Below are 234310 nucleotides of genomic sequence, written 5' to 3' on the forward strand. Positions count from 1 at the left end.
GGGTCACTATAAAAATGTGAAACCACAGAGATCTAGGCTACATGTGCCTGAATTTTGGATTTATACCATAAGAAGGTTTTTCACCTCTTTCCTGGCTGGGTTTAATGTGGGCGGTGCAAATATGTGGACTGGTAATGTCACCAGCCCAGAACAGGGAATAACCCTGCCCCTCTAACACAATAATGAAGTCACAAAGCAGTTAATCTCAGTCCAGTCTGTAGCTGATGTCACTGCCTTTGTTTTAAAGCTAAGTCAGTTAAATGCTGTTTTATTGTTCGTTGTGAGGTAAATTTGCTAAATCTCTCAGCCACAGTAGTCGATAAATTAAAGCAGTGATACTCAACATGTAGCTCTTGAACCCATGTGGCTCTTTTTTGTCTAAATTTGAAATATTATTCCCTCAGAAAACCACAAAAAAGGAAACTTTGACCTCAGAATCATCCATTGCAATTTGTTTCCCACACTTATACAATAGGCTTGAATTGTCAACCTATGTTTTTTTGTCTACACCGCTTTCCACATTATTAAGCAAATGACATCATTCTCTTATTTTCAAGTCATCAGCCTTTAGAGCATAATTCAAATGTTTTTGAACAAACTTCATAATAATAACCTTTTTTTTTTCAAATTAAAACCTCAAAATGCACTGTTTTACATTATTATGCAAAACAGAGTTTTAAAAGATTTTGTAGGTTGTAAAGAAGTGAAAATGGTCGTTCATTGAATTTGCAGCATTAGGAGGTCAAGAAAAAAATGGCATTTAATGGCAATTCAGCTTATATGGGGGAAAAGTGGCAAAAAAAAAGAAAAAAAAAAGAACAAATTTGCAAAAAGAAAGATAAAAGAGGCAAAAAATGGGCAAAGATTGCAAATAAGTGCTAGGGAAATATACAGACAAAGAAATTAAGGTTGTCAGTTAAAGCCAGCTGTGTAAGTGTGTCAAACTGATGTGCCTTGCAGTAGACAATTTCTGAGGACAAAGTTTCCCTTTTCTAAGGTTTTCTGGGGTAATAATATCTGAAATCGAGAAATAAAGGAGCCACAAATCATCACAAAAGAGCCACAGGTGGCTCTAGAGCAGGGATACTCAACGTGTGGCTCTGGAGCCACCTGTGGCTCTTTTATGTTCTAATTTTAAATACTATTCCCAAAGAAAACCTCAAAAAAGGGAAACTTTTTTTTACCCTTTTTACAATTTTATTGCTTTTCACTTTTCATCCATTTAAGCTACCTTTTGCCATTAAATACCACTTTTTTACTCATTTTTGCCCCTTTGTTTGCAACTATTTCCAAATTTTTTGACACTTTTAGCCCATTTTCACATTTTTTCTCCCCAATTTCACTCATTTACGCTTCCTTTTGTCATTAAATACCACATTTTTGCAAGTTATTGCCCATTTTGGCCACTTCCTTTTGCCAATTTTATCCCTTTTCTAGCCTTTTTCATCACTTTTCACCCATTCAAGCTACCTTTTGCCACTTAATACCACTTGTTTCCTATTTTTTTGCATGTTTGCCACTCTTGACTGCTTTTTGCTCATGTAGTCACTTTTCACTCATTTTTAGTCAAGTTCCTGCCACGTTTGGACCATTTTTTTTGCCACCTGTAACTCATGTTTTTGTTACTTCTCACCCATTTTTGCTATTTTCTGAACCTTTTTCCACTTTTCTCTCCCCATTTTCACCCCTTTTCATCCATTTTTGCCACCTTTAACTTCTTTTTATTGCTACTTAAGCCGTTTTTGCCTCTTCTCACCGGTTAGATTGTGGCTCTTGCAAATGTATTTTCCATATTTGGCTCTTTGGTTGAGTAGCCACTCGTTGAGTATCGCTGCTTTAGGTTCTTTAGTTCAGCTCTAACCAGAGGAGGCGGTATTGCTCCTTTACGCTGGTCTCCATCCGCCATTGAACAACGATAACAGGAACCGGAAGCGGTTGTACGTGTCGATGCTAATGCTAATGTGCTATTCCTGCTCACTTCCAAGATAAAAAAACCGGAATGACTGAAAGTATTGTTTCTTCGAAGATAACTTGTCACCGTGAACGTATACTTTCCGTTAGACCGCCTTGGGGCGGTTGGGTTTGTTATAAATAGTTTGCCGTTTACGTCGCTAACGCAGTTAGCATTTTAGCATTGGCCCTCGCTGGAGCGAACAAGTTAGCTGAAGGAAAAGTTTCCGAGAGATTTGTTAAAGATGTCCAACGTTCAAAATCTGAGATCTTTAGTGAACCAGAGACTGAATGCTGCTGTTGAAGAGGTTTTTGAGCTGATTGAAAGAACGATAGCAGACTACGAAGAGCAACTGAGAGCATCTAAAGAGGAAAACCATCGACATCAACAACAACTATTGGATGCTATTCAGCTAAAAAAAGAAGGTCAGTTCTCATTTTTACTTCTTAACTGTCATTCTAAATTTTTCCAGGACCAAAGACATCATCTGGCGGCTGTAGAAACTTAGGTAGTGGCGTATTGAATATTCAACGTTGTCAACGGTGAATTAGCTAAACCGTTAATGAACTCACGTGGACTTTTCACTGAATGTATCACTCCGCCTCAGCCCAGCGTCCAGCATATAGCTGATTAACCGAACAACAGTCTGATATCTCTGCTTATATGAAACATAAACATCCAGCTAACTGGACCTAACTGACAGTAGTCATTTATTGATCCTTCTTTATAAGCCCTGATACCAGTCTAGCCTTCTATCCCACACTGTGAGGATAGGAGGCGAACCATTTATATGTCTACACCGCGTTTCACATTATTATGCAAATGATAGTTTTCTCTGATTTTCCTAAATATGAATGCAAATGAAAGTCAGGAAATTTTTCAAGTCATCAGCCATTAGAGCATAATTCAAATGTTTTTGAACAAACTTCATAATGACAAAAAAAAAAAAGAAAACCTCAAAATACACTGTTCCACATTATTAAGCACAACAGCTTTTTAAAACATATTATAGGTTGTAAAGAACTGAAAATGGTCATTTGTTGAGTTTGCAGCATTAGGAGGTCATATTTACTGAAATTAAAGCTATTTCAATCACAAACATCTGAACAGGCCAAGTTCCATGTTAACATAGGAGCCCTTCTTTGATATCACCTTCACTATTCTTGCATCCATTGAACTTGTGAGTTTTTGGAGAGTTTCTGCTTGAATTTCTTTGCAGGATGTCAGAATATCCTCCCAGAGCTGCTGTTTTGATGTGAACTGCCTCCCACCCTCATAGATCTTTGGCTTGAGGATGCTCCAAAGGTTCTCAGTAGGGTTAAAGGTCAGGGGAGGATGGGGGCCACACCACGAGTTTCTCTCCTTTTATGCCCATAGCAGCCAATGACACAGAGGGATTCTTTGCAGCATGAGATGGAGCATTGTCATGCATGAAGGAACAGTTCTTCTTTTTGTACCATGGAAGAAAGTGGTCAGTCAGAAACTCTATATACTTTGCTGAGGTCATTTTTACACCTTCAGGGACCCTAAAGGGGCCTATCAGCTCTCTCCTCATGATTCCGGCCCAAACATGACTCCGCCCCCTCCTTGTTGACTTCCCGGGCTCATTGGGACATGGTGGCCATCCACCAACCATCCACTACTCCTCCATCTGGACCATCCAGGGTTGCATGGCACTCATCAGTCAACAAGACTGTTTGAAAATGAGTCTTCATGTATTTCTGGGCCCACTGCAACCATCTCTGCTTGTGAGCACTGGTTAGGGGGGGCTGAATAGTAGGTTTATGCACGACTGCAAGCCTCTGGAGGATCCTACACCTTGAGGTTGGTGGGACTCCAGAGGCACCAGCAGCTTCAAATACCTGTTTGCTGCTTTGTAATGGCATTTTAGCTGCTGCTCTCTTAATCTGATGAATTTGTCCGTCAGAAACCTTCCTTATTATGCCTTATCTGCACAAACCCATCTGTGCTCTGAATCAGCCACAAATTTCTTCACAGTACGATGATCACAATTAAATTTTTTGTGAAATATCTAATGTTTTCATTCCTAGTCCAAGGCATTGCACTATTTGAGGCTTTTCAGTAGCAGAGATCCTTTTTCTTTCCCATATTGCTGAAACCTGTGGCCTGCTCAATAATGTGGAACAGTGCATTTTAAGGTTGTTATTTAAAAAAAAAAATGGTAATCATTAACAAGTTTGTTCAAAACATTTGAATTATTCTCTAATGGCTGATGACTTGAAAAATATTCTGTCATTTCGTTAATATTTAGGAAAATAAGAGAAAAATGTCACTTGCTTAATAATGTGAAAAGCAGTGTACATGCAAACTGGATGTCTTGAGTGGATTATCACAGCCTTGAATATGTTAATAACGCCAACAACTTTGACTTTTTACCAATTTTTTAAAAGATTTTAATGTATTAATAAACAGTCAGGGTTTAAGTGGCTAAAAAAAACATAAAAAAAGCAATAAAAAAGCTGCACATTTTCAAAAATGTTTTCACTGTTTTGCATTATTTTCTAGGTGAAGATCATACCTGATCGTAACCATCAAAAATTGAACAATTTATGAGATTTTAATCCTTGACATGCCAGTTAAGTGAACACCCCCCCCCCCCCCCCATATTTTTATTGTAAGTTTGAAGCCCCGCATAAATAAGAATTAAAATACATGCAATCAAATAAAATATTGATCTTTTGCATTACCAATACAGAGTGGTCCTTTAGTGATCCAGTTAACCCAGAAAGACTCTGACAGATGTCAGCAGAGAAAAATGAAACTATTGCTTCTTCATGTGCGTTATAAACCCAAGTCGACCTGGGTGTAGGTTGAAATTATGATGCATGTTTGATGTTGGTCTTACCGTCAGATTGTAGCTGTGGCAGCGAATTCCCGTCTGTGCTCTGAATCAGCCACAAATTTCTTCACAGTACAATGATCATGCTTAATTTTTCCTGAAATATCGAATGTTTTCATTCCTTGTCCAAGGCATTACACTATTTGACACTTTTCAGCAGCAGAGAGATCCTTTTTCTTTCCCATATTGCTGAAACCTGTGGCCTGCTTAATAATGTGGAACATGTGAAAAAGTGATTTTTGAGGTTTTTATTTTTAAAAAATAATAGTTATCATTATGAAGTTTGTTCAAAAACATTTGAATTATACTCTAACTGTTGATGACTTGAAAAATATTTGACTGCCATTTGCATTGATATTTAGAAAATCAGAGAAAAACGTTGTTTGCATAATAATGTGGAACGCGGTGTATGTCTGTCAGTATTTATTTTTGGTGTTGTGAATTTACCGCTGGGATCATGTAACACAGCTAAAATTGTGTTTTAACTTAGGGTGGGCAGAGTTTCAGAAATAGTATTTGTGAGATGGACTTTTAAGGACTGTGATGTACACGTGAGTGCCTCCACATACAGCGTAGTGAAAAAGTATTTGCCCACTGTCTGAGTCCTGATTTGTTTCCATATTTATTAGGGATGAACGATTTGGGCTAATAATGTAAATGCCATTTTTTTTACCCAACGTTGCGATTGCAATTTAACCTGTGATTATTCTTCAGGGTCCTCATCTTATAAACCCATCTATATTATAACACACAAAGCTTTTTTTCCCCAGAAATTGATATCCAATCTCTCAACATCTACAAATAAATGTTCAAAAATTCTAAAACAATAACTAAAAACCAAAAACTGGCCCCATCACCCCCCAAAGAATCTAATCAAATTCCCTTAAAATTACAAATAAATTCCTCAAATTTTTATGAAAATACTAATAAAAAAAAAAAAAATCAAAGAAACCCCCCTCTGGAAAAAAATCAAATCAACTTCTTAAAAATTTACAAATAAATTTCTCAAATTTTCATGAAATTACCAAAAGGTTCCAAAGCTAATTCCCCCAGAAATTTGAATCAGATGTTAAAAAATAAATGTTAAAAATGTCCATAAAAATACCTCAAATTTTCTAAACAAATATCCAAAGAAATTCAAATCAAATTCCCCACAATTTACAAATAAATTTATCAAATATTCAAGAAGATACTTTAAATTTCAAAGCAACCCCCCTCCCCCAATCAAATTTCTTAAAATGTAAAAATAAATTTCTCAAATTTCTGCAAAAATATCAAAAAAATCTCTAAGAAAAAATCCCCTCAATTCTAATCAATCTAACAAAAAACACTTATTGCAGTTATTTTGTCCTATATTGCAAATTTGATGGGAATGTAATGAAGGGGGTGATGATTTTATGAATCTTCTTATTTTGAAGAAGACAAAAAATATCAAAAACAAGCAAAGTAGGAACTTTTGTCAATTATTCTAGAAAATATTGGCACTTAATGTTTGCATTATGTGTAGAGCAAAACACCGCTGCTTAAAAAAATGTATTTAACTGGTTTTTCAAAACACATTTCAGGTCAAAGAAATATTACAGCCTCTGCGATTTAAAAATTGCAGTAGGTCACATTGTGATTTACTCTACATTCCAATTAATTGCCCAGCCCTAATATTTATCACATTTAAATGTTTTGGATCATCAATCCAATTTAATGTGTCAGAAAGACAACAAAGCAAATACAAACTGCAGTTTCTAAATGATGATTTTATTTATTGAGGGGGAAAAAATCCAAACCTTTACACTGGTTGTGCCACGCTTGGCAGCAATAACTAAAATCAAGCGTTTGTGATAACTGGTGAGTCTTACTCATTGCTGTGGAGGAATGTTGTCCCACTCTTCTTCACAGAATTGTTTTAACTCAGCCTTGTAGGGTTGTAGGGTTTTCAGCATGAACTGTCTGTTTAAGGTCCCAGCACAGCATCTCGGTGGGATTTAAATCTTAATTTTATTTCTTTTCTTGAGCCATTCAGCCATTTTGCTTAAGAGGGTTCCTAACTGAGTGAAAAGACCTGGAAGTATTTTAGTGTCAGCCATGATGAAGGCCGTTCGAATTCTCCAACTGATAAGGAAAGGAGCTTCATTACTTCCTTTGTTATCTCCTTAAGCGTAGGAAACACTGGACCATCCTTTAGCAAAGGAGAGATGAAAAGACGGCCCATAATTCTTTGTGTAAACTTCATTTAAAGTGACGCACCTGTTGACCGCTCATCAGAACAAGCAGTAAACTTGACTGTAACTTTACTATCCCCGATATAAACAGTTCAAACTTATAATACATGTGATAAATGGAGGGCAGTAGGGATGAACAGAGGATTATTACAGACATGAAAACTATGTCATTCAACTCATGACCACGATTTCATTTATTCTCATTTCCATTTTATTCAAACAGCAAACCGATCAGTCAGTATTTTAAACTGTAGGCTATTTGTTTTGCTATTTTGAAATATTAGATTAAACATGATAAGCGTTTGTAAATCAGAACCAACTAAGGCATGTTGCCATCTTGTGAATATTCTGTTTATCATCATAATTACACAAATAAAACACGGTCTATAGAGCTTTTCACATAACAAGCTGAAAGAAAGAACCAGAGTAGACTAATAAAATTAAAAGAGACGAGAGAATTAAAGAAAAAATGGATAGACAGGAACGATTTAATATAGCCTAGTTGTGAAATAAAAGGATCTGAAAATTATTCATCTCATATTGACTTAGCAGACAGTACATATTAAGAGAAAAGGTTTCCGCTGTTCTAGATGTTCACAGTCACATTTCCTCGTCCTGAAAAAGACTCAAGGATATAAAAATCTTAATGAGCTCGGATTTATCACCGAGGTTTTCATGTTACATTTGCTTTATGGACCGCACAGAGAATGCACCAAGAGATGGATGCAAATGTTGTAGTCCATCAACGTTAAATTGTTGTTTTTACACAAGTAACACACGTCACATCTGTAACATCCGCCCAGGGAAAGTGCAGTCGGATTCCCTCATCACTGCTGTTCTCCTTTCCTATCCTCTTACTCCCACCTTTCCTTGACCCTGTGATGTTTTCCATCAGGGTTAAAGAAAAGTGGATAGGAAAGGACTTAGGAGGTCATTTTTTGGACTTTTCAAAACCCCAATCTAGTTGTTTCAGTCAGGATCAGAACTTCAATGCTGGTCATTTTATGCCTAATATGTCTGTGGTTGTTGATATTATGACAGCTGTCAAAAGCATTAAAAGTCCTTATGCTCTTCTTTTTTCATTTTCATTAAACTCATGGGATAAGTTCAATTTTACACATTAACTGGCATCTAAATCAGTGATTATTAGGATGAAAGTTTTCAAAGGTTTTTTGATGTTATTTTTCTCCACAGACGTCCAGCAGCCGATGGTGGAAAATGAAGAGGTTCCACCTGAGAGGCAGAACTGGAGCCTTCGTGTGAAACAGGAGTTCAGCGAGCCTATGCACATCAAAGAGGAACCTGAAGAACCCTGGTGCAGTCAGGACCCTCAAGGAGCAAAGGAGGCTTTTCCCGACGCATTCAAATTGGCTCGTGTCCGTGTAAAAAGTGAAGAAGATGATAAGATGGAGGCTCAGTCCTCACAGATTCCTGAAAACCAAAGTGAAGAGAACAAAGACACAGAGCATTTGAAGACAGATTCTCATGAAGAGGACTTTGGAGGATCTGAACTTGTTAGAGATGTTCATGCTGAGACTCATTTACACTCAGATGCTTCTGACAAGACTTCACACAGTTCTGATTCTGATACTGATGACAGTGACAATTGGAAGGACAGTGGTAAATCCTACTTAGGTCCTAGGTCTTACCGACGTTTAGACTCTCTAGAGAGGAAAGAAATAGCTGCAGGTGAAGGGAATTCAAACACTGGAACCACATCAGCCAGCTTGTCTGCAGAGAACCAAGAGAAGCAGCAGGGACCACCATTCAAGTGCAAAGTTTGTGGTAATAACTTCCCAAAAAAAGTCAATTTCCAACAACATATGTTGCGTCATACGAAAGAAAAAAGCTTCGCCTGCCCAGTCTGTAAAAAAGGTTTTATCTGGAAAGCAGAGAGGGAAAGGCACATGAAAACTCACACAGGAGAGAAACCATTCTGCTGTCAGGTTTGTAGTCAAAGTTTTGCTCGCCTTAACTATTTAAGGAAGCATGCTCTTATCCACTCAGGGGAGAAACCGTATAGCTGCGATGATTGTGGTAAAAAATTCACTTGGCAGCAGGGTTTAAGCAAACACAAGTGTGTTAAGAAGAGAAAGAAGAGGAGTAGCAAAAAATAATGAAGAGTTAAAAAAAAAAACTTACAATATTGATTGTCGGTTTTATTGTTTGCAGTCATAGTTTAAACTTCCATGAAATTACCTCCTATTTGTCACAAATTATATTTTAATCTGACATAACGGTTGATAGCCTGTATCTTGGAAGCTAGTGTTGTTGGGTACAAGAGCCCAAAAACTCTTGTAGTCTCCATTACCTTAGTATGTTTTCATAGACAGTGCAAATGTTCTGAGCACTGATTCAGCATTAATGCTTGTGCTGAACTCTCCAGGTTTGTCTAACCGAATAGGCCCACCCAGATTACAGCATCAACAACTGCTTTACAATTCAATTAAAAAAAAAATGATACTGCTCCCAGGAGGTCCAAAATTTGGCTGATGTGGTTAATGTCAGCACCGTAGGCCTTCAGTCCTCCTTGTGGGTTAGCATCCACACCCCAGAGCTGAATGTCATCACTTCATGCTTTGGTTAAATGTGAGTATAACCTGGCCATCTTTTAGTTCAACTTTATTCTCATGTTGTAGATCATAGTTATTAAAAAACATGCTGTTCCTGTGAGATGCAGATAGGTTTGGATTTTTTACCCTTGATAAATAAAAGCATCATTTAGAAAATATATTTTGTATTTACTTGTCTTTGGGTTTGAAGATCTGAAACAGCAACTTTTAATTAATTAACTACATCAACCTGATTTGCACGTATTCAATAGGAATTATGTTCTGGGGATGTTAACTCTCTAAAGCAGTGGTTCTCAACCTTGGGGTCGGGGGTCGCAAAAAAAACAAAAGAAAAACTAAGCGAATGTTTGAATCACTCTTTTACTCTGCCCTTTCCATCATTTTCCCTCACTAATTTTAACACATTTTTGCCATTTAACACCTATTTTTGTCCATTTTAAAATCTTTCCACCACTTTTTTTCTGCCTGTTTTTGCCACTTCTAAACAAATTCTTGACACTTAAGCCAAATGTTGTCTCTGTCGACCCATTAGTGCCACTATTAACCAATGTTTACAACCTTTTACCCCAAAATTTCTCATTTTAACCACATTCACCTATCTGATTTACTATTTTTCTCTAATTATTCTCTCTTCTAACCAATTTCTGCCACTATCTACCAATTTTTCATCCCATTTCACCAAATTTCCACCCATTTTGCCAATTTTTAAGCCATTTCAGCCACTTTCTAACTCCCTTTCACCACTGTTTATGCCCATTTTTTGTAGCCCATTTTTGCTATTTTTTTATCTATTTTTTTCCATTTCTAACCCATTTGTGCTACTTTTAAAGTCCAATTTCACCACCTTTCCACCATTTTTTGCCATTATTAACTCATTTTAGCTATTTCTTACCTATTTCAATATTTTTTTTAACAAAGGGAATTACATTTTTCAGGGTTATTTACAACACAAATGATTAAAAACACATTTTTCCTTTGATAAGAGTGGTTATTATTCAGGTTTAATATAAAATGTATATCACAACTCAACTTTACAATGGACCATGATTTTTTGTTCTTGCTCTCAAATGTACGTTGCTGGCCACTAGTTTGGTCCCAGAAACCCCCCCATATGGGTTGAGCCACCTTCAGGTACAGCGGGGGTCCCCGGTCTCTGGCACCTTTATTTTGGGGGTCGCTGGCTGCAAAGGTTGAGAACCACTGCTCTAAAGGCCAGTATGTTTACACAACTTCATTGCTTTTACTAAAACAACAAAAAACACAACTCAAGATACACACACACTTTTTTATTTGACACAAACATTATTATCTAATATCAAAAGTGACAGAATTGAAAACAAGTAGACCAAAATGAAATCTTAACATAAAGGGATGCATTAGTCTATGTTTTCAATGGGCTTTTTTTTTTGTCCTTAGTAACAAATGTATTAGTTTTCTGTTGCTTAGCCATTTTAAGCTAATGCAAGGAATTCTACATATCTAAATCATTTGGCAAATATGAGCTTAATTCATTCAACACAGCCTAAAAGACATGAAAAAAAAAAAACTGAATGCCTGAATGGATCTCTTAGGGTTAAACCATAGGAGACTTCCCCTGGACTTCTGATAAATGACTAGAGTCACCTATAAATGAAGAATGTATAAAGCATTTTCAGAAGGTTTACATTTTTCAGAAAAGTGTCTGATTTCTGTTTTATTCTTCTGTGGTTTACTTATTTTGTGATTAGTTTGTTGGTCTTATTACGTATTTTTTTATGTCAGTAAATCTTTGACTACAAAGACATGTCTCTATGCCTCTTTTCTCTTTACTCATTTGTAATGCCTTGGAACCTTGAAAATGTCAATAATCATGATGGTTTTTACATTTTATTGGTCCGTTGTGTTGGGAGAATTTTGGTGTATTTTATTGGGACCTGTTTTGTCATTTTACACAATTTTTGGAACTTTCCGCCTCTTGTTGCCACTTTATTTATGACACAGAACTAAATATTAGGGAGCTATGCAAGGACCTAAGAGGATCATGGGTTCTGGAGGTATTCATTTACAGGTACATCTCAAAAAATTAGAGTATCATGAAAAAGTTTAATATTTTTTGTCACTCATATCTGGAAGTGAAACCCATATATTATATAGACTCATTACACATAGATTGAAATAGTTCAAGCCTTTATTTCTTGAAATGTTGATGATTGAGTGATGAGTGTCTCAGAAAATTAGAATATTACATAAGATCAACAAAAAAGGATATTTTAAACAGAAATGTCAGACTTCTGAAAAGTATGTTCATTTCTATGCCTTCAGTACTTGGTTGGGTCTCCTTTTGCATGAAGTACTGCATCAATGCGACGTGGCATGGAGGCGATCAGCCTGTGGCACTGCTCAGGTGTAATGGAAGCCCAGGTTGCTTTGATAGCGGCCTTCAGGTCATCTGCATTGTTGGGTCTGGTGTCTCTCATCTTCCATAGATTCTCTATGGACTTCAGGTCAGAATCAAGCACAGTAACACCATGGTCATTGAACCAGCTTTTGGCACCTTTGGCAGTGTGGGCAGGTGCCAAGTCCTGCTGGAAAATGAAATTGGCATCTCCATGAAGCTTGTCAGCAGAGGGAAGCATGAAGGTCTCTAAAATGTCCTGGTAGATGGCTGCGTTGACTGTGGACTAGGTGACTAGGTGTGGTCTAAAGGTGGCAAAAAATGAGTGGAAATGGACTTAAATGGGCTAAAAGCTGTAAAGAGTGGCAAAAATGGGCAAAAATAGGAAATAAGTGGTATTAAATGCCAAAAGGTACCTCAAAAATGGAAGAAAATGACAACAAAAATGGGCAAAAAAAATGGAAACGTGGTATTAGAAAAATGTAGCTTAAATGGGTGAAAAAGTGGCAAAAATATGGGGGGGTTGGATAAAAGTGGCAAAAATTGGGAAAAAATGTGGCAGTAATGGGCAAAAATTGGAAACAAGTGGTATCTTGTGGCAAAGGTACCTTAAATGGGCAAAAAATGTGAAAGAGGGCAAAAATGAGATAAAGGTGGAGAAAAGAAGTTTTAAAAATGAACAAAAAAGAGGAAACAAGTGCTATTTAATGGCAAAATGTAGTTTAAACAGGTGAAAAGTGGTGAAAAAGGGCAAAAATGGGTAAAAAATAGGAAACAATTGGTTTTAAATGGCAAAAAAATGGGTGCAAAGTAGTGAAAAAGAAGGGGAAAAAGGAAGAAAATGACAACAACAAATGGCAAAATGGGCAAAAACAGGAAACACGGTATTAGACAGCAAATTGTGGCTTAGATGGGTGAAAAAGTGGCAACAACGGGGAAAAATTGGATATAGGTGGAAACAATTTGATTAAAGTTGCAAAAATTGGGAAAAAACGTGGCAATAATGGGAAAAAATAGGAAACAAGTGGTATTCTAATGGCAAAAAAATGGATGAAAAGTGTTGAAACGAGCAAAAATGGCAAAAAGAAGTGGCAAAAATGGGCAAAAAAATAGGAAACGTGCTATTTAATGGCAAAATTTAGCTTAAATGGGCAAAAAGTGGCAAAAAATGGAAATAACTGGATAAAAGTGGCAACAATTGGAAGAAAAAGTTGCAAAAAGAAGTGGCAATAATGGGCAAAAAATAGGAAAAAAAGTAGTATATGCTGGTAAAAGGTAGCTCTAATGGGCAAAAGGTGGCAAAAAATGTGAAAAAGAGCAAAACAAAAGTTTCCTTTTGAGGTTTTCTGGGGGAATGAGATTTAAAATTAAGACATTAAAGAGCCACATGTTGAGTATCACTGATTTAAAGGCTCAGGAAACCTTTGTAGGTGTTTGGAGTTAATTAGCTGATCAGGCTGTGACACCATGAATTTCCAATATTGAACTTTTTCACAATATTCTATTTTTCTGTGACACTGAATTTTGGGTTTTCATTTCTGTAAGCCATATTCATCAACAATCCAAGAAATAAAATCTTGAAAGATTTCACTCCATGTGTAATGAATCTGTTATATAAGGGTTTACCTTTCTCAAATGAGTGACAACAAAAATATTTAACTTTTCATGATCCTCTAATTTTTTTAGATGCATCTGTAAAAAGGCAATAATGTCTCCCTGACACTCCTGACCAGAAGGGGGCGGTAGAGCAGCTACAGGTTGTTTACCGCTACACCGGAAGTAGAATGCATTTGTTCTCAGTTAAGCCCTTTAGTTCTACCAGCAGTATTGTCTCCGTGTCTATTTAACCGTTTACGGTTCTAGCTGGACTCAAGACTTTACGTTTGGAGTTAGAGAAACCTTGAAGAGCGTCTCAGTAGAAAACAAACCTCAGGATTGTGTCAGAAAACGGAGAAACGGAGCGATACGGACGGAGAGAGCAGTGCTAACGAAGCTAGCCTGGAAGCTAACGGCAATTAGCATGGAGGAATTCAAGAGCATGAACGGAGGTAATGGGAAAATAGTTCTGAGAATGAAAACAGCTGAAGAAGGGGGCAGTGAGACGGTGTTGGTTGGATTTGACGGAAATACTGGGAATAATAATGTGTGCTTTGGTTTCTTCAGTAACCCTGTGAGAGTGTTGAAGACTACAGAACCACTGAGGTACCAACTGTCCTGTTTTAGTGGGATATCCTGTGTTTTTAACTAAATGTGTTTTTCTCGAGCGGGGTGCCCATTGTCTCGTATATTTACGTCAATCCTCTGTAATCAGTAGAACAAAAACACTTAACTAATCCTGGATTAGATCATATGACACAGTGAGTGACCCATCATGCACTAATCACGTTAGTCATGTGATATCTATCAACCAGTCACAGCCGTCTCCAGCAAACCAGCGATGCCTGCAGCATTAAAGCCCACACATCCCGCTGAGATAGGCTTCGGTTTGGATGGGTTTCTTCGTTGTACGCACAGTTAAAGGTTAAAAACGGATGACCTCGGAAAAGAAGAAACCGTTTACAGCTGCATTAAGAAATAGGGAGCAACGAGGACGTGGTTTAGGCCGGTCTCTGAGGACTTGAAGAAGCTTTCTGCTCCATGAAATGGCCGCAGATGCCTCATGAACGGGCTGGCTGTACGTTAACGTATCAGCAGAGGCTGGTCCACTAGGTAAAGCAATACTAGAGTGGAATAAAAAGCACAGAAGAACACATCAAATTGATTTAATGAAAAGTTTTATAATCTCTAAGCCACATCCAAAATGAAAACCACTTGGACAAAGAAAGAAAGAAAGCATGTATTCCTGTACTAAGTCATGGTGCTCTGTTCTCTCTACCTATGTAAACCTGGGTCCCTGTTTTCTTCTGATGAGAGGCAGAGGAGATACAGATTCATTGTATTTTGACAAATTTACCCACACTGGAGAAATATCATGGATTCTGAATGTCCAGAGAAAACCATATTACACTTTAAGTCACAGGTGTCAAACTCAAGGCTCGGGGGCCAAATCCGGCCTGTGGTAAAGTTGTATCTGGCCTGCGAGATCATACAATCTTTCTATTATAACTGGCCCATCAGTATGAGGTCTGCAGATTTCCTCCAGTAAGCATGTAAACTTAACCTTGGTAATCTAAAATATCTTTGTTAAATTATAAAAATCTGGAAAAGTAAAGAGTAAAACAAGTTTAATTAAAACTTAGGAAGGTGGGAAAGAAATTAATATTGTCATTTCATATTTTCAATTTTGCACCACACATTTCTGACTTAGCTGATGATTTTGACTGTAGTCATAGAACTGGTGCTTGATTGTGTAAAAAATTGTCTTATATCAACCATTATGTACAATTTCTTTGCTATTGTGAGAATCAAAGAATTTAGTCCAACAGTTTTTTGGTTAAAAAATACATTTAAATCAGTCATGTGTCACAAAAATGCTTAATTTTTCTAATTTCAAAGCCAAAGCCAAACCAAACAGAGAGCCATTTGGGAGCTGAAAGAGCCGCCTCTTCTTGCTGAACTGAACCATATGATCATGTTCTCTTAACCAAGCAGGAATTAGGATCCTTCCATTCCCAAATCTACAGACATTAGGGACAGTACAATTACTCATCCCAGCATAAAGCCACTCACAATTCAGTCAGGCGTTTCTACAGGCATCCCAGATAGATGCAGTCAGCCAGATACTAGGTTTTTACTTATTCTGGTTATCTAGTAAACCCACATCACATCCTTAACATCCTCTTGGCTTAAGAGCAGTCAGATTCTCTTATCACTGTAATTCTCCTTTCATATCCTCATTGCCACACTTTTTCTAACTAATATGTTTGAGTCACACCGAATGAGGTTTAGCTTCGGTCTTCAGATTTAGTGGGACAGGGTCGGAGTGGGACTCATCTTCAGCCCTGGAGTTTCATGGCTCAGACCAGCCCACTTTAGTTCATAATATTTTACTGCAATTATTTAATTGTTGATTTGTGTATATTTATAATAACACTTTTCTACTCTACAGTTTAGGTTTTAAAATACAAAAGCCACTTAAGCATTTTGGGTATAAACACTCCTAATATTTGAAACGATTTAATGTGCAGTCGTTCACACACTGGGAAAACAGCTTATTGGTGCCTTGTTGACTGTAACTGTTGTCCTGGGCTCACTACTGGGCCCTGGTGCTGCTACTGACACATAAATCAAGTTTAACAGGGGTCTCATATTTATTACTATCTCATCATCGTGTCTTACCATGGGATTATTATGTTTTTTTCTGAAAAGGTCAAGTCTAATAGGTTTACATGTGTTTTGCTGTTTTATAAGTCCCAGTCATCTTTAAGGCCAGCCTTACACCAGAGGACTTTACTAAAACTTTTAAAAAACTCTTAAAAGGCTGATATCTGAGACCCTCTCACATCTAAAGACAATCTGTCAGCAAGTCTCTGAGTTTTTAGTCTCTGAGATTGTGGGTCAGTAACTACAAGACTAGAATACAGCTGTTTCTCAAAGTCCAAGATCCTTTCTCCATGGCAAGGATCCTCCCGAGTCAGGACCCTTGGAGGCGAGGCCAGAGTCCTCCCTGGCAATTCTTGAACACATATTTGGAGCAAGCTAGCGAGTGTGCATCACAGGAAGGGTCACGCCCATAAACAGGGCGGTGGCAGAAATCAAAATGGGAGCGGTCCTAACAGCGACTTTCACAAGTTTTACCCAGCGCTGTCTAATAAGCTATCACAGCACCATATAATCATAATATATATGATAATATGATCATATAATCATATTGATTATTTGATATTATTATATAATATAATCATATTATATGGCGCTGCTTTTACCCGTCCAGCTTTACTGTGTTGATGTGAAATAATGATGATAACATATTTACGGTGGAAACAAGACATTTAAAAGTGTAATGAACGCTCTAGGACCTGGGTTCCTCCTGATATTAAGCTATTTTTAAGATAAGGAAAACAATGCACATTGGATTGTGGGTAATTCCTGCGAGCGGAGGATACACATGTGCATCCTTGCAAATTCTCTGTTTGAAGGACTCAGTCCTTGGATCCTCGAGATTTGAGAAGTCCTCCAATGGCAGTCGACGTTGTTTCCTTCAAAAATGACCATTTGAGGCTTTGAAAAATAGCGTATTCCTTTTGAGATCATTTCCCATCATGCATCTGGTGGAAATTCACAACAAGAATTTTTGGACAGAACAAGATGATGAAGGAGAGATCAAATATAAGTTAATATCCCTTATAATCCGATGTTTTTAAATCATTTATATCAAGTAGAAACAAGAGAAAAGTTGAACACAGAATCAACTTTGCATGTTACTGCATAAACTGAAGAACTATCCTGGGAACACTTCAGAATTAAGGCGTCTCTGAGGCACTGAGGCAAACTGATTGGGCTTTTACTTTGAAAATCCCAATGGAGGTTTACCGTACCTGCCATGTCAGCCTGGAATGAATTGACAGACAAGGTACACACACAGAGGTGTAGAGATCTGACTGCAGCTCTGAGCAGAGAAGTTTTTTCGTCTCTTGAGTTCATATTTTGAAAAATGAAGTGATTTAATGTGCTTACGCACAAGATCAGCTCCCATTGGTTGTGGATGGCGGTCGCATCACTGAAAAACACAATTTGCATACAACCGGACTTGAGACTGAAGGAAGACTGCCTTAAAACGGCTAAAACTGAGTCTTATGACCACCTTACACCTAACGACTGAGACAGCGAGAACAAGATGCAGCTTGAGCAAATCTCCCATGACTTTACTCCAACTTTGGAATTTTGTCTGAGAATTTAAAATCCCACGAAAAGTCATCAGGTGTAAGGCTGCCTTAAGTCATATCAGTTTTACTTATACAGGGCTAAATCAGTAAGTAAACTTAAAACAAAAAGTAAGGAAATTTGTGTTTGGTACTTTAATTCTTTGTTGTAACAATGCTTCTTGGTAATAAATCTTATACCGTTAGAAAGCCTGTTTATTACCCTTTTATATGATGCCACATTTGTAAGGAACATGCATTTGTGGGATGAGCAGCAGAGCTGAGTATGTGGGTTGCGCCCATGAAAAATGTGCAAAATCTTCTCTGCCAATGCCAAACAGCGGATTCTGCCATTGACTCTGGTTTGGTGTTTGGTGGACTGGATGATTGAAGTTTGAAGAAACAAGACATATTGACAATTCAAAATTTTATTCATTTAACAAACGGGAGCCTCAGTAGCATGTAGAAGAACCATACACAGCCAAAATGTGTCTACATTTTGAAATGGGCCCCACTTTACTGAAATAAAATGTAGATTTTGCTGCTTTGATAAGCATGGCTAACATGTACAGTACTGTGCAGAAGTTTTAGGCATGTTTGGGCTGAAATTTGAGGCTGAAGTAAGGCGAGTACGCCTCACGGGAGGTCCCCATCGGGTGGGAAGGAGGATTGACACAACCCAGGTCATGCTCTGGATGTCTTTGTACATTACCAAGGACATGGGTAAATAATCTGATGAAAACAAACCAAAAACCACAGCTTTAGGGCGGAGTGATGGGTAGATGTAGTGCTTAAACATAGCCTAGGGTACTGTTAGGGTGGGTAGGAGGGTTGCCACAACCCCCTAGCTGTTGTGTGTATGTTCTAAGCACCTGAAAACTGTTGGTGGTTGCTGGGGGTATTACCAGGGGTGCAAATGTCCGGACAAAAGAAATGTTGTTAAGCTCAACCTTGGCTGCTGAGTGACACAGGTACGTGTCAAATGTGTCGACGCTGACTCTGGCCGCCCTCCCTCCTCTCTTCAGGCCGGGGTTGTGGAACATCAGGACCTGTGAAGAACCGTTAGCGCTCTACATGCCTAAAACTTCTGCACTGTGCTGTAGGTTGGACATTAAATGTGGTTATCACAGGTTAACTTCATATTTAACCTGTTTGTCTTTCAAACATGGGTACTTTTACAAAATATGCAAAACATTCCAACATTGCAGAGAGTAATCCATGATTTATTTTGAACAAAAATATATATATTTCATGAAGCTGTGATGTTTAATTTCATTTTTAATTTCTTTTTTTACACAGACATCCGGAAGGTGGTGGTGACAGAGGAAGTGTTTCACCCTGAGCAGCAGGAGATGAGCTTCAGACTGAAACAGGAGCCACCAGAACCATTATACATTAAAGAGGAACAGGAAGATCTGTGGATCAGTCAGGAGAGAGAGCAGCTTCAAGGAGCAGATGATATAATTACGTTTACATTCAATCCTAGCTCTGTGAAGACTGAGGAAGAGGATGAAGAGGAACCTGAGACCTCACAGCTCCGTGAAGGCCAAAGTGAAGAGAACAGATACATAGAGTATGTGAAAACAGAAGATGATGAAGAGGACTGTGGAGGATCAGAAGCAGACAGAGACTTTAACCCAGACAGTGAAGAGACTTCAGACCTTTCTGGATCTGATACTGATGACAGTGCTGACTGGGAGGAGAGTGATGAACCTCAAGACGGTTTGAACCATCTGCAAACTAAGGACATAGCTGTAAGTGATATGAACTTTAACACTGGAAACACACCAGTAAACCCCTCTGATCCGACTTTTGGAAAAAAGAAACGGCAGAGGAGGCCAAAAGGGGCCCCATTAAGTTGTTCAGTTTGTGGTAAAAGTTTTACTTGTCATGAAAATCTGAGAAGACACTCTCTTGTCCACACAGGGGAAAAACCATTTAGTTGTTCAGTTTGTGGTAAAAGTTTTTCTCGACAAGAAAATCTGAGAAGACACACTGTCGTCCACACAGGGGAGAAACCATTCAGCTGTTCAGTTTGTAATAAAAGTTTCTCTCGACCTGAAATTTTAAGAAACCACTCTTTGGTTCACACAGGGGAGAAACCATTTAGTTGTTCAGTCTGTGGCAAAAGTTTTTCTAAACGTGAGCATCTGAAGATTCATTCAGTCGTCCACACAGAAGGAAAAATGTTTGGCTGTTCAGTTTGTGGCAAAAGCTTTTCTCATCGTGTAAGTCTGAAAAGACACTTTATAATCCACACAGGAGAGAAACTGTTTAGTTGTTCAATTTGTGGTAAAAATTTCACTCAAGATGGAAGTCTGAGAAGACACCTGATAAACCACACAGGGGAAAAGCCGTTTAGTTGTTCAGTCTGTGGAAAAAGCTTTTCTCATCAGGGAAATCTGAAAAGACACACTGATATCCACAAAGGGGTGCAATCGTTTAGTTGCCCAGTTTGCGGTAAAATTTTCTCTCGACTTGGTTTTCTGAAAAAACACTCTGGTGTCCACATAGCGGAACAATCATTCTTAACTGAATGAGTCTGTGATGAAAGTTTTTCTCATCATGTAAGTCTGAGAAAACACACTTTGGTCCACGACGACGAAAAATTATGGTTCAGTTGAAGTGTTTGTGATTGAACATTCACTCAACTTCAAGAAACACGTGTGTTAGTTAAAGCAAGAAAATGAAAATGTCCCATGGTATCAGAGGACATTTTTGAAGTCTAGCAGTTGCTGTTTTCAAATTTGATTTAGATATTAAGTGACTCCGTATTTATGAAGTTGATGGGCTCTCCTGGTGTTTGACCAGTCACTTGTAGGTGTAAAATATTTATTTAGAAACTTTGGAACAAAGTTACTTCAGGATTGGTTCAGATTTGACCCAGTCTTTCCTCTGACACTACCTAAATGTAATATGACTGTCAATATAGAGTTGTTGATTTCTGTAATTCTTGATTTTCACACTGATGATAATTTTAGTTTAACAATAAACAATAAACTGATTACTAAGACATGACTCTCTCTCTTTCTCTGTCCCCCTTTTAAATGTACTTATTCCTACACTAAAATATAACTGCAAGATGTTAAATATTAGTAGATGATTTGAATAGATTTTTTTGTGGAGCAGAGTGAAGGGGAGTGAAAACTACAGTTACAGTTAGCCTTTGGGCACCCATCATCCTTTTGTGCTCCACTCGCTGGCTTGATCCAACTCAGTGTTACTCAACCCTGCTCAACCAAAGAGCCAAATTGTTGGAAAACACATTTGTAAGAGCCACAATCTAAGTGGTGAAAAATGGCAGTTAAAATGAGTTAAAGGTGGCAAAAGTGGTCGAAAAGTGGCAAAAAAGGGCAGAATGTGGCAAAAATGAGTGGGAATTGACCAAAATTGAGTTAAAGGTGGCAAAAATGGTTAAAAAGACAGCAACAAAGGTGGTAAAATGGGCAAAAAGTGGCATTTAATTGCAAAAGGTAGCTTAAATTGGTGAGAAGTGGCAAAAAGGGGCAAAAAAGCAGTAAAAAAGTGTCAAAAATAAGTTGAAAAGTGACAAAAAGAAGTGGCAAAAGGGCACAATGTGGCAAAAATGGGTGAGATGTGGTAAAGAAAAAAAAAAGAATGAGTTACAGGTGGCAAAAACATGACAAAAAATGAGTGAAAAGCAACTAAAATGGGCAAAAATCTTCAAAAAGGTGGTAAATAGGGAATTAAGTGGAATTTAACTGCAAAGTGCAGCTTAAATAGGTGAGGAGTGGTGAAAAGGGGCAAAAAAATTTGCAAAAAGCAGGATAAAAGTGTCGAAAATAGGTTGAAAAGTGACAAAGTGGCAAAAAGGGCACAAAGTGGCAAAAATGGGTGAGATGTGGTAAAAAACAAAGAAAGTCACAGGTGGCAAAAATGGTCCAAAATTGGCAAAAACATGACAAAAAATGAGTGAAAAGTGACGTAAATGGGCAAAAACCTGCTCAAAGGTGGGAAAATGGACAATACATACCAAAGAGTGGCAAAATGGGAAATAGGTGTCATCTAATTGAAAAAGGCATCTTAAATGGGCGAGAAGTGGCAAAAAGGGGCAAGCACTGGGGAAAAAGTGGCAAAAAATGAGTTACAGGTGGAAAAAATTGTCCAAAATTGGCAAAAGCGTGACAAAACATGAGTGAAAAGGGACCAAAATGTGGAAAAATCTGCTAAAAGGTGGGAAAATAAGCAAAACGTATCAAAGAGTGGCGAAATGGGAAATCAGTGTCATTTAATTGAAAAAGGCAGATTAAATGGGCGAGAAGTGAAAAAAAAAAGCCAACAAAAGGGGCAGAAAATTGCAAAAAGCAGGATAAAAGTGTCAAAGAGAAGTGGCAACAATGGGAATAATGTTTTAAATGAAGACATAAAAGAGCCACACGCTGAGTATCACTGATCGAACTTCAAGAAAACGCTGGATACTACAAGTGGAGAAGGAGAACCAAGTGACAAAGTTTTAGAGATGGACGCATTTTGGTTTCCTGGTGTCAAGAAATGAGAAAGGGGAAAAGGTGATGGACAAATGAAAGACGGTACGCAGACACAGCCAGGCTGTGGTGACACAATACAAGAAACATGAGGAGACATTTGGCAAATCATCACCTCACAAAGATTCACAAAGATGTGAGGAGAAGAATTTTTCATTATTTTCCCCTTAAAGTTTATTCAGTTTCCTCTACTTTATTCTCTGGTATCATGAAATTTGTGCACATCATGACTTAGCTATGAAGGCTTACTTTCCAAATATTTTAGTCAATTTGCCCATGCACATTGTTAATATTAGCAGAAAAGAGAATTTTGTTTTAAGAAATGCATTTACATTTTAATTAGGGTACTACATCAAAGATAAAGTTGATTTTTGTTGCTTTGATGAGAGTGGTTGTTATTCAGGTTAAGGATAAAATATGATTATCACAGCTTATTACAGGTGTCACTGTACCGTGAGATCTTGATGCCGGTACATCCCTTTTAAGTGAAAATAAAAGTATAGAAATGTGTCTTTGAGTGGTTGTTAAGGTGGTTTGTTTTAAAAAAGGGCAGGAACAAGGCCAAAAGACTTTTAAAACAATAGTTTAAATTAGCCCATAAAAATTCATCTAGAATGGGTTGAAAATGTTTATCAGGATTTTTCCGTCTTTGGTTCAGTCAGTTAATCAGTGCAGTTTTGTTTGTAGAGTTTAGCACTAATACATACCAAATATCGTCTCAACAGACTTTAAAAGAGCAGGGGCACATTTCAAAAAGCAAGTTCAACAAACTCAGAGTCTAACCCGGGGCTCTGAGTTGATCTATCCTCAGATGAGAAAACCCTGAGGTCTCAGTTTCAGAACACTGAGGCAGATCATCCAGACCAGAAGGTGGCGGTAGAGCACGGACAAGCTGTTTGCCAACCGCTGTGAAACGGAAGAAGGGACTCTTATCTCCGTGTTTTATTAACCTTTTGCTATTGGTGCTAAAGTTAACACTCTTTCCATTCAGAGAAAGAGAATACTATACGAGTATGTCAGTATGACAACCCTCAAGACGTTCCGATAAAGGGTGATTCCAACGAAGTGAGCTAACAGAGCTAGCCTGGAAGCTAACAGCAGTTAGCATGGAGGAAGTGAAGAACGACATCAGTGAAGGTAAAGAGAAAAGCATGAGAAGAATAAAAATAACCAAAGGGGAGTTAAGTGGACACTGAGACAGTGTTGGCTGAATTTGAAGGAAACATTTTGCGAAGTAAGATGTGTCTGGTTTGCATGAGTTACCCTGTGAGTGTGTTAATGCTAAAGACTAGATAAGCAGGGCAGACAGTGAAAATATTAACATATTATGTAACTATAGCCTACTATGTAAGACATCGCCTCCCAACACCTTCAAACTTAAAATATCTAAATGTTATGAGTTCCTGCTTGTCTCTGTCTTGTCTGTCTGTATGAATTGCAAGCGTGTTGTCCTTCACTTGTCATGTTCTCTCTTGCATCACTTTATAATAAAAGAAAGAACAAACAGGAGATATAGAATGGATAGAAAGACATTAAACAATAAACTATATTACAAAATACACTAAAGATATAACATGAAAAAACAGGATTAATGAAATCGGAGCTTTACAGAAAATACACCATTTCTCCCAGAAATTGTATCAATTACAAATGTTTTGGTATACATGTGTTTATTTCCTTTATGTGCATTGAAACAACACAAAAAAGCAGAAGAAAAAAGCCAAAATTAACAAAATTGTACACAAAACTTAAAACCCAAATAAATATTTGGTTTCACACCCTTTGAAATAAATAACTGAAACCAATCACTTCCTATAACCATCAACAAGCTTCTTACACCTCTCAGCTGGAATTTTGGACCACTGTTCTTTTGCAAACTGCTCCAGGTCTCTCAGATTTGAAGGGTGCTTCTTCAACAGCAGTTTTGAGATCTCTCCATAGGTGTTCAATTGGATTTAGATCTGGACTCATTGCTGGCCACTTCAGAACTCTCCAGCGCTTTGTCTCCAACCATTTCTTGGTGCGTTATGAGGTATGTTTGGGGTCATTGTCCTGCTGGAACACCCATGACCTCTGACCCAGACCCAGCTTTCTGACACTAGGCCCTACATTGCGGCCCAAAATCTTTTGATAGTCTCCAGATTTCATGATTCCTTGCACACAGTCAAGGCACCCAGTGCCAGAGGCAACAAAACAACCCCAAAAAATCCTTGAAGGTCCACCATGTTTGACTGTAGGTACTGTGTTCTTTTCTTTGTAGGCCTCATTCTGTTTTCTGTAAACAGTAGAATGACGTGCTTTTCCAAAAAGCTGTACCTTAGTCTCATCTGTCCACTAAATGTTCTCCCAGAAGGATTGAGGCTTACTCAGGTACATTTTTGCAAACTCCAGTCTGGCTTTTTTATGTCTCTTTGTCAGCAGTGGGGTTCTCCTCGGTCTCCTGCCATAGTGCTTCATCTCATTCAGATGACCACGTATGGTCCCAGCTGACACTTTTGCACCCTGAGTCTGCAGGACAGCCTGAATTTGTGTGGAAGTTGACTGAGGATGTTTATCCACCATTCCAACTATCCTGCGTTGCATTCTTTTGTCAATTTTTCTCTTCCGTCCACGTCCAGGGAGATTAGCCACAGCTCCATGGGTTATAAACTTCTTGATTATATTATACACAGTGGACAGAGGAATTTCAGGATCTTTGGAGATGGTCTTATAACCTTGAGATTGTTCATATTTTTACACAGTTTTGCTTTTTAAGTCCTCAGACAATTCTTGGCTCCTCTTTCTCTTCTCCATGCTTGGTGTGACACACACAGACACACAACACAAAGGTTGAGTCAACTTTAGACATTCTAACTGGCTTCAGGTGTGATTTCTAGATTGCCAGCACCTGTTACTGCCACAGGTGAGTTTAAATGAGCATCACATGCTTGAAATAAAATGTGACCAAAGCCAGATAAAGTTCCTGCAAGTTGGCATTCCAGTGGTTGAGAAAAATTGATACAAAGTCGTTTTCTTCAAAATTATCATTTTTCGTTTTTCCCATTTTATGCAAGTCCGACATTTAAACTACTTTTTCGATGAAAAAGTAACACAAATGTGATATTTAAAAGCGTTAATTTTGTGTTTTAAAATGCCCTATTCTCGCAGTTGCTGCAAGGATATTGAGGGGAGGGGAAAGCGAAACTGTGGGGTGATAATTGGCCACTCAGTCTGCCATTGTTCCCAGTTTCGCCCATTGAGATAGACAATAACAAACACCGCATGGCTCAAACGCCACCCCCCTCAGCACGTATACAGCTGTTTCTAGTTATCATCTTTATCAACAAGCCTGAAGATGCGCCCTGCAGCGAAGAAAAGTAGAAGAGATGATGAGGAAGCAGCAAGAATTATCAACAGACTTCGGACAACTTCAAGATCACTCGACAGTGAAAGTTTGATGAAGGCGGATTTCCTATGGGAATATTTTGATGAGCGTCACCAGTCCGATTCAGAAGCTTGGTTTGAGTGGACTTTATGTAAATGTGGCCCTGTTGTTCATGCTCATAACCCGGCCTGCCTGAAGGTAGGAGAAGTCCTGAAACTTTGAGCCTGGTTTTCTCAGAAGAAGCAGGAACTAGAAGTTAACATTCAAATGAGCATATCTTTGTAAAATATGCTCAGATTAAGGTGTATAATAGACCATTAGAAAGCTTGGAATCTACGCTTTCATAATGTGTAAAAAACTCCAAAATGACCTTGGACGACTTGCAGGAGTTTTTACTAGCTTTGGTAACAAATGACTTACCCACAGTTAAAAAGGGTGCCAATCATTTTGTCCAGCTCATTTCTGAGTTTTGTGTAAAATTATGTCAATTTTGGCTTTTTTCTTCTTTTTTTGTCTTGTTCCAATGCACATAAAGGAAATAAACTAGTATACCAAAACATTTGTAATTGCAACAATTTCTGGGAGAAATTGTGTATTTTCTGGAAAACCTCAAGGGGTGCCAATACTTTCGTCCATGACTGTATACAGAAAGTTCAGTTTAAGAAATAAAAAACCTTTCAGGTGTTGGCAGATGTTCCTTGTTTTGAAGAAACATCTTTAAAACCTTAAATGAGCTCATGTTTATCACTGAGGTTATACGTTTCATTCTCTGCATTTGACAGAACTCACCTGACCACAGGTGTGCATTTTGTGGTCCATCAACGATAGATTGCTGACCTGGAAAGTTACTCAAATTGCTGTAATTGAGTAGTTTTGTAGAGACTTTTACTTTTTGAGTACATTTCGAAATCAGTACTTCTACTTCTACACAACTACATTTTAACAAGAGTTACTGTACTTTTACCTGAGTACTGTACTCCTGCCCTTTTTCCACTTTTGCTGACTACACGGTAGCACATATTGAGAGAATAATTCCTCATCACATCCCATAACAATTGTTTATAATAATAATAACTTTATTTATATAGCACCTTTAAAACAGATGTTTACAAAGTGCTTTAACAGACATGGCAAAAGCAAGAACTCAAGGATTCACAACAAACAAAAAACAAATTAGCAATAAACCAGACAGAAAAAGTCTTGATAATCCAGACAGAAAATCAAAAATAACTGAACACAAAAGTCTACAAAAATAGCACAGTTGGAAGGAATGGGAAGTACACGGATGATCATGAAGGCAGTTAAAATACTAAAAGATGAAAGTATCCAGGAAAAGTGAGTATAATGTAAAACAAAAATAAAACTGTTCTATTTTGCTTTATTATAAAGGTGTGACTTATCCTGGGGAGATCTATATTCTCATGTTGTTATTACCAATAAGAAAAGCTCATATTTCACTGCACAGCTCCTCAGTAGCTACTAAGGCTGGACTATTATTCAAAACTTAGATTGAATAGCAATTCATCCTGCATTTGTCAAATAACAGATGTTTCAGTATTTCTTTGAACTGAAATTTGTGCCAAAAACTAGCTTCATAGTTGTATTTTTTTTGCAGCACTGTTATGTTTTACACATTATGCAAGCACTGAATGTTCCCTTGTAGTGTAAATGATTCTAAATCGTTATTGTGCCATGACCAAGGAAATTGTGTGATTATTGGCAAGTGTGCAGCTGGTTGTCTCTAAATCAATTATTTCAGTGCAACATAATATGATCAAAAATAATCAATAAAGCGCCAAAATCTAGTTTTATTCATTTAAACCACCAAGAAGGTGCAACAAAGTACTTGTCATGAATTTAACTGAGCTACATCATCACAAAGGTATTATTAAAATGTCTGCAAGAAGTCTACAAAATGTGTTACATTTCAATACACAATCAAGTCCCTCTTAAATATTCTGAAATGTAAAGTTTATATAGTCTCACTCTTTTTTTTCTGAATATGTCTGACCTCCAAATGATGACACAAGATTTGCAAAATATCCCCACAATGCAAACAGTAGTCATCAGTGATTTACTTTAAAAGTGATTTCCTTTTAAACTTGTGTGTTTGATTTTTCTCCACAGAAGTCCAGCAGTTGGTGTTGAAAGATGAAGAGGATCTCCTTGAGGAGCAGGAGAGGAGCTCCAGCCTGAAGCAGAATGAGCCACCAGAACCGGCACACATTAAAGAGGAACAAGAGGAACTGTGGATCAATAAGGAGAGAGAGCAGCTTCAAGGAGCAGAGGGGGCTAATAACCTTTTCACTCTTGTCACTGTGAAGAACGAAGAAGTGGATGAAGAAAAATCTCAGAACTCACAGCCTCATGAAAACCAAAGTGGAGAGAACAGAGACACAGAGTGTTTTAAAACAGAAGCTGATGGAGAGGACTGTGGAGGATCAGAAGGAGACAGAGACTTAAATGCAGATGGTCATTTTCCTCCAGTTACTCCTGATGAGACTTCAGACCTTTCTGGATCTGAGACTGATGACAGTGCTGATTGGGAGGAGAGTGATGAACATCAAGAAGGTTTAAACTATCAGAAAAATAAGGACAGATCTGTAAGTGATATGAAATGTAACACTGGAAACACACCACATAGGGCCTCTGAATGTCATCCAAGTTGTGCACAAAAGAAACAAGAAAAGAATCAGAAAGGAGAGAAGGAATTCAGTTGTTCAGTTTGTAGTAAAAGATACAGGAGTGATCAAAATGTAAAGCATCATATGTTGCGTCATTCAGAAGAAAAACCTTTCAACTGCTCAGTTTGTCAGAGAAGTTTCTTCAGGAAAAGTGAGATTGAGATGCACATGAGGGTCCACACAGGGGAGAGACCATTTTGTTGCTCAGTTTGTGGTAAAAGATACCGAAGTAAGAAAAATTTAAAGGAGCATATGTTACGTCATTCAGAAGAAAAACCTTTCAACTGCTCAGTTTGTCAGAGGAGTTTCATCCGGAAAAGCGAGATTGAGAGGCACATGAGGGTCCACACAGGGGAGAAACCATTTATTTGTTCAGTTTGTGGTAAAAGATACCCAGGAAACAGAAATTTAAAGAACCATATGTTACGTCATTCGGGAGAAAAACCTTTCAGCTGCTCAGTTTGTCAGAGGAGGTTTTTCTGGAAAAAAGAGATTGTGAGGCACATGAGAGTTCACACAGTGAAGAAACCTTTTAGTTGTTCAGTCTGTGATCTAAGTTTTTTTTGCCATGAAAAGCTGAGGAAACACTGTGCTGTTCACACAGGGGAGAAACCATTTAGTTGTTCAGTCTGTGGTAAAGGTTTTTCTCTTAATGGAAATCTGAGAAAACATTCTCTTGTCCACACTGGAGAGAAACCAATTGGCTGTTCAGTTTGTGGTAAAACTTTTTCTGCTAAGAGAAATCTGAGAATACACTCTGTTGTCCACACAGGAATGAAACCATTTCTGTGTTCAGTTTGTGGTAAGAGTTTTTCTCAACGTGGAAGCCTGAGAAAACACTCTTTTATCCACACAGGGGAGAAACCGTTTAGTTGTTCTGTTTGTGGTAAAAGTTTTTCACAACGTGAACATTTGAGGGCTCATGCAGTCGTCCACACAGGGGAAAGACCGTTTTGTTGTTCAGTTTGTGGAAAAAAATATTCTCATCATAAAAATCTGAGAAGACATAGCTGTCCACAAAAGGGAGAAACTGTGTAGTTGCAGTTTTTGTGATATGACATTCATTTGACTTCAATATGTAAAAAATCTCCAGTGTGTTCATAAGGGCAACAGATATGAAATGTAATCTGAGGATACTCATCATATGTGAACTTAAAAGTACTGGTACAAGTCTAACATTTGCTGCATTAATATATGATTTCAAAACCAAATGACTTGATGTTTTCCTGAGAACACATTTATAGAGTTGAAGGGCTCTCTGAGTGCTTAATCAATCTCTGGTGTGCTGAATATTTTGTTTATAAATGGTTCAACAGGTCTGGTTAAAATTTTAAATTCCCATCTCCATACAGCAGTCAGATGTGACATGATTGTAAATATAGAGTTTTTAAAATCTGTAATTATTCTCAAATATGCCATTGTTATTTTTAGTATGACAATAAACCTCCAATTGATCAAGACACCTCTTTCTATCCTCTATCCTTCCTATCTGCTGTGAATTAATCTTTCAAGTTATTTATAATCCTACATGATGTTAAAAACAGAATAAATGCTTGAACAAGGCCATGTCAGCTATGGGAGCATATACTGGTACGACATTTTGCCACGCCAGCCCTGACCCTGTACTTCTCTTGCTTCTAGATTGCCATCAAGCAGGCCTGCACTAGGCCCCTCTCCCATCTCTCTAGGTATCCTCCCAGCTGAGCCCTCCATGACACGTGGCACCCATCAGCCACCTTTACTGTGGAGCAACACAGAGAGGATGATGCTGCCTTTAAGCAGGCATAAGTATGGTTGATCTCCTTCTACATGACACTGTCATTGGAAAACCAAGTTCAAGGCTGCAAACTGTGTCTCTGGCACCAGGATCCAACAATTCTCAAGCTCCTATATCAAGGTGGCTGGTCAGCTTGCAAACACCAATGCCATCCCCTCTGTGTGGCATCCATTGGTGTGGCCAGACCAGTAATAGATGTATCTGCCCACACTAGTCTCTCCAGTGCCATGGCACCTCACCACAGACAAGACAACAACGACAATCCCAAGCTGAGCGAGTGCTCGTCCTCCTGAAGAAAGGTCACGTTCAAGGTGCCTCAGGTTGTTGAACCTTCCTGACTGACGTTTGCTGTGCAGGGATTTCCCTCTCTGACAGGACAGATAGACTGTTTCATGAATATATTTCACATTCAACCAGAAAAGCTCCTATGGAAAGCATTTGGGAAGGGCAGAATTTTTCAAAACAGTAATAGAAGGTGATTGGAGGAACATTCTGTCTGTCACATTTATGATGGGCCAAGACAAGCTTTTGGTGTAGCTCTATGGTCTTGTTTTAAAAAAGAAATGTGGTCCAGTTCTGATTAAATTGCCTACCTCCAAACTAACTGCTACAGCGGTGGCGACACTGGAAACACAGACAAGCCTCACCTGTAATGATTGCAACCACATGCTGGGCAGACAAGGAGAAAGCAAAAACATCTTTTTAGTACAACTAACCATTTCCCCCCGTAACTCAGCAGAAGAGTGAGGGAAATTTGCCTGATGACAGAGATGGAGTCCAGCAGATCCATCTGCTTTGCAAGGTTAGGGATATCCTCCTAATCCTGCGATGAGGATGCGAAGGGCTTTGCCCTGCTGCTTTTATATGATGCACAGTTAGTCTAATGAAAAAAGCACAAACAAATTACATGTTGTAAATGATTAAACATATTATTCAATCACTGGCTCATGACGACTATGTAAGTACTTAAAGGGGACATGTATGTACCCCTGACCTGTCCACAATCCCCTCAAGTACCAGAAAAATCCATTCCCTCTCCCCCTCTTTTCTCCACCTTTCAGAAAATGTGTGCTGAAACAGGCCGTTCTCAGATTTTAATCCTAGTGACCTCACATGGGGAGTAAGCACCCACCCCCAGGTTTGGTTGGCCCTCCCCCACTTGGATGAAAGTTCTGCCCTCTTCTCCTGATCTTCCTCTTAGCTACCACCTGAAATGCTGGATAGCTCAGTGGGTTACCTTCCCAGCCAGGCCCTAAACCGATAAAAGTGTCTGTAACATCAGGAGTGCCACATCCATTTTCTGAGAGGGGTGTGGTCAGGGGCGGAGTCAGACAGCTTTTTAACATTTAAAAACAAAGACACAGAAACAGCTCATTCTGAGCAGGGCTGAAACAGATGGGTTTTAGACATGCAAAAATCCAAAACTGGGGTATTTTTTCAGCAACAAACGTCACAGGCATGTTTTAGGGAACTCTCAGGACAATAAAAACTTATCTTAAAAGGGTAAAATATGTCCCCTTTAATATTTCAATTTACATGCATTTTTCTGCTTACAAAATAGAAATTCTAATTTTTGTAATAACTTAATTCTTATCACTTTTTTTTGTTGTTGTTGTTTACACATTTGAGGTCCTTTCCTTAAATGATAAATGGGCCCTTTGAGATCATAGTGATATATAATTATCTAAATCAACTTCAAATTAATCAAACCAATTTATAAATAAACACTCCATTATTTCATTTTAATGCAGTTTTTACACCTTATTTTCAATTTACATAAATTTTTATTTCCTTAGATTTTATCACTAGGTTTTTCTTACTTTTACCCCTCATATCTGTACGGAGCCCCAGGCATGACATGGTCAAAAAAAAAATTAAAATTGTGGCCAATTGTGGCTATAATGTGCGCACAAAATACTAATTCATGGCCACAAAATAAGTATAATGTGGCCATGAATTTAATTTAATTTATTTGTTTTTTTGACCATGTCATGTCTGGGGCTCTGGATTCTGTACACAGAAGCAGGATGGGATAGAGTTTGATCGAGCACTCGGTGCTCTGCTTGTTTGGTCTGTTATGATTTAATTCTCAGGGTTTGACTACACATGTCTGTAATTGTAACTTCCGCCCCTAAGTCTCTCCAGTTCTAGCAGCAGTCTAGTCTCCGTGGTTTTAACTGTCAGTCATTAGTGCTGTTTAAACAGTGTCGCTACATTCAGAGTTAGAAACACTGTCAGAGTGTCTCAGAATAAAACAAACATCAGCATGGAGTCAGAAAACGGAGTTACAGAGAGGAGCAGAGTGTGCTAACGAAGCTAACCTGGAAGCTAACGGCCGACTGTAACCGAGCAGCGGACACATGGAGCAGTTCAACCCGCCGTCACCGCTGATACTTACCGGTAACCTGGCTGAAAACTGGCGCAGATGGGAGCGGCGTTTTGGGCTGTATATAGTGTCCTCTGGAGCAAATGAAGAGGAGGAGGATGTGAAAAAAGCCATTCTTCTTCACTCCATAGGCGAGGATGCTCGAGAGGTGTTCAACACACTGACAGTCAGCTCAGCAGGTGAAAATGCAACGATGGAGGATATTCTGGAGGCTTTTAGAGAATACTGCAGCCCTCTGAGCAAAGGTGAGGACCAGAGGACAGGAGGGACGACTGTAGGCAGACTGATGACAGAGATACAAGAGAAAATGATCAGAGGTACATTCAGCAGAGCTGGCCCTCATCTGAAGCAGGGGTTCTCAACGTTGGGGTCGGGACCCCATTGGGGGTCACGAGAGACTGAGAGGGGGTCTCCAGTTGCCTTAAAAAAATCTAAACATTTTTGAATCACACTTTTGCCACTTTACATCAATTTTGCCCAATTGTAACCCATTTTTATCACTTCTCCCTGCCAATTTTACCAATCACATTTTTGCAACTGAAACCCAATTTTGTCCATTTTAAACCCTTTCCACCACTTTTTTTCTGCCACGTTTAAACCAAATCTTGCAACTCTGTCTATTGTTGCCTCTGTTGACATATGATTGCCACTATTAACCCCTTTTACCTCTTTTTAAGCCACATTTCCACCTATTAATTCAATTTCAGCCACTTTTGAATCCCCTTCCACCATTTATCCCCATTTTTGACACTTTAAGCCATTTTTGCCATGTTTAGGTTATTGTTTTTGCCACTTTTTGGCCTTTCTACCCCATTTCTGCTACTTTTAAAATCTAATTTCATCACCTTTCCCACCATTTTTTGCCATTATTAACCAATTTTAGCTATTTTTAATGTTTTTTTAATTCTGTTTTTAACAATAGGATCATTTTAAGAGGGCTGCTTACAACACAAATGAATTAAAATGTGTTTCTTTGATAAGAATGTTTGTTATTCAGGTTAAATATTAAACACCCCAGCTTAACTTCACAATGGACCATGATTTTGCTGGCCCCCAGTTTGTGCTGGGCCCCACAAAGCTCTCCCATTTTGCCCTCCTAATGGGCAGCCTTGTTTGCACGTGACTGTTCTTGAATGTGCATGGCTGTGTTCAGCCACCTTCAGGTACAATGGGGATCCCCGGTCTCTGACACCTTTGTTTTGGGGGTCGTGGGCTGAAAGGTTGAGAACCCCTGATCTAAAGGAGGGACCTAACATGAAAACGGCCTAACACTGCACAGAGCCATAGCAATATGTAGATCTACAGAGCAAGCCAAGACACAAATACACACGTGGACAAAATTATTGGTACCCTTCAATTAAAGAACAAAAAACCCCCAGTGGTGACTGTGGTGTATTTCACATAAAAGTGAGAGAGTGTACATGATTGGTATTGGTATCAGCAAAAATCAGATCAGAAATATTGGAATATGGGATATCAGTAAAAATCCACTACAGTGCTCCCTATCTGACATAACTATCCAAATGATGTTGCAAAAAAATCTCTTTGTGTGCTGGAAAAATGGGTTTACATTTCAAAACAGGCTACATTTGATTGAAACTCAATGTGCACTTTTGCTTCTTTTAAATGAACGTGTTTTTATAAAGGTTAAACATAAAATATGGTTATTACAACTTAACTTTGCACCATTGTTAATTTTGGCAGATATTTTTAATTTTAGTCTTGTTTTTAGTCTTTAAATGAAATGCATTTTAGTTTTAGTCACATTTTAGTCATTTCTATCCTTTTTAGTTTTAGTCTAGTTTTACTCAACAGAAACTCAAAACGTTTTAGTCTAGTTTTAGTCCATAAAAGTCCTCATATTTTAGTCTTTACTTTTAGTCCAAGCATTTATTTTCTTGCCTAAATCTGGTACCAAATCATGGTAGTGTGTTCTCTGCACCCTGCCAAATCTGGGGTCCCTGCTTCCTACAGCTGAGAGACAGAATAGATACAGATGCATTGTATTTGGACAGATTTACCCACAGTGGAGAAATGTCACAGATTTTGAATTTCTAGTTTTTGTCATGGAAAAAAGGCTGTCATGAATAGTTTTCATCATAGTTTTAGTCGACAAAATTAACACTGCTTTGCACAGACTATGTTTTAGCTGGCTTCTGTGGCCCTCTATGTGTTAGAGCCCATAAAACTCTATTTTTTACACTTATGAGTGACCTTGTCTGTAATACACATATTTTTTTTAAAAAATAGGTGTCTACAGAGAGGATCAAATGTCTTTATGGGTCAGTCTGATTCCATACTATGAATGACTTTCAAATATCAACATATTTACAAAATCTGCGAGATGTCCCACCAATGCATAAAGCTTGGCCAAGAGTGATTTACCGTGAACAGAAGATTACATTTTTTTAACTGTGTGTTTGATTTTTCCCCACAGACATCCAGCAGCTGGTTGGGAAAGATGAAGAGGTTCTCCCTGAGCAGCGGGAGGGGAGCTCCAGCCTGAATCAGGAGGAGCCACCAGAACCAGCACACATAAAAGAGGAACAGGAGGAACTCTGGTACAGTGAAGCAAGAGAGCAGCTTCACGGAGAGGAGGATATCATTATGTTCACATTCAATCCTGGCTCTGTGAAGACTGAAGAAGAGAATGGAGAGGAACCTCAGACCTCACAGCTTCATGAAGACCAAAGTGAAGAGAGCAGGGACAAGGAGCATTTCAAAATAGAAGCTGATGGAGAACAGTGTGGAAGATCAGAGTCAGACAGAGACTTTGATCAAGACTGTCATTTCCCTCCAGTTACTCCTGATGAGACTTCAGACCTTTCTGGATCTGAAACTGATGACAGTGGTGACTGGGAGGAAAGTGATGAACCTCATGAAGGTTCAAATTTTCTGCAAAACAAAGACATAGCTGTGAGTAACACGAAGTGTAACACCTCTAGCTCCTCTGAATGTGCTCCAAGCCTTAGAAAAAAGAAACGACAGAAGAAGCAAAAAGACGAGAGACCATTTATTTGCTCAGTTTGTGGTAAAAGATATGTGGGCAAGAACAATTTGAATCAACACATGTTACGCCACTCTGGAGAAAAAAAATTCAGCTGCTCAGTTTGTGAGAAAAGTTTTATTGGTAAAGTAGAGATGGTGAGGCACATGAGAGTCCACACAGATGAGAGACAATTTAGTTGTTCAGTTTGTGGTAAACAATTCAAACGAAATGGAGCCCTAAAGAGTCATTCTATTATCCACACAGGGGAGAAACCGTTTAGCTGTTCCATTTGTGGTAGAAAATTTTATGAACTTGGAAATCTGAGGGCACATGCAGTTGTCCACACAGGGGAGAAACCTTTCAGTTGTTCAGTGTGTGGTAAAGGTTTTTCTCATCATGGAAATATGAGAAGACACTCTGTTGTCCACACAGGAAAGAAACTGTTTAGTTGTTCAGTTTGTGGTAAAAGTTTCGCTCAACATGAACATCTGAGGGCACATTCTGTTATCCACACAGGGGAGAAACCGTTTAATTGTTTAGTTTGTGGTAAAAGTTTTTCTCATCATAGATATCTGAGTGCACATTCTATTGTCCACACAGGGGAGAAACCATTCAGTTGTTTAGTTTGTGGTAAAAGTTTTACTCGACATGTAAATCTGACAAGACACTCCATTGTCCACACGGGGAAGAAACCGTTTAGCTGCAGTGTTTGTGATAGAACATTCACTCGACTTCAACATGTTAGGAAACACAAGTGTGTCAGTGAGAGCAGCGAAAATGAAATCAAAACACAAGACTCTCATCAAACCAGCCTCCCTCTATAGACATGCTTTTTTTCACTCAGGTTTGTCTGCCCCAGGATTCTCCTGCTATCTGCACAATGCTTACAATCTCAGAGCGTCTTAGAGCTGCTGCCTCCTGTACTGCCTCTCTAGGGTGTATTATATTTCCATCAGGTCAGGTATGAGAGCGTATGCTGTTTTGGCACATTACCACATCAACCTTGGCCTCCAGCTTCCTGATGGCCATCATCCAGCTTTGCACCAGGTCCATGCCCCATCTCTCCATGTATCTTCCCAGTTGACTCAGGTATACGAGAGTCCTCAAGAGTAGACATGCTCCAGGCACGGACTTGGACTGACTGCCTCAGGTTGAGCTGAAGTATTTGAGAAGAGGTTGTCGACACCGCAGCGCCAGCTGAAATGTTCAACCTACATTTGCTGTGCAGGGATTTCCATGTATTCCCTTACATGGGTCTTTCAAACATGGGTGTCTACATGTGAAGAAGCTTAAGGCCGTGGTGGTGCATACCTGTGTCCCTAGGCTCCGAAGGCAAGAGACACCTGACCCCCTTTCAGCTGTGGGACTGCTGTAACCATATATTTCTATCTCTTTCTTTTCTCGTTCTTGTGCGACTTTGGCCGACTTTGCTTATATTTGCCGCAGAGACAATAATCAGTGATTGGTGTAATCATTTCCGTTTTTTGTCCTTAAAACCCTCACATGCAACCTCAACAGATAATAGTTCTCAGTCTTTGCTAGTTTTCCACAAGCCCAAACACTGAACCTCACATCCTCTAAAACTCTAATTTCTCCTTGCTAACCTTGAAGGTCCTGGCTTTTGGTTCTGCATCTATGATGAGTCATAGATGTATCTTAAATAACAAATCTAATTTTCATATTGCATTTTCTGTCTTCTTTTGAATGTAATAGAGCTGAGTTGTTCAGCTTGGCGGGTATAATACCATGATTTAAATGTTTAAAATAGAACTTTATAAGATGGTTGTAACTTGTCTCTTTGCCGTTTTGATAAGATAAGTTAAACTTTATTGTCCCCAGGGGGAGATTTTTCATGGACATAAGTGCAGTGCTGCTCACAATCAATACATTCATCATGAAGAAAAAACAAAAACAAACAGGCAATACACAGACAGACAGTGGTCCACATTGATCCAGAATAAGAGAGAGTTACAGGTAGAATGTTGTATTGCTTCTGCCCTGTAATATTGCACTGACTTCACTGCGGTAAACAGTTTGAAAATATATTACACATTCCCCTTAGTGCAAGATGGCAAAATGCCTGAAGAAAGCACATAATGACCGGTTCATGACAACCGAGTAGAAACCAAAACAAATTAAGATGTACAAATTGCACAGGAATATAGATGCAATGACATACTAATGAAAAAAGGATGGGCAAGTTAGGCTCAGGTACAAGTGTCAACAATAAAATTGATACCAATGTCATACACAGTTCCCAACATTGGTATTAATTTTATTTTTTTTTTTGGCAGGATCCTTGCAACAGGTTAAACATTATAGCTGAAAATTCAGCCTTTTATCCCACATCAAATATCGATTTATCTGGATAATCTTCCAAGAAATATGTCAAACATGGTCGATATGATATGATATAATTATATAGTATAAAAGAAACCATGTCTCTGTTTAAGAAATTTGAATAATTTAATTTTAATGGTTTGATAAAACATTTCCAGCTGATAGTGTACCCTTCTTGTGTTCTCAACCCTTGAGTGTTGAATATTTACGTATTATTGATCTGATTGATGCTTTATTTATTATTAGGTTTATGTTGTACCTGAAGTATGTACATCTCATGCATACTTTTTTCCATATGCCAAATGTTTTATTTCCTACTGGAATTTGTTCAATAGTTATTTATAACAATAAATAAATAAATAAAATGAATGGCACTTTCTGATTGATGATGTCGTAAAGGATCTTTCCTTTAGTTCAATGAGGGGGTGGTATTTGTGAAATAGTTATAATTATTATAACAATAACTTTATTCGTAAGGGAAACACATAAAACCATCAGATACCCAAACAATATCAAGAGAAACAAAAAGCAAAAAGAACCTAAACAAAACAAAACCCCAACCCTCAAATTAAACCTAAACAGCATTTTACTCAGATGTCATGAGACATCCGACCGTGAAACCATGTTGAGGGATACCAGGGTATAGAAATAAATATGGATTATTACCTCCGCCAAGGAGGTTATGTGATCGGCAGGGTTTGTTTGTTAGTTTTTAGCAACATAACTCAAAAAGTTATGGACGGATTTTGATGAAATTTTCAGGAAATGTCACAGATGGCATAAGGAAGAACTGATTAAATTTTGGGAGAGATCTGGATCACCATCTGGATCCAGGAATTTTTTAAAGGATTCTTTACTATTGGGAGATAGGGCTAATGGCAGAGGTCTGCACTCTCTGAGTGCTTTTCTAGTTTTATAAATAATCGTGAATTTATTAAAACAAATACGATACCAGTTACAAAGCAAATATAGATCAGCGTTACTCAACCCTACTCAACGAAAGAGCCAAATTCTTGAAAAATGCCTTTGCAAGAGCCACAATTTAAGTGTTGAACAGTGGCAAAAACGGGTTGAAGTGGCAATAAAAATAAGTAAAGGTTGCAAAAATGGTCAAAAAAGCGGCAAAAAACAGGCAAAAAAATGAGTGAAAAGGACTTAAATCGGTAAAAAGCACTCAAGAGTGGCAAAAATGGGTGAAAAAAAGAAACAAGTGGCATTTAATGGCAAAAAGCAGCTGAAATGGGTGAAAAGTGGTGAAAAAGAGCTAAAACTGGATAAAAGTGGCAAAAAGTAGTGGCAAAAATGGGCAAAAAAGAGGAAACAAGTGGTATTTAATGGCCAAAGACCACTTGATGGGCAAAAAGTGGCAACAAAATGGTGATAAAGGGCAAAAATGGGATAAAAGTGGCAAAATGAAGTGGCTAAAATGGGCAAAAACTAGGAAAAAAAGTGGTATTTAATACTAAAGGTAGCTTAAATGTATGAAAATGGGGAGAAAAGATGGTGAAAAAAAGGCAAAAATGTGATTAGAGTGGGAAAAAAAGCAGGGGAAAAAGTGGCATTTAATGGCAAAAGGTATTTTTCTGACCCTTATCCAGTTTATCCACCCCATTTTCGTTCCTTTTTGCCCGTTTTTGTCACTTTTTGACCATTTTTTGCCACTTTTAACTTATTTCTATTGCTACTTCAAGCTGTTTTTGCCACTTTTCTCCATTTAGATTGTGCAAAGGCATTTTTCACCAGTTTGGCTCTTTGGTTGAGCAGGGTTGAGTAACACTGATCTAGAAGGTCAGCGTCTCTGTGTTATAAATCCTTTTTGGACTTATGTTTTGTGATATAATATTTTGATAAAGTGGATTATTTATTTTTGCAAGATGTAAGCTGTAATCACCAAGATTAAAACAAAAAAAGTCCTGAAAAAATCCCTTTGTAATGATGGATCTGGAGTAAATGGAAGTTTCACTTCTTACATTAAATAACGGGGCAAATATGTTTTCAGGATATTCTAACTCTTTGAATGCAGCTGTAAAGTGATGTTTCGTTTTGGTATAGTGTCGTTACTCTGTAGGTGGCGGTAATGTGCCTTAACGTTGGTAGCCACGCTCAATTAAGGAAGAAGAAGAAGACGTTGTCACTTCCGCCACCGAGCCGCTACAGTCATCCTAGCAGCAGTGTCTCCGTTGTTTATCAATCATTAATATTGTATTAAACACTCTGGCTACACTCGGAGTAATGAAACACTATCAGAGTGTCTCAGTATAGAACAGAATCCATCATGGAGTCAGAAAACGGAGTTACGGAGTGAGATGAGCGGAGCTAAGTATGCTAACGGAGCTAGCCTGGGAGCTAACGGCCGACTGTTACTGAGCAGCAGAGAGATGGAAAAATGTGAGTAAAACTCACTGAAAGACAGTGTTTTGATACGTTAACTTTTTAAATCTTTACAAAACTGCGGACTTAAGGATACTGTGAAAATCTAACACAAAACAGCAAGTTAAAGTTACATTTATCTTTCTTGAAGCTAAGTCTTTTTCATCCACGTTTACGTGCTCATGTTTTTCACATTCATTTCAACCTGCTTACTCTATCTTCACATGTCAATCCTTGTTGGGTGCACTTTGATTCACTCTTGCTCCACTAAATCCATTGTATTCAGCTCAACAATTATGCAGGATGATTTTTTCTTTCCACAAATATAAAGTGCGTTTGCTGCTTTGATAAGAAAGGTTTTATATATATATATATATATGTTAGCCATAAAAATGTAGATTTTCCAACCTCCATGACCCCTGATGTGGCCACAAAAACTCTCATATTTGTCTCCCTTTATGGACAACCTTGGCTGTAATGCATGTATTTTAATTGCGGTTTCCACAAAGAGGATCATATTTCTGTATGGATCAGTCCCATTCTGTGCAACAAATTACCTCCAAACATTATCCCATTTACACAATCTGCAAAATATCCCAGCAATACAGAAAGTAGCCATCAGTGATTTACAGTGAACAGAAAATTACACTTTTTAAAAAGTTATATGTTTTGTTTTTTTTTTTTTTTTTGTCCACAGACATCCAGGAGGTGGTGGTGAAAGATGAAGAGGTTCTCCCGGAGCCACAGGAGAGGAGCTCCAGTCTGAACCAGGAGGAGCCACCAGAACCAGAACACATAAAAGAGGAACAGGAAGAACAGTGGATCAGTCAGGAGAGAGGGGACCTTCAAGGAGCAGAGGAGGATGACATTATCATGTTCACATTTAATCCTGCCTCTGTGAAGAGTGAAGAAGAGGATGAGGAGAAACCACAGATCTTAGAGGTTCATGAAGACCCAAATGGAGAGAGCAGAGACACAGAGTATTTGAAGACAGAAGTGGACAGAGACTTTGATCCTGACAGTCACTTAGAACCAGTTACTCCTGATGAGCCTTTACACCTTTCTGGATTTGATACTGATGACAGTGCTGATTGGGAGGAGAGTGATGGACCTCATGAACATTTTAACCCTCTGCAAAAGAGAGGCATAGCTCTTAGTGACAGGAAGTGTAACACTGGTGACACATCAGTAAGCTCTTTTGAATGTGCTCCAAAGTGTGGACAAAAGAAACGACAGAAGAAACACCATGGAGATAAACCATTCAGTTGTTCAGTTTGTGGTAGGAGATACCTTGTTAAGAAAAAATTAAAACAACACATGTTGCGTCATTCAGTAGAGAAAAGTTTCAGCTGCTCAGTTTGTCAGAAAAGTTTTATCTGGAAAGTAGAGCTGGTGAGGCACATGGTAGTCCACACAAGTGAGAAACCATTCAGTTGTTCAGTATGTGGTAAACAATTCAAACGACATGGGGCCCTAAAGAGCCATTCTATTATACACACAGGGGAGAAACCGTTTAGTTGTTCAGTTTGTGGTAAGAGATTTTATGAACTTGGAAATCTAAGAGCACATGCAGTTGTCCATACAGGAGAGAAACCTTTTAGTTGTTCCGTTTGTGGCAAAAGGTTTTCTCATCTTGGAAATATGACAAAACACTCTGTTGTCCACACAGACAAGAAACCATTTACTTGTGCAGTGTGTGGCAAAAGTTTTTCTCAACATGCACATCTCAGGGCACATTCTGTTACCCATACAGGGGAGAAACCATTTAGTTGTTCAGTTTGTGGAAAAAGTTTTTCTCATCATAGATATCTGAAGGCACACTCTGCTGTCCACACAGGGGAGAAACCATTTAGTTGTTTAGTTTGTGGTAAAAGTTTTTCTTCTAATGGAAATCTAAGCAGACACTCTTTTGTCCACTCAGGGAAGAAACCGTTTAGTTGTAGTGTTTGTAATCGGACATTCACTCGACTTCAGCATGTTAGGAAACACAAGTGTGCTAGTGAGAGCAGTCAAAATGAAAACAGATCTCAAGATACTCATCAAATGTGACTTTCAAGTACAGAGGCAAAGCCTTACATTTGCTACTTTAAAAACAATATTTATTTTAGAGTCGACACAAGATACCTTAGCCATAAGAAAGGGGTAAGTGTCAGAGTCTCCAAACTCAGTTAAATCCTTACTGTCCTTATTGTCACATTGGAACCCTCCTTCACCAGTATTTCATTCAGTTAGTTCCACAACACCTCCAGAGGGCTGAACATTGATCTATAGTGTCCCAGAGCCACTCACCTCCATGCTAGCTCTCATAATGCCAACAAGGAGACACTCTAAACTACCTACCCTACCACATGGCCATCAAACCCAAACAGCAATGCCATCTTCAACAGACCCAGGCTCCATACATGCAAGCTCCAAGTGGTCTGATGCTACCTACCACATGCAGAGCTAGGGTGAGGTGCCCTGACTCAGGCTATAATTTATCCCCCCACAAGACTAGACTGATGCTTTTCCTCCTCCTACGCCTTCTTTTTCATGACGGATGGCAGGAAAGAAAAGGAAAGAGCAGAGTATGAGGAAAGAAACCTACAGATACTGGGCTTTGCCACGTCACCCTTGGCCCTGAACTGCTCCATCCTCCCGATGGCCATCCTCCAGGCCTATTCCAGGCCATGACCCCATCCCAGCTGACCCCAGGTATGCAAAGTCTTCCTGAAGAGGAGTCACGTTGCAGGCCCCGACTCAGACCGACTGCCTCATGTCGAGTGGAAACACTTGAGAGCCAGTTGCAGCACAGGCAGCAATGTTCAGCCTACATTTTCTATGCTGGAATTTCTGAGTACTCCCTTATATGGGTTATTCAATTGTAGGTGTCTTCATGTGGTGATGTTTGGTGGTGCAAACCTTGCATCCTTCTGCTCCGACGGCAAGGGACACCAGACCGCCTGTCAGCTGGATTAGCAGCTGCTGTAGCCATATAGTTCCATCTCTTTGAAAGCCAAGGGAATCCTCAGCAGATCCCAGTAAACTGTATTTTTGGACAATTCTCCCTACAGCAACTTTTGCCATCTTTTGTCTTTTCCTTTCTTTGGTAGCCTGCTGATATTTGTTCCTGGTGTCTTTAATCAAGGATACAGAAAAGTCTTTCTGATTAACTTCACTGGCCAATTTGCTGTTCTCTTTTTCAATCATGTTTCTGTCTTCTGTTGACCTTGTCCTCATCTTCTGATGTTGCCTGCAGACAACGGCAATAAATTAGTCACCACTTCTTTGATGGCACTTAAAATGGCAAGCAGCCATTAACTTTATTCATTTCCGACCCTTAAAACTATCACGTGCAACTTCAATAGATAAGGGTACTTAATCTCTGCTAGTTTTCTTAATTCAAAGAGGAAATTCTCTATCTCAAACACTGAACCTTGACATTCTCACTTTCGTTGCAGCTCTGGGGCACTTTGAATTTCACATTACCTGGTCAGATTTTTTTAAAGAATAATCTATGATGAAATACTTCAAACATGGACAATATAATTATTCTACTGGGAAAATACTACATACATAAATGCAAATAGGATAACCACAAACCCTCCATAGTCTTTTTAAAAGTAAATGTCAGCTGTCTGTTAAACTGGCTGAAAAAAACAGTTTCTCAAAAAACTATTTGAAACCATGTCTTTTTTTTTTCTAAAACTTGAATAATTTAATTTTAATGATCAGGTAACACATTTCCCCATCAATAACACATGGATATTCAACATCTGATTCCTGCTTTTTGTTTATTTTGTACCCCAAGTATTTATGTAACAAACATATTTTTTTGTTACATAATAAAGTGTTGTTTTCCCTCACACATAATAAAAGGTGTCTTCCTAAATGAGGATGTCATGGATGATGTCTTGTTATTTTTAAGGAGGGATGGTGGATATCTTAAGGCCCTTCTTCCCAGCTTGTTCATTTGACCAGGCAGCCAGCTCAAGAAGAACCTAGGCTGTGCAAAACTTCTTCAATTTGATGATAATGAGAACTTTTTGCTGCTTTTGGCCAATTGTAGTCATTTCCCACTCATTTTCCCCCACCTTTTTGCTGCTTTTGCAAATTTTAGTCATTTCCCACTCATTTTCCCCATCTTTTTGCTGTTTTTGCCAATTTTAATTACTTTTCACTCATTTCCCCCACCTTTTGCTGCTTTTTGCCAATTTTATTTATTTTTCACATTGTTTCCCCCCACTTTTTTGCCACCTTTATACCATTATTGCCACCTGTAAGCTGTTTTTTTTTTCACGACTCACCCATTTCTGCCCCTTTTTCTCCACATTTTTTTTTTCATTTTTCACACAGTTTTTGCTATTGTTGGCCTATTTTACCCCTGTTCACTCATCTTTGGTGCTATGTTTTTGCAGCTTTTTCACCTATTTTGCCAGCTTCAACTTATTTTTTTGCCACTTTCACCTCTTATACTGTGGCTCTTGCAAAGGTATTTTTCAACAATTTAGCTCTTTGGTTGAGCAGGGTTGAGTAACACTGATTTCTCATGTATCATTTCATAGTAGGCTACGAGGGTCGTGACAAAACATTTGGTTTCAACTGGAAATAAAGATAATTTCTAATATAAGACAAACGTATCTCATGTTTTCACATGTTCTTACAGGGGACACTTCAACTGATATAAAAGCTTTAGTTTGTGTGTTTTTGTGTCCCAGTAGAAACAATACAGTTAAAATAGCAGTGGAACTGAAATCATATGTATATATTTTTAGCTTTTAAAATTGAAACGTTATCCTGATAACACCCATGTGTCCTCATGCACATTAACAGGATTTTGATCGGGAACTCTGTGCTCTAGTTAGTTCGGTCTGTTGAGATCGACTGCTCAGGGTTTGATAGCTCATGTCTGTTTTTGTCGTCACTTCCACCACGAGAACTTTCACTGCTACCAGCAGTCTTTTCTGGGTTTTTATTGACTGTTAGTGTTTTATTAAACTGTGTCGCTTCATTCTGAATAAGAGAACACCACCAGAGTGCCTCAGTGTAAACAAGCCTCAACATGGAGTCAGAAAACGGAGTTACAGAGAGATACGAGCGGAGCTAAGTGTGCTAACGAAGCTAACCTGGAAGCTAACGGCCCACTAAAACCGAGCAGTGGACACATGGAAAAATGTAAGAAATACTCTCTGGAACACATATTATTTGATACGTTTACGTTTTCTATCTTCTTAAAGCCACGTCTTTCTCTTTCACTTTGAGTTTCTCTCACTTGTTTATGTGTTTTTGCAGACTAAGTTCATTCCAGTTACGCTATCTTGTCCTCAGTTAGCAATCATTGTCTGAACTGTCGATACTAGACCTAATGGATCCATGCTTTCATGTTGTTAACGCATCTGAATGTCGCAGCTGAAATGTGCGACATTCGTGTTGTGCGCTCAGAGATGGTATTCTGCATACCTTGGTTGAAACGAGTGGTTATTTGAGTGACAGTTGCCTTTCTATCATCTCGAACCAGTCTGCCCATTCTCCTCTGACATCAGGGCGTTTTCAGCCACAGGACTACCACTCACTGGATATATTTTCTAAAATACTCAGACCAGCCAAAGTCATTTAAATCCCCTTTCTTCCCCGTTCTGATGCTCAGTTTGAATTTCAGCAAGTTGTCATGGCCATGTCTACATGCCTACATGCACTGAGTTGCTGCCATGTGATTGGCTAATTAGCTATTTATGTTAACGAGTAATTGAACAGTGGCAGGTGAGTGTATACGTTAATTATACTTAACTTTCCATTGACCATGAGTTGGATGACCTCCAACAAACAAACCTATAAAAATGAGAAGTTAACGTTTTTGTTGTTTTTGGAAAAATCTGCTAATTAAAATCACAAAAAAGCCACTCCATGTTTCAAATAAAAGCGTGGGGTTTTTTTTGTATTTGAATTTGTGTTCTTTTAGAGGAAAATCCCAGTGGGAGTTACATCCCCTTTTTGTCCCCTTGTAACATTCTCAAGAAGCAATACAGAATGTAGAGCCATCAGTGATTTACTGTGATTAGAAAATTACACTTTTAAAAAGTTATATGTTTGTTTCTTGTCCACAGACATCCAGGAGGTGGTGGTGAAAGATGAAGAGGTTCTCCCTGAGCTGCAGGAGAGGAGCTCCAGGCTGAACCAGGAGGAGCCACCAGAACCACCACAGTTAAAAGAGGAACAGGAGGAACAGTGGATCAATCAGGACAGGGGGGACCTTCAAGGAGCAGAGGAGGATGACATTATCATGTTCACATTCAATCCTGCCTCTGTGAAGAGTGAAGAAGAGGATGAGGAGAAACCACAGATCTTAGAGGTTCATGAAGACCCAAGTGGAGAGAGCAGAGACACAGAGTATTTGAAGACAGAAGTGGACAGAGACTTTGATCCAGATGGTCACTTAGAACCAGTTACTCCTGATGAGCCTTTACACCTTTCTGGATTTGATACTGATGACAGTGCTGATTGGGAGGAGAGTGATGAACCTCATGGACATTTTAACCCTCTGCAAAAGAGAGGCATAGCTGTTAGTGACAGGAAGTGTAACACTGGTGACACATCAGTAAGCTCTTTTGAATGTGCTCCAAGCTGTGGACAAAAGAAACAACAAAAGAAACACCATGAAGAAGAAACATTTATTTGTTCAGTTTGTGGTAGGAGATACCTTGATAAGAAAAAATTAAAACAACACGTGGCACGGCATTCAGTAGAGAAAAATTTCAGCTGCTCAGTTTGTCAGAAAAGTTTTATCTTGAAAGTCCAGATGATGAGGCACATGGTAGTCCACACAAGTGAGAAACCATTCAGTTGTTCAATGTGTGGTAAACAATTCAAACGACATGCTGCCCTAAAGAGCCATTCTTTTATCCACACAGGGGAGAGACCGTTTAGTTGTTCAGTTTGTGGCAAGAGATTTTATGAACTTAGAAATCTGAAGACACATGCAGTTGTCCATACAGGAGAGAAACCTTTTAGTTGTTCCGTTTGTGGCAAAAGGTTTTCTCATCTTGGAATTATGAGAAAACACTCTGTTGTCCATGCAGACAAGAAACCGTTTACTTGTTCAGTTTGTTGCAAAAGTTTTTCTCAACATGCACATCTCAGGGCACATTCTGTTACCCATACGGAGGAGAAACCGTTTAGTTGTTCAGTCTGTGGAAAAAGTTTTTCTCATCATAGATATCTGAAGGCACACTCTGTTGTCCATATAGGGGATAAACCATTTAGTTGTTTAATTTGTGGTAAAAGTTTTTCTCATCATAGATATCTGAAGGCACACTCTGCTGTCCACACAGGGAAGAAACCGTTTAGTTGTAGTGTTTGTAATCGGACATTCACTCGACTTCATCAGGTTAGGATACACAAGTGTGTAAGTGAGAGCAGTCAGGATGAAATCAAATCTCAAGATACTCATCAAATGTGACCTTGAAAGTACAGAGGCAAAGCCTAATATTTTATCTTTAAAAACATGATTTGATCTTGAGTAAACACAAGATACCTTAGCCATACCTACTGCCATACATTCTTACTGTTTGCCACCACAAGTCAACCATGATGGGTGGCAAAAAGCCAACACTTTACCAGGGTTGTCAAGTCTACTGTATGTATTATTGTTCTGATTCTTACCTTTTTGTGTTAATGTTGTACTCCAAGTATGGATGTAATATACATACTTTTTTTGTTCCATATGCAAAGTGTTGTATTCCTTACACACAAAATAAAATGTCACCCCTCTAAATGAGGATGTCACTGATGATGTCTGTTATTTTTATGGAGGGGTGGTGGGCATGTGTGTAACAGTGATGAGGGATTACCAAAGATCAGAACCCAGTATTAATTGTTTTATAAGTAGTCCTGAACCTGAAAAAATAACAATTACAAAAACATACGCAAAAATATATTGCATCCAGAAATTATTCAGACCCCTTTCACTTCTTGTATTTTTGTTATGTCTCAGCCTGATGCTGCAGTCATTGTGACCATCAGGTTCTTGGTCACCTGTCTTACCAAGGCCCTTCTCTCCTCCCTTTCTTAGCTTGTATAGTTGAATAGTCATGAAACTCTGAATTAAACAAATCCTAAAACAAAAATTAAATCGGAATTGTAACATAAAATGTTATATACAAATGAACAAACTTGAACAATGTTAACATCAAAGATAGTCAACAATTACAGTATGAGAAAGAGTAGAGCGCTTGGTGTGTCATATTTGATAAAAGGAGTTGATCCAACAGACTGTTTTTGAAGCTGCAGTTCGGTGTTAATTTTGGCAGCTATTTTCCATTTTAGTTTTAGTCTTTAAATCAGTATTCCCCAACCATTTTTCCTCTGAGCCCTCCTTACATGCACCTAAGAAAAGCAGTGCCCCCCCCCCCAGGACTCAAGAGAGAAGAAAAAGTGACACACTGCCGCCAAAAATCAACAAAGATTTGAATTGTTTCACTGATAAAACCATAAAAAGAGGCCTATGCATGCTTTTCTCATCTAAAGACCTTTGTATAAACTACTTAATAACTGTTTTATCATGGTTTTAGTCAATATTTGCAAATCTATTGCAGGCTGCAGTTTGAAACTCCCATACTCTTCTTAAGATCCCGAGAGATTTAGTAAACTTTTAATGGCAAAACCCATGTGTTGCTGAGTCTGTGAACCTGTTGATAAAACTTTGATAATCTTTTTCTCATTTCCAATGTCGTATTATTATTATTATTATTATTATTATTATTATTATTATTATTATAGTTTTAGTTCTATTTTTTATTATTATAATTGGTTGATCACGGTACTCTTGGATTACTCTGGTCCACATTCCAACACAGTAGGTGGCGGTAATGCACCTTTACGCTGATTGTCACCCGCCAAAAAGTAAAAGAAGAAGAAGAAGCTCCAGTCCTGCCAGGGGTCTCGTATATCCGTGTTTTTAACCTGTAGTCATTAGTGTTTTAAAAACACTCCACATCCAGTTTAAGAGAACCATCAACGTGTATCCGAGTATAAAACAAACCCTAAAACAGCGACACAAACCGGAGCGACACCAACGACGAGAAGTGTGCTAACGGAGCTAGCCTGGGAGCTAACGGCAGTTAGCATGGAGGACATAAAGAACAACATCAGCGGAGGTAAAGAGAAAAGTAGGATAAGAATGAAGCAACTAAAGGAGCAGACTGGACAGAGAAAAGTGCTGTCTGGACTTATATTATTGAGCTAAGTGAGTGTTCCTTGGCGGGAGTGTTTATGCTAAGGCCTTGTCTTCCGTCTTATAATCTAGGATGATTGTGTGTGAATTTGGGCTCCTTTTGAACCCTTTTTGATTAGGAAGGTTCCCAACTGAAGGGAATGATCCAGATGTTTGTGTTCTCTAAATCAGGGGTGTCAAACTCAGTCACAGCAGGGGCCGAGAGACTAGCAGGGTCAACATTCAGCCAGAAACCGTCGACCCCATTTTCCCCAGTAATGAATTAAACTAAAAACAACTAAGCTCTGATAATAAACGATTCTTGTGATTCAAAAAAGTCTAAATGATAATCTAAAGTCTCATAATCTGAGATATCCACCTTATTCCTGCGGCCGCTTCAGTAAAACTGAATATGGGTGAAACTTCCGGTGCCAAAGCGGAAGTACACTAAATACATGCATTCTAGTACAGCAGCTAACATATGATGCTAACAAACAAAGACAGTTGTTTTGATATGGATTCACCTCAAATTTGTAAATATTGATATGTTTTTGTAATCACATGTTCACACTCTTTAAATAAGGAGGATACCACATTATTCCTGGGGGGTCTACTGTAGCTACGAATGTGGGTCGAACTTCCGGTACAGTAACAATAATAGCAAAACGCGATTCTTCCAAGGGCTTACTAAAGTGTTTTAGCGTCCACAGTGGTTGTTCTGAAACAAACATTTACTGCAATAAACACTGCTTTATTTTGTTCAATCAATATGAGCTCAAATTTTTTAATGATATTTTCTGTAATGCTCAGTACCTGTTGCTTCGTTCGTGGTATTAATTGTGACAAAGTTAAACATGTCTCTCACAACAGTGTTTTAAACATGCTCTTCACTGTCTGAGTGCATCAGTCGTGATTCTTTCAGTATTAATTTATTATTAATTCTTAATATAAAACTTGACATTTACCAAACTGAAGAGCTGGCAGCTTGAGTCATGGATAATCTGATCAATATAATTCCCACATTTTAAGAGCGTTTAGTTGGTGAACTAAGAATTTCAGCAACCCCACAAACTAGAAATTAATCTGAAGGTGGTGTCCAAGCTCATTAAACAAAACGTGATCGTCTCTTTCTATACTAACATGAAGCCAATAAAGTTAGCTAAATATGCTTGTCTAGGTTATCTGTGGTAATGTCCTCACTTAGTACTCTTTAGTCGAGGGTGGAGAAATAATAATGTTATCTCTTTTGAGGTGAAGCTGTCGAAGTTTACATAATTTGGTATCCAAATTGCTCTAATAATCACTTTCAATGTCTCGTTTCTATGCAAGTCCCATTTAATAATAATAATACATTTTATTTATAAGCCCCTTTCTCAACACTCAAGGTCACTTTACAGATAAAGTTAGACAGAACGGACCGGAAGTTGCGCCCATATTTCATGCAGAGAATTATAGGGGCTAGGAATAAGGTAGATAAGTCAAACTTATTAGTACTAAAGGTCAAAGCCTGGCATTATAAGTCAAAATTATGCCTTTAAAGGACAATTATATGGGACAGAAAGTCGAAATCATGAGTCAGCATGTCAGAATGTTGTATAAAATTCAGAAGTTTGAGTCTCAAAGGTCAAAATATGAAATAAAAGTCAAAAACACAAGTTTAAGTGTGTTTTGCACTACATCAAACATGAGTAGATGTATGTGTATATCCTGGCATGTGTATGTATATAGCTATACAGTGCTTAACAGATGTGTTAGACCACCCTAACCCTAACCAAAGTAAGGTTTATGCCACAGCTGCCCTAAATTAACAGTGTTGGTAATTACCAAAATCATTTTTTATGTTTCTGCAATGGTTAATACACCAATATGTAGAAGCTCTTTAACCCAAATGATATTTTTAATGCTAAAATAGAATTATTATTGTTATCCATTAATTTTCAAATTTACTGATTTACAAAAAAAAACAACTGAAAAAATAGTAAAGCACATTAATACTTTCTGATTAATATGTCAAATTATAGTTATTTACTGTCATTCCTGAACAGAAAAATGAGTTTTAGTGGTTGAATGTTATGCTCGATTCATTTCTGACTTCTCAGAGAAGCCCAGTGAGCCGGCTCAAATTTGGGTGAATTCAGTTTGAAATTCCTCATTCCTGTTCAAAATGGTAAAATGTGGAGAGCTTACTGAAAATGAAAGAGTCCGCATTAAAGCACTTCATGATGCTGGATGGTCTCTGAGACAGATACGACAGGTGGTGTATGTATGTATAAGCTTGTATAAGGACACTTGTATATAACCTCCCACAGTCCCAAAGATGCTGCAGCAACCTTCCCAAATGTGTATTTTCTTCAGTCTCAAACTGCTTATTAAATTTATTATTTTCATGATGTTTAATGTTTACCTTGATATTTAGCCCCCCTCAAATTAATACTATACACACTGTGAGTGTGTGTTTTATTTATAATCTAGCCTTAGTCCTTCCAAAATTGAATGTGTACACATGTAAATAGTATTGTTACTGTTATGATTATCAATAAGTTTAGTCATATTGTATTAAAGTATTGTTTGCACATTTATCTTCTTACTCTGCTTGCCTTGTCTGCCTCCTGTTGAGCTGATGGAATTACCAAATTTCCCCCCAGTGGCAGTGTTCATTTTGTCGACTAAAAATGTTTGTCAAAAGCCTTTTTCTATGACAAAAACTAGACTAAGACTAACAAAAATAGATCTGTGATGACTAAAACTGACAGAAACTAAGTTTAGTTTTTCTTAAAATGACTAAAACTAGACTAAAATACAATGTAGTTTTGGTTGGGCATTCAAAATCTGTGATGTTTTGTCCATGTTTTATGTGTTATTGTTAAGCGTCCTTGGGTTTCTTGAAAGGCGCTATATAAATTCAAGATATTATTATTATTGTTATTATTATTATTATTATTATTATTATTATTATTGTATTTCTCCACTGTGGGTAAATCTTTCTAAAAACAATACATCCGTGTCTATTCTGTCTCTCAGCTGTAGAAAGCAGGGACCCCAGGTTTGACAGAGAGCAGAGAACACACTACCATGATTTGGTACCAGATTTAGACAAGAAAATAAATGCTTGGACTAAAAGTAAAAACTAAAATGTGAGGACTTTTTATGGACTTTAATTAGACTAAAACTAAAAAGGATAGAAATAACTAAAATGTGACTAAAGTTAAAATGCATTTTATTTAAAGTCTGAAACTAAGGCTGTAATTAAAAATAGCTGCTAATATTAACACTGCTCTGATGGGGGACCAGTAAAAGTTTATCTTATCTTATCTTATCTTATCTTATCTTATCTTATCTGTTTGATTGGGATATACAAAATTACTAATTTGAAATGAAAACACAATTTTTTTTTTTCCACATTCCTGAATCTTCATCTTACTATTTTTAGTCTTTACTTTTTCTTATGACATAACAAGGATATTTTTTCAAGGTTATGTTTTGGTTTTAATACTGCAGCCCTCATACCAGTGGGCCAGTTCTAATAATATGATATGATCTTGTGGACCAGGTATAACTGCACCAAGGGCTGGGTTTGACACCTCTGATCTAAGTGATGAGGAAAGGAGCGCCACTGCTTCCTTTGTCTTCTTCTTTTACAGAGAATACTCTGGTTGGTATACACAGTATTTTTTAAACTGATAGTTTCCTACTCCTGATGGCTGATGACCAATAAGAATTGATCTTTTTTTTTTTTTCAACTGTTGATTTTAAAAAGAAGTTCAAGTATTTCTGCACATCTGGGGGTAAGGAGGGATGTATGTAGTAAAATATTTAAAACTAATTCTACTTGACATCACTCATGTTTACATCAAAAACTAAAGAACAATTCTGAATTTACAACTGGAGCTTAATATTTCTAAGGAAAAGGAAATGGTCATAGATTTAAAGAGCCCATGCTCCAAACCATGAACCTACAGTGATTAAAAACCACACTGTTGTCCAGAGCTATAAATCTCTTGGAACAATTATTGACTCCAAACTGAGCTTTAGGAGGAACTGTGAGGCAAAAAGGAACACCAGCGCCTACTTTGTCTGAGGAAATGTGCTTGTTTTCACATTGATACAACTCTGATGATTTTATTCTTTCAAGCTTTTATTGAATCTGTCTTGTCTTTCTTTCCCTTGTTTCGTGATTTGGTAACTTGCGTTTTTCAAACAAAAATGCTCTTAATCAAGTTGTGAAGTAGGCGAGCAACAACTCGACCTGTCAGATCTTTATTCTTCACAGCTGCAGCGCAAGGCCAACTTTGTTCTTCATGACTGTCCTCATCCTTTGAATTCAGAGTTTCTTTAGTTAGGTCATCGTTTTGTTGCTCCTAAAGGGAGAACTAAATGCCAGACTGTAATACCTCAGCTATTGCATTCCTCAGCAAATCTAGCACGTGATGATGCACTCTAACTTTTTATGTTAGCAAGTCTTCAAAAGAGCTTTAGTATTTTTTCAAGTATTATTTAAAAATGTATGTCACTTTATCATGAGATGGTTTAGATCATTGACATTTGTTTTAACAATTGAATGTTTGTTTTTAATGTATTCCGTCTGTGTCCTAAATCATGAATCAGTGTTATTTGTTCTGTTTGTCTCTGGAATGCTGAACTCCTAACCTGAAACACATCCATCTGGAAAACCTTCGACAGACAGGGAATGGGCAGAGGCTTTGAAAAAAAACTCAGAAGGTGACTGGATGAACGTTCTGTCTGTCACATCTTTACAGGCCAATCAGAGCACCAAGACACGTGATGTAGCCACTACTGAGGTGCGCATGCGCAGCTACCCAGGAATAAACTCCATATAGAACTACATAACATGAACCATGGCGACTGTAGACATTTCAGTACATGACTTTTGTCGTTTTTGAAAAGAAAACAACTCACTGCTGTTCTTTGTTCTTCTTTTAATGAAGAAATGTCATCAAGTTCTGATAAAACTGGCGCTTTACTAGCATCCATACTAATGTCTTCTGTCATAACGCCCCGGCCTCTTGTTGCTGCTTGCTTAAGTCACGACTCCACTGTGCCTGAAAGTACTGCCCCTCTTCGCTGATTGGTCCTGTCACTTTCTAACTGGGCCCAAACGGTTCAGACGGGAGCTTTACAAGATGGATTTACCAGTGAGAAACACAGAAATGAGCATATCCATCTGCTTTACAAGGTCACTGAACTCCTGTCTGCATAACAAATTTACCTGTTGGGGTAATACAGAGGAACCTTGAATCTTGAACCTTTAACAAGTCGATTATGCATTATCCCATTTAATACATGGAACATTTTCATCAATTATTCATTTTCAAGGGCATGAAGGGAAAAAAACACAGTGTAACAGTGTTAAAAACCATTTTAATTAGTTAGTTGTGGTTTATTTCCAACCTGCAAAGTAAAATTACAGACAGAATGAAGGGGAAAAAAATTGTCAGTCATCCATACATGAAAAATAAACAGAGGCAAAGCAAAAACCAAAATTACCAAATTATTTGGTTACACATCTGAAAGGAAGGGGAAGAATTGCAAATAACCAAGTGATAGATTATTATTTAGCTTCCTTGTCATTAAAAAATATGATTTCTTTATTAGCTCTATTGGACTTATTGGCCCTCATTTATCAAACTTGCATAGAAAATAGCACAGATTTGGGTGTAGAAATTATCTAACCATAAGGTCCACATGTGATTTTTTAAAAACATGCATCTGGCCGATAACAATGTATAACTGAGCGGGTGTTAATAAATGTGTTGGCTGGAAACATTCCTGTTGTAAATAACACACCCCTAGATATTCATGATTCAGAGTTTATGACATGGAGATACCCAAAACAGCAAAATCACCCTCTCCCTCTATCATTGATTCAGTCTACAGGTCAGAAGCATTGGAAAATTAATCAGTTGTTGTTTTTCAGCCTGGAAAGTGACATTAAAGTAATCAGAAACACTGCATGTGGAAGGAAATCCCATTGGACAACTGAACTCTGTTATTAGAATATTTAGGCCCCATGCACCGACCAAGAGTCAGCGTTCATTTTGGCAGCAGAATCATGCTGGTCCATCAAGCAGGGGCTCCGCTGGGGCCAAAAAACTGAGATAGGTAACTGGATCAGAGTTACATGCATGAAAATTTGTAAAAAATATATATCATGATTAGATGGGGAAAAAAATGTCTTTTGGGTCTACCCTTGATAATGAACAAACTGTATGTGTGTGAGTAAATATATGTAATGCGAACTGATCACATTTTTCAAAAAATTGAAAGTGTGTTTGATTTTTCTCCACAGATGTCCAGCAGCTGATAATTAAAGATGAAGAGGTTTTCCATGAGCAGCAAGAGAGGAGCTCCAGTCTGAACCGGGAGGAGCCACCAGGACCAGCACACATTAAAGAGGAACAGGAGGAACTGTGGATCAGTCAGGAGAAACAGCAGCTTCAAGGAACAGAGGAGGCTGATATCAGCATGTTCACGTTCACTTCTGTCCTTGTGAAGAGTGAAGGAGAAAATGGAGAGAAACCTCAGACCTCACAGCATTTGAAAACAGAAGCTGATGGAGAGGACTGTGGAGGTTCAGAATCAGCCAGAAACTTTAGGGCAGACAGTCATTTACATTCAGTTACTCCTGAGGAGACTTCACATCTTTCTGGATCTGAGACTGATGACAGTGGTGATTGGGAGGAGAGGGATGAACTTCAGGGAGGTTTAAATGATCTACAAAACAGAGAAAAAGCAGTAAAAGATATAAAACATTACAGTGGACACACAGCCTCTGAATGTGCTCAAAGCTTTGGACAGAAGAAACAACAGAAGCAGCACCAAGGGGAGAGACCATTAAATTGTTCAGTTTGTGGTAAAATATACCAGGGTAAGAAAAATTTAAGGTGCCATATGTTGCGTCATTCATCAGAAAAACCATTCAGCTGCTCCGTTTGTAATAGAAGTTTTACCCTGAAAATACAGATGGTGAGGCACATGAGAGTCCACACAGGAGAAAAACCATTTAGTTGTTCAGCTTGTGGTAAAACTTTTTCTAGAAGTGAAAGTCTGATGGCACATTCTCACGTCCACACAGGGGAGAAACCGTTTAAGTGTTTAGTCTGTGGTAAAAAATTTTCTCGACATGTACAACTGAGAAGACACACAGTTGTCCACACAGGGGAGAAACCCTATAAGTGTTCAGTTTGTAGTAAAAGTTTTTCTTGCCGTGCGTATCTGAACCAACACTCTGTTGTCCACACAGGGGAGAAACGTTTCAGTTGTTCAGTTTGTGCTAAAAGTTTTTCTCAATATGGAAATCTCAGACAACACTCCATTATCCACACAGGGGAAAAACAGTTTAGTTGTTCAGTTTGTGGTAAATGTTTCTCTGCACGTGGAAGTCTGAAAAGACACTCTGTTGTCCACACTGGGGAGAAACTTTTTATTTGTTCAATATGTGGGAAAGGTTTTTCTCAACGTGAAAATCTGATGGCTCATACTGTGATCCATACAGGAGAGAAACAGTTTAGCTGTTCAGTTTGTGGCAAAAGTTTTTCTTTCAATGCAAGTCTAAGAAGACATTCTGTTCTCCACACAGGGGACAAACCATTTAGTTGTTCAGTTTGTGGTAAAAGTTTTTCTCGAAGTGAAAGTCTGACAGCACATTCTGTCCTCCACTCAGAGGAGAAACCATTTAGTTGTTCAGTCTGTGGTGAAAAATTTTCTCGACAAATACAGCTGAGAAGACACTCTGTTGTCCACACAGGGGAGAAACCCTACAGTTGCTCAGTTTGTAGTAAAAGTTTTTCTCAACTTGAGTATCTGAGGAAACACTCTGCTCTCCACACAGAGGAAAAACCCTACAGTTGTTCAATCTGTGCTAAAAGTTTTTCTCAACTTGACTATTTGAGGAAACACTCTGTTCTCCACACAGGGGAAAAGCCATTTAGTTGTTCTGTTTGTGGTAAAAGTTTTTCTCAAAATGGAAATCTTAGGGCACATTTATCTGTTCATGCAGTGGAGAAACCGTTTAGCTGTTCAGTTTGTGGTGAAAAATTTTCTCGACAAATACATCTGAGAAGACATTCAGTTGTCCACACAGGGGAGAAACCCCACAGTTGTTCAGTTTGTGATAAAAGTTTTTCTCAACTTGAATATTTGAGGAAACACTCTGCTGTCCACACAGGGAAAAACCATAAATCATTTCGTTGCAGTGTTTGTGATAAAACATTTACTCAGTTGAAAGTTGTCAAAAATCACAAGTGTGTTAGTAAAAGCAGCAAAAATTAAGTCAAATCCAAAGGTACTCATCTAATGCAACCAGGGATGTTCTGGGAAAGAAATTCACCAGAGCTCTGAGATAATAGTAACTCTAATAGTAAGGCATATGCTTCACACGCAGAAAGTAGTATTTAATGAAATTTCCCATACAAACAGTATGCTAACTCACAATTCCTGAACCACTTTGCGCCTAATGTACGCTGCTGTACTCTAATGCAGTGGTTCTGAAGTGATATGGCTAGGCACACTAATCTGGTAAAGCTAGATGAGGCATGGGAATTTGTACAACTGTGTGTTCTAACTACTACTAATCAGTTTGCTTCCCACACTTAGACAGCTGTTTTTAATGGTCAACCTTTATTTTTTCTGTGTATTTCCATTGCCCTTATTTGCACTTTTTCGCACCTTTTGTAACATTTTTTTGCTACCTTTAATCCATCTCCACTGCTTTTAGCCCACTACTAATTTTTCTAGCCACTATTATCCTGTTTTTGCCCCTTTTCATCGGTTTTAGCCACTTTTATCTTGTTCTTTGCCATTTTCCCCCCTTTTCGTCCATTTAAGGTGCTTTTTGCCAATAAACACCACTTTCCTCCATTTTCCCACCTTTTTTGCCCTTTTTTGTCACTTTTGGACCACCTGTGACTCATTTTTTTGACTTTGCACCCACATTTTGCCAATTTTCACACAGTTTTGTCCATTATATACCTATTTTGCTCCTATTTCACCACTTTTTTGCCGCTTTTTGACCATTTTTGCCACCTTTCCCTTAGTTTTATTGCCACTTTAACCCATTTTTGCCACTTTTCTCCCATTTTTGCCCTTTTTCATCAGTTTTAGCAACTTTCGTCTAGTTTTTTTGCAATTCTTTGCACATTTAAGCTTCTTTTTGCCATTTGATGCCACTTTCCCCCCATTTTCCCACCTTTTCACAGCATTTTGCCCACGTTTACTCACTTTTCACTCATTTTTTTGCCACATTTTTACTGCTTTTGGACCACGTGTACTCAATTTTGTGTGGCTTTGTGCCCAATGTTTCCTTTTTTTTACTCAGTTTTGTCCATTGTATGCCTGTTTTTCCCCTTTTCACCCTTTTTTTGCTGCTTTTTTGACCATTTTTTCCACCTTTCACTTATTTTTATTGCCACTTCAACCCATTTTTGCCACTTGTCACAGTTGAGATTATGGCTCTTGCAAAGGCATTATTTCAACAATTTGGCTCTTTGGTTGAGCAGGGTAGAGTAACACTGGCTTAAATAGTCTAAAAGCAGGAAGATCATACAGTTTACAGGCAAACCATTCATTCATTCATTATTGTAGTGTAACACAACCCATTTTAGATTTTGCTATATGCAGTTAAAAGAAAGGAAATTTAAGTGTGACCGTAGAGTTTGGCAGAAAATCTGTCCCAGATAACGGGGCCTCCATATCTGATAGAGGACTATCCAAGGCTAGATCTGCAGAATGGACTATGAAGAAGACCAACAGACCTGGTCTGATAACAATGGATCTCAGACCTAGTTACAAAAAAGTAAATGAAGTTTTCAGGAAGCAAATTAGAGAGGAACTGAAAAACAAACGTGCCAGTTTGCAGTATATTTATGTCAAATATGTTTTATAGTTGCAGGTTTTGAAATAATTGAGCAGTATGACATTCCGGTTTGAGCAGTTGATGATTCTAACAGATTTTTCTGCAGTAGAAAAATGGAATATAGATTCCAAACCAAAGGTCCGGAACATCATAACGTCTAACTTGAGTTAGTATGATATGTGGATCTGGGTGTGCTTTCAGGGACTTCTTGCACTGATAAAATATGAAAATTCATTTCCTTTAATGCTGTTTATTTTATTTGAAACCCATTTTTTCATTTAAACAAAGTAACACATAACAGAAGTAAAAGTGGAAAGAATAATTTGATTGTCATTTTAAAGCTAATTTACAAAATTTATTACTCCATAAATTCTTAAAATAATTATTTTCTTTTTCTTCTCTTTTCTCTTTCTGTTTTCCTCTCATATGAATGCAGCGGTTCAATGTTTACTGCCTGGAATACAGACAGTTTATTGGCTGAGTAGCGTCATGTCAGATGGCTTAACTTACATGCAATTGGTCCATGCACTTCCAGTACCGTAAATCCTAGAATAGCTGCCGGTTAAAATAGAAGTGCCCCGACAATTTTAAAGTTCCCTTTAAATCTAATGATTGTAGGTCCAAGTCCAGGTCCGTATCGGATGGCATCTAGGTCCGGACCCAGGCTACGGTCTGCCAGTTAGTCACCCCTGCTGTATGTAGTCACAAATTACAAGGTGCTTCAGCCTGGAATAGTTCGGCCGTTCAGGAGTCGTCCTGAACCTCCTGATGGTCACATCAACCCTGACAGTGACCATGAATGTGACGGGTAGAGTCTTACAGTTGCTGTTTTAAAATGTGATTGAAATTTGAATTTCTCAATGTTTTTCAAAGAACACAAAATTCATGGAGATGAAGGGCTTTCTAAATGTTTAACAAGTATCTTATATGGTAAACATTTGGTCTGTAAACAGTTTCACTGATGAAGTTACCTTTAGATCTGGTCAGATTTAACAGGCCTGTCTCCATACAGCAGTCAGATGTTACATAACTGTCAATATAGAGTTGTTAATTTTTGTAATTATTCTTCAATTTGTCATTGTTGCTTTTGTATAACAATAAACAATCCGCTGTTTACCAAGACATCGCTCTCTTCCTTTTGACTTGACTCATTTGATTCCTTCTTGCAAGATACATATAACTGGAAACAAAATGCAAGCATCATCAAAGTGAAAGTAGGAGTGTTAAGAACTTGGAAGAGTGTTGTTTCTCTTTGTCTCAGAAGCTCTAACGCAGTTTTACTCAACGCGTGGTTCTGGAGCCACATGTAGCTCTGTTGCAGTGATTTCTGGCTCTTTTTGTCTTAATTTGAACTATTATTCCCCCAGAAAACCTTAAAAACGTTGGCTTTAATTGTCAATCTTTATGTTTATGTATTTGCATATCCCTTATTTGCAATTTTTTTGTCCCTGTTTCTCTTTTTTTTGACACTTTTAATCCATTTTTGCTGCTTTAAGCCCATTTTTGACACATCTTTCTGGCCACTTTTATCCTGTTTTCAGTTATACTTGCCATCCTGGTTGTGATTTCAGTAGAAACATTAAGATGGTCTAAAAATATGGACTGGTTTTAAGTTTTATAGTTTAGATTTAACATGGATTTAGACTGGGGCTGGATGGTGGCGCAGGGGTTAGCGCTGTTGCCTCACAGCAAAAAGGTCCCTGGTTCACCTCCCAGCAAGGGCCTTACTGGGTGGAGTTTGAATGGCCTCCCCATTCTCTCCTGGTACTCCAAATTCCTCCCACCACCAAAAACATGCTCATTTGGTTGAAATATCAGAAATTGAGAACATTTCACTTATTTTTAGTCTGTAGGAGTTCAGTTTTAAGCAATCTCAGCTTAAAACCAGTATTTTTTATTTTTTTTTAAAGCCTTTTGAAGGGTTCTGCTGACTGACTTATTTCTGGATTTAACAATCTTATTTCGAAATATTTTATCAAGCCAAATTATCTCAATGCACTGGCAGATAATGTCACTAGTTTTGAGTGTCTTTTTTCTCAGATTAAGTGTTTTTATCTTAAATCAAGGCACCCATTTTTTGAAGTGCACAAGTATCTTGTGTTTGCTTCAAATTTTTTACTGAGCTGTGTTGTCTGCACATAACAGACATCAGTAATAGAACCCCGATCAAAAGATCACAACCATCACAACAGACCAAAGAGAGCACTGAATGTTTGATTAAAATCTATCACACCCTGCTGCTGCAGAGCTGATGAAGAAGACAGGAGTGTTTATCAGGCTGAAGTTTCAGTGAGAAAAGTTTAGGGGGAAAACAACAATGGTGTAATTATTTCAAACAGTGACAGATTAACCCAAAAAGCTGATTCTGCAATCGACATCGCTTTGGTGGATTGGATGATTGAAGTCTGAAGAAACAAGACACAGTGCCATTCAACAATTTATTCATTAACAAACAGGAGCCTCAGTGGTGGAAGAACCATACACAGCCACAACAGCCTCATGCTGGTCACCAGCCTGGTCACACACTGCAGTGGGATGTATCACATTCTTCAACCAGCATTTGTTGCCAATGTGGTTGTGTTGGTCACTTTGGCAAAAACCGCACGCCCAAGCTGATCCAACCAATGTTCAGTGGGGTTTAGGTCACGACTGCTGGCAGGCCATTCAATCCTCTTCACTCCATAACTCTGGAGGTAGTCTCTAAAAAACCCCGCTCTGTGGGGGTGAGCGTTGTCATCTTGGAGGATAGAGTTCAGTCCCAGACAGTGGAGATATGGGATTGCCACCGGTTGCAGAATCCCATTTCGATCTCTCTGCATTGGGACCACCTCAAATGATGATAAACCTCAATTTGTCAGTGAGGGAGATGCCCCCCACACCATCACACTGCCTCCACCAAAAGATGTTACTGTATCAATGCAGCAATCAGCATAGCGTTTTCCACATCTTCTCCACACTTTGACCCTATGGGCCAACTGCTGTAGGCAGAATCTGGACTCATCTCTAAACATAACTTTCCTCCACATGTTCCAATGCATGTGTTGTCGACACCAGCGCAAACAGGCCCGACCGTGAGGGGCAGTCATGGCAGTCCTATGAGACCAGAGATTGGCTGTGTACAGTCTGTTGAGGATTGTGTAGGCAGGGAGCAGTCAGCCATATTGACCTGCAAACCTTGAGTGCAACCTGTAGAAGACAGCAATGGCTCCTAAGTGCTGACAGGGTGAAAAACAGTCTTCTTGGGGTGTCGTCTTCTTGGGACGCCCACTTCGTGGCCTGTCTCTGACATCCCCACTATTACATGGAGCCTGGCCTTCAGTTTGGAGATGGTACTAGGGCTCACTCCAAATAACCACATCTTGGTTTTGTGGAACGCTAACTTTTAAAGCTGTCCTATCGCACAGGCCATATCCAATTCAGTCAGATGTAGCATGCCGATTCTTGGAGCTGATTATCAGCATTTTGTTTGTTAGTTTAAAAGTTTATTAATAAAATATTTAACACACAAAAGAAATTACAGTTTTTGAATCACATTCTAACAAAAAAATCTAAAACTTTACCCCTGTAACTTAAAGGTCACATTTGATGACCATCTAGAGATTTTACTTACTTTTTGCTGCCCTTACTAACACAGTTGTGTCGCTTCACAGACTGAAGTCGAGTGAATGTTTTATCACAAACTCTGCAACTGAAAGGTTTCTCCCCCGTGTGGACAACAGAGTGTGTTTTCAAATTTACAAGTTGAGAAAAACTTTTACCACAAACTGAACAGCTAAATGGCTTTTCCCCTGTGTGGACCACTGAATGTGTCCTCAGATGTACATTTCGAGAAAAACTTTTACCACAAACTGAACAACTAAACGGTTTCTCCCCTGTATGGACAAGCAAGTGTTTTTTCAGACTTGCGTGAAAAGAAAAACTTTTCCCACAAACTGAACAACTAAATGGTTTCTCCCCTGTGTGAACAACAGAGTGTATTGCCAGATTTCCATGTTGAGAAAAACTTTTACCACAAACTGAACAGCTAAATGGTTTCTCCCCTGTGTGAATGAGGCTGTGTTTTCTCAGATTTCCATGACAGGAAAAACTTTTACTACAAACTGAACAACTAAAAGGTTTCTCTCCTGTGTGGACTCTCATGTGGCTCAACATCTGTACTTTCCACATGAAACTTTTCTGACAAACTGAGCAGCTGAAACGATCCTCTCCTGAATGACGTAACACATGTAATCTTAACTTTGTCTTATCCGGGTATCTTTTACCACAAACTGTACAACAGACTGGTTTCTCTCCTTTGGACTTTTTCTGTTGTTTCTTTTGTCCACAATTTGGAGCAGATTCAGAAGCGCTAAAGCCGTTACATTTCATATCACTAAGAGGTCTGTTTTTATTTTGCTGTGGGTTTAAACCTTCCTGAGGTTCATCACTCTCCTCCCAATCAGCACTGTCATCAGTCTCAGATCCAGAAAAATGTGAAGTTTGATCAGGAGTTAGTCTGTTTGGATTAAAGTCTCTGTCTCCATCTGATCTTCCACACTCCTCTTCTTCATCTTCTGTTTTCAAATCCTCTCTGTCTCTGCTCTTTTCACTTTGGTTTTCATCAAACTGTGAGGTCTGAGGTTTCTCTCCATCCTCTTCCTCACTCTTCACAAGGACAGGAGTGAATGTGAACATGCTGATATCACCTCCCTCTGCTCCTTGAAGCTGTACTCTCACCTGACTGATCAACAGATCCCCCTGTTCCTCTTTTATGTATGCTGGTTCTGGTGGATACTCCTGGCTCAGACTGGAGCTCCTCTCCTGCTTCTCAGGGAGAATCTCCTCATTTTTTACCACCAGATACTGGACATCTGAGGGGGAAAAAAAGAAAAAAGTTTTTATATGTAATTTGTTTTAATGTTTGGAAGTCATTCATCATCAAAAAGTGTATTTTGAACTTTGCATCTCAGAATTTATGAGAGGCTTGGATGTGGAGTAAAAGAAGGTTAGGCTCTAGGTTCCTACTCACCTCTTTCATTGATATTTTAGTGATAGTGTGGCTGCTTTTGAAGTCAGGGATTGATAGAAATATGATCCTCTCTGTAGACACCTCATTTAAAATATGTGCACAAAAATGTGATGATTCTCGAATTTATAGAAGTTTGACTATTTTAATGAAATCTTTGGATGAAAACTTTTACAAGATAAACTATTTTTTTAGATATATATAAACCCTAAGAATATGTTTTAAATTACACTGTTGCCACTTCATAAGAATTTAAGCACATTTTAATCCATTTTTATCATTTTCCCACCAATTTCAACACATTTTTGTCAGTTAAAAACCTGTTTTTGCCCATTTAAAACTCTTTTCACCACTTTTTTCTCTGTTTTTGCCCTTCTAAACCAAATCTTGCCTTAAGCCTAATGTTCCCTCTGTTGACCTATTATTGCCACTTTAAGCCCATTTTACCACTTTTTACACCTATTTTAACCACGTTTCACTAATATGCCCATTTTTGCCAGTTTAACCAATATCTGCCTATCTTTTTCTTTTTCATTTAAGACTTTTTGCCAGTTTATATTATTTTTCACCCCATTTCACTAAATTGCCACCCTTTTTTGTCTATTTGAAGCCTTTTCAGTCACTTTTTAACCCCCTTTTACCACTATTTATGCCCATTTTTGCCTTTTATATTCTCTTTTTTTGCAATTTTAATCTCATTTTTGCCACTTCTGACCTAATTCTTGTACTTTTAAAATCAAATTTCACCTCCTTTTCTACCATTATTTGCCATTATTAACCCATTTTTGCAATTTTTAACACATTTGAATTCTTTTCAAACAAAATAGATTTACATTTTTAAGAAGGCTATGTACTATAAAAACAATTTAAAAGATATTTGTTTCTTTGATAAGCCTGGTTATTACTTCTCCAAAGTCAAACTGTAAAACATGTGTTACTGGTTGTAATGTGATCCATGGCAATGCTAGTTTAAAAATACAGTAAGGCTGGCCACACACAAGACCATTTTCAAATCCAAAACCATTTTTAAAGGCCACAGACATATGGACAAATTGATATGATTTAATCCTCTGAGCACACAAACTGGACCACTGAGACCACACACCTGCCGATGACCTTGTCACATGATCCTGTGACCTCAGGATAATAAACACCTACATCTATTGATACCATTGGCTTGCTGTTCTCTCACCACAGGCTGTGCTACAGGCAGCATTCAGAGTCGAGTCCAAGGCAAGTACCCTTTACCTGAGTTCAAGCCCAAGTCGAGTCACAAACCCTCCAAATCAGGACTCGAGTCAGACCTGAGTCCTGGACTCGAGTACTACAACACTGGTTTCAGGTGCAGCAAAAATGATAAAACGAGGAAAAGCATCAAGATGAAACCTGGTCTGGAATGAAGGCACCATTGTGGGTGAGGGAAAGTACTGATGATCCGGCTGGTGATGATACCTGTCTGCTCACTCTCATTGGTTGTTGGTGCTCCTTTACAGGCAGTACGACCTAGAGTTGTAAATATCCAACATGTCTGATATTTAGGGTCCGGGAGACTACGACACAATTTGGAGCAGTAAAAAAAAAAGACCATGCTGACGTCACACACATGAGGATTATTCATACATATAATCGTTTGCGGCTAGGCTCCACTTGAGATATGCCCCCACGATCGTCGGGGGAGGGAAATCTTGTCTCAAATTGGACTTAAAATCCTGCTGTGTGTGGCCAGCCTGGCTCTATTCTCTGTGAGTGGATAAGTGATGAAAAATGATAAAGTTTATTAACAACCACTGGTGCAGCACCAGTGATTAATGATAAATTTTTATGTTACATTGAGATTAAGTTAATGTGCTTGTTGGTTATTTTAGGCTCTGAAGTAGTCTGTAACTTTTAAGAAGCATCCAGTAAAGTGAGCTTGAAGTTGAACGGAGCTCAAAATAAATGCAAAATAAATATTATCTAAAGCCGATCTTTTTTAGTTTAAAAGCACATGGACAATTCTGTATGATAATAGTTGCGGATTATTATTTTCATATTTCCCCTGAACGTTTGGGAAAAAGAGAGCGTGAGCTATTACCCACAGTGAGAGAGACGTGCTCACCTATGGAGACTGAAAACAATGTTTCAACTATAAAAAGCTCCCATCCCCTCTATAAAAGCTTTTTTATTCAACTTCTAGTATTTTGTTAGAGGATTGAGTAAGGCACCACAGTAAGGTGGGCATGCGTGCTGTAAAGTGCTGTTTGAGTCATGACAAAACAATACAAACTATACTAGCAGTGATATTCAGTGCTAGAGGATGCATAGTAAAGACTTTTACATGGAGCTACAACAGGGGTGTCCAAACTTTTCCCACTGAGGGCCACATATAAAAATATATGAGGAAGGAGGGGACACTTTTATATGCCTCATCCTGAGGATTGTAAAGTTGCATACCCAATCTTATGATGGTTAAGATATACTTAGTGATTAGGTATGCTTCAATGGCTAGTGAATGGCTGACAAGCCAATCATTTTACAGATTTCATGGGGCCCTGGTCAGCCCTGGCTACTACTGGTTCCATCAAGGCATTGTAAATCTAATACTGTTATTATGTTGGTTGCCAATATATTTTCCATTTTACAATGTTGTCTTCATTTAGTTCCAAACAACTCAAATCAATAAATTCTTCTTGTCAAAATGTTTGTTTACAGAATTAGCATGGTAGTACTGCCTGCTGAAACCAAGAAGTACAACACAGTCAGGCACAAGCTTCATGTTCAAATGTGGCCATATTTCATCTCATGTTTAGAGTTTGCTGCGGGCCAATCAAATATGGACCACGGGTCACAGTTTGGACACCCCTGAGCTACAGTCTTCGCATTTCCTGAGTTCCACCTGTGTAAAAGACAAATTTGACTGTCATTTATTCTGATATCAGAGATATTAGTGGTGATATCTCATCTCATGAGTCCTGGTCTACACAGATTTTGTAGTCTTTAGCATAAACATTCTCACATTAAAGCCAAGGAACACCTAACTTAGCTCAATATGGCCGTCAAATTCAGTCCAAAGCTGTCTCTCTGTCCCTTTAACTTCTTCTTTTGTTATTTAATTCTCATCACACTTTTCTCTTTACCTCTGTCATTGCTGTGTTTTTCTTCCTCCATGCTAACTGCTGTTAGCTTCCAGGCTAGCTCCGTTAGCACACGTCACTACGTTCGTACCATTCCGTAACTCCGTTAGCTGACGCAATCTTAAGGTTTGTTTTACACTGTCGTACTCTTAAAGTCTTCTCTTACTCCAAATGTAACGTTTTTAATATGGCACTAGTGACTACTCGATAATAAACCACGGAGACATGACTTCTGGTAGAACCGTAGAGCTTCCGTTGCTACTTTTTTTTATTTCCGGTAGACTAGCTGCATCACGGCACAATGCTGCCCCCTTCAGGTCAGCCTTAGTATCAAATTAAGGTAATTTTATTCAGGAGGGCAAAGCAGTAGAACAGTGTTACTCAACCCTGCTCAACCGAAGAGCCAAACTGTTGAAAAATACTAATGTAAGAGCCACAGTCTAAGTGGTGGCCAAAAATGGCCTGAAGTAGAAATAGAAACAAGTTAAAGGTGGACAAATGGTCCAAAAGTGGCAAAAACATAGCAAAAAGTCAGAGAAGGGTGACCAAAATGGGCAAAAGGCAGTCAAGAGTGTCCAAAAAGGGCAAAAAAAAAAAAAAAAGGAAAAAAGTGGTATTTAATGGAAAAACATATCTTAATGGGTGAAAGTGGTGAAAAAATGGTGATAAGGGGCAAAAATGGAAAAAAAAAAAAACGTCAAAAAGAAGTGGCAAAAATGGGCAAACAAAATGGCAAAAGGCAGCATAAATGGGTGAAAAGTGTCGAAAAGAAGTGGCAAAAATGGGCAAAAAGTTGGAAAAAAGTGGTATTTAATTCAAAGATAGCTTAATTTGGTGAAAAGTAGCAAAAAATGGTGAAAAAAGGCAAAAATGGGATACTTGAGACAATTTTTGACAATTAAAGCCTGCTGTATAAGTCTTGGAAGCAAAGTGATTAATGCGATTCATTTCTGAGGTCAAAGTTTCTCTTTTTAAATGTTTTCTGGGGGAATAATATTTCGAATTAAGACATAAAAGAGCCACAAATAATCACAGAAGAGCCACACGTTGAGTATCACCGCTGTAGAATAATGGTTCTCAGCTGGTGGGTCGGGACCCAAAATTGGGTTGTGGGGCTCTTTTCAGTGGATTGAGAACTGCTTTCAGGAAAAAAGGCAAAATATCTCTGATATTGAATCCCTAGGCAGACATCTATCCATATACTTAATTTAGCAGGAAAATTAGTACATTCTGATTGTTTACACTTATTTAGTTAGTTTTCCATGTTTCCTCAGTCCATGTTAAATGAGCTCTGGTCCAGAGAAGACGGCGGGGTTTCTGGATCCTGTTCATATATGGCTTCTTCTCTCCTTGATCAGCTTTAACTGTCATTTGTGGATGGCACGGCCAACAAGGATTTCCAGTACAGAATCCTGCCTGTTTTTAAAGCAGTGCTGCCTGAAGGACTGAAGATCATGAGTTTCCATTACTGGCATTCAGCCTTGTCCCTTGCTCACAGTGATTTCTCCAGATTCTCTGAATCTTTTGATGATATGGACTGTACATGATGGGATATTCAAAGTGTTCACAATTCTTTGTAGAGGAACATTTTTCTGAAATTTGTACAGAATTATCAGACCTAGCTTGGTGAACTTCTGCCCATCTTCACCCCTAAGAGATTCTGTCTCTTTAAAATGCTCTTCTTATAGCCAGTCACACTGCTGACGAAATGCAAAATGTTCCTGCAGCTGTTTTTCATTGGTGCCATTTATTTTTCCCTACCTTTCATTACCGCTTTCCTTCACTTTTTTACATGTTGCTGCTTTCAAATTAAAAATAAGCTAATATTTTGCATAAAATGGTCTCAATATCCGAAATGCCATTAATGTTAGGTCACTGTACATATAATAAAGAACAGTCTCACAAGGTTTTAACTGTTAAGGATTTTTCATTAGTTTTATTACAATTTCTTTTTCAAACTTAATCATTTTTTCCATCAAAATAATACATTTATCAAAGAAATAATAAATGTATATGTGCCCCCCCATACATAAGGAGGCAACCTTAGGGATTACAGGAGTAAAAATGCACTGTAAATGCAAAATTCAAAGGAATTGAAATAAAAAAGTTACCATGTCCAGACTTTGCAGTATCAGTACAGTTTTACAAGAAGACGAATGAAATCTCATTTCAGTATTTCTAGTAGTTAAAATCTCGTGTATGCAGAAAACATATAAAGAACCGGCCAGGGTCTCACAGTTTTAAGCTTTTGACACTATGTGAAAAATATAGACCAAGTTTTACTGTATTTCTCTTTTTACTCCAAGTTCAAAAATAACATTAGCTTGTGGATCATTTGAGTAAAAGTCTGAGGGGTCTTACTTTTTTAGTAGAGCAAAAAAAAAAAAAGATGACAGGCAATCAGAGATGTAACAGCTGTTGCATTTTAATAAAACAGCAGAACCTCATCCTTCACCTCACTGCAAAAATCAAAGTTAGGGGTTTAGGATGGTTTCACCACCTTCTGCTGAAAGAGAGTGAAAAAACCAAGGTGCAGAAATTACAGCTTGGCATGACTAAAACCTGTGACCAAGGTAGACTGGTACACTGACACTGGGGACATAGTGGGTCAACACTGGGATAAATCTTTGCCTTTATCTCATTTCAGCAGTGCAGCTGTGGAGCAACATGAACACGGATTACCAAACTAAACACAGAAAGATGACGTATGTAAGGTTTCCCAAGTGTTATCCACAAGACGTCCCCAATAATTACGTCCCAGGTTGTTTTAGATTTATCCCATATATGTGGAAGCTGGTTTTGGATCAAGTTGTTTAAAAAAAAAGAATCGATCCTTTCTTAGCCCTCAGGCCCTCCTAGAGCCCTTTTAGGGCCCTTTGATTCTATTTTTTGCTCTTACTTTGGCAGTTTTCATGCTAAGATGATGATATTTGACAAAGATGTTCATTTTTTTATGAATTTTTGAATTTTGAATTTTTTTCAACACAGCGTTGACAGAATTTTCCACTGTGTAGACAAAAAACTCACACTCTCCCTCCTAAAGCCCTTTCAGGCCTCATTGACTACTATTAAAACCACTTATTTTCATTCTACTGCCACTGCAATACAGAAATAAGAAATCCTGTCCATTCCTCTATAATTCAGTCATTCAGAGGTAAAAATATTTGCACACCAGAAAAATACTGCCAAATTTTGCCATTTTTCAATGTCTGCTGAGGGGCATTGAGGGAGATAATGACCGTGTTTGAACTGATAGGATATATCAGAGACTGTAGGCTAGTGGAATTATTTATTTACACTAAAACTGCTATGGGTGTTTTCTATGGATGTCAGAGTCTGGTGAAAAAATTAAAATTATGAAAATGAATTCAAATTTGCTATACATGATGGGGACTGGAGTTAAGGACCAAAAATGTAAAAGAAGTTTTTTTCTTTCATGTTTAATATTTCTAAATAAATCCAATGTCCTGAAAGGGCTTTAAGAGGGAGAATGTGATTTTTTTTTTTTTTTTTTTTTTTTGTTATTACACAAAACTTAATAGTATGTCAAAATCAGTGTTGCTGCTATTCACTGACATATCCAAGAGTGATAATCCCTGCACAAAAAAATCTGCTTTGCATTTTTCAAAGAGAAAATCATTCATTTATTTGTGTCAGAAAATGTGGCATTATGTAAATAAACCAGCATTTATAGGGTTAAAATTATGAAAAATAATTCACATCTGCTATATATGACAAGGACTGGAGCTGAGGACCCAAAACATTTTTTTTTTTTTTTTTTTTTCAGTCATTTTTAATACTTTTAAATAAACTCAATGTCCTAAAAGGACTTTAAGAGGAAGAGTTTGTTTTTTAAAGGAGGGCCTGAGGGTTAAAAGAATCAACCTTAAGCACTGAATGTTTACTTTTTTCTCGAAATTTTCTGCTGTTTTCTTCCAAAATGCTTTGTTTTGACTCTGTGTTTTTAAGTTTAAGTGTTAGTTTTGTTTTTTCTCAGTAACATGGGATACCAGTCAGGGGCGAGACCCGAAAAAGGCCAGAAAAAGTAAATATCAAACTATTCTGAAGATGTTAATGAATAAGCTACTTCTCACTTTTACTCAAATTAGGTATTGAACACAACTTAGATCTCAAAACAACCACTGTTAGAGATCATGACCGAGCAAATGTAACCGTTTCAAACATCTCAGGGATCGGTTTACAGCTTTTGAGAGATACATCACTGTTGTCTTCCACGTTTTTTTACACTTCTATTTTCACTTTGATGATAGTCAAAAAGGTGGTTTATTGTAATACTAAAATTAAAAATCTTATATTTGAGAATACCTACAGTAGGGGTGTCCAAACTATGGCCCGCAGTCCATATTTGATTGGCCTGCAGCAAACTCTAAACATCAGATGAAATATGGCCCACATTTGAACCTGAAGCTTGTGCCTGACTGTGTTGTACTTCTTGGTTTCAGCAGGCAGTACTGCCATGCTAATTCTGTAAACAAACATTTTGACAAGAAAAATTTACTGATTTGAGTTGTTTGCAACTAAATCAGAGCCACCAACTCTCACGCAATCGGCGTGAGAGTCACGCAAATGACGCTTTTCACACGCACTCACGCCACACCTCCCATTGAGGGTAATGCAATAAAAACAAAACTTCAAAAATCCACACAAAAGAAGACAAAATGAGAGAAAAACATGCATATAAATGAAAATTCAAATAAACAGAAATTAGAACTGTTGATAAATATAGCTGAGAATGTTGCCCAAGAGCAGCCAACTCTCACGCAATCGGTGTGAGAGTCACGCAAATGGCAAAGTCTCGCTCCAAGGTTTTCTCACAAGTTGGCAGCCCTGAACTAAATAAAGACAACATTGTAAAATGGAAAATATATTGGCAACCAACATAATCACAGTATTTTGATGTATAATGTGTTGATGGATTATGAAGGCTTATAGCAGAACTGGTGGCATTTTAGGGCCAGAAGCAGTAGTTGCCAGGGCTGACCAGGGCCCCATGAAATCTGTAAAATGATTGGCTTGTCAGTCATTAACTAGCCATTGAAGCATACCCAATCACTAAGTACATCTTAACCATCATATGATCGGTTTTAAAACTTTACAATTCTCAGGATGAGGCATTTAAAAGTGTCCCCTCCTTCCTTATATATTTTTATATGTGGCCCCCAGTGGAAAAAGTTTGGACACCCCTGACCTACAGAATTCAACTCTACATTGACAATCATGTAACATCTGAGCACTCCATGGAGACAAGACTCTACCAAATCTGAACCAATCCTAAGGTAACTTTGTTCATCAGTTTAAGTTTATAAATAAGAGGTTTAACACACAAAAGGAAATGGTTATACACTCAGAGAGCTCATCAACTCCATAAATATTTAAATCTTTCGGAAACAAAGTCATTTAGCTTTAACATTTTAATACAGAAACTGCAAGACTTTGCCTCTGTGCTTTGAAGGGTCACATTTGATGAGCATCTTGAGATTTGATTTGATTTTCTCCGCTCTTACTAACACATTTGTGATTCTTGACGTACTGAAGTCGAGTGAATGTTTTACCACATACAGTGCAGTTAAATGGTTTCTCTCCTGTGTGGATTAAAGAGTGTCGTTTCAGACTTACCTGATGAGGAAAACCTTTACCACACACTGAACAACTAAATGGTTTCTCTCCTGTGTGGACAACTGAATGTGTCTTTAGATGCTCATGTTGAGAGAAACTTTTACCACACACTAAACAACTAAACGGTTTCTTCCCTGTGTGGATGACTGAATGTGCACTCAGATTTTCAGGTTGAGAGAAACTCTTTCCACAGACTGAACAGCTGAATGGTTTCTCCCCTGTGTGAACAACAGAGTGTCTTCTCAGACTTCCACTTTGAGAAAATCCTTTACCACAAACTGAACAACTAAAAGGTTTCTCTCCAGTGTGGACAACAGAGTGCTGTCTTAGATTTCCATGTTGAGCAAAACTTTTACCACAGACTGAGCAAGTAAACGGTTTGTTCCCTGTGTGAATAACAGAGTGTCTAATCAGACTTCCTTGATAAGAAAAACTTTTGCCACAAATTGAACAACTGAATGGTTTCTCCCCTGTGTGGACTCTCATGTGCGTGACCATCTCTGCTTTCCAGAAAAAAAATTTCTGGCAAAATGGGCAACTGAAACGATCGTCTCCTGAATGACCTAACGTAGATCCAGAGAGCTGCAGAGTCTCTTCAGGATTAACTGGACGAAAATGACTGTCTGGATTCAAGTCTCTGTCTGCTTCTGATCCTCCACAGTCCTCTCCATCAGCTTCTGTTTTCAAAAGCTCTGTGTCTCTGCTCTCTCTACTTTTGTCTTCATCAAACTTTGAGGACTGAGGTATTTCTCTATCATTTTCTTCACTCTTCACAGACAAAGGAGTAACGGTGAAAATTTTATTATCAGCCCCCTCTGCTCCTTGAAGCTGCTCTCTCTCCTGACTGATCCACAGTTCCTCCTGTTCCTGTTTAATGTATGCTGGTTTTGGTGGCTCCTCCTGGTTTAGACTGGAGCTACTCTCCTGATCCTCAAGGAGAACCTCTTCTTCTTTCACCACCACCTGCAGGATGTCTGTAAAGAAAAAATGAACTTAAAACTTTTAAAAAAAGGCAATTATCTATTCACAGCAGATCACTGATGGCTCTACTCTCTGTATTGTTAGGATGTGTTACAGATTTTGTAAACCTGTCATTGTTTTTCATTCTTAGTCAGAGTTGTTTATTTTAGGATTTGCATTTCAGAACTCATGAAAGGGGCCTGGATGTGGATTTCAGTTCAACAGTTCATCTTGTAGAGTTCTGAGTTGCTACCCTTCTTGTGGACATTTCATTGATTTTTAGTGATGATGTTGTTACTTTTAGAGACAGGGATTGCACCATACACAAACAAGATTCTTCCTACCTCATCTAAAATATATGCATTAAAACACAGTTCTCCACAGGAGGGAGGAAAGCGGGAGAGCTTTCTGAGTCCACATTTTGATTCAGTAAAATGTGTCCTGTTTCAAATTGTAGACTCATTTCCCTTAAATCAGTGTTACTCAACCCTGCTCAACCAAAGAGCCACACTGTTGAAAAATACTAATGCAAGAGCCACAATCTAAAATGAGAAAAGTAGCAAAAATGGCTTGAAGTAGCAATAGAAATAAGTTACATGTGGCAAAAAGGTCCAAAAGTGACCAAAATGGGCAAAACTCAGTAAAGAGTGGCAAAAATTGGCAAAAAAGGAAATAACCGGTATTTAATGGCAAGAGGTAGCTTTAATGGGGAAAAGCAGTAAAGTAATAGTGAAAAGGTGCAAAAACGTGGAGAAAAGTGAGAGAAAAGAGACTAAAATGGGCAAAAAACACTCAAAAGTGGCAAAATGGGACAAAAAAGGGATACAAGTGGTAGTGAATGGCAAAAGGTAGCTAAATGGGCAAAAAATGTGAAAAAAAAGGGCAAGAAGTGGCTAAATGAGGTTGCAAAAATGGACAAAAAAGAGGAAACAAGTGGTATTTAATGGCAAAAGGTAGCTTAAATGGGCAGAAAGTGATGAAAAAATAGTGATGGGGCAAAAACGGTCCAAAAGTGGCAAAAATAGGAAAAAAAGCGGCAAAAAAGAAGTAGCAAAAACGGGCACACAAAATGGCAAAAGGCAGCTTAAATGGGTGAAACTTTGATAAAAATTGGTGAAAAATGGGGGGAAAGTGTCAAAAAATTGCAGAAATGGGCAAAAAAGTTGGAAATATGTGTATTTAATGGCAAAGACAGCTTAATTTGGTGAAAATGGTGAAAGGGCAAAAATGGGAAAATGGGACAATTAAATTTAACAATTAAAGCCTTCTGAATATGTCTGGGAAACAAAGTGGTTAATGTGATTTATTTCAGAGGTCAAAGTTTCCCTTTTTAATGTTTTCTGGGAGAATAATATTTCAAATGAAGAAATAAAAGAGTCACAAATAATCACGAAAGAGCCACAGGTTGAGTATCACTGCCTTAAAATCAAAGAGCCTCTTTTTGGTCATATATACCTCAATGTAGACAAGACCATACAACAAGATCATATGCTCACTTACAGAGGCTTCATAGCCATGCCATGACTGGTGCTAAATTTAGAGTGTTAAAAAAATAAATGAGAAGAAACTGAGGAAACCCATGTTAACATACAGCATGTCTCAGCTCCAAAAGGAGGTGAATATCATTGATCCACCATACAGTATGTGTGCTCACATCAGTTCACCCCATTTACTGGACCTTTCAGGGCTCCATCTGCCTCAGTTTCATACCTGGCCAGCAGAGGTCACTGCCCCCACATCTGTGACAGCCTGTCAAAAGCCACATTCACACCACCTGACTAAAGTACAAACAGCATTCAGGCTCTTGCAGGGTTCTTTCAGACCCTTAAAAATCTAATTGAAAACTATTTGAAACCTCAACTGAAAATTTTAATTGCACTTTTTGCCGACTAGTATTTCACAACAATACAAGGTTTATTCAAACACAGTGACTAACATAGAAAAGAGGAGGTTCTAGGGCTCACCCAGGAAATTCTGAGTATTAAACACTAAATTCACTAAATTCTGGAGACTATTTTACGCAACCGTTTGCAAGGAAATTCACAAAGAAACTCAAAATGAATGACTACTAATCAAAAAAGAGCACTACATCCTATATAAAGCTTACATTCTAGATATTTGGTTTTTAGCACAATCATTTTAAACTCAGTAGTTTCATGTAAAACAACATCATGAGACAGTGTTAATATGGCAGCTATTTTTATGTTAGTCTTAGTCTTTAAATGAAATGCACTTTAGTTTTGGTCACATTTTAGTCATTTCTACTCTTTTAGTTGACGAAAACTCAGAACATTTTAGTCGAGTTTTAGTCCATAAAAGTCTTCACATTTTAGTCTTTACTTTTAGTCCAAGCATTTATTCTCTTGCCTAAATCTGGTACCAAATCATGGTAGTGTGTTCTCTGCCAAACCTGGGGTCCCTGCTTTCTACAGCTGAGAGGCAGAATAGATACAGATGTGTTGTTTTTTGACAGATTTACCCACAGAGGAGAAATATCACAGATTTTGAATGTCTGATGAAAACTGCATTACATTTTAGTCTAATTTTAGTCATCTTGACGAAAACTATCCTAGTTTTAGTCATCACAGATCTATTTTTGTTAGTCTAGTTTTTGTCATGAAATAAAGGCTGTCGAAGAGTTTCAGTTGACGAAATTAACACAGATTTGTCAGTGTTTTCATCAGTGAATTTTAATCAGTTTAAGTATTGATAGAGTATTAATATGCAGGTTTCACATTTATCTTAATCACAATGTTTCTGATTAAATGTGTTTAAAAAGAATGACTCGATTAAAAGTAAAGTCTAGATTAAGGTATTTATTGAAAACACTTAAAAAGTCGTTTTACTTACAGACTAAGACTAGCTTTTAAATACTTCCGAAATGAACCCTCTTAGGAGCCATCAGAACCAAAACAAAGATAATTCATGGACCCAAAATTCCTACAAAATGAGGCTTTAAACCAGGAACACGTGGCTTTAGCTTAAACACTCTCACAGGGCAATCCGTGAAATCAAGGAACAAATTACTGAGCACCATATTTCCGGAAAATGTAGCCAACACTGCCACACTGCCCGTCTTGTCCCTCTTTAGCTGTCTTTCTTATCGCTTTTACTTTACCTCCATCGATGTTTTTATTTACTTCTTCCATGCTAACTGCTGTTAGCTTCCAGGCTAGCTCCGTTAGCACTCTTCTCTTTGTCCGTTTCACTCCGTTACTCCGTTTTCTGACAGAACCTTGAGGTACGTTTTAAACTGAGACACTCTTAAATTACTCTCTTTTTACGACGAATGAAAACCTGAGTGTTTAAAATCACTAATGACTGGAAATTATTAAAGCACGGAGGGCGACACGTCTCCTTCTTTTTCCTTTTAATGGCGGCTGGTCAACAACATGGCGGCGCATCACCGCCCCCTTCTGGTCCGGAGAGGATTACACATGCATGGTTTAGCAGGGGTGTCAAACTCAATCACTGCAGGGGCAGGATTTGGGATTTAGATCCAACCTGAGGGCCCAACAGGGTCCCCATTTAACCATAAAACCATATCTATGTTTTAATGTCCAGGTTTATAGGCTTTGAATTATTTGGAATGTTAATTTTTTAAAATCATGGTTTTATTTTAACCTTGACCGTTTTTATACAAATTTGAATGTTTCTCATTTTCATAAATTCTTTCTTTTTCTGCCTTGTCTTTTCTCTCTGTCTCTCTTCTTATCATTCAGCTTTTTGATTGTTCTAGTAAACTACTTTTGTGTGCATTAGTCTCTAAACCTTTTTATACCTTTTTGTCAATCACTTTTGTACAACCCTGGAAAGCACTTTGAACTGCAATTCAATTTGTTTGAAAGGTGCTATATAAATAAAGTTTAACTGATGGATTGATAAAATGTCAACCTTATTTTCACCAGAAAAGAATTATGGGGGTAACAAACTTGGCCTGATGATAAATCATTTGGAAATTCAAAAAGTAAAAATGATAAGTTTAAAGGCTCGAATCTGAGATAAAAATTCCAATTTATTAGTTCAAAAGATCAGAACACGATATTAAAGATAGATAAACAACGCTATTAAAGAGCAAATATATGAGGAGAAAGTTGAAATCATAAGTTTGAAAGGTCAAAATATGGCTTAAAGTTTTAAATTGTGTGTCTGATAGTTCAAAATATGGGATTAAAAAGCCAAAATTAGGAGTTCAAAAGGTCAAAGTATGAGGTAGAATTCAAAATGATGACTTAAAAGGTTAAAAATATGACTTGAATTAAAAAATTAAGAGTTTAAAAGTCAAAAAATGATTAAAAAAGGGAAAAATTATTAATTCAAAATGTCAAAATATGAGAAAAAATTGAAATCATAAGTTTTAAAGTCAAAATATGGGATTAAAAACCAAAGTAAGCATTTGAAAAAGTCAAATTATGAGCTAGAATTCAAAATGATGACTTAAGAAGTTAAAAAATATGACTTAAATTCAAAATTGGAAGTGTAAAAGGTCAAAATATGACATTAAGTTTAAAATTGGGAAACTAAAAGATAAAAATGTGATATAAAGACCAAATTATGAGTTGAAAAGGTCAAAGTATAAAATAAAAAGTCAAAATCATAAATTTGATACATAATCTTCAGATACACCCCAACACACACACACTCTTGACTCTAAATGAAATTGTTCTTACTCTTTACATATTATCAATGATTTGAAAAATTGCATTTCATTTTTGAGAAATTCAAATAACAACACGTTAGCATGGTTTTCTGACAGGAATGTTGGAAATAAACAAAAATGAATTATTTTAATGTTAGTAGGATCACTGAAAAACCTGGTATGGGTATTTTTTTTTAAAAATGAAGTGATAAAAACTGGTCGTAGTGAAATGGTTTGAAGATCCTTTTCAAGAAAAGTTTAAAAAAATATTTTCAGTCGGAGGTGGGCAGATACACTTCCACGCAATTGGTACAACCAACAGAAAACTACAAAAAATATTTGACCATTATACTCTTCATTTGAATATTAAAATACACGTGTCTGCTTTCCAATAAGAACAAAAGTAAGAATGTGTGTCTGAGTGTTTGCCTGATCAATTTGAAATTACTTGCAAATGTCAGGAGGAACAGCCTGTGTTTAAGTTGATGAAATGAAAAAAGTGTCAATATTCTAAATAAATAATGTTATTTTACCTCTAGAAATATTTACTTTATTTCTAATTAGGTCAATGAAGTATTACTTGTTAAAAATAATAATAATTGATTACAGTTTTACTTGTACTTATGGCACAGTGACAGCGTGGGAGCCTCTCCTCAGTGCCATAGTTAACTAAAACTAACTAAAACTCAAATTCAAAAAAACTTTAGTTAACTGAAACTAAATCAAAACAAAGCTTTACAAAAAAGAGAACTAACTAAAACTGTATACTGGGCTTACAACACTAACTAAAGTAAAATAAAAATGGAGACAAAATATCCTTAGTTTTTAGTCTTTGACACAGCCAGACTGACTGACACCTACACACAAGTCTGGGGAGTGTGAAATTACTGATCTGATTGGTTAAGACTTCACATAGTGGTAGTTTTATGTTTGGAGTTGTATTCAAACATCATCATTAAGTAATTAAAATGGTAAGTAAAGATTTCTGTTTGAATATGTTTTTTAAAAATGTATGACGCTCACTCAGCCCTGACACACTCAGCCCTAGCTCTGTCATGGGCCCATATCAGCGAAGGGAGGCAGTAAAGTTGGTCCTTCTGGAACTTTGTCCCATCTCCACTCATGATCTCTGGAGCTCAGTCAGGGTGATCATCGGGTTCTTGGTCACCTCTCTGAAGGCTTTCTTCCTCAGTTGCTCAGTTAGGCCAGGCGACCCGCTCTAGGAAGATTTTATAAACTCAAAACAAAAAGTAAGGCAATTTGTGTCTGCTACATTATTTCTTTTTTGTAACAATGTTTCTTGGTAATAAATTTTATACCATTAGAAAGCCTGTTTATTACCCTTTTAAATGGTGCCACATTTGTAGGGATCATGCATTTGTTGGATGAGCAGCAGAGCTGAGTTTATGGGTTGCGCCCATGAAAAAATTTGCTAAATTTTCTCTTCCAGTGTGTCAGGTTATGGATGCCAGCCATTAGGAAACGTTACATTTCCATTTCGTTTTGAAAAAGTTTTCCGTAAAGACGGGATCGTTTCAGGACATATCCACATAAGCACGGAACCACTGAAAACGACTGAAAGTGCTGTAGTACATATGCCAAGCCTGTAAGTGGTGCTGTAATGCTGCCACAGAAATGCACCAAAGGAGAGAAGGAGATCATAGAAAACTGACACAAACTTTCTTCTGGTTGCCCTCCAACATCTGGTATATGATGTTCATGGTGGTGATAAAGGAGCATCATTTTGCTGATAAAGTCATAATAAGCTGAGTAGCTTCTGCAGCACAAACACAATCCTGTAATTTGACATTGTTGTTTTGGCTCGATATGTGCATGCGGGGTAAGTGATCTACGCTATGTGTGATGTAGCCTAATCGTTTCCAGAAAGATGCGGTTGGCTGTCCACATGGACAGGAAACAGTAGTCGTTTATGGATTTGTACACTTTGGGACCCGGTTTCAAAAAGTACCGTTTACGGCCTCCTAAAATGTCATTTCCGTGTGGATGAAATACGGATACGACAAAAAAACTGTTGCGTATACTCCTGAATTCTTCCCCGTGTGGACAGGGCCTTAACCACGGAGTAAAAAGCCACAGTTAATTAATGTTATTTTTTGGCATAAGTTGCATGGAAAAAAAAAAATCAATGAGACATCACCTGTGGCACCTTGCTGCGGCCATACAAGATGACGGAGCCTCTGTTTGCAAAACCGAATGGAGAAAATCAGCTACAGTGCCAGCAGGTGCTACACACAAACACACATCAACTGAGGGATGAAATGCTGACCAATCTTCTCATACCTGGCCTGGTCTTGACCATGTAATTATTTCTAAATAAACCACAATAGAACTTAAAGAGGCAAAACACTGCTATCTTACAAATGTTTCACACTTCTATTTTTTTATTTATGTTTTATGTAACCTGAAAGAATGAGTTACGTCAAAAGGAAGAGGGAGAGAGAGACGTATGGGTAATCAACTGGAGATTTATTGCTATACAAAAAAAATCAACAATGTCAAATTAAAAAATAATTGCAGAAATAAACAACTCTAAATTATGATAATCACATAACGGCGGCGTACTGTGTGGAGACAAGCCTGTAAAATCCGGCCCAATCCTTACGTAGCTTTGATCATCAGTGAAAATGTTTATAAATATTATCTTTAACACACAAGAGACTGGCTACACACTCAGAGAGACCACACAGTCCAAATATATTGTGTTCCAAGGACAGAAAATTGAGTAAACTAGTCTTCAAATTACAATTTAAAACAGCTAATTTTGGACTTTGCCTGTGTATTTTATAGAGTCATTTTCTCTGCTCTAACTAAAACACTTTGGTATTCGACAACTTAAAGCTAAATCAGTGTTCTGCCATTAAAACTGCAACAAAATGGTTTCCCTTGTATGGACAACTACCACGCACATCTGTATGCAGATGAGACAGTTCTGTACTGTATTGGAGAAAATGTACCATCTGATTTTAATATGCTGCAACAGCCATTTAACATGTAACAAGAAAATTTCAATGGTCTAAAACTGGTCCTAAATGCAGAAAAAAAAAAAAATTAATGCTCTTCTCCAGATTAAAAGCAGTTGACCAGAATGATGTGAAAATCGTAGCGAGAAACACAGTATAGGTATTTTGACTGATGATAAAATGACTTTTAATCTTCATATCAATGATCTTTTTGGCCGACTTCTGCAAAAAGTGGGTATAAATAAAGAAAAATAAATAAGGAATAAATTGAACTTCCCTATGTTCTGTAGGTTTTGTGGAGGCTGTTTTCATGTCAGTCCTTGACTGTGGTGATGTTATTTACAGACACGCAGCCCTACAACCCTCAAACGGCTTGACTCTGTTTATCAGTCTGCATTAAGATTTATCACCGGTAATCCTTTTAACACACAGCATTGCATTTTATTTCGTAAAGTTGGCTGGTCTTCTCTACAAATGAGATTAAATTTTCACTGGCGCATTTTTATTCATAAAGCCCTTTTAGAAAAATTACCATCTTACCTCACTAAAACTCTCCATCGCTCTTCTAACGATCAACATCATAAACGCTCCTCTGGCCAGCTGCTTTTGCATGTTCCACGACTCACATCTGAACTGGGAAAGACTGCCTTTTCCTATTCTGCTTCTGACTTATGCAACAGTTACAGCAGCTGCTTAAGATTTACAAAGTTTTTACCTTTTGGGCTTTTTAGAAATGTTGTTTTAAACCCCCAACCTTGTGTCTGTAATGGGTTTAAGAAAGTGTGACCTTTATAGTCATTTCATCATCACCAGTCTGATGATGTTAATGCCCTGTTGTCAGTTTCTCCTCTGTTTCTATTGATTTGTATTCTCTGAATTTCTTCTGTAATTGACTCGACATCATTGTAAATAAGGGTGCCCCTCAATGATATCTTGAGTATAAATAAAGGTTGCTTCTAAAAACTTTTTACAAACTGAACAACTAAACTGTTTCCCTTGTGTGGACGACAGAATGTCTCTTCAGACTTCCATTTTGAGAAAAACTTCTTCCACAAACTGAACAACTAAACGGTTTCTCCCCTGTGTGGACAAGAGAGTGCAATGTCAGACTTCCATTTTGAGAAAAACTTTTTCCACAAACTGAACAACTAAATGGTTTCTCCCCTGTGTGGATGACAGAGTGCTTTCTAAGACTCTCATGTTGAGAAAAACTTTTACCACAGACTGTACAACTAAACTGTTTCTCCCCTGTGTGGACAACAGAGTGTCTCTTTAGACTGCTATGTTGAGAAAAACCTTTACCACAGACCGAACAACTAAACGGTTTCTCCCCTGTGTGGATAACAGAGTGGTTTCTCAGACTTACATGTTGAGAAAAACTTTTACCACAAAATGAACAGCTAAACGGTTTCTCCCCTGTGTGAGTAGTGGAGTGTATTTTCAGATTTCCATGACAAGAAAAACTTTTACCACAAACCGAACAACTCAGTGGTTTCTCTCCTGTGTGGACTCTCATGTGCCTCACCATCTCTACTTTCCAGAGAAAACTTTTCTGACAAACTGAGCAGCTGAAACGTTTTTCTGCTGAATGACGCAACATGTGGTGTTTTAAATTTTTCTTGCACAGGTATGTTTTACCACAAAATGAACAGCCCAGTAGATTATCTCCTTGGTGCTGCTTCTGCTGTGTCTTTTGATCAAAGTCTGGAGCACATTCAGAGTTATCTGATGCATTTCCTGTGTAAAGTTTCAAATCACCTACACTTCCATCTTTGGTTTGCAGATGATTTAAACCTTCCTGAGGTTCATCACTCTCCTCAAAATCAGCACTGTCATCAGTATCAGATTCAGAAAGGTCTAAAGTCTCACCAGGAGTAACTGGATGTAAATAACTGTCTGCCTTGAAGTCTCTGTCTGCTGAGGATGCTTTCCAGCCCTCTCCATCAGCTTCTGTTTTCAAAAACTCTCTGTCTCTGCTGTCTCTACTTTGGTTTTCATAAAGCTGTGAGGTCTGAGGTTTCTCTCCATCCGCTTCTTCAGTCTTCACAGCAACAGGACTAAATGTGAACACATTAATATCCTCCTCCTCTGCTCCTTGAAGCTGTTCTCTCTCCTGACTGATCCACAGTTCCTCCTGCTCCTCTTTAATCTGTGCTGCTTCTGATGGCTCCTCTTGGTCCAGACTGGTGTTCCTCTCCTGATGCTCACAGAAAATCTCTTCATCTTTCACCACCACCTCCTGGATTTCTGTGGAGAAAAAACAAACCCATACCTTTTTGAAAAAGTACATTTCTGCCTGGAGGAAAAAACTGATTGCTCTACTTTCTGCATTAGTTTTAGTCAACAAAAACTCAAAACATTTGAGTCTAGTTTTAGTCCATAAAAAGTCCTCACATTTTAGTCTTTACTTTTATTCCAAACATTTGTTCTCTTGCCTAAATCTGGTACCAAATCATGGTAGTGTGTTCTCTGCACTCTGTTAAACCTGGGGTCCCTGCTTTCTACAGCTGAGAGGTAGAATAGATACAGATGCATTGTTTTTTGAAAGATTTATCCACAGTGGAGAAATATCTGGGATTTTGAATGTCTGACGAAAACTGCATTACATTTTAGTCTAGTTTTAGTCATCTTGATGAAAACTAAACTTAGTTCTTGTCAGTTTTGACCATCACAGATGTATTCTTGTTAGTCTTAGTCTAGTTTTTTTCATGGACAAAAAGGCTAAAGACAATTTGTTTTAGTCAACGAAATTAACACTGCTATTTCACCACCTTTTCCATCCATTTTGCCATTTTAACCCATTTTTGGTTCTGTTTTAAAAGAGAAAAGGGGTGTACATTTTGAAAAAGGCTATATACTATGGTATACATAATTAAAAAAAAAAAAAAAACATGTGCTGCTTTGATAAGAGTGGTTATAAATAAAAACACGATTATCACATTTTTACTTTTACAATGGACCATGATTTTGCTCCCATCTGGCTGGGCCCCAGAATGCTCTCCCCTTTATCCCCACTTATGGGACGGCCTTGCCCACAACAGTCCATGCAGATTAGGGCTGAATGATTGCGACCTAATATGCAATTATTCTTGGGTTAATCTTGTGTATTTTGTGACAAATTCATGAATTGATGAAATGATTTTTGTTAACCATTATAAAAAAAATCTGACACTTGAACGTTTGCATAATGTGCATAAAATCTCTGCCACTGCAAAAAAAAACTCATTAAACTGGTATTTTGACACATTTTAAGATAAAGAAATATTGCAACTTCTGTGATTTGAAAATTGCAGCAGGCCATATTGAAACTAATTGGCGCACTAATGGAGATCATGGATACAGCATTAGCAACCCTAGACTACGATTTTTGGTGCGTTCCACTGGTTTGTCCTAACTCGGATAACTCTACATCTGCATTCAAATACAGGGTTTGGGGACTGGGAAAGCCACTGCACACACAGGGATAACGTGTATGAAGTCAGGCTCAGACTGCTTTGGATATGTGCACAGATGTAGCAAACAGATGTAGCAAACAGATGTAGCAAACAGCGTGGGGTCCGTCATGCTTCTTCCCGGGATGTTGCAGACTTTCTGAAAGGGGATCATAGAGGCCACTTGACCATGATGCCAGAGGTCACCAGACTTGCTGAACTTGCACTGACTGTTCCTGTAACACCATGCAGGTCAGACAGGGCGGTCGTTCTCCGGCCTGTGGCACATGAAAACTTTATCTGCAGTCCAGAAGGGGAGATGCATGATCAACCAATGTTAAACTACTGAACTGTCATGAGACTGTCCCATGGAACAAGACTTTGTTGTGCTGAAACATCTGCGTTTCTTGACAGCAGTCATGGAAGACTTCGAGCTCCTACAGGACAAGTAACCTTAGCATAAACACTCATGAGACCAAAGAACACATTATTTAGCTCAATATTTCAGTCAAATTCAACCAATGCTGTTTAATTTCCCTGATGCTGTTGTTTTTATTCTTGTCACACTTTTCTATTTACCTCCGTGGATGTTTTTCTTCAGTTCCTCCATGCTAACTGTTGTTAGCTTGCAGGCTAGCTCCGTTAGCACGCTTCCGTCCAAACACACTGAAGCTCCGTTTTCTGACAGTCTTGTGGTTTGTTCCGCACTGAGACACTTGATAGTCTTCCCTCCTTCTCCGAACATAAACGTGAGTGTCAGATAATATGGCACTGATGTTTAGAAGTTAATAAACCACAGAGACAGGGCTGCTTCTTCTCCATCTTCTTGTTTTCTTCTTCTTCGTCTGCTTCTTCCTCTTCCGATCATGGTCGGCACACAAATTGTAGGAGCATCACTGCCACCTTCTGGTCCGGAGTTCGGGTCTGAATTGCATTTTTACCTTAACCCTCGTGCCCTACTCGGGCATTTTTGGCCATTTTTCGCAATTTTTTTTTTTTTTAAATTTGTGATCATTTTGTCAGTTTTACAGCTTGTGGCATGAATTTTTACAGGAACTTTTCTTTCTAGTTAAATTTTTGAAATCCAGCATGTTTTACTCTTAAATGTCGTTCATACTCTCTCAATGAATTTTGTACCCTCAGGACACATTTGAGGACAAAAATGTACACGTACAAAACACTGCCATTAAATCAGCATACATCAATATTTGTTTCTACCTTTTTCATGAATCTCTTAAACAACTTCAGACTTGCTCAAAACTACCAAACATTCAATAATTCTCAGAATTGTAACCCTTTTAAACTTAAACAAAACTCTCCATAATATAAGGGGCAAAAATACAAGAATTTGTTGCATGGTCCTATAATGAGTAAATGGTTGAATCTGGTGGAATATGGTTAGAATGTCAAATTTCACTACACTTCTTCACATTGAAATGCTGCCATTAAAGAATGCATGATTTTATACTGCAATGACAGTGAGATTAAAAAACGTGGCTTTAATGGAAGTCAATGGGGGCATTTTTGCCTCGAAGGTGTCCAGAGGGTATTTCTGACATTACTTAAAATATATTAATGCAATCAGATCAATTTTGCTGCTAATCTTTGACCCATCCAAGACTCTCATCAGCACCAAAGCCCCATCTTTCTACTATTTATTATATGGAAAACAATTCACTTTTTCTGTTTTTAGTAAAAAAAACAATATTTCAAATAATCAAACTGGCATTTAAAGGGTTAAAATCTTGAGAATTATTAAATGTTTGGCAGTTTTGAGCAGGTCTGAAATTGTTAAAGCGATTTATAAAAAAAAAAAAAGTAGAAAAAAATACGGATGTTTGGGGATTAAATGGCAATTTTTCTGTATGTGTACATTTTTTGTCTCGATGGTGTCCTGAGGGTAGTAAATTTGAGGAGGGCAAAAGGGTTAAATTCTTTTAAAGGGATATTCCAGCACTTTGGGATTTTAAAGATAGTGGTTCTCAATGTGGGAGTCGGGAACCCCTTGGGGGTTGTGAGACACTGAGAGGGGTCACCTTCCAAAATACAAGGAATTTATCAAAATGATTTGAAATTGTATATTTTATCAAGTTTTACAAAAAGACATGCATAAAATTAGTTGAAAGTAAAATAAAATCATGGCCATTTGTTGAGATCTATGTTGAAATAAGATTTATCTTTTAAAAAACATCCTCAGAATGTAAGTCTGCACTCCACTACTCTTCTATTTCCATGGCTGTGTTCAGCAACGCTTCAACTGCCTTCAGGCACAGTGGGGGTCCCCAGTCTCTGGCATTGTTATTTAGGGGTCCCAATCTGAAAAGTCTTAGAACCCCTGGTGAAAGGTACTTGGCAATAAACACCAGAGGTTTCAGTGTGTTGCCCTTTTAAGCAGGACGTGCTGGGAGAAGCTAGACCCCACAGAACTGCTGAATGGACTGACAATCTGGCATACTGGGAATTTTCCAGCCAGGCAGACAATTTAGGGTGGGTATGATTTATCTTGGCCTTTTTTCAGTAAGCATTAGTTATTCTTTATAATGACTGTTTACTGACCCAATCACGTCTCTTAAAGGTCCGATTATCTGTGCAGGATTAACTAATACACACACATTGATATATATACAATTTCATTATATACATGTTTATATACATACATATATCTTCAACATGCCTGGGAATACAATTAGTCAATCTGGCACATTTACGTGTCCATGTTCATTCATATGCACTGCCCCCTAAAATTAAAATAAATAGATACATAAATAAATATTGTTACTTAATTTTCTTTTATACATTTTTGCACAGTTTCAGGTGCGATTTCTTCTACTCTGCATGACTTCATGAGCTGCTATAATTGTTAAAATGTAAAACACTGACCAATGAGATTTACTGGAGTAGAAATATAAAAACCATCAAATATCAGTAGAGTAGCAGCTTTTCCTGAAGCATTTAAAATCAAAATTTGTGTTTAGTCACACTATTCTGATAAATTTCCTCATCAGTAATCTGTAACTTCACTGTTGAAAGCCAATTGTTTTCAGGCAGATATTCTTTAAACCAGGAAGATCATATATAGTCCAGTGAAAATTATATTTTAAAATTATATATTTTCTTAATAAGTGCATACATCGGTGCATCTTTATTAGTAGGGATGCTATGTCCGCCAAACTCACTTCTGATAACAAGGTAGTTATGTCCAAACAGATGGTGCATAAGCACAACCAACATTCAGAGCATCTGAGGTGACCTTCTTGTTCACTGCAGAGAACTTAAACATGGTTGTGCTCAGCCAGGGGCTTGTGAGTATTACCACACTATTACCCTAAGCAACTGTCTAAAATGGAGAGAATCCAGGACCTCTCCAGTAGTTTGGGTCCAGAACCAGAGCTGTGCGCGGTTAGAAAGCAATGAATCATTTTGTTAGAAAAAAAATGTGAGCTGAAGTATTTGAGGAGCAGTGGTGAGTCTTAAAGTCATTCTATATTTTGCACTAAAAGATCAAGCATCAGAGCAGCATTTCTTATATCTGACATCTTTAACCCCTGAGAATTCAGGGTAAAAATTAGTCAAAATCTCCTATCCAGGAATACCCTCATTAAATTGAATGCTTTGTTTGAACCATCTGGAGTAAAAGCACTGACAAGGTGTCATTTCTTGTACTGACACCTTGGTAATACTCTGAATTTGTTTTTTCCCAAACTGTCAGATTCACTGTAGCTGCTACTAGTTTTGAGTAAAACAGCAAAAAATAAAGTTTCTTCCCATCTGAATTTGTATAGGGAAACAGAAGCCTGTAGATGACTGTAGCTGGGACTGTGCTGTCATAAATAAACAGCTGTTGGGGGAGGGAGGATACCTGAAGAAATAGGAAATGGGACTGGGGAAGTCCTGGATGATGTCCATGAGGAGCCAAGGTTGGTGCCAAACCAACATATGCTCCCATACCTGGCCTTTCATTGCATATGGACTTATTCCAAAACAAATCATGTTAGAATTTTAGAGATAAAGCAACACAACACTGTCACTTCAGTGATGCTGGCATGTTTGTCCAATCTTGTTTTATGTAACTTGCAAGAATAAGTAAAGTTGAATAGGAGAATGAGACTTTTCAGTAATCAAAAGGAGATTTATTGTTGTACAAAACTCAACAATAAATAATTGCAGAAATGAATAACTCTAACTCTATCATCATGTAACATCCAAGTACTGTGTGGAGACAAGTCTGTAAAATCTGACCCAATTCTAAGGCAACTTTGTTCATCATTTAAAAAGTTTATAAATATGTTTAACATACAAGAGATCAGTTACACACTCAGAGAAACCATAGCCTCCAAAAATATTGTATTCTAGAAAATAAATCGAGTCATGTAGTTCTAAAAACACATTTTAAGACAGTGAATGTTAGACTTTGCCAATGTAGTTTGAAGGTTGTATCTGATGAGTATCTTGAGAGTTCAGAAAATGTTCTCTTATCATATTAAAAGACTTAAGATACTGGACAACTTGAGGGTGAGTAAATGTTGTCACTAACACCCCGAATGAATGGTTTCCCTTGTGTGGACAACAGCATGTATTTTCAGACTTCCATGTTGAGAAAAACTTTTACCACAAACCGAGCAGCTAAATGGTTTCTCCCCTGTGTGGACAACAGAGTGTCTTCTCAGACTTCCACGGCAAGAGAAACTTTTACTACAAACTGAACAACTAAACGGTTTCTCCCCTGTGTGCACAAGAGAGTGCAGTGTCAGACTTCCATTTTGAGTAAAACTTTTACCACAAACTGAACAACTAAATGGTTTCTCCCCTGTGTGGACAACAGAATGTTTTCGGAGATTTTCATGTCGGGAAAAACTTTTACCACAAACTGAACAACTAAATCGTTTCTCCCCTGTGTGGACCACAGAATGTCTTTTCAGTCCTCCAAGTTGAGAAAAACTTTTACAACAAAATGAGCAACTAAACGGTTTCTCACCTGTGTGGACTACAGAATGTGTTTTCAGACTTCCATGACAAGTAAAACTTTTACCACAAAGTGAACAACTAAATCGTTTCTCCTCTGTGTGGACAACAGAGTGTTGCCTTAGATGTGCATGGCTGGAAAAACTTTTACAACAAACTGAACAACTCAGTGGTTTCTCTCCTGTGTGGACTCTCATGTGCCTCACCATCTCTACTTTCCAGAGAAAACTTTTCTGACAAACTGAGCAGCTGAAACGTTTTTCTGCTGAATGACGCAACATATGTTGTTTTAAATTTTTCTTACACAGGAATCTTTTACCACAAAATGAACAACTCAGTCGCTCCTCTCCTTGGTGCTGCTTCTGCTGTTTCTTTTGTCCAAAGCTGTGAGCACATTCAGACACGCTGACTGATAAATTTCCCGCGCTAGGTTTCATACCACTTACAGTTCCATTTTTGTTTTGTAGATCATTTAAACCTTCTTGAGGTTCATCACTCTCCTCCCAATCAGCACTGTCATCAGTTTCAGATTCAGATAGGTCTGAAGTCTCATCAGGAGTAACTGGATGTAAATGACTGTCTAGATTAAAGTATCGGTCTGATCCTTCATAGTCCTCCCTATCAGCTTCTATCTTCAAATGCTCTGTGTCTCTGCTCTTTACATTTCTGTTTTCATCAACCTGTGAGGACTGAAGTTTCTCTCCATCATCTTCCTCACTCTTCACATGGGTAGGAGTCAATGTGAACGCGTTGATATCATCCTCCTCTGCTCCTTGAAGCTGTTCTCTCTCCTGACTGATCCAGAGTTCCTCCTGTTCCTCTTTGATATGTGCTGGTTCTGGTGGCTCCTCCTGGTCCAGACTGGAGCTCCTCTCCTGCTGCTCAGGGAGAACCTCTTCATCTTTCACTACCACCTGCAGGATGTCTGTGGAGAAAAATCAAACAAAAAAATATTTGAAAAATGCAATATTCAATCTGAAGTAAATCACTAATTGCTCTACTTTCTGCATCGTTGGGATGTGTTACAGATTTTGTAAACCTGTCATTGTTTGGAAGTAATTTATAATGAACAACAGTTCATCATAACTTTGCATTTTAGAGTTTATACTAGGGGGGTTTGAATGCAGATTAAAATAAAACACATCTTATAGACTCAGTTTTCTGTTCCTACCCTTCTTGCAGACATTTCATTGATATGTCAGTGATGATGCAGATGCTTTTAGAGACAGGGATTGAACCTTACAAAAATATGATCCTCTCTGTGGAGACCACTTTTGAAATATGTACATTACACACAAGGTCACCCAGGGCTTTCTGTGGCCCAACCTCATGAGGGTTCATGGAGTTAGGAAAAGGTTATATGAACAGACCGCAGCTCAGTCTGAGTCCAGTCGTGTTTTACTCTGACACAAAGAGGAGTCAGACTACAACCCAAAGGTCACGCGTGTCAGTGTGTTTAATGACAATGATGAGGTGTGTTCTCTCCTCTCTACGTTTAACTTTTTTTTTTGGGGGGGGGGGGGTGTTCTCATAGTCTTTTCATTTTTTTAGGATCCAAGATGGCATCTGTGGTCTCACTCAGAGCACGACAACAGATGGAAGGAAGGAGACCAAACTGGACGAGGAAGAGAAAGACCTCAACACCAGAAAGGTAAAATCAAAAGATTTCTTATAAAACTTGTGTCTAATAAAAAACTGTAGGAGCTAGCAGACAAAGTTATGTTGAACTGTTTGGTAAACTTTCATTTTCCTTTCTTTTCTTTTTTTTCATTTAATGCTCAGGGTTTACAGTTAATAACAACTTACATCATTTTGGGTCATTGACATAAGGCTGCATGGGGGGGGGGGGGGTCACTGACTACATTACAACAGAGAACATCCTACAGGAGAGGATACAGGAGTATTAACTATGTCCTCCCAGGTTGATAGAGAAGGAAAAAAAAAAAGAGGAAAAAAGAATTAATGATAATCATTAGTGATTTAGCAAGTACATCAGCTTCAATAAGTCCACCACAGCATGGAATATTGGGGCAAATAAAAATGAAAAAAAAAATGGGAATAGGGAAATATTTGTGAGAGGTAAGAGTAAAAATCTGGTCTTCTTCTGTATTTGCCTATCCAAGGATATCCTGTAAACAGCTATTCTAAAAAGCAGGAAATGCAAGAGATCTGTCTGCAGAGCAACACTTAGATTATAAATGGAATAAATCACTTTTTTTTATATAAATTCCATTTATAATCTACGTTTAACATCTGTAATAACAACATAAAGTGATTGTCCTCTGTTGGCCCATCTGTGGCTTTAATACGAGCTGCAGCAGCTTGTATTATCATGGCTTAAACAGCTGTTAAGAAGGTGTGCTTTAACTCATGGCTCTCATTTTAAAGTTCACGATGATTCAAAGAGGCAGGCTATGACACTGAAGAGAGTGAGCTATAAAGAGTGTCAGTTAGTGCTAGATATTTCCCACAACCTCACCATGCAATATGAATCACAATACACTTTGAATTAGGTTAATGAAAATGTTGCCATAAACTTGTCCTACACTGAATCCACCACAGCAGCTTTTCTTTAACATACAGGATAACAGAAAAGGTAGCTACAACTTAAAGGTTCTTACACTTAAAAACTGTTCAGTTCTGATCGCCAGAGATCCAAGTAATCAAAATTGCCATTTAGAATCAATCAGCTATGAATAAATCCAAATACAGTTGTAATTTACTTTTTAAACTTAAAATGCCCCTCTCTGTTGTCTGTCTTCCTGTTGTTTTTTATACTTTCATATAATATTCTGGTTTCACTTTACTTTAAGCTCCACTTGCATTTGTAAGAACAACTTTTTGCTTTATTTCTGTATAAATGGCTCTGTAGTTTCTGTAATGAAAAATGCAAGCAGTATTTCTCATACTGTCTATAGAGCTGCCTGCAGCTGTTGTTATCAGCACAGCTATTTGGCTCATATCTTTACAACTGAAGCTTGCGTGGCTCACGGCCAAATCATGATGTTTGAAGAAACCTGAAATAATCCAGTATCTTTGATTTTTAGCCTGCTGGATGTAGAGAAACACTATCTGTCTCACCTGAGAGAGTATCAGCTTGTTTTATTGTGAGGAGATGAGTGAGGCGTGCGCTGCATCATGTAGTTCTACGACTGCTGCCATCTACTGGCTCTGCCCTTAACTGCGTCTGAATAGTCATAGTCCAGGGTATCCTCTGATACAGGAGATCATCATGGGAGCAGTAACACCTTTCCTCACCATTTCCAAACAAGCAGCTATCATGGTCAGCACTCAAACACTTCGGGTCATTTCCTTCAGTTAGGAACCTTCCAAATCAAAGAGGATTTTTCAAACGGACCATTAATTCCTACGTAGTGAGGCTTTAAACACGGGACACGTGGCTTTAGCATAAACACTCACCAAGGAACACCTTAATCTGACCAGTACTTCCATCATATTCAGCCAACACTGTTTAACTGTCCTCCTCAGCCCCTCTTTAGTGTTTTCATTCTCATCCCTTAGTTCTCTTTACCTCCGCTGATGTTCTTCACTTCCTCCATGCTAACAGCCGTTAGCTTCCAGGCTAGCTCCGTTAGCACTCTTCTCTTCGTTCGTATCACCGCAGCTCCGTTTTCTGACACAATACTGAGGTTTGTTTCTACTGAGACTCTCCTTTAGTGTTTTCTTACTCTGAATGTAACATGAATGTTAACTGTAGCACTCGAGACTAATAGTTAACAAACCACGGAGACAACACAGCTTCTTCTTCTTCTTCCGTGTTTTTTCTTCTTCTTTCACTTTGGCAGGCTAAACGCAGCTGTGGCGCATTACTGCCCCCTTCTGGATCCGTTGGTCTTTGTGCCAGCAGGACTGTTGAAGACATCTTTTTCCTTTTCTCAGACTAGAGGCTGCACCTAAAAAGTACATACTTTAATGTCTCCTCCTCTCCACACCACTTTCAACCTGGATGTTTTGGATGAGGGCTAGCTCACTTCTAACCCCGCGGTGTCCTAGCCTCATCCTCAGCAGCTTCACCTGATCCTTTCTTTCTCCTGCTCCAAGTTCTTGAAGTCCTATGAGAACCAACAGATGGTTGAATTGTATAGAGAGGTCTGCCTTTGTGATCCGTATCCCACATCTTTTTCCTTTCAGTAATTATTTTTGACTCTAATATTGAACACATTTCCACTGCTTCTTGGGCAGGTGTTATTTCCGCTTACTGTGGGGCGACCAACGCTACCCCAGCAGGTAGAGCTGGATGTCTCACTGTCATAAGGTTGTAGGTTTGATCCCCAGTTCCTGCAGTCACGTCATGTCCTTGGCAGACACTTAGCCAGTTTGCTCCCACTGCTTTGTTGGTGGTGCGTAAATGGTTATGGATCCACCTGAGTGTTGAAGCTCTCCCAGTAGAACCATAGAATCCCAAGGTGAGAATCCCTCCAAGACCCCACCCAGAGACTCCCAGAAGGCTGCATATTCCTAGTTGATGTTAATTGCATAAGCGCAAACAACACTCAGAGCCTTACTCCCTGCTACTTTCAGTTGCAGGGAGGTGACCTTTTCATTCACTGGAGAAAACATCAACGTAGCGTCGCTCAGCTTGTGAGTATTCCCACACCTGCCTGGCGCCTCTCACCCTCGACAACGCCAGAAAAGGAAAGGCTCCAGCCCGTCTCCAGGAGTTTGGTTCTAAAACCAGAGGTTTGTGTGATCAGAAGTTATTTCGTTTAAAAAAAAACCTGTAAGCTGACGTATTTAAGAAGCAGTGGCAAGTTTGAAAAGTCATTTTAAATTTTATGTTAGGAAATCCAAGCACATCTTAAAATCATACACCTTTAAATAAATCTGGCCATTACTGACCTGGCCTTGTTCATGTCTTAACTTCAGAACAAATCATGTTTGAACTTCTAAGACAAAGAGACACAACACTGCATTTTTGTCCTATCATGTGTTACATAACTTGCAAGAATTGGTAAAGTCAAAAGGGAAAGAGAGACATATCTTGGCAATCAACTGAATATTTATTGTTATACAAACATCAACAATGTCAAATTTAAGAAACTACTGAAATCAGCAACTCTAAATTGTAAATCATCTAACATCTGTTTACTGTATTGGGACAGGTCTGTGAAATTGGAACTGATCCTAAGGGTAAATTTGTTCTTCAGTGCAATAGTTGATTGATAAATTGTTTAACACACAGTTGGTTAAAACTTAGAGCCCTGCAACACCATAAACATTGTGTGTGTAGAAAAAAAAATTACTTTCCAAATCATATTTCAAAACAGCAAATGTCAGACAATGCCCCTGTACTTTAAAGGCCATATGTGATGACTACCAAAATTCATTTTCATTTTTAATGCTCTTACTGGCCCACTTGTAGTTTTTGACAGTCTGAGGTTCAGTAAATGTTCATGGTTTCTCCTCTGTGTGGACAACAGAGTGTCTTTTCAAACTCCCATGTTGAGAAAAACTTTTACCACAAACTGAACAACTAAACGGTTTCTCCCCTGTGTGGACAACAAAGTGTGCTGTCAGTCTTCCATGTTGAGAAAAACTTTTACCACAAACAGAACAACTAAACGGTTTCTCCCCTGTGTGGACAACAGAATGTGTTTTCAGATTTCCATTAGAAGAAAAACTTTTACCACATATTGAGCAACTAAATCGTTTCTCCCCTGTGTGGGTCATTGTGTGTACCCTTAGATTTTCATGTCTAGAAAAACTTTTACCACAAATTGAACAACTAAATGGTTTCTCTCCTGTGTGGACAACGGAGTGCCTCTTTAGACTTCCATGTTGAGAAAAACTTTTACCACAAATAGAACAATTAAATTGTTTCTCCTTTGTGTGGATTACAGAGTGTGTTCTCAGATTTCCATATTGAGAAAAACTTTTACCACAAACTGAACAACTAAACGGCTTCTCCCCCGTGTGAATGACAGAGTGTTTTCTAAGACTTCCATGGCAAAAAAACATTTTACCACAAACTGAACAACTAAATTGTTTCTCCCCTGTGTGGGTAAAGGAGTGTGCTCTCAAATTTCCATGACAAGAAAAACTTTTACCACAAACCGAACAACTCAGTGGTTTCTCTCCCGTGTGGACTCTCATGTGGCTCATCAACTTTACTTTCCAGAGAAATTTTTTCTGACAAACTGAGCAGCTGAAACGTTTTTCTCCTGAATGACGTAACATATGGTGTCTTAAATTTCTCTTACCCTGGTATGTTTTACCACAAAATGAACAACTCAGTGGTTTCTCTCCTTGATGCTGCTTCTGTCCTTTCTTTTCTCCAAAGCCTGGAGCACATTCAGAGGAGCTCACTGATGTGTCTCCACTATTTTGTTTCAAATCACTTTCAGTTACTTCTTTGTTTAGTAGATCATTTAAAACTTCATGAGGTTCATCACTCTCCTCCCAATCAGCACTGTCATCAGTATCAGATCCAGAAAGGTCTGAAGTCTCCTCAGGAGTAACTGGAGGAAAATGACTGTCTGCATTGAAGTCTCTGTCTGCTTCTGATTCTCCACAGTCCTCTCCATCAGATTCTGTTTTCAAATGCTCAGTGTCTCTGTACACCCCACTTTGGTTTTCATAAAGCTGTGAGGACTGAGGTCCATCCTCTTCCTCACTCTTCAGAGGGACGGGAGAGAATGTGAACGCGTTGATATCATCCTCCTCTGCTCCTTGAAGCTGTTCTCTCTCCTGACTGATCCAGAGTTCCTCCTGTTCCTCTTTGATATGTGCTGGTTCTGGTGGCTCCTCCTGGTCCAGACTGGAGCTCCTCTCCTGCTGCTCAGGGAGAACCTCTTCATCTTTCACTACCACCTGCAGGATGTCTGTGGACAAAAATCATACACAAAACTTTTGGAAAAATGTTATTGACTTTTCACAGTACTCATTGATGCTCCTACTTTCTGCATTGTTGGGATGTGTTACAGTTTTTTTTTTTCTTTTTGCACCGAGGCTAAAAGGTGTCTAGTCTTCCAATATATATTGTTAGAGATGAATTGGTTGTTAGTAATAATGGCAATCTTTCAGTGTTAATTTTGGCAGCTAGTTTTAGTTTTAGTCTTTCAATGAAATGTATTTTAGTTTTAGTTACATTTTAGTCATTTCTATCCTTTTCAGTTTAACTCCAGTTTAGTCCATGAAAACTCAAAACCTTTTAGTCTTTACTGTTAGTCCAAGCATTTATTTTGTTGCCTAAATCTAGTACCAAATCATGGTAGTGTGCTCTCTGCACTCTGCCTAACCTGGGGTCCCTGCTTTCTACAGCTGAGAGGCAGAATAGATACAAATGCATTGGTTTTTTACAGATTTACCCACAGTGAAGAAATATCACAGATTTTGAATGTCAGACATAAACTACATTAAATTTTAGTCTGGTTTTAGTCATCTTGACAAAAACTAAACTTAGTTTTAGTCAGTTTTAGTCATCACAGATCTATTTTTGTTAGTCTCAGTCTAGTTTTTGTCATGGAAAAAAGGCTGTCGACGAACATTTTTAGTCATAGCTTTAGTCGACGAAATTAACACTGCAATCTAAACACCTCCTCAAAGTTATCATACTGTGGTAAATAACAGTATTATAACTGTTTACTGATGTAGGTGAGGAAAATGTCCATGGGTCAACCAGGACGTAATAAACATCTCAGGGAAGAGGAGGCATCACAGGCTGTCTCCTCTGTTCTCTCAACTGCACCACACTAGGGAAGTCACGATTACAGATTTTCTTGGTACAATTATTGTCTGAGAAATAATCATGATTTTATGATTATTTTTGCATTAATTAATTTCACACTACCATGAATAACTAAAATCACATGAACACTCCTTATAGTTCTTGAATTCAATATATTTCCATCTTTGGATGCTCTCATAACAAAATATCAACAATGTAAAGTAACCAAAAAGAACAAGAAAAATGATAACAATCCCATTTGGAATTAAAGCGGGGGGTATTATGCCTTTTTTCAAGGCTTTACACCATCTTTCTGATACCCACGTAGTAGCTTTACATGGTTTACAGCTCAAAAAACTCCTCATGTTTCTGACACTGGCATCCTGAAAAACCCGTATTTTAACCTCGGTCAGAGATGCTTCATTTTCGCTGCTGTCTCTTTAAAGGAGCAGTGTGTAAAATTGGGACTATCAACATCTAACAGTCAATTCTGGAGTGTGATGATCATTTCTTTGGTGATAACTGTGGGAACCAGTGAAGTTTAAAAATCAATCCATGCTTAACTGTTATTTGGCTCCTTCTATGGTGCCATAGAAACAGGCAAAATGCAAAAATCCAAGATGGCAGCTTCCTTGGAGGGGACCCTCCCTATGTATGAATAAAAGGCTTATTCTGAGTTAATTTAAAACATAAATTTAAAAAATGTGTTATCAGATGTCAACACTAATTTAGATCAATCTACTTATAAATGTTATGTTTCATTTTAATCAAGCTTGTTTTGCTAAATGCTAACAGGCTAAATATTACACACTGCACCTTTAACACCCCCCACTTCATGGACCTGCTTTCCTCTGATTGGCCGATTTTCCGGAGGCTGGCAGGCATCAGGACTCAATGTTTTGTGCCCGCCCCCTCTAATGTGGCTAATGTTGTTATGCTAGTAGTTGAAAACTTTGAATGAACCGGTCCGACTGAGTAAAGTATGGCGAATTTTGATATACGTCCATACGTGTTAGACCCGGAGTCTGACCCTGATAGTTTGGAGAGAGAGGGGGAAGAAAACCAGCAGCAGCAAAGGATAGAGCAGGACGTATCTGTTTGGTAAGTGTTTAATTACTGTATTTCAATGGGAAAGAGGCCTTGTGGGGGCGGTCTGTTCTGCTTTGCCGGCAGCACAGACGAACCACGAACCAGTCAGGAGATAATATTGCGATGACCTCATCAGTTCGCTCCCTGTTCGCTCCATCAAAATCTCGTCTCGGGAGAATCTCGGAGAGATTTTCAATGAACCGTTTTCATCAGTTTACACGCTAATTCCAAGATTTCTGCCACATACGTTTATCTTGTAGTTTGAAAATTTGCATACATGGAGTATGGACACCCAACATTGTGACTTTATATTTATGTTTTAAAAATCGGAAAAGTATAATACCCCCTCTTTAAACAAAAATCACATCTGCTGTGTAAACAATCAATAAATGCTACGAATTAGCTATGTACTTCTCTCAGAGAAAATATATATAAATATATGTACCAATATGGTTTCCGACATAATATTTTCAAGAAATTGACGGTATTTAGGAAATGTAAGGATTAAATAATTGTAAAGTTTAATACCCCGATTAATTGTGAAAATGGGTAATTGTGACATCCCTACACCACACGCTGCATTGTCATCAGTATCATAAAAAGTCTGAAGCAGATTCATGCAGACTCCAAAGGACTTCAGTCTCCTCAGCAGGTGCAGATTACTTTGGCTCTTCTTGTACAGGACATCTGTGTTTGCTGTCCAGTCCAGTTCGATATTCAGGTGAACTCCCAGGTATCTGTATGTCTGCACCCTCTTGATGTTCAAACCCTGGATGTACATCGATGAAGTCCAGGGCACCTTCTGTGGTGTTGATATGATGTTGACTGATCTCACACCAGCTCACAAAGTCCACAATGACCTGCCTGTACTCCAGCTCTACCCTCAGACACACATCCCACAATGGCTGTGTCTGAGGTGTAGAGGGTAAAGAGACAGGGGAGAATACTGTCTCCTCAAGCTGGGCATACACTGAGTGATGTCAAGCCGACCATACGACAGTCGTGGCAGAATGTCAACTCATACTGTGCACCTGATTCGCTTATGATGCACGACCATCATGCATGCTTTATGTGCTCACAATGTACGAGTGAAGTCGGGACGGACTGTGACAGAAATCCGCAGAATTTCATTTTTAAAAAGTCTCACACACTGAAGCATTTCCAGCCATATTCTCTCTCTCTCTCTCTCTCTAACCCACACACACAACCAGCATCACCTGTGTCAGCTGCTGGTCCTCGGGTATATTTCCTTTATCATAGCGAGGGTGGGGGCGCAGTACAGCTGTTGTCATGGTAATTTAGGGCGTGGTCTGACAGTTAAGAAAGGAAAACTCTACCTAGAAGTTGTTTATTCTGCTCACGTTTTTGCTCTCACTGTGAAGTGTCTGGAGTCATATGACCAAAATATCAAACATGTCAGAAATCCATCTGACCAGTCGGGAGCAGGTCATCAAGTCGAAGTCTGGCCGTGGTTGGCCGTCGTACCCCCCTGTACACGGCACGGCAAACAACACCCAATCCGTATGAAAGTCAACCCAACTTCAACGTGAGTTGTGCGACTCAAAATGCATGACTGAACTGGACGAAAATCACACCGTGTATGTCCAGCTTTAGGAGTTCCTGTGCTGCAGACCACCATGTCAGACTCAAAGTCCTGAGGCCTCATGTGGTCTGTTGGTGAGGTGGTCCTGTGCCCATGCAGCCAGGTGACAGTCTACCCTCTCCGTGATGCAGGTGTTCTCCAGGTGAGCCAGGGGCCTGTGCAGCAGGTAACGACAGTGTCATCCCCCCCGATGTCTGGTTGAAAGGTGAACTGCAGGGGATCCAGGTAGAGTGCTCAGATGGAGTGTCTGGAGTTTGGCAGGTCTCTGCCCAGCTGGGTGGGGGAAGATTTAGTTCATTTGCCCACTCCCTGTCTCTGACTTCGGAGCCCTCCAAAAGCCTCTGTTGTGGTGTGAGATGATCTTCAGGCCTTCCCAGACTTCCCTTAAGCAGAGTTGTTCCCCAATCTTGGCCTTGTAGCTGGCCTTTCCTTCTGTGAGATTTGTTTTTAGCTCCCTCTGCAACGTCCTCAGCTCTTCTTTGTCCCCAAATCTAAACCCTTCATCTTCTCCAGAAGCAGGGCTTTCAGGGGTCACCCAGGGTTTGTTGTTTGAGAAAAACCGTACATTCCTGATAGGTACAGTGTTGGCTGCAAAGCACATCCCAGTCTGTGGTGTTGAAGCAGTCCTGCAGCGTCTCAGTGGCCTCCTTTGACCACTTATTCACATACCTGGTGGTGGAAGGTTGTTGGTTCACCATGAGTATGTTTATGAGCTGCGCTCTGACCAGTTTGTGATCTGAGAGACCCAGCAGAAGGAGGAGTGGTTAGCTGTATGAATCCTTGGTGTTCACATACTTTGGTGTAACAGTTCATAAACTGATTGAATGTGGGGAGAATAGCTGACAGAGAAGTGTGATTGAAGTTTCCTGAGATGAGAATGAGAGACTGGGATGAGTCTTTTGTTGTTGAGATCCAACAAGGATTTGGTGTTGTCCTGTGTCGTCTCATCTCTTTGTTTTTTCCCAATACCAGAGCAAAAAAAGTACTTTTACTATGCACCAGATGCCTTTACAGTGCCTGAATTGTTACTTTTGGGAGGAAAAAAAATAATGATAGTCAATGGCACTAAAAATACTTTTATAACTGCCAGGGCAACATTAAACTTCAAAGTGAGAAATATGAAATCTTAAAATAAAAATATGAACACATTCATGCCATTTTAGAGGACAAAATTTAACAAAATGCTCTCTTTGGTGCCTTCTTAATAGGTAAAATCTCTTTGGTGCTCTCTAAATGGGCATAGGTTAAAAAGTGCTCTCTTTGGTGTCCTCCAGGTGGGCAAAACTTTACGAAGCAGACAGCAGGTGCCATGGAGGCCCTGATGTGGCCCCCGGGCCTCCAGTTGATGATCACTGCTATAGGCTGTGCTTCTCCAAACCTTCCTGTCTATACTGAATGTTCATTAAAGCAGGGGTTCTTAACCTTGGGGTCGGGACCCCCATGCCTATTGTTGCCTCTGTTGACCCGTTATTGCCTCTATCAATCACTTAATACAACCCTTTTTTGCCCATTGTCCCAGTTAACTCATTTTTGCCAGTTTATATCAGATTTTCATCCCATTCCACCTAATGTCCAGTGTTTTTTGCACTTAAAGCCACTTCAGCCACTTTTTAATCTCCTCTTACCACTTTTTGAACCCGTTTTTGCCTTTATACCCCAAATATATTCTTTAGAAATCTAATTTTACCACCTTTTCCACCATTTTTTGCCATTTTTAAACAATTTTAGCAATTTTACACCATTTTAATTATGTTTTTAACAAAAGTTATTGCCATTTATAGAAGGCTACTCACTTCAAAAATGAATAAATAAAGGTATTTGTTTCTTTGATAAGAGCTGTTGTTATCCAGGTCAAATTCAAAATATGGTTTTCCTAGCTTAACTTTACAATTGACCATGGTTTTGCTGACCTCCATGGGCCCCCAGTTTGGCTGGGTCCCAGAGAATTCCCCCCTTTATTTTATCCCCTCTTATGGTCAGCCTTGTCTGCACTATTCTTGAGTGTTCATGGCTGTGTTCAACCACCTTTAAGTACAGTGGGGGTCCCCGGTCTCTGGCAGCTTTATTTTGGGGGTTGTGGGCTGAAAAGGTGAAGAACCACTGCTTTAAAGGACGGTCTCTCATACATGAATCCATCTAAGAATCACAGAGTAAAACATAGCTATAGCTATGTGAGCATAAATTTGTTTGAACATCATAGTAATATAGGTCAGAGTGCTGCTGAGCTCCATAATAAACACCATCATAATCTGTAAAACACTGAAGCTGTGGACACTTGTTCTTGCATTTAGATCTAAGCTTCATGTGTTTTACAGAAAGCAGGGCTAAATACATGAAAGTCATTGGGCCAATAACAAATAATGAGAGTACAGAGTGATGTTTGTCTGCAGTATGGGGCTAAAATCAGCCATTTTATCAAGTTTGTGACTTTAGCATTAACACACTATGAAACAATCATCTGAAACATCTTAGCACAGTATTTCTATCAAATTCAATTAAGGCGGCTTCACTGTCCGCTTTACTTCCTCTTTAGTGCTTTTATTCTAAAAACTCTTTTGTCTTTACCTCTGTTTATGTTGTTCTTCTCTTCCTCCATGCTAGCTGCCGTTAGCTTCCAGGCTAGCTACGTTAGCACACTTCGTTGGTATCTCTCCGTAAATCCGTTTTCTGACACAGTCTTGATGTTTGTTTTGTACCGAGAAACTCCGATAGTCTTCTCTTCCTCCGAATTCACCGTCTGTAATAAAGCAGTGATGGCTGTAAGTTTATTAAACCATCGAGACAGAAGGGGTTCGCCTCCTCCCTCTTCTTCCAGCCTGCTTCTTCTTCCTTTTCTATGATAACTGCTTGTAGGTGTAACACCGCCACCTGGTGGTCTGGAGTGTGGGTCAGAACGGCATTATTATCCTAAATTGTTTAAATATGTCCCATGTGTTTGAGAAATCTGACAACCCCCTTAAACCTTAAATGTCTGGAGCTCTTTGCACTGTTGAATATTTAGTTCAGTTTGATAGCTGTGAAGTGTTTCAGAGCCTGTCTCTTCTGCTTGTTCTTGGCTGACTGGTTCATCAAACAGAACCTACAGGGGTTCACCCCATGTCCTCAATCAACATAGCAAGATTAGGAGGAAATCCAGCACTGATTAGGTAGGTTGAACTTTGATGGTGGCGCTGAGGTGTCGTTGACCAGTTCTCGACTGTTCTGACTCAGACTGAACCAGGACTGCCCACAGAACCGGCTGGGGCCCTGAAAGACCCAGAGAATGGTCCCTCCCCTGTTGTGATGTATTGATGATATTAATGTGTGTTGGATCAGTAGAAATAGAACTTCCAGGATAACAGTTACTTCAGTTTGGAGCTGAACGTGTGTCAAACTATCTCACTGGGATCTGGTGTTGGAATGATTTATTTCTGCTACTTTTAACACCTTTCCAACAAATTTTCCAACAATTTTTGACAATTCTTTTAACACTTTTAAACAATTGTTGTTGCCATGGCCCTTTGTTTCTGCTTTTTTTTTCTTAAACTTTAACCCTTTTTGTCAATTTTAACTAATTTTTGTTACCTTTTAACCTTTTAAGCTACACTTCTGCCTCTGTCGTGCCAATTTAAAACATTTCTGCTGGGTTTTATTTGCCAATCTTAACCCAATCGTTACCACTTTATGCCCTATTTTGCCAGTTTTAACATTCAATGCCCATTTTGCCACAGTTCTGTAACTTCTATCCCATTTGTGCCACTTTATGCCTATTGTTGCCAGTTCTTCTGGACACTTTTTGGACCATTTTTGCCACTCATCTGCCACTCTAGTTTATTTATTTATTTGCCTATAAATCAACGTTACCAATTTTCATCCATTTTTGTGTTGTTTTTTTTTCCATATTTTGCCACAGTTTTAACACTTAATGCCCATTTCACCACTTCTTTGCCATATTTGCTGGTTCTTTAGGCCACTTTCATCCCATCTTTGCAACTTTCAACTATTTTTGGCCATAATTATACCAGTGTTTTGCCACTTTTACCCCTTTTCCTGTTTTTTTCCCCTTTCAACCCAATGTTTGCCGTATCATGTCTATATTTTCTATTATTTTGCTGCATTTTAGACTCTTAATGCCAATTCTTGCTCATGTTTTGCCACTTTATACCCATTTTCACTACTTCTTTGCTACTTTTATCCCATTTTTGCCACTTTTCACCTATTTTTGCCAGTTCTTTTGGCCATTTTTGAATGATTTTTGGTCTTTTGCACCGTTTTTTGCCACTGTTTGCCCGTGTTTAATACTTCCTTTGCAAGTATTAACCCATTTTTGCTGTTATCTGTTTTTTTGCCACTTTTCACAAAAATATATTATCTCTAAAGTTGTCTCACTGTCTTTTGGGCTATTTTCTGGTATCCTTTGTGCACATCACAGCTTAGTTATGAAGTCTGGCATTACTTTCCTAATCACTTAGTTTATTGAGCCCATCCACAAAATAAATATCACCAATAACAAGATGATTCTGTTTTAAGAAAGGAGTTTGAATAAATTCACGATTTGTTACTCTGAAAGAGTGTCCATTATTCAGGTAAAAAAACAAAATATGGTATCATAGTGTAACTTTACAGTCGACAATGATTTTGCTGACCCCCATGGGCCCCCAGTTCAGCTGGGCTCCAGAAAGCGCTCCCCTTATGTACAGCCTTCCCTGGAACCTGACTTCTCTCACATATCTGCAATAGTGCTTCACAATGTGGTAATAATGTGTGATTGTGATTGTACTTGAGAAGTGACTGGATAGCACAGTGGTTTACATTGCTGACTTGGTTGCAGGAGATTGGAGGTTTGAATCTATAGTGGCAGTTCAGCATCCTTTGTTTGAACACCCCCTCTCTCTTTCTCTGACGCACATCGTCTCACAGACATAGAGGAAACGATAGTTGTCAACCTTACTGCATATGTAAAGAGAACAACAAAGGCTGGCTGGGCCCGGTTTCCTGTGTAGGTGTGAAACCCTCTTCCAGGTGTGAACCAAAAAGTCCCTTTGTGTGATGTCAAGACCACCTGGAAACAAGGCCCAGTCCTGGTGGGGGTCTCAGTAGACAGAGGGGGCAGGAAGAATGTTTTAGGGGTGTCAAACATCTTAGGGAGGGGCGTTGCTCAAGGATAAAGATGCTAGTCTTTAGTGCTCTAGACTCATTCTCTCTGGGACTCTCTCCTGTCTTGGACCTTGTCCCCCCCGTCTGTCTCTTGATGCTTACTGACCGCTGTACATGTTGATTGACCTTATAAGAGTAAACCTCTTTTGTCGGCCAGCAGACTGTCTAATATTTCTTTTGTTCACCAGCAGCAACAGAGAAAAATTTCAACAACAGAATTCCAGACAGAGCAGTGATACTCAACGTGTGGCTCTTTTATGTCTAAATTTGGAACATTTTTCCCATTTTTGACACTTTTTTTTGACACTTTTATACTTTTTGCCCCTTTAAGCTTCCTTTTGCAATTACATGCCACCTATTTCCCATTTTGCCACTCTTTAATACGTTTTTCCCATTTTCCCACCTTTTTGCTGATTTTTGCCCATTTTAGTCACCTTTCACTCATTTTTTGCCTTGGTTTTGCCATTTTTAGCCCATTGTTGCCACTTCTTTTTGCCACTTTTCACCCATTTTAGACATTTTTTTCAATTTATTTTGCCATTTTTTGCCAATTTTTGCCACTTCTCACCCATTGAATCTGTGTTTTGCAGTTAAATTCCACTTAATTCCCATTTTTCCACATTTTTGCCCATCTTAGTCACTTTTCAGTCATCTTTTGCCTTGTTTTTGCCACTTTTGGACCTTTTTTTGCAACTTCTCACTCTTTTTTGCCCCTCTTTGCCACTTCTCACCCATTTAAGCTGCCTTTTGCAATTAAATGGCCCTTTTTGCTGATTTCCCCACCTTCTTTCTTATTTTTGCCACTTTTTGACCATTTTTTTTGCCACCTTTAACTTATTTTTTATCACTTCCCACCCATTTTGCCACATTCTGCCCTTTTTCTCCTCTTTTCTCCCAGTGTTTGCCGCTTTTTGACTCCTTTTGCCACCTTTAACTTATTTAATTGCCACTTTTTACCACTTACACTGTGGCTCTTGCAAATGTATTTTTCAACAATTTGGCTCTTTGGTTGAGCAGAGTTGAGTAACGCTGGTACAGAAAATCCAGGGTGGGCCTTTGGGCAAGAACCTTCAATCCAGGGACATCTATCCCAGATGTCAGTCACTGTGGAAGCGTCTGCTAAATGGCATTATGATTACAATTGCAATATGGTATGGAAATTGCAGAGAATAACGACAGTTTTGATGATTTTGAAGTGTTCATTTCTAATTTCACAACTTACAAATTAGTATCATAAAAACTAATTTGAAGTTTTGAGTTTACAGCTTTCAAAATGATTTCACATTTTCCAAAAAATAAAAAACTGATAGCCAGGGGCACCGGCTGAACTCATTTTTGATAACTTCCCTTCCAAAGCTTTTTCTAAATGTTTTATGCAGTATGTTGCATGTGTCTACTGCTGGCGTGCTCAGGAGAGCGACATGGGAAGGGTCTGCTGGATGGGGCGCTGCAGTTGGGCTTCTACTGGCATCAAACTGTCCAAGGCCTGATCGATCTTACCACACACTGATTGATTATGGCTATTAAATTGATATTATTCTACAATCTGAATCAATTTCCTCTTGCAGTGAGGAAAAAAGACCCACGTGGCCTCCCTGGGAAAAGGTTGCCCATTCCTTGGGTTAGGCCCGGCCTCAGGGGAGGCGTGTGCATTGTTGAGGGCTCAGTTGGAAGGATACCTAGAGAAGTGGGACATGGGCCTGGCACAGAACTGGATGATGGCCGTCAGGAACAGTGTCTGCACAGAGCCATGGCTGACGCAGAGAACTGCCAAACCAGCACATGCTCTCATAGCTGACCTGACTTTGTTTATGTACTTATTCCAAACACTATTGTCTGACAAGTTTTCCAAACTTCCATTTTCATTTTGATGATGTTTGCATTTTTGTCCAGTTATGTTTAGTAAAGTCAGAAGAGAGAGACATAATTTATTGTCATACAAAAATCACCAATTTCAAATTTGAGCATAATTACAGAAATCAACAGTTGTAAATCATGCAACATATGAGTACTGCATGGAGACAGGCCTGCAAAATCTGAACCATTCCTAAAATCAACTTTAACAAAATAATTTAAAGAGTTTATAAGTTAAATATTTAGCACACAGGAGATCAGTTAAACTCTCAGACAGCCCAACTGCTCAAAAATATTATGTTCTTATGAAAATGCTGTCATTAAGTTTTAAAGCACATTTTAAAACAGCAGAAATTCGACTCTGCCCGTGTTCTTTAAAGGTTACATTTGATGAGAATCTTTAGATTTGTTTACTTTGCTTTTTCTGGTCCTGGTACCACACTTGTGTGCCTTCATATACTGCAGTTTAGCGAATGTTCTATCACAGATACTGCAACTTAACACTCCCCTCTCTATGTGGACAACAGAGTGTCTTCTCAGATTTCCAGGCTGAGAAAAACCTTTACCACAGACTGAACAACTGAATGGTTTCACCCCTGTGTGGATATTCGTGTGTCTGTTTAGACTCGCAATAAGAGCAAAATGTTTACCACAAATTGGACAGCTAAACGGTTTCTCCCCTGTGTGGACAACAGCATGCTTTTTAAGACTTCCACTATGAGAAAAACTTTTACCACAAACTAAACAGCTATATGGTGTCTCCTCTGTGTGGACAATTGAATGTGCCTTCAGACTTCTGTGATCATAAAAACTTTTACCACAAACTGAACAACTGATGAGTTTCTCCCCTGTGTGGATATGAGAATGGCTCTTTAGAGATCCATACCATTTAAATCTTTTACCACAAACTGAACAACCGAATGGTTCCTCTCCTGTGTGGACTCTCATGTGCTTCACCATCTCTGGTCTAGAGAGAAAACTTTTCTCACAAAATGAGCAGCTGAAAGGTTTTTCTAATGAATGACGCAGCATGTGCTTTTGTAAATATCTCATACCAGGATATCTTTTACCGCAAACAGAGCAACCGAATGGTTTGTCGTCTGCTCTGATTTCTTCATGTTCCTGCTTTTGTTCCTTCTGTCCAAAGCTTGGAGCACTTTCAGAAGAGCTCTCCGATGTGTTTCCAGGGTTAAATTTCATGTCACTAACCGCTCCATCTTTGTTTTGCAGATGGTTTAAGTCATCCTGAGGTTCATCCCTCTCCTCCCATTCAGCACTGTCATCAGTATCAGACCCAGAGAGCTGTGAAATCTCCTCAGGATTAAAATGACTCTCTGGATTAAAGTCTCTGTATGCTCCTGCTCCCCAGTCCTCTCCATCAGATTCTGTCTTCAAATACCCCGTGTATCTGTTGTCTCCACTTTGGTTTTCGTCAGACTGTGAGGACTGAAGCTGTCCTTCATCATCCTCCTCACTCTTCACATGGGCAGGATTGAATGTGAACATAATGATATCATCCTCCTCTGCTCCATGAAGCTGCTCTTTCTCCTGACTGATCCACAGTTCCTCCTGTTCCTCTTTTATGTGTGCTGGTTCTGGTGGCTCCTCCAGATTCAGACAGGAGTTCCGTTCCTGCTGCTCAGGGAGAACCTCTTCATGTTTCACCACCACCCGCCAGACATCTGCGGAGAAAAATCAAACACAACTTTCTAAAAAATATTTCCTGTTACAGTAAATCACTGGTGGGGATGTTGGGATGCGTTAACCTATATATTTGGTAACCTGTCATTACTTAGAAAATAAATTTTATTTCTGAAGCTTTGCATTTTGGGACTTTTAAGAGGGGCTTGGATGTGGAGCAAAGGGTATTCCGGTTGGGCTTCTGTACACAGATGCTGGAGTGTGCGTCGGGGAGTGGGAAAAGGATTAACCTTCTTTTAGATCTGGGTGAGATCATCCTTTTTGTACATTTTCTTGGTATACCAGTATTTTAGCTATCGATCACATATTTTTGGTTTTTGTGCTTTTTTGCTCATGTGGATTTATTGTGTTTTTTTTCTGAGGAGACCTGTGGGTAACAGACTATATTGCATTTTCATTTATATGCGTCTCAGACTTAAAAAGGACTTAAAACTGCTTGGAGAAGGATAAGGTTGCAGTTATCGTCAGATTGGGACTTTTACTTTATTTTGAAATTCTAAAGACCAGTGTTAATTTTGGCAGTTATTTTTAGTTTTAGTCTTAGTTTTAGTCTTTAAATAAAATGCATTTTAGTTTTAGTCACATTTTAGTCATGTCTATCCATTTAGTCGACGAAAACTCAAAACATTTTAGTCTAGTTTTAGTAATATAATAATAATATAATATAATAATAATAACTTTATTTATATAGCACTTTTTAAAACACACAGTTACAAAGTGCTTCACAAAACCCAAAAGGGGCAAACAGATAAGCAAACAACATAACAACATACACCCAAATAAGTAACACAAACGACACAATTGCAACACGCGCACATACACACAAAAGCAAAACAGAGTGGGGTAAAGATGATAAAAAAGCTAATCTATAAAAATGAGTTTTTAGCAGCTTTTTAAAAGAGGCTACAGATTCGGCAGACTTAATGTTACCAGGAAGGCTGTTCCAGAGTTTAGGAGCTAGTCCATAAAAGGAGGTTAGTCCATAAAAGTCCTCACATTTTAGTCTTTACCTTTAGTCCAATCATTTATTTTCTTGCCTAAATCTGGTACCGAATCATGGTGGCGTGTTCTCTGCCAAACCTGGGGTCCCTGCTTTCTACAGCTGAGAGGCAGAATAGATACAGATGTGTTGTTTTTTGACAGATTTACCCACAGTGGAGAAATATCACAGATTTTGAATGTCAGATGTAAACTACATTACATTTTAGTCTAGTTTTAGTCATCTTGGCAGAAACTAAACTTAGCTTTTGTCAGTTTTAGTCATCACAGATCTATTTTTGTTAGTCTTAGTCTAGTATTTGTCATGGAAAAAAAGGATAAAGACGAATGGTTTTAGTCAGAGTTTTAGTCGACGAAATTAACAGTCTTTACCTCTGTAAAACAGGATTTGTCAAAAAATAATTATTTAAAAAAAGTTACCATCCTTCCCTTACCCTCCATATGTTAGAGGAAGATGTCAAATTTTTCCTCTTCATTTTAAAAACTGAGGGTCGTTTGTAACTCTGACAGTAGAATCACTGTGATGATCCACTAGTGAAGCTGATGGTAGAAATATTAGTGTCATCTTTCAGTCTCTCCTTCAGTAGAAGATGGTTCAGTTTATCCTCTGCTAAATGAGAAAATATCATTCTCTTTTAAACGGAGTGATGGTCTTTAGATGAGATTGGATTAGATAGATTAGATGATATCGACGGAAAGTTAGCATAAACGCTGTCACATAAAGTCACAAAGGAAGAGATTCTTTACTCAACATTCCCATTAAATTCAACTAATCCTGGTCCATTCGCCGTTCTACTCCTATCTCCTATTGTTTTCATCCTTGAGGTTTTTTTCCACTTTACCTCCGCTGGTGTTGTTCTTTACTTCCTCCATGCTATCTGCTATTAGCTTCCAGGCTAGCTCCGTTAGCTCACTTCCCGTCGTTTGTATCACTCAGTAACTCCGTTTTCTGACACCATGTTGAGGTTTGTTTTATACTAAAACACTCTAAAGGTGTCCTCTTACTCTGAATCTAACGTGTATAAAGAACTACTAATGGCTAACGGTTGAGAAACCACGGATGTAATACTGCTAGCATAAATGTCTCCCACTTCCTTTTGTGGCGGTTGTCAGACACCTTTAAGGTGCGCCAGCGCCCCCTGCTGGACCGGAGTGTGGGTCTGAGGTCTGTTTATACTGAGACGCTCTGATAGTGTCCTCTCAGTCTGAAACGGGTTCATTTAGCACTCCTGACCGGTAGTCAGTAAACCACAGGGACAAGACGGCTGCTAGAACTGCTGTTGTTAGCAGTAACAACATTAACAGACATGTGCAATCAAGCCCTGATCAAAATAGACCAAAGAAACAGAGCACCAAGAAATCATCACATCCTACTCTTGTGTACTGTTGATGAAGGTGACAGGAGTATTCATGAGAAAAGGTGCTAAACCCGATATAATGACTTATGAAATTAGAAACTGAAACTGGGTTTTTAAGAAAGTTCCTGGCCCAGTGGTTTTAGGAAAAATCCCAGGACAGAGACGGTGGCTGACCTCAGGTTAATTACCAACATAGATAATAAATGACCCTTCGTTTGTGTTTTACTGGAGCTCAGAGCAGCATTTGATTCAGTAGACCAGGGGTTCTCAACCTTGGGGTCAGGACCCCCTTTGAGGTCGTGAGACACTGAGAGGGGGTCTCCAGGTGCCTTAAAAAAAAATCTAAGAATAATTTTAACCCTTTAAAGCCTGATACCTCAAATAATAGCCAGAAAATTATATATATATATTTGGAAATGAGATGTTTATTTAGCCGAAACCCTGGAAAAAGAAATACAGTTTCACATATGCATTTTTTTTGTACCACATCTGATACAATAGGAATTATTTGAAACTGATAATCCACTGGAGGGCATTTTTATCATTTATATGATTTTATACAAACGTCTTTTTAGGAAATTGTTAATCATTTTGATTGGATAGAGGTATCAAAAAAGTGCATATAAAATATGATACAGTTGGCTTTAAAGGGTTAAAATTACACTGTTGCCACTTTACACCAATTTTGTCACATTTTTTACCCCTTTTCATCATTTTCCACCAATTTTAACACATTTTTTGCCATTTAACATCTATTTTGGTCAGTTTCCACCACTTTTTTTCTTCCTGTTTTTGCCACTTCTAAACCAGTTCTTCCAAATGAAGCTTAATGTTGCCTCTCTTGACTCATTATTACCACTATTAACCCCTTTGTACCACTTTTTACACCAATTTTTTTCCCATTCTAACATTTCACCATTTGATAGTTAAACCATTTTTCTTTCTCAGATAAACCTTTTTTTGCCAGTCCAAATCAAGTTGTCATCCAATTTCACCAAATTACCACCCATTTTTGCTCATTTAAAACCATTTCAACCACATTTTAACTCCTGTTTACCACTATTTATCCCAATTTTTGCAGTTTTTATCTAATTTTTGCCACTTCTAACCCATTTGTGCTACTTTTAAAATTCAACTTCACCACCTCTTTTAACATTTTTTGCCATTATTAACCCATTTTAGAAAATTTTAGTCCATTTTCATTTTTTTTTTTTACAAAAGAGATTCATATTTTAAAGGCTATTTACTACATACATGAATAAATAAAGATATTTGTTTCTTTGATAGGTGTGGTTATTGCCCAGGTTAAATATAAAATATGGCTTTCACAGCTTAATTTTACAGTGGACCATGATTTTGTTGACCTCCATGGGCCCCCAGTTTGGCCGGGCACCAGAAAGCTCTCCCATTTATCTCCCTTTATGCATGGCCTTGTCTGCACATGACTATTCTCACATGTGCTTGGCTGTGTTCAAACATCTTCAGGTACAGTGGGGGTCCCCGGTCTCTGGCACCTTTATTTTAGGGAGATTCTTTTCCCGAACCAGTAGGTTATCTGGGTATTTTTGGCATACTGCAACTTTTGCATTTCTTCGCACACTGCACACTACACTTTGAGCAAATCAGGACACACTGCTGGTATAGTAGGCGAATTCAAAAACAGCCAGGCACTTTTTTCCCCAAAGTTTAGGCTGGGATTCAAACCATCAATCTCCCACACCACAGTCAGCAGGGTAACCCACTTAGCTATCTAGTATCTCAGCTGGTGACTGAGAGGATCAGTAGAGGGAGGGCCAACCAAACCTGGGGGTGGGTGCTTACTCCCCATGTGAGGTCATAGGATTAAAATCTGAGAATGGCTTGTTTCAGCACACATTTCCTGAAAGGTGGAAAAGGAGAGTGGGAGAGGGAATGGATTTTTCTGGTACTTGAGGGGATTTTTGACAGGCCAGAGACACATATTTGTGTTAAAAAAGTCTGAAAAATTTTTTTTGCTTAGTATGTCCCCTTTAAATATTCTTCTTACAGGTAAAAGTTCCCATCTATGAAAGTTTAGGCATGAGTCAGAGGTCTTAGAGAAATTATCAGTTACACAAAGGGTAACTCTTCCCGGCAAGACAAAAGAATCTTGTCTGCAGATGGTGAGAGCGTGGAGGTTCTGGAGCAGTTTACCTATCTTAGCTGTGTAATCCATCAGTGCACTAACTGGGAGGCTGAGATCAAACTTGGCCTCATGAACAGAGTGATAAGTTCACCAGACACAGTTGTGTTTCACTCATACTTTCTGAGCACGTGGAGTAAAGTCAGAGTCTTACAGTCCTCTCTTGGTCCTGGTCTTTCTATACTCTTATGAGGCCTGAAGGTGGACAGGTCCGTTGCTTGGTATGGGAGCAGGAGCAGACACCTGGCACACTTCCCCAAGCCTGATCCAACTCACCACATACCACATGTGGAGCGGCACGTTTTGGTAAACAACTGGTTGTCTATTGTTAAACTAAAATGAACATTGTCAAATTTAAGAATGATTCAGTTGAAATCAACTCTTTATTGACAATCATGTAACATCTGAGTGCTGTATGGAGACAGACCAGTAAAATCTGGATCAATCCTAAGGTGACTTTGTTTATAAAAATAAAACATTAACAGAACAGAGACTGGTTAAATGCTCAGAGCTCATCAACCCCATGTAATCTTAGAAAACATTGAGTTATTTAGTTTCCAAATCACATTTAAAGGTCACATTTTATGAGCCTAATCATATCTCATTCATTTTTGCTGCTCTTACCAACACACTTGTGTTTCTTGACATACTGAAGTTGATTGAATGTTCGATCACAAACACTGCAACTAAATGGTTTCTTATCTGTGTGGACAAAAGAGTGTCTTGTCAAATCTCCATGTCGGGAAAATCTTTTACCACAAACTGAACAACAAAATGGTTTCTCTCCTGTGTGAACCACAGAGTGTCTTTTCAGACTCTCGTGCTGGGAAAAGCTTTTACCACAGACTGAACAAAGAAAGGGTTTCTCTCCTGTGTGGACAACAGAATGTCTTCGCAAACCTCCATGTTGTGAAAAACTTTTACCGCAAACTGAACAACTAAATTGTTTCTCCCCAGTGTGGACAACCAAGTGTGTTCTCAGCTTAACAGGATATAAAAAATGTTTGCCGCAAACTGAACAACTTAATTGTTTCTCCTCTTTGTGGACGACTGAATGTGCTCTCAGGTCATCACGTTGAGTAAATTTTTGACCACAGACTGAACAAGTATACTGTTTCTCCTTCTTGTGGACACCTGAATGTGCCCTTAGATGTTCACGTTGAGTAAATTTTTTACCACAAACTGAACATCGACACAGCTTCCCTGTGTGAAACACAGAGTGTCTTTTCAGACTTTCATGACGAGAAAAACTCCTCCCACAAACTGAACAACGAAATGGTTTCTCTCCTGAGTGGATCACTGAATGTGCCCTCAGGTTTCCATGTCGAGAAAAATTTTTACCACAAACTGAACAGCTAAATGGTTTCTCTCCTGTGTGGACAGCTGAATGTGCCCTCAGATGTTCATGTTGAGAAAAGGTTTTACCACACACTAAACAATTAAACCGTTTCTCCCCTGTGTGGACAACAGAGTGTCTACTGAGACTTCCACTTTGAGAAAATCTTTTACCACAAACTGAACACTTAAAAGGTTTCCTCCCTGTGTGGACAACAGAGTGTCTTCTCAGATTTTCATGGCGAGTAAAACTGTCACCACAAATTAAGCAAGTGAATGGTTTCCCTCCTGCGTGGACTCTCATGTGCCTCACCATCTCCTTTCTCCAGATGAAACTCTTCTGACAAACCGGACAGTTAAAAGGTGTTACCCTTGAATGACGTAGCACATGGTCTTTGAATTTTTTCATACACAGGTATCTTTTACCACAAAATGAACAAATGAATTGTTTCTCTCCTTCATGCTTCTTCTGTAACTTCTTTAGTCCAAAGCTTGGAGAACATTCAGAGGAGCTCACTGACGTGTGTCCAGTGCTATACTTCATATCACCTACAGCTCTGTCTGTATTTTGTAGATGGTTTAAGTCGTCCTGAACTTCATCCCTTTCCTCCCATTCAGCACTGTCATCAGTCTCAGATCCAGCAAGATGAGAAGTCTTGTCAGGAGTATTTGGGCGTAAATGACTCTCTGGATTCAAGTCTCCGTCTTCTCCCGATCCTCCACAGTCCTCTTCATCAGCTTCTGTTTTCAAATGCTCCGTGTCTCTGCTCTCTCCACTTTGGTTTCTACCAAGCTGTGAGATACAAGGTTTCCCTTCATCCTCTTCTTCAGTCTTCACAGGAAGGAGAGGGAAAGTGAACACATTGATATCAGCCTCCTCTGCTCCCTGAAGCTGCTCCCTCTCTTGACTGATCCACAGTTCCTCCTGTTCCTCTTTAATGTGTGCTGGTTCTGGACTGGAGCTGCTTTCAATCTGCTGAGGAAGAACCTCTTCATCTTTCACCACCAGCTGTTGGGTGTCTGTGGAAAAAGAAATCAAACATCCACATTTTAAATAATGCATAGAATGGGTTTACATCATACAAAAATATGATCGTCTCTGTGGACACCTCATTTGAAATATGTGCATTAAAGATGAGGTCACCAAGAAGGAAGAAGAGAGAGCCTCCAGGGGCACCAACCTCATAGGTCAGGGGTCATCAAGTACATCTGCACCAGGGCCAGATTTAGTCTCGACAGAAACTCTGGGGGCCGGACTTTCACATAAACAAAAATTAAATCAATATTTTGATCTGATTGAAATATTATTGTAGTAGTTTTTGTATTTTCTTTCAAAACGTAGGACATTTTTAGGTGTTATCTATAACGCAGCAGAACACAAGGAGACAGTCCTGACAACAGAACTGACTGTGCCCCTGAAAATCCCAGAGAATGGGCTCTCCACAGTTGTGATTTAGTACCAGTATTTACTCATTTTTGAAACTTTAAACCATTTTTGATACTTTTTGCCTCTTTAACCCAATTTATGCCATTCTTAAACCCATTTAAACCAGTTTTCCTGTGTTTTATCCCCTTTGTGCCACTCTTATCCATTTTTGCCACTTTTCTGCTATTTTTGCCACTTTTTAATCCCTTATCATTACACTTTTTTCAACATTTGTTGTAAATTGTAACCAACTTTTGATACTTCTTTTAAATTTATTTAAATTTGTGTGTGTGTGTGTGTGTGTGTGTGTTTGCCATATTTGATCCTTTTTTCACAACTTTTTCTGCCAATTTCTGTCCTGTTGTTCTGATCTTCAACCTGTTTTGCCACCTAGCACCCATTCTTGCTACTCTCTAACCCCTTTTCACCACTTTTTTTCTGGTCATTTTTGCAGCACTTCTGCAAACATTAACCCTTTTTTAAATATCTACTAATTATGATGGTAAATTTCAGTAAAAACAGATCAAATGTGAAGTCATTCTAAAACTTTTTCAGTGTTGTTCGTGGGATGATTTAACAGCTGCAGATATTTACAGCCAAAGGATACTCTTAAAACCACAACATCTTCTTTTCCTCCTTTTCTGAATTTAATGATCTTTCGGGGGCTGGACAGGAAGCTTTGGGGGGCCTGATATGGCCCCCGGGCCTCCAGTTGCTAATCAGTGACATAGGGGTCATGGAGGTCATCAACAGCATGGTCTGTGTAAAGTTTAGCTGTGATATCCAGATTTTATTTCTAACCTACATAATAATCATCCTTATCAAAACTGTAAACTGCACATTTATTTTCCAGAAAAATGGGTGTTTCAAAACATAATCCTATTCTTGAAATACAAAAAGCATTATTTTTGAAAGTATAATCAATATGAATGAGCTCACTGATCTAAATCTTTTGGCTAGTTATGTCAAACTACAAAGCAATACCATGAAGAAACTGAGGCAAACCTTAGCATATTCTCAGCTCCATCAGGAGGTAAACGCTCTGATCCATGTCTGCCTGCAGGGTCAGCAGCTCCGTGATAAACCCCTGTTACTCTACAGCAGTGATACTCAATGCGTGGCTCTTTCTGGATAATTTATGGATCTTCAATGTCTTAATTTGTAATATTATTCACACCGAAAACCATAAAAAAGGCAAACTTTGACTTCAGAAATCATTTATTGCAACTCACATTAATCTGTTTGTTTCCCACAATTATACAGATGCTTTCATAATCAGCTGAAAATGTCTGTCATTATATTTCCATTGCCCTTATTTGAAATGTTTACCCATTTCTCCATTTTCTATCTATTTTTACTGCTTTAAACCCACTTTGGCCACTGCCTTTTCCATTTTTTCACCCTTTTCCCCACCTTTTTTTCAATGCTTTTTGCCTGTTTTAGTCACTTTTCACTCATTTTTTGCCATGTGTTTGCTGCTTTTTGATCATTTTTGCCATTTTTTTAATCTCATTTCTTTGTTACTTCCCACCTTTTTTGCCACTTTTTCACCAGTCTCTGCCTCTTTTATCCTGCTTTTTACAATTGTTTGCTCTTTTTTTTCTCCACTTTTCACTCATTTAAGATGCTTTTTGCCATTAAAGGCCACTTTTCTCCCCATTTCAGCCACTTTTTGATTATTTTTCCCACCTTTATTGCTGCCTTTTTCCTGTTTTAGTCACTTTTCGCTCATCTTTGCCATGTTTTTGCAGCGTTTTATCATTTTTGCCACACTTATCTCATTTTTTGTCACTTTTCACCCATTTTTGCCGGTTTTATGTCTATTTTGCCCCTTGTCAACCATTTTGTCACGTTTTTGCCACTTTTTTAAACATATTTGCCACCTTTATCTTACTTTCATTGCCACTTTCACCCATATTTTTCCCTTTTTCACCATGTAGATTGTGGCTCTTCAAAGGTGTTTTTCAACAGTTTGGCTCTTTGGTTGAGTAACACTGGTCTACAGGATCCACTGGAGCCTCACTGCCTGGCCAAAAAAAAAGTCGCCACCAAAAAAGGTCACACACTCTAATATTTCGTTGGACCGCCTTTAGCTTTGATTACAGCACACATTCGCTGTGGCATTGTTTCGATAAGTTTCTGCAATGTCACAAGCTTTATTTCCATCCAGTGTTGCATTAATTTTAATGTTGATGATGGGAGAGTCTGACCACTGCACAAAGCCTTCTCCAGCACATCCCAAAGATTCTCAGTGGGGTTAAGGTCTGGACTCTGTGGTGGCCAATCCATGTGTGAAAATGATGTCTCATGCTCCCTGAACCACTCTTTCACAATTTGAACCCGATGAATCCTGGCATTGTCATCTTGGAATATACCCGTCCCATTAGGGAAGAAAAAATCCATTGATGGAATAACCTGGTCATTCAGTATATTCAGGTAGTCAGCTGACCTCATTCTTTGGGCACATAATGTTGCTGAACCTAGACCTGACCAACTGCAGCAACCCCAGATCATAGCCCTGCCCCCACAGGCTTGTACAGTAGGCACTAGGCATGATGGGTGCATCACTTCACCTGCCTCTCTTCTTACCCTGATGCGCCCATCACTCTGGAACAGGGTCAGTCTGGACTCATCAGACCACATGACCTTCTTCCATTCCTCCAGAGTCCAATCTTTATGCTCCCTAGCAAACTGAAGCCTTTTTTTCCAGTTAGCTTTACTGATTAGTGGTTTTCTTAAGGCTACACAGCTGTTCAGTCACAATCCCTTGAGTTCCCTTCGCATTGTGCGTGTGGAAATGCTCTTACTTTCACTATTAAACATACCCCTGAGATCTACTGTTGTTTTTCTTCAACTTGATTTGGCCAAACGTTTAAGTGATCGCCGATCACAATCATTCAGGATTGTTTTCCGACCACATTTCTTCCTGGAAGACGATGGTTCCCCACTATCCTTCTAGTTTTTAATAATGCGTTCTTAACCCAATCCTAGTAGTTTCTGCAATCTCCTTAGATGTTTTCTCTGCTTGATGCATGCCAATGATTTGACCCTTCTTAAACAGACCATCATCTTTTCCACAACCACAGGATGTGTCTTTTGACATGGTTGTTTAAAAATGAGAAGTTATTCATTGCATCAGCTGGGGTTAAATAACTTGTTGCCAGCTGAAAGATAATCACCCATGCAGTAATTATCCAACAGGAGGCTCCTTCCTCTTTGCTTGGTTAAATCTAAGTGGCGACTTTTTTTGGCCAGGCAGTGTGTATGACTTGTACAGTCTGCATTGCTTGTATTTGTGTCTTGGCTGGTTCTGTAGCTCTACATATTTCTATGTCTCTGTGCAGTGTTAGGCTGTTTTCATGTAAAGTCTCTCCTGTAGATGAGGGCCAGCTCTGCTGGATGTACCTCTGATCATTTTCTCTTGTATCTCTGTCATCAGTCTGCCGACAGTCGTCCCTCCTGTCCTCTGGTCCTCACCTTTGCTCAGAGGGCTGCAGTATTCTCTAAAAGCCTCCAGAATATCCTCCATCGTTGCATTTTCACCCGCTGAGCTGACTGTCAGTGTGTTGAACACCTCTCGAGCATCCTCGCCTATGGAGTGAAGAAGAATGGCTTTTTTCACATCCTCCTCCTCTTCATTTGCTCCAGAGGACACTATATACAGCCCAAAACGCCGCTCCCATCTGCGCCAGTTTTCAGCCAGGTTACCGGTAAGTATCAGCGGGGACGGCGGGTTGAACTGCTCCATGTGTCCGCTGCTCGGTTACAGTCGGCCGTTAGCTTCCAGGTTAGCTTCGTTAGCACACTCTGCTCCTCTCTGTAACTCCGTTTTCTGACTCCATGCTGATGTTTGTTTTATTCTGAGACACTCTGACAGTGTTTCTAACTCTGAATGTAGCGACACTGTTTAAACAGCACTAATGACTGACAGTTAAAACCACGGAGACTAGACTGCTGCTAGAAGAAGCGGAAATAACAATAACAGACATGTGTAGTCGAGCCCTGATCATACGATCTCAAAAGGCCAACAGAGCAGAGCACCGAGTCCTCGATCATACTCATGTGCATAGCTTAAAAGTTTAAAGAGAAAAAAGAAAAGATCATATCTAATCATTCTAAAAACGGATTTTGTGTGATGAAATATTCCGCCTTTATCCAGTATTTCTGGGGTTATGGCTCATTCACCTTCTTGCCCCTGTGATATTTTGCATGAACTCTGGGTGTAACTTTCAGTGTCTTCTCAGAGCAGCATTTTCTACCTTAAAGAGAAGCTACATCTCATTCAAGGTCATGGGTGTAGCACGGGGGGGAGAAAGGGTACTGATTACCTGGGCCCCCAGTATGGGAGGGACCCTTGAGAAGCCTGTAATGAAAGTATTTTTATTCATTTTTTCTTAGTAATTAGTGTCATTGATTTAAAAGTGACTAAATTGGTCAACAGACTTAAATTTGTGTCCAATAGAATAAAATGTAATTCTGGGGAGTCCTGCTGTTCCCTTCAAAATGCCCAAATGGTATAGTCTAGCACTGCGAAATAACGCAAGTAAACTAAATTAAAATATTACTCACAAATGGAGAAATTATGGTTCAAAAATACATAAAAATGGATAGATATTTGTAAAAATGGCACACCATTTGTTGCTTGGCTGGCCAGTTAAGGGGGGCTCTGTGTAATACTGTTTCTGGGGGCCGTAAATCCCTAGCTACGCCCCTGTTCAAGACTATGTATTCATCTTTCTCTGCCCTCTACAATCAAGTAATAAGAGGACAACATGGAGAACTTGCCCCAGATAGCGCACAAAAGAATATCTAGCTAACTTCATCAGCTCTATATCAGTGTTTACATAGTAACCAGGACAATCAAGTTTTCTAAGGAAGGGGGAACTTCATCCACTTCACTTTAAAGCAGACATAGAGCCTAGTCAGAGCTTTAACATTTCTCTAGTTAATGGATGTTCTGAAATTCTTAATATTTCACAAACTAGTCCTTTTCCTCAATATCTGCTTTTATTGATACACAAGATTAGTGTGGTCACCTCTTCAGGTTGGTAAATCTAAAATTTAGTATCCATTAGCGAATAATCATATCCCTGATGTCACGCTTAAAAACCCACAGCTGTTAAAGTCACAAATCTAACTTTGTCCATTTATTAGCTCAACCAAGAATGCAACAGGTAGACCTACTGGGAACAACACATTTCAGAAAATATCATTTAGAAGTAAGGCCACCCATAAGGGGTTAAAGTAGAGAGCTTTCTGGGGCCCAGCCAAATGGTGCACTGTTATGTTAAGCTGTGAAAACATATTCTATTTTTTACCTGAATAAAACCACTCTTATCAAAGCAGCATATAGTTTTAATGTATTTATGCTGTAGTATAGAGCCATCTTCAAAAGGTAAAGCAATTTTCTAAAAACATGAATTATAATTGGTTAAAAGTGGCATACATTGGGTTAACAGAGGAAACAAAGAGGAGGAAAGTGGCAAAGAAAGGGTTAATAGTTGCAAAGACAGGAAGAAAATATGGAGAAAAGGAGTAGCAAGAGGCAACGACTAGATAAGTGGCAAAATGTATAGACATGGAGGTGGAAAGGGTTTTTAAACTGGCAGAATGGTTCAAAAGTGGCAATGATGGGCAGAAAAGAATAGGATTAAAAAGTTACAAAATAAGACGAATAAATGGCTCACAGATGGTTAAAAACTGATTAAAAAGTGGCACAAACAGGAAAAAAACTCTTTGAAAAGTGGTTAAAAATGGGTAGAAAAGGTGGTGAAATGGGATCTTAAAAGTAGAAAAATGGCTTAAAAGTCGCAGCAAAAGGGGGGAAATAAAGAAAAGGGATTAAAAACGACAGAATGGCTCTAAAGTGGCAACAATGGATAGAAGAGTTAATAAAATAGGATTAAAAAGTGGAACAAATGGGTCAAAAGTGGCAAAAAGAGGCAGAAAAAGTGGTGAAAATGGACAGAAAAGGTAGTGAAATAGAATATTTGCAGTAGCAAATATTCATTAGAAATGGTTAAATGTGTTTAGGGTGGCAAAAATGGTCAGGAAAAAAGTGATGAAAAGGGCTGAACTGTGGTAAAAATGGGTAAAAAGAGACAAAATCAGGAAAAAAATGCACAAAATTAAAGTACAGTGGCAAATACATTGACAAAAATGGGTGGAAAACTACTACTTAAAATAAAGCAGCAAATTAATAATTTCAACATCAGAACCCAGAAACAGTTTAAAACTTTTCTGCTCTAAAATGACGTAACTGTTAGCCAGGGTGCTAGCATCCATACAATTGATTCGATGTAAGAAAATGAAGCAGTACTCTCTAAATTTAGGATGTAATTCTCTAAAACAACTGCTGTTGGTGGTTAGTCACTCTGGTTAGCCACTGGGACAAACAGCTGTCCTGATTCAAGCTGCAACAGTCTCCTGCACTGCTCTAAACAGACTTGTTAAATCACAAACCCTTGGTCTGATCCAGGATTAACAGTCACCATATAACCTGCATTCTTTAAACATCTATTAACTGTGAAATGTGTACTGGGAATTACACTAGCAACTCACATCTAACAGCTCAAACTGGTGTTTTTAGATAAAATTAATGGTGTTTAGATAAAATGATTAATTGGTGACTTACAGCAGAAAATGTCTGTTTGTCATGGTTAGTGCAGTAGCTGGTTGAGTCCCCAGAAAACACAACCCTAACACCGCAAACAGAGTCACTTGTTCTACCTGAACAACAGCTGCATCTGATTTTTGATAACTAAGAGAATAAACCTGCTCTGTGTAGCCGGACGTCAGTGTTAAAAACAGCATCCAGTAGTTTTTGTTGTTCCTGCTTTCCCTCTTTAAAACACCTCTGAAAAACCCATTGCATTGGTGTATCAAGTATTTCTGAATAAGGAGGCTTTATGAAAGGCTTTATGATGTTCTGCAGGTGATGTCTTCTGCTATTACGATTTCTTTTGTTTTGTTTTTTTGTTTGTTTTTTTGTCCTTATCCATCTTTGTGTGTATTGTTTAATTGGTATTTGTTTCTGTTTGGTGTTCAAATTATGTCCTGTATTTTTTGTGGTGTTTGTATGTCATTATTATGATTTAAATTAATAAAAAAGAAAAAAAAAAGAAAAACCCAGTTCAAAAAAATTTTAACATACAAGCAAAGCAACAAAGAACAAAACAGAGAACTAGCACACTAAAAACCCCAGCAAAACATGAAAGAAAACAAACCCAAAAATACAAGAGAGTTCATACAGCAAAAAACACAAACTACACGTTTAACTCCACCATCACAAGAGCCTTCGTTAGAACCACTGATAGGCCTTTCAGACTGGCAGGGCTCCATGCCGGTTCACACTCCTGAACCCAATTTTTTAACTGGCCAAACCGGGAAAAAATTGGTTCTGAACCTGAAAAGTTGGAACCAAAAATAGTTGGTTCTTTCTTGGGAACTGTGACACCATCAGTGGGTGTATCACTCTCTAGGTTGTGAAAAAATTGAGAAAAAGTGGTCTGCTGGGGACACAAATGTTTTGTTGTGATCTGGGCATCAACAGATTTCCAGGTGAAGCTGGAGAGAAGTACACAGAGAGGCAAGTTAGACGCCGAACTTGTGGAAGAGATCACGAAGGCTGGGTTCACCTGAACACCAGACCAAATAATTAATAAACTCAAAAAACTGAAGAAGGAAAACCGGGACAACAAGAAAGACTTGGGAGCTGGGAGATGGTGATACATGTCCATCATGTCCTCCCACTTTGTTTCTGTTAAAATGGTTCACAAGAAAGCATCAAGGTTCTGAGACTTCAGAACGGAACCAGAGCCAGAACCAGAACCGTGTCTGTCTGAAAACCCCCTGAAAGAACTGAGGCCATACAAGAACCCAACATGAACTGAGGCCAGGAGGAGCAAGGATGTAATACCATGTACCAAAAACAGATGAAGAGGGGGAGAAATGTGTTATGAACTGGTGCTATAGGGTCCAACTCCAACTACCTTTAGATTATTTTTAATTATCCATGTCAATTAAAAAAAATGTGGCTTTGTCCGTGCACGTTTTCCAAAACAAACCAAGTTAGCACTTCTAAGACAAAGAGACACAACGCTTTTGTCTTACAAGTCTTATACACTTTTTTTTACATTTACAATTAACTTGAAAGATTGAGTAAAGTCAAAAGAATGAGATAGGGAGAGGGATGTCTTGGAAATCAACTGATTGTTTATTGTTACACTAAAATCAGTAATGTCAAAATTATAGAAAAATGACAGAAATTAACAATTCTGTATATCAATATAATCATGTAACATCTGAGTATTTGATGGAGATAGGTCCGTAAAATCTTAACCAGTCTTAAGGTAACTTTGTTCATCGGTTAAACAGTTTATAAATAAAATGTTTGACACACAAGAGACTGGGTAAATGCTCACAGAGCCAATCAACTCCATAAACACGGTGTGTTCTTCAAAAACAGAGTCATGTAGTTTTCTAATCACATCTTGAAACTGAAAAAAGGTAAGACTTTTCCCCTTGTACATGAAACGTCACATTTGGTGGCCATCTTGAAATGTGATTGAATCTTTGCTGCTTTTACAAGTGCACTTGTGTTTCTTGACATGTTGACTGGTAAACTTTTCACCACAAACTGAACAACTACACCACTTCTCTGTGTGGACAACAGAGTGTCTTCTCAGACTTCCATGTCGAGAAAAACTTACACCACAAACTGAACAACTAAACGGTTTCTCCTCTGTGTGGACAACTGAATGTGCCCAAAGGCTTCCATGTCGAGAAAAAGATTTACCACAAACCGCACAACTAAATGGTTTCTCTCCAGTGTGGGCGATTGAATGCGCTCTGAGATGTTGAAGTTGAGAGAAGCTATTACCACAAACTGAACAACTGAAGGGTTTCTCCCCTGTGTGGACAACAGAGTGTCTACTCAGATTTCCATGCCGAGAAAAACTTTTACCACAAATTGAACAACTAAACGGTTTCTCTCCTGTGTGGACTCTCATGTGCATAACCACCTCTGCTTTCCAGATGAAACTCTTCTGACAAACTGAGCAGCTGAAACGTTTTTCTGTAGCATGACGTAACATGTGTTCTTTTAAATTTTTTTTACTGGGGTATCCATTACCACAAACTGAGCAATGGAATAGTTTCTTTTTTGTGCGTGTTCCTTTTTGTTTATGTTGTTTCTTTTGTCCAAAGCTTGGGGCACGTTCAGAGGAGCTCTCTGATGTATCTCCAGTGTTACATTTCAGATCACTTACACCTCTGTCTTTGTTTTGCAGATGGCTTAAACCTTCCTGAGGTTCATCACTCTCCTCCCAGTCAGCACTGTCATCAGTCTCAGATCCAGAAAGATGTGAGGTCTTGTCAGGCATAACTGACTGTAAATGGATATCTGGATTCAAGTCTCTGTTTGCTCCTGATCCTCCACAGTCATCTCCATCAAACTCTGTTTTCAAATGCTCTGTGCCTCTGTTCTCTTCACTTTGGTTTTCATGAAGCTGTAAGGTCTGGGGTTTCTCTTCAACTTCTTCTTCACTCTTCACTGTGACAGGAGTGACTGTGAAAACATTAATACTAGCCTCCTCTGCTCCTGGGAGCTGATCTTTCTTCTGACTGATCCACAGTTCCTCCTGTTCCTCTTTAATGTGTGCTGGTTCTGGTGTCTCCTCCTGCTTCAGACTGGAGCTCCTCTCCTGCTGCTCAGAGAGAACCTCTTCATCTTTCATCACCAACTGCTTGATGTCTGTTGAGAAAAATCAAACATACCCTCAGTGAACCATTCTTCTTTACTGTTCACACTTTCATTTGGTTCTATCGCAGGCATAATGAGCCGTCTTCTCTCTTGGTCTTGTAGTGAGTTTTTCAGTTTGTCTATAATTGAGAGATAAACATTTCTAAACCATGTACCACAGGGGCATCATTTGGATCATGGTGTTTTTGATGAACCACAGGAAACTCACAAGCCCTGTGAAGACTGTAGGACATGTCTAGATTAATCATTTGGTAGCTGCAGGTTTTAATAATGTGTTTTTTCCCCAGGCAAATATTAACAACCTCTGATCTTTATACCGACACCTCATTTGACCATTTTGGACCCTTCTTACTCAGTCTCTGGTCTAGAGCCTAGAATAGCCAGTGAGGGCCTGGGCTAAAGGGAAGTGCCAGCCCCTCTTGTGATGTCACCAGCCCCATATAAGGACTAGCATAGGGTCAGTAAGATGATAAAATAATGTCTAGTTGTGTAAATATGAGAGCAGGATGATGTTTCCTCTAAGTGTCACATTTCAATAGAGACTAAGATGATGTCTGTATGTTGAAGCAGCTGATCTAAGCCTCGCAGTCAGCAGATCGATGGCTTATGCCACCAAGGTAGGTGAACTGCTCTACAACTTCCACGCCCTCACCATCCACAGACCCCCAAATGCCTGGATCTTTGTTTTGGCCCAGGTGACGAGCATTCCCAATGCTTCAGCCTCATCAATCAGCAAATGAAGAAAGATAAAATCTACAGTCTCATCTACAGACACTTTACTGATCCTGGATCAAATCATCTGATACAACAAGTAATCAATCATACATTGATAAACATAAGTCAGATGACACCTGTCCACCAATCACAGACACCTCAAACATCAACGATCCCTACAGCATTAAAACCAACAACTCCCCCTGAGATAAGTTTGTTTCATACAGTTTTCTTCGTTTGGTGCAGAAATTTTAGTTAAAAATTGGGGCTGGGCAATTAGTTAAAATTTTGATTAAATCTCAAAATAGCCAACAGCAATTTTCAAATTGCAGAAGGTGCAATACTTCTTTAATCTAAAAAAGTGTGACAAAATACCAGTTCAGTACATTTTTTGCAGCAGAGATGTTATACTCTACACATCATGCAAACATAGAAGGGTCTTTTGTAGTCTACAAAAAAAAATCTTATTTTTCATGTTTTTGTAGATGTTTTCTCATCAAAATGAAATAAACATAAATACTATAATTTCCCTTAACAAACTAAATCATATAGAGTTTGCAATTTGAGTGTAAATAATTGCAATTAAATATTTTTTTAAAAGTCATCCAGCCCTAGTTCAATTTATTTAATATTATGCTGGTTAAAGTATAGAATGATTTATTACTTAGGTTGGTTAAAAATGCATAATATGAGGAACTAAAAGAGAAATTGCATATCAAATCACAATTGTAGTATCGGGAAAAATAATCGCAATTAGATTATTTTCTCAAATCATCAGCCCTATTAAAATACAGATAAATGCAATAAAAAGAAAGAGCTTTACAGCTATAAAAAGGAATAGAAAGCAATAAAAATGTGGCTGAGATGACTGAACATAGCATACTGCTACAGTGAAGCACCGGAAGGTCAGACGAGCCAGCAACATTGGTGCAATTTTCCTGGCATCATCAAAAAAAGAAAGAAAATATTAAGACTGCAGCAAGAGAAGAGCATCATACACCACACCTGGTGCAGGTGCAGCACAGAACTGAACTTTAGTTACAAGTTAAATGTTTGTCCTTAATTTGGAAATGAAAAAAGTTGAGAACCCTTACAACAGGGGTCATCAAGTACATTTAGGGGACCAGATTTAGTCTCAACAGAAACTCTTGGGGCCAGATACAAATACACAAAATACACAAAAATTAAATGAACATTTTGGTCTGATTGAAATATAATTGCAGTAGTATTTGCATTTTCCTTTAAACTACAGGACATTTTTAGTCATTACCAGTGAGATCTATCCCTATTATCTATCATGCAGCAGGCCTGACAACAGGATTAGCCGGACCCCTGAAAATCCAAGAGAATGGGCCCTCCCTAATGGTCACTTACCACCAATATTAACCCATTTTGACACTATTAAATCCTTTTTGATACTTGTTGCCTCTTTAACCCAATTTTTGCATGATTTTAACCCATTTTAAACCATGTTTCCTGCATCTTTTATCCCCTCTATGCTTTTAACCCCTTTTATTGCATTTTTCAACAAATTTTGCAACTTTAAAACCATTTTTCCCACTTTTAACCCATTGTTGATACTTTTTGCTGCTTTTTGCCTCATTAACCCGATGGTTTTTTTAGATTTTAACCCCCTTTAAACCACTTTATCTGCATGTTTTATCCTCTTTGTGCCACTCTATTATCAACTTTTGCCACTTTTTAAACCCTTTTTCTTTACTTTCTTGCACTATTTTTTGTCATTTGTAACCAATTTTTGACACCTTTTGCCTCCTTTACCATTTTTTGACCATTTTAACCACTTTTCACAAATTTTTTCTGCCAATTTATTGCAACACTTCTGCCAACCTTAACCATTTTTTAAAATATCGACTAATTTTGACAGTATGTCTGTAAAAACAGATCAAATGGTTAGTCATTCTAAGACTATTTTAATGTTAAACAGCTGCAGACATTTAAAGCAAAAAGATACTCTTAAAATCTTCTTTTCTGAATTAAATGATCTTTCGGGGGCCGGACAGGAAGCTTTGGGGGGCCAGTTGATGATCAGTGCCTTAGAAGATCTGCACAGGTTGTTAACAAAAGAGGGGACAAGTCAGAGCCTGTACTTTACTTTTTCAATTAGAGTAGAGGAACTGAATCATTACTTGTACTTTTACCAGCCTTTTTGCGCAGGTTTGTGCTTCTACTTCAGTACAGACTGTGGGTGTTTCGCCCTTTGCTGTTCCTCTGGTCCTCACCTTTGCTCAGAGGGCTGCAGTATTCTCTAAAAGCCTCCAGAATATCCTCCATCGTTGCATTTTCACCTGCTGAGCTGACTGTCAGTGTGTTGAACACCTCTCGAGCATCCTCGCCTATGGAGTGAAGAAGAATGGCTTTTTTCACATCCTCCTCCTCTTCATTTGCTCCAGAGGACACTATATACAGCCCAAAACGCCGCTCCCATCTGCGCCAGTTTTCAGCCAGGTTACCGGTAAGTATCAGCGGGGACGGCGGGTTGAACTGCTCCATGTGTCCGCTGCTCGGTTACAGTCGGCCGTTAGCTTCCAGGTTAGCTTCGTTAGCACACTCTGCTCCTCTCTGTAACTCCGTTTTCTGACTCCATGCTGATGTTTGTTTTATTCTGAGACACTCTGACAGTGTTTCTAACTCTGAATGTAGCGACACTGTTTAAACAGCACTAATGACTGACAGTTAAAACCACAGAGATAAGGCTGCTGCTAGGACTGGAGTGGCTGAAATAACAATAACAGACATGTGGAATCGAGCCCTAAATAGACCAAACTAATCGGAGCACCGAGTGATCGATCGAAAGCTATCACATCCCGCTGACGTGCACAGCTGATTGGTGGGACAGGTTTATGAATCGATAAAAAGTGTTTTGATTCTTTTCTTAAAACAAACTTCACAGAAAGAACAATTACAGCTAACCCAAAAAGGTAGTACGGGCAGGCCTGCACACAGCTTTGGCTGGGCCCCTGACACCCTAACAAGTGGGAGAAACTAAAAAAATGCATTCAAAACAAAAGCTCAAGCCTCAGGAGGTTAAAGTAAAAGCAATTCAGTTATTTTCCTCAGAGCTTTTCTCCATCTGCCCGTCTCTGGACTTCAAATAACCGGGAATGACGAGAAACGCTTTTCCTTTATTGTGAAGGCGACACGGCTGTACCGGATGTAGTAAGTTAGCTTCCGGTTCTCTCAGTTATCCAGTCTTGTACCGTTCTGTGTTGTCAGAGCTGTGTCTGTTCTGGTCTCTGTCTCTGGTCTGTGTGGTTTCAGATGTCGGGGCTGCAGAGAGCAGGTTGGTTTACTGTCACTGCTGTTAACGAGACTTTAGCTATCCTTCATAGAAGAGAGTTAGCCTCAGCTAGCTCCTGATAACACCTCAGACAGAAGAGAGTTAGCCTCAGCTAGCTCCTGATAACACCTCAGACAGAAGAGTTAGCCTCAGCTAGCTCCTGATAACACCTCAGACAGAAGAGAGTTAGCCTCAGCTAGCTCCTGATAACACCTCAGACAGAAGAGTTAGCCTCAGCTAGCTCCTGATAACACCTCAGACAGAAGAGTTAGCCTCAGCTAGCTCCTGATAACACCTCAGACAGAAGAGTTAGCCTCAGCTAGCTCCTGATAACACCTCAGACAGAAGAGTTAGCCTCAGCTCGCTCCTGATAACACCTCAGACAGAAGAGAGTTAGCCTCAGCTAGCTCCTGATAACACCTCAGACAGAAGAGTTAGCCTCAGCTAGCTCCTGATAACACCTCAGACAGAAGAGTTAGCCTCAGCTAGCTCCTGATAACACCTCAGACAGAAGAGTTAGCCTCAGCTAGCTCCTGATAACACCTCAGACAGAAGAGAGTTAGCCTCAGCTAGCTCCTGATAACACCTCAGACAGAAGAGTTAGCCTCAGCTAGCTCCTGATAACACCTCAGACAGAAGAGTTAGCCTCAGCTAGCTCCTGATAACACCTCAGACAGAAGAGAGTTAGCCTCAGCTAGCTGATAACACCTCAGACAGAAGAGTTAGCCTCAGCTAGCTCCTGATAACACCTCAGACACAATAGAGTTAGCCTCAGCTAGCTCCTGATAACACCTCAGACAGAAGAGTTAGCCTCAGCTAGCCTGATAACACCTCAGACAGAAGAGTTAGCCTCAGCTAGCTCCTGATAACACCTCAGACAGAAGAGTTAGCCTCAGCTAGCTCCTGATAACACCTCAGACAGAAGAGAGTTAGCCTCAGCTAGCTCCTGATAACACCTCAGACAGAAGAGTTAGCCTCAGCTAGCTCCTGATAACACCTCAGACAGAAGAGAGTTAGCCTCAGCTAGCTCCTGATAACACCTCAGACAGAAGAGTTAGCCTCAGCTAGCTCCTGATAACACCTCAGACAGAAGAGTTAGCCTCAGCTAGCTCTGATAACACCTCAGACATAAGAGTTAGCCTCAGCTAGCTCCTGATAACACCTCAGACAGAAGAGAGCCTCAGCTAGCTCATGATAACACCACAGACAGAAGAGAGTTAGCCTCAGCTAGCTCCTGATAACACCTCAGACAGAAGAGTTAGCCTCAGCTAGCTCCTGATAACACCTCAGACAGAAGAGTTAGCCTCAGCTAGCTCCTGATAACACCTCAGACAGAAGAGAGTTAGCCTCAGCTAGCTCCTGATAACACCTCAGACAGAAGAGAGTTAGCCTCAGCTAGCTCCTGATAACACCTCAGACAGAAGAGAGTTAGCCTCAGCTAGCTCCTGATAACACCTCAGACAGAAGAGTTAGCCTCAGCTAGCTCCTGATAACACCTCAGACAGAAGAGAGTTAGCCTCAGCTAGCTCCTGATAACACCTCAGACAGAAGAGTTAGCCTCAGCTAGCTCCTGATAACACCTCAGACAGAAGAGTTAGCCTCAGCTAGCTCCTGATAACACCTCAGACAGAAGAGTTAGCCTCAGCTAGCTCCTGATAACACCTCAGACAGAAGAGAGTTAGACTCATCTAGCTGATAACACCTCAGACAGAAGAGTTAGCCTCAGCTGGCTCTGATAACACCTCAGACAGAAGAGAGTTAGCCTCAGCTAGCTCCTGATAACACCTCAGACAGAAGAGTTAGCCTCAGCTAGCTCCTGATAACACCTCAGACAGAAGAGTTAGCCTCAGCTAGCTCCTGATAACACCTCAGACAGAAGAGTTAGCCTCAGCTAGCTCCTGTTAACATCATTAATGTTATTAATGCTAGCAGAGAGCTAACCTTCATAGACAAAAGAGAGCTGGCCTCAGGTAGTTCCTAGCTCATATAAAATTGAACCTGTTCCAAAAAAAAAAAAACCAACCTACAGACAAATGTTTTGGCATCAGAGTGCAAATGTAATTAGAACAATATAAGATTGATTTTATTTTCTAACTTGCAAAAAATGTGAACTAAAAAAGCTAACATTGTGCAAAGGCCTTGAGTCTCTGCTTTCCAGCTGCTGAGTGGCAGAAAATCCAGACTGGTTAGAAAACCCAGTATGGCGTAAACAGCTTCGTTTCAGCTGAGAAGTGCCATCTTTTTAATAACTCCATCACAATGATATTCACTGCGGTCAGTCCAGATCCTAGACTCTGTTTGTAGAAATGTTTGGAGCCGTAACAGTACGTCAATAAAGACACAAGAAGAAGTCGGGCTGTTACAGTAGACATGACAAGCATTCAGATAGTAATGAGTATAATCCAAATCTCACTCCATTCTCCTTCCTCTGACCTTCACATGAAATTAAGACCTGAAATTTCAGCAGATCAACCAGACAGGGAAAGAATTTCTAAGGTGACAAGGCATCCAAATATAATATATTATATTTCATAGCTGTGCAAATAGTCCTGGGATGTCTACTTGGTTTATGGGGAAAGACCAAAAAGAAACAAGCCCATCCATATTTATTCCAGATAAAATAATTTCTGTGAACACTTCATAAAGTGAATGTATCTGACACTATAACCGGTTATCCGATATAATATGAGAGTTGAGAACTTTACGGTTTGAATGTAACATTAAAAATAAAATAAAAGTTTAACTGGAGTTAAAATCAATGTAGATTAAATAGGACAGATGGGGTACATTGGTCTAGTTTTGAAATACATCCCAGTTTTTGAAAACAGATTTAACAACCACAGGAGAAGAAGGGCGTAGAACATTTCTAAAGAAAAGCTCTCAAACTGTCTCTGCTGTCACCGATTCGCTCTGTTTATCACTCAGTAAACTCTCTTTGGTGTTAGCCTGGTGTTAGCTATTGAGCCTGGTGTGATTGAGCCTGGTGTGAATGAGCTGAGCTGGGTCACATGACGATCAATACCGTAAAGTCAAGAAAAGCTGCAAGAAAAGCATTAGAGCTGACCTGTTTAAAATTAAAAGACATGTGAATTAGTATGTTAGTCCTTTATAATATGAGGATGACACAAGTAGAGCAGAATGTTAACCTTCTACCACCAAATTATCAAGACAAGGAATAGTGAACATCTGATGAAAATAAAATGAGCTTTCAATATATTTTTAAGAACTTTCATGGTATTATAAGGTATAAAAAGAGTGTTGTTTGTGCATCCCTGATAAATAGTTTAAATTTGATTTTAGGCTTCATCAAGACCCTTTATATGTCCATTTGTGTTTCAGAGTTTCCTGCAGATGTCAGAAAAGTGATCATTGGTGAGGAGGAGCAGGAGGACATTAAACCTCCACTCATCAAAGAGGAGCAGGAGGAACTGTGGATTAGTCAAGAGAGAGAGCAGCTTCAAGAGCAGGAGGAGGCTGATACCACCAATTTCCCCTTCACTCCTGTTTCTGCCAAGAGTGAAGATGATGAAGAGAAAAATCCTGAACAGATGGAAACAGGAGCTGATGGAGAGGACTGTGGTGGAGCAGAAGCAGAGAGATACTTACCACCTGACACTGAGATCAAGACTGAAGACTCCTCTGAATGTGAGACTGAAGACAGAGATGTCTGGAGGGACACTGGAGAGAATGAAGCAGGTTTAAACTCTCCTGATTCTGATGGAAGTGTGGACAGCGATTTTTGGACAGAACACAGGGTACGCAGAGTGCGGTCTGGTTTAAATTCTTCTGATACTGATGGCAGTTTGGAAAGTGATGATTGTAGGGAGACCAGAGAGGTAGAGGGAGAACATCAGTCAGGGTTACACTTTCTGGGGAACATCAAACACAAGAGAAGAAAATCAGGTAAAAAATCAAAAACCTGCACTGAATGTAGTAAAATGTTCCGAAAGAACCACGACCTGAAAGTCCACATGAGAACTCACACAGGAGAGAGACCCTACAGCTGCACAGAGTGCGGTAAAGGATTTATCCAAAAACAAAGTCTGACTAGACATCTGACAGTTCACAGTGGAAAGAAACCATTTAGCTGCTCTGAGTGTAATGTAAGATTTAATTATAAAGAAGGTCTGACCAGACACATGTTAGTCCACAGCGGGGAAAAACGCTACAGCTGCGGAGTGTGTGACCAAACATTCACATGGCATAGACAGTTGAAAGTACATAAATGTGCCAAAGGTCAGCCTTCAGAGCTTCATCTAAACAAAACAGACAAGAAAATAGAGGCAGAACTGGGAGCTAATGGAGAGGACTGTGGAGGAGCAGATCCAGAGGGAGACTCTGATCCAAAGAGATATTTACATCCAGAGACTGAGGATGCTTCTGAAGCTGAGACTGATGACAGTGATGACTGGAGAGAGACACAAGGACAGCGGCCAGGCTTAAACTCTGCAGAAAACATAAAGGACAAGAGAACAGACACTGATAAGAAACCCCACAGCTGCCTTGAGTGTGGCAAAAAATTTAGATTGAAATTTGACCTTACCTTACACATAAGAATTCACACAGGAGAGAGACCCTACAGCTGCTCCAAATGTGAGAAAAGATTCATCCGAAAAGGAAGCCTATCCAGACACATGATGTCGCATATGGAGGAAAGACCTTTCATCTGCTCTGAGTGTGGTAAAACATTTAAAACAAAAATTAATCTGACCTTACATATGCAAATCCACTCAGAAGAGAAACCCTATGGCTGCTCTAGGTGTGGTAAAAGATTTTACCAAAAAGGAAGTGTGGCCATACACATGATAACCTGTGGCAGAAAAGATTTACTGAAACAATATTCTGACAGCTCACTTGGCACTTCATAGAAAAGAGAAACCCTTCTGCTGCTCTGAGTGTGATAAAAGATTTTGTCACAAAGAAAATGTGGCCTAAGTAAGAAAACTGCATGTCTGCCCCATATGCTGTAAAATATTTCACCCTGTTTCTTGGTTTGTGGAACTGTATAATAGCTGGGTTTACATCCATGCAGTACTCTTGATTCTTGATCCAGTCAAGTATATAAGTATTTATTGCTATCACTTATTGTGTTGTTGTTTCATGTTATTTATTTTTTATGGTGTTTTTGTAAGCTTTGTCATGTATTTTATCAAATTTTAATAACATTTGAGCCTGTTTGTCATATGGACTGTGCTATATAAATAAACTTGGCTTAAATCTAATGTGAGGATGGCTGTGCTTGCTTTCATGACAGTGCGTGTCTCAACATTAAATACCTGTGTATTTGTTGTACCAAGTCGTAGCAGCAAGTTTTATAGATTAAAAAAGTATGATTTGAAAGCTTTTCCTGTATACTTTTTTCAAAGTAACATGCAATTCTCCAAAACAATAAACATCAAATGTTGTTTACTCAGTCAGTAAATTACAGAACATCTTATTTTGAATGTCCCCAGTTTTTTATTTTTTTTCTGAGTTATTTGCAAGTAATTTCGTGATCAGTTGATTTTTATTAATGTATTACTCTGTATTTTTTTATTTTTATTTTTTTTGCAATAAGGAACAAAAAATGTATCGCTTGGAAAGTCATGAATTCACATTTTAATTCATTCTTCATTATCAAAAAAAAAATCAACATTAAAACAAAATGTTTGTGGGAAAATAAAACACCATCCATCCATCCATCCATTTTCTTCCAGGGCCACGGGGTCACGGTGGTGGCAGGCTGAGCAGACCCAGACAACTCTCTCCTCAGAAACCTTTTCCAGGTCTTTCTGGGGGATTCTGAGGCTTTCCCAGGCTAGACTAGATATACAAGCCCTTCAGCTAGTCCTGTGTCTACCCTGGGGTATCCTCCTAGTTGGGCTTGCCTGGAAGACCCCCAGAGGGAGATGTCCAGGAGGCCTCCTGATCAGATGCTTGAATCATCTCAACTGGCTCCTTTCAATGTGAAGGAGCAGCGGCTCTATTTCTATCCCAGTTTCCAACCTCCTCACCTTAAGACTAATGCAGGGGTGTCAAACTCAATCACAGTAGGGGCTGGATTCTGGATTCAGGTCTAACCTGAGGGCCTAACAGGGTCACCTTTTTAACCATAAACTGTGAACCTCATTTCACCTGTAATATAATATGAACAAAAAAATTAGCACTGATTATAAATGATTTTGACATTTAAAAAGTTTTTTAAAAAGTTTATAGGCTCACAATCTGAGAAAAGTAAATTTGTTAGTTCAAAAAGGTCAAAACATGAAATTGAAATTGAAAGATTGTTATTCTAAATGGCAAATATATTAGAAAGAAAGTCAAAATCATGAGTTTAAAAGGTCAAAATATGAAATGAAATTTGTAATCATGAAATTAAAAGTCAAAATATGATTACAATTTTTAAATTGTGAGTCTAAAAGGTCAAATTATTGGATTATGAAGTCAAAGTTTGGAGTTGAAAATATGAGTTAAAATACAAAATAGTTGGTTAACTCTTTAAAACCTGAGTTTCTGGACTCTTTTCTTATTTTAACCATTAAAGGTCCAGAAAATGTCCTGTGAGTAAATGCTTTTGCCCATTTTTCCACTATATTTAGAACTTTTAATATATGGCAGTTATTTACATTTTACTGCATGTTGGGACTTCCGGTTTGTAGATGAGACTGTAGACAGCTAAAACAAGGAGCTCCCAGCCAAATAAGTTTAAAATCATAACTCGACGACAGAAAAATAATTAACATGGATGAAGGACATTTTACTGCATGTAAAAGAGTGTTTTGACAGTTTAAAATGAAAAAACACAAAAAACGGGGGAATTTTGTGCTAGAATCTTAGTGAGAAAAGGGGAAATTACAGTAATAACCATATGCTGGCTGTGAAGCACAGTTTCTCAGCTTTCAGAAACATTCTTCAGTATACACAACATTTTCTGTTTATGTCTGTTTCTTTTTCTTCCTTTATTGTTCAAATGTTGATTCCTGTGGGTGGAGGTGCAGACAGGAAGAGGAAAACGTGTGACCAGAAGTTTCATATCAAGTTTTTTATATGTGATTATGCATTTATGACTTATGAGAGTAAAAAATCCACAGGGATGCATTTATGAAGAGTGGAAACCTGCAAGAGTGACTAAACACATGACATAAATAGTTCTGATTCCTGTTTTTTCGGAACCCTGATTAGTGGATAATTATGCACAATCTTTATTTTCCAGCCGGGCTCTAAACCAGGAACGAACAAAAATGAGAAGATTCTAGATGTCTCTCTTGGAATGTATGGAATCCTGAGTGGATTTATTGACCTCCATTATTTTTATTTTTTTATTTGCTAGACTGCTTTTAAGCCTCAGATTATATTCATCAAATTTAAATTTGACCTTATCTTACACATTAGAATTCACAGAGGAGAGAGACCCTACAGCTGCTCCAAGTGCGAGAAAAGATTGATCCAAAAAGGAAGCCTATCCAGAAGAAGACACCTTATGGATTTTTTTTCAGCCAGAGTCTGAACTCTGAAATCTTCCCTCTTCCTGCTCACCGTGTCTTTGAGAGCCACAAGACTGAGCAAGAGAAGGGGGGGGGGGGGGCTTCGACCACACACACACAGAGAGAGAGAGAGAGAGAGAGAGTGAGCGAGAGAGAGAGAGAGAGAGAGAGAGATGGTAGCTCTAAAGAGGGTCATCATTTAGACCCTGGTAGTTCAAAGGGGGGCACCATTTAGACCCTGGTAGTTCAAAGGGGGTCATCATTTAGACCTTGGTAGTTCAAAGGGGGTCACCATTTAGACCTTGGTAGTTCTAAAGAGGGTCATCATTTAGACCCTGGTAGTTCTAAAGAGGGTCATCATTTAGACCTTGGTAGTTCAAAGGGGGTCACCATTTAGACCTTGGTAGTTCTAAAGAGGGTCATCATTTAGACCTTGGTAGTTCAAAGGGGGTCACCATTTAGACCTTGGTAGTTCTAAAGAGGGTCATCATTTAGACCCTGGTAGTTCTAAAGAGGGTCATCATTTAGACCCTGGTAGTTCAAAGGGGGGCACCATTTAGACCCTGGTAGTTCTAAAGGAGGTCATCATTTAGACCCTGGTAGTTCAAAGGGGGGCACCATTTAGACCTTGGTAGTTCTATAGGAGGTCATCATTTAGACCCTGGTAGTTCAAAGGGGGTCATCATTTAGACCCTGGTAGTTCAAAGGGGGTCATCATTTAGACCCTGGTAGTTTAAAGGGGGTCACCATTTAGACCCTGGTAGTTCTAAAGGGGGTCACCATTTAGACCCTGGTAGTTCTAAAGGGGGTCATCATTTAGACCCTGGTAGTTTTTGTTTTTTGTCAAATATGTGATCGGCAGGGTTTGTTCATTTGTTCATTTGTTCATTTGTTCGTTTGTTCGTTTATAAGTTTGTTAGCAATATAACTCAAAAAGTTATGGACGGATTTTGATGAAATATTCAGGAAATGTCAGAAATGGCATAAGGAAGAACTGATTAGATTTTGGGAGTGATCCAGATCACCGTCTGGATCCAGGAATTTTTTTTAAAGGATTCTTTACTAATGGGAGATAGGGCTAATGGCGGAGGTCTGCGCTGTTACCACTTTACACCAGGAGATGGCGGACATGAGTAGCTTCAATCCCAGAAGCAGTTTTTGGGTGTGTTTGTATTCAAAGTTTTTGAGTTTATAGAGTTTGAAATACGCATGCCCAGTCGAGGAGACGAGTCGGAGCGTAACAGAGAGAAAGACAGCCAATTGTAGGGAGAATACTCACAATGCTGGGAGGAATAGAGGAATATTCACCCTCTGCCATGACTTCCAGTCGTCCAGTGAGACCATGGGTGAGATTGTCAGTTCATCTGGTGGTACCGGCAGGCAATGCTTCCACCATGATAGTCCATCCGTAGTGAAGCCGATGCTTTGCTTCACTGTGTTTCCACCCCACCGGGGGGTGAGTAATCGGTGAATCCTGTGGTGGGGGGCACATGGAGATGGATCCAGAAAATTTTCAAAGGATCCTTCACTATTGGGGCTTAATGGTGGAGGTCTGCGCTCTCCAAGTGCTTTTCTAGTTTTGTTTCTGTGTACAAAATAAAATAAATGTTAGCATCCAAAATAAAACTAGGATGTTTGGAAAAGCTGTGTTAAGATCGTTCTCTGTTTAACAGGACTTGAAGAATACTTTCCTGAGGGGTTTATAATTTTGTCCTTATCTGTACATTTATATTATCATATAAATATTCTTGTTTTAACCTCCATTCATTCAGGTGCAACACTAGAGAGAAAGATTCTGATGGGCCATGCATCTCTGGCTTGTATCCTGTTAATATCAGAGATTTCCTCATCTTCTACAATATAAAACACTTGTAAAGGACTAAGTTGAGACGTTTCACTGAGACTTTCACCTGACAGACATGGCCTTTGGTTCACCTGCAGCCTGAGCCTTGTCCTGCTGATGAAAAACCAGCTCCTCTCATGACCAGAGTGTAAACTAGTCCAGGGTAAAATTGTCATTGTTTGGTTGGCATAGAGGTGTAAGGTTTATTTTAACTAGAGGAGTGTAATGTACAAACTACTCAAAATATTGTCAAAGATTTGGAGTTTTATTTAAATCCTGAAGTAAATCTTAAACCCTGAGGTGGTCATGAATTTGGCAGCTCCTAAACTTTGAAACAGTCTTCCCCAGATCTGCTAAATCTGTAGTTTCTTCTAAATCAGTGGTTCTCAACTGGCATGGAGTCAGGACCCACCACCCCGTTCTTATTGGCCAACCATGGCCCAAAAGTGTTTTTAATGAAAAGTGAGGCAGTTTGGACTGAAACGTGACAAAACAAAGACACAGAGATGCACCCTTCAGAATAAAAGCATATCGTAGACCAGTGGCGTGCACAGACTTTTTCAAGGGCAGGGGCGAAAAGAAAAAAAGCTACATACAGCGCGTTCTCGCCACTCAAGATGGCACTACCCATTTTGACACCTTTTTTGCAACTTTTTACCCATTTTTTTTATCATGTCATCCCATTATTACCCTTTTTCAATTTTATACCCCCATTTTCACCCACCTAAATTACATTTTGTCATTAAATACCACTTTATACACACATATATCCCATATGAAGTGAATAGGAGAGATTGTGCATATGTGTGTTGGCGCACAAAGCGTGCATAGGGATGTGTTTGTGTGTGTGTCTTACAGATGCAGGTTTTTTGAACATTACAATAAGCTTCTGCCCTACAAACTTCATTCCCACTATTAGCAATTTGGCATTAGCCATTCAAAATGAAATTTAGCTTCTTTCTGAGATGTTTCATACCCATTCTCAGCAGTTTGGCGTCAGTCATTCAAGATTACATTGAGCTTCATCGTAAGATTATTCATACCCACTTTAATTGTTCAGTGCCAGCCATTCAAGATAACCTTTAGGTTGTTTCTCAGATTTTTCAAACACACCATTAGTGTCAGCCATTCAAGAATTCATTCAGCTTCATTCAGGGATTTTTTTTCAACCCAGCATTAGCTGGTCGGCAGAGCTGTTCAATAATTCATTTAGCTTCTTTCAGGGATTTTTTTCAACACAGCATCAGCAGTTCAGCGCAGCCGTTCAGCAAATCAGCATTCACAGTGCAATTTCTTCCGAAACTGCATTCTCTAGTTATTACTACTATTCTGTCTTATTTGCCAAGACTGTTTTAATGTAGTGTTTGTTACCGTGGTAACTGATGAAGACTATGATAAAGAGCTTCTCTTGGCTTCCTGAGACATAAATGTGACAGCTGTCCAAACATTTTGATTGGCTGATAACTAAAGGGGCTTTAGATTGGTTGCATGTGTGCGGCGTGTCATCTGTGTCACAGTCTGTCTGTCTTCATCAGTTTTACCTCATAAATCTCCTACAAGTGACTTGATTCATCCTGTATGAGCTGGAAAATTCAGAATAAAAGCACAAACAAAAGGAGTATCTCCACAGAAATGTCATACTGGGCTTTTACTTTGAAAAGCACAACATTTGTGTAACCCTGTGTTCATCCTCACTGTGACACACACACACACACACGTCTGCTAAAACAGAGTGAGTACGACTCTCTATTCATCATTTTCCTCTCTTTTTCAGGCAGACAGATTCACATGGCTCAGGGTTTTTAGTAGGTGAGTCTCTTTAATCTCTAAATTCTTACATGAGACCGGGGCTGAACAAACTAAAAAAATACTGATTATCAATTACTCTGACTTCTACTGAGAGAATGTTGGCATCACACATTCTGCTAAACAAGCTAACAAATAATAGTAGGACACCAACTTTGTAATACGTAGGAACAAACGTTTGAAGTCATGCTGGCTGTTTTCTTCCAGACTATTTCTGGTCTCCCAGTGATGATCAGGATAATTTACCAGTCATTACATTGAAAGGAAGGAGAGAGAGAGACAGAGAGAGAGAGCACTTCGCTGTCAGTCTGAGCTAATGACAGTGCAGAAACTCTAATGAAGGTGTTGGGCATCCTTTTGCACCTTTGTAAAACTGAACCTGTCCCTCCCAGTCCACATTTCCTCTGAATCTGCTCTCTTTACAGTCTAGGCTCACTGAAGGCCGGCTCAGATCACATGAGCTCAGTAAGACCTCGGCCCGACTGCAACCTCATGACCACAACTGACACTTACCAACAGGCAGGGGTGTAGCTAGGGATTTTGGGCCCCCAGAAAGAATATTACACAGCCCCCACTTAACTGGCAAGCCAAGCAACAAACGTTGCATGGTTTTTTACAAATATATATCCATTTGAATGTATTTTTGAAGCATAATTTTCCTATTTATGAGCAATATTTTTACTCTGGTTAAACTGAATTTACTTGCATTATTTTGCAGCACTGGACTATACCATTTGGACATTTGTATGGGAGGAGCAGAGGCCCCCGCTATTTATTTTACTCTATCTGATGCAAATTTCAGTCGGGTGACCCATTTATTTTGCCACTCTTGATTCAATAATGACACTAATTACTAAGAAAAAGTAGATAAAAACACACAGACAGGAATGTGGGGAAAGAAATTAATTTGTGTTTTGATTTCACATTTTCAATTCAGCATTTCACAATTAGGACTCAAATTTAGGATTTTGACTTTTAATTTCATACTTTGAGCATTTCAACTCATAATTTTGACGTCTCATAGAATATGATGAGCTTTAAGATTCAGAATTCTCAGTTTTTATGTGATATTTTGACCTTTTTAACCAATTATTTTGTATTTTACCTCATATTTTCAACTCCAAACCTTTTAAACTCACAATTCAAAACTTTGAATCATATTTTGACTTTTAATTTCATGGTGAAAATTTTTATTTCATATTTTTTCCTTTTAAACTCGTGATTTTGACTTTCTTTCTAATATGTTTGCCATTAAAAAACATTATTTTTCTATTTCAGTTTCATGGTTTGACCTTTTTGAACTCATAAATTTACTTTTCTCAGATTGTGAGCCTTTAAACTGATCTTTATAACTTTTTAAATATCAAAATCGTTTATCATCAGTGCTACGTTTTTATTTCATATTTTATCACTGGTGAAACAAGGTTGACAGTTTATGGTTAAAAAGGTGACCCTGTTAGGCCCTCAGGTTAGTCCTGAATCCAGAATCCGGCCCCTGCTGTGATTGAGTTTGACACCCCTGGTCTAGAGCAGTCTAGGATTGAGCTAAGAGGCTAGCTGAGCCTCTTTAACAGCTTTTCTCCCTCATTTAGTCTCAAACATGCTTAAGTAAAGATGTGGCGTTCATGGACGAGCCTGTTCTACTGAACGACTCCTTAACGTGAGTCACTGTAGCTCCTGTTTAAGAGTCAGTTTCCATTCCTCCCTCCTTTGTTGTTTTATATGTGATGTTGGAGGCTGATAGTGGGCTGACAGGACAGTCTTAGAGAAGGATTGTTGGTATGAATACAGGAGCTGACTCTTGTTTGAGAGTCAGCTTCTGTTTATGTTGTGATTTAATCGACATCAACAGATTAAAACTTTGGCTTGTCTCTGCGGAACCCACTTCCTGTCAACCATCAGGAGCTCTTTTCTATCATGTGACACCATCAGCAACCTATCAGTTCATCCCTCGAGATCTTGAGAGAACGGATGTAATAAAACCAGCATTCTCAGACAACAGGAGCAACAGAAACAGACTTGTTCTACATGTCAAATACTTTTGCTGTTTTTTGTTTGAAGAATCATTGGCGTGTCTGATGAAGGATTTTTCTAGTCAAATATTCTCGTGCTGCTCTGCCTGCCTCCCCCATCTTCCCCCATCCTCCCCTGCCCTCCGTCACTCGTCCTGCTCCTGTATCTCCTTGTTGATGACGTTTTTGAAGAGCGTGATCAGCGGTCTCTGGCTGCGTTCGTCCCAGCTCCTCATGAAGCCTCCGTAGCGTTTGCTGGCTGGTGGGCTGCTCCAGCGGAAGTGCTTTATCTTGTACACGCCGTCTTTCTTCTTGTGGATGTCGTCTGGTTGCTCCTCCTCGTCCTCCTCCACCTCCTTCTCCTCTTCTTCTGCTCTCATTTTGCCAGCCAGCTCCCTCCTCCTTATCTCTGTGGGGAAACCCTCCTCTGACTCCTCCTCCATGCCATTGGAAGTGTAGATCTTGATGGGGCGGCGCTTCCTCCCAGCAGGCTTCCCCCAGCGGAAGTGCTCCATGGAGTAGGAGCGTTTGGACTGAGGAGAGGAGGAGGAGGAGAGAAGGGGGAGCAGAGCCTCAGGGTCTGATGATGGAGGAGGTCGGAGGAGAGCATCACCGGGGATTATGGGAGTTTCAGCAGTGAGATGAGAATGACAGAGCTGGAGACAGTCCTGCAGGAGAGGAGAGACTTTCAGTGGAGCAGCACAGAGATTATGTGGTGGTTGATGGTCTAGACTCCTCCCTGATCTCCAGTTAAAACCAGAGTCTCTGTGAAGTAGAAGCTCTGTCTAAAACCATCTCTGTACTGGTTTAAATGGTGCCTTACCATCATGCTGCTCTCCGAGTCCATGTCCTGACATCTCGGATGATCCATGCAGCCAATTGCTGCTCCTCTGGCCACTCCCACCATCGCCACAGCCACCAATAGCAGCACAGGACACATTCTCCTGCTGACCAATCACACACAGGCAAACATGAGCGTTCTTTTTTTTAATCACAGTGATAGTCTCTTAACCTTACAAAGCAGATGGACTGGCCTCCATCTTTGTCATCAGGAAAATCTATCTTGAAATGCTCCAATCAACACATTTGTGCCAGACCACACGCTTCACAATCTAAGCGGTGAAGCACAAACAGCTTGAAGTAGCAATAGAAATAAGTTAAAAGTGGCAAGAATTGTCAAAAAGCAACAAAAATGGGTAAAAATGGGGAGGAAAGGTAGAAAAAGGGTTAGACAGTAGAAAAAAATGGGTGACAATGAATTATAGGTGACAAAATGGTCCAAATGTGGCAAAAAAAATTGTGAAAAGTGACTAAAATGGGCAAAAAGCAGGGGAGAGTGGCAAAAAAATAGGGAAAAAGTGTTTTTTGATGGCCAAACGTAGCTTAAATGGGTGAAAGTGGTGAAAAAGGGGCAAAAATGGGGAAAAAAGTGGCAAAAAGCAGTGGTGAAAATGGGAAAAAAGATAGGAAAAAAGTGGTATTTAATGACAAAAGATAGTTTAAAGGGGTGAAAAGTGGCAAAAAAAATGGTGAAAAAGTAATGAAAAGGGGCAAAATATGGAAAAGGAGTTGCACAAAAGGGATAAGACAGGCAAGAAAAGTGGTTTAAAGGAGTGAAAGAATCACAAAAAATTGGATTAAAGAGGCAAAAAGGGCAAAAAGTATCAAAAATGGGTTAAATGTGGCAAAATGGTGCAAAAATAGCCACTGGCAAAGTAGTGAAAAGGCAGGAAAGTGGGTGTTAAAATAGCAAAAAGTGGCAAAAATGGGCTAAAAGTGGCACAAAATGTTGCAGAAGTGGCAGAATGAAGCAGTGAAGTCATGTAAAGTGTGAAACATGAGGTCATATTGGTTCTTAATTTAAAATTATTCAGGTCCAGTTCTCTGGGATATTCAGGAGCCCGGCCTGTTCTGTGGGTCAACGTCATTATAGATGGGGATTGATCTCACTGGTGATGCCTAAAAATGTCCTGAGTTTGAAAGAAAACACCAATAAAATAATTTGTTAATCAGAACAAAATATTGATTTAGTTTTTCTTTATTTGAAAGTCCAGCCCCCAGAGACTCTGTCAAGACTACATCTGGCCCTTGTTGATGACCCTTGCTCTACGAGCTCATTTTTATCACCCAGGTCTTCACGTTTCATTCGTGTCAGTGAACCCAGAGAAGGTGCCGAGTGATGGGTGCGACTTTTGTAGTCCATCAACGTTAAATCGTAGTTCATACACACTAAACCACGTATCATTTAACATCAGCCTAGGGTAAGAGCGGTCAGATTCCCTTATCAACGCACTTCAACTTAATCTGACCTGAGGCTTTCTGTTTTACCAGCCTGAAAGAAGCCACTGAGACTTTTGTGGGGCCCTCTGTGCCTGTCTGGTCTGGAGTCCCTTTATTTGCCAAGCTCCAATAACTGACTGGCTCTTTAACCATCCAGTGGCTGGTAGAGAATTATTTTGTGTTTTATCATTGTGGAGAGTGAGTGTGGCACAGTGGAGCCCCCTACGGGGCTATAATGTGTACTGCAGACACATCACATTAAATAAAATAGTGGAGAAATTCTGAAAACTCATTTGGCGACCCCAAAAAAATCTCCCACAACTCACCTGTGGGTCCTCAGATTTTTAAGATTTATATAATTGATACCATAAACACATTAAAGAGCTCGATGGTGTTTTGTGCCCTCGTCTTTGCCTGGAAGGCAGCAGCTGCCTGGAGGACACTTTCCCACCCTCCAACCACCTTCCAATCAGGTGAAGCCATGCTGGCTTCCTGCCAGGCAGCCTGGTGGTTGGGAAAACTGTTAAAGGCCAAAGTGAGTGCCTGGCAGGAAGCTGGTATAAATGTGTCACCTGGAAGGACAGCGCCATCCATGCTTAGCTGCCTAACAGTTATCCACAGCTAGTATCTGCAGCCTAGAAGACATTAACACGTCTCTACCATGTCTTACCTTGACAGCAGCGAGGCTTTATGTTAGTAAGCAGCATAGAAGACATCCAGACTCCGACCCATAGACGGTAGAGAGAATTGGACAAACCCCGTCTGACGTCGGCCGTCTGCTTACAATAGGCGGACTCAAACGGCTCTTGAAGCAAATCCGCAGTGGCTTCCAATGGCCCGCCCACTAAGTTCAACTTCCTGTCAGCTAGCCAGTGAGCATTGTGGTTGACAGAAACATAACTTCTGCCTGACGAGCTATCTGTCAATCAAATGAGACGCCCCAATCAATCTGCAGTGATGTTTTTCCAAAATATAATCTAAATCATTGTGGTACAAAAAAAATCCACCCCCCGTACAGTGAGAGCACATGAAGACACTAGCCAATGAGACACATTTGGTGTTTTGAACCAGGCTGTAAACCAGTTTATTTCTACTGTAAAAACTGTTTAACACGTGTCCAGACGGGACTTCTGTTGTTCCTGCAGCCAGCCTCAAGTGGACACTCGTGGTGTTGGATTTTTTTGCACTTCTGTGCATAGTGGTCTGGTGAAGCGGTAAGCTCAATGGATACAATGGTGACTGCTGATTGGATAAAGGGTTAGGCTCATGGCTTCACCTAATTGCAAGGCAGTTAGAGGGCGGGACGTGCCTTTCAGGCAGTCGCTGCCTTTCAGGCGAAGCTGAGGGCACAAAACACCAATGAGCTATTAAAGAGTTAATAAAAACGACTGATCTTCAGTCAGAAGCTGGAGAAAAGAGAGAGCATTTTCTAAATCACTCAAAAACTCTGACAAAATTTAGACAAGAGAGAGAGAGGAGCTCAGCTGCAGGATTATTTATTTTACACAAAATAAATGTCATATTTAAGGACTTAATATTCTTACTTTTACATAAAACATGAGGGATTTTGAGTGTTTATTTCCCCTTTTTAACAGGTTAAGAAATAAACTTTGATCTGCATTCATCACACATTTTATTTTCATCTTATTGTGTCACATATCAGGATTTCATTACATTTGGTTTAATATTTTATTTTTTCCTAAAAAGGACACACGCAAAAAAAAAAGAAAGAAAGAAAAAAGAAAAACAGCAAAGAAATATAATCAGTGATATAAAATCCATTTAAACAGGTACCAGAAACATAATGGCCAGAAATCAACATTTTACAGACTCAACAAAAAAAAGTTTTTTTTATTCTTTATCTCCTTTTATTTTCATGAATAAATATCCTAATATTTTTATGCATCTTATGTACTAATATTTATGTTAAGTTTATGTTATTTAGGATGTAGTTTAATAATGATGGTACTTTTTGTCCAAATGTCTTGACTGAAAAGTTTCTGTAGTGTTGGTATCACCACTCTCTACACTTTATGTGAATAACTATTATTATTTTATATATTATTAATTTATATATTTATTATAAACTATTCTACTTATTTATTTATTTTGGGTAGATTCTATATTTTAAAGAAAAATAAAATATAAAATAAATAAAATAAAACTGATAACATATGTTAGGGTGGCTTTAATATATTATATTTGAGGATCATCCCATAAAAAAATGTATTTATAAAATGATATTTTAATTCAAACAATGATAAGGAAGAAGCTGAAATTGAAACTATCAGTTTATAAATGATAAAGAGACTCACCGCTGTCCCGTCTCTGTGCTCTCTTCTCTTCTTTTGTTGTTCTGATGTTGGAAAGAGATTTTCTGATTTTCCTCTGCTGGACTGAGCCGTTTTAAAGCCTGAGAGCCAAGGTCACCAACACGTGAGCGCACAGACAACAGGACCCTGGACGGGTAAAGACGTCATCATTTTACATCTGTCAGTCTCAGTCCAACCCTCCTACGCTCTAGACATACAACATCTTCATCATCTTCATCATCATCATCAGCAGCAGCAGCAGCAGGAGCAGCAGCAGCAGGAGCATCTTCATACTATGGGCTTTGACGTTATAAAATAACAGATTTGTCTACACTCAGTTCCCCATCAGGACAAACAGAAACTGAACTTATGAAAAATAAAAACTGAAATATCACGGTGACATCAGTATTCAGTATTTTGAACTTGAAACTTTTCACACCTGAACTGGGGGATTTTCTGCCAGTCTTCTTTGCTAATCCTCTCCAGCTCAGTCAGGTCAGACAGGGACCATCGCTGGACAGACATCTTCAGGTCTCTCCAGAGATGTTGGATAGGGTTCAGGTCAGGGCACTGGCTGGGACCCCCTGGGACATTCTCAGAATTGTCCCTAATCCTCTCCTGTGTTGCCTCAGCTGGTCTTAGGGTCAGTGTCATGTTGGAAGGTGAACCTTCAGCCCAGTCTGAGGTCCAGAGTGCTGTGGAACAGGTTTCCATTGAGAATATCTCTGCCCTGTTCATCTTTCCCTCAACCCTGACTGGTCTCCTAGTCTCTGCTGCTGAAAAATACCCCCACAGCATGATGCTGCCACCACCATGCTTCACTGCTGGGATGGGACTGGGCAGGTGAGGAGCGGTTTCATCAGACCAGAGAATCTTGTTTCTCAGTCTCAGAGTCCTTTAGGGGCTCTTTTGCAATCACCAAGTGGGCTTTCGAGGATTTGATATTGTGAGGAGACGTCCGTGTGGAACAGACGCCAAGCAGAAAATGAGATTGGATGGAAAAGGTGGGGATGAACATACTCAAAACCAGCAACAAGCACCACCTGGCAGGCCCTTTCCTGGAGTCCACAAGAGAGAAGAAAACGAGACCAGGGGGGCTCTCATCAACAGCCTGTAACCCAACATGGGGTAGCGGATCTAAGTTAGTCTGTGCTGGAGCAGGGCTGCACCAATCTACAGCATGATACAGTAAAAGTTTAAGGCAGAGTAGAAACCAGGTTTTAACTAGGTTGTAGAAGTGTTATCTTTTTTTTTTATCCATTTTTTTATGACACTCATTGAACGATGTCAATAAAACATAAACATCTCTATGTGTATGACATGTGTGGGTCACTGAACTGTGTTTTTGTTCAATGAAAGAACAATCATGAAATGAATGTTTTGTATGAACCCATTAGAGGAAGAACCTGCTGTCCTCTCTAATCGTCTGTCTTTGTTTACGTTCCTCTTCTCTCTAATGGATCAGACAGACGGCTAAATATAAAACCCATTAAAGGGCTCCCACAGCCTTGAACCTCCATTCAGTCCATTACTGGTGGTCACTCATGTCTTCTCTCTCTGACGTTCAGAAAATCCCATCAGTAATGGTTAAAAAAAAAAAAAAAAAAAAAAAACGGAAGTCAAAGTAATGAGTTTCTGAAGAGAGGCTGAATGAAAGTTCATTCTCAAACTTATCATTTTGTACTGAAATGTATTTTAGCATGTCAAATTGTTTTGTTCTGCATTGTATCATCCATCCATCCATCCATCCAACATCCATCCATCCATCCATCTATCCATTTTTCTATACCACTTATCCCGTTAGGGGTTGCGGGTGCATTGTATTATATCGTATCTTTTTGTTTGTTTTTGTTTGTTTGTTTGTCTTTTGTATCCTATCATCTTTAATCAAATTCTGTTGGTTTGTTTTGTATCCTACTATTTTGTTTTGTATCCTATCATATTCCATTGTATAATTCTGTGTCCTTTCCTGTCATATGGTTATCTACATAGCTAATGAAGCTGTGTTAGCTCTGGACTGATCCTCATTGGCTCAAAATAAAATTTTCTAACAAAAATATGTGCCGCTGGTCTGTCCACAATCCCCCCAAGAATCCGACCCCCCCCCCCCCCCCTTCACCTTTCAGAAAATATATGCTGAATCAAGCCGTTCACAGATTTACAGATTTCCCCTAATGATGTCATGTGGGGAGTTAGCCCCGCCCCCAGGTTCAGTTGGCCCTCTCTGCTTGGAAGAAAGTTCCGCCCTCTTCTCCTGATCATCTTCTTAGCTCCTAGCTGAGAGGATGATCAGGAGAGCCACATCCATTTCCTGATATGGGCGTGATCAGTGGTGGAGTCTGACAGCTCATTAACATTTAAAGCTACAGACACAGAAACAGCTCGTTCTGAGCAGGGCTGAAACAGAGGAGTTTTTAGACATGCAAAAATTCACTACTGGAGTGTCTTTTTAGCAATACGGTTCACAGGCATGTTTTAGGGACCTCTGAGACCAATATAAACTTGTCTTAAAGGGGTCAAATATGTGACCTTTAATGTGTTGTACTCAGGTTTTGCAGGCTATGTTTTAAATTTAAACCAGAGGTATGGTCCAATTTTTTTATTTTTCTAATGTTTAGTATGTATTTACATTCGGACAGATCTGGCATCTCTTCTTCTGTTGTAGACATGATAATTATCTCATCTGTATACATCACTATAATAATTTGGATAGAGCTATTGATAACTAAGTTTTGTCTAACCTGAGGATACCTGGAGAGACGGGGCATGGTCCTGGAGCGGGCATGGTCCTGGAGCAGGCCTGGAGGACGGCCATCAGGAGGCCAGAGCAGTCCAGGACCAAAGCTGACATGGCAAAGTGCTGAACTGACATCTATGCTCCGATACTTGGCATGACTGTTAGTTACTCAGCCATTGAAAGTGGTGGGCTGATGGTGATTGTGTTGTAAATATCCCTCAGGGTCATTGATAATTAGCGCAAACAGCAGAGATGATACGTTTAAAGCCTGTCTGACTCCTGCAAAGCTTAAAAACCCCGACATTCTATGTGATCATTTTTGGTTACTGTCAGAATATTCATCATTATAACAGTATTCATTGTTATCATAAAATTAGAAGCCCAAATTAATAATAATTAACAGAGCAAAAATCAAAAATAACTAGCAAAAATCATAGTCATACATTTAAATACCCTCATAACTAATATTTAATGTTTGTATTGAAATAAGTGGATTGTGTGAAATGGTACACAGACTCTCACAGCCAGCAGTTATTACAATGAGCCCGTTCAATAATCCTGGACAGTTTCTCTTCCACTTCTACTTTATTTAACACATCAGCATCAATGGTAATCAATGGCACTCAGCTGATCACTGTTAGAAACTAAATTACAATAAAACAAATATTTAAAAGAAAACGTGGCACATATGTGGGAGAAAGAGAGAAAACAAGATAAGGCATTTGGTCTGAAAAGATTCTTTCATGTTAGTTTTTCACAACTGCTAAGACACATTTTTTTCTCAAACTTTATCTCACTTTTCTTTTAACGCAGAAAACAAATCTCAGTTTTCAAACTACTATCTCAAATATTTTAATACTGCAGTCAAAATCAAACAGTTACATCTAAACAGTCTTAACTTCTCAGTATCAAACTCTCTTTTTGTAAACACAACAGACAAAAGTCAAACACATCAAGCAAGACATCAAACACTGCAGAGTAAAACAGAAAACCTTGTGGTCAGTGATCGCTCCTGGAAAAAGTTCATTTTTGAGACGGCAGTAAGACAGTAAATAAGTGAAGTTCATTACAATTATAAATTATTCAATTGCACAAAAAGAGTAACATTTTCTAAAATAAATATTAGAAGGACAAAACGTATTCACACCTGGACAGGTGAATACAGGAGAGATCAACAATCAAAACACAATTCTTCGATTTGCTTCGTTGCTTCACATCCTTGTGTTACTCAGACCTTCATCAAGTTGATCATTATAGCAAGCAGAGGAAGGTCTGAGAACCAACGTGAAATTAGTGAGCATGTGTGGACGTGAAATACCAATGTGGAATTGCAAGAACAGACAATAGTGTGTGGAAAAAAGTTTCCTATCACTGTTTTTGTTTTTTTCCCCAAAGAAATATTCACAACTCAGTCATAGTTTACATATAGTCTAAGAGTGGATGATTTTTTCATCCAGTGTCCTTCACTGTCATTCTAAGAGAAAGAACTTTGTCTATCACTATTGTGTTTCCATCTTAAACTGCCAGCATCAACATAAAAAATCATCTTTCTCTGTGTGAGTTTTTGTCTCTTTGAGAGTTAAATCCAGCTGGATGTACTACTACACTCTATTTACAGTATAACAGCTCATTACAATTGAAGAAACTCAGAAGTTCTCTGAGTTTAAACAATGCTGATAATCTCTGGCCTTCATCCAATCATCATCTTCAAACTCGGCTTCAGAGGAGTCTTCAATCTTGACCTCAATTTCCGGCTGTGAGTATCTCTCTGGATCAGAGTTCCTGTCTGGTTCTGATGCTCTCCAGTCATCTCCATCAGCTCCTGTTTCTTCCGCTCTTTTCTCCTCTGTTAGGTTTTGAAGAGAGCCAATACTGTCGTGAAATCTTAAATCAGATTGCCAGACAAATCTTTGATCACCAACACTGGGGATGAAGGGTTTTTCTCCTGTGTGAATTCTCATGTGTTGTGTCAGCTCATCTTTCAAGCTAAATTTTTCACCGCACTGAGAGCAGGTTGTTTCATTTTCTTTGATGTGGACCATCATGTGTTTGTTCAGAGAACGCTGACGGTTAAATGTTTTTCCACACACAGGGCAGCCAAAGGGTTTCTCTCCTGTGTGAATTCTCATGTGTTGTGAAAGGTTACTTTTATGTTTAAAGTTTTGACCACACTCAGAGCAGCTGAAGGGTTTCTCTCCCGTGTGGATTCTCATATGTTGTGAAAGATTGCTTTTATGTTTGAAACACTGGCCACACTCAGAGCAGCTGAAGGGTTTCTCTCCTGTGTGAATCCGCATATGTTCTGAAAGATTACATTTATGTTTAAATGTTTTTCCACATTCAAGGCAGCCATAAGATCTTTCTTCTGTGTGAGTTTTCAGATGTTCTGTGAGACACTCATTATATGTGAAACTTTTACCACACTCAGAGCAGCTGAAAGGTTTCTCTCCTGAATGACTTCTCATATGTCTTGTAAGAATATATTTATGTTGAAAACTCTTACCGCACTCGGAGCAGGTGAAAGGTTTCTCTCCTGAGTGAATTCTCATGTGTCTTATAAGCTTATCTTTATGTTTGAACCTTTTATCACACTCAGAGCAGCAGAAAGGTCTCTCCCCTGAGTGGGTTTTCATGTGGTTTTTCAAACTCACTTTACGTTTAAAACTTTTACCACACACAGAGCAGCTGAAGGGTCTCTCACTAAAGTGAATTCTCATATGTTCTGTCAGAGTACTTTTATGGTTAAAACATTTACCACACATGGAGCAGCTGAAGGGTTTCTCTCCTGTGTGAATCCTCATATGTATCATCAGATGAGATTCATAGTAAAAGCTTTTACCACACACAGAGCAGATATGTGATTTCTTATCATTCCTTATCCTCTTATTGTTGACGTTTTCTGCTGAGTCTAACTCTGACTGGTGTTCAGCTGGCTCCTCCCAATCTTCACTGTTATCAGTATCAGGGCCAGAAGATTCTTCAATCTTGACTTCAGTCTCTGGTGGTAAATCTTTCTCTGGATCAAAGTTTCTGAATTTGGCAGCTCCTCCATCAGCTTCTGTTTCCATCTGTTCAGCTTGTCTGTGCTGAAGCTGTGAGGACTGAGGTTGCTCTTCGTCATCTTCACTCTTCACATGGGCAGGATCAAAAGTGAACTTGATGATGTCAGCCCCGTCTGGCCCTTGAACCCGCTCTCCTTCCTGACTGCTCCATAGATCCTCTGGTTCTTCCTTAATGTGCAGGGGCTCAGTGATCTCACGGTTCGGACTGGTGCTCCTCTCCTGATGCGTTGGGGGAACCTCTTCTTTACGCTCTGAAAGCTGCTGGATCTCCTCAGGAAGAACTAAAATACAGAGGCACACAATAAGGGAAGATTATCATCAGATTAAACCAAAAATGTGGTATTTTGACTGTCGGCTTAAAGCAGTGATACTCAACGCGTGGCTCCTGAGCCACATGTGGCTCTTTTGTGATGATTTGTGGCTCTTTCTTATTTGAAATATTTTTCTTCCAGAAAACCTTAAAAAAGATCAAATTTAACCCCAGAAATCAGACATTGCAAGAAACATTAATCAATTTGTTTCCCACTCATGTACAGCTGGCTTAAATTGTCAACCTTTATTCATTTGTTTGTATATTTACATTGCCCATATTTGCAATGTTTTCTCCTTTGTTGCCACTCTCAATCTATTTTTACAGCTTTTAAAGCCCAAGTTTGCCTCTTTTATGAGTTCTTTTAATTAATAATTATAGAATATAAATTCAAACAATAAGGGTAAAATGAGATAAGAAAAGATTCAATTATGGGCCAGTAATTCAATATAAGAACACTGAGGACTTCTCTGAAGTATTGATTAAGTTTATCTTATTAACATTATATAAAAATAATGAATCCACGTCTTAATTATGACCTTCAATCTCATAATGAAGACTAAGTCAGGTCAGGAATGGGAGCATATGCCGGTCTGGCACTTCACCATATCAGCTTTGGTCCTGCCCTGCTCTGGCCGCCTGATGGCCGTTCTCCAGACCTGCTCCAGGACCATGCCCCATCTCTCCAAGTATCCTCCCAGATGACCCTAACATGATGCATGCAGTCACCCCTGTTTGGTCTGGACCAACCCACTGGGTTCTGGGAACCCAGTATGCAGCAAGTTGGATCAAGAAAGCGCACCAGGTGCCCATAAAAGCGCAGCTGACCCTTCCCATCCCTGCTCTCCTGAGCACGGTCTAACATCGAAACCCAAAGATGCAGTGAGGAGAAGTTGTCACAAAGCCAGTCGGCGCCTCTGGTCATCACATCGTCCAGGCCTTACAAGAGTATAGTGAGCCCAGGAAGACCAAGGGCCCAAAGACTCAGACTTTAGTCTGCATGCTCAGATACCAGGAATGCCACACTGACTGCAGTGGGAGCAGATCCCGCGGGCCCAATTGGACCCAATGTTGGAGCAGGTGGGTTTGACGTTGCTGCAGGTGGACAGAAAATGGCTGTGGGTCCTGGAAATTGAATTCTTGTAACTGAAAGCTAGTGCTTACTGTGATGGAATTAAATAAATGAGGTGGAAAAGAGGCTTTTTTGGCCCAATCCCATTTCTCCCCTTAACCCTCAATCTTACCTTCAAGCTCAACCCTCAGTCTTAACTCGCCCTCAAAACCAAGTGTAAGGGCCATCTCATGACTCAGAAATGGGACACCCCTTAATAGCAGTTACAATTACAGACTGTAGAGGGCAGTAATGTGCCAAAATGGTGTAGTCTGTTGATCCAAAGGAAGATCTTGTCAACCAAATAACATGTATAAACACCACAACCACAGACATGTTCAGCTGAAAGTCACCGTATAACACGGCCATTAGCTAATGCCAAACACCAGCTGTAACTAGGGCAGCCATTTCCACAGCACCAGAAAGGAAGACACCCTGCAGCCCTTAGTGACGCAAGAATAATCAAAACAAATAGGACTCTAGTGTATTCCCCGCTACTATACAATTTTGTCCATGATACGTACAGTGATTCTGAGATCCTCTACTCATTGAAGGACAATTTGACCCAGGACCGCCCCTGGCCAAAGACCCTAAGGAGACTCTGATATGAGGCCCCCACTATCGCCCAAACATACCCACTGAACAATACTCAGAAGTATCTTAAAACAACTAAAGGATATATTAATACAATAATGAGAAATAGAAAGTCTTTGAAATTTAGCCCGAGTTAGTAGCATATAAAAGACACAGTTCTTGGTCATATAAATAATCGTTGATTTTAATGATCATATTCCTTGTTCCAGTAATCAGGACATTTATAATTTCCATCTGTTTAAAAAAGTGGTCACTATGGGTTAATTATTTTCATCATAACATTAATCCCACTTTAGTAGCTCTCAATTGAGGTCTTCTCCTCAAAATAAAATATAATATAAACCAGATGATCTTGCCCCCCTTACACCCCCTCACACACACCCCTGCTCATCTCTCCTTCCCTCACACACACCCCTGCTCATCTCCCCTTCCCTCACACACACCCCTGCTCATCTCCCCTTCCCTTCCCTTTAAATATACATTGTCTTTATTTATTTTCACCTGCGATCTGATTTTTAAAACAGCTGATCCGCGCGAGGAAGTTTGACAACATCAATATATTCCTGATCAGAACCAGTGCATTAACTTCACAGAGTTTTATAATGAATTCACAAACTAAACAATGACAGAAGTTGATGTTTGACAAGAGAGGTTACAGAATAACGGTTGAATTTACTGGACAGACGTGATGAAAGTTTCTGTGCAGCAAGTATAGGGAGAGACAGAGAGAGAGGGAGAGCAAGCGGACGCATGCACTTTATTAATCAAGGATGGCACCAATCTCCAAAAATATATAAATAGTGTGTGACGGCCAGGTAAAGTTTATGTTTGGTCAACCCTGTATGTACATTACCAGGATCATATTTAACATATAAACACTGGACTGATGTGCAGAGAAAGAGAGCAATGGACAATATGCTGTGTTATGTTCTCCAAAGGAGGACAAATAAGCGTCCGGCTTGAGGCTGGGCTGGACACAGGGCACTGAAATTCCAGACACCCTCGTAGGTCAGCAACGGCACAGTTAGCGGCTTACGATCGTAAAAATAAAAGTAAATGTTACGCTACAAAAAGGCAAACAATCCATAAAATATCATTAAACTAAGATATTGGAGTGGTTTTCGTCATTTTTAGATCTCTATTAACACAGAAATTTGCATTTATAGCTTGATTTCTTCCCTGCATTCGCCGCCATCTTTCTTTGAGTGATAACCCTTAATACCAAGGGAGGTCCAGGAACAGCTCAGAATTGAGCACGATAACACCCTCAATCTCGCCCCTTAGGCTCAACTCTCGGGAGTATTGGGACAGCCCTCGCACTTAGCGGGATCATGCATTTTGAGACTGAGGGTTAAGGGGAGAAATTCAGCCTTACTGTCCTTATTTAACAACAATGCCAGTCTGTGAATGAACTTTTTATCTATGGCTGACAGAGTGGACAGACAAACAACTGGATTCTGTTGAAACACGCCCACAGGGAAACGTATTTGGCACACCTGGGTGAGATGATACACCTGCTCTCTTTAAATCACTTCTCCATGCTCATATCAAACAAGATAACTCAGGAGATGCTGCCAGCTTCTGGCGAAAGTAACACCCTCTTATTCAGCTGATGATCACTGAGTTAGAGGGTGTTACTTCAGAGGTGTTATAAATCAAAAAGGGAGTACCACAAGGTTCAGTACCGGGCTCGCTGTTATTTGCAATCTAAACTAAAAGCCTTAGAATATTTCCAATTCTTCTTTTCATTTTTATGCTGATGATACGGTTCCATTACAGCTGTTCACCTACACCTGCACATTTTTAAAATCTGCAGCATGTTTTTATCTAGTCCAAGATCAGCATTGTCAGCGGAGATTAGTTTTGAATGTAGAAAAAACTAAACTAATGGGGTTTTTTTCTTCTTCAAAAACAGCTCAGAGAACACTGCCTGAGAAAACTGTAACTAAAGATAGCCGTGAAATTAAGCGGGTGTCTTCTTTTGGATGTTTTGAGTTTTTACTCTGTGAAAACTTGACTTTTCAGGAGCATATTCAGCGTGTGACTAGAAAACTAAAGGTTTGACTGAGATTTGACTACAGTGATAGTCCTGTTTCTCCTCTATGGTCATAAACACACTAGTAGAGTCCACCTTTAACCTGTCCTTCACTATGGTGATGTTTTGTACATGAATGCCTCTGTGCTCAGAGCTGGACAGTGGGGATAATGAGCTCTATGGTTTATCACTAACTGGATTTCTTACTCACCATTCTTCTTTATATGCTTGACATTAGTTTGAGTTAATTTATAAAGCTAATCTGGGCAAAATGAAGGACTTCCTTTCCTCTCTCTAATCTTTCAGGACAGATTACACAACCTGCGATCGTTGAACTTTGTCCAGTTCCTTGTTCCCTAAGGCTGAACTGAGTTGGGAAAGAAGGCTTTTAGGTTTTATAAACCTTTTTGTTGGAATAATCTGCAGACTGACTTTAAATCGATGAACCTGGTGACTCTGGATGTTTTTAAATCTTTAGTGGAAAACTCTTGAAACCAAACTTTATACCACCGATGTTTTATCATCAGGTTTTCGTTTTTTTTTTTTATATATATATAGTTTATTGTGAACTGTGAGTCTGAAATGGTGTATGACTGTTATTCTTGGTCAGGTCTCCCTAAAAACTAGATCTCTGATCTCAATGGGACTAACCTGGTTAACCCTTCGGGGAGCTTGTGCACTCGCCATTATTCATGTTAGGCTCATTTTGGCTGTGTTCATGTATGTGGCATGATTTTTGGCAAGATTGTGTCTTTTTATTAGGTCTTGTTATTTCCAGCTCAGCTCCAACAGTAAGTCTAAAATTCACATTTACAAGCAATAGTTACACTCAAGCTGTTAAAAGCAGAAAATTCCCCATTAAAATCCATTCAAACTAACAGTTTAAATCTCACTTCCTTTACACATGCATTTTATAATATCTGGGCGTCAATCATGGCTTTGTCTTAGAATTGATCATTTTCACTTCTCTCCACCAGATGGCGTCATTTTGACCATATTTGGCACATGGAGTAAAAACATGCTAAAAACGCCAAAAATAATAATACATAAAATCATTGTTGCGGCTAATCGTTGATGTCCCAGAATGTAATAATTTAACACAAAATCTACTTTGCATGTAGTACAACCAGAGAATGGCTCCCTGATAAACCAGAGAATGGCCCCTGATAAACCAGAGAATGGCCCCTGATAAACTAGAGAATGGGCCCCTGATAAACCCAGAGAATGGACCCATGATAAACCAGAGAATGGGCCCCTGATAAACCAGAGAATGGACCCTGATAAACCAAGAGAATGGGCCCATGATAAACCAGAGAATGGCCCATGATAAACCCAGAAAATGAGCCCCTGATAAACCAGAGAATGGCCCCTGATAAACCCAGAGAATGGACCCTGATAAACCAGAGAATGGCCCCTGATAAACCAGAGAATGGCCCCTGATAAACCAGAGAATGGCCCATGATAAACCCAGAAAATGAGCCCCTGATAAACCCAGAGAATGGGCCCCTGATAAACCAGAGAATGGACCCTGATAAACCAGAGAATGGACCCTGAAAAACCCAGAGAATGGGCCCCTGATAAAACCAGAGAATGGCCCCTGATAAATCAGAGAATGGGCCCCTGATAAACCAGAGAATGGGCCCCTGATAAACCAGAGAATGGCCCCTGATAAACCAGAGAATGGACCCTGAAAAACCCAGAGAATGGGCCCCTGATAAACCAGAGAATGGACCCTGATAAACCAGAGAATGGACCCTGAAAAACCCAGAGAATGGGCCCTGATAAAACCAGAGAATGGCCCCTGATAAATCAGAGAATGGGCCCCTGATAAGCCAGAGAATGGCCCCTGATAAACCAGAGAATGGGCCCCTGATAAACCAGAGAATGGCCCCTGATAAACCAGAGAATGGGCCCCTGATAAACCAGAGAATGGACCCCTGATAAACCCAGAGAATGGGCCCCTGAAAAACCAGAGAATGGACCCCTGATAAACCAGAGAATGGCCCCCTTGCTATTTGCTCATTTTTTCTATTTTTTCTTTTTTTTTTTTTTTTTACTTTTTTGCCACTCATCCCATTTTTGCACTCTAGTTTCCTCTTGATGTGCCACTTTTTAATCATTTCTGCAAACATTTTTTTTAACATTTAACATTTGCCTCTTTTGTCAAAATTTGCCACTTTTATCTCATTTTTTGCCACTTCTTTTTTTTTTTTTTTTTTTTTACCAATTTTTGTCTTTTTTTCCTCTATCAATATTTCATTCATTTCCTAAAAAAGGTTGTCTCAGTTGCTTAAACTTTATGTATCCTGGCTTTTGTGCACATTATGGCCGATACATGACGTCTGACATGACATTCCCAGTCACTAGGTTTAATTTGCCCATCCACATCATTTACTCCACTGTTTTCATTAAAGAGGTTTCACATTTTCACAAGGCTTTAATTTACAACAGCATAAATAAAACTTAATATTATTATAGTGGTAATTATTCAGGTTAAAATATGAATATTGTTATCACAGCTAAACTTTAGCGTGGACCGTGATGTTGCTGACCTCCATGGGGCCCCAGAAAGCCCCCCCTTTATCCCCCTTATGGGCGGCCCTTGTGTCTGTGTGGTTGAAGACATTTCTTAAATCATTTTGCTAATATCTCTCTAGTACTGGAGAATCCTCTCTGACCCCGCCCACACGGAGGGGGCGGGGATTACAAACAAACGGTTTACGTACAGGCAGCACAGCTGGAAATGCCGTTAACTGAAACGTGGACAAGCATGAAGAGAAAGACTTCAAAACAGCCGCTGGTTAGAGACACTAATAATTAAATGTGCCTTTTAGCCGTTCACTGGTAAAACTACGACTTTTAAAGACTACTAATGGCCTTAAATTTAAAAGACCGGCTCAGATCCAGGGGAAGGCTGGGTTAAATAAATAAAGCTTGGAGAGGCAGCAGAGAGCCGTGAACAATCTTCTCTGCTGGGGGTCCAGCAGGAGCAGCTAGCTGAGGCTAACACTGCTGTGGTTAGTGAAGCATTTACAGTAAATAAGTTAATATGAAGAACATAAAACCCACCTGATCTGTGCAGCAGCCTCCATCTGTAGAGATCTTTAAGACCCTGAAAGCCTTCAGACATTTTCACCCAGGACTCAGAGAAAGAAAAGGCTCTGGATCGGGGATCAGACGGTCCTGGTTAAAGGGACCAGTCCCTGGTAAAGTCCCTGATCTAAACTCTGATCTATAAAATCTCGTTAACCGTAAGTCTCCGTGTCAGCTCAGACTGTGGCTGAAGGCTGGTCGTTTCTTCTTTCTTCTCTACAGACTGATCCAGACTTCCTCCGGACAGATTAGAAACCGTTACAGCGTCAATAACACCAGGAATGTCTGCTCTTTTTCTCTAGTCTGGCTTCATTTAACGAGCAGCGATAAACGCAGGCTTTCTTCTTCTGCTGCTTCCGGTTTCGAGGGCAGAGGTGAACAGCGCCACCTACTGTACCGGAGTGCGCAGCTGCAGACACACGTGGACAGAATAGCTGGTACCCTTCCATTAAAGAAAGAAAAACCCACAATTGCCACTGAAATCACTGCAAACCGACAAAAGTAATAATAAAAAAATGTAATGAAAATTAACTAATGAAAATAAAACATTGCTTGTGAATTGTGGTTTAACAGAATCATTAAATAAATGAATGAAACTGGCCTGGACTAAACTGAAGCTACCCCTGTTAAAGATGTAAAATAATGTGACCACAGGGACATGTTAGACTAAGGAGTCCTGTAATGAGCATCACAGGTGTCTTCAAACATGTAATCAGTCAGTCATCCTATTTAAAGGCTGAAAAACAGTCGCTGTGCTGTTTGGCATCATGGTGTACCACACTGAACATGGGCCACAGAAAGCTGAGGAGACAGTTGTCCCAGGAGATTACAAAGGCAATGACAGACAAGCATGTTTAGGGTGAAGGCTATAAGACCATCTCCAAGCCGCTTGATGTTCCTGTGACAGCAGTTACCATGTTATTCAGAAGTTATTCAGAAGTTTAAGTTCCACGGGACTGTAGCTGACCTCCCTGGACCAAGAGACAAAAAATAAAAGAAACAAAAGAGCCCAGAACAACTTCCACAGACTAGAGGTCAACTCCAAGGTCAAGGTACATCAGTGTCAGGACCATCCGTCGCTGCGTGAGCCAAAGTGGACTTAATGGAAAACAACAGAGGAAGACCCTGCTGCTGGAAGCAAACCATAAAAAAGGCCTAACAGGAATTATCCAAAATACATACTGAAGAAATAAATCTATGTCTCGTTAGCTGCTGTAGTGGGACAGTTATCTTTCTTCCCTCAAAGCAGCTGAGGTAAACACTCACAAACCTTGTTGTAAGTTCTGTTGAAAATTGTTCTTTTAAAATGTAATACCATGTCATATATATATAATTATTATATCATTATTATTATTGCTGTTGTTGTTGTTTTGTTGTTATTATTATCATCATATTCGTCATCATCATCATCATCATCATTATTACTATTATTATTATTATTATTGATGCAGTAATAATAAGGGTTTGGATCAGTAGTTGTACAGATAAGGGTTTGATTATCTGTAAATTATTATAATCCCCAACACAAATTGGACCATCCACTGTATTTTTCCAACTATAATTATTGCCAAAATTATTTTATGAAATTATTTTCAGGAAAGAAGAGACTTTTTTGCATTGTGGTTTTTGCAATAATAATTTTGTTAATGTGGCTCTGATTAGTGCAAGTGGAGTGCAATGTTGACTGTAGCAGTCATTTAAACACATTTCTATTCTCTTCACTCAGTGACCCATGACAAAGTAAAAACAGAATTTTAGAAAAGGTTGGAAATTTACTTAAAATAAAAATCAGAATCAGCTTTAGGCTAAGTCTGCTTACCCAGCAAGGACTTTGATTCTGGTTAGCTTTGCTCTCAATGTACAGGAATTAAACATTAAATATAAAATAAATAAAATCAACAACTAAATATGTACATACTCTTGTTCAGTAACTTACCCAGTATATACTGTATGTGTGCAACAAGAGTACCCTGCTGCAGACAAGATGGCCGACATACATCCAATCCATACCGGAAGTCTCAACCGGAAGTCCGTACGTCTAAGGTCAGGCTTAGGCATTAAAACCCGAGTGGTTAGGTTCAGGGTAAGGCAGTGGGGAAGGTGATATATTTGAGATCCAGCACCAAGGGTTAGGCTTAGACATGTAAAAAGACTGAAAAACACTGGCAGCTGAGTCCAACACGAAGAAGAAACTTCCGCTTGGGACTTCCGGCATGGATTGGATGTATAGCGACACCCATGTCGGCCATCTTGACTGCAGTTGGGTCCCTCTCGTGTGCAATGATAGCACGGTTGCAAGGTGTGAAAAGGGCACGACAATGCTGAATGGACACAATCCTAGATATAAGAAAATGCAATGGAATTTTTCTCAATGTCTAAAGCACTACCTCCTGTTCTCTGAACCAAACGGTCAGTAGCCTAAATTAAAAAAAAGGCAGCACATCTCAAAATCCAAGTTATGGAGGACAAACAATAACATTTGGCTCACATCACAAACAAACGCTTACACGTATCAGTACAAGGCCTTAATCAGAGCACTTGTTAAGTATTCAATTAATGGTAAATTAAAAAAGGGATTTCTGGATTCTACAGGTCTGGCAGTAGTCAGGCCTAGGTGTGGATAGTGAAATTGGACTCAGCTTTACTAAAAATGTGGTTAATCACGGTTAATTCATGATTTAACAAGCGGGCAATGACTTTTCCCCTAGACAAATGAAATCAACATTTAAAACCTGACTTCAGCGTTTACTCAGGTTTTCTCTGTCTAATATTAACATTTGTTTGATCTGGAACATTCAAGGACAATAATAACCACTCTCTGCAGTGACCGCCAGGTGTCGCCGTTCTTCCATTTTAAACAGTATAAACGAACTTCTGTGTTTTTTTTCCCGTATAAATCAGAGGAGGAGGAGGGATCAGTGAAGTGTGAGTGAAGAAATGTGCCTGTTTGATTTGTTGTCACTTACACATCGAGTTTCTCCAGTTTTAGCTCCATGCTTATAACTTTAATCCACTTTTAGCCCGGCTGTTATCCCTCATTGATATCTGTGATCAGTGTGATGGGAAGCCCTCGGTAGGTTCAGTCTTTGTCAGTGTGTGTTTGTGTCTGCAGGCATGTAGGGAGGAATGGATGCACACAGGAACAGTTAGGTAAGCTGGGTGTCGACAGGTGAGAACAAAACGGGACTACACCTTCACGGTTCTTCTTCGCTTCCCGCCGCCTTTCCTCCTGGGTTCACCCGCTGCTGCTGCCCCATCGCCGGATCCTCTTCTGCCCTCACCTCGGTGGAAGAATGTCGGAGGAAAAAACGGATATTCCCAACGAACTGCTCGGTAAGAAAACGAGAAAATTCTCATTTAACTTCTTAATATCACAGGTTTGTAGATTTTCTTTAACAAGCACCAGCAGGAGAACTTTTGTGTTAAATCGTGAGTGAAGTTGACAACTTTTATTTTACAATGAAATCACAAAACAGGATAAAACTCATAAAAACCCCAGAGAAACGATAAAACATGTAGTCATCCTGAAGGCTATTACAGGAGAGATGAAGGCCTACTATAATAGTCTCTGATGGACATTCAGTCTTTACTCCATGCCTTATCACTTTTCCATAACAGATACCTGCAGATGTTTAACCTATACTTACCAGTACTGATAATACACACGATATATACCTGTATGAGACATAAAACCTTCATAAATTCATATGAACTAAGACAAATATACAGATATACATATAGGGATGAACAATATTGGGGTTTTCTAAATATATATTATGCCGATATTTCCAAATAAAGTTTAGCTGATATGAATGTTGGTTAGAAGTAAAACTTAAGTCCAAAATATCATGATAAAAAAGGAGACTTCAGGGTCTGAAGGTCTGTTATTTATAGCAGATGAAGTTTACTATTTACTAATGATGTATACCAGTATTTACATCTGATAAAAGCCAATATGTACTGTTGATTTAGACTATTTACAGCTGATATAGACCAATATTTGCATCCAATATAAGCAAGTATTTACAACCAATATAACAAATACTTAAAGACAATATTGGCCAATATTTATGGCCAATATTTACAACAAAAATAGGCAAATATTTAGAGTCAATAGGGCAATATTTACGGTCAATATAGACCAACAGTTATAGCCAATATAGACCAGTATTAACAGCCGATATAGACCAATATTCACAGCCAATAAAAAACAAATATTACAGCAAATATAGACTGATAATTACAACTGAAATAGGCGAATTTTAAAAACAAAACTAGGCAAATATTAACATTCACTAGGCCAATATTTACGGCCAATAAAGACCAAAAATTATAGCCAATAAAGACCAATATTTACAGCCAAACAGACCAATATTTATAGCAAATATAGACCAATATTTACAGCCAATCTGGACCAATATTTATAGTCGATATATAGCCCAATATTTACAGCTGATATAGACCAATATTTACAGTCGATATAGACCAATATTTACAGTCGATATATAGACCAATATTTACAGCTGATATAGCCCAATATTTACAGCTGATATAGCCCAATATTTACAGCTGATATAGACCAATATTTACAGTCGATATAGACCAATATTTACAGCCGATATATAGACCAATATTTACAGCTGATATAGCCCAATATTTACAGCTGATATAGCCCAATATTTACAGCTGATATAGCCCAATATTTACAGCTGATATAGCCCAATATTTACAGCTGATATAGCCCAATATTTACAGCTGATATAGCCCAATATTTACAGCTGATATAGACCAATATTTACAGCTGATAAAGACCAGTTTTTTTCAGCTGATATAGACCAATATTTTCAGCAGATATGGACCAATATTTACAGCTGATATAGACCAATATTTACAGCTGATAAAGACCAATTTTTTTCAGCTGTTATAGACGAATATTTACAGCTAATATAGACCAATATTTACAGCCGATATAGACCAATATTTACAGCCAATATAGACCAATATTTACAGCTGTTATAGACCAATTTTTACAGATGATATAGACCAATTTTTACAGCTGATATAGACCAATATTTACAGCTGTTATAGACCAATATTTACAGCTAATATAGACCAATATTTACAGCTTATATAGACCAATATTTACAGCTGATATAGACCAATATTTACAGCCGATATAGACCAATATTTACAGTCGATATCGACCAATATTTACAGCTTATATAGACCAATATTTACAGCTGATATAGACCAATATTTACAGCTGATATAGACCAATATTTACAGCCGATATAGACCAATATTTACAGTCGATATCGACCAATATTTACAGCTTATATAGACCAATATTTACAGCCGATATATAGACCAATATTTACAGCCGATATATAGACCAATATTTACAGCTGATATAGCCCAATATTTACAGCTGATATAGCCCAATATTTACAGCTGATATAGCCCAATATTTACAGCTGATATAGACCAATATTTACAGTCGATATAGACCAATATTTACAGCCGATATATAGACCAATATTTACAGCTGATATAGCCCAATATTTACAGCTGATATAGCCCAATATTTACAGCTGATATAGCCCAATATTTACAGCTGATATAGACCAATATTTACAGCTGATAAAGACCAGTTTTTTTCAGCTGATATAGACCAATATTTTCAGCAGATATGGACCAATATTTACAGCTGATATAGACCAATATTTACAGCTGATAAAGACCAATTTTTTTCAGCTGTTATAGACGAATATTTACAGCTAATATAGACCAATATTTACAGCCGATATAGACCAATATTTACAGCCAATATAGACCAATATTTACAGCTGTTATAGACCAATTTTTACAGATGATATAGACCAATTTTTACAGCTGATATAGACCAATATTTACAGCTGTTATAGACCAATATTTACAGCTAATATAGACCAATATTTACAGCTTATATAGACCAATATTTACAGCTGATATAGACCAATATTTACAGCCGATATAGACCAATATTTACAGTCGATATCGACCAATATTTACAGCTTATATAGACCAATATTTACAGCTGATATAGACCAATATTTACAGCTGATATAGACCAATATTTACAGCCGATATAGACCAATATTTACAGTCGATATCGACCAATATTTACAGCTTATATAGACCAATATTTACAGCCGATATATAGACCAATATTTACAGCTGATATAGACCAATATTTACAGCCGATATAGACCAATATTTACAGTCGATATAGACCAATATTTACAGCTGATATAGACCAATATTTACAGCCGATATAGACCAATATTTACAGTCGATATAGACCAATATTTACAGCTTATATAGACCAATATTTACATCTGATATAGACCAATATTTACAGCCGATATAGACCAATATTTACAGTCGATATAGACCAATATTTACAGCTTATATAGACCAATATTTACAGCTGATATAGACCAATATTTACAGTCGATATAGACCAATATTTACAGTCGATATAGACCAATATTTACAGCCGATATAGACCAATATTTACAGTCGATATAGACCAATATTTACAGCTTATATAGACCAATATTTACAGTCGATATAGACCAATATTTACAGCCGATATAGACCAATATTTACAGTCGATATAGACCAATATTTACAGTCGATATAGACCAATATTTACAGTCGATATAGACCAATATTTACAGCTTATATAGACCAATATTTACAGCTGATATAGACCAATATTTACAGTCGATATAGACCAATATTTACAGCTGATATAGACTTATATTTACAGCTGTTATAGACCAATATTTACAGCTGATATAGACCAATATTTACAGCTGATATAGACCAATATTTACAGCTTATATAGACCAATATTTACAGCCGATATAGACCAATATTTACAGCTGATATAGACCAATATTTACAGTCGATATAGACCAATATTTACAGCTGATATAGACCAATATTTACAGTCGATATCGACCAATATTTACAGCTTATATAGACCAATATTTACAGCCGATATATAGACTAATATTTACAGCTGATATAGACCAATATTTACAGCCGATATAGACCAATATTTACAGTCGATATAGACCAATATTTACAGCTGATATAGACCAATATTTACAGCCGATATAGACCAATATTTACAGTCGATATAGACCAATATTTACAGCTTATATAGACCAATATTTACATCTGATATAGACCAATATTTACAGCCGATATAGACCAATATTTACAGTCGATATAGACCAATATTTACAGCTTATATAGACCAATATTTACAGCTGATATAGACCAATATTTACAGTCGATATAGACCAATATTTACAGTCGATATAGACCAATATTTACAGCCGATATAGACCAATATTTACAGTCGATATCGACCAATATTTACAGCTTATATAGACCAATATTTACAGCCGATATATAGACCAATATTTACAGCTGATATAGACCAATATTTACAGCCGATATAGACCAATATTTACAGTCGATATAGACCAATATTTACAGCTGATATAGACCAATATTTACAGCCGATATAGACCAATATTTACAGTCGATATAGACCAATATTTACAGCTTATATAGACCAATATTTACATCTGATATAGACCAATATTTACAGCCGATATAGACCAATATTTACAGTCGATATAGACCAATATTTACAGCTTATATAGACCAATATTTACAGCTGATATAGACCAATATTTACAGTCGATATAGACCAATATTTACAGTCGATATAGACCAATATTTACAGCCGATATAGACCAATATTTACAGTCGATATAGACCAATATTTACAGCTTATATAGACCAATATTTACAGTCGATATAGACCAATATTTACAGCCGATATAGACCAATATTTACAGTCGATATAGACCAATATTTACAGTCGATATAGACCAATATTTACAGTCGATATAGACCAATATTTACAGCTTATATAGACCAATATTTACAGCTGATATAGACCAATATTTACAGTCGATATAGACCAATATTTACAGCTGATATAGACTTATATTTACAGCTGTTATAGACCAATATTTACAGCTGATATAGACCAATATTTACAGCTGATATAGACCAATATTTACAGCTTATATAGACCAATATTTACAGCCGATATAGACCAATATTTACAGCTGATATAGACCAATATTTACAGTCGATATAGACCAATATTTACAGCTGATATAGACCAATATTTACAGTCGATATCGACCAATATTTACAGCTTATATAGACCAATATTTACAGCCGATATATAGACCAATATTTACAGCTGATATAGACCAATATTTACAGCCGATATAGACCAATATTTACAGTCGATATAGACCAATATTTACAGCTTATATAGACCAATATTTACATCTGATATAGACCAATATTTACAGCCGATATAGACCAATATTTACAGTCGATATAGACCAATATTTACAGCTTATATAGACCAATATTTACAGTCGATATAGACCAATATTTACAGTCGATATAGACCAATATTTACAGCCGATATAGACCAATATTTACAGTCGATATAGACCAATATTTACAGCTTATATAGACCAATATTTACAGTCGATATAGACCAATATTTACAGCCGATATAGACCAATATTTACAGTCGATATAGACCAATATTTACAGTCGATATAGACCAATATTTACAGTCGATATAGACCAATATTTACAGCTTATATAGACCAATATTTACAGCTGATATAGACCAATATTTACAGTCGATATAGACCAATATTTACAGCTGATATAGACTTATACTTACAGCTGTTATAGACCAATATTTACAGCTGATATAGACCAATATTTACAGCTGATATAGACCAATATTTACAGCTTATATAGACCAATATTTACAGCCGATATAGACCAATATTTACAGCTGATATAGACCAATATTTACAGTCGATATAGACCAATATTTACAGCTGATATAGACCAATATTTATGACCCTCATAAATACTGACATTTTTACAGAACTAAGAAGTCTTGAAATATTGTGGAAAATGATACAAATTAGAAGTTAAAGATGTATACGTCACCACCAATCACTGTTGTTTCTCTAGAATAAAGTAAAAACACAGAATAAAGTGGATCAACATATAAAGTGTCTTAAAATGTGTTTATCATCCATATTTATTAACTTTTAAACCTTGTATTCTTTCTCTATTGGCTCCATATTACTGATTTTTGTCTCTAACTTTCCCTCCAACAGCATATTTACCGTAAGTTTGCAGCTCTAATCTACTACTCGTTTTCGAGCCTCCAGGGCTCGTTTGGCTACCTGAGAGTTTCTGCTCTGCCACTTCCTTATCTGAAGTGGGGGAGAGGGAAAGCTTTGGGAGAGGGGTGTGTCCTGGGAAATTCCTTTGGATCCTGAGATATTATCAACACAGTCTCTGACTGGATGACTGGGAGAAAGAGAGAGAAAACCCATAAATCAGTGCAGTAAAGCTGGAGAAAGTGTTAAAATGTTGACTTTAGATGAAACACTGACGCTGTCATTAAATTATCCTGGAGTTTAACCAACAAGGACTTAAGGAAACGAAGGATTTAGACTTATACTTAACAGCTATGGAAGCCCTATGGGGACATACATCCTGATTCTCAAGAATTCAAGCGCCCAAGTGACTCAGTTTTCCAGAATGACTGTTGTTTTCTTACAACCAGAGAGCCACAGAAGCACAAGACAAAGAAATAGTGCAAGTATATGTCGTTAATGAGGCCAACAGCAGTGTGGTGTGTCCTGTCACTGCCAGTTTCTGTTCATATATCATCCCGTTATCACAAGAAAACAGGATCTGCTGTCTGGAGATAATGAGTTCTGCAATAATGAGAGAAAATAAATCTGATGAACCGTGATGGAGACTGGGCTTCTGGATGTGTTTGGCTTTTGTGGTTGCATAGATGAGTGTATTTGTGCCTCTGTATTGTATGTTTTCTCCTCTCTTGGTCATTTTAGTTTCAGTTATGTTCTTACCAGGTTAAATTTGAGATAAATATGCTGGACTTTGGTTATAAATCTCTGGTAAACCGTGTGGTGTTGGTGCAGGGGGTTTCCGGCTGAATCACACCCCACGCTCGCTGTAACGGAGTCTGCAGCTCGCTCTCACGCCGTGTGTCTCTGCTCTCAGCCATGAATGGAGCTTTTTGTTTCCAGCTGCTGCTGTTGGTTTTAACAGGACACACCGACCTGCTGCTGCTCATCATCCTGAGACTAAACATAGACGATAGAAGGACAAGTCTGTGAGTGGGGGGCTAAGCGCCTGATTGGATTGAAGAGGGGGTCGTTAAGAGTGTGTATCAATTAGACACAGCTCAAAGTTCTGTGATCCCATTGTGACAATGTGATTGGGTTACCAAAAAAATAGCCGGGGGAAAAAATCAGCAGTCAGACACCTTTAAGCACAGAGTAATGCCAGATTTAAGATCAGATTTAAGGCCAGATTTAAGGTCAGATTGAAGGTCATAAACTATATATATTGCCAAAAGTATTCGCTCACCTGCCTTGACTCGCATATGAACTTCAGTGACATTCCATTCTTAATCCATAGGGTTTAATATGACGTGGGTCCACCCTTTGCAGCTATAACAGCTTCAACTCTTCTGGGAAGGCTTTCCACAAGGCTTAGGAGTGTGTTTATGGGAATTTTTGACCATTCTTCCAGAAGCACATTTGTGAGGTCACACACTGATGTTGGACGAGAAGGCCTGGCTCTCAGTCTCCGCTCTTATTCATCCCAAAGGTGTTCTATGGGGTTGAGGTCAGGACTCTGTGCAGGCCAGTCAAGTTGATCCACACCAAACTCTCTCATCCATGTCTTTATGGACCTTGCTTTGTGCACTGGTGCACAGTCATGTTGGAACAGGAAGGGGCCATCCCCAAACTGTTCCCACAAAGTTGGGAGCATGGAATTGTCCAAAATCTCTTGGTATGCTGAAGCATTCAGAGTTCCTTTCACTGGAACTAAAGGGCCAAGCCCAGCTCCTGAAAAACAAGCCCTCACCATAATCCCCCCTCCACCAAACTTTACACTTGGCACAATGCAGTCAGACAAGTACAGTTCTCCTGGCAACCGCCAAACCCAGACTGGTCCATCAGATTGCCAGATGGAGGAGCCCGATTGGTCACTCCAGAGAAGGCGTCTTCACTGCTCTAGAGTCCAGTGGCGGTGTGCTATACCACTGCATCCGATGTTTTGCCTTGCACTTGGTGATGTATGGCTTGGATGCAGCTGTAACCATGGAAACCCATTCCATGAAGCTCTCTACCACTGTTCTTGAGCTAATCTGAAGGCCACATGAAGTTTGGAGGTCTGTAGCCATTGACTCTGCACAAAGTTGGCGACCTCTGGCACTATGCACCTCAGCATCCGCTGACCCCGCTCTGTTATTTTACGTGGCCTACCACTTGGTGGCTGAGTTGCTGACATTCCCAATGGCTTCCACTTTGGTATAATACCACTGACAGTGACTGTGGAATATTTAGGAAATTTCACCACTGGACTTGTTGCACAGGTGGCATCCTATCACAGTACCACGCTGGAATTCACTGAGCTCCTGAGAGCGAGCCATTCTTTCACAAATGTTTGTAGAAACAGTCTGCATGCCTAGGTGATGATTTTATACACCTGTGGCCATGGAAGTGATTGGAACACCTGATTTCAGTTATTTGAATGGTTGAGTGAATACTTTTGGCCATATAGTATATTTGAGGCCAGATTGAAGGTCATATTAGCCTAACCCTAACCCCGACCAGTCTTGGCTAAAGGCTTTGCTCTAATAATTATTAGTCCTATAAATCCTCACATTTGAGCTATCAGTAAGACTATTTTACTGCTCTCAATCAAGTCAGAGCCTTCCTGACTATTAACCTTAAATATCAGACCTGTTTGATACTTTTAGGTCAGACTGCGTCTTCATTCATGTCACTACAAGCCACAGGCCACACAGGCCCCTACTGTAGGAAACAAGGGCCCTTACTTAGACACATAGCCCCCTGACATTAACATGCAAACCCCTTATAATCATGCAGGCCTAATGACCCGTAACGTGAGCATACAGGGCTAAACGTAAGCTGATGTAAGCACACAGGCCCTTAAATTGGCACAAGATGCATTTTCTGCAGAAAAGCAGTGGTTTGAATTACCAGTAGGTCATTTTCTGATAAATTTGCTTTGTGCTGATAGAAAGTGTCCATTATACCAATTCTAATTTTGGGTATTTCACCCAGTTCTAGAGTAAAAGTACTCTCTCCGTGGGCCGGGTCATTTCTGTGCCGTAACGATTCGTCTGGAAACTGTGATCGAGTCAGACAGAGAGAGAGAGAGCCCATGTGTTTCTGATCAGCCTGCACGCCGCTGCTCCGTGCTCCAATGTTTTCATCGTCCTCATGACCTCATCATGTGTCCCGGCACACAGAGGAGGAGACGCCATGATGTCATGAAGGCGGGGCCAAAGTCATTACTACTCCCCCTTTCTTTATCATGCACCAACTCTCGGACTGCTTCTCACAATAATTTACCCTCAGTTTACCTCCTTTACTCTCATGTCTCCTTCTCTGTCCTCTCTCTCATTCTCTCTCATTCTCTCTCTCTCCCTCTCTCTCTCTCTCTCTCTCTCTCTATCTCTCTCTCTCTCTCTCTGACTTCTTCCTCCTCCGCTTCCTCCTTCAGTCTCTAGATTTTCCCACCAATGTGAAAAAGTTTAAAAAGCAGCAGAAGTCCATCAAACCTCCTCCAGGCTTTTACTCAGTGAAAGAAGAGTGGAAAAAAGCTGATGGATCCAACGTCCTCTGAGCAGAAACCTGTTAGGTTTAAGGATTTATTTAGATATTTTATGTGCAGATATAAGATCATATCCACTGCAAAGCAAAGGATTTTTAAATTAATGCAATCAAAGTCTACTTTTCTTTTGCTTAGATATGTTTTAAACACCACATGCTACCTTTAAAAAACTACATTTGCCCCATAGGAGAGAAATAAATTAACCAAAAATGCATGCAAATACCTACACAGTGTCCAGATTGCTAAAGCTTTGTGCTGTTGACATAGTGTGCAGGAGTTTGTCTGCACTTTTATGAAATAAAATCCTTTATTTGGTTTGCGGGATTTCTGATTTTGTTGCTGCAGAATCAAAAAAATCTCATATTTTTAGATTTATTAAATGTGCACATGAGCTCAGAAAAACCTCCATTAATAAATCTTTGAATTCTGCAAACGCTGCTTGTTAAGATCAGGCACAGCTTCTTGAAACTCTTCATTAAATGAACCTCTTGGTTCTGAGCCCATTCATTTCAGATCTGCAGAAATAATCCAGACTAAAAGTCAGCTCCATGTGACCTGATCTCTCTAACTCCTGCAGTTTTTGTGTCATTTCCTGTAATCTGATCCGTCCAGCTGTGGAACCGCTAACCGCCCAGTGTCGTGTTTCCCCGTCTGTTTCAGAGAGTGTGCGGGAGGCGGTCGGTCGGAGGGTGAAGCTGACCCTGAGGAGGAAAGTCCAGCTGGAGGTCAAAGGTGACAAAGTGGAGAACAGAGTTCTGGTAAGACAAACGTTCCACCTTAAAATGTCCTCAGTAATTCTCTGTGGATTTAATTCTCTGCACAAACATTTTACCAACAGGGTGAATCTACCAAAAAGTGCACAGTGTCTAATATGAAGGACTGCTTTTAATGGTGAAGTTTCAGTACCAGAATGTCACCAAAGAATGAAGTTTTGCAGGTTAGACCAATGGCTCCCAACCTGGGGTCCTGGTACCCCATGGGGTTGTCAAAATTAGTTTTACACAGATTTTTTTGTTTGGGTTTTTATGAATGAAACGATTAAAATCAGTGTTGATGATTTACTGTATTTCTTTCATTCCTGTGAGTTTTGGGGGCTCCAAGGAATAATTTGCAGGCAGGACCTAAAAGATCCTGGGTCTAGAGTCTGGATAGGCGGTGTCACACAATGCTCAAAAATCTGTCCAATTTGGTTCAGCCCAGTTCTGTCCTGGTTTAGCTCATTAAACTCTGATCTTACCCGTGTTTCCTCAGCTGATGTCAGTCCAGACTCGCTCATTGTGACAGGAAATCTGTCTCTTTTTAGAGATCCAGATCCAGATCATGTGGTTCAGCTCAGTAGAGCTGGTTGTTCTTCATTCGGTATCAGTTTGGCTTTTTAAAGGTCACGTATTTTACCCTTTTAAGATGAGTTTATATTGGTCTCAGAGATCCCCAAAACATGCCTGTGATGTCTGTGTATGAAAAAAATACTCCAGTATAGGATTTTTAAATGTTTAAATACTACTTTGTTTCAGCCCTGCTCAGAACAAGCTGTTTCTGTGTCTGTGGCTTTAAATATTACTGAGCTGTCTGACTCCACCCCTCCCAGGAAATGGATGTGGCTCCCCTGACCCTCCTCTCAGCTGAGAGGAAATTTAGGAGAGGAGGGCAGAACTTTCTTCCAAGCAGGGAGGGCCAACTGAACCTGGGGGCGGGGCTAACTCCCCAAATGACATCAGAGAGGGAAATCTGAAAACGGCTTGTTTCAGGACACATTTTCTGAAATCTGAAGTGGGGGAGGGGTGGGAAGGGATTTTTCTGGAACTTGAGAGGATTGTGGAAAGGCTAGGGGTGCATATTTTTGTTAGAAAAGCCTGAAAAAGTGATTTTTGCATAATATATCCCCTTCAAATCTGGATTAAATAACAAGAAAAGGTGAAGGAAAGGAAACTTGCACTCAAACAGGAGCTAGGTGCAGTGGCTCACATTAAAGAGCCGTTTAGAAGGACAGACTCATTCATGAGTGGCTCATCATTACTCTTATCATTACTGTTCTGATGATAACTTCAGTGTACACGTCCTATTAGAGTGGTAAAGGACTAACTGTCCCACACTTCCTGATCTCCAACAGACATTCAGGATCACATGATTGCAAACAGCCTATAAAGGCAGAGAACATAATGTTGGTAAACTCGGGGATGCTGGGGGCTTTGTGGGCCATACCTGGACCAAACCGTTTCCAGACCACACTGAGGTGCGTCCACACAAAACATTATGGATTAACGCTTGATATCTGAAGTGGATACAAATGTCAGGTTTAAACAGGGTGAAGGAAACAAACGCAGGCAGCACAGCTTCTGTCACAGCTTTTATCACCTGGATCAATAAATTTATTGCTCCGTTAGAGGGAAAAAGTCCAAGTGGTTCCATGGTAGCAGCATGTCTCTGCAGGTAGAGGTGAGGAGATAAGATATGGAGCAGGAAGTGGAGCAGAGTACTCCTCATTTAAAGCATTGGAAGGTTTTCACATTGGCACAGATATGTTTTATGTTGTTTAAGTCTTCGTATTATTTCAGATTGGCAGAGTAAGCCCAGAAGCATTCTTCTTTATGAGTGGAGTGTGGAGGTTTTAGCTGAGCTGCATGTGGTTGTGAAATATTTGGAATGACTGCGGCTGCAGCAGCTCGGCCTGAGAGGAGCGGCGTCTCTGAGTCATGGTCTGATGGTCGGTGTGTCTGAATGTCACGCCAATACTTCCTTATTTTCATCACAAACACTCACAAACACAGGGTGAACTGATGACCAGGATCAGCGTTTCAAACTGATTTCTCATGAAAATGCTGAAGGTTTTTGCAAAGTTCACATCAGAAGTTTACTAAGTGACTGCATAAATACCCCCCCCCCCCCCCTTTAAAATGACTGACTATTCAACAGCCAATTCAAGTCCAGCCAATTTCCACACCAAGTGTAGTTGATATGTCTCAAGTGATTATATAGTATACAGATCTCTGTGCCTGGAAGGTCCAGTCACTGGTTAGTCAGTATTACTGGCTACTGTTACACTATGAAGACAAAGGAACACTCCGATATTTGTCACACTTAAATGTTGCAGATTATCAATCAAATTCTAATATTAGACAAAGATATCCTGAGTAAATTCAAAAGTCAATTTTTAAGGGAAAAAGCAATCCAAACCTACCTGGACCTATGTGAAAAGGTCATTTCCCCCTGAACCTAACAACTGGGCATTCCATCCTTGGCAGCAACAATTGAAGCAAGCGCTTGTGTCACATGTGTCTGTGAGTCTTTCACATTGGAGGAATGTTGACCCACTCTCTTTGCAGAATTGTTTTAACACAGCCACATTGGAGGGTTTTCCAGCATGAACGGCCTGTTTAAGGTCCTGCCACAACATCTCAATTTAAGTCCAGACTCTGACTAGACCACTACAAAATGTTCATTTTGTGTTTTTAGTCTTGGTGGTTTGTTTGGGATCTTTGTCCTGCTCCATAACCCAAGTGTGCTTGAGTTTGAGGTCATGAACTGATGGCCGGACATTCTCCTTCAGGATTTTGTGCTAGAGAGCAGAATTTATGGTTCTAGTGGTCCAGGTCCTGGTCTAGACCATCACACTACCACCACCATGTCTGACTGTTGGTCTGATGTTCTTTTGATGAAATGCTGTGTTAGTTTTACTTCAGATGGAACAGGACAAAGAAAGTTCCTCTTCTGTCCGGTCAGTGCTCAGAAGTCTTGGGGATCATCAGGATGTTTTTAGTTAAATGTGAGACGAGCCTTTGTGTTCTTTTTGTCAGGAGTGGTTTTGGCATTGGAACTCTCCCATGATGCCGTATTTGCCCAGTGTCTTCTGATCGTTGAGTCATGACCTCTGACCTTAACTGAGTCAGTGAGGCCTGCTGGTCTTTAGATGTGGTTCTGGGTTCTTCTGGGCCCTCCTGGATGAGTCGTCCATGCGCTCTTGGGGTAATTTTGGTAGGTGGGCCACTCCTGGGAAGGTTCAGCGCTGTTGTAAATGTGAACAATCATTCCCTTATGTTGAGTCCTTTTTTGGCAACTTTTGAAAAGCGGGTGGAACTGGCGAGAAGCTCCTCGCTACTCTATGGCAAAAATGAAGGGAAAATGCCACAACATCCCTGGCTTCACCAAAATTCCATCCTCTGCCTTTAATGATGATGTCATCAATGTTTTCGAAACATTCCATCCTGCCTTTAAGATAATTTAATCAAAGCGTATAAAATATTCTATCCTTCCCTTTTAAAATAAAGTCATCAAAGCATAGAAAACATTTAATTCTTGCCTTTTAAAGTAACGTCATGAAAGTTTATAAAACGTTTCATCCTTGCCTTTAAGAATGATATATTAAAAGCGTATAATCCAATCTGTTCTTGTTGTTTGAAATGATATCATCAAAGCTCACAATACAGTTCATCCTTGCCTTTTGAAATGATGTCATCAATGCTTTTAAAACATTCTTCCTTCCTCCCAAAACAATGCCATCAAAGCTTAGAAAACAAAACACCCTTGCCTTTTACAATAATAAAACAAATGATATAAACATACCATCCTTGCCTTTGAAGATTATGTCATCAAAGCTTTTAAAATAAACAATCCTTGCCTCTCAAAATTATGTCATCCATCCTTTCCTTTAATAAAAGGTCATTAAAGCATGTAAACATTCAACCCTTGCCGCTTAGAATAATGTAATCATGGCTTATAAAACATTCCCTCCTTGCCTTTCAATATTATGTTATCAAAGTATAAAACACATTCCATTCTTGCCTTTCAATATTTTGAAATGAAAGCATATAAAACATCCCATCCTTACCTTTAAGAATAATGTCATGAAAGCTTATAAAGCATTCCATCCTTGCCTAACAGAATGATATATTACAAGCTTAAAAAACATCCCATCCTTGCCTTTTGGCTTGACGAAATAAAAGCTTATAAAACATTGAATCATTGCTTTTCAAAATAATGTTATCAAAGACCCCAAAATAATACCACACCTTTTTTAAAAATGTCATGAGAGCATATGAAACATTCCATCCTTGACTTTAAGAATGATGAATTAAAAGCTTATAAAGCATTCTTGCTATTTAAAATGATGGCATCAAGATTTATAAACATACTATTCTTGCTTTTCATTATTATGTCATCAAAGCTTATAAAACAGTCCATCCTTGACTTTTAAAATTATGTCTTCAAAGCCTATAAAACATTCCATCCTTACCTCTTAAAATAATGTCATCAAAGCTAATAAAACAGTCCATCTTTACCATTAAAAATAATGTCATCAAAGCTAATAAAACATTCCATCCTTACCTCTTAAAATAATGTCGTCAAAGCTAATGAAACAGTCCATCTTTGCCTTTAAAAATAATGTCATCAAAGCTTATAAAACATTCCATTCTTGCCTTCTAAAATGATGTTATCAAGGTTTATAAACATGCCCTTCTTGCCTTATAAAACAGTCCATCCTTGCCTTTTAAATAATGTCATCAAAGCTTATAAAACAGTCCATCTTTGCCTTTAAAAATAATGTCATCAAAGCTTGTAAAACATTCCATCCTTGCCTTTTAAAATGTTGCCATCAATGCTTATAGAATGTGTTTTCAGAAGCTGGCACACCAGAAACAGAGGACTGGGTTGGCTAGTGTCACATGTGTGTATAGGCAGACTGTGTACCCTAATCTAGACCTGAAGTTACTGGTGTTTATTTAATCATACGTCCCCTTTAAAGCCATTTCTGTTTCTAAACAGCTGAGTTCATCTTCACTCCTTTGGAAAGAAAGTTAATTTTTCTTCTGACGTGTTTCAGGAAATAATCGACGTAACTTTCTTTAAACAAAATCTGCCTGACATGAAACAGTGAGGGTGTTTTTTGCCGCCTGTCTAGATGAAATTACAGCACGAGTTTCTAATCTGCTGCTCTCCAGCTGTGGAATGCGCTCTGAGAGTGTTGGGTCGTGTCCTGACAGGAGCTGCAGTCACATTTTTCTCAGATGTGGTATGTGGTCAAAGAAAGAGAGATGGTTCAAAGGAAGAAGAAAAAGTGATTCTCTGGACTGTTCTGTGCTGTTGATGGTAAAATGATGCAGAATAAAACAAGTCCAGCTTCATCTTCTTCGTGTTTAATGGGTTTTATGAAAGTTTTCCTCCCACTTATGAAGGTGAGGTGAGCTCAGATACCTGCAGCTACATGAAACCAGAAACCTCAGCACACAAACACCCATGGTAGCACAACTACATCTGAGGAGGTATTTCTGTCATATTTAATGTGATTGTGTTACATAGTAATATTTAAAGTCCATGTAAAGCTACATCACCCTTTGAATGTGTCTCACTGGAAGGTCTGGTCAATGGTTAATCAGTATTCCTGGCTACCATTACACCATGGAGATAAAAAACACTGAGAAATGGTTACTGAAAAGTATAGGTCAGGGGATGGAGACAAAAACATTTCCCAGACTCTGAACATCATCCAGAGTTCAGTTAAATCCATCATGAAGAAATGAAGGAATATGTTGCATGTGTAAATCTGCCTAGATCAGACCATGCTCACAAACTGAGTGAGCGTGCAAGAAGGAGACTAGTGAGAGAGGACACTAAGAGAGGAGGTGATCCAGATCTCAAATATTCAGTCCTGTAGACCTCCTAATGTTATCTATCCAGATAAAGAGAGACCAGAGTCTAGAGGAGTCTAGTCCTGAGCTAAGAGGCTAGCTGAGCCACTTTAACACATAAAAATCCTCATTTTGTCTCGTGATGTACCACCAACAGGATAAACCTTGTGGGGTGAGAGACCCGGTAATAATGAGCTGTTCATAAACAAGCCTGTTCTCTTAAACGGCTCTTTAATGTGAGCCACTGCACCTAGCTCCAGTTTGAGTGCCAGTTTCCTTTCCTCCATCCTTTCTTGTTATTTAATCCAGACTTAAAAAAAACAAACTGGTACCAAATAGGGCTGAACGAAATGCAAAAATAATCTAATTGCAATTTTATTCCTGCAACATTGCGATTGCGATTTTAAATGCGATTATTTAGGTTCCTCATTTTTTTCTGTTGTTCAACAAACATGAGCAATAAATCATTCTATATTATAACAAGCACAATGTTAGATAAGTTAAACTAGGGCTAAATTTATAATAAAAATATCGTACTGCCATTTTGGCTCATATAGAAATTTTGTTATCAATTGCTTTATTGAAGGGGGTGATCATTTATCATGTTCTCATTTTGATGAAGAAAAAAAAAGCTTGAGCAAGAAAAGTAAGATTTTTTGTAAAAAAATAAAATAAAATAAAAAAGATACTTGAAGGTTTGAATAAAGTAATGATACTCAACGTGTGCCTCTAGAGCCAATATTATTCCACCAGAAAATCTTAAATAAGGGAAACCTTTTGCCCTTTTTCACCATTTTTTTACACTTTTCACCCATTTAAGCTACCTTTTGCCTTTGAAAACCAATGTTTTGCCCATTTTGCCACTTTTTGCCACATTCATCCCATTTTTGCCTATTAGGGCTATCTTTTGCCATTTAATAACACTTTTTCCCTACTTTTTTGCCCCTTTTGACACTTTCTTTTTACCCATTTTTTCCCACTTTTATCCCATTTTTGCCCCTTTTCACCCTTTTTTCTCATTATTTTCACCCATTTAAGCCCCCTTTTGTCATTAAATACCACCTTTTCCTAGTTTTTGCCCATTTTAGACAATCTTGACTGCTTTTTGCCCATTTTAGTCACCTTTCATTCATTTTTTTATAGTTTTGCCACTTTTGGACCATTTTATGCCAACTGTAACTCATTTTTTGTCACTTCTCACCCATTTTTGCTACTTTCTGACCCTTTTTCCACTATTTCCTCCCCATTTTCTGCCCTTTTTACCCATTTTTGACCATTCTTGCCACCTTTAACTTATCTTTATTGCCGTTGTTGCCACTTTTCACCTCTTAATTTGTGGCTCTTGCGAAGGTATTTTACAACTATTTGGCTATTTGGTTAAGCAGGGTTGAGTAGCACTGATATAAAGGATAAAAAAAGAAAAAAAGATTGTATCAAACTGGTATTTTGACACTTTTCAGGTTAAAGAAATATTGCACTGTCTGCGATTTAATCTAATTTGCGATCAATTGCCCAGCCCTTGTACCAAATGGGGAGTAACCAGCTCTACTGAGCTGAGCCGAATGATCTGGATCAATAAAAAGAGACAGATTTCCTGTCACAGTGAGAGAGACTGGACGGACATCAGCTGAGGAAACACGGGTAGGATCCTTTATTCTGCTGCAGATTTCTGTCCATCAGCTGTTGTCTTGTGTGTTTAGTATCAGAGCGAGTTGTGCATCATGGTCCAGATTTCTCGCTGGCTCTGTCTGTTTCTAATCCTAAAGTTTGTGATGTGGACTTGATCGGCTCACATGAACCAACCTGCAGTCACATCTGTGCAACACCTGATCCAGATGTTTTTATCTTTACAAAGAGAACCCAGCCGCTGATCTTCACGTCTCTAATGCCCTCTTTCTCTTAAACAGCAGTCAGGGACAACCTCATGTCTTATAAATATGTGACCTGAAATAACCTCTGTCACCATTCAGACCACAGCAGGTCATCTCTCTCTTCATCTTTTATAAATCTGATAAGTGTAGAGCTGCATTTCCACATGTGGCATTAACTTGACTAAACCAGTTTTGGCCAAACAAACAAGTTAGTGTAGTTTTATTCTGGACCAGCAGACCCAGGTCAGCTGAAGTTTTTTTCTTTATCCATTATCATTCCTTACACTTTAAAGTGTTTTAAAGAAAAGCTGTTAAAAGTGACCCTCTGTGTCTCTGTTCCCCTCAGGCGTTGGCGTCACATCGAGCCTACCTGCTGACAGCCAGAGTTCCTTCTAAAGTGAGTAAATCTGAGTTATTAAATCTCTGCTCTTTGACTCCATCTACCTTTAACCTAGCTATACTAAATTCTTCACTCCTAAATAAATCTCTCCTTCTCATTCCTCGTCCTAAACCTCCTTCTTAGCATTGTTTGGTTTTTGGTCATCAGACGTGTTTCTGCCTGTTTCTGCTCATTCCCCGCCGTTATCTTTTCTCTTCTTCTCTTGTTTTATGATTCTCTCTGACAGAGGATACAACAAGTCCCAGCACATTCCTGAGTCTTCATCTCAGATTCAGATAGGAAGGTGGAATCAGGTGATTGGGGTGTTACAGTGAGGGTTTAAGGACGGCTGTGTTATTGGTCTGGATTTGTTTCATACAACCAAATTCAGCAGATTCATTCATGGTTTCCAGGACAGGAATGTTAGAGGTTTTAGAAAGTGTTGCCTTTCTCCTGGATCTATTATTTAGGGTTAAAATGTTCACCATCAGTAATGATATTTACCTTAAGTGTATTCAGACAAAAAGTCCTGCTGTAAACTGTCTTTACTGAATCCAGTAAGTCTAACATCAGTCTTAAATGTGTCTGCATGAAACAGACTTTATTTTCCATGTCCTCAATAGGCAGGGTCACATGGTTCTGGTCCACAGGTGATCCATCCATCCCCCCATCAGGGCCATTTCTGTAAAACAAGATCTCTCAAAAAACCTTTTAGGGGTTTCTTCAAATCAGCACAAATATCTGCTCTGACCCAAGGACGGACTAATCTGCTTATGCAGGTCAAAGGTCAATGTAGCTGGGCTTCAGCCTTTGCTCTTAAGATTTCTACCAATCAAACAACCACAAAAGAAAGATGTCTTTGACTGATCACAGCGTCTTTAGAGGCAATAATGAAATGTTTTATTGGCTGTAAATAAGGACATCTTAACATGCAAGGATGGAATGTTTTATAGGCTGGAAATAAGGACATCTAAACATGCAAGGATGGAATGTTTTATAGGCTGGAAATAAGGACATCTTAACATGCAAGGATGGAATGTTTTATAGGCTGTAAATAAGGACATCTTAACCTGCAAGGATGGAATGTTTTATAGGCTGGAAATAAGGACATCTTAACATGCAAGGATGGAATGTTTTATAGGCTGTAAATAAGGACATCTTAACATGCAAGGATGGAATGTTTTATAGGCTGTAAATAAGGACATCTAAACATGCAAGGATGGAATTTTTTATAGGCTGGAAAGGCAAGGATGGAATGTTTTGTAGGTTGTAAATAAGGACATCTAAACATGCAAGGATGGAATGTTTTACACCCTGTAAATAGGGTCATCTTTAAAGGCAAGGATGGAATGTTTTGTAGGTTGTAAATAAGGACATCTTTACATGCAAGGATGGAATGTTTTATAGCCTGTAAATATGGTCATCTTTAAAGGCAAGGATGGAATGTTTTGTAGGTTGTAAATAAGGACATCTTTACATGCAAGGATGGAATGTTTTATAGCCTGTAAATATGGTCATCTTTAAAGGCAAGGATGGAATGTTTTGTAGGTTATAAATAATGACATCTTTAAATGCAAGGATGGAATGTTTTATAGCCTGTAAATAATGACATCTTTCCATGCAAGAATGGAATGTTTTAAAGGTTAAAAATAAGGTCATCTTTAAAGGCAAGTATGGAATGTTTTATAGGCTTTAATATATGATGTTATCTTTAAAGGCAAGGATGGAATGTTTTATTGGCTTTAATATATGATGTTATCTTTAAAGGCAAGGATGGAATGTTTTGTAGCCTGTAAATAGGGTCATCTTTAAAGGCAAGGGTGGAATGTTTTGTAGGTTGTAAATAATGACATCTTTCCATGCAAGAATGGAATGTTTTATAGGCTATAAATAAGGTCATCTTTAAAGGCAAGTATGGAATGTTTTAAAGGCTTTAATATATGATGTTATCTTTAAAGGCAAGGATGGAATGTTTTATTGGCTTTAATATATTATGTTATCTTTAAAGGCAAGGATGGAATGTTTTATAGGCCTTTAGTGATTACATCTTCTCTAAAGGAGAGGACAGAATGTTTTGTAGGTGTTAGTAGTTGATGTTATCTTTATAGACAAGGATGGAATGTTGTTTAGGCTGTAAATAAAGACATCTTTACATGTAAGGATGGAATGTTTTATAGGCTTTTAGTGATTACATCTTCTCTAAAGGAGAGGACAGATTGTTTTATAGGTGTTAGTAGTTGATGTTATCTTTATAGACAAGGATGGAATGTTGTTTAGGCTGTAAATAAAGACATCTTTACATGTAAGGATGGAATGTTTTATAGGCTTTAATATATGATGCTATCTTTAAAGGCAAGGATGGAATGTTTTATAGGCTGTAAATAAATAAAGACATCTTTACATGTAAGGATGGAATGTTTTATAGGCTTTCAGTGATTACATCTTTTCTAAAGGAGAGGACAGAATGTTTTGTAGGTGTTAGTAGTTGATGTTATCTTTATAGACAAGGATGGAATGTTTCTACAGCCATTTCTGTTTCTACTCCTCATGTTGCTCTCCATCAGTGTTGTTGGTATATTCCCCCACTTCTTTATTTTACTTCTCTGTTTCTGCCCTTAATTTGTTCTCTCTCTCTTTCTTGCTCGCTCGCTCTCTCTCTTATGTGCTGACATCCGATAGTTTTACCCAGAATGCATCTGTGAGAAAAAACAGCCTGTGGGAAAGGAAAACACTGAGAGGAAGAGAAGTTCAACCAGGAGGGCGAGAGACTGAGAGACAGAAACAGACTAAAAACGGAGAGCATAAAGACTAAATATTTTCCACTGATGTTCCAGAAATAGTACCAACATTTACTTTAATTATAAACAGATAAAAGAGTCCAGATTAAAACATTTAAACACAGTAGTAATGACTTTCAGTGCTTTTATAAAAGAAGATATCAAATTTCCGGATGAGTCCTGCAGATCCTCAAACCAAAGAAAGGAAATTTGAGTTAATCTGATTACAGATAAATCAGATTATAATTCATGAATAGTGTTTCACAGTAAGGCTGAACATGTGAACTCCATGAGTTTAGACTTCATTAAAGAGGAATTACAGAGAGAAGTGGATCCATGGGGAAACAGCTCTAAATCACTGTTTATTTCAGTCTACCACTATGTATTTTGCATTTATTTATTTGTTTATTTATTAGTTTAAATTGTCAGAGCACATTAATGACTGAGTAAGCAAAACTGCAAATTTATATCCACAGTCCTTTGAAAGGTCACACATAAATAGACAGAACAACAACACTGACAGCACGCAAACACACAAGATGTTTGCAAGAATAACAAGATTCATGCAAGCTGCTGAATAAAATTAATGGTTAAAAGTGCATGTTATAAAAAGCTAATTCAAGAGCAAGCAGTAGTTTTTACATGTGTGTGTCGCAGACACTGGTCAAGTACCACAGGTTACAAAAAAGAAGGAGCTTATAGCCGTTAGAGCAGGTGTAAAGAAGTAAATAAGACATTTTGCGCCTGGAGCTGGCTAAGGCAACGAGAGAGTAAAGATACACTGGCATATATATATCCTCCACAGAGTGCATTCATATGTGTATGTAAACATGAATTGCACTAATATTACTATTATTCATATTACTATGAAGTGCAATGACAGGCAGGTTGGTTCAGTATGAAAATATACGTATATGCAGCAGCAGATCCTCTAGCAGTGAGTGCGGCTTTGATTTGACTGGGGCCAGTTTTTCAGAAAGGTGGTGTTTGTAGGACATTCCTGTGCTGCATATGGTAGATTTTTCTAGATCTGTGTTTCCCAATCACTTATTCATGGAGTCTCCCCATATGTAAAAGTGATGTAACAGCTTTCCATTGGTTGACAGGGAAATAGTGATTAGAATTCAAGCTAGTGGCAATGGTGAATGCTGGTGTGGTTTTAATATTTTAAGCCCCTGAAAAGTCACCCTAGGTTCAGGTTTACTGGAAGGCCTCTGTAAGGGCTACAAAAGCATCAGTGGACCAGCACAAAGGCTAGCCCCAAGAGGGAAAAAAGTACGTTATTTAACCTTAAATAACCTGTGTCACTCCCTGTCGTATACAACATCGCCACTCTGAAGCAGTCTTAACAAACACAGAGAGAGAATGATGTCTTGGTTCATCCGAACTTCACTGCTGCAGTCGGTCAGACCTATGTCTGATACTAGTATCAGCTCTGGAACAACTCTAATAATTACAGCCCATTTTATTCTGCTCTTTTGGGGTTTTGTCTCTTCACCCCTTTACATCCCTTCTCTCAGGACAACGTAATAACCAGTGAGACTTTTAACTTCAACACTGTTTTTGTTTAGTTTAGGGACGCTGTGATGCCTGTGAGATCATTATCAAAATATTTTAGATGCTGTAATCATTGAAACCAATGCATTTATGCTCAGAGTGGTCCCCGCCTGCAGCTCTGTCTGTCTCCTCTCATTCTCAGTGTGCAGCAGGCTGGTGTTAAAATATGACATCACCTCTCCATTCTCTTTAATAAACATTTTCCCAGCTCTTTTATGAGTTAAAATCCAGATTGCATCACAAATGACATAAGGTAACTCCCTCCCTGCAGGACTGTGTGCTACAGAAATTAATCCCACTCTGGGTTGTGCTTTAATTTGCTCATTTAGTCATTTTTACTGGTCTGAAGCTGTTATTTATATTGTGTAATGAACAGAAACTGCTGTATAAAGATGCAGGGATTCTGCTGTTAAAAAGGTGACCACTATAAAAGACTTTACAAAAGGACACTAATCATAATTATGAAGTTGTGCAGAAAATGCAGAAATTGGCTCTATAAAATAGATCAGACTGATGATTACATGTGAGTCTTATTAAAACCTCTCTGACATGAAACTCTGATAACGCAGGAATCAAAATGTGCCAGCTGACCTCTGATCTGTTTTCCCGGAGCGGGCCAGCGGTTTGTCAGAGTTTGTGAGAGAGCAAACAGAGGCTGGTTTGTTCCTCGGCGTGTACGTCCCTGCAGCACAGCGAGGCAGAAAAAAAGACAATGGAGGAATTTAACAGCTGGCGAGGAAAAGGAGGGGAGGGGGCACACGGTTTGGTCAACCCTCAGCCTCTTTCATTCTCTCTCGGTTCTGTTACTGTAAACTTTAATCTGCATTTAACCCTCTCCTTAAACCCCGGTGTAGTATTTAGTCTCTGAGGTAGAGTAGAGCATCAATGTTTTTGACCCTCTTTCTGTCTCGTTAATATTTTCACTTTCTTTTTCAAACCTCTCTCTCTCTGTTTTCCTCTCTCTCTCTCCGTCTTGGCAGCGATCTAAGGGTCCGTCTTTATTTTTGGGTTCTCTCCTCCCTCTGGACTCAAAGGGAAATGTGTGTGAGATTATGGCTCTGCTCGCCACATTGGCTCTGCAGACTATCTGAAACAGTCTCTGACATTCCTCATGTGTCTGTCTGATTGGCTTTCTCTCCTAGAGCTTTGGTCAACTTCTCTTTATAGTAATAATGATGATGCCAATAATTATTTCAATCAGGAGAGGCTGAATACGAGTTTAATAATTTATTTCACAAATTTAATGAAAGAGAAATGAGGGGTTCTGACTCCATCGTGATGACTTCATGTATTATGAAAGGATAGTTAGGCAAACAGCAGGAACAGGAGACCCCCTATGGAGTAATCAGCTGATCACCAGAGCGGGAAGAGAGAAAGAATGGAAAAGGGAGAGATATGAACGAGCTTGAATTTTCGCTGAGCTCCATGTCAATTAATGCAGAACAGTAGGATAATAGGACACTTGTAAACCCACAGTAAACGCCACGATCATCTCTGAGGTGTGCTGGCTCTGCATCAGCAGATCAATCCAAAGAGGAATGAGATGCACAGAGCATCCGGTCCGTTTCAAACTCCTGATTGTAGATCTAATCACTATGTCAACATTTCGTGACAAACTGTGGAACAGATCAGGTCTTAGAGAGGTAACAGGACGCTGGACTGATATCTGAAGAATATCTTAATAAAAAGATGCTTTTCCATCCTCTCCTGCCGTCTGTTCAGAGATAAATTCACTCTCACCGTCTGTGTCTGGTCAGAGTTTCTGGGAAGCTCCTACGGTTCTCAGGAAGAGACTTATTTTCCAGAGAAGTTTTCTCACTCCAGAAAGAAAAAGTTTTCCTCTGGGATGCATAACTTTGGATTTATTAAGGCAGGAAAACCAAAAGGACATCAGTCTGTTTGTTAGTCTCTAAGATGAACCTGATGTTTGTGTCTTCTCTGTCTGTGTTTTAGGTCGAACACTCTTTCAGCTACCTGGATATCCAGGGGATCAGCAGCAACAAGCCCAACCAGGTAAACACCAGCAAGCCTTACATTACTGAACATTATATTTAAGACATGTAAGCACACCTGGACACGCCCAGAGCTCAGCTTTAAGGTACAGCCGACATGTCAGAGGTAGTATCAGGGCTGTCCAATCTCATGGAGAAAAAGTAGTCACACTCAAACAGTGAGATGTGACTTTTGGTCAAACTATTTTCTGACGTCAGCAACAGAAAAAAAAAGGTATCGGCTGTAACTAAGTAATCAGCTGTTTGGACATCAGCCTGCTCTTCTAGTAAGCGCTGTAATAAACAGTATAACAGACTGGTTAATCTGCTGAAGTCTTCATGAAAAGTTGTGGAAGACTGCAAAGTCAACACATAAAAATTAGAATCCTGATCTGCAGATACTGAGTCAGCGAGTACTGATCCTGGATGAGCCCCCAAATTATGTTATTATGTAGTCCCCAAACTAACAAACTGGTTAATCTGCTGAGGTCTTTGCAAAAAGTTCTGGAAGATTGCAAAGCCAACACATAAAGATCAGTGTCTAGCTCTGCAGATACTGAGTTAGCGAGTACTGATCCCGGATGAGCCCCCAAATCCCCAAATTATGTTATGTACGTGCTAAAGTTAGGGTTAGGCAGGATGGATAACATAATAAGGGAAAACTGGGATTTTCCTTCCCAGTCCCAAAACTAACAGACTGATTGAAGATGCCAAATGAAAAAGATTTATTTACAAATACTCAATAGAAAATACTTCCAAGAATGAGCTCTATTGGCTCTCAAAAATAAGAGTTAACCAGAAAACACATTTACCAGATTACTGAATGAGAATAAATCCATGAAAATGCATTAAGATCAGGCTTTACCAGACAGCTAGACCACATCACCCCTGTCATTAACATCATATTTCTCTGTGTCGCCCCTTGCAGTTGGTGTTGGAGTACGAGCGCGGACCATGGAGCCTTCGGCTAAGTTCACAGGAGGAGGTGGACAAGGTGATCGCTCACATCGGCAGCCATCTGCACCGGATCTGTCCGGCAGCGTCACCTGTGTAGGTACCAACGAGTAGATCGGGGGGGAGGAGGGACACAGGGACGGCTGGGAGACACTCGGAGGGGAGAGATAGACTTGTTTGGTTTTAGAGCACTCAGAGCTTCATGATTCACCGTATCTTTCTGTTTCTAAAACTGAGCAGTAAAGAAAGAGCAAATGTCTCTTATTGAAATTCAAAGTTTATTTAAAATATTTGGTTGTGAAGTGAATGTCTCTGCTCTGACCTCCTCCTTGTCTTCCTCGTGTGTCTGTAAGGAAGAAAGGTGATGAAGAAGCTGAGTCTGAAGCCTGCAGAGAGGACGGCGGCGCTGCAGGCCATCTGGGATGAACAGAGCTCGGCTGATCTGGGACCCTGCGGTAAAAATGAGCCTGGAATATTAAAGAATAGACAACATGATATTAGACATTACAGAATTAAAACGTATCTCAAAAACATCAATAAAAGCCTTAAAATGTGATCGTAGGTTTTATATTTAATGTTCAGAGTTGATTCACTGAAGTGTTAAATATCTTGTCTGTTCTTCTCAGGTGGATTTTCTCACCAGTACTGGTCTATGTGTGACTATCTGGGTCTGCCCTACAGAGAGGAGGTCCAGTGGGTCAGTGGATCTTCTTATTCACTCATTACTCCTCATATGAGTCTAAATATAGGTTATAAAGTGAACCTAAATGGCCATAACCTCTAACATATTCAACATGAAACAAAAGTACATTTAATAAGGAGAAGAATAAAGTTTACACTCTTTTTTATTCCACCCTGTTTGCTGATCTTTCGCTGTACTTCTCTCTAGTTTTGATCACTGGTGTTTGCTTTCTCTTCTGTTTGTCCTCTCCAGGATGTAGACACCATCTATCTGACCCAGGACAGCCGAGAGCTCAACCTGCAGGACTTTGTTCACCTGGAGAACAGGTGAGACCTGAACACTGCTCTGCTCTGGACTCTGTTTATAAAAACAGGGATTTCATTTAGGCCTCAGGACCGTCTTCAGAGAGAGGACTCTGTTAGGGCTGAAGAAATTATAGTACTTATTATTAAGGCAAAAGAACAAACCATTTTTGGCCCTTAAATGCTCAAAAACTGCTCAAACTTTGAACAGAATTTAACCCCGGTGGAAATGTACCAGCAATAGTAGATTTGTGCAACTTGGTAGATACAGCAGAATTTTCAGGCATTTTTGGGCCAAAAATATAAGGCTGAAGAAAGACACCTAAGGGCAGGAAGGAGGATTGACACAACCCCCATCGTGCTCTGGATGTCCTTGTATATTTCCAGGGGCATGGCAAATTAATCTGTTAAAAAAGACACACCTTTAGGGTGTGGCGAGTAAGCATGGCCTCGGCCAGTGGTCCCCTTAGGGACTCACTACTCATATCTAAGAAAAACCAAGCCCACCCCCACCCCCCATGACCCACTTGGAAAAACTAAACGTCAATTTAAACTGTTTTCACAGACAGAATCCCAGCATAATAGACCCACAGCAATTGTTCTTGACAAAGGATATATGTGTAAAGTATCCATTATTATAACAGTGTTTTAGGGCCACTGTAGAAAATAATGATAAAGTAGATTCAAAAGTTTAAAAAACTATTAATTTATGAGAACAATAATATTTTTTAATTTAAATTTTGTTAAATATACTTGAACCAAATCACAAATTTTAGACTACAAAGTTGAAAATCTAACCCCTGTTCTTAGTTTGGTTTCTGGTATTTTTTTTCACTTTCCACTGTTGCAAATTTGCAATTTTAAAAACCTGATATTTTTAAGTTTCTAGGGTTAAATAGGAAGAATTTTAATCTCGGAAATTTCAAGATTTTTTTGTAAATTTCTAACCTTGAAATCTTTTCAATGATGACTTTGATTTCATTTAAATAAAAATCTTTATTATCTCAAAAATGTTGAAATATTTTTTCCTGAAAAATTAGACTCCCCTACACAAACATGAATAAAGATCATCTTCATTTTTTTAATCTTTTAGGTTGGCCCTGATACGTTATGTTTCTACTCATGGTTTTTAAATTATCTATATTCTACCACTCAGAGGTTTGGGATCAGTACTAAATTTCTTTGTCTTCCAAAGAAAAACATTTTCATGCAGTTCATAAACAATTATCATCAACTGTCAGTCCTTTTCATCAGTCTCCTAGTATGGCTGCTAAAAAACATTTTCATGCAGTTCATAAACAGTTATCATCAACTGTCAGTACTTTTCATCAGTCTCCTAGTATGGCTGCTAATCCAAGTTAGTCATGCTGCACAGCTAAAAAACATTTTACTAATAAAGGAGCAAAAAGACTGGACACTGGAAGACCAGAAGAAACTGCTGTGCACAGAAGAGTCCAAGTTTGAAGTCTTTGGATCAAACAGAAGAACATTTGTGAGAAGATGCAGGAACAGAGCTTAGAACCATCAGTCAGGGAGGTGGAGGCAGCGTGATGATTTGAGGGTGGTAGAATAGGAGATTTGTAAAGAATGGAAGGGACCTTGGGTTAGGAAAGCTATCACACATTTTGCAATGCCATGCCTTACCCTGTGGACAGCACTTGCTTGGGGCCAATTTCATCCCACAACAGGATACTGACCCAAAACACACCTCCAAAATGTCTGCAAAATATTAAAGAATAAGCAGTCAGCTAGAATTCAGACTGCAATGGAGCAACCAGCACAGTCTTTCGGATCCAGTTCATTTGCTGTATTTCCTGTTCAGACTAATTTTATGACTTTTTCCATGGAAAACAAGAAAAATTTCAAGTGATCCCAAACCTCTGAGCGGCAGGGTATGTACAAACCTTTTTGATTACAGCAAAGCAGAAAGGGTCTCCTACCCAACCTGAGATTTTTGGCACCCCCCTAGGGATGCCTGGACGCCAGGTTGGGGACCACTAGGGAGGGCCCTAAGAGCTGCCAGCGGTCTCCAGACATGTGTCGAGCTTGACTCTGCCCCCCCACCCCACCCAGCCTCAGGTTGTCGCACATCGGGCCCCATGATGAATCCCTGGTGCCCTACAGGCCCAAATTTATAAACAGGACTGTTTGTGCATCACGGCCACAGGTCCAAAAAAGCGATCATCCTCTGAAACAGGAAGTGAGTTTATCACGGTTAAAGGTCACACAGGTTAAACATTCGAACACTCCTGGTTTTTGCTTGCTTTTGTTTTGGAGATTCTCTAAAAGAAGTCCACAAAAAGGAAGTGACACATTCATTTATTCCTTTAATTTTATTGGCTGTTGATTATTTCTGTAAGGTTTTTTATTGTCTGTATTTTTTCGTGCAGAGACCTGGTGGCGATCATCGCGGCACTGGAGTATAACCAGTGGTTCACCAAACTCTCCACTAAAGACTACAAACTGGTAACGCAGGCTAACCAGAGCTGTAACTCTGCTTCTCTGCTTTTACTTTGAGATGAAACCAAATCAACTTCCTGTCTGTGTGTCTGTGCAGTCGACAGATGTGTGTGATCAGATCCTTCGAGTCGTGGCTCGATCAAGCCGTCTGGAGGAGCTTCTGCTGGACAACGCTGGTCTCAAAAGGTCAGAGGTCAATTCAGGTCTCACAAAGACTCTATGAAAATAGATTAAAGCTCTCGGTCATCATGGATCCAGAAATCGTTGTGATCCTGATAATTTAATTCATTTAAAATAGGTAGTATAGAATTAAGGATGTCTTTTGTCTGTTTTTACATGATATTACATTATTGTTATCAAAGATGATGCCATCATCAATCACTGGTTGTGTTGTTCTGTTTCTGTTTCCAGTGATTTTGCTCAGAAACTGGCAAGCGCTTTGTCACATAACCCCGCCTCCTCGCTTCACACCCTCAACCTGAGCAACAACTCACTGGAAGACAAAGGTAGAAACACTCACCTGGTCTCTGTGCTGTTCTAATCACAGACAGGCTCTCCAATGTAAAACACGTCTACTGGTGAATTTTCACATGTGGCACTGGCTCAAATCGACTCTAACTCTTTTTTGGTACCACTTTATTTTTCATGACTTTGAGAGTACAGCAAGGCTCATCATGGCACTGCTGCACAAAACTGCCGGACGTCCATCACTCAGCAGTGTCCTGATGTCATACTTTATCAGCTCTTTGGAGAGCTTCAAGAGATGATGCTAAGAAAAGCAGCAGATAGCAGGTCAATCCCTAACGGGAATTCTCAAATTGACCTCAACAAAGAGCTCTATCTGGTGTGAACCCCCTGTTATTAAACCATTATAATTAAAGAAATGATGCCTAGGTTTATGGAGCTTTAACTTTCTCTTGTGCTTGCTGAAGTCTCCCCGTTGTATTCCTGCGCCCTCTAGTGGTTGTGTTAGCCTTACAGCTCTATGAAGCTTTAATACCTTAAGTGATTGATTGTTTCTGCAGGTGTTTCTGCTCTGAGTGCTCAGCTGTCCAAACTACCCATGGGTCTGAAACACCTGAACCTGTCCAGGACGTCTATGTCTCCTAAAGGTCAGCCAGCAGGGAAACAAACGTCTTTAAAGTTTTTTTTTATTAGACTGGTTTTGTTCTTCATAGAGGCTGTGTCTGACATATTCTCCAGGTGTGAACAGTCTCTGTCAGGCTTTGTGTAACAACCCAGCCGTCTCCACCGCCCTCACACACCTGGACCTGTCAGGAAACTCGCTCAGAGGAGACGACCTGCCGGTACGAAAGGTTGACACTGGAGTACAATATAACCATAAACAAAGATCAATACAAAAACAAGGGATGGATGGATGGATGGATGGATGGATGGATGGTTTACTAAATGCATGGATGGATGGATAGATGGATTGATGGATGGATTATTGACCTTCAATCTTATAATCCGTGTCCTCTTTCATCCTTTTTTTCCTGACTAGAACCTTCACAGCTTCCTGAGTCACCCCAACATGGTTCAGACTCTAGATCTGTCCAACAGTGACGTCTCTCTGGATCAGGTACCAGCAATCGCACAACATTACACACATTTAAATATACACACTTTAATACACACAATTACAGCATTGACTAATCTACCAGAGAAGCCATGATTCCAGGGTTTAAATTAATGAACTAACTTCAACTATTTGATGTTTATATCATCATAACCTGCAGACAGACTCCTGCTTGTTTGTTAATCTTGACCTTTGTATTTTTTGTAGGTGTGTGCATCTCTGCTCAGAGGATCTTTGAAGCATCTCTCTGTCCTAAACCTGTCTAAGGCCGTCTTCTCTCACAGGTAGCAAATTTAACCCAAACACCTGTCTGACACCTCTAGATTATTTAAAACCAACAGATGGATTAAAGATTAAAGTCTGGTTCACATGGGCAGGGATGTTGAAAGGTATTTACCATTCACCTTTTAGAAACATTGGACTCATGGACTGATGATGCTGAAAACCTCTCATCTCTCTGCATGCACATTAACTTTAACTACCAGCTGTAGTTTTTAATGTTAACTCATTTCTGTCCACATTTCCACAGGAAGTGTAAAGAGATCCCTCTGTCTTTTAAGCAGTTCTTCAGCAGCGCTCTGTCTCTGACCTCTGTCAGTCTGTCAGGGACCAGACTTCCTCTGGAGGCACTCAAGTAAGAACAACATTTCTGTTAGAGTTTCCTCCTGTTCAAGAAGACTAGAGTCTAGTTGAGACCGAAGATTCACCACGAGCTGAAACGTGAGAGTCCGTCAGTTCACAGCGCTGCAGCAGGAAGAGACCATGTTTTTTCCTGTATCACTCACTCTGTGTTGCAGTTTCCACTTCCTCTTTCCAAGCTTGTCCTGGAGCTGTTTATAACTCACAGTGTTTGATATGAATGAAGGCAGTGAGTGCAACTCTGCTTTGTCAAAAACACTTAAAAACTAAAGGATCCAGGTTTTGGGTGCTCCAACAGAATACCCAGGAGCCTTGAGCAAAGACATCCTATCTTCATTCCTGAATCAGTTTGGCTTTTTAGAAGAATTACTGTCCCCTTTTAGCTGTTTAAACACATGGAGCTCTAAATCCAGCTGTTAGTGAGATCAGTCTGACTGATTTCAGCTGTGACGGATAAGTTCACACCACTGCAGTTCAATAAACGGTGTTGATGGGAATGTTCGGTCTGGACTGGGTTCAAGTGAGCAAAACCAGAAGATTTTGATTGCATTTTCTGCACATTTTTCTTTTTCTACCTGTGAAGGTTCAGCCTGGCAGAAAAACCTATATCTATACTGTAAACCTATACTTCCTGCTTGGTTTTTTTTTTCAACAAATTCAGTCATGGAGTTATTATTTTGGTGAAACTGGAGAGCATATTTGCATGTTTTTAGATCATGTCTTGGTGATTTTTGGCCTTTATGCTTTAAACCAGTGGTTCTCAACTGGTGATCAGGACCCAAAAGTGGGTCGCAGGGCTGTTTCCAGTGGGTCGCAAGTTTGTTTAAGTGTCTTTTAAGTGCTTTTGTTCCCTTTTTTAAGCTTTTGACAGCAAAGAATATAATTAGAATTGTTTATTTTTACCCTGAATTATTTGTAAAAAATTATTGTAAATTTACCCTAACTCAGAGTATTTTTTCTCTTTAATTTTTAAGGAAACGTAAGGTCATTTTCCCAAAAAGATTAATGAGTTTTCCCAACCTTTGGGTGACTTTTCTTTGGGCATTTCCCCTGAACTTTTGCTTCTCTTCTCAGGGACTTTTTTTATTTTAAGAAAATTTCACAAGGAATAAGAGACTTCCAGGATATTTCCAAGAAACTTTCAGCAATCTTCCATAGTAGTACATCAACAATTTTCAAAGGAAGATTTAAGGAATTTCCTGATGTAGTTTTATGGATTGCATCTGGGATTTTTTTCCAGAAACTCTGGGGAATCTTCCATAATACTATCAAGGATTTTTTTTAGATGTCTTATTTTCCTCAGTGTTTTTGTTCTGTCACACCTCTATATAGTCTTCAAACAGCACAATATTTAATGAAGCAAATCCAAATGATTGAAAAATTAATCAACATTTTGGGTCACCATTTGTAATATGGAGGATGTGGTGGGTCCCAGGGCTAGACCAGTTGAGAACCAGTGCTCTGAACTGCCTCCTTGTACTCACTTTTTCTCTGCTTGTTCCCCCAAGTTTTGCGACAGGAATGACTCCATATTTTAATATACATATATCTATTCCACTCCCTTTCCTGTGATAATGAGTATGTTTGAATTGCTTTAAGATCTGGACTCATGTAGCTGATAATGGTGGGATAGCATCCCTTAATAAATCAGATCAAGATCAATATCTGGAGATATTAACTCCATATTGACACAAAATGAGTGTTGCTATCCCCCAGTAACTCAGTAAATAAGACCAGATCTCTAAAAACCTTGGACATTTCCTATCATCATGGCAAAAGAGAGGTTATATAATTGCTCCATGTCCCTGTTGTTGCCCTATCAAACCAGTAATATGGGTTTAATTTAAGTTAAACTCTTTCTGCAGGGGATTGCTGTTGGGTCTCGGCTGTAACCCAAACCTCAGCGATGTGTCTCTGGATCTCAGCTGCTGTGAGGTAAAACTGACTTGAAAAAGCATAAACAGTATGTGAATATCCATGGGTACTCTGAGATCTGACTGTGTTTTTTCCTCTCAGCTACGATCAGGGGGATCTCAGATCCTGGAGGGCTGCATTGCTGAGATCCCGAACATCACCAGTCTGGACATCTCTGACAACAGTGAGGATGGTTCTAGATTCAGACATGTTTAATGCTGCTGTTTCTTATATTTTAGACATTTTTGATGCAGCTTTTGTGGCTCTGATCATGTTGTACTCGCATTGTGTTGTCTTTCTGAGGTCTGGACATGGATCTGACCACACTGCTCGTCTGGTTGGCTAAAAACCGGTCAATCCGACACCTTTCACTGGGCAAAAACTTCAACAATATCAAGTCAAAGTAGGTCACATAATCACAGCATATACTGTCATCAAAATACAGCCATAATTGACTGTTTTTTATTAAATTTATAAATATTAACAGAGGACAGGATGCCTTAAATGCTCTATTTTAATTATCCAATCATTTATTTTCAGAAATGTCGCTCCGGTCCTCGACAACCTGGTTCACATGATCCAGGAGGAAGACTCTGTGAGTCAAACGTCACATTCGTACATTTCCTTTAACCTCAGGACATGAGACAGGGACAGACTTTATTCATCCCAGGAGGGAAGTTCAGATGCTGTAGTTCCTCTTATAAGGAATATGAGTGTTTGAAAGAATAGTATATAGATAAAGAAGATAATAAGATAGGACAGAGATAATAAAAAGCCCTAATGAAGATGTGCTCCACAGTTTTTACCCTCCCAAGTTTTCCCTTTTTTTTTTCAAAGTTCTGCTTTTCCTACATCCAGGGTAGAGGTGTCTTAGTTCCTGTTTTGCTGATTCATACAGTGTTAATTTTGGCAGCTATTTTTAATCTTAGTTTTAGTCTTTAAATGAAATGTATTTTAGTTTTAGTCACATTTTAATCATTTCTTTCCTTTTTAGTTTTAGTCTAGTTTTAGTCAAAGAAAACTCAAAACATTTTAGTCTAGTTTTAGTCCATAAAAAGTCCTCACATTTTAGTCTTTACTTTTAGTCCAAGCATTTATTTTCTTGACCAAATCTGGTACCAAATCATGGTAGTGTGTTCTCTGCACTCTGCCAAACCTGGGGTCCCTGCTTTCTACAGCTGAGAGGCAGAATAGTTACAGATGCATTGTTTTTTGACAGATTTCCCACAGTGGAGAAATATCACAGATTTTGAATGCCCGACGAAAAACTACATTACATTTTAGTCTAATTTTAGTCATCTTGGTGAAAACTAAACTTAGTTTTTGTCAGTTTTAGTCATCACAGATCTATTTTTGTTAGTTGTAGTCTAGTTTTTGTCATGGACAAAAAGGCTGTTGATGAACATTTTTAGTCATAGATTTAGTCGGTGAAATTAACACTGGATTCATAGTTAGTTTTTTAATTCACTCTGTGTCCCAATACCCTTCTCTGGAACCCTCCCAGGGGAAATCTGTGCTAGTTGCACAGAAAGGTGCAGACTAATGGATGGATGCATAAATGAAAGTATGTATGTATGGATGGATGGATGGATGGATGGATGAATGGATGTATGTATGTATGTATGGATGGATGCATTAATTTTATGGTTTGATGAATGGATGCCTGTAAGGATGGCTGCATGGGTGGACACATCTGTTTCAGTGTTATTGCTCTGATTGAAGTTAAATGTGTCTCATGCCATGGAGATATAAATCAGTCTCTAAAGTCATTAAAGTCGACTGACAGACGTAGAAACTGATTTATTAAAAAAGAAGAAGCTAATCAAATAAGGAGGAAGGGTTTTTCCCAACAGCATTGGTATAAAATCTGGTCTCGTTTCAGCCACTGACGTCTCTGTCGTTGGCTGACTCTAAGCTGAAGGCTGACCTTTCCATCATCCTCAATGCCCTGGGCAGCAACACGTCTCTGACCAAGCTGGACATCAGCGGGAACGCCATGGGAGATATGGGCGCCAAGATGCTGGCTAAAGCCCTGCAGATCAACACCAAGCTCAGGTAGAGATGGGACCGTTTTTAAAATCATCCTAAATGAATCTTAGAGTGCCTTACCACTGCACGAGTCTCTATCTTTGAGCTCTGTGTCTGTGTTTGAGCAGAACGATCATGTGGGACAGGAACAACATCAGCCCTCAGGGTCTGCAGGACATTGCCGCTGCTCTGGAGAAGTACGAATCAAACAGCATTTATAATAATTCTACAAATAACAGATTCAAATATATCAGCTTTTAAAGTTTTAATGATCCTAATTTAACATCTCTATCAGGAACTACACCATCCGTTTCATGCCCATCCCCATCATGGATGCCGCTCAGGCTCTGAAGGCAAACCCGGAGAAGACAGAGGATGCTTTACTGAAGGTTTTATCCTGTTTTGGTTGTGTTATCATGAGTCAGTTTGGCCTTTACATCTCTGAACATGCTTCTTCATGTCCTCTTCTCTGCTCTGTCCACAGTTTTAAATGTTCTCATATGAGAGTAAATGCTAAAAATTAGTTTGTGCTGCATGCTTCATCCTGCAGATGGAGCAGTATCTACTGAGGAACCACGAGACGAGGAAATATCTGCAGGAGCAGGCATACCGACTACAGCAGGGGATTGTTACCACGACGACGCAACAGGCAGGAAACATAAACACTTACATTTATAGGTTAAACTAATGATTTCCCTTTGAGCTCGTCTTTATCTCGACTTTTCTTCTTATAACTGAAACCAGAAGAACAATCCTCAACAATTTTGTATTTTAATAAGGAAGGAGGTGATTTATAGTGATGCACCAATGCATCATTTAAACACCACTATCAGCTAATATCAGCCTGTTGACAAACATCTGCCACAGTGATTATTTACTTCAGCCTCAGTTCTGGCCCAAACATGCCTGAAAGTTCTGCACAGGACTGTACGTCTGTATTTATATCTGTTAATGTTTGATTACAAGTATTGATAGTGCCTTATGAATTTGAATTTTTTCAAAGAAAATAAATGTTAGGACATAAAGAATAAGATTTAAGGACTTTTTACAGACAGAAATAGGATGAAAATGTTTTTGAGTTTTCATTGACTACATTTAGGCCCATTCTCTATGTCCACGCTCACTGACTTTGAGGCGTGTTCCCGCTAAGTCAGTGAGGGCTTAGGGCTGTCCCACGGTCAAATCGTAAAGTCCGTGAGGGATCCCTCAGAAAATGTGGCTTGAGCTGAAAAGATTTTGGTCTAAATAGTGAATTTAAGTGGCTGCACGGTGGCACAGGGGTTAGCGCTGTTGCCTCACAGCAAGAAGGTCCCTGGTTCGCTTCCCGGTCAGGGCCTTTCTGTGCGGAGTTTGCATGTTCTCTCCAGGTACTCTTGCTTCCTCCCACCACCAAAGACATGCTCGTTAGGTAACTGGTGATTCTAAACTGGCCATAGGTGTGAGTGTGAGCGTGCCTGGTTGTAGGCTCCAGCCCCCCCGTGACCCCGAGCAGGATAAGTGGTATAGAAAAAGGATGGATGGAGAGTGAATATAAGACTAAATCAAGAAACAGCTGCCAACATTATCACCAACAAATACTGATGCATGACCAGATATCAGTATCACATGATTATCTGTAGTTTTAGATCAGCTTGAAGCTGCTGTCTCGTATTTCTAACTGCATCAACATCAGATCAATTCTCATTTTAAACATCTGTTCTGATCATCATGAGTGCATCTGTAGCTTGAGCGCCCTCTGCTGGGCTTCTGCAGACCTTCATTCCATGTTGTGTTGATTTGTAATGATACCTGTCTGTGTTTTAGATGATGGACATGATGTGTGTGAAGGTCCAGGATCATCTGAACTCGCTGAGGTTCTCTGAGAGCAGCTCGGTCCAGGACGACATGAAGGCGGCCGAGAACCTGATGAAAGACGCCAGAAACTCCAAGACGGTAAGAGACGGCGACTCCTAGGAAGACAACTTTACTACTGAACATGTGGGAGACGCTTCAGATCTTCCTCCTGGTCTGCATGCTTCAGTCTTCAGGCAGTAAACAGATGTTCTTATAAGCAATAATATATTTTAATCTTCAGTTAGGAGCAGTCTGCTGAATGTATAAGGCCTGCAGCTATGAGAGGCTGGTAAATCCACAGCTTAAGCAGCTCAGTGAACCTTTGAAAAACTTCATGAACAAAATGTCTTCATTTACTATCATTGGTGACAATGAAAAGATACAAAATCTTGTTTTAGGAAGCTAAAACCTGCAGATATTAAACATTAATGCATGAAAAAAAACTGGAAAAACAATTAGTTCATTCATTTATTTTAAACTGTGTAAATGCTGCAATGAACACAACAGCTCTGATTATAATAAACAGCTGGGATAGATGTTTCTGCACATTTTTGCACATTTGCACCTCCAAGAAAAACATGTTTGCATTATGCTTTATACTACTGTGATAGACCCAGTGTTTCTACATTTTAACTTGATTTTACCTTTAATTTTGATTTACTTATTTGTAAACCTAAATTACTGCATGCACATATGTATAAATGTCTTTTCTCCATTATTTTTTGTTATTTTAAATTTGTATTTATTTTTCTGCTGCTTTATTTGCTGAATTACTGTCTGATTTAACTGTTTGGGATAAATAGAGTTCATCTGTCTATCACTTTATCTACAAATCAATCAATCTTACTATTATTCAGTGATTCTTCGCATCATGGCAACAAGATTTATACAGCAAAATTGACTAAATCGTAGTATTTATTCACTTTCTTCAACTTTGAATTATGAAACTATTTAACTCTTCTTAGAGCCCCATTTTGGTCTCAAAATAATAATTTTTACATATTTTTCCATTATTTGGAGTAAAAGCAGCTAAAAGACTTTAGAGCTTTAGAAAATATTTTTATCTTTTTTTAGAGTATGGATCTCTCTGTCAATGCAGCAGTAAAAGAGCCAACAATTACACAGTTAAAAATGAAAACAGAACCATAATTGATAAATAGCGTTGTAGTAAATAAAAACAGGAAGGGTTCAGCATGTAAAGATGTTTAACTGGAGCATTACATCATCAGGAAATGCTTCAAATTTAAATCTGCTGTAATTCTTTATTCTCTGAAATGTTGTAGAAAAGGAGAATAAAAAATAAAAAAAATAATCCATCAACTATCCCACCGTCTTCTCCTCCTCCAGCTGCTGCCGAACCTGTACCACCTGAAGAGCGGGGGGTTGAGGGGGGCGTGTGTCGAAGCCATCCAGGACAAACTAGAGTCAATGGCCGGAGAGGTGGCGAGGGTGATGGACGAGCAATTGCAGGTATTCAGCTCGTCTGTTTTATTTACCTGGACAGCGACAGAAACAAACAGAGGATATAAAACTCTGGTTAATCTACAATAAAAACTTTACCCTGGTCAGACGATGCTGGTGTCGATGGTGGATGCCGCCGAGGGTCTGTGTCCTCACGTGATGAAGAGGAGCGGTCTGCATCAGGAGCTGCTGAAGGCTGGTGCAGGGAGGATGAGCGTCCCTCGAAGCTTCATCACCACCACGCTGCTGGAGCAGAGCGGGGTGGACATCATCAATAAGATCAGGTCTGTCAGTGGGAATTTATCATATTTCAATGGTTATTGCTAATCTGACATGGTTCTGGAGCTGTGAGGTGGCAAAGGGAATGTGATGCCACTCAGAACATTCCTATACTAGTGCATCTGCTGTTAGATTGTAGTCCAGATTTAAACCAGATCTAAAACGTGGTTTTGGTTCAGGTCTGGTTCTTGATTGGATCTTTCACAGATCTGTTTTTAACACCAGTACCTCCCTGAGGCTGACAGAGAGCTCTTTATTCTGATGGTTTTATAAGCTGTGATGTGGGTCAGACCAGGATTTAAACTCTAAAAGGGATTTTCTTCTCTGGTTCATTTTTGTGTTTTCTGTTTCTTGCAGCGAGGTGAAGCTCAGCATGGCGTCTTTCTTGTCTGATCGCATCGTGGATGAGATCCTGGAGTCTCTGTCGAAATCCCAGCACACTTTGGTAAGTATCCTCCTTACAGGTCTACCTTTATGTCTCTTCTGTCCTCCTAACCACGTCTGTCTCCTCCTCAGACTGACCACCTGACCAGGAAGTCTCAGCCTCTGCTGCATCAGGAGCCTCAGGTGGAGACAGAAGTTCTGGACGAGGAGGTCCTGCAGCCTGAGAACAACCATGAGCAGAGACAGGAGCGGGACAAGGTCCATAAACTGGAGGACATGGACACGTGCACGGTAGGAAACAGAATGCAAAGTGGGTTAGAAGTAGGAAAAGAAAACCTCATTCATCGATTTTCTAGACGTGAAGAGAAGTGGAGAAACAAACAACTCTGAAAATGTAGAAGTGTGAACTCACACATCACCTCTCTTCTTCAGATGACGCCTAAATCAAAGAGGAAGAGTATTCTGGTCCGGATGCTTCGGCCCGTCTCTGTGGCGTTTGGTGAGTCAAACTAAAAATCTCAGGTTTCTCCTGTTTCAATTCAGTATTTAGAGGATGGTTGGGATATTTGACAGAGAAATAACTGAATCAAGGGTCTGCTGTGAGCTGTGTTTGCTGCAGAAAGTGAATTTCATTAAACTGTCCTTTTAAATTTCCTCATCTTTTTTTTAAGCATTATACATGATCAATAATGCTTGATAACCTTCTGTTTTCTTTAAGAAAGGATGAGTACTGATTATTTACTGGATTTAATCAGGATTAGCTTCTTTTTTATTGCATGTTCAGAGTAAAAATGTTTTGCATTAAAAATTAGATTTTTCGGTCCATATCACCGATGTTTGATGAATAGTTCCTGGTGTGTTGATTGGTGAATCAGGGCAGTCAAAGAGATGTACTATGTGATGATGTTGACTTTTAGGTTTCAGCTCACTCCTACTCCAAACCAAATGCTCTTTTTAACTCTGTTGAACATGAGGAATGATCCAGGAGAGCATGTAATGACTAACTCTCATCCAGTGATCCCTGGTTAGTGACGGTAGAGATGGGCGATGTTATGATTCGATATTGTTTTGCTCTTTGTGATAAAAGTTTTGTATTGCAGTATCACCAAATTCAAAGAGATAACTCACTTAAATGCATATTCTGGTGTTGCACAATATTGTCTGTATAATATCGGTATCAGCAGAAAAACTTAATCATTGGTATCTAAAGGTATGAACATTTCTTCTGACATTTGATAGCTAAAGTTTTGGTTGAACTGTGTTCTAAGAGCCGAAGTGTTAGGTCTGAACTATTGCTAGTTCAGTATCTAGAAGTTCAGAATAGGGCTGGGCAATTAAACACTGATCTGTTGCTGCTCACAGCTCCTATTAAAGGCCCAGACAGCAAAGCAAAGCAAGTACACTCGCTTTATATTGCAGTTGTTCAAGATATTAGAGCACATGTTTATCTCATTATCATGTTAGTTATACTGATATGAGCAGGTGAAATTCAGTCAGTTACATGGCTGCTAAAGTGTCAGAGAGATTCGATGACTGGACTCAAACTGAGCTGCTCTGTAATGCTTCTTTTGTTTAACCACCTGTGTGACTGGTAGCTTGAACTTTAGGTGGCATTGGTTTTACATATGTTAACTTCAAACTGTATTTAGTGTCAGAGATTATACCAGTGATGTAATTGGTACCAGTTTACTGACAGCTTTAAGCCTTTCAGGAGTTGTGTTTGTTTACCAGCTCTCTTGGTGTAAGTTACCCAGTTATGGCTAACCATGGAAATAAGAGATCATCTCAATAAACCATTCTTTGTCATGCTTTTACTTTGGAATTCATACTCTCTTTACCAAAGAGTACTCTACTTCCTGTTCTGATAAAAACCTGCCTTTGTTTTGCAAGAAAATGAGGAACTACCTATAGATCAAAGAAGGTTAACCATGGGAAAGAGAACTTTCTATGGATAGAAAAAGTGAAGCCTGAGGTTCAGATGACTCTTGAGTTGTCCACTGTAATGCACTGTTTATTTCTAGCTAACCTTCCCATGATTCTAAGTAAACCCTCTGACACCTCTGTGTTGATCTATTCGTCCAAGCAGAGATGGAGTTTGACCTGGACAAGGCTCTAGAGGAGGTCCCTATCCATGTGGAGGACCCTCCCCCTCCCTCGGCTTTAAAGCCCGTAGACAGGTCGTCCTCCTACTACGGAGACCTCCCCCCTCCTCCCACTTCTATGGATTCATCAGCTGTATGTCTTGGCGAGCTGCCACCCGTCGAGCACAAGACTCTGGAGCATCGTACCAAACTCAGACCAAAACCTAAGAAGAGGACCAAACCTAGCCGGCCTCACGTAGGTCTACGATCCACAACTTACCAGTGTTATTTTTTCAGCCCAGTAGGGTTTGTTATTTAATCATCCTGCGTATTTAAATACTCATAGTTACATAGAAACAGAATAATTGCGTTAGTTATTTCAGTTTAACTTAAAATCAGTTCATTACTCTTTGTCTTACTCCACTTCTTGTTATCATGATAGCACCTTAGTACATTGAATAACCCCTTCACCAGCAGAGGGTTGCCTTTTTATTGATTTTGGATCATTTAGAGGACGTTTTTAAGATTATTGGTGACCTTTAAACCCATCTTGACACCAAGTTTTTGCACAAACACTGAAGGAAAGAGATGAAGCTGGTTCTGGTGTCAGGGTTCTATGATCCAATAAAATCATGGGTTATTTTTGCTCCATCTCCATCCTTGATTTCTGTCTCTTTCCTGTTTTTGGTCTTTTAGAGGAAGGCTGACACCGGCATTTCAGCCCCTCATGAGTCGGAGCAGAATAGCATCATGGGAAAGATTGACGAGGGGCTTGACGACTTCTTCTCCAAGAAAGTAACCAAACTGAGCTTCAAGTAAGAGTTGTTTAATAGTAATAGAATAAACATCACCTTTTTAAAACTATTATAACCCCAGAAATATGAAAGTTTAGTTTGTTTTAATCTCTCGTTTTGTGGTACTTGTTTTTAAATCAGAAGTAAATCAGTGTGTCATCGGCGTATAAAGTCAGCGAATGCTTTCTCAGTATTACAAACCTCTGATATTCAAGAAGCTGTTAATACTGAATTAAACTGTATTATTTTCTCCTTTTTATCCTCTGCAGACTCCCCAGTATGAAGGGTCTGTCTTCCAGCTCTCAGGAAGCTCCAGATAAGAAACGTGAATCCAGAAAATCCGGTTTCTTCAACCTCCTAAAAAACCGAACCTCACGCTCAGAGAAGAGCCACGGAGTCGCCACCATCACTCCCCCTCATCCTGCCTCCCCCACCCCTGCACCGCCAACCTCCTCTATCAGCCCGGTGACTGAGGAGGCTCCCCCCACATCGCCCCCTCCTGGCCCTGCTGTAGAGCCTCATCGGGAGCTCCTCAGGGCTACGTCCTCAGACCTCCCTGACTCTGAAATGGAGGCTCCTCTGAAGATGGCTGAACCTGCTGAGGAGGAGAAGGAAGAGAACGTCCCAGAGGAAGACGTGGAGAATGAGAATACAGAGAGGAAGGAAAACCCACTCATCCCCCGACATATTGGTATTCCTGTGATGGGCATGGACCTGATGGCTGAGATGAAGGCCAGGCAGGAAAGGATGGCGGCTAAGAAGGTGGGTCTGAGTCTGAGTCTTCTAGAAAGAAGGGATGAACAACATCTAACATGTTTAAAATCATTAAAGTTAGTTATCAGGTTGTTTAAATCAGTGGTTCTCAGACATTTTTTGGTTTGATTTGGTTTAGTTTAGGTTTAGGTTTAAGTTTGGGTTGGGTTGGGGTTTAATTTTGCTTTGGTTTGACTTGGTTTCATTTTGATTTGGTTAGGGTTTGGTTTGGTTTGGTTTGGTTTGGTTTGGTTTAGTTTAGGTTTGGTTTTGCTTTAACTTGGTTTCATTTTTGTTTGGTTTGGTTTGATTTAGTTGAGGTTTAGTTTCCTTTTGGTTTGGTTGATTTAGTTTAGGTTTAGTTTCCTTTTGGTTTGGTTTGGTTTGACTTGGTCTCATTTTGATTTGGTTAGGGTTTGGTTTGGTTTGGTTTAGTTTAGGTTTGGTTTTGCTTTAACTTGGTTTCATTTTGGTTTGGTTTGGTTTGATTTAGGTGAGGTTTAGTTTCCTTTTGGTTTGGTTGATTTAGTTTAGGTTTAGTTTCCTTTTGGTTTGGTTTGGTTTCATTTTAGTTTGGTTTAGTTTAGTTAGGGTTTAGTTTCCTTTGGTTTGTTTCATTTTGGTATTGGTTTGGTTTCATTTTAGTTTGGTTTAGTTTAGTTAGGGTTTAGTTTCCTTTGGTTTGTTTCATTTTGGTTTTGGTTTACTTTCATTTTGCTTTGGTTGGGTTTCATTTTGGTTTGATTTGGTTTGGTTTGGTTTCATTTTGCTTTGGTTTGTTTTCATTTTTTTTTTTGGTTGCCACTGACTCAAACATCAACCATAGAAAGAAGCATTCTGTCATAGTGAATACTGAGCTGACAACAACAAACACAGAGGAAGTGTGACTAAATTCTTTATTTCAGGAAGGCCTTTACCAATACATCTATCCAGGATCTATTTGATCTCTGCCTTAATAATGTGTTAAATGCTGCATATTTGACCTATACAGTCCTCCTTAAAATCTCATTAGTAATGACACCTTTATGATGCTAACACTTTATGTCTTCCTGTTTTCAGTCTGAGTCATTGTGCCTGCAGGATAAGGTGGAGGGTGACACTGGTGAGTCTGATACCATTCAATCTGCAGACCAGTACTGGTTTAATAGGAATGTAATACTGTGGTACATCATAATCTTACCGGCAGGACTCAGCTCGACTCAAAAATCTTATTTTCAAAGTTTAGACATCTGTTAGTTTAGAGAAGGATCCCCGCTGTTATTAAATTCCATTAATGTCATTATTCAGTTGCACCTCTTTAACCCTAAGGGTATGAATTGTTGTGATGTTGATCACTGACTCATCTATTTCGTCTTCTTGCAGAAAAGTCAGACGTCCATCCTGCTGTAGCACCAAACTCAGACGAGCCTAAACCAGAGCCAGCTCCCCGGTCAAAGCCTCCCAGCATCACCCCCAAACCTCCTCCACCTCAGGCCATCAAACCCCCACTGGGGCCCAGAACATCAGGACCCCTCAGTTCAACCAGTCCAACAAATCCAGTCAGTCCACCCAGTCCAACCAATCCAACCAGTCTGATCAGTACTTCCAGTCCAACCAGCCCAACAAATCCAACTAGCCCAACCAGTCCGACCAGTCCCAGACCGAGCAGCTCTTTCATTGGTAGAGTCTCTCATTATGGATATAACTGTTTGTATTTGTTTCACATGAGGGGATGGTCTTGGTTTCTTTTTATTCTGGATCATTTTGTTTTGCTCTTCTTTGTTTAATGTTCAGTCCTCTTCTACGGACCGTACCAACTATCACAGAAACAGCACAGGATGGAACAAACCAGAGCTGTCATTACTGACAGGCCAAAGTAATCAATAAGGCAAACCCAGAAATGTGCAGCCAACCCTTGCTGGTGCTTTTTCCAGTTGAACTGAACCTTGACTTCTGCACACCGTCACACCCTGACTAAATATCTATCTCCCTCTGGTTTATTTCATGGTTTACCTATCTTTGGTTCTCAGATGACTCCTCTGAGGCTCCAGCAACCAGCTCGTCTCCTAAAGGACCTCTTCCTGCTCCTCGTCTGAAGAGGGCGCCATCTGAGCAGGAGAGAGAGAGCACCAGCAGTGAGCCGTCAGGCCCCCTGTCTCCATTAGAGGGTGAGTGTTCCTGTTTGACCTTTACAAAGATGACTGGAGAATGATCAGAGCTTTGAGCAGAGGGGCTTATTTTAAAAGTTTGTATTTCTCCTCGTTTGTAACATCTTTTTATAATTTATATTTTATGACTCAGTCTGAGTAGGAAGATCACTGACGCTCAGTGAAACAGGTTATGGTGTGTTAATGAAGGCTTTCAGAGCCGTGTTTGACGCCTCCACACATCCACAGTTTATCTGAGGCGAAGCGTGTAGCCTTAGTTAACATGTCCATGTGTCAATGCATCTGTGATTTTGAGGTTTAACTCCTGACTTGTGTAATTATCTAAAACAGGAACTGAGTATTTTCTTTAAAAGACCTGTTTCTCTGTGTAATCAACAAGTCAAGTGTTAGGGACTGTGCTAAAAAAATAGATGTTTTTAAAGCCCAGGACAGAAAAATTAAAGGTCATTTTCACATCCTAAGAGACAGTGATAAACTGAACAAGAAGCAGCTGCAGCTGTATGCTTGAATCTTAAGAAGGAGAGGAAAAGGTATGATATTTACAGCTGATACAGGCTGATATTTACAGCTGATATAAACTGGTATTTTCAGCTGATATAGGCTGATATTTACAGCTGATACAGGCTGATATTCACAGCTGATATAGACTGATATTTACAGCTGATATAGGCTGATATTTACAGCTGATATAGACTGATATTTACAGCTGATACAGGCTGATATTTACAGCTGATATAGACTGATATTTACAGCTGATATAGGCTGATATTTACAGCTGATATAGACTGATATTTACAGCTGATATAGACTGATATTTACAGCTGATATAGACTGATATTTACAGCTGATATAGGCTGATATTTACTGCTGATATAGACTGATATTTACAGCTGATATAGACTGATATTTACAGCTGATATAGGCTGATATTTACAGCTGATATAGACTGATATTTACAGCTGATATAGGCTGATATTTACAGCTGATATAGACTGATATTTACAGCTGATATAGACTGTTATTTACAGCTGATATAGGCTGATATTTACAGCTGATATAGACTGGTATTTACAGCTGATATAGGCTGATATTTACTGCTGATATAGACTGATATTTACAGCTGATATAGACTGATATTTACAGCTGATATAAACTGGTATTTTCAGCTGATATAGGCTGATATTTACAGCTTATATAGACTGATATTTACAGCTGATATAGACTGTTATTTACAGCTGATATAGACTGATATTTACAGCTGATATAAACTGGTATTTTCAGCTGATATAGGCTGATATTTACAGCTGATATAGACTGGTATTTACAGCTGATATAGACTGGTATTTTCAGCTGATATAGGCTGATATTTATAGCCTCCTCATTTTATCCCCATGTATTGACTTTAGGGCTGTCAATAGATTCAAATTTTTAATCGCAATTAATCTCACAAATTCCATAGTTAACTCGCGATTAATCGCAAATTAATCGCACTTTTTTTGTCCCTTCTAAATGTACCTTACAGTACTATTTCTCAAGATTTAAATACCCTTATCAACACAAGTGGACAAAATGCTTTCTTTATGCAAATGTTTGTGCATGTCAGCAACCCAAAACAACAACAGATAAAGTCCAGAAAATTCTCTAGACTGAGCTCAAAGATACTGAGTGCTGCAAAAATATGCTGAGAGCATAACATGGTAAACTCAAGCCACAACAGATGGAGATACTGACCTTAATGTAACATTACTGAATAATACCACAATGTAGAGTCAAACTTTAGACTTCTAGAAGTTAACTCCTCTGTTCTCAGCAGCTGAACACCAAACAACAGATCTCATCATCACAAATGGACATAAAGAAGTCAAGTCTCTGCTGAGAGCTCAGCAGTAAGGCACAGACACATCTAATGGTGTTTCACTGTTCTGATGTGAGTAAGTTGGACACATCTGCCCTGCTCAAGAGAAAAAGCAAGTAATTACTTAAAAAATGTCTGCTATTATTTATCATATTTTTACTTTCAAACTAAAAAATGTAGTCCAAATGTAAAATAAATGCTGACAGTTAGAAATGACTGTCATCAGTCCAGTAGATTTACTGGAATGATGTCAATAAACACACATGTGAAGCTGCTTTTCAAAACTCATAAACACACAAAGTAAAAGAAGTCTCAGTGGAGAACTTATAAGGTGTACTAAGAGGACTTAACCATCTCTTCATTCTTCAGATCATAGAAGAGCTACAGATTTAATCTAAAACGATTTTTCTTCCTAAATAAAGGAGAGCCACAGTCTAATAATGCTTTCAGCTTATATTATGATACTCTACAGAGCTCATTCACTAACCTCTGCTCTCCTGTCACACACCAGCCTCTGCTGCTCTGTCTCCTCCTCCTCCTCATGATGCAGCTGTACATTCACCAGCATCAGGCAATCTCCTGTAGGGACTGCAGAGTCTTTGACAGTTTTGCAGCATCTTGATTGACTGTTATTTAAATTTGGTGTCTATTCACAGTTCCAGTCGATCGTTTTAGTAAGTTTCGTTTTTTTCCGAATACTTTCACTTTCAAGCAGGAGCTGCGTGGGGATGAGAGCGGACCTTTAGGAGACATGATCGGACCAGTCAGCAGTCAATAGCGCAGCTGTGGTGCCGGTTCATGACAGATATAATAGCCTAAATAAATGAATAAATCATACTGGCCCATAAGTGCGTCGGCACACCGGGAAATGCCCGGTATGCCAGATAGCGATTCCATCCCTGCAGAGTTGTCTGAGTGTCTCCATTGTAAACAAATCCAGCATGGCGAGGGAGCGGCTCTCTGCATTAGCAGTGTGCATGGCCATCGAGTGGTACGGGCTATATAAGACTCTACAAACTTCCTGTAACTCTGTTCATGTCGACAGTATGAGAAAATAACTTCAGTCTTATCTGACATGATCTGAAAGCTGAACCTGTCACTCAAAAGTCTCTGTCCTTTATCCATTTCTGCTCGCTTGTACCACATCACGATAGCACCACTTCCTGGCCTGGTAAACTGCGGGATATATAGAATGCACATGCGTTAATCGTGCGACAAAGACATTAGCGGCGTTAAAAGTAATTTGAGTTAACGCAATATTAACGCGTTAACTTTGACAGCCCTAATTGACTTATGATGTAAGCTCATGCCTTTCTCTCTATCTCAGTTTAATTTTATAGACTGATATTTACAGTTGGCTTCAGGGTCATTCCTTTTCTGATGATGCATGAGAAACCACAGAACGTCTTCAGTACTTTTCTTCAGTGACAGCAGGTCCTAGAAACCAGTGGTTCATCAGCATGACAGACACAGACATCTAAACACTCCTGCTGTACCGGGGCATTTCTGCGGCCATCACAGCATGACCCGTGCCACCTTTACTCAGTTGTTACTGCATTTGTCGGCATGTTATTTCTCTAGGATGCTGATGTGATTTGGTCTCATTTTTCTACAGTCCAGTCTCCCGTAGATGGAGATGCGTTCGAGTCGCCCACTGTGGCGGTTGAGCCTGGTGTTGGAGGACGTCAGTGGTCGTCTCTGAAGCGGTCAGCCAGTCCTCCTGAAGAGAGGGAGGATGACCGAGAGCGAGCAAAGTCCCTCCCTGCCTACGGTGAGTCTGATAACAGATCTGTTCATCTAAAAACCCCAAGGACATCCGCTCATTAGTTTTCTGGTTGTTTTTGTCTCTATTTTTTGGGATTACAAGTCAGAAAGTCCTAAAAATCAACCCTTATATATTTAAGGTTGTGTCAGTGGGATTTTTTTCCAGTTCAGTCAGGACCACTTTGTCAAAAAACACTCATCATTTACAGTTCAGTGTGGAAAAACTTGACTGGCCTACACAGAGTCCTGACCACAACCCCATCCAGCACCTTTGGGATGAACTGGAATAAGCCAGGCCTTCTGGTCCAACATCAGTGCCTGACCTCATAAATGCTCTGCAGAATGAATGGGCACACATTCCCACAGAAACACTCCAAAACATGAGGAAAGCCTTCCAAGAAGAACTGAGGCAATCCGTCCTAAAATTGGTCCTGAAGTTGATCCGAGTTTGGCCGGCTTGAGTCAGGGCTGGGGTTTGAAAACAGTGGAACTGTCCTTTACATCTGGTTTCTCTCTCCCTCTCTGATGTGTATTTCCTCTCTCTGTTTTCAGTGAGCCCTCCATCAGCGACAGACGCAGACGCCAGTCCAGCAGAGGAGGAGACGGCGTCTTCAGCCGATTATTTAAAGTCTGATAACAAATCAGAGGACGAGTCTGATGACACGCCGTCAGTCTGAGACCAAAGGTGTGGTCAGTCCTGCTCGATGGTCGCCTGTGCCCAGAAACATTCATGGTGGTCGATCACATAGAAACCGTTTTAGATCCTCCTTGTACCTCTATGACTCATTATTAATGAACGTGGAGACTGTTCGATCTCTCCTACTGGCATCGTTGGAGTTTCCTGACCTTGGATGGATGCAAAAACATCTCTCAAGCATCAGTTTTACCATACAGAGAGCAGACGGTTTTATCTGCTCTCATCTAGCTCTGTCAACAGTTAACCATCATTTTTTAAGAAGATGCCAAAATCAGCAGCAGCTGGTTTCACAAAATCAACATGCCAAAGAGAAATCCAACTTTCTTCCTCCCAAAGCCAGTAAAGATATAAATCCTCATCATACTGACCTTCAATGTTAGCTGGTTTCCTGCTGAAAGTTTTACACAGTTGGAGTGAAAACCCTGCAGATAAACCGTTACCTAAAGCCTCATTCATGCCCTGCCTTTAATACGGATCCACACTAAGCATGTTATATTAAAGCTATCAAATACAACCTAAACGCTGCAGTACCACCACCAACAGAGAAGCAAAGCACAACAAATGTCTGTATGAGACAGCGCCCTCTAGTGGATTAATGGTGAGCATGTGGGCAGTGACAGCTGATTTGTTTTAAAGCGCACAGATCTGATTTGGTACGTAAAGAGAACATAAATGAGCCTTAAAGCCTCCTATGAAAGTGTTATTTAATAAAAAACTAAATTAGATCAGTAGAATTTGAAGCCATAAATATATTATCATTCAGAACTATGCAGATAATCGTTATTTCCCTAAGCAGGGATTTATAGGGTATATGCATCATGTTTTTGTGTCGTCTCTGTGTAGTTTTCATCTCCATCAGCAGACTGAGGTGTTCATGACATGACCCTGTCAGTCCAGTTCAGACCAAAGAGTCATGACCAGACCAGCTGAAACACACAACTGCTGCAGCAGGTCTACAAACCTATGATATAGCATCCAGTCAGAATGAGTCATAGTGGGCTACCACAGCTGACATTCTGGCTTGTCTAAAACATAAAAAAGATGGTAACGCTGTGTTGCTTGGCAACAAGTGAGCTTTAACTGCTGATAAACAAATACTGAAGTTTGCAACTCAATTGATGCACTTTTACACCACAGGTCACACCCGTACACACACTTTTCACTCACATTCTCACACTGATGGTTGATTTGGAGAACTGGCCATCAGTCTAGTTCAGGGGTGTCAAACTTATATTGAGTCCGGGTCCAGCTTTGCTCCAATGAGACGTCCTGACTGCCGGACTTGTTAGGCCAGGAGTGTCAAATCAATTGTGGATTCTGAATTTAGGCCTAACTTTAAAGCCTAACAATGTCAACATTTAACCATTAACTGTCAACTGTCAACCTCATTTTCACCAGAAGTTAAATATAGATAAATGAAAACATAAATAAATAATAAAACTGATAATAAATCATTCTGAGATGGAAGAAGTCGAAATAAGTGTAAAGTCAAAGTTATTAGTTCAAAAGGTCAAAACACCAAATTTAAAATCAAAATAATGCTTTTAATAGGCAAATATTTGGGATAGAAAGTCAAAATCACAAGTTTAAAAGGTAAAAATATGACTTAGAATTTTAAATTGTATATCTTGAAGGTTAAAATATGATATGAAAACATCAAAAAAAAGTCAAAATCATAAGTTTGAGTCAGAATTGTGAGTTGGGGGGGGGGTTGGTCGATCCTGATATTAATGTCAGAATTCTGAGAATAATATCAGATTTAAAGTTGGATTTCTGAGATTGAAATCTGACATAGATTAAAAATCGGAATTCAAACAGTACTGCTGCTAATACCACCTGATTTGAGTTCACACCACCAAAAAATAGCCAACTGCTGGGTGTCTAGGACTTCTCTCTTCGTCGCTATGAATTCAAACAGGAGTTTGATTCTTACTAAAATCATATCAAAGTTTAAATTTTGGTTTTTGACTCTTATTTGGATTCTGTTATTTATAATGCAAATGAACAGAAAATGTACATCAACCTAAGCATTTCTATTTCAAATGCAGAATTATTATTTTCCTTGTTTTATTAAAGAGCATTTAGATCATTAGTAAACCTGTTTGATACAACTCCAACGAAAATTGAAGTCCTAGGCAACCGATATTGGGCAATTTATTGTTTTAAATCCACAATATTTTGAAATTTACAACAGGATGTTGATGAAGCTGGGGATGTTGGGGCCTTTTCCTGCCATTTTTGCCACATAGTAGACCACAGTTGGCAACCTTTGGGAACAGGGTTGGAAGTGGCAAGGAGCAAGGGAGTTCCACCTACTTTACCAAAAGTTGCCAACTTATTTGTGCAATTTAGTCATTGCTCCTTGTCTCTTTTGGTTAAAACATGACTGAAGATCATATTTTTGTACTTTTTGATGCCATGATCAGTAAAATAATGGATATTTGATCATTTCTAAACACATGGTGTTTAATAGGAGAGAACTTTTTGACGACGAACTATGATAACGTCAATATATAGAGATGTTGCCAATGTTTTTGTATGCAGATTCGGTACAGGAGTTTCTATACATTTTTTATAATGAAAAACAAGAAATGACCCAGCATTGTGAGTTTAGGGCTATTATTTTTGAAACAAACAGGACTTGATTATTTGTTTTGACTAGAATCGTATCAGAGTTTGCCTTTTTTTCTAGGTGAGATGTTAGAAACTCATAAAATCATTGTTAACGTCTCTGATTGACCCTGTAACCCAGCTTTAACCGTGCTGCTGTCTCCTCATTATAACACTGATTCTACTAATCGATCACTGCTGCACTTATCAATAGATTTTATTGATTCTGTCTGATTGTAAATATGTAAATACAGACTAACAGTGCTGCAGGTTTGTTTATAAAGTAAAGTGCCTTTATTATCCCAGTTAAAGATGTTTTATGAGCATGAATGGATCCATTTGAATACCTGGTGATGGTTTTTTATGTTATTGGGAAATATTTTGTTGTATTTTTAAAAAGAAAATCAGTTTTTTTTTAAGTTGAATGTTTTAATGTTGATGTCATACAGGCCTGTCTGATGTCTCTGTATGTGTTTATACAAATAAATCCAGATTGTCTGTCTAGATGCTCTCCGTCTCTCTCTCTCCGTCTCTCTCTCTCTCTCTCTCTCTCTCTCTCTCTCTCTCTCTCCTTCTTAAACCAGCTGCTGAGTCTGATCGGTCTCACTTCGTCTGAATCAGGAGATTCTGCTTCATTTCAGTAGATAAAGAACAGAAGTTTTCTTCTTCTTTGGTTTTATTTGTCCTCCTGTATCGTCTTACTTGTCTCCACTGCTTGGACCCGTCTCTGTCACCATGGAGATCACCGCCGACGGTCTGGATGCTGCAGCTTTATTACACATCTGGCATCAATTTGACATCAATGGTGAGAGATTAAAAACAAATATTTTTCTAATACAATGGGAAGGACTCAGAGAGAAAAATGAAAGTGGTTTGAAGTTAATGTTTAAATGTAGGTTTATAATTTTATCCAACAGCGTAAGTCAGCCTTTACTAAACTAAGCTGATCAGTCCGTCGTCCTGCTGGGGTGTTATGAAGCCCAGGTCGCTCTGATAGCCTTCAGCTAGTCTGGATGGAGTCTGGGGTCTTTCATCTTCCAGAGATCCTCTGGACCTGGTCCAGGTCAGACCAGTTGGCTGGCCAATCATACACGGTAATATGAGGGTCAGTAAACCAGTTTTTAGTTTTGGCTTCACTGTGGGCCGATGAAAAGGAAATCAGTATCTCCATTTCAGCAGATGGAACTCTGGACTCTGGACTTGATAAAGACCTGTGGACCAACAGCAGCAGATGACATGGATCCCAAACCATCCATGACTGGAGACTGGAAATACTTTACTTCAAGACCTGAAGGATTCTGGACCTCTCTGATCCTCTTCCAGACTCTGGGACCTGGCTTTACAAACTAAATGCTAAATCTACTTTCATCTGAAAACAGGACTTTGGACTACTGAGACCACAACAGTCCAGTTCTTTGTCTCCTTAGCCCAGGATTGGATCACAAAGAACGCCACACCTGTAGTCCGTTTCCTGGACCCGTCTGTGTGGTGGTTCTTGACCCTCTGACTCCAGTCCCAGTCCAGTCCTTGTGAAGCTCCCTGAAGTTCTTGAATCTGCTTTGTTTAACAATCCTCTGAAGGCTGAGCTCATCCCTGTTGGTTGGTCTTTTCTTTCCACACTTTTCCCTTCAGTCAACTTCCATGAATCTGCAGAGAGAGGAGAAAATAAGCACCATCCACTCTGCTGTTTACTGCTGTAGTCCTTTAGTCCTTCTTCATCAGGATAGGTTGGTGCAGCATCAGCAGTGCTACAGACGTACCAGACTGTTGTGGTGAAGAAGAAGTTGAGCTGGAAAACAAAGCTCTCGATTTACCGGTCCGTCTTCATTCCAACCCTCACCTGTGGTCATGACCTCTGGTTAATCACCGAAAGACTGGGGTCTAACAGAGGAAATGAGGCTCCTTAAGAGGAGGTCAGGGCCCCTCTTTGGAGGGTGAGGAGTAGAAGTAGAGCCACTGCTCCTTCTTCTCCAAAGACATCAGTTAAAATGGCTCTGGTATCTGATCATGATCCTCTTCATCACCTCCACCTACCTGTGGAGGTCTTACAGGGAACATTTAACTGGTAGAAGACCTCAGGGTAGACCCAGAATCCAGATAATGATTGTTTTGGTTGTCATCTAACTTTATTGTGAAAAAACACATCAGTGATTTTTTTGGTAAAAAAGTTTGTTTGTAGAAATCCCACAGCAGCACCACCTAGTGTCCAAACTAAGAAGTACAGCACAGTCAAGGACAAGCTTCCTACTCTTTTGTGGGTCATGTTTCATTTTATTTTTAATAGTTTCTGCAGGCTCATGGACCATGGACCACATTTGGCCCACGGGTCATAGTTTGACCAGCGCTGTTTGAGTCAGTACTCAGAGGTTGATATAATAAAGTAGATGTGAGACTTCTGACATGATTCTTCCTGTTTGTGTTTTTAGATAACGGGTTCATAGAAGGGAAGCAGCTGGACGCCTTCTTCCAAAGCATGCTGGGAAAATCTGGGACAAAGGTAATGAGATAAAAGTACAAAGGTGCAAAAAGGAGAGACTGTTGAGATGTAAAGGTTTCTAAATGAGAACAGCACACAGTAGAAATAAAGTCCAGTGATTGTTAATGTAGCGCTCACAGTCTGTTTGAACGTGCATTTGTTTTCTTTACTGGTTCTGGACTTCAGTGAAAGTCTTGGGGGGGGGGGGGTTCTTTTCCTTGGACGTTTTGGACCTCTGCCTCCTGCCAGAGGGGAGGGTCTCAGAAAGGCCCTGTCTGGGTGAGAGGGGTTGGCTACAATTTTACCTGTATGCCTCAGAGCCTGGGAGGCATACAGGTCTCAGCAGATCCCTAGAGGTGTAGAGGTCTACTCAGTTTTCTAGAGGCATACAGGTTGTCTCAGATCCCTGGAGACGTACAGGTTATCTCAGAGTGCTGGAGGCATACAGGTCTTCCCAAAGTCCTAAAGGGGTACAGGTTGTATCCTGAGTCCTGGAGGTTATGTAGTCTCAGAGTCTTGGAGGCATTCAGGTCGTTTCTAGTTCTAGAGGCTTTTAGGATCCAGAGTCCTGGAGGCGTACAGGTTGTATTCAGAGTCCATGAGGTTATGTAGTCTCCTTAGACCCCTAGAAGTGTCCAGGTCATCTCAGATTCTAGAGGACTACAGGTCTCCTCAGAGTCCTGGAAGAGTCCTGGAGGTGTAAAAGTTTTCTCAGAGTCCTGGAGATGTACAGGTCGTTTCAGAGTTCTCGAGGTTTTCAGGTCAGCTCAGAGTTCTGTAGCCCTACAGGTCTCCTCAGCGTCCTAGAGGCGTACAGGTCCCTGCAGATCCCTAGGGGCATACACATCTCCTCAGACGTTGAGTACAAGTTGTCTGACAGTCCTGGACGTTATGTAGTCTCAGAGACCTGGAGCCATACAGGTCTCCTCAGAGTTATGGAGGGGTACATGTTGTCTCCAAGTCCTGAGTTGTTGTGGAGTCAGGGACGTTCAGCTGGGGAGCAATGAAGCAATGTGACCAGTGTTGATAAAATAATGAAATATAAGAGTTTATCTAAGCTAGTCCTTTTATACGGCCACTAGAGGGCGACAGCTCACACAGTGTAGCCTGTTAATGTCACCAAAGCTGATAACAACAAACTGTCAAATAATTTAGAAAAATAAACACATCAAATGTAAATGTTCGACTTATTTGTGTTGTTTTTAGATGGATGATGAAGTGGGCGATAAAATCAGACGACTAAGGGACAAATTCTCGTCTCCAGACAACTTCACAGCGGACAGACGTCTGCACGTACAAGAGGTACGAAATAATGCAGATATCATCCATGCAAAAAAGTTTGGTTAGTCATGAATTTATCCAGAAATGTGATCTTTTTATGCATCTGTGGATTTTTGTCGCCATTCATGGTTCCATTCATGTTTGTCTATTTTGCACCAATAATGCCCCCATACAAACACCATCTATTCTGCAGTAATTGGTTTATTCAGGATATCATTAATGAGGCTCATTTAAAGAGACATTGTATGGACAAAAGTATTTGGCCATCTTACCATTCCACCAGCAGGGACTGTAATGACATTGTGTTCAAATCCATGTTCTTTAATATGGAGTTGACCCCTGCAGCTCTGGCAGCCTCCACTCTTCTTGGAAGGCTTTCCTCAAGATTCTGGAGTGTTTCTGTGGTAATGTTTGCCCATTCATCCTGTAGAGCATTTATGAGGTCAGGCACTGATGTTGGACCAGAAGGCCTGGCTCACAATCTCTGTTCCAGTTCTTCTTAAAGGTGCTGGATGGGGTTGAGGTCAGGACTCTATGTGGTTCAGTCCTGTTCTTCCACACTGAACTCATCAAACCATGTCTTTATAGTCCTTCTGTGTGCACCATTATCCCTCCTCCACCAAACTTCTGTGATTGTTATTAATATTGTTTTGTTCCAGCTGGCGGCCATGTTGCTTCCAGAGGAGGAGAACTTCCTGCTCCTGTTTCGTCGAGAGACTCCACTGGACAACAGCGTGGAGTTCATGAGGGTGAGGATCTGAAAGGCAGATGTATCTTAAACCTCTAACTTCTATTAATAAAACTAATGGAGATAACCTTTAGACTGATAAGAAGTGTCTGTGTTTTAGCGCCATCCTCAGGACAAGCATTGTACTTTTTAAAGAAGAAGAAGGAGGAAAATCCTCCCGATGTTGTTTGATGATGAATGTTGCACATGACAGCTGTTTGTGTATGTATGTTTATTACAGTCATATTTAGTGTTGTCTGTTATTCTGTAGATTTGGAGAAACTACGACAAAGACAGCAGTGGCTACATCTCAGCGTCTGAACTGAAGGTAAACTCAGAGGTTCTCTGATTCTAGGATTAACGGATTTTTATTTTAAACCATAAAGGTTTCTGAACCTGGGCCTTCAACTGTTCTAAATCTGTAAGACATTATGATTAAACCATCAAAAAACAGGTAAATGTTTGTTTTTTAAAGTGAGTTTTATGACCTGGACAGGAGTCATTCAGTTAAAATCAGCAGTCAGTTCTAGCAGTTATAAACGTAATGATTGATTTACTATAAAACCAGGATGAATGAGTTAAAGGATGGATGGATGGATGGATGGATGGATGGATGGAAGGATGGATGGATGGATTGAAGGATGGATGAATGAATGGAAGGATGGATGGATGGAAGGATGGATGGAGGGATGGTTGGATGGATGGATGGATGGATGGATGGAAGGATGGATGGAGGGATGGAAGGATGGATGGATGGATGCACAGATTAACACATGCATTGATTCAACATCTTGCTTGTTTTCTTTATAATTGTAAAACATTGAAGCAAGTTTTTTGGAACAAATTGTTTTTTTATATTTTAACAAAATCAAAACAACCGTCTGCAGTATGAATGTCCCCGTCTCAACTGTCCTTTTTTTAGTAAATTGCTGCCAACATGATGAAGAATTAGAGCTTTATGATAAGATTTCTATATATTTAACCTTCATTTAAAGAGCAAAATCGACTGAGATTAAAATGTCTTCCTGAAGAGTGTCTTGGTTTAGATAACCGAGTTTTAGTCAGACACAGTAAACATAATAGTAAAGATATCATCTGAGTGCATTATAAAGAGATCAATGATAACAGCTGATCTATGATCAGTCCTTAGCCTCTCAGTTGTCTCCCTGTGTTTTGTCCCTCCAGGGCTTCCTTCAGGACCTTTTTGTCCAGCACAAGAGGGCCATTACTGCAGACAAACTGGAGAAGTACATTGTCACCATGGTAACAAGCAGAGACATCTTAAATGCTAACTCTACGGTCATCTTTCTGTCCTCATTCTCTCTGACTTCTGCTCCTCTCCTGCAGATGAAGATGTTTGACAGAAACAAAGATGGTCAACTGGACCTGAACGACCTGGCCAGGTACTTAAGGACACAAACACTAATCACTGTGTGTCCATAAATCAGGTCTCGTTTTAATCACTGACTGATTATGTATTCATACAGTCTGACAGTAGGGGTTGTTCTGTTTTTCTGTTTTTGTTTGGAGGATTTTGGCCCTAAAGGAAAACTTTCTTCTGAAGTTTAAGACTGAGGTGAGTCAGAGTCTATGCATTTATGCTTGGTAGAAACATACCTTACTTTCTTATCAGTCTCCTTATTTATGATACTTTTTTGGGATGGGTTGTACATTAACAAAGCTCCTGTGTAATTCTTGAAAGCTAACTGTTTTTTAGTATTATTATTATTATTTATCTATTTATTTTATTTATTTTTTTATTTTGTTTGTTTGTTTTTGTTGGCAGGCCTGCAGTCAGGAGGACAGAAAGAGAGACTTTGAAAAGATATTTGCTCACTATGATGTTGTAAGTTTGATTTTTATTTTTAATTTTTCCAGGAAAAAGTAAAATCCCCATCATGGCTCAGTCCCATTTCTAATGTTTCCCCTACCCCTGGATTCATAGAGACAACTTTAAACAGAGTTACAGGTGTAGTGGTGAAATTTCCCCTATGAAATGGGACCCTCAAACATCATCAGTGGCCATGGACAGCTTTACATACACAGATGCTTCAACTGTTGGCTCGACACTGCCCCTCAGCATTATCTAAGCTATGTTTTTAAGAAACGTTATGATCAGCAGATCCTGTGATTATCATCTTCTCTAACATTTCTGTGTGTCTGTTTGTAGAGTCAGACAGGAGCACTGGAGGGCCCTGAGGTGGATGGATTTGTAAAGGACATGATGGAGCTGGTCAAGGTTAACACTTATGTTTTTAATCTGAAAAAAGCCTGTCAGATTTCATCAGTTTTGTCTTTTCAAACATGCATCTCACTCCTCTAAATTTCTGAGATGTAACATGTGTGAATACAAATAATCCAGCATGACTTTTACCCAGAATGTTTTTCTGCCAGCTGACTGGAAAAATGTCTACAAAGGTCAAGAAAAGTGGTGTGAAGTATTGATATGACCTTAAAAACATAAACATGGAAGGATGGACAGACGGGTGGGTGCTGGATGAAGGATGGATGGATGGATGGATGGATCAATGGATTGATGGATGGATGGATGGATCAATGGATGGATGATGGACTGAAGAAGGTAAGGATGAATGGATAGATGAATGAATGAATGGGTAGTGGATGAAGGATGGATGGATGAATGAATGGATGGATGTTGGATGAAGAATAGACAGATGATGGATGGATGGTGGATGAAGAATATATTGATGGATGGATGGATGGTGGACAAAGAATAGATGGTAGATGTAGAATGGATGGATGGATGGACTGAAGAAGGAAGGGACAGATGGATGGGTGGATGGATGGATTGATAAATGGATGGATGTTGGATGAAGAATGGATGAGTGGATGAATGGATGGATAAATGGATGGATGGATGAAGAATCTATGGACAGATGGATAGATGGATGAAGAATTGACAGGTGGATGGATGGATGGTGTATGAAGAATAGATGGACGGATGGATGCTGGATGTAGAATGGATGGATGGATGGATGGATTGATGAATGGATGAGTGGATGGATGGATGGATGGATGGATGGATGGATGGACGGATTGATGAATGGATGAGTGGATGGATGGATGGATGGATGGATGAATGAATGGATGAGTGGATGGATGGATGGATGGATGGATGGATGGATGGATGGATGGATAGATGGATGGATGGATGGATGGATGAAGAATAGATGGATGATGGATGGATGGTGGATGAAGAATGGATGAGTGGATGGATGGATGGATGGATGGATGGATGGATGGCCTTTGCATTTCTAGACCTGTCTCTTAAAGAATTGGGGCTATGAAAATATCGACTGATTTATTGTTTTTTTGATTAACTGACTGATCGACCGATGGATCAAACCTTATCAGTCTTCTTCCTGGTCTCTGACATCTCCCTTAACTCCTCCAGCCCAGCATCCATGGCCCAGACCTGGACCGCTTCAGGAAAGCTTTGATGGGTCACTGCGACATCAACGGAGACGGAAAGATCCAGAAGAACGAGCTGGCTCTGTGTCTGGGCCTCAAACACAGCTAATCAACAGACCAGCACTCTCTTTGGATTTTCCTGCATCAACGTCCACTTTAAACTTCCTCTTTAAGTGGGTCTAACTTTTTTCGTGTTCTCTCTTTCCTCCTCTATTTGATGTTGAATGGATGATTCATCCAGATCTGTTGTATTCTTAATGGAGCACTGAATTTTCTGTCTAGTTTCCATCAGATGTCTGATAAATGTCTCTTAAACATGGGTATAAAATTAACTAAATAGTTATGACTTCTTTTCTCAGGTTTGTGTTTTATTAATGCTTTGCATGCTTCTTTATATGTGACAATTATTTAACAGAGCTTGTTTGATAATAATGTCAAAATGGTGAATTTTGTGTAATAAAGTCTTTTAATATTTGTGTATTTGTCTTTCTAATATGATCAAACATGCAAAATAATTACCAATACTAATTACTAATAATTACTTACTTTTGACTTGAAAGAGTAGTACATTTTAAATTGGATGCTATACAAAAACTAAAAATGCATCAAAGTCAATATTTTGGCTAATCATTGACATATCCAGGCAGGATTAAGAAATCATACCAAAGCCATCCAACATTTGGTTTGAGGAAGATATCACATTTTTCCCCCTTTTTTTTAAATATAAAAACAACATTGACTTTAAGTAATCAAACTGGCATTTAAAGGGTTAAAATCCTCAAAATGATTGAATGCTTGGTAGTTTTGAGCACAGATGAAGTTGTTTAAGAGATTTATGCAAAAAAAGCAGGAAAAATCTTGATCTGTTTAGTTTTTATAGCAGTTTTTTGGAAGTGGACATTTTTGTCCTTTATGGCTTTAAAGGGTCGTAAACTTGTTTCAGTGTTCCTCTGACCTATTAGAGCAATTGAAATTTGAATTAAAAAATTTGTCTTGAAAGAAACTTTGTTGCACAAAAAAAGACCATGTGCACTAACACGGCCAAAATGGTGAGCAGAGAAAGAGGAAAAATTCGCCCAAATGGACAAAAATGTCAAAATTGTAAGATTACTTAGAGAGTACTCTGAGGCCACATGCCAGTACCACAAAATGCATGAAGACCAAATCTGAGAAATACTAAAAGAGAAATAGCTCCATTAAAATCTAAGATGACTTGTTTTTCTTGAATTCTTGCTTGAAACTAGTGTTGGACAATCTATCTCTCCTATCTGATCTTTAAGAAAAGTAATTGGGTATTTTTATGTTAAGTTTGTGCTATAACTATTTATTTGTATTTATTTTGTTTACTTTTTACCTTCTTGCATATTTTCTGAATGACCTGGATATATCTTTGCCTGAAATGTTTCCCTTTTAAAAGTTTGACAGTCCAATATTTTACTCTTTCTTCAAAAGTATCAGTATTGCATCGAATACAAAAAATGTAACCCTATCCCTACTGACCGCTTAAAGTGGAGGCTGAAATGCTCATGATGCTGTCAATGGTCAATGTGAGGTTGCTTTTCCATCTTTGCCAAATAGCAGTCCACAGTTTGAAACTTCTGCAAAAAGTGGGAGGAGGGGGTGAGGAGTGCTCCTGGCCAGTTGCCCTCCACATTACTGAAACCATCCCTGTTGTTTAAATCTTAAATAACAACAAAACTGTGAAAATAAAAACCCAGCTCTTAAATGGGACTCTGCTCCAATCATTCACATCAAAGAGTCGGCTCTTTGGACCTGATCGTGCAATGAAAGCACATCACTGAAGTGAAAGGTAGCTACAGCAGCTAACATGCTTCATTAAGATAGATTTGATTATTTTACTGACGTGTATTTGTCTGAGTGTGGAGTAGTTACTCTTGTCCACACTTCAACATGGTGGGTGGTGGTAACACACTTCAACATTGGTTGCAACCACCATAAAACAAGAAGTAGAAGAAGAATTGGCTGAAGTGCTAACACCTGCTCTGATTGCAGGAGGAGGCTCTGCTGAGGCTTCCAACCTGATTCCAATCACTTCATCAGAGAGGAGCCTGCGAGTAACACTTAAAAGGAGCAGTGCGTCAATAGCTTCCATGAAGCTGCAGCATTTCTTGTATTGTCATTTGCCAACAGCACACACTGTTTGGCTTCAGTTTTAAGTAAAAATGGCGTCTGGATTTGCTTTGAGGTAGATGAAATCTTCAGCCATACAGTTTTCTTGTTGTTTTCCTCTGGTTGTTTTACTAATGATTGTCTCTGTTTTTCAGAGTGCTTCTGCTCTCATTGTTAGCCTTTGGGCAGCATGCTAACGGTAAGCTTTTATCTTCATTTCATGTGCAGTATTTTATCCAAGCTTAATCTTTAAAACTTCGTGCTAACCTCTATATCTCTGACCAGCTCTGAGCTTCAGGAGTGGGAGCTCCAGTGGCATCACTCCTTACTTTAACCCAGCCAGGGAATTACCCAGCAGCCATAAACCTGTGGAGTCCAGTCCGGTGGTACCAGGCTATGGACAAAGTTACACTGAGAGTGGTTCATCTGAGGACCTAAGGCCTGCTGAAGGTGTGGCAGTGGAAAGATACAACCCAGAGGAAAGTGTTTCCAGTTACAAGCCTCAACCAATCATAGGACAGGAACCCCCAAAAAACCGAGTGCCGAGTTATCAACCGTATCCTGAAACAACGGGTGTTATCCAGACCAAGGAGGCCATGTGGGACTTTGCCTTACCTCAAACTGAAAACATTTTTGAATCAACAGTGGCATCAAGTGGGGGAATCAAGATTCAGCCTGACTCAAAGTATGGTGCTGTTAGCTCTGCTAGCTACCCATCCAGGCCCCAGCAGCCCAGCAACCCCTCCAGGCCCCAGCAGCCCAGCAACCCCTCCAGGCCCGAGCAGCCCAGCAACCCCTCCAGGCCCCAGCGGCCCAGTTTCCCCTCCAAGCCCCAGCGGCCCAGCTACCCCTCCAAGCCGCAGCGGCCCAGCTACCCCTCCAAGCCACAGCGGCCCCAGCAGCCCAGCTACCCCTCCAAGCCCCAGCGGCCCAGCTACCCTTCCAGGCCCCTGCAGCCCAGCTACCCCTCCAAGCCCCAGCAGCCCAGCTACCCCTCCAAGCCCCAGCAGCCCAGCTACCCCTCCAAGCCCCAGCAGCCCAGCTACCCCTCCAAGCCCCAGCAGCCCCAGCAGCCCAGCTACCCCTCCAAGCCCCAGCAGCCCCAGCAGCCCAGCTACCCCTCCAAGCCCCAGCAGCCCAGCTACCCATCCAGGCCCCTGCAGCCCAGCTACCCCTCCAAGCCCCAGCAGCCCAGCTACCCCTCCACGCCCCAGCAGCCCAGCTACCCCTCCAAGCCACAGCGGCCCCAGCAGCCCAGCTACCCCTCCAGGCCCCAGCAGCCCAGCTACCCCTCCAGGCCCCAGCAGCCCAGCTACCCCTCCAGGCCCCAGCAGCCCAGCTACCCCTCCAGGCCCCAGCAGCCCAGCTACCCCTCCAGGCCCCAGCAGCCCCAGCAGCCCAGCTACCCCTCCAGGCCCCAGCAGCAGCCCAGCTACCCTCCAGGCCCCAGCAGCCCAGCTACCCCTCCATGCCCCAGCAGCCCAGCTACCCCTCCAGGCCCCAGCAGCCCAGCTACCCCTCCAGGCCCCAGCAGCCCAGCTACCCAGCAGCCCAGCTAGCCCACCTACCCCCAGCAGCCCCAGCAGCCCAGCTACCCATCCAAGCCCCAGCAGCCCCAGCTACCCATCCAGGCCCCAGCAGCCCAGCTACCCTCCAGGCCCCAGCAGCCCAGCTACCCCTCCAGGCCCCAGCAGCCCAGCTACCCCTCCAGGCCCCAGCAGCCCAGCTACCCCTCCAGCCCCAGCAGCCCAGCAGCTACCCTCCAGCCCCAGCAGCCCAGCTACCCCTCCAAGCCCCAGCAGCCCAGCTACACCTCCAAGCCCCAGCAGCCCAGCTACCCCTCAAGCCCCAGCAGCCCAGCTACCCCTCCAAGCCCCAGCAGCCCAGCTACCCCTCAGCAGCCCAGCTAGCCCATCCAAGCCCCAGCAGCCCCAGCAGCCCAGCTACCCCTCCAAGCCCCAGCAGCCCCAGCAGCCCAGCTACCCATCCAAGCCCCAGCAGCCCCAGCAGCCCAGCTACCCCTCCAAGCCCCAGCAGCCCCAGCAGCCCAGCGACCCCTCCAAGCCCCAGCAGCCCAGCTACCCCTCCAGGCCCCAGCAGCCCCAGCAGCCCAGCTACCCATCCAAGCCCCAGCAGCCCAGCTACAGCCTAGCTACCCCTCCAAGCCCCAGCAGCCTAGCTACCCCACCAACCCCCAGCAGCCGAGCTACCCCTCCAAGCCCCAGCCCAGCTACCCTCCAAGCCCCAGCAGCCTAGCTACCCCTCAAGCCCCAGCAGCCCAGCTACCCTCCAAGCCCCAGCAGCCCAGCTACCCCTCCAAGCCCCAGCAGCCCCAGCAGCCCAGCTACCCCTCCAAGCCCCAGCAGCCCCAGCAGCCCAGCTACCCCTCCAAGCCCCAGCAGCCCCAGCAGCCCAGCTACCCCTCCAAGCCCCAGCAGCCCAGCTACCCCTCCAAGCCCCAGCAGCCCAGCTACCCCTCCAAGCCCCAGCAGCCCCAGCAGCCCAGCTACCCATCCAAGCCCCAGCAGCCCCAGCAGCCCAGCTACCCATCCAAGCCCCAGCAGCCCAGCTACCCCTCCAAGCCCCAGCAGCCCAGCTACCCCTCCAAGCCCCAGCAGCCCCCGCAGCCGAGCTACCCCTCAGGCCCCAGCAGCCTAGCTACCCTCCAAGCCCCAGCAGCCCCAGCAGCCTAGCTACCCCTCCAAGCCCCAGCAGCCCCAGCAGCCTAGCTACCCCTCCAAGCCCCAGCAGCCTAGCTACCCCTCCAAGCCCCAGCAGCCTAGCTACCCCTCCAAGCCCCAGCAGCCTAGCTACCCCTCCAAGCCCCAGCAGCCTAGCTACCCCTCCAAGCCCCAGCAGCCTAGCTACCCCTCCAAGCCCCAGCAGCCTAGCTACCCCTCCAAGCCCCAGCAGCCTAGCTACCCCTCCAAGCCCCAGCAGCCTAGCTACCCCTCCAACCCCTCCAAGCCCCAGCAGCCTAGCTACCCCTCCAAGCCCCAGCAGCCCCAGCAGCCCAGCTACCCCTCCAAGCCCCAGCAGCCCAGCTACCCCTCCAAGCCCCAGCAGCCCAGCTACCCCTCCAAGCCCCAGCAGCCCAGCTACCCCTCCAAGCCCCAGCAGCCCAGCTACCCCTCCAAGCCCCAGCAGCCCCAGCAGCCCAGCAGCAGCCCAGCTACCCATCCAAGCCCCAGCAGCCCCAGCAGCCCAGCTACCCCTCCAAGCCCCAGCAGCCCCAGCAGCCCCGCTACCCCTCCAAGCCGCAGCAGCCCCAGCAGCCCAGCTACCCCTCCAAGCCGCAGCAGCCCCAGCAGCCCAGCTACCCCTCCAAGCCGCAGCAGCCCCAGCAGCCCAGCTACCCCTCCAAGCCGCAGCAGCCCCAGCAGCCCAGCTACCCCTCCAAGCCGCAGCAGCCCCAGCAGCCCAGCTACCCCTCCAAGCCGCAGCAGCCCAGCTACCTCTCCAGACTCATTCCAATGTCTTCCCCTGACCATCCCACATGGAAGCAGCCCCAACTGCCATACAACCAACACCAAAGACTCTGGGAAAACTAAGGTAATTATATTCACCTTAATTATGTTCATTCTTTTCTTTAGTTTATACTTTTTTCTGATTTTTACTTTAACCATAGCCCATCCCTTCTGTGTTTGCTATTGTCCAGGAGCCAGGTTGTTGCATTAGGAACCTAGAACTCGGCTGTCTTGAGAATTTCTTTGCATTCTGCCAAATTTGACACTTTCATTTTGTTTGGGGTTTTTTTAGGTTCTTGACCTCTGCCTTGAAGATATCTGCATTTTGGATTTTAAATTCAATAAAGCATTTGGAACTGATCATGTTTGGGTTTTTTAATGCAAAACTGTTCCTAGCAGTATGTAATTGCATGAAAAATCTAATTTACTGCATGTTTCTCAGTGTACATCAGACCTTGGTTAAAAAAAAAACAAATTTAGAAGGTTGTCACTGCAGCTTAACTTGCCTGTTATAAATGTATGAAAGCAAAACGCTAAAGTTATTGGTCTGAAATTCATTACTAGCCAGCTGCAGGGGGTAAATTTGAGTCCTGAACAAAGTGGGTGCAGTTTGCCAAGTAATGGTTGTTTTTCTTGGTGAAATTACAGGGTCAGCATGAAGACTGAGTCAATTAAACCTCTGCCATATTTAGAGAACAGCTGTTCTGGTTGAAGAGCTTTGCTTCCAGTTTGCAAAAGAAGTCTGTTTTTTCTACACTGCTGAGGTTCAGTGGAAGTCATCTGGGTAGTAGAAGTTTAGAAATCTCCTGTGGTGTTTAGGAGAGACATAACTGGTGTGGATCAAATGCTTTAATAAAAGGAAACCCAATCAAACTCTGAAAGTCTCCTTTGACAATCTATTCAAGCTGCTCTTTAAAAGTCCTCGTCCATAAGGTTTCTTTTTGGAGTTGCAAATTTCTCAAATGCTGCCTACACAAGGGCTACATTCAAACCACAGGCCTTAATGCTCAATTCTGATCTTTTCTCAGATCTGATTTTTGTTTGCCTGTTCACACTGCAGTCAGATCAGATGCGTATCTGATTTAGAACCACATACGAAAGTGGCCTGAATCTGATTCGAAACGGTCAGATTCAATGTGACTTGCGCTGTTCCCACTGTCAGAAAAAAATCAGATACAAGTCACATATGAGCAAAAAAATCAGATTCAGATCACTTTCAACTGCAGTGTGAATGTAGCCAAGGTGGTTTTTCAATCTTAACTGGTTTTAAAAATTCAAGACTAGAAGTGTCAACTGATTTAACTGTTAGAGCTTTTAACCTTCATTTTGAAAGACAAATCTGAGGAAAGAGTGGAAGGTGTGCATCAAACGGCACCAGGATCCAGACTAACATTTGTGACCAGTGCAGCCTCTTTCTACAGACACTTGCTCCACCACCTGAGCTAAACTGGCATCCTTAGGCTTATATTTAACACGATTCTCTGAATGCGCACTCTAGACCAGGGGCTCTCAATGTTGGGGTCGGGACCCCACTGGGGGTTGCAAGACACTGAGAGGGGTCGTCCAGATGCCTTAAAAGAACTCGAACGTGGCGCGCCGGTAGTCTAGTGGTTAAGGCGCATGCCATATACGCAGGCGACCCGGGTTCGAATCTGGCCTGTGGCACTATTTCCTGCATGTCTCTCCCCGCTCTCTACCCCCTTTTTCTATCCACTGTCCTATCAAATAAAGGCAAAAAGGCCAAAAATAAATCTTTAAAAAAAAAAAAACTCGAACGTTTTCAAAATTACACTGTTGCCACTTACACCAATTTTGCCAAATTTTAACCTGTTTTAATCACTTTTTCCCACCAATTTGATCAAGTTTAACACATTTTTGCAACTTTAAACCCATTTTGTCCATTTTAAACCCCTTCCACCACTTTTATTCTGCCTGTTTTTGCCACTTCTAATCCAAATCTTGCAACTCTGCCGATTGTTGGCTCTGTTGACACATTATTGCCACTATCAACCCATTTTACCAGTTTTTAAGCCACATTTCACAATTTGATATGCCTTTTTTTTGCCAGTTTTTGACTTTTCTGCCTCAGATAACACTTTCTAGCCAGTTTATATCAATTTTCTTATCCAATTTAACCAAATTTCCATCTATTTTTCTACTTTAACGCCATTTCAGCCACCTCTGAATCCCCCTTTACCACATAATATTACAATTTTTGCCATTTTTTAAAATTTTGCCACTTTTATTTAATTTTTAGCATTTCTAACCCATTTTTGCAACTTTTGAATTCCAATGTCACCACCTTTCCCACCATTTCTTGCTATTATTAACCCATTTTAGCTATTTTCAATGTATTTTAATTCCGTTTTCAACAAAAGGATTTAGATTTTTAAAAGAGGACTACTTACTACACAAATAATTTAGAATGTGTTTCTTTGATAAGAGTGGTTATTATTCAGGTTAAATATAAAATACCACAGTTTAACTTTACAGTGGACCATGTTTTTGCTGGCCTCCAGTTTGGCTGGGTCCCAGAAAGCTCTCCCATTTCCCTCCTAATGGGCCTTGTCTGCGCATGACTGTTCTCGAATGTTCATGGCTGTGTTCACCAGTCTTCACAGGGGGTCCCCGGTCTCTGGCACCTTTATTTTGGGGGTTGCGGGGTGAAAAGGTTGAGGACCCCTGCTGTAGACCAGCGATTTTAAATGTTTTCTCCCTGAGGCAAAATCTCCTTTTGTCTTTATTTTTTTTAAAAAACTAACTTTTTTTTTTTAAATTGTCTTTCTTTGTGTCTAACTGTATAGTTGAAGTAGTAATGCATGGCTCAGAATCACAACAGACATTCCTGGCCTTCATCATTTGGGAGCAACTGAAGCACACAAATACTCTAATATGTTCAGCTACAACCGCCTTATTCAGTTGTTGATTAAAGCCATATTTTCAGGCCTTTTTACACCGAATCATCCAAAATATGTGAAGTTGGAAAATATCTGAAATACCACTGGAGGATTTTAACTTTCTAAGAGGTTGTCCAGTAGTGCAGTTTATAAAAATGAGAGATTTAAAATATTGTAACAAAGGTTATCTTTATGAGTGATAGGATGAAAACATGCCAATCACATGTAAAAGTACCTGAGGTTATTGTTTAGTCAAAGTAGTCATGCATGGCTGTACAAAGTCCCAGGGCCCACCAGTGTGCCTCACCATCCCAGCTGAACCACTGCCTCAGACAGGTGGTTCTCACCTGGTGGGCAGGAATCCAAGAGTGGGCCACAACTGTGTTCCTGGAAATAGAATGCACTAAAATGTCTCTGAAACCTTCTAGTCCTGTTTCTTTCTTTCGTCTCATCTTATCGAAGCCGTACGATTTTCATGAAAAGAACCTGATTATCTGATAAACATCTGAAGTTTGGGTCACAGTCTGTCCTTGACTTGATGGTCCAGCTGAGAATCAGTGACCTAAAGCCTCCTCTCTGCTCATCCTGACTGTCTCTCCTCTCAGCTGTTGATCACAGCTCCACATCCTCGTCCTCCTCTCCCTCCCACGTCTCCTCCCTCCTCTCTCTGATTGCTGTTATTAGTCCGGTCTTCTCCTCTTTGGGGGGGATAATGACACAGAGAGCTGTTTTTCTCTGCAGCAGCGAGTGTTGGTGTTACTCCCTGCCATTAAAAAGCCACTGTGTGTGGCTGAGATGACGCTGCCTTCAGCTCTGCCAGCTTCACCATCTGATCCCAAGTCTTCTTCAGTGGGGACTCTGGGATCGGTTTAGCTGACAGAGGCTCACTTCAGCCTAAAAAAGTTGGTATCTTTTCTTTACAAAATACAAAGATGATTATCCAAAGAGCGCCTCCTTTCTTTGATTTTATGGGATTTGAAGCGCAGAGTGCAAGGAGAACCAGTTCAATGAAAGGGTTTTGATCTGCACCAATCAGCAGCCTCCAGTGATGAAGAGGAAGCTAATGCTAACGTTTTTGTAACTCACCTGCAGGTATAGATGCACAAAAGCACAAAATGAATTTGATGTCTGCAACACATCCTAAAACGTTTGGACAGGGGTCAGAAACGACTTAAAAAGTTGTGGATGGCTCAAACGCACCCAGAACATTCCACAGGTAAGGAGGATAGTGACTGGCTGATTATTTGTCTCAGCTATTTCAGTTACAACAGCATGGCTTCACAATGAAAAAAGTGCAGGGCCTAGACCAGCCAGAAAGGCAATGATGGAACGTTTTAAAGCTTTAGTGGACACCATCTTCAAAGGAAAGGATGGAACGTTTGTTTCATTTCTTAGGACTTCAACACTACACCTTGACACTCCCAGGGTCAATGGGGCGCTGGAAATGGAGGAGGAGTAAAAACAAAAGAACCCAAACAACGGAAAGAACTCAACAGATGAGCCGGGAAATGTGAGTCACCATAATAAATGAAGACCAGAAAAAAGAGAACAGATTAAAGAATGTGAAAAGCAGGCAGGACTTCAGAAATGTCATGAGAGAAAGGAGGAAGTCAATAAAGTTATGAAATTAGTAAAGGAAAAAAATAAATTAAAAAAATAAAGGCAATAAAGAGAGAGAGTGAAGAAATTTAAAAAGAGAAACCATTATGTGAAATCACAGATCTAAGAGACTATTATTTTCTCTTTCCCTCTCGGTGCACCATCCTGACTCTGTCAGCTTTACCAGTTCCTTCAGTCGCCACAAGGTGGCGTTGTGGTTTAATAATCTGACTGTAAGGGGTCTGTAGTATTAATCGAACACAGA

The 234310-nt window shown here is 39.5% G+C and overlaps 22 protein-coding genes across 28 annotated transcripts; 12 read left to right on the forward strand and 10 right to left on the reverse strand.

Annotated features, from left to right (window-relative positions):
* Positions 1-1916: 1916 nt before the first annotated feature.
* LOC121523864 (zinc finger and SCAN domain-containing protein 31-like) lies at positions 1917-10350 on the forward strand. Its single transcript, XM_041808921.1, has 2 exons — positions 1917-2376; positions 8222-10350. The coding sequence occupies exons 1-2, from the start codon at positions 2196-2198 to the stop codon at positions 9142-9144; spliced, it is 1104 nt and encodes a 367-aa protein (XP_041664855.1). The 5' UTR covers positions 1917-2195; the 3' UTR covers positions 9145-10350.
* Positions 10351-13775: 3425 nt separating this feature from the next.
* LOC121523845 (oocyte zinc finger protein XlCOF6.1-like) lies at positions 13776-20733 on the forward strand. Of its 2 annotated transcripts, XM_041808901.1 has the most exons (3): positions 13776-14022; positions 14138-14176; positions 19075-20733. In XM_041808901.1, the coding sequence occupies exon 3, from the start codon at positions 19128-19130 to the stop codon at positions 20313-20315; it is 1188 nt and encodes a 395-aa protein (XP_041664835.1). In that variant the 5' UTR covers positions 13776-14022; positions 14138-14176; positions 19075-19127; the 3' UTR covers positions 20316-20733. The 2 variants fall into 2 exon arrangements, with proteins under 2 accessions (XP_041664835.1, XP_041664834.1); XM_041808900.1 differs by lacking the exon at positions 14138-14176.
* Positions 20734-23201: 2468 nt separating this feature from the next.
* On the forward strand, positions 23202-30046 carry LOC121523786 (gastrula zinc finger protein XlCGF26.1-like). Of its 2 annotated transcripts, XM_041808824.1 has the most exons (3): positions 23202-23417; positions 27772-28247; positions 29970-30046. In XM_041808824.1, exons 1-3 carry the CDS (start codon positions 23387-23389, stop codon positions 30030-30032), a joined length of 570 nt encoding a protein of 189 aa, XP_041664758.1. In that variant the 5' UTR covers positions 23202-23386; the 3' UTR covers positions 30033-30046. The 2 variants fall into 2 exon arrangements, with proteins under 2 accessions (XP_041664758.1, XP_041664757.1); XM_041808823.1 differs by lacking the exon at positions 29970-30046 and having other exon boundaries at positions 27772-29759.
* A 2216-nt stretch (positions 30047-32262) lies between these two features.
* Positions 32263-37191, forward strand: LOC121523784 (gastrula zinc finger protein XlCGF57.1-like). The gene is made up of 2 exons (XM_041808821.1): positions 32263-32736; positions 34929-37191. The coding sequence occupies exons 1-2, from the start codon at positions 32466-32468 to the stop codon at positions 36302-36304; spliced, it is 1647 nt and encodes a 548-aa protein (XP_041664755.1). The 5' UTR covers positions 32263-32465; the 3' UTR covers positions 36305-37191.
* Positions 37192-39974: 2783 nt separating this feature from the next.
* On the forward strand, positions 39975-44275 carry LOC121523816 (gastrula zinc finger protein XlCGF57.1-like). The gene is made up of 2 exons (XM_041808869.1): positions 39975-40208; positions 40888-44275. Exons 1-2 carry the CDS (start codon positions 40127-40129, stop codon positions 42237-42239), a joined length of 1434 nt encoding a protein of 477 aa, XP_041664803.1. The 5' UTR covers positions 39975-40126; the 3' UTR covers positions 42240-44275.
* Positions 44276-44990: 715 nt separating this feature from the next.
* Positions 44991-47934, forward strand: LOC121523831 (zinc finger protein OZF-like). Its single transcript, XM_041808886.1, has 2 exons — positions 44991-45344; positions 46274-47934. Exons 1-2 carry the CDS (start codon positions 45335-45337, stop codon positions 47623-47625), a joined length of 1362 nt encoding a protein of 453 aa, XP_041664820.1. The 5' UTR covers positions 44991-45334; the 3' UTR covers positions 47626-47934.
* A 1135-nt stretch (positions 47935-49069) lies between these two features.
* Positions 49070-58464, forward strand: LOC121523772 (gastrula zinc finger protein XlCGF26.1-like). Of its 2 annotated transcripts, XM_041808804.1 has the most exons (3): positions 49070-49321; positions 54058-54096; positions 55685-58464. In XM_041808804.1, the coding sequence occupies exons 1-3, from the start codon at positions 49291-49293 to the stop codon at positions 57664-57666; spliced, it is 2052 nt and encodes a 683-aa protein (XP_041664738.1). In that variant the 5' UTR covers positions 49070-49290; the 3' UTR covers positions 57667-58464. The 2 variants fall into 2 exon arrangements, with proteins under 2 accessions (XP_041664738.1, XP_041664739.1); XM_041808805.1 differs by lacking the exon at positions 54058-54096.
* Positions 58465-61837: 3373 nt separating this feature from the next.
* Positions 61838-67606, reverse strand: LOC121523843 (oocyte zinc finger protein XlCOF6.1-like). Its single transcript, XM_041808899.1, has 2 exons — positions 67370-67606; positions 61838-64098 (listed from the first exon to the last, which is right to left on the reverse strand). The coding sequence occupies exons 1-2, from the start codon at positions 67398-67400 to the stop codon at positions 62855-62857; spliced, it is 1275 nt and encodes a 424-aa protein (XP_041664833.1). The 5' UTR covers positions 67401-67606; the 3' UTR covers positions 61838-62854.
* Positions 67607-70896: 3290 nt separating this feature from the next.
* LOC121523857 (gastrula zinc finger protein xLCGF3.1-like) lies at positions 70897-77257 on the reverse strand. The gene is made up of 2 exons (XM_041808913.1): positions 77082-77257; positions 70897-73977 (listed from the first exon to the last, which is right to left on the reverse strand). The coding sequence occupies exons 1-2, from the start codon at positions 77110-77112 to the stop codon at positions 72842-72844; spliced, it is 1167 nt and encodes a 388-aa protein (XP_041664847.1). The 5' UTR covers positions 77113-77257; the 3' UTR covers positions 70897-72841.
* Positions 77258-81120: 3863 nt separating this feature from the next.
* On the reverse strand, positions 81121-85844 carry LOC121523819 (zinc finger protein OZF-like). Its single transcript, XM_041808871.1, has 2 exons — positions 85594-85844; positions 81121-83830 (listed from the first exon to the last, which is right to left on the reverse strand). The coding sequence occupies exons 1-2, from the start codon at positions 85757-85759 to the stop codon at positions 82566-82568; spliced, it is 1431 nt and encodes a 476-aa protein (XP_041664805.1). The 5' UTR covers positions 85760-85844; the 3' UTR covers positions 81121-82565.
* A 3372-nt stretch (positions 85845-89216) lies between these two features.
* Positions 89217-93736, reverse strand: LOC121523826 (zinc finger protein 664-like). The gene is made up of 2 exons (XM_041808881.1): positions 93509-93736; positions 89217-90901 (listed from the first exon to the last, which is right to left on the reverse strand). Exons 1-2 carry the CDS (start codon positions 93534-93536, stop codon positions 89544-89546), a joined length of 1386 nt encoding a protein of 461 aa, XP_041664815.1. The 5' UTR covers positions 93537-93736; the 3' UTR covers positions 89217-89543.
* Positions 93737-94952: 1216 nt separating this feature from the next.
* On the reverse strand, positions 94953-103162 carry LOC121523813 (zinc finger protein OZF-like). The gene is made up of 2 exons (XM_041808866.1): positions 102921-103162; positions 94953-96818 (listed from the first exon to the last, which is right to left on the reverse strand). Exons 1-2 carry the CDS (start codon positions 102949-102951, stop codon positions 95389-95391), a joined length of 1461 nt encoding a protein of 486 aa, XP_041664800.1. The 5' UTR covers positions 102952-103162; the 3' UTR covers positions 94953-95388.
* A 4283-nt stretch (positions 103163-107445) lies between these two features.
* On the reverse strand, positions 107446-111121 carry LOC121523834 (zinc finger protein OZF-like). Its single transcript, XM_041808889.1, has 2 exons — positions 110888-111121; positions 107446-109027 (listed from the first exon to the last, which is right to left on the reverse strand). The coding sequence occupies exons 1-2, from the start codon at positions 110916-110918 to the stop codon at positions 107727-107729; spliced, it is 1332 nt and encodes a 443-aa protein (XP_041664823.1). The 5' UTR covers positions 110919-111121; the 3' UTR covers positions 107446-107726.
* A 2906-nt stretch (positions 111122-114027) lies between these two features.
* LOC121523771 (zinc finger protein 2 homolog) lies at positions 114028-120271 on the reverse strand. Of its 2 annotated transcripts, none has more exons than XM_041808803.1 (2): positions 119803-120271; positions 114028-115919 (listed from the first exon to the last, which is right to left on the reverse strand). In XM_041808803.1, the coding sequence occupies exons 1-2, from the start codon at positions 120071-120073 to the stop codon at positions 114166-114168; spliced, it is 2025 nt and encodes a 674-aa protein (XP_041664737.1). In that variant the 5' UTR covers positions 120074-120271; the 3' UTR covers positions 114028-114165. The 2 variants fall into 2 exon arrangements, with proteins under 2 accessions (XP_041664737.1, XP_041664736.1); XM_041808802.1 differs by having other exon boundaries at positions 119731-120271.
* Positions 120272-124528: 4257 nt separating this feature from the next.
* On the reverse strand, positions 124529-129637 carry LOC121523810 (zinc finger and SCAN domain-containing protein 2-like). The gene is made up of 2 exons (XM_041808862.1): positions 129043-129637; positions 124529-126079 (listed from the first exon to the last, which is right to left on the reverse strand). Exons 1-2 carry the CDS (start codon positions 129311-129313, stop codon positions 124863-124865), a joined length of 1488 nt encoding a protein of 495 aa, XP_041664796.1. The 5' UTR covers positions 129314-129637; the 3' UTR covers positions 124529-124862.
* Positions 129638-130017: 380 nt separating this feature from the next.
* LOC121523795 (gastrula zinc finger protein XlCGF57.1-like) lies at positions 130018-135211 on the forward strand. 2 transcript variants are annotated; one of them, XM_041808844.1, is made up of 2 exons: positions 130018-130103; positions 133440-135211. In XM_041808844.1, exons 1-2 carry the CDS (start codon positions 130082-130084, stop codon positions 134966-134968), a joined length of 1551 nt encoding a protein of 516 aa, XP_041664778.1. In that variant the 5' UTR covers positions 130018-130081; the 3' UTR covers positions 134969-135211. The 2 variants fall into 2 exon arrangements, with proteins under 2 accessions (XP_041664778.1, XP_041664779.1); XM_041808845.1 differs by lacking the exon at positions 130018-130103 and adding an exon at positions 133321-133344.
* Positions 135212-143370: 8159 nt separating this feature from the next.
* LOC121523886 (pro-opiomelanocortin-like) lies at positions 143371-144164 on the reverse strand. The gene is made up of 2 exons (XM_041808947.1): positions 144048-144164; positions 143371-143892 (listed from the first exon to the last, which is right to left on the reverse strand). The coding sequence occupies exons 1-2, from the start codon at positions 144162-144164 to the stop codon at positions 143371-143373; spliced, it is 639 nt and encodes a 212-aa protein (XP_041664881.1).
* A 7019-nt stretch (positions 144165-151183) lies between these two features.
* On the reverse strand, positions 151184-161063 carry LOC121523780 (gastrula zinc finger protein XlCGF57.1-like). The gene is made up of 2 exons (XM_041808816.1): positions 160735-161063; positions 151184-153896 (listed from the first exon to the last, which is right to left on the reverse strand). Exons 1-2 carry the CDS (start codon positions 160793-160795, stop codon positions 152200-152202), a joined length of 1758 nt encoding a protein of 585 aa, XP_041664750.1. The 5' UTR covers positions 160796-161063; the 3' UTR covers positions 151184-152199.
* Positions 161064-163698: 2635 nt separating this feature from the next.
* Positions 163699-215042, forward strand: LOC121523390 (F-actin-uncapping protein LRRC16A). Of its 2 annotated transcripts, XM_041808265.1 has the most exons (38): positions 163699-164091; positions 174283-174380; positions 182463-182513; positions 188783-188842; positions 189749-189870; positions 190132-190229; positions 190401-190471; positions 190709-190782; positions 193149-193224; positions 193316-193404; positions 193630-193724; positions 194244-194330; positions 194422-194525; positions 194723-194800; positions 195005-195081; positions 195327-195431; positions 197302-197371; positions 197453-197534; positions 197654-197753; positions 197891-197945; positions 199233-199405; positions 199507-199575; positions 199674-199767; positions 199929-200027; positions 201182-201310; positions 202559-202681; positions 202781-202956; positions 203309-203396; positions 203468-203626; positions 203768-203834; positions 205422-205672; positions 206113-206231; positions 206480-206972; positions 208023-208065; positions 208326-208622; positions 208973-209110; positions 212581-212736; positions 213282-215042. In XM_041808265.1, exons 1-38 carry the CDS (start codon positions 164052-164054, stop codon positions 213404-213406), a joined length of 4431 nt encoding a protein of 1476 aa, XP_041664199.1. In that variant the 5' UTR covers positions 163699-164051; the 3' UTR covers positions 213407-215042. The 2 variants fall into 2 exon arrangements, with proteins under 2 accessions (XP_041664199.1, XP_041664200.1); XM_041808266.1 differs by lacking the exons at positions 163699-164091; positions 174283-174380; positions 182463-182513; positions 188783-188842 and having other exon boundaries at positions 189765-189870; positions 190128-190229.
* A 1685-nt stretch (positions 215043-216727) lies between these two features.
* LOC121523391 (secretagogin-like) lies at positions 216728-224098 on the forward strand. Its single transcript, XM_041808268.1, has 11 exons — positions 216728-216841; positions 218463-218533; positions 219719-219814; positions 220453-220542; positions 220792-220848; positions 221706-221783; positions 221868-221923; positions 222051-222096; positions 222307-222366; positions 222691-222759; positions 223936-224098. Exons 1-11 carry the CDS (start codon positions 216772-216774, stop codon positions 224059-224061), a joined length of 819 nt encoding a protein of 272 aa, XP_041664202.1. The 5' UTR covers positions 216728-216771; the 3' UTR covers positions 224062-224098.
* A 1899-nt stretch (positions 224099-225997) lies between these two features.
* On the forward strand, positions 225998-228740 carry LOC121523500 (adhesive plaque matrix protein-like). Its single transcript, XM_041808420.1, has 5 exons — positions 225998-226158; positions 226238-226281; positions 226368-227525; positions 227563-228311; positions 228357-228740. Exons 1-5 carry the CDS (start codon positions 226136-226138, stop codon positions 228738-228740), a joined length of 2358 nt encoding a protein of 785 aa, XP_041664354.1. The 5' UTR covers positions 225998-226135.
* Positions 228739-229909, forward strand: LOC121523501 (vegetative cell wall protein gp1-like; the record flags this gene model as incomplete). The annotated part of the gene is made up of 3 exons (XM_041808421.1): positions 228739-229242; positions 229286-229634; positions 229842-229909. Coding segments are annotated over 2 exons (852 nt in total), but the record flags the coding sequence as incomplete, so codon positions are not given.
* Positions 229910-234310: the final 4401 nt, after the last annotated feature.

Source organism: Cheilinus undulatus, linkage group 16, assembly GCF_018320785.1.
Source record: "Cheilinus undulatus linkage group 16, ASM1832078v1, whole genome shotgun sequence".
NCBI classification, from domain to species: Eukaryota; Metazoa; Chordata; class Actinopteri; order Labriformes; family Labridae; genus Cheilinus; species Cheilinus undulatus.

What these genes read in the sequence shown, in the direction of transcription:
- LOC121523864 (XM_041808921.1), top strand. Translation starts at nt 2,196, where the DNA reads ATGTCCAACGTTCAAAATCTGAGATCTTTAGTGAACCAGAGACTGAAT. An exon ending in TATTCAGCTAAAAAAAGAAG is followed by an intron (nt 2,377 to 8,221) that starts GTCAGTTCTCAT and finishes TTTTCTCCACAG; the next exon opens with ACGTCCAGCAGCCGATGGTG.
- LOC121523816 (XM_041808869.1), top strand. Translation starts at nt 40,127, where the DNA reads ATGAGCGGAGCTAAGTATGCTAACGGAGCTAGCCTGGGAGCTAACGGC. An exon ending in CAGCAGAGAGATGGAAAAAT is followed by an intron (nt 40,209 to 40,887) that starts GTGAGTAAAACT and finishes TTTTGTCCACAG; the next exon opens with ACATCCAGGAGGTGGTGGTG.
- LOC121523772 (XM_041808804.1), top strand. Translation starts at nt 49,291, where the DNA reads ATGGAGGACATAAAGAACAACATCAGCGGAG. An exon ending in AAAGAACAACATCAGCGGAG is followed by an intron (nt 49,322 to 54,057) that starts GTAAAGAGAAAA and finishes AACCTTCGACAG; the next exon opens with ACAGGGAATGGGCAGAGGCT. An exon ending in TTTGAAAAAAAACTCAGAAG is followed by an intron (nt 54,097 to 55,684) that starts GTGACTGGATGA and finishes TTTTCTCCACAG; the next exon opens with ATGTCCAGCAGCTGATAATT.
- LOC121523771 (XM_041808802.1), bottom strand. Translation starts at nt 120,073, where the DNA reads ATGGAGCAGTTCAACCCGCCGTCCCCGCTGATACTTACCGGTAACCTG. An exon ending in ACAAGAGAAAATGATCAGAG is followed by an intron (nt 115,920 to 119,730) that starts GTACATCCAGCA and finishes CTTTTTCCACAG; the next exon opens with ACACCCAACAGCTGGTGGTG.
- LOC121523780 (XM_041808816.1), bottom strand. Translation starts at nt 160,795, where the DNA reads ATGTCTGAAGGCTTTCAGGGTCTTAAAGATCTCTACAGATGGAGGCTG. An exon ending in GAGGCTGCTGCACAGATCAG is followed by an intron (nt 153,897 to 160,734) that starts GTGGGTTTTATG and finishes TCTGTATTTTAG; the next exon opens with TTCTTCCTGAGGAGATCCAG.
- LOC121523390 (XM_041808265.1), top strand. Translation starts at nt 164,052, where the DNA reads ATGTCGGAGGAAAAAACGGATATTCCCAACGAACTGCTCG. An exon ending in TCTGGACATCTCTGACAACA is followed by an intron (nt 197,535 to 197,653) that starts GTGAGGATGGTT and finishes TGTCTTTCTGAG; the next exon opens with GTCTGGACATGGATCTGACC. An exon ending in GTAACCAAACTGAGCTTCAA is followed by an intron (nt 206,232 to 206,479) that starts GTAAGAGTTGTT and finishes TATCCTCTGCAG; the next exon opens with ACTCCCCAGTATGAAGGGTC.
- LOC121523886 (XM_041808947.1), bottom strand. Translation starts at nt 144,164, where the DNA reads ATGTGTCCTGTGCTGCTATTGGTGGCTGTGGCGATGGTGGGAGTGGCC. An exon ending in ACTCGGAGAGCAGCATGATG is followed by an intron (nt 143,893 to 144,047) that starts GTAAGGCACCAT and finishes CCTCTCCTGCAG; the next exon opens with GACTGTCTCCAGCTCTGTCA.
- LOC121523845 (XM_041808900.1), top strand. Translation starts at nt 13,995, where the DNA reads ATGGAGGAATTCAAGAGCATGAACGGAG. An exon ending in ATTCAAGAGCATGAACGGAG is followed by an intron (nt 14,023 to 19,074) that starts GTAATGGGAAAA and finishes TTTTTTACACAG; the next exon opens with ACATCCGGAAGGTGGTGGTG.
- LOC121523843 (XM_041808899.1), bottom strand. Translation starts at nt 67,400, where the DNA reads ATGGAGGAAGAAAAACACAGCAATGACAGAG. An exon ending in AAAACACAGCAATGACAGAG is followed by an intron (nt 64,099 to 67,369) that starts GTAAAGAGAAAA and finishes TTTCCCCCTCAG; the next exon opens with ATGTCCAGTATCTGGTGGTA.
- LOC121523784 (XM_041808821.1), top strand. Translation starts at nt 32,466, where the DNA reads ATGGAGCAGTTCAACCCGCCGTCACCGCTGATACTTACCGGTAACCTG. An exon ending in CTGCAGCCCTCTGAGCAAAG is followed by an intron (nt 32,737 to 34,928) that starts GTGAGGACCAGA and finishes TTTTCCCCACAG; the next exon opens with ACATCCAGCAGCTGGTTGGG.
- LOC121523857 (XM_041808913.1), bottom strand. Translation starts at nt 77,112, where the DNA reads ATGGAAGAAGTAAATAAAAACATCGATGGAG. An exon ending in AAATAAAAACATCGATGGAG is followed by an intron (nt 73,978 to 77,081) that starts GTAAAGTAAAAG and finishes TTTTCTTTACAG; the next exon opens with ACATCCTGCAGGTGGTGGTG.
- LOC121523795 (XM_041808844.1), top strand. Translation starts at nt 130,082, where the DNA reads ATGTCGGGGCTGCAGAGAGCAG. An exon ending in GTCGGGGCTGCAGAGAGCAG is followed by an intron (nt 130,104 to 133,439) that starts GTTGGTTTACTG and finishes TTTGTGTTTCAG; the next exon opens with AGTTTCCTGCAGATGTCAGA.
- LOC121523500 (XM_041808420.1), top strand. Translation starts at nt 226,136, where the DNA reads ATGGCGTCTGGATTTGCTTTGAG. An exon ending in GCAGCCCAGCTACCCTCCAG is followed by an intron (nt 227,526 to 227,562) that starts GCCCCAGCAGCC and finishes ATGCCCCAGCAG; the next exon opens with CCCAGCTACCCCTCCAGGCC. An exon ending in CCCCTCCAAGCCCCAGCCCA is followed by an intron (nt 228,312 to 228,356) that starts GCTACCCTCCAA and finishes CTCAAGCCCCAG; the next exon opens with CAGCCCAGCTACCCTCCAAG.
- LOC121523786 (XM_041808823.1), top strand. Translation starts at nt 23,387, where the DNA reads ATGGAGGAAGTGAAGAACGACATCAGTGAAG. An exon ending in GAAGAACGACATCAGTGAAG is followed by an intron (nt 23,418 to 27,771) that starts GTAAAGAGAAAA and finishes TTTTCTCCACAG; the next exon opens with AAGTCCAGCAGTTGGTGTTG.
- LOC121523391 (XM_041808268.1), top strand. Translation starts at nt 216,772, where the DNA reads ATGGAGATCACCGCCGACGGTCTGGATGCTGCAGCTTTATTACACATC. An exon ending in GACGTCTGCACGTACAAGAG is followed by an intron (nt 219,815 to 220,452) that starts GTACGAAATAAT and finishes GTTTTGTTCCAG; the next exon opens with CTGGCGGCCATGTTGCTTCC. An exon ending in ACAGCGTGGAGTTCATGAGG is followed by an intron (nt 220,543 to 220,791) that starts GTGAGGATCTGA and finishes GTTATTCTGTAG; the next exon opens with ATTTGGAGAAACTACGACAA.
- LOC121523826 (XM_041808881.1), bottom strand. Translation starts at nt 93,536, where the DNA reads ATGGAGGAAGTGAAGAACATCAGCGGAG. An exon ending in AGTGAAGAACATCAGCGGAG is followed by an intron (nt 90,902 to 93,508) that starts GTAAAGAGAACT and finishes TTTTCTCCACAG; the next exon opens with ACATCCTGCAGGTGGTAGTG.
- LOC121523813 (XM_041808866.1), bottom strand. Translation starts at nt 102,951, where the DNA reads ATGGAGGAAGAGAAGAACAACATAAACAGAG. An exon ending in GAAGAACAACATAAACAGAG is followed by an intron (nt 96,819 to 102,920) that starts GTAAAGACAAAA and finishes TTTTGTCCACAG; the next exon opens with ACATCCTGCAGGTGGTAGTG.
- LOC121523810 (XM_041808862.1), bottom strand. Translation starts at nt 129,313, where the DNA reads ATGGAGCAGTTCAACCCGCCGTCCCCGCTGATACTTACCGGTAACCTG. An exon ending in CTGCAGCCCTCTGAGCAAAG is followed by an intron (nt 126,080 to 129,042) that starts GTGAGGACCAGA and finishes TTTTCTCAACAG; the next exon opens with ACATCAAGCAGTTGGTGATG.
- LOC121523834 (XM_041808889.1), bottom strand. Translation starts at nt 110,918, where the DNA reads ATGGAGGAAGTAAAGAACAACACCAGCGGAG. An exon ending in AAAGAACAACACCAGCGGAG is followed by an intron (nt 109,028 to 110,887) that starts GTAAAGTGGAAA and finishes TTTTCTCCGCAG; the next exon opens with ATGTCTGGCGGGTGGTGGTG.
- LOC121523819 (XM_041808871.1), bottom strand. Translation starts at nt 85,759, where the DNA reads ATGTTCGGAGAAGGAGGGAAGACTATCAAGTGTCTCAGTGCGGAACAA. An exon ending in GAAGAAAAACATCCACGGAG is followed by an intron (nt 83,831 to 85,593) that starts GTAAATAGAAAA and finishes TTTTCTCCACAG; the next exon opens with AAATCCAGGAGGTGGTGGTG.